At 46.1% G+C, this 285,824-nt stretch overlaps 5 protein-coding genes, 2 long non-coding RNA genes, 1 other non-coding gene and 3 pseudogenes across 24 annotated transcripts; 6 read left to right on the top strand and 5 right to left on the bottom strand.

Moving 5' to 3' along the window:
- Positions 1 to 269: 269 nt before the first annotated feature.
- On the top strand, positions 270 to 25,811 carry C1QTNF2 (C1q and TNF related 2). Of its 4 annotated transcripts, none has more exons than XM_074361032.1 (4): positions 357 to 420; positions 9,487 to 9,563; positions 16,019 to 16,271; positions 20,253 to 25,811. In XM_074361032.1, exons 3-4 carry the CDS (start codon positions 16,028 to 16,030, stop codon positions 20,864 to 20,866), a joined length of 858 nt encoding a protein of 285 aa, XP_074217133.1. In that variant the 5' UTR covers positions 357 to 420; positions 9,487 to 9,563; positions 16,019 to 16,027; the 3' UTR covers positions 20,867 to 25,811. The 4 variants fall into 4 exon arrangements, with proteins under 4 accessions (XP_010948605.3, XP_074217133.1, XP_074217130.1 ...); XM_074361029.1 differs by having other exon boundaries at positions 358 to 420; positions 9,484 to 9,563; XM_074361030.1 differs by lacking the exon at positions 357 to 420 and adding an exon at positions 8,617 to 8,731 and having other exon boundaries at positions 9,484 to 9,563.
- On the bottom strand, positions 2,847 to 8,603 carry LOC141577119 (uncharacterized). Of its 2 annotated transcripts, none has more exons than XR_012505729.1 (2): positions 7,438 to 8,603; positions 2,847 to 6,993 (listed from the first exon to the last, which is right to left on the bottom strand). It is a non-coding gene; the product is annotated as an uncharacterized LOC141577119 (long non-coding RNA). The 2 variants fall into 2 exon arrangements; XR_012505728.1 differs by having other exon boundaries at positions 2,847 to 6,845.
- Positions 25,812 to 37,394: 11,583 nt separating the features above from the next.
- LOC123615436 (alpha-ketoglutarate dehydrogenase component 4 pseudogene) lies at positions 37,395 to 43,663 on the top strand (annotated as a pseudogene).
- A 7,628-nt stretch (positions 43,664 to 51,291) lies between these two features.
- On the top strand, positions 51,292 to 101,730 carry CCNJL (cyclin J like). 3 transcript variants are annotated; one of them, XM_074361028.1, is made up of 6 exons: positions 51,292 to 51,438; positions 52,211 to 52,325; positions 77,592 to 77,805; positions 96,271 to 96,573; positions 97,991 to 98,150; positions 99,630 to 101,730. In XM_074361028.1, the coding sequence occupies exons 2-6, from the start codon at positions 52,260 to 52,262 to the stop codon at positions 100,051 to 100,053; spliced, it is 1,167 nt and encodes a 388-aa protein (XP_074217129.1). In that variant the 5' UTR covers positions 51,292 to 51,438; positions 52,211 to 52,259; the 3' UTR covers positions 100,054 to 101,730. The 3 variants fall into 3 exon arrangements, with proteins under 3 accessions (XP_074217129.1, XP_074217128.1, XP_045369055.2); XM_074361027.1 differs by lacking the exon at positions 51,292 to 51,438 and adding an exon at positions 51,544 to 51,816; XM_045513099.2 differs by lacking the exons at positions 51,292 to 51,438; positions 52,211 to 52,325; positions 77,592 to 77,805 and adding an exon at positions 83,899 to 84,083.
- Positions 101,731 to 107,804: 6,074 nt separating this feature from the next.
- On the bottom strand, positions 107,805 to 111,817 carry FABP6 (fatty acid binding protein 6). The gene is made up of 4 exons (XM_010950305.3): positions 111,661 to 111,817; positions 110,227 to 110,402; positions 108,683 to 108,772; positions 107,805 to 107,919 (listed from the first exon to the last, which is right to left on the bottom strand). Exons 1-4 carry the CDS (start codon positions 111,725 to 111,727, stop codon positions 107,866 to 107,868), a joined length of 387 nt encoding a protein of 128 aa, XP_010948607.1. The 5' UTR covers positions 111,728 to 111,817; the 3' UTR covers positions 107,805 to 107,865.
- Positions 111,818 to 113,335: 1,518 nt separating this feature from the next.
- Positions 113,336 to 113,409, top strand: TRNAA-CGC (transfer RNA alanine (anticodon CGC)). The gene has a single exon. It is a non-coding gene; the product is annotated as a tRNA-Ala (tRNA).
- A 22,586-nt stretch (positions 113,410 to 135,995) lies between these two features.
- PWWP2A (PWWP domain containing 2A) lies at positions 135,996 to 222,793 on the top strand. Of its 7 annotated transcripts, none has more exons than XR_012505725.1 (4): positions 191,411 to 192,087; positions 207,792 to 208,756; positions 218,071 to 218,336; positions 220,540 to 222,793. XR_012505725.1 is itself a non-coding variant. In XM_074361016.1 (4 exons), exons 1-4 carry the CDS (start codon positions 191,504 to 191,506, stop codon positions 220,551 to 220,553), a joined length of 1,683 nt encoding a protein of 560 aa, XP_074217117.1. In that variant the 5' UTR covers positions 191,411 to 191,503; the 3' UTR covers positions 220,554 to 222,793. The 7 variants fall into 7 exon arrangements, 6 of the variants coding, with proteins under 6 accessions (XP_074217118.1, XP_074217116.1, XP_074217115.1 ...); XM_074361016.1 differs by having other exon boundaries at positions 218,071 to 218,190; XM_074361017.1 differs by lacking the exons at positions 191,411 to 192,087; positions 218,071 to 218,336; positions 220,540 to 222,793 and adding exons at positions 135,996 to 136,119; positions 153,942 to 154,093 and having other exon boundaries at positions 207,792 to 212,721.
- Positions 161,071 to 176,427, bottom strand: LOC141577117 (uncharacterized). The gene is made up of 2 exons (XR_012505724.1): positions 175,941 to 176,427; positions 161,071 to 162,090 (listed from the first exon to the last, which is right to left on the bottom strand). It is a non-coding gene; the product is annotated as an uncharacterized LOC141577117 (long non-coding RNA).
- Positions 171,428 to 175,920, top strand: LOC141577248 (heterogeneous nuclear ribonucleoprotein A1-like 2; annotated as a pseudogene).
- Positions 205,603 to 207,117, bottom strand: LOC141577118 (large ribosomal subunit protein eL22 pseudogene; annotated as a pseudogene).
- On the bottom strand, positions 220,250 to 270,664 carry TTC1 (tetratricopeptide repeat domain 1). Of its 5 annotated transcripts, XR_012505727.1 has the most exons (11): positions 270,521 to 270,664; positions 269,109 to 269,471; positions 249,417 to 249,477; positions 248,098 to 248,210; positions 244,981 to 245,017; positions 240,621 to 240,769; positions 238,311 to 238,365; positions 228,529 to 229,134; positions 225,773 to 225,890; positions 225,421 to 225,562; positions 220,250 to 223,929 (listed from the first exon to the last, which is right to left on the bottom strand). XR_012505727.1 is itself a non-coding variant. In XM_010950309.3 (8 exons), the coding sequence occupies exons 2-8, from the start codon at positions 269,439 to 269,441 to the stop codon at positions 229,001 to 229,003; spliced, it is 882 nt and encodes a 293-aa protein (XP_010948611.1). In that variant the 5' UTR covers positions 269,442 to 269,471; positions 270,521 to 270,664; the 3' UTR covers positions 228,501 to 229,000. The 5 variants fall into 5 exon arrangements, 3 of the variants coding, with proteins under 3 accessions (XP_010948611.1, XP_074217125.1, XP_074217126.1); XR_012505726.1 differs by having other exon boundaries at positions 225,421 to 225,890; XM_010950309.3 differs by lacking the exons at positions 220,250 to 223,929; positions 225,421 to 225,562; positions 225,773 to 225,890 and having other exon boundaries at positions 228,501 to 229,134.
- Between the last annotated feature and the right edge of the window lie 15,160 nt (positions 270,665 to 285,824).

Below are 285,824 nucleotides of genomic sequence, written 5' to 3'. Positions count from 1 at the left end.
ACATGCACATTCAGTACACAGGGACAGGTACTCTGTTAGAAGCCGTCATGCCCACAGCACCCCTACACCCAGAGTGGAATGAATGCTCAGGAACAAGCACACAGAGCCGCACCCTTGCACACGCCTCGGTGACAATTACTCTCGTGCACGTGAAACTTCAAATGCACTGACAAGTTCTACATAGAGAGCGATGCAGCCACACACCCAAGTTGTCACCAGAGCTGGAACCTTTTTCCAAACCCAAGAGAGCACGCCGCTCCGCCGGGCTGGCCCACGTGACCGGGCGGAAAGCGCTCCCTCCCGCCCATGACGGGATGGGAAAAGTATGCTTGGGGCGGGCGCCGCGGGAGGCGGCGGGGACGCGGAGCGCGGCCCAGAGCTTCGTGGCTGCAGACGCCTTGGACGTGGCCGGCGGCGAGGGTGAGTGTCCGCGCTGCGGTGGAAAGTGCGGGCGGGGAGAGGGAGGACAGGCGGCGCCGGGGCGGGGGTGGGGGGGGGTGGGGAGGAGGAGGAGGTGGGAGGAAGAGCTCTGCGGACATCCCCTCTTTGCAGGCCGGGCAGCCCCCGGATTCCTGGCTCTCAGTCCTCTGCCTTATGAATTGTAACATGGATTGACATTTACTGAGCGCTTGCTGCGTTCCAGGCTCTGTGCTCAGCGCTTCCCTTGCTGTTAGTACTAGTTTTACTATTCGCTGAGCGCCTGGTTTGCGCCAGGCCCTGCCAGCCCTCCACACGAGCTGTCCCATTTCCAGGACAACAGGTTATCTCCACCTGCAAAAGAGGCACCATGCTCAGAGGCATTAATGACACGCAGGTTGCACAGCTAGTAACTGGTGGTAAAGGGGCTTGAATCCTGCTGAGTCTAACACCCAAGCTAGCAGTCATACTTACTTATCAAGCGCATTATCTCATTTTACTCTTGACATTTCTTTAATACATCATACAGACTGGCAAGCTGAGATTTGCACCTAGCTCTTCAAACTCTCTTCCCTCGCCCTTCTCCCCCAAACTAGTCTCCAAGCCCTGTCTTCTTTACTGTGTTCTTATTTCTCCATCCCCACTGCCGCTGCCCCATTCCAGACCCTGCTTCTCCATTGAACGGTTGCATTGACCTCCTGCAGCCTCCTAGCCCAGGTCTCTCCTCTAACACCCGAGTCCTTTGCACAACCTCAGCGCAATCCTCTCCTGCCCTTTGACTGCAAAACTCTACTGCATGGAACCCTTCAAGAGTCCCCTCCTTAGACTGGCCATCTCCCAGAGACTCCACACTGAACCAGCAGCATAGTAGTAACAGTGTCCTATAAATGTGGGCCGATGCTCACTTAAGTGTTGTTCCAAGTCCTCTCCGCTCCTCCATTTCTGCTCTCCCACCTGCACAGCTCTCCTCTGCTTCACTCTGTCAGCTGGTAATCACACCCACGGTGCCCACTTTCAACTGCCCCTCTGCAGACCCGCCACACTCTTCAGAACCTCACTGCCGCCCTTCATTCTGATACAAGTGCAGCACAAGGTTCATTTCTTCCCGGGTGTCTGATTTCTCCTCACCCTGAGCAGGGCCATGACCTTGCCTGTCTTCCCATACGTAAGCCTTAGTTTTATATCATTTAAAACAAAAAGGTAACCCTAACAATACTCATCATAAGAAATGCAAACAACAAAGGTGGAAGGTGAAAAGTAAAAGCCCACACGCTCCTCTCCAGCTCTGGGAGGTAACTACCCCTTTAACAAGGTGTATGTCCTTTCACAAATTTCCCACACGTACACACACATCTGTATTTATGTGTGTACATCTTTCGTTAACTCAAAGAAAATCATACTTGACCTTCCATGCTGCAACTTGCTTTTTCACTTAGCAGTGTATCTTGGCCATCTTTCCGTATCTGCACATACTTTGCTCTTGTGTATAGTGTGTCGTCCCACTAGGGAATTGAGATTTCCTTCACAAGCCTGCGGCACCTCCAAAGCTACTCTGCCTCCATCAAATATTCAGCAAATTCCCCAAGAAGTTACTTCTTTCTCTGCAGGTTCCCTCCATTCTTCCCTATCTTGCTAGTCCTTCCCTCTTCTTCACCTGCTTTCGTAAGTCCCAGTCTCTGGTGCTGAATGTTCATCATGGGTTAACAGAGTCCCCATTTATGCTCACAGCTTCCCCATTCCTTCTAGGTCAGGGGCCTACCAACCTGGCTTGGCTTCCATGAGATGATGAACTCCTGCATAAATCAGATTTCTGTTAATCAAGTTCTCATCTAGGTTTACTTTTGAAGGGAATTCTATGCCAAATCTTTTTTCAAGGGGATAATCTTCCCTTGGATTTGTGCACTGCTGTAACTGGCTTATTTCTGTAATACACACACACACACACACACACACAGCTGCCCTGTTAGTTAAGGCTTTATGTACACACGGGTCCTGTGCCCAAGCAGAGGGGCTGCAATTAGAGGTTGACAGAGGGACATGAGCCCTGGGCCCTGAGTCAACAGGCCTGGGTTCCATCCCAGGCTTGACCTGGGAAAAATGACTTCACTTTTCTGAGCTCTGTTCCCTCTTCTGCCAAGTGGGGATGATAATACCAGCCCTTAGAACTGTGAGGAGACTTAGACGAGCAAATGAACATCGAAGCTTTGAAATAAGAACACATAGCACACATGCAGGACACACACACATGGAGAATACCCTTTCCTGTGGATCAGGGTTGAAAACTCATATACCAACAAGGGCTGTGCGTGATATATAAGTGAAAAGGATGCACAGCATCTGGGAGTGGTGAGGACTGGACACTGAAGAATGTAGGTCCTGTGGATCAGTCTGCGAGGGCGGCTGTAACAAGGTACCACAGACGAGGTGGCTTAAACAACAACAAATTTATTTTCTCACAGTTCTGGAGGTTTGGAAGTCCATGATTAAGGTGACAGCAGGTTTGGTGTCTTCTGAGGCCTCTCTCCTTGGCTTGCAGATGGCCGCCTTCTAACTGTGACCTCACATGGTCATCCCTTGGTCTGGGGGTTGGGCCCAAATCTCTTCTTATAAAAATACTAGTCATATTGGATTAGGGCCCATCTATATAACTTTGTTTGACCTCAATGACCTCATTAAAGATCCTACCTCTAAATACAGTCTTACTTTCAGGTTTGGGGATTAGGACTCCAACACATGAATTTGGAGAAAACACAACTCAGCTCTTAACACTTTGTCCAAGAGATAGCCAGCCCTGCCAGAATGTTGCCAAATCCTCCAGATTCTAAAGAAAATTTAGAAATTACCAAAAAAAGTGTAATTGACTCAGAATATTAATAGCAGTTTCAAATGTACAACATAGTGATTCAGTATTTTTACACACTACAAAATAATCACCATGATAAGTATGGTTATCATCTGTCACCATACAAAGTTATTACCATATTATTGGCTATAGTTTCTATGCTGTACATTACATTCCTATGGCTCATTTTATAACTGGAAGTTTGTGCCTCTTAATCTTCCTCACCTATTTCATCCTTCTTCTCCCCTAATTCCCCTCTGGCAACCAACTGTATCTATGAGTCTGTTTCTGTTTTGTTGTGGTTATTCATTTGTTTCATTTTTTAGAGCCTACACATAAATGCTATCATATAGTATTTGTCTTTCTCTGTCTGACTTATTTCACTTAGCATAATATACCCTCTAGGTCCATTGATGTTGTCACAAATGGCAAGATTTCATTCTTTTTTACGGTTGAGTAATTTTCTATTATATATATCTTCTTTATCCATTCATCTATAGATGGACACTTCAGTTGCTTATATATCTTGGCTCCTGTAAATAATGCTGCAACGAACACAAGGGTACATATATGTTTTCAAGTTTAGTGTTTCTGTTCTCTTCAGATAAAAACCCAGAAGTACAATTGCTGTATCATATAGAAGTTCTATTTTTAATTTTTTGAGGAAATTCCTTGCTATTTTCCATAGTGGCTGCACCAATTTAAATTCCCACCAACAGTGCACAAGGGTTCCCTTTTCTCCACACCTTCACCAACACTTGTTATCTTTTTGATAACTGCCATTCTGACAGGTGTGAGATGGTACCTCATTATGGTTTTGATTTGCATTTCTCTGATGATTAGCGATGTTGAGCATCTTTTCACGTGTCTGTAGGCCGTCTACATTTATCCAGTTGCTTTATTAATGTTGAGTTGTATGCGTTTTTTTGTATATTTTGGATATTAACTCTTCATCAGGTATACTGTTTGCAAATATCTTCTCCCATTCAGTAGGTGGTCTGTTTGTCTTGTTGACAGTTTCCTTCACTGTGCAGAAACTTTTCAGTTTGATGTAGTCCCATTTATTTATGTTTGTTCTTGCTGTCCTTGGCTGATGCGACACACTAAAAAAATCTATTGCTAAGATTAGTGTCAAGAGTGTACTGCTTATGTTTTCTTCTAGGAGTTTTATGGTTCCAAGTCCTACATTTAAGTCTTTAATCAATTTTGAGTTCATTCTTGTATATGGTGTGAGAAAGTTGTCCAGTTTGATTCCTTTGTATATAGCCATCCAGCTTCCCAGCACCAGCTATTGAAGAAGCTGTCTCTTCTCCCATTGTATATTCTTGGCTTCTTTGTCATAGATTAATTGACCATACAAGTGTGGGTTTATTTCTGGGCTCTCTATTCTGGTCCACTGATGTGTCTGATTTTGTGCCAGTACCATACTGTTTTGATTTCTGTAGCTTTGTAGTATACAAAGTTTAAATCAGGAAGTGTGATACCTCCAGCTTTATCCTCCTTCTTTAAGATTGTTTTGGCTATTTGGAGTCTTTTATGTTATGTTTCCATACAAATTTTAGAATTATTTGTTCCAATTCTGTGAAAAATACAATTGGTATTTAGATAGGGATTGCACTGAATCTGTATATTGCCTTGGGTGCTATGGTCATTTGAACAATATTCATTCTTCCATCCGTGAGCATGGTATAGCTTTTCATCTGTTTGTGTTGTTTTCAATTTCTTTCATCAGTGTCATAGTTTTCCAAGTACAGGCCTTTTACCTCCTTAGTTAGATGTATCCCTAGGTATACTGTTTGGAAATCTTGATTTTAACATAAAATCTCCCAATTTTTACACTGGCAACAATTTCAAATTAAAAAAAAAAAAAAACAATAAAAGCACAGTGCAATCTGTGGTTTCCATAAGGCCATTGATAAACCAGCTCGTCACCTCTTCTCTAGATTTTAACTTCCTCAGTGGCAAGGCCATCTTCCACAGCTCTCAGCCAGAGGTCCTTGCATGTTGCAATCTTAACAAAAAGCTGATCATTAAATGACTAAATTCCAGTGTTACAGCCTTGTTTAAATAGGGTACACCCATAGAAATCCTGCACCTTTGCATTCAAGTCACACTGCTGTTACAGCTGCCTTCAACGCTATTTATCCTGAAGCTCACAACTTCACCTCAGCTGTTACAGCTGCCTTCAATGCTATTTAACCTGAAGCTCACAACTGTTCGACTCCTCACAAGCTCACGGTTCTCACCATTTTACAGATGGGGAAACAGCAGACCCAGGTCTGCTTGTTTAACCTTCTTCTATTCTATCACTCACTGTTTTCATATCTTATGATTATATCAGATTACCATTACTAATTACTGAGTGCTTACTGTGGGTTGGTTACCACATGATCTTACTTAATGTTCACAATTACCCCATAAAGCCGGTACGAGCAATCATATTACTCAGGGAGGCATTCTTAAAGACTGCAAATAATTCAAGTTGGTGTAATTCAAAATTCACCTACTAAAGGATGGCAGGTATTTCTGTTTACCCATTAAAATTTCTGTTTCCTATTAGAACAGCCTTGCAAGGTTCTTGACAAATTTTTACACATAAAGTGAAACAATAAGTGTTTTTATAGCATGCTATTCCAAATTCAAATGATTCAAATAAGACCATACAGTATTGGTTTTCCCATTTCACAGACAAGAAAACTGAGAGGTTAAATAACTTAACAGAGGTCAAAGAGCTAGAAAATGACTCTTAATCATCTCACAACCACCAGCCCAACTCTGTGCTCTCGAAGGCCAGCCTTGTGTCAGATCTTTACAGTTACCCTGAATGCCCATCATGACCTGACCGAAAGCGACTCAGTGGAAGCCAGCGAGCCCAGGGAAGTCACGGAAAACACCTTTTTATCCCCAGTCCTTTAGAGTTCAGACTTTGTTCCTCTCCCTCAGTTCCTGGATCTGCAAGCATGGTCCCTTTTATACCATCCCAAGGGATTAGCTAACCCCCAGATTTCCTTCCTCTGCCTTCTGTATAGTCCTAAATGCTCCTTCAGAGAGTCTGTATCAAAAAGAAAAAAGGAGCAAGGTTTGCTTTCTTTGCTGGTCTCACAGGTATGCCAGGCTAGACCCTCAGTATAACCAGACCACGTGCCCTACAACATCATTTCATCTTCAGATCCCCCGTGTCTGGCTCGCCAGGCAATTAAGAATAAGCAACACCATTTATTGGGAATTCTCTTCAAGCCACAGCACCAAGCATCTGCATACGTGATATCCTATTTGACCTCCTGTCATTTGATGAGATAAACATTCTCCCACTGGTTCACCTAGCTTTGTACTGTGGTGCATGAACACACCAGGTGGATCAGGGGTATGGGCCCCAGCCAGACACCTCCATCCTTCCCTCAAGATGCAATGGCAGGGCAGAAGTGAAGGCCATGCCTCCCTAGGACTCTCCTTTGGTAGCAACAGACAGAAACTCAACCCAAAGTAGCTTACCGGAAAATGGAGAACTTACTAGAATACAGCGGCCTTCATGAAATGCCACAGGACTCACAGAGGAGATCAGGGTGATTCTTCATTGGTTCAACTGCTGTTGGTGACAATTACAGTTTTAAACAAGGTCTGAATTTTTTAAAACATTTTTTGTTGAGTTATTGTCATTTTACAATGTTGTGAAACAAGGTCTGAATTTTTTGTTATCATGTTTCGCTTTCAACATCTGTCATCTTGTTTGCTTTCTAGAAGGACAAACAATAATAAAATAATAATGTTAATGCTTTTATACCTGACCATATACCAGGCCTTACTCTAGGAATATTAAATCCCTGTCACCACTACCCTCTTAGAAGAGGTAGGTACTATTATTAACATCCCCATTTTGGAGAAGAGGAGGAAGAAGATGAAGGAGAGAGGATGAATAATTTATAGAAGGTCCCACAGCTATTTTGTGGGATTTCAACTCAGGGGGCTCTGCTTCAAGCTAACACAGTAGTCACTGTGTGCCTGTTAAGCACTTGAAATGTGGCATTAAGACGTGCTACAAGTGCGAAATACACGCTGTGCTTCAAAAACTTAGTGCTAATTAAAAAACGTAAACTACCTCAATAATTTTTTCACTGATTACACGTGGAAAGGATGATGACTGAGGTAACAGTGAGACATATTATAAAAATTCATTTCACCTCTTTCACGTGGCAGGGAGCCCACTTAAAATGATACACGTGGCTCAAATCCTATCCCTACTGGGCAGCGTTCTGCTTGGCCGCGTGGAAGCCGGCCCTCAGGAGAGAGCAGGCTAGGGTTCCGAACACCGTCCGGCCTCCTTCCCCGTCCTCACACCCCACACATCAGCGGCATGCTTCTCTCACTGCGGTCCTGGGTCTCCGCGGCAGAGAGAAGCCGTGGGCAGGTCCGGGGATTGATGGCTCTGGCTTCAGCCGCTCCAGAGCCTGACTCTGGCGCTCACTGCGGGGGCAGCTGAGGTCCCACCTGAAGCAGCCCAGCGCCCAGAGGGGTGGGCTTCACGCCCCCAACACCACACGCCACGCGAGTCCGTCTGTAAGGGTTAGGGCGGATTTATGCGAAGACGTAACGTGGTGGTACGCGGGGCTGCCAGGCTGACTTCCGGTGTGCTCTCAGTTTCCGCTGAGACAAACCTCGCGAGATCTTGGCTTCTGCGTCATTGGGTCACACTTTGGCCTTGGCCTTCTCTTTCCGGACAGAGCCAGAAGCAGGGTCCGGGGCTGCAGGGAGGAGAAAATGGCAGATCACATATTTTCTGAGGTCTTTGGGCAAGTGGGACTCAAGACTTTTAATCCTCGGTGTTTAGACTCGGTGCTGGAGTGTTTCCAAATGGGCATCGGTCTGCAGGTCCCAGGAATGGGGACTGGTTCCTTGAGTGCGGTGCGAGGAACGGCAGCCAGCCCTCCCTCCTCCCGTGGGCCTCGGCTCAGCTTTTCAGACCAGCTGTTTCCAATCTGCTTCCTGGAATTTGGATTGGGAAGGGGGAGGGAATGGGGTGCTTTTCAGCACGGAATTTCCACTCCCATCAAAGCGAATTTTCAGCGAGCTTCATCTGCATGAGCTTCATCTGCGAGCAAGCCCCACCCCATTCCTACCACCAGCCCTTTCCTTTTAACTGCAAGCGCGGGAGAATTGCCCGGCTGGGTGAGGTTCAGGGGTCCCCCCAACTCAGAAGTAGGCTCCCCGCCTGAAACACTCCAGGAGCTCCTGGTGGGAGGTCAGGATTGTGCTGTTAGTTCGGCTGCAGTTGGTGGCAGTTACGATTTTAAACAAGGCTCTAACTTTTGTCTCATGTTCCGCTTTCAACATTCCTTTTCTTTTTTGATTCTCAGAGGAACCCTATAAGGCAGATGGGGTGAGGGTTACATGAGCTGCATCTTACAGGTGAGGAAATGGAGGCCCAGCTAAGAGGAAATGACTTTTCCATAGCCACGTGGCCTGTGAGTTACAAAGGTAGGACTGGGACCCACTTCTTCTGAACGCAAGACCAGTGTTCTTGGGTTTCCCTCAGTAGCCAAGTGTGGCTTTGTCATTCTGTTGCTCCTCTTGCACTTTTTATTACGAGTGCGTTTTTACTGTGTCACGCTCTGGGTTAGAAGCTTTGAATACATTATCTTATTCTCGTACCAACTCTGTGAGGTAGGTATACTGTGATTTCCATCAGACAGTTGAGGAAACTAAATGTCTGTGTTTCTCATGGCTCTTAATCACTGAGTGAAACGCCACCCTTCATTGTAAGTGTGTCACAACCTGATAACCGACAGGTCAAATTTAACTGAGTACAATTTATATCTTTCAGTCTCCGGGGGGATGGTGCAGAGGTCAGGCTCAGCAGCCTAGCTCAAGGCCCAGACAGGTGTCCCTGGAGTTTCTGCTGCCAGATCACATTCAAATAGAGTCAGTGAGAGACCGGTGTCCCCACTGCGGGCCCTTCCCACATCACAGTCTGAGTAGAGGGCCCTTGGGAGTGAACCCGGGATTTGTGTCCTGATGGCCAAGGGCAAATGGAGGAAGAGGAAGACAGTGAACCCCAGGCTGAAGCACTTCAGCGCCTAGTGTTTTCCTAGAACGTGTGTCTTTATGAAGCATTAGATACTTAGAGATGAGAAGCCCAAGTTAAAACCAGACTGAAGAACTTCATCTAAGTTTAGCAACTCATGATTCCATCTGGGGGGTTTAACCAACTAACAATTTTTTTCCTTCAGCAGGAAGACTAACCTGCAGGCTTCCCTATTCAATTCACACCAGAAAGGACGATTTAGGAACTAAGACAGTTTTTTAAGAGGTGAGGAAAGACGAATACTTTCTTTTTTTCTTATCCATGGAACAGATATTTATGGAGTACCTGGTATATATAAAATATTCTGCAAGCCCCCTTCCCGTAGTAGGGGGGTGGGTGGCCCAGTGCTCCAGAAGGCCAAAAGGAAGAAGGGATTCGAATTGGATCTGATGTGAGTTAGAAAAACTGGGGAAAGGAGAAAACTTACTTGAACCCAAGGATACCAGTGCCCTTTTTGGATTTAGACCACTTGTTTTCTCTTCACTGTGAATTTTCTTCAGAACAGAGACTGGGGTCTCAAACACTCACTAATCAAGAAAATATTTCTTGACCACCCACTGTGTGCAAGGAAGTTGGAAACCCTGGGAATGTAGCAGGTGTCCCTGCTCCCAAGGGGCTTCCATTTTAATGGGAGAGGTGACAGGCCCAGTGAGCAGGTAAGCAGACAGGTGCAGTGAATACAAGTGAGTTGTAAGGCCTGGAAAGATAGGGCTCCAAACGGAGACCTGTCTGCAAGGAAGGCCTTGGAGGAAGTGACATTTAAGCTGAAACACAGCTTCTCCCAGATGAAGTGCCAGCATGCCGAGAGGTGGGGCCCCTGAGTTGCCGGCAGAGGGGCAGAATAGAGCTTGGCCTGAAGGAGGCAGGTGCAGGAAGAGAAGGGAAGAGCCATGTTAGGGTGGATGCTGGGGGCCGGGTCCTTTAGGGCCAGGTCAGGGGTCCCCATGTTTGCTGTTCGCAGCCAGGGGCCACTGGCGTGCGACTGTCCAGGAGGTGGCGTGGCTGAGTTATGTTTGTAAACGATCCCTTCGGCTCATGGAGAGTTCCCCTGGGGGGAGCAGGAGACCAGGATAGAGGCTCTTGTTGTGTCTAAGCAAGGAATGAGCTGATGGTGCTAGGGGTCCTGGTCTTTGGGTCCAGCCCCTTGGGGACACCCCATGAACACTCCACAGTGGATTGTGGTGGGGTGTCAGGGCCCAGGAGACTGCCCCCATCACCCTGGCTGAGCCACATGTGGGTCTCTCAGAAGTCAGGAGGTTTCCTCAAGCGTCATTTTCATCAAATATCCTAAGGGAGAAAAAATAACACTTTTACATTTTCAAAACCATATGTTTTTCTGTGTGTATGTGTGTGTGTGTACAAAATGATATAATAAAAGATGAGATATCAAAGAAATTTCTCTATTGCTGTGTGTGGCTTTGGCATATGCTTCAATGTCTCTTCTGTAATTTGGGATATTTAGGAATTAAAATCTAAGAAATGCTGACATCATGGAAAGCATTTGGGCATTAGGGTCAGCCAAACCCAAGTTCAAATATAGCTTCTGCCATGAACTAGTTGTGTAAACATGAACAAATTAGCTTCTCAAGCATCAGCTTCCTCTTCTATAAAACAGGAAAAAAAAAAAACAGCAGGAAGGGAGCAAGGTGAAGTACGTTACGCGTGGTCTTCAGAGCCCCTCAGACGCAGGTTTGAATGTTGTCCCCTTTGCTCTAATTGTGTGATACGGGATAAATCATTCTACTTCTCAGAGCCACTGTTTCTTCCTCCAAAAAATGGGACAATACATTTACTGCCTTCATAGAGTTTATTGTAAACTTCAAATAAAATAATTCCAATAAAAATCTTTGCACAGTCCCTGGAACTTTGCAGGCATCCAGTTAAGTTGGTTTGCCTCTGCCTCAGTTTCCCTGTCTGTAACTGAAGGGGTTGGTCCCTTGGGGCTCCCCTCAAGTTTGTCCTTCTAAATTTGTTTAAAAGACCCTGCAAGAGTTAATCTGTCTGGATGCCTTGGGGCCTTGGCCCCTGTCCTAGCACTGGGCCCCTATTTTTTTCACCCACGTGGTGTGGAGTGGAGGTTGGCGGGGAAGGTGGAGTTACAGGCTGGGAGCAGGGCTATTTGGAGCCTGGTCTTTCTTGGAGGTGCCCTGGAGGCAAGGAGACTTGCCTCTCCCTCCCGGTAGGTTTGGAACCAGAACCTAGTCTCCCTGCCTGTATTTCCAAAACAGTTCCTGGCTAGGGCTGCCGGAGTCTCCAGGCTCCAGTTCTGAGAAATCCCTTCCTCCCTGCATGTTCCAGAGCCCAGCTCCTCCACCCAGCCGCTGGGGCCTGCCCTGGGCCAGCGTCACTGAGCGGGATCCCCTGTTATCCAGAGAGGCTGGTGCTGGCGGACCTGATGTGGGCTGGAGAGCAGACCCTTCTCCCTCCTGCCTGGCTTGTGTGGCTCGGAGTGGAGGTCAGAAGAAAGAGGGGAGCCTTAAGCAGAAACCCTCGGTTCCCCTCCCTCCTTCCTCTGTCGCATCCGGCAGTCTCGCTTTCCTGCCTGACTTGCAGACTCTCCTCTGCTTAGGAGACTGGCTCCCACCCGCTTCCTTCCTCCCTCCCTCCCTCCCTCACCACATATTTGCAGAGTGCAACTTTCCGAACCATTTCATACCTGCCCTGAGAATTTGATTTCTCTTCTGGTGGCCCAGATGTGTCCCACCTCACAAGTAACACTGAGGTCAGTTTGGCAAGACTCTCACCAAGTAGACAAGGGAAGGAGACGGAGATTCCTGGGGCCTGGGGAGCATCTCGGACACAGTTTTCCAAAAGCCCATCATGCACGTAAACTTCTGCTAGGTTTGCCACATCAGCCTCCCACCTCTGCTCTGGCCTGTGCAGCCCATGTTGAGCACGGGTACCACCAGGGAGGCTTCAAACTGCAGCTCTGTCTGCCTCCCTCTACTCTTTGTAATTGAGCCAGTGAGGGCGCTCCCCATCCCCCTGCTAGTTCACTCCCACGTAACCCACTCTTCAGTCTTCATTCCCCCTGTCCCCCAGAGAAAGTGTGAGGCTGACAGGGCCGTCTGCTCCCTTCTCCACTCACCTCTCTCTGGGTTGAAGGAAGGAGCGGAAGGAGAGGTTAAGAGATGGAAGGAGGGTTCAGGTTCTTACTTGTTTCCTGGCTGGCACAGGGCTGGGCTCCTCTGCCCTTTGGGCCCGACAGCAGTGGAAGCTGTCTCCTTTGTGGGGGCTTTCTGCGGGCCCCTTGGGGGTTCCAGTGTTGGGCCCTAGGACTGGAACAGCTGTAAAGGCAGCCATGCATACTTTCCTTTCACCGGCAAGTCCAGGCCTCCCCCTGGGCTTCTGGTTTTCTGGCGTCCACCCTGCATGGTCATCACTGCTGAGCCCTTCTCTTTCTGTTCTGAGCCCTCTGGCTCAGGCTGCGAAACGTCTGGTACCTTCCACCTACCAGGGAGGGTGAGAAGGCAGTCAGCCCCCTTTCCTGTGCAGCAGAGAGCTCTCTCTTCCCCCTCCACCTGGGCCACCAGCCGCCCTCCCACCTCCAGCTTCCTTAGGCCTGCTGGTGTCAGGCACGGGCACACTGCCTCCACGGAGGCTGTTGCATTTTAAAATCCAAAAGTGCCAAGAGTTGTGGGATAGGCTTTCAAACTTTCCTTTGTCAGTTCTTCACTTTGGCCTGACCCTTGGATTTAGAATGCAGCCTTTCATGTGTCCTGGTGCCCAGGTGAAAATTTCTATTTTAACAACCTCTTTTGCTCATCCACTCAGTCTTTCTTTACATTCTCTTCAAAGGATGTGAAATTCCTTTCAGCTAAGTACCCAGAGCTAAACCTGTGCCTCTGTCAATCGCTGGCCTTCCTTGCATCCTAGCAAATGCTCTGTCCCAGGGTCCCTGGCACCTTGGTCCTGTCTGGGGGTTTCCAAGGTCTTCATGCATATTTGTGGGGGCTTGCTCAAGATTCTTTAAGAATAGGTGTGGACTTCTGTAGATGACAGCGCTGGTTGTGGAAGAGGGATATTAGAAAGGGTTATGGAGGCAGGAAAGATCCACTTCACCAAACTGAAACTGTTTTTTCTTCATCAGGATTATAGAAATTGAAAAGATAATAGCTTTGCTATTATATGATGTCCTGCCTTAAATAAAGGCAGTATCTGGTACTAAATCATCTCTACCTGGCCAGAGACACCCTTGTGACATTTAGTCTTTGAGGTCTGGAAAAAGAAAGTGACTTGTCCAAAGTCACCAGGTGGGTGAGCCTTGGGGCTGGCCCCCTGAGGACCAGCTCAGTGCAGTGTTGTAGTCTCCCTGCCTTGGCTTCTCTCCCCTTCATTTGTTCCCAGGGTTAAAGAATTGGAGGAGGCCAGGAGGAGAGATGGAGTTAGCCTGTTTCCAGAGGCAGCCCGGAGGTCTGGACAGGCTCCCAGGCCCCAGGCAAAGCAGGATGTGAAGGGAAGGGAGGTTGAGAGCCCAGGAGGGAAGTGGGAGCTGCAAGGGTGAGGCCTGAGCAGGGTTCCTGCCAGCGCCACGCTGCGGGGAGCCCCCTCATGCTTGAGGGCTTGGATCAGGTAAAGTCAGTGCAAGAACAGAGAGAAGCCCCCAAGGCTTTGTATCTGGAAAGAGAGGGCAAAGTGGAGTCTGAAAGTCTCAGTCAGCACAAAGGTAAAGGGACCTTAGAGAGAGATCCTCTAGTCCCGTGGTCCTCAAAGTCAGTCCCTGGACTGCCAGCAGCAGCATGCCTTGGATACTGTATAATGACACAAATCTTCCAGCCCCAACCCAGACCTACTGAATCATAAACTCTGGGGTGGGGCCCAACAATCTGGGTTTGAACAAGCCCTCCAGGGGAGTCTGATGCCCGCTCGAGCGTGGGAACAACCCCTTATTTTTCATGTGGGGGTGGGGATCGAGGCCCAGAGAGGGAAAAGGGCTTACCTAAAGCCACGGAGCAAGTTAGCACTTCAGAGTTCATCTCAGAGGCAGGAAGTGGCAGGAAGGAGTGGTCTCCCTCCTGTTTTCATTCCTGGGAGAGAGGCTGTTGGCTGCAAAGTGACTGAGCTAGACAAGGCACTGATTTCTGCTCTGGACCTTGGCTTCTGCATCTTCCCAGCGAGGGGCTGGGGGTAGATAGATAATCTCTGGGCACATAACACTCTGGTCTCTGGTATGGTCATGCTGTTGCTGCCCCAGCCTTAAAGACATGGTGTGAAATGAAGGCAGTCTGAGATTTGCAGTCTCCAAAAAATTATGCCCCACACCTCTTTTCCAGGAAGCTATTACAGGGTATGTGCCACCAAAATGAGGGAGTGAAAAATAGAATATAAAACAAAAAGAGAAAGACATTGGATTCGTAGAGCAGGAGATACAACCCAGGAGAGAGACAAAGAGAATCAGCATGATGGTGATAAATGAGGATCCTGGGATGACAGCTTCGCATTTACAGAGATCAGAACAGGTGAATAGAGGGGTCTAGGATTTATGTCTGCAGGAAAATAAATGGAGGAGGTAAATTACCTGACATATTTGATAATGTAGAAAATAGTAGTGTAGAGAACAAAGCAAATAAATGATAAAACTATCAATATCTCCAGTAAGAAAAGTGTATACAAAAAAAGTATAATTATAGTACAGTGCTCAGCTTAGCAGTAAACATTGCTTACAATCATTCAAAGAATGATTTTTGATCTAGTCAAAAATTGTATTTGAACTCCATGAGGGAGAAAAAAAAAATCCTCATCTGTCATAATAGGAATTCGAAAGCAACGTCTAAAATTGATAAATCAAAAAAATCCATATAAGCACATTATATTTTAATGTGGATAAATATCAGAAGAAAAGGCAAAAGCATTTGAGGGGTGGGAGGGAGTTTTGAAGTGAAGGATGGGTGGGACTGAACATCACACACAGTTTTTCATTATAAGCCTTATAATATTATTTAACTTTTTAACAATATAAGTGTATTTTTTATAATTTTTTAACTTAAAAAAAAAAAAGCAGACAATTCTGGATCTGCATGGCCTCGTTCAAATCCCAGCCCTGCCACCTGCTGATTCCCTGACTTAGTCATGCTGTGAAACTCTCTGAGCCTGCATTTCCTCCCCTGTGTCTATCTGGTAAGGATGCTGTGAGATTAAGTAATGCATGGAAAGCTCTTAGCCCCATGCACAGGAAGCCCTTGGCAGAGGAGCTGCAGTCATGGGCCACCAGCGCTGCTCAGGCTTGGGCCACCTTCGCTCAGAGCTGATACCCCAATTCTCACCCACTGATGAGCTGTGCTGAGTCCCCTGGGAGAAGCAGCCTAGTTGCAAATCATCACCTGCAATTTGAAGTATTTCTGCCCTTGTAACTTTCCCTTCATGCCACCTGTTCGAATGAAACCATGGATCGTTTCTCTCCATCCACAGCCCCTCCCCATCAGCTGTCACTGGGCTGTCAGTCCCGCCACTGCAGAGAAAGTGTCTTCTGGGTCCATGACTCAGTTCATCCAAACAGGTCCTCAGGATGTGATGACACTGTCCAGCTACTTGCATGAGATGTAGAAGAGAGTGAGAATCTGAAATACATCTGTGTCTCTCCCTGGTGCCTCCTCCTCCTCCCACTCTGAAAGCCTCTCTGACTGACCACCGGTGAGCTCAGTGGCCAGACTCCCCACTCACAGCTCTCTTGCCTCCTCCAGGTGACCACCATGATCCCCTGGGTGCTCTTGGCCTGCGCCCTTCCTTGTGCTGCCGACCCGCTGCTAGGTGCCTTCGCCCGCAGGGACTTCCAGAAGGGCCCCCCTCAACTCATCTGCAGCCTGCCTGGCCCCCAGGGCCCAGCCGGCCCCCCAGGAGCTCCAGGGCCAGCAGGAATGGTGGGAAGAATGGGCTTTCCAGGCAAAGATGGCCAGGATGGCCAGGACGGGGACCAGGGGGACAATGGAGAAGAAGGTAAGCGGCCCAGTGCTTGTCTCTCCTGTTCCTTCCCACCTGCAGTTGACAGCATCTGACATGAAAGGGGTTTGTGAAGTTACGAAAACTCATATTAACTCATTTCGTTATAAACCAAATTAATGTCTCTTAATCGCTGTCACTGTTTATTCTCCGGAAAGGAACAGTGACCATCAAATCTTGTGTTCTTGACCTAGCTGTGCCACTGCTTTACTGAGTGACTTTAACCAAGTCTCCTGAAATATTATTTGTAACTCTTTTGGTTGCAAGTGACAGAAACCCAATTTATAGTCCCAAATGGAATTTATTGCCTCATACAACTAGGAAGTCCGAGAGCTGAGCTTCAGGAATAGCTGGATCCAGGAGTTCAAATACTGTTGCCAAGGCTCTGCTTCTCTCTGTGTGTTGGTTTGGTTCTCACAAAGGCTGGAAGTTGTGAGATGCCCACTGATGGGCTCAAGCCTACCTCCTCATGGCTTGATCCATAAAGTAAATCTCAGGATGACTGATCCTCCTTGACCACACGTGCAGCCTGAACCAATCCCTTTGACCACAGAGGTGAGGTTCCACCATTTGCTAGGACTGAGTCATGCTCCCACCCCTAGGTGTATGTGCGTGGGTGGTGAGGACAGTTGGTCGCTGAGATTGGCAGCCTCACTAGGACCACGTGAAGTAGTGAAGGGCACTTTCCCGAAAGAAGGGAAGCCAGGCAGGCACAGACAGATTGGAAACTCTCTACAGGATACCGCTCTTCCTTGATATTCCTTTTATCTCTAAATGCTACCAAGCACTTTTCAGTGTCAGCAGCACCCCAAAGTGTACACTTTAAGCTTGAGGGAAATCATAATAACTTTACATTGTATGGCATTTCAATATTGACATAGAACTTTTGAGTATGTGGTACATTTGCTGGTACAGCAATACCATCCCGTGAACGAGGTGCTCACGTTGCCCCCATGTGACAGATGAGGGCACAGAGCCAGAGAGACTAAGCTGAGAATAGCACATCGTAGCTCCAAGAACTTGAACTCTGAAAACAAACCTGGATACCAATTTTGGCAAATGACCTCACCTCTCTCCAAACCTCAGTTGCCTCACCTCTAAAATAGGGATTATAACAGCACCTACCTTGCGGGGTGCAGTGAAGATGAAGTAAACTGACCCGTGAAGCACCTGTCTCCGAGTAGACATACAGTAAATGGTACATCTAAGTCCCCCTTAACAGACTTGCTGAGCTCACCCAACAGGCTGGGAGCAGACTCCAAGTCCTGGCCTTTTCCTATTGCACCAAGTTAATTCCTCCAAGGGCACCTCCTCCCCAGAAGGATAACTATAAAAATAATGATAATAGGGGGAGGGTATAGGTCAGAGGGTATAGCTAAGCATGTACGAGGTCCTGGGCTCAATCCCCAGTACCACCATTAAATAAACAAATAAATAATAAACAAACCAAGTTACCTCCCCCCGAAACAAAACAAAAATAATGATAATGGCTTTGACTTGAGGGTATCTCACAATGTGTCAGGCACTGGATGACACTGTTCCCATTTGCTGACCACAGTGGTCGATTCATGTCTGAACACGTGCTCCAAGCAGAGCCAGCCAGTTTCCAAGGCATATGCTTTGTGACTCCTAGGGGTGAGAGGGGATCTCTGCGATTGCCCTTCTTCCCTAATCAAGAGCTATGAGGACATGGGTTTGGGGTTGTTTTTGGCCAACTCTCCTGCCCTATATTGAGTCGCCACTGAGAATTAAGCGAACACACCAAGGAAAGCAGAGTCGAGAGATGGAGAGTCCTGACACGTGTAACCCAGAAAAGCCAGGTCACCCTGGGACCAGTCACAATAAAGGATAATGTTCAACCACTCTCCCCTCCGACATACACATAGAAATCCATCTCTAGAAAGGTTTTGGCAAGTAAAGTCGGCTTTTCCTGAAGTTTCTCGAAAAAAAGGAAATCAAAAAGGCAGCACATCCAAAACACATCATAAGTGGGGAAAGGTGCAGCTCAGGGATAGGGTGCGTTAGCTTGCTCAAAGTCCACGGTCCCACCCTCAACACCTCCATTTAAAAATAAATAAATAAACCTAACCCCCACCACCAGAAAATACAAAATACATCATAAAACTTCCAGATAAGCTTCCTTATCTATTTGTCTCCCCCCAAAATTCGAATCCGAAATGATTCTGTCTTTATCGCTCCTCTTCTCATGGTCCCTTCTTGCATCTTTTGTTTCTTTTCATTTTTTTCAAGGAACGGCTTTTTTGACCTTTCTTAGTTTTATTTTGTTCCCCATTCCTTTATTTTTAATTACACAAGTAGTACCCAAATACGTTCTCAATGTAATGTATTCAAACAATATAAATAAAGCAAGATTCCTCCTTAATTCCTACCCTTCCTTGTTCTCCTCTCATCCTCCAGAGGTAACCAGTATCAACTGGTTAAATGTTCATCCTTCCTGGCCTCTTTCTACATAGTTACATATGTGTATAATAATACCCAGCCCCCTGAAAAAGGAAAAATAAGAATAAATAAATAAATAAATAAAAATTTAAACAATAATAATAATATCCAGCCCTGCCAGGCACTTAGCATAAGCATCCTGTTACTGAAAACTAGATGTTTAGTGGGGGAAAAAAGAATTATTTGGGATTTGATTCCCCAATTATTTAAAATAGGAAAAATTTAAATGTATTACATGTTAACCTAAAACTCTAAAACACAGTGAAATGCCTGCATATATACAAATAAGAAGCCGAGTGCCTTGTTAGGATGTAAAGTGCCTACAGCGTTGCTTTCTGATCACCCAGTTCATAGGCCAATGAGCAAGCACTATCCTTGTGGGCAGCAATGCTAGGTTGCAGCTTAGCACCAGCAACCTCCAGAAGCAGGCTCCTTGACTGACATCCACCATGCTTTTCAAAACATCTACACCCAACTCTGTCAGTCACTTTGTACCCATTGCAAAATTGTATTTCAACGTGATTCCAGTCATTACCCACATATGTTTTGTCTAAAAGATTGTATTGAGCTTGGGGGACAAAAAATATAAATGTTTCCTACATAACCATCAGCTAAAAATATTCTATTCAGTGAAATGCACATTATTAGAACATGGGTATTAAAAACCCAGAGCCATTCTACAAGTAAACATTACTGCGGGAATGTTCTGCAAGATATGCCAAGTATATTTAGCGAGTGTTTACTGTGTGCCAGGTGCTTAAATGGGTATAGAAATAGCTTTGTGGTTTCTTTTTAACAACAACAAAAAAATTTCTGCCGCCTGTTTTTTTTCTCTTAACAGTGTATTTGAGAGAAATTTTTATATAATGCACATAAATCTGCCTCATTTTTTAAACTCCTGCACATAATGGATGGATGGTAATTTTTTCATCACTTCCTTTTGGATGGGCATTTAGTTGTTCTTCGTTTTTGCTGTTGTACAACTATTGTGCTGATATAAAAGCCCTGGCACACGTGGGCAGGGACCTTGGGCACCACACGGGGATTTCACTAGAGTCAGTGTTTTGAAGTCAAACGGCTTCGTCCAATTCTTTTTTTTTTTTTTTAATTGAAGTATAGGCAGTTTACAATGTTGTGCCCGTTTCTGGTGTACAGCACCAATTCCCATCTCAACCCATTACCAGCACAGCCCGTGGAAGGACTGATCCGGCAGACAAAACAGACTCTTCCTTGGAAGTCAGGAAAAGGGAAGGGCATGAATTGTTACAGATTATTTTTGCCCTGATCCACAGGATTCTGGAAGGTCAGTATCACCATGCCCATATTCCAGGTAAGCCTGGGAGAAGCGCCCCAGTTTACACCATGAGGATGTGCACCGAGTTCTCTGCGACTCCGCAGCCTCCTTGTTCTTTCCGTTACCCAAAGGCTTGTGCTCCAAGGATGGAGAGCCCAGGGGCCAGCAGCCTCTGCCTTGTTCTCTGAGGTCCCCTCCGTAACGCCAGCTGCTCTGTCTTCCAGGTCCTCCTGGCCGGACAGGTAACCGGGGAAAGCCAGGACCGAAGGGCAAAGCCGGGGCCATTGGGCGCGCCGGCCCCCGCGGCCCCAAGGGGGTGAGCGGGGCCCCGGGGAAGCACGGCACGCCGGGCAAGAAGGGGCCCAAGGGCAAGAAGGGGGAGCCGGGCCTCCCGGGCCCCTGCAGCTGCGGCAGCGGCCACGCCAAGTCGGCCTTCTCGGTGGCGGTGACCAAGAGCTACCCGCGGGAGCGGCTGCCCATCAAGTTCGACAAGATCCTGATGAACGAGGGCGGCCACTACAACGCGTCCAGCGGCAAGTTCGTCTGCGGCGTGCCGGGGATCTACTACTTCACCTACGACATCACGCTGGCCAACAAGCACCTGGCCATCGGCCTGGTGCACAACGGCCAGTACCGCATCCGGACCTTCGATGCCAACACGGGCAACCACGACGTGGCCTCGGGCTCCACCATCCTGGCTCTCAAGCAGGGGGACGAGGTCTGGCTCCAGATCTTCTACTCAGAGCAGAATGGGCTCTTCTACGACCCTTACTGGACCGACAGCCTCTTCACGGGCTTCCTCATCTACGCCGACCAGGACAACCCCAACGAGGTGTAGGCCGGCCAGTGCTGGGTCTCCGAGGAGGCCAGTGGCTCCTAGACTTGTACTTCCAGAGCAAGACCCCTGAACTGTCCGCCGGGGACTGGGAATCGGGAGCTTCTAACCTCAGGCCGACCTCCTCTACCCCTGTTTCCCTCCATCATTAAACCCAAGCTTTTTAATTCACCCTCCCGTCTCTCCACTCGCTAATTTTCTCAGTATGCACAGTGTGGCAGGCACTGTGCTACACTTTGGAAGTCACCTCCGTGAACAGGACCGACAGAGGCTCTCTCCTCGCGGGGCTTACACTCCGATGGGAGATACAATTTACAAATAAACCAGCCAATAGCGTAATTATTGGGCCAGGATGGAAATGCACAAGCCATGGTCGAGAGTCATAGGAAGAACAGGAGACAGGGAAGAGGGAGACATTGGTTCTTTCAGATTTCAACTTTTCAGGTTTATTACATACAGTAAAGTCGACAAATCTTCAGTGGACAGCGCAATGAATTTTTACCTACGTACATCCTGTCACCTGTGTGTTGATCAATAACAGAATATCTCCAGCCCCGCACAACTCCCCAAGGCTCTCTGAAGTCCCCTCCAAGTCAGTACCAGAAAGAGGTTCAGTTTTAAGCGGAGCCCTAAAGCAGAAGATAGAACCAGGCAGGGGTCCGGGCAGCGGTGACCTGGCGGAAGGAGCTGCAGGTGCAAAGGCTCTGATGCAGGAAAGAGCTTGGCACATCTGAGGACCTGCTGAAGGCCAGAAGGATGGGCGAAGGGAGAAAAGAGATGGGAGGCCTGGGGTGCGAGGCTGGAAGGTTGTTCAGAATCTCACAGCCCGTAGCAAAGAGTTCATTCTACTCTAGAAGGGAAGAGTCGGCGTGACATTCACACAGGGGTAACCTGGAATCTGCTTCTTGCGGGAGTCAAGTCAGTGCCCCACTGAAGTGCTTCATTATTAGTTAGAAATCACCTGCAGACCCACTTCTCAATCAGGAAGATACCTGGGGTATCCACAAGCCTGAGAACCACTGGGCAGGAGTGATGCCTGTACACGAACTTGCCCCCTCCGCACGGGTTTCCAGCGCGCAGGGATCTAAGCGGCTGGTGCTGAGACGCCCTCCCCACCCCCGAGGTCAATTACTGCCGAGAACTTTCTTATGGAGGCGTAGGTCCCAGGCAGACTGTGCTGACCAACTTGTAACCGGAAAGGCGAGGCCAAGAGGGCCCCCTCGAGGACAGAAAATGCTGCCTGGAGTGGTCCTGGAAGGTGTGGCCCCCTCCATGAAAAAAAAAATGGATTTACTTTAAAGAACTCTGTTTTCTTTGGGCTGTAGAAAGTATGGGGTTGGGACGGGTCTGAGAAACCCAGCAAGGGGTCTGGGGCCCAAGCAGATTAGTGTGTGGTTGGGGTCCTGCCCAGCACCCCTGTAGGAAGGGGCCAGCGTCTCAAGGGGCATCTTTGTCTATAAACAATTTTTTTTTTTTTCCTTTCTCCCTTTATTTTACATTTTTTAAAGAAGCACCTGTAGCCACTTCCTCTTCCTTCCCCCAGGGATGCAGGCATTTGAAGGCAGTTGACTCAACCCTGTGAAGCCTGGGTAATAAACCCAGCCTGAGCAAGACAGGCAGGACCCACAGAGCGTCTGACCTAAACCTGTGTCCCCCCCAGCAGCCCGCCAGGGAATCCCCAGGGAGGTGGTGGGGATGACGAGGGGTGGCTGGGGGACTTAGCACTCGGCTAGGGGGCTGGGGCAGATGGAGGCAGAGACCTTGCAGGACACAAGGCTGTGGTCTTGTCTTCCTTGGATGTGGCCCAGGGGTGCAGGAAGTGGTGAGCTGGGAGTGCTAGGTTAATGGCAGGTGGGCTGTAGAGGGTGACAGAGTGGAGGGGGTATCTGGTGGCCAGCTGATGGCAAGGATGAGGGCTGGTTTGTTCCCTAACACTCCCAAGGGTGGTTGTCTCCTGGTTGCCTGGAGGACCCGGAGTCATCTGGCAGATGATGCAGGAGGCAAGCCCAGTTGAGGAAGGGGTTCCAAGGAGGTGGCCCCTCCCAGACAAGCTGGGGCACCAGCCCCTCCTCCTGCTCTGACGGCTTACTGTGGGCCTCAGCAGACGGGGCCTGTCTTTAGGCCTTCATGCTTTAGGCACTGAGGCCGACCCGGAACTCAGCGCATCTTTGTGCAATAAAATTGCCTTTGGCCCCAGGGTCTTTTCTCATAAGGGACACACTTCAAAAGACAGACGTTATCCAAGAGAAACAAAGCTGGACACTAGTTAAAGTAGTGAGGACTGATTTCAATCCTTAATATACGACTTTAGTAGGGAAGGATCCAAAGTGAATTGGACTCACTTTGATTTATGTAGCAGTGATGGGGTGTTTTAAAGGGAGAATGAGGGGATGGGGGTGGGGCTGAGTGGGGGCTCTGTGGACTTCAGGAAGTGAAAAATTATGAAAATGGAGTGGGGGGCTGGTCCCTGCAGAACCCACCGGGATTTGCCAACTGGTTTTTATCAAAGTGGGGGTCCTACCCTCCCACAGAGACTGGAAGATAGGGGCGTGATCTTCAGATGTTGGCGGGAACAAACAGTACGTTCTTTCGGCTGCCTTCAGTTTTTTTCAGGCGGCCACTTTAAGCGGGGCATGGGTCATTCTAAGGATGCGGCCTTGAGCTGTTAGAAACTATATTAGTGTTTGTTCAAGTCTTGACTAGCCAAGGCTGCCAGGCCTGGTGGAGAAGAGGGCTCAGAGGAGCCTGGCTAGAGTTTGGGCAAGGAGAGAGCCTTTGTCACTGTCCCCTTCCGGAGAAATCCTGGGGAAAACCTGCGGCTCTGATTATTCCACTGCCGGGAGCATGAGACCCATGCTGCCCTCACAGGCCGCCAGCTCAGGCCTCGCTGGGCCTCATGGCTCATCTGACAAGCAACGGGGTCTCTGTAGGGTATCTGTGGGGTCTTCCAGTGCTGGCTTCTGGATTAAGACTATGATCAGGGGGAGGTGAAGGAGGCATTCACCTCAGGTGCAAAATTTAAAGGGGGTGCCACCCAAAGTAATCAATAAAAATAATATTTTAAAGCAATATTTTAATAAATTAAAATTAATACCAAAAGAAAAAATTTTGATGAACAAAATATTGACATTTTAAGTAAAGATGGGCTCTGTCTGATAGTGCTGGCATTAGGGTGGAGGTAAGGCAGGCCCAGCTGCACAAGCTGCATCAGAACGGTAGGCAGCCACGAAGGTGGAAACTCTTTCACTCCCTGCCTGTCATCTCCACTCAGTCCACTAGGGGACGAACGTCTACCACACAAGCCTCGGGTCCGGAGCCTTGGCAGCAGCAAGATGTTCCCTGGTCTCTTCCCCAGGCTGTTTTTCAGATTCCCAGCCAAAGCAAAGAAAAAGACAGAGATTCTGACCTGTGACACTGTTTGACCATGACCCTCCGCTGGAAAAAAAGAAAAATAAGAACACATGAGCCACACATCTCCGCAGCATTTTCAGTTAAAGGGATGTCACGTACATTCTAACTTGCAGAAACAGCTGGCAGAGTACAGGAATACAGCTGTTGTCCCGGAAACAGCCGAGTCTGGATTCTAGTCCCAGCTCTGTCTTCCAACTTCTTGTGTGACTGTGGCCATGCCATTTCACATCAGGTGGCCTCAGTTTCCCTAGCTGTGAAACCAAAGGTTGGATCAGATGATCTCAGAATCCATTTTTTTTTTCACTAAACATTTATGCTTTGGTCTCCAAAGCAGAGCTAAGAAAAGAGCCTGAAATTCCTGAAACATACAGTAAAATAGCTGGATGAACCCGGCTGGCGTGTTCTGAGACGCTGAACTTTCACATCTGGCCCTTCGCCTCCTCTGAAGACTTTGAACAGTTGCTATGAGGAGGTTTCCAGAGCGAGAAGACAAGTAATGGCTCACTATTACTGCACATTAGCCATCTGCTGGGCATGACGTGTATTATCTGTTTTCAGCTTTTCAACACCCCTGTGAGCAGCTGCTATGATCACTGTCCCCACTTTACAGATGGGAAATTTGAGTCCTAGAACCTAGAGGCTGCACTTCCAGCTACATAACCCATCTGTGGGCAGCAGGCCTTCCCGGACTCATTGTGTGTCCCTGGGGGAGGGGAACCAGAGAAGGGAGGGCAAGTGCCCTGATTTGGGAGCACTCCTGAGTGGCGGGGGTTGGGCCACCCAGCCAACACTTCCCTCCCACAGAGCAAAATGACGTTTTGATTCAGCAGATGTCTCCTAAGCCCTCATTGTGCCCAGGCCAGGGAAGGCACCTGTGATCTACAAGACAGGTGGGGCGTCAGAACCTCCCAGGGCCGAGTGAGCTATGGAGACAGCTGCAGCCCCTCCATTTCTTTGGTAGGGCCTGAGGGTCTGGCCTGTTAACAGGCTCCTCGGCCAACTCTGAACTACAGTGGCTTTGCCAATCTCTGGGCCGGACTGAGGAGAAAACTGTAATAGGAAAGACCTCAGTGGTGGGGGGATAGCTCGATGTTAGAACACATCCTTGGTGCGCTCGAGGTCTTGGGTTCCATCCCCAGTGCCTCTGTTAAGGAGAAGAGAGAGAGAGAGAAAAAAAAAGTCTCTGATTCTACTCTTTAATGGGGTGTGGCAACTGTGTGTGTTCCTTTTTCTTCATTTTCCCCTTTCCTGGTGTCCCTCCCACAGGGCACAGGTGGACGTTGGCTGTGACGCTAACCTCACAGGCCCAACCAGTCCCTCGGTGTCAGGGGGGTGGGGGTGCTGATCTGCTTCTGATAACCTCTGCGAAATTCCAGGCTTATCCCTGCTTCAGAGACAAAAGCCTAAAAAGAATCTCTCAGAAAGAGCCTGAAGATGGCTCTGGGCAAGTTGCTTCCCCCCCACCCCTTTAAAGACATTCTTCATCTCCTTTATAGTTTGCCTCAGATTGGCCCTGATTAAAAACAAGAAGAGTTCAGCTTCATCTCTGGTATTTATTGTTGCTGATGCCCTTGTAAACCCATAACACCCATTCATCCTCACCCCAAGTGGCTTTCACGCTGAGGCTGACAATTATCCAAAATGGCCTCCTGGTGTGAAAATTCCATCTTCCACATGGGGCTTTCTTATCCCATAAAACTCATTTAATGTGTGAGCTTAATTACATGGAGATCAAGGGCCTCCGAGGTGAAAGGCTAAGTGGGGAGTTAAACCCTGAACTACTTCTCAGCTGCCCCATCGCTTGGCAGAACTGTGTGGGCAAATGGCTCTTGAAAAGCTCCCCATCCGCTGGTTTGAGTCCCATTCGAGGCATTGTACCAGCAGAACCTGTCCGGAGGAGGACACAGAGGTCTAGAAGAGCCACCTTCTATAAGGAATGGGGAGCAGAGAAGAGTGGGGGTCCTGAAGGTGCCTGCCCCCTGCTGCAGGGTCGTCCTGTGGTCCACAGCACCGACTGCTGTGAGGAGCCAAGCTTGAACTGGGTAGACTTTATCAAGAGGCCAATTCTGGCCACTTCATTTATTCAATAAATATTTACTGAACTCTACTCAGTGCCAAGCACTGAGTTAGGCACTGGGGATGCGGGGCTGAGCGAAATGCAGATATGGTCCCTGTCTTCCTGGAGCTTAGAGTTTAGCATGGGTGACAAACATGGGACAAATGACCAGAGAAATTAATGTAAAATGTCAGCTGAGAGATGGTGCCAGGAGAATGTAAAGGTGAAGATTTGTCCTGGTAAGAGTGTCAAGAACTTTACTGGTAGAGTGATATGACCAAGCTGAGAGCTACAGGCTAAGTTATCGGGGAAGCAGGGTAAGGATGGCATTCCAGGGGATCAGGGGAGGGAGCATCATATGCAAAGGCCCTGTGGTGGGACAAGCAGGGCAGGTCAGGAGAGTCAAAGTAGTCCCCTCTCCCAGGCCACAGGGCGGAAAGAGTGCAACATAAGAAAGTGAGGGGGCAGAGCTCAGATCTTGAAGGCTGCTAGGTCAAATTCAAGAATTGTGTATGGACATTGAGAATAAAGGAAAGCCATAAAATGGCTTTTTTTAAGTGGATATGACATAAGCAAACTTGGGTTTTGAGATAACTCTTGCAGCCCTAAGAAGAACATTTTAACCTAACCTAAAGAAGAGCTTTCTGATGGAATGCTGGGCCTTGGGAAAGTAATAACAATAAACAAAATCACTGGGCTCTTTTTAGGAATGAATGCACTCTGCCATGTGCTTTCATGGTCTTGAGAACAACAGGTAAGGTAGGTGTGTTACTATGATGTGCTTCTTATGGATAAGGGATTAGCGGCTCAGAGAGGCTTAGACAGTTAGCTGAGGTCACCCAGCTCATGAAGTCGCAGAGCTGAAGTTCAAATCCAATTCTGTCTGACCCCAAGGCCCCACTCATAATGACTGCAGCCTCAGAGAGCTGCATGGGACCGCCGCCCTGGTCCTCAACCTGGATTGCACGATGCAATCTCCTGAGTGGGGTGTAAGCATTCAGACCCTCCCCCAAAGAGATCCTGATGCAATTAGCCGGGAGTGCGGCCTGGACCTGGGGAATTTTTGTAGATAGGTAAGTCTGTTGTCAGCCAAGTTGAGAGCCAGGGGCTGGAAGCCCTGGAAAACACTCGGGGGGGCTATGGCAGGAGAGAGTCATCTCTTCAGCTGCAGCCAGTGACCTCCGAGTCCCATTCCTGCTCCAATAGGCTGAGATTTTAGATCCCCAGTTCTGCTGCCAGAAGCCTTTCCCCCAAGGTGACTGGGTTTCTGGAACTGACAGATGGAGGCCGAGGGACCTTGGTCACATTGCGCTGGCTCTAATGCCTGGGCAGGGAGAGCCAGTTCCTCAAGGCTGCGTCTCGGAGCCCCACCAGCCGCCTCACCTCTGGCCCAGACCAGCCTGCAGACAAGTTGAGAGCAGGAAGAGAAATGGTCAGCTGATCTCAGACGCGCACTGTCAGAGCTGGGTGCTGCGGGCTGTCGGCCCCATTACCAGGGACTGATCCACCCCTTTAAGAGCATCTGGAGCGTGAGAGAGTAAGGGACGCACCCTTCACCTGCCCCTGGGGGCCCCCCGGCCTCCTGGGGGCGCTGCTGCTCGGAGTGGGTTGTGGATGTTTGACCTCCTCCCCTTTCTCCGTCCAGGCAGGGGCCTGCTGCCACTTGAACCTGCCGCGTTCATTCCCTCTTCCAGGCTTTTGCACTTGCTGGTCCCCGGGCTTGGAATGCCAACCCCCAACCATTCACTTGGCAACTCTGGGCCTGGAACCCAGGCCACTTGGCAGTTGGGACCCAGAGAGAGCTCTGAACAGACTCTGAGTCGAGAGGCCCAGAGGCAGTCTATCCCCAAGCCCCCTGCTGCTCCCAGACGCCTCCTCCCTGGCGCCTAAGATGAGTCTTTATCTGCCAGCAGGGAGACCAGCCCCACCGGAACCACCATCCCTTCTACGGCCCAAAGACTCAAGTCACAAATGCTTACTTGACCCTCTCTGAACCCGGTGGCTGCACAACCACAGGAAGTTAGAAAAAGATGGGGCAGTGGAGAGTGAAAAACAGTACCTCCTGTCTGTGGGCTGCATTCTGCCTTTCCCTTCTGGGGCTATGATCTCATTTACAGACTCAGAATCTGACAGCCTCATGGTGACCACGTGTGAGCCCCGCAACTCCCAAAACACAAATAAGAGACTTTGTGGCTGGTACCAGGGCACGCAGCCAAAACTACAACCCCAGCCAATTGTGATGCACCTTTGATTTTCAGGATAACTCTGCAAGGCTGGCAGAACAGTACCATGCGCCCATTGCACAGATGAGGAAATAGAGGTGCAGAGATGAATAATCTGCCCGAGGTCACACCAGACCTTACTGGCAAACAGAGACCAGAGATCTGTGCCCTGGGCCCTGGCCAGTGTTACACCACAGAGCCCTGCTCCTGAGAGGGACACAGGGAAGGCGGGTGGGGTGTGGATAATGCCAGTTGACAGGAGTGGAAAAGTTGGCTTTAAGACTGTGAGTTCTCAGCTCAGCAGTTCTCAGAGCTAGAGTTTGCCGGACAAGCTCAGTCCCAGCCCAGCTTTCTTCCTTGACTTCTGGGCGTCTTGGTTTTCTCATTTATTCAATGAGGATAGTAACAGTCCTTACTTCAGAGGGTCACTGTGAAGCTTCAATGAGATTACAAGCCCCCACAATGCATGACCTGCACCTGACAGGCAACAGAGAGTGGTTGCTATTTTTATTTTAATAACCATTATTATAATTTCCATTATAATCATAACCATTCTGGAAAACAAACCATCAAAACAGCTTCCTCCACGGATGGGGCCTCATTCCAGCCTCCTGGGCTCCCAGCTGGTGAAATCAGCCCAGAGGGACTCTCTCCCTTTGTCGTTCCTTTTTTTTTTTTTTCCTCCTTGAAATACATTGATGTGCTGGAGCCAGCTTGTGCTGGCTTCTGAGGGCCTGCTGTTACATTTTCAGGAATTTTGTGAGTGGGCTGTTAAACACAGCCATTATTAAAAAATCAAATGATAAAAGTTGTTGGGAGCCAGTTCCTCCTGAGTCTGTCATTTCAGCTGGTCTCATGAGTGGAGGCACTGACTGTCCTTGTTCTGGGCTATCTTTTCAAACTTGTTTGTATTGAGTCTCCCTCCAAAGAAAAGGGCAGGTTTGCTTATTGTCCAGAATAATAAAGATAATGTCTGCCTCTGAGCATTGTGAAAGATGATAGCTTAGCTTTATAAAAGATTCGGGTCCCTCCGCTCAGGATTCCTCTCCTCTATGGAACCCACTGCATGTCCAAGGGCTGGCTGGTCCATTTTGCATCACCCTACAGGAATTAGGGCTCAGGGGACTAGTACAAGGTAATGCTGACACTCTGGTTACTGTGGTGGCTGTAAGTAATAAAGTCCTTTGTCTCTGACCCAGGAGTCTCATGTCTTCTGCCAGCATCCATGAAACTGACTATGTGTGAGCTTGCAAACAGGGTAAACTCTCAGAAGCTCCAAAGTTCTTGACACAAACTTAAATAAATTGTATTTAAAACAAAGGTGATACATACTCAAAATGCATCACTTCCTACTACATTTTATTACTATCTGCATTTCTGAGGTTATTTGCATCTTTTGTAAGTATGGACATGCTACATAAATGCTGTGCTTCTGTGAATCTCTTCCCAAGTCTGTGTTCAGGGGCATCGTATAGGTAGCTTGCCATCAGCTATGAGGGTTGTATTTATACCACGGAAATTGTACCCCCCCAAACAAGAGCTGATTGTGAAACATTTACTATCACATCACCATCTAAATCCCACACATCCTCCCCAGAAGTTCTCAAACCTTGTCGTTCCTGAAGATTTGTTAAAATGCAGGCTCCAAACTGAACATCCAAAGGTTAAAAGAAAAAGAAAAAAAAGAACCTCAGTCTAATCTCAAACTTTATACAAAAAACAAATTCCTGCTGATGTCAAAATTGACTATAGATTTAAATGTAAAACATTATAAAACTTTTAGGAAAAAAGCATAGAAGAAAATTTTTAGGATCTGGCTAGGCAAAGAGATCTTAGACTTGACACCAAACTGTGCCCTTAAAAGGAAAAATTTTAAAGTTGGACTTCATCAAAACTAAAAACTTTTACTCTATGGAAGACCCTATCAAAAGAATGAGAAAACCTACAGAGTGGCAGAAGATATTTATTTGCTAACTACATATTTGACAAAGACTAGTATCTAGAATGTATTTTTTTAAATTCTCAAAACTCAATAGTGGAAAAGCAAGAAATCAATCCAATTAGACCATAGGCAAAAGACATGAAGACATTTTACTGAAGAAGATAAACAGACGCCAAGTAAGCACACCGAAGAAGATGCTCAAGATCATTAGCTGTTAGAGAAACCCAAATTAAATCCACGATATCACTACACACCTATCAAAATGGCTAAAATTAAAAAAAGTGACAATACCAAATGCTAGTAAGGATGTGGAGACACCAGGTCGCTCACGTTGTTGGTGGAGATGTAAAATGGTGCAGCTCCTCTGGAAAACAGTTTGGAAGCTTCTTTAAAAAAGTAAACACACAACTACAAGTCAACCCAGCAATTGCACTCCTAGGCATTTATCCCAGAGAAATGAAAACTTAGGATCCCATAAAAATGTGTACCCAATTGTTTATAGCAGCTTTATTCATAACAGCCCCAAACTGGAAACTGCCAAGATATCCTTCAACTGGTAAATGGTTAAATATGTTGAGGGAAAATGTGTTACAGCTCAGTTGTGACAGCAACCTGGATCCCAGAAGAGACCAAGCAGCACTGGGAGAGTTGGAGAACTCAGGTTTATTACACCAGCAGGCCCAGAGGAGTTAACACTCCAAGCTCTGAAGCCCATTTGCAGATTTACACAGGCCTTTATAGGCTGTCACTTTTACACTTTGCAACATCATATGCAAATAAAGTATAACAGAAGTTGACCAACCAGGAACAAGCTTTGTAGAAATAGCTCAATCAGGAGTGAGAGAAATAACCAATCAGGAGTGAGCTCCATGCAAATGAAGTACTACAAATGGGCCAATCAGAAGTTAGGGAAGTGGACCAATCAGAAGTGACCTAGGGGAACCAATAGAATTTTAGGGGGTAAGTAAGCCGTTTCAGAGGCAAAAAAGTGAGATAGAGCCTCTGGGCCAGGGAACCGGTTGGTGCCGGCAGGAGAGTAGTGGCCCTGCCGTTTTTTTATGGGGCTTCCCACCTCAGATAAAGTGTAGTACATCCATACTATGAAATACTATTCAGCAATAAACAGGGACAAACCATTGATACAGGCAACAACTAAGTGAAGAACTATAGAAAATATTCATCCCTTTGGCCCAATACTTCCAACTTAAAGAAGGCATATGCTCAATACATAAAGACCAGTTATTTCAATAAGTACTTTCTGAGTACCTGCATGTGCCAGCTCTGTTCTGGACAGTGGGGATAAAGCAAGCAAACCAAATAGAGAAAAATTCCTGCCTTCGCGGAACTTACACTATAATAGAGAGAGGCAGTAAACCAGGTAAGAAGGTAAAATAGTATGGTTCATGGTCTTAAGTACCAGGGAGAGAAATTACAGTAGGGCGCTTGTCAGGGGTGGGTTACAACTGTAGCGAGGTGTTCAGAAAAGACGTTCCTGCAAAGGCGGAGTTTGAGGACAGACTTTTTCAAGGATGAGATGAGACTGTCTCACGGCGCTGCGGGGGAGGGAGGCATTTCCAGCAGAGGGAACAGCAAACGCAAAGGCTTGAGAAGGCAGCTTGCAGGTGTGTACAGCCCAGGAGCCACGTGGCTAGAGAAACAATGGCGGGGCTTCGCGGATGGCAGTGAGGACCACCGACAGCACGTCGGCTTGGTACGCGGAAGGAGAGTCCCCTGAGCGTTTTGAATGAAGGTTTTGCATAAATAACGTGCATGTAAACAAGAAATACATGCAAGCTCCAGGTTCCCCTGCAGAGGTGCTGAATGGGTGGGCCAAATCTGGTAGTGTTCTGAAGAAGGCTTGCTAGTGATTAACAAAATAAAGGGAGGGGTGTAGAAAAAAGAATCAGAGAAATCCAAGTCCTTGAACCCAGTTACAACGAATTATAAGAAATAGCCCCGCGGAGCAGAGTAGGGATTTTTCCCTCTCCTTTTTCTGCTGGGCGCTGCCAGGTCTTGGTGCAGATAAGGTGACAAGGGAATCTTCCCAGCACACCGGACTGGGGAGGGCGACATGGGAAAGGCTGCAGCTGCCCCTCCTCCCCACCCCCCCTCCACCCCAGGTCCAGGCATTCTTCTAAATGCTTTACACACAGCATCTCATTTCTTCCAGCTTAATCCTCACAGCAGCCTTATGAGCTGGGAGCCTCTCTGCTTCAATACATTTTAAATCAGCACCGTGAAAGAGAATTGCCTTCTGGTTTTATTCTTTTTCCATTTGAAGACAAGCACTACCACCTTCAAATGGGTTCATTTTAAGACACAATCGCAATCCTAAAAATGTCAAATGGTGGATGATAGAATTGAGGAAATTCGAAGTTATCACATCCATTTCACGATAATAATAATAATCCATTTCACAGTTAGAAGAATAATATCAGAGACTTGAACCCTCAATGCTTGGTTCCAGCCCCAGCTCCCTCATTCAGTGGCGGGCAAACCCACCTACCTGGGTGTTTAGCTCAAAAATCTCGGATCGTTCCTGCTACCACAGCATTGACACAGAGGGTCCGTCTTAATCCTAAATTAGCAGGGCCTTGGCAGATGGAGCCTCCTACCACAACTCCCATCTGTTGATTTTTTTGCTCCATGGCCCAGCTCCTGAATTTTGCTGGTATGTTTTAATCTTTAAAATACATGTGACTTTGACATTCCACTCATTGACATCTCTATTTGTATAAAATAAAATGTTTTTCTTAGCCAAATCTTGGAATAATATTGAAGCTTGACAGGAAATGGGCCATGGCCTTGGGTACCCAGAACACAGGGATGAAGCTGATCCATTTGGTTGTGTGTTTCCAATTAGTCAACCACAGCTTGCGCACTTGGCAGATACGAGTAACAGATGACAAGGTACTTTCTGTGTCAGTATTAATGTATCACTGAAAACAAGTGAGTGATGATGTGTAGAATGAAGCGTGCGTTCATCTAAGAGAAAACCATCATATCATCAGGCTGAAACCCTTTGAAGGGATAAGACAAAATCCAAGACAAAGATAATACTTAACATATATATCTCTTCGGTATAAATAAATTAAAAGTATGTTTTGGACCTCACACCACCAGGGTGAAAAGTCATAATTGTTTTCCAACTCTTAACAATTTATAATGAGCAACACCCAAACACATCCTTCCATTGAAATACATAAAGATTTATGTATTGTCTTCATCTTGGATTTTACTGCTCTGTCTTCAAAGCCATCTCCTGTTTGTAGGGATTGTGGTTTAGCCAAGGGGGCTGGGGGAGAGTGTGGGACTGCAGTTAATTTTGCCAGGTCTTTTTTTAGGTTTAAGAATCCTTTCAGTATATGTAGGATGAATGCTTGTGGTAATAATAGCTCATGTTTCTTGAGTCTTTCCAACATGCCCAGCCCTGTAGTAAGTGCTTTAGGTGTATTACCTAACTTAATTCCTTCTTATCCAGCTCAGATTTCATGGTCCAACATTATAATCACTCCATTACACAAATGGCCTTAATATCCGTGCTCTTCTCTCCCCATCATTCTTCCCCAGCAAAACCTTAATCCGGTCAAACCCCAACCCTCCTCTTTCTCCATTCACTCCTTCCAAGCTGAATGTCCTAAAGAACAAACAACTATGCAAATTGGTCTCACTTTAAATTCATGTCTACAAAACTCAAATGGCACAAAATGTAGCCTGGTCACCCTACCAGCTTCCCTCCTAAACCCCCAGCAGTCTCAATGAAAAGTTCCTCAGAGTGGGAATGAACGTGGTTGGTTGGTCAAAGACCCAAGTGAGGAGGGGGAGAGCAGCAGGAGATGACATTAGAGAAATGCAGGTGCCCTGCTCATTGCCCTTGTAGGGCACTGTAAGGACTTGGCTTTTATGTTGAGCGAGATGGGAGGGTTTTGAGCAAAGGAGTGACAAATTAGGTTTGAATAGCATCACTCCCAGCTGGTATTTTGACAATTAGACTGTAAAGGAAAGAACACAATCAGGGAGACAGGAGATGACTGCCATCATCCCAGCAAGAGATGCTGGTGACTTGGACCCAGGTGGTGGCAGGGAAGAAGCTGGAGGTGTTCTGATTTGGGTTATCTTTGAAGGTGCAGCTAACGGTGTTTGCTGACGATTTGGATGTGGCATCTGATAGACAGTGAAGGGTCAACAGAGACACTAAGGTTTTGGCCTGAACAATTTTAAGGCTGAAATTGTCCCCTACTGAGATGGGAAAGACGGTGGGGGGAGGGGGGCAAGTTCGGTGGGTGGGAGTGGGAAATGAGGAAATGAAGAGTTTGTTTTTGGACACATTGAGTCGGAGATGTCTACTAGACAGCTCTATTAGTTTGCGAGGGCTGCTGTGACAGATTACCACGTGCTTGGTGGCTTAAAGCACCAGAAACGGATTCTCTCACAGTTCTAGAAGCCAGAAGTCTGAACTCTAAGTGCCAGCAGGGCCATGCTCCCTCTGAAAGCTCTAGTGGGGAATCTGTTCTTTGCATCTTTTAGCTTCCGGTGGTGGATGGCAGTTCCTTGACCTGTGGCTGCATTGCTCCAACTTCTGCCTCTTTGGTCAAAGTGCCTCTCCTCTACCAAGGTAGGAAAGAATCAAGGGCCTCTGGTTCTGGAGGCCAAGGGTCTTAGTCCGGCTGGGCGGCTGTGACAAAGTGTTCCACGTGGGGTGTCTCATAAACCACAGGAATTTATCTCTCCTGGTTCTAGGGGTGAGAACATTTAAGATCAAGATGCTGTGTCCTCACATGGTGGAGGGACAAGGGAGCTCTCTGGGACCTCTTTTATCACGACAGTAATCTCAAATTCAGGAGGGCCCTCCACTCATGACCTAGTCACCTCCCCAAAGCCCCACCTCTAAGTACCATCATACTAGGGATGAATGAATTTGGGCTGGGGGAACGCAAATACTCAGCCCGTAGCACCAAGTGAAGACACTTACAAAAAGGAAGAAATGATCAACCATAACAGATGATGCAGTAGGAAAAGTAAGACTGGGACCAAGAGGTGACCGTTGGCTTTAGCGAGATGGAGCTCAGGGGGGATTTTGGAAAGAGCAGTTTGGGAGGAGACATAGAGGAAAAACATGGTTGAGGAAGGTTCAAGAGAGAAGAGGCAACTGCAGCCTTGCTGAACCTGGTTATTAGTTCCAGTAGGTTTCTTTTGGATTCTTTGGGATTTCCTATGCACAGGCACAAACCTGAAAAGAGTAGTGACGTTTGCAGAACAGTGTGAAAGTAATTAATGCCACTGAGTTAAAAATGGTTGAAAGGGCACATTTTATATATTTTATCATGATAAAATTTTCTTAGACAAGAAAAACACTAGGTGAATAATTGGAAGCAGTGAATACGTGAAAGTTGTGAAGTGAGAAAAGGCGGAAGAGTTGAGGATACCGGCAACAGAAGGGTTTAATGATAAGCTATGGAATCTGGGTGGCGTAAAGAAGCAAGTGTTGGGGTGAGAGTAGGCGGTTGGGACAGTGAAACGGTGGAGGGATCAATGGATGAAGTATCGAGTCGGGTGGAATGATTATTGGAATTGAGGTGCCAGAGAGGTGAGCTGGAAAGACAGGGTGGTGGTCGTAGCATGTGATGCTAGAAATGGATGATGTGCAGTTATGAGTAATAACAAAGTCTGGGTTTGGGCCGAGTTAGTGCAGAGGACAAGACTATTGGAGAAGAAGGCCTCAAGGAGGAGAGGGACCTGGATCTTGGACGAATCATCTACCAAGAGAGTGAAATTACCGAGAATCACAGTGAAGTAGTGGTGGAGACAGAGACCGTGAGGCATGGGCTCAGATCTTCAAGGACTGAGGGGAAATGACCCTGGGGCCCACGGGAGACCGTGGGGAGACTGTCTAGTCTGATGATGTGGATTTCTAAGCTGGGAGGTGGGGCGTTAATGGAGGAGTGAGGGAGGTTGGTGTGGATGTGACAATCAGGCACAGGGAGATCACCTGCCTCCTGTTTAGGCCCCTCAGAATGAGGGGAGTGTGACAGAAGACAAACCTGAGCTAAGGGAGCTCCAGAGAAAGCATGTTCTTAGAAAGGAGCCAGGTTTTAATTAAACGGAGAATAGGAAGGGAATGTTCAGAGAGGTTGATGGCATTAACTCACTTACCACGTCTGGCGCTCAGCTGGATACTGAGAGTGTGAACAAGAGTGAAATATCCTGCCCTCGTGGACTTTATGTTCCACCTGGGAGACAGTCATCAAGATTAGAAAAGAGAAATATATAGTCGATTAGATAATACTAAATATTAGGAAATAAAATAAAGCAGTGAAGAGTGAAGTGTCAGTAATTAGAAGTTGAAACTATAATAGGTGGCCAAGAAAGGCTCTCTGAGAAGATGACATTGAATAAAGACTTGAAGGATCTACTTGGAGAGTTGATCAGATATCTGGGAATAAGAACAGCAAGTGCAAAGGCCCTGAGGTGGAAACCTGCCCAGAATGCCTGAGGAAAATGGAGGTATGGGGATAGCAGGTGGAGAGAGGGGAAAAGGTGGGGAGGAGATGAGGTAAAAGGGGGAAGCAGAGGGGTAGGCAGGTCATGCAGGGCCCTGTGACTATAGGAAGGACTTGGCCTCTACTCTGAGTGAGATGAGGAGCCACAGAAGGAAGGGTTTGGGGCAAAGGAGAGACGTGAATTGCATTTCGATGGGATCACTTCAGCTGCTGTGCAGATGGGGGGGGGCAGGGGCTGGTATAAGCAGACTAGTTAGGAAGCTTTTGCCAAAACCCAGCTGAGAGCTGGGGGGGGGTGCTCTAGACCAGGGCAGTAGTGGGGGTGTGGCCTTAGGAGCACTGACAGCCAATGAGAGAGCAGGAGGGTGTGAGGGCACGGGGGGGGGGGCAGTAAGGGTGACTCAGGTGTGTTGTGGGAAATTCTTCTGCTTTGTTAGTGAATAAGGAAGCGAGCTCAGTGTGAGGTGGGGAAGGAAGTATTGGACCTTTGCAGGAATGGGGTAAATTATAAATAGTCATTTAGGAGAGGGGGAAAGAAATGGACTAGAGCCCTGTGCCTTGGACTCACCTGGAGGGCTCATTACAACAGAGTGCCGGCCCCTCACCCCTAGAGTTTCTGCTCCAGCAGGTCTGGGGTGGGACCTAAGAATTTGCATTTCTATTGCCTGAGCAGGTGAAACATCTCCTTCCGCTTAGGGATCACCTTTGAGAATCTCAGGACAAGGACAATACAGTCACTTTGCCAGGCAGAATGGAGCACCCGCATGCGCTGAATGGTGAATTCACTGAAGGCTGCCAGGCATGGCTGTGTTTTTGTCCAGTCAAGCTCAGCCACACCAGAGCCAGCACAGGACAGACAGGTGGATTTAACCTGGGTTGAAGTTTAGCCAAGGGAATGCTATAAATTCTCGTGGCTAAACTGCCCTTGGCTGGAAAAAAAAAAAAAGGAAAGTAATTGGGTTAAAGGTAGAGGCAATAGAGTGAGTCAGCTGATTGACCTTGGAATTGAATCTGGACACGACTAGACAGTGGAGAGGTGTCAGGATCCAGGACTTCAGGGGTTATTGGGGCCTAGGTCCTAGAGGGAGCGAGCTGCAGATGGAGGTTATAGATGGGGTGAGACGGTAGCAAGGAAGATGGGGTGATTGGAGGACAGGAAGTCAAGGAGTCAGAGGCCAGAGTCTCAGAAGATACATCCATCTGCTTGGATATTGAAAACACCAAGAATTAAAATAGAAGGTGGTTAGAGAGAGTGATAGAGAGCCGAGCGCTAAAATCCTCAAGCAAGGGCCGTGGCCTGGTGGCCAGGAGGTGACGCCATAGGGCAGGTCAAGGGAGCTGCATTCTAATGACAAGAGGTTCAAAGCCGGTAGGTTTTACAGGAGTGACGATGGAGAAGGGTCTGGCAGTGACACAGGGGTGCAAGGAGGCACCCCCACCTACCCCCAGGTCCACAGAGCAGAGATTCAGGAGGGACAAGGCTTCCACATGCGGAGCCGGTGGGGACACCGAGCTCCCATGAGAGCCAGGGTCTGTGGCTCACCACCCCAGCTGCAAATGACAAACACCTGGGGACACTGAGCCCACACCAGTGCATGGACCCCACCGTCCAGGATTTTCGTTTAATTGGTCCAGCAAGTTGGCTGTGTTTGTGAGCCGTGGAGGTGATTTGAATGTGCCTCGCAGGAATGACAGAGAGAAGGTGAAGGGGGCACAGAGAGGCGCTTGAGGACGTGGGGGCTTTGCCTGGGATTGGCCAGGGTTAGAGGGAAAGTGGCCAGCTTTAGGGACAGGTCAGAAGAGAGGAGGATGGCGGGCCTGGGGGTGCCAGTCTGGGGAAGGGAGGGGAGGCCTGGGAGACCTGGGCTGTAGAGGGTTCAAGGGGTTGTAAGGCGGATCCTGGCAGTGAGGCCACGAGTGTCGGGGAGAAGGAGGGACGGGGTCTTGCCTGGAGCTCAGAGAAGGCGGTGGCCCACCCTCACCCAACAGCCGGGGCCTGGATGCTGGGGGAGGGCCGTCCTAATGGGACACCTGGAACTCTGGGACCCCGCTGCCTCCCAGCTACCCTTCCCCACCTCCCAGCCCCCAGCACAGTCAGTGGGCCCCAGTGAGGCAGGGCAATGTAAGTCCCCCCCCTTATCCGTGAGTTCACTTTCCACAATTTCAGTTCTCCGTGGTCTGGAAATATTAGATGGAACATTCCAGAAATAAACAATTCATAAATGTTCAATTGCTTGCGGTTCTGAGTAGTTTGAGGAAATCTCCCGCCCTCCCGCTCCATAAATCATCCCTTTGTCCAGTGTATCCCACCGTTGGTCACTCAGTACCAGTTCTCAGATCCACTGTCTCGGTTTTGCAGTGCTGGTGTCGCAAGTCACCCTTATTTTACTTAATAATGGCCCCAAAGCACAAGAGTAGTGATGCTGGCAATTCGGATCTGCCGAAGAGAAGCTGTTAAGTGCTTCCTTTAAGTGGAAAGGTGAAAATTCTTGACTTAATAAAAAAAAAAGGAGAGCTGCCCCTTTTCCAGGGTCATGATGAGCAGCAAGATGGCGTCTGCAACAGGGTCGTTCAGGTGGTCAAGCCACGTGCTCCATTAATAAGGTTCCCTGACAGAAGGGACAACCCTAAGCCCAGTTATCAGAAGTTCTGAGATCAGCAGGACCACCTTCTCATTCTGCTTTGATTTCACAACACTCTAAGGGACAGAAACCACCAGCCTGGCTGATGCGTCAGGGCCCACCAGACACTGCAGAGATGGCAATAACATTGCCTCAGAAATACAGACAGAAAACTTGTGTCTCAAGAAAAGAAATTGCATTTATCCAACTTGAAGGTCCAGAATAATCGCTGAGACTCTGGCTGCTGTTTGCCAGCCGACAAAAGAATAGTTTTTACGATAAAGGGCTTCCAAAATGAAACAAAAAAGAAGAAGAAGAAGGAAAGAAAAAAAATCACACGCTGAGGTTGCTAAGATCTACGGCAAGAATGAATTTTCCGTCCACTTGTGAAGAAGAAAAAAAAATTTGTGTCAGTTTTGCTGTCACACCTCAAACTGCACAAGTTACAACCGCCGTGCGTGGTAAGTGCTTACTTAAGAAAGAAAAGGCATTACATGTGTGCACGATATTTTGAAAGAGAGACCACATTCACATAACTTTTATGACAATATTATTGAAATTGTTATATTTTATCATTAGTTGTTGGTACTCTCTCACTGTGCCTCATTTGTTAATTAAACTTTACCATCGGTATGTATATGTAGGAAAAAACATGGTGTGTGTGTATATATATATATAAATGCACATAGGATCTTGTACTGTGCAAGGTTTCAGGCAACCACTGGCCATCCTGGGACGTAGCCTCCACACCTAAGTGGGGACCACTGTAGTCAGAACCTAGACCGTGGATCCAGAATGACTTGGGTCAAATCTCTGCTCTGGGTGACCTTAGGCAGGTTACTCAATCTTTCTGTGCCTCTGTTTTCCCAACAGTAAAATGGGGCTAAAAATACTGCCTGACTCAGAGGGATTTGGTGAACATTAAGTGAGTTAATTTATGGAGGGGTTAGAGGAGTGCCTGGCATGTAGTAGGCCCCATCTGTGTCCTCCATCTTTATCAAATACACCCCAAATCGATTTCTCTCGATCCACAGTTTGATGACACTAGTCCAAGCTGCCACCATCGCTCGCTGGGTGCCCTGTTTCCACTCCCGCTTCTAACCCACTCTCACTCTGTAGCCGGGGGGGATATTTCGAAACTGCAGATCAATCTTTGTCATTCTTTTGCTTAAAACCTTCCTCTGACCTCCCATCCATGGCATTTAGAATCAAGTCCCAAATCATTATTCTTGGATTAAAATGTCCCTCACCATCTGGCCTTCCTCTGCACATCATTTCCTCACCCACTAAATTCCAGATCCGCTGACCTTTCTCTTCTTTAACATGCCAAGCACACTCCCGAGTTGGGTCTTTGCACCAGCTGTTTCCTCTGCCCAGATAATTCTTTCCCCTAGTCCGTGCATGGTTAGATTCTCCTTGTCTCTCAGGCTCACCGGATGCTCTGTTCTTGCCATTTCTTTTTTTGTTTTGTTTCGTTTGGGGTGGGTTGGGGGAGGGGATGCAATTAGGCTTATTTATTTATTCTTGAAGGAGGTAGTGGGGATTGAACCAGGACCTCCTGCATGCTAAGCATGTGCTCTACCCTTGAGCTATACCCTCCCCCACCACCCCCAACATTTCAATTCTCTGCATGGTCCTCACTGCCTTCTTTGTTTTATTTGTTTATGTCTGTTCTACTTCGCATTTCCTCCAAAGCAGAGTGAGACAAGGATTCAGGTGCATATAGTTTATTTGGAAGATGTGGCCAAAAAGTGGGGGATGAGGATGCAGGGACCGTGAGACAGGGAGGGTGCAAAGTCAGTCTAAGAGTGTCATCGGCCTCACTCCTGTGAGGGAGGGGCTTTATCCCCCCAGGACCTCTGGGAAGCATACAGAATACTTCACAGGGTTGTCCCGCTAAATAGAGAGACCAAAGCCTGTCCCTCTTGGGTTGAGGGCTGCCTCCGGGGCATTGATTCCCTGACCTCCCAGGTTCTGCTTGCCAAACAGGTTCCAGCGGCAAGGCTGGATTGGAGACGGCTCTAGCCGCCAGAGGCAAGTCAGCACTTCCCAACGCAGGCACCAGGAACTCAGAGTGATGGCCTCAGAGAGGGGGCTGAGAGTCTGCACCACAGTCTCCGGTGTTGGCTGCCTGACCCGCTTCCCTACTAGAGTGTAGACTCTAAGTGAGTGGAGACTTCGTCACTTCTGTTCATTGATATACTTCAAGAACCCAGCTCGGTGCCTGGCAGATAGCAGGTATCCATACATATTAGCTAAAGAAACTTAATCCTTTCATCGATCCAGGAGGAGGTACTCATTTTTGGGGGGAGGAAATTAAGACTCAGTCTTCAGTACTGGGGTCACCCAGCCCACTGGTGACAGAGCTGGAGTATCGACCCAGGCAATCTGACTTTGGACCCCCAAAGCTTTGAGTTACAAGAACTTACTTCAGCAGCAGGTAAAGTGACTGAGGTCTAATTGAATCTGTACCCTCCACTGGCAGGTGGGGAGACTGTGATCTGAGAGATGTCATGCTTGAAGCTACACATCAATTTAGGGGGGTGGACCTCCACCCTGGGGTCCCAGGTACATTTGGAAGCACATACTCTCAGGAGGGGAAGAGAGGTTTGACTACCTGTGTGTCCTGCAGGTTGTAAAAACCCAATGTAAAATGTAGAGACAGCAGGAAAAACATCTGCCACAAATGCAACCGCCTTGTTAGTATTAATATGTAACTAGCACTTCCTTTAGCAAAACTCGAATAGGCCAAGAGGAAGCTGTGTAAAGGACAGTTTGTAGAAGAAATATAAATAATCACCAGAGAGCAAAGAAATGTGAACTAAAACAATGTGTTCAATTTTACAATCAACTTGGAAACATTTTTTAATATATTTTTTCTTTAAAAAAATTTTTTTAAATGATAACTTAGTCTTGGGGAGGGTCCATGGAAGCAGGCACTTTCTAACTTTGTGTTGACAGAAATGTGTTTTGGTAGAAACTTCCTGGAGGTCCATTTATAATCTATTTCAGAAGGTGTAAAATTGTTCACACCCTTTATCACAGCAATTTCACTTCTAGGAGTGAATCGTCAGGAAATGATCGGAGAAGCACAAAGAAAGTGCATTTTTAGGATTTTCATCTCAGCGTTGTGTATAATGCACAGAGAAAACAATGTGTAACCACTAGCTCTTTGTCGTATTTTGAAATGTCCAACAATGAAAGACTGGGTTGAAAAAATGATTTAGCTACGTGAGAGAATATTAAGCAGCCACTGAAAGTATTTCTGAAAGCTATTTTTAAGGTATCTCATGAAAAATGCTCCTGAGATCATCTGGGGCTTAGAAGCAGCGGGATACAAAATGACGCGTTCAGACAATTACAACTTAATGCTTATGGTAACTTCGGCTCACACTTGCTCAGTGCCCTCTGCACACCAGGCGTTACATTGTTTGATCTTTATATAACTCCATCAAGGAGGCACCGCTTGTCATCCCCATCGTATAAATGAGGAATCTGAGGTTAAGTTACTTGCCTAACTAGAAAGAACCAAGGTCAAGACTGAAGTCTGAGCAGTCTCACTCAGAGCCCGGATTTAACCACGGAGCTGGTGGGAGGCAGAGAGGCTTGGGGGAGGGGGGCGCAACACATCAAAAATGTCCCCGGTGATGGGATTAAGGTCTCAGGAAACGAGATCGTCGTCTGCCGTCAGGCGCTCAGAACTAAAACCTTGGGGTCATCCTGATTCCCTCTTTCACACCCGGCTGCTGGTCCACCAGCAGGTCCTGGGAGCTCTAACTTCCAAACACGCTCAGAGCCTGTCCCCTCTCGCCTCCTCCACCACTTCCACCTGTAGCCTCGGAGCTGCTCTCTCCGGGCCCCCACGGTCTCTGTGTCCAGCCCAGGAGTCCATCACATCGGTATCACGTGGTTTGCCTAGCGGTGGTAGGAGAGTGGGGTTGTTCAGGATCTTAAACATATTTTAATCATGCTGTAATAGTGTTCCAAGGGGATGGATACCTGTATAATCAAAAAATGTCAAAATAAAGTTTGAGATTTACAAATGTTAGCCACTATATATAAAAATAGATTTTTTTTAAAGTTTTCTTTTGTATAGCACAGGGAACTATGTTCAATATCTTGTAATAACCTTTAATGGGAAAAAAAAAAGAAAACGAATCTATCTATGTTTATGCATGACCGGGACACTGGGATGTACACCAGTATAAGACACACTGTAATTGACTGTACTTCAATTTAAAAAGAATGACAAAACAGAGGATTGTCCAGCACCCCGTCCCCTGGCCTAAGCCCGCCTCAATCCTTGGCTCTCCCACCCTGGATCTCTGCACACCTGGACGCCCCCACAGAAGGTGACCTCATGGCACCCCGTGGCCAGAGGAAAGCAGCACCCTGCTGCTGGCGGTGAGGACCTCCCTAGCTTGAGGGTCCCACTGGCAGCCCCAGCAGGCTTGTCTTGTTGCTTTTTACTGTCCAGTCCCAGTTTCCTTCCTGTTCATTGTCTGTCAGAGGAGGGGCGTCTGGCGGGCTCAGGGGCTTTTAAGTTCATGGCGGCTTTTATTTCCTCCTGGAGTCTGGGGAGTTCCTAGGATCTTGCTGCATTGTTCCCCACAGAAGCCGAGTCAGGCTGGAATGCTCCTTATCACACACCTAGTCCAGAGTTCACAGACTGGGGCCGATGCTCTGGGTGGCTACACAGTATAATAAAAAAGGGAAAGAGAAGAAGAAAAAAAAAAGGCCCAGTATTTTAAAAATCAGGAGATATCTTGGTTTCTTCTTTCTTTGAAAAAATTTAACAAACTGGCAATATTGGGGCCAAACTCTGGCGCTGGAACAGTCAGCGAGGCATAGAGAGCACCTCACCTGGGATGCATCAGGAGCTCCCTGGCTTGCCACAGTCCTCACCACTCCCTATTGCCCCTGGCAGCTCGGCTGGGGTGGCCGTTGACTATCAAACTTGTGTTGTTGTTTTCTTCAGAGAGAACACTCCTCCATCCCTGCGTCTCTCTCACAGTTGGGAGTGAGGGGAGGGAAGCGACCCAGGAGGGCTGTGAGGGTTGTCTTCCACTCGGCAAGTTTCTCTCACTTACTTGTCTCCCTGACTCCTGTATCCCCCTGGGTCTGTGTCCTCTTCCTCTCCTTTGACAGAAGGAGAAACTGAGGCCAGTGGAAGGAGGGCTGCTTGCAAAGCCCTCACAGTGAGTTCTCACAGTGCTTGCTTCAGGCTTTAAAGAGGAATGCCCTAGGAAGGTTCTGGCATGTCTTGTTATGATGGACAAGCATTACAGAGCAGTTTGTACTTTCATTCACCTTCTTTTCATAGTCACAACAGTCTTGGAAGGAAACCATGGTTCCCCATCTTACTACCAAAGAGCGTCAGTGTCCAGGGTCACACAATTTTCGGGGTCTCCTGTGAAAACTGGGATTTCTCCTTCCCCAGCTGAAGTCTGAGCCAGGTGACTCCTCCAGATCCTGTTAGCTCTGCCAGCCTTCTGTCCATCATTATTTACCTTAGGCCCTGTGTTGTCTTCACAGAGCCTAAATGGTGTGAGAGTAAATAGCAATAGTGGGAAAACAGGAGGAAATTTTTGCCCTAAGGATTGTTCATGAAGGTAGATGGGTGAGTTCGGATTAAGAATTACAAGGCACAGATTATCTTTGGAAGGATACAGAAATGGGTGTTTTAGTCTGTTCAGGCTACTGCAGCAAAATATCACAGGCTGGGTCGCTTGTGAACAACAGGAATTTATTTCTCACAGGTTCTGGAGGCAGGGAACACAGATCAAGGCGCCAGTGTGGTTGCCCTCCTGGTTCAGAGCCGGCACCTTCTGGCTGTGTCCTCACGTGGTGGGCGGGGCCCAGTCTCTTTCAAAAGGCACCACTCTCTTGACATAATCATCTCCCCAAGGCCCCCACTTCCTAATACCACCACCTTTGGGATGTTAGGATTTCGACATAGGAATTGTGGGAGGGACACAAACATTCAGACCACAGCAACAGGCTTGCTCTGGGGTAGAGTTCAGAGGGGCCGGAGAGGGGAGCGGGGTTAGCTCCGCCATTCCCAGGGCCCAGTGCAAAGGTAAAACACGAGGCCCCTTGTTCCAAAGGCAGGGAATGGTGCTGTTAAAGTCATTAAAATACAAAGTTTTTCCTTTCTTCTGTCATCTCTCGACTTGTCATGGTTTTTTTTTAAATTTCCTCTTTCATGTTCTAAGTAAAGAAAATTTTAAAATATGACTATGACTTTTATTGTTCATCTTTATATTGTGCATTGCCCCTCTTCAGTGCAAAAATAAGAGTATTTAACTCGTATGCAGGATCCCTGAAATTACACGATTCGTATTTCATAGCTTGTATGTTCATATGTATTTAGTTTATGTAACAGCAGTGGAAAATGCTGCACAAAATGAACGCAACTTGTTGTTTTACTTCTTTCTGTTTTTGTTTTAGAGTTTTTTGGGGTTTTTTTTAATAAAAAATTGTATATATTTGGGGTGCACAACAAATGTTTGATATGCAAATACACAGAGAAATGATTACTGCAGTCAAACTAATTAACATATCATCACCCATCACCTCACGTAGTTACCTGTTGTTTTTTGGTTTTTGGGTTTTTTTGGTGGCGAGAGCACCTGAGATCTCCTCTCTTAGAAAATTTCCAGTATACAGTGCAGTCTTACAGATTATAATCACCATGCTGTACAGTGGTCATCTTCCCATTTTCCCTACTTCCCTACCCCTGGTAACCACTGTTCTGTTCTACTGTCTGCTTCTAGGAATTCAACTTTTGTAGCTTCCATGTGTAAGCGATACTGTGCAGTATTTGCCTTTCTATGTCTGGCTTATTTCACTTGACATAATGCCCTCCAGCTTCATCCATGATGTCACAAATGGCAGGATTTCCTTCTTTTTTAAGGCTGGAAGGGTGAATAATAGTCCATTGTGTGTGTATGTATATATGTGTGTGTATATATACGTATTACAATTCATTTATCCATCCATTCATCAAGGGACACTTAGCTTGTTTTCATGTCTTAGCTATTGTGAATAATGGTGCAATGAACTTTTTGAGATCTGCACATCTCACCAATACTCTCCAGCTCCAGCTCACTCAGGAGTAAGGAAGAGGAGAAAGAAAAGGAATGATGGGTGGCCCCATCTTTTACTTTCCTTCTTTGTCATAATATGTGGTTGCTTAATTCAAGGAAGCAACACCAGTGAGAAAGGATATGATAGGGTTCCTTGGTTGTCTGTATTTCCCAGAATGCTACTGCCTTCTGTTATGTGTTTAATTGTGTCCCCCGCACCCCACAAATATGTTGAAGTCCTAATATGCACTATGTTACTGTATTTGGAAATAGGTCATTCCAGATAGAATTAGTTAAGATGAGATCATACTGGAGTGGGATGGGCCCTTAATGCTAGATGACTGATTAGTGGCCTTATAAAAACACCGTGAAGATGGACAGAGAAGGCAGGTGATGTACTGTAAGCCAAGGAAGGCCAAGGATTGACGGCTACTACCAGAAGCTAGGAAGAGGCGAGGAAGGATTCCACCCAGAGTCTCAGGGGAAACACAGCCCTGCTGACCCCTGGATTTCAGACTTCTAGCCTCCAAGACTGTGAGAGAAAAAATTTCTATTGTTTTAAGGCGCCCATTGTGTGGTACTTTGCTATGCAGTCTTTAGGAAACTAATACACCTTTTTCTGCATTCAAAGCAAGTCTAGTATTTAAGTGGGAAGTGCAGCCTCTCAGGGTTGTCAGTTCCTCCTTCCAGGGTCCCCCAGTTATAGAAGTAACACGTTTATCTTCTACTTCCCTTGAATGTCACCGAACTCCCGTGCCCGGCGGGCCCACTAGAATTCCGTGCTCCTGGGGTGCTGAGATCACTATATGTAAATGAGGCAGCAAGGAACAGCAGACACCTAGTGCACGGACGTCTCTGCTCGTGTGCGTGCTCCTCTGTCCTCCTGGACTTCATTTACAAGACACGGGTTCATGGTTGCCAGCAGGGGAATGGGGTGGGAAGGGATAAACTGGGAGTCCGAGATTTGCAGCTACTGACTGGTATATATAAAATAGATAAACAAATTTATGCTGTACAGCACAGGGAAATATATTCAATATCTTGTAGTAGCTCACGGTGAAAAAGAATATGAAAATGAATATAAGCATATCCATATATGACTGAAGCATTGTGCTGTACACCAGAAACGGACACAACATTGTAAACTGACTATGACTCAATTGAAAAAAAAAAAAGAAGAACGGACAAAACATGGGTTCAAAGATAACATTTTTAGGAATTTTTAAGTGGTGACAGCGGAATGTTCACACCAAGCACAAGGCCCTTCTGAGCGGGAGCCTGTTCGGCTGCACTGGTCACACACCCGTGAACTGCCCCGGTGAGAGGGAAATTTATTTTTCTCTTATTCCTTTTGTACCTTTTTGATTTCGTACCTTTTTTTTCTTTTCATTGAAAAAAGCAGTCTGGGCCAGCTTTATAAATAGCCTAGGTTTTATGTTTTGTTTTGCAAAATGCTGCTTTTTAAATTCTTCCTGCTCGAAACTAAACTGTAGAGTTATAGCTCAAGAATTTCTAAGCAAGGATTGTAAAGGCTCTGGCAAAGGTTCTCTCGACTACGTAGAGCACACAAATGGAAAGAGTTTAAGGGGTTGGCTTGGTTTTTGGTTAAAGACCAAAGTGGTAAACAAGGATTATGTCTCGAAGTTTATGGCCCAGATGTCTTCCTTCTGTCTCTATAAACTAAGCCAGGCTTCTTGCTTTTGGTCCTAAACGGAGCAATGCAAACCATCAAGACCCTAAGGAACTGCTACTCAAAGTACATGCCCCAGCTTTCCCTGAAGAGCTGAGGGCTCGAAGAACTTGTACCACTCCCCTCCCCATCCCCGCCCCCCCACCCCCAGGATATTCACTGTTGTGTCATTATGGCGGCAAAAGGCTGGAAACAACCTCAGTGTCCAGCAAAAGAAGACTGGTTAGGTACATCGTGATGGATCCGTACTATGGGACGAGGGGTAACTGTGCAGCTCTATGGGCAGTGCCATGAAACAACCAAGAGGGGAAAACGAGGTGCTCAAGGATGTGTCCCATATGCTACTGTTTGTGTAAAAGGGAAAAAGTCCTGGGTGCTCATGTTGGTAAGTGCATGGATCACCTCTAGAAGGAAAAACAAGGCACTGCTTATGCATGGGCAGGAGAACAAGGCCTGGGACCAGGATGAGAATGTGTTCATTTCACCATAAATATATATTTGTAATGGGAAAGCTCGTATCCCATGGGGGGAAAAAAAGACAAAGGAAAGTTAAAACGATAAGTTGATAATATTAGATTGGTTTGTCCTCTGAGGAAGATTGAAAAGGATCAGAGAAGAGAAAAACGTTTGCTCATTTTATACCCGGGAAAGTTGTAGCTAGGTGGGACGGTCTTGCTCTAAATCTTAAGTTCCCAACCTGTGAGCTTCAGAGACTGGAAGTGGGAGGGTGGTGACTGGCTCATAGTAAGTAAGCATTTGATAATGGTTTCATTTTTGAGTGAATGACATGTTGTCATGGTTGGGGATGGAGTGTGTGGGAGCAGTAACTCCAGATGCATTGTTACCTGGCTGTCCACCAGAGGAGGCTTTTTGCGAAGCTCACCAACACCATTTCTGCCTGTGGACAGAGACTCACTGTCAAAACCATCAAGTGCAACATATTTTGTATTTTTCAGAGATACTGGGAAAACGAGAGACTCCTGAGAATAATACACAAAGAATTACAGAATACGAATGTTTAGTATCCTCTTAAAATAGCCCTTGGAGAAAAGCCCAAAGTTTCTGCCTCCCTCTCACCTATAAGAATTCCGGATGACTGAGAACTGACGTTTAGGAAAAGAGTACTGCAAGTCAGTGACTAATTAAGGCCTTTGTTCTTTTGGTGAACCCTGAATAGAAAGATTATTGAGAAAGAAATAACACTGCTATAAAAAAAAACCAAACCAAACCAAAAACAAAACAACGCTGCAAGTTATTCAGTGGAAAACCATTCTAGTAAATATACCACATGTTTATTTAAAAATAACATTCAATTTTTATTCTGATTGTGAAAGTAATGTATGTTTCTTATAGAAAGTTTAGAAAATATATACATAACTAGAATAAAAAGTAAACTGAAATGTCCCATAATCCTACCACTCTGATTACACAGTTAATCTTTTTATGGGTATTCTTTGTTTCTTTTGTGGGTGTGTATGAATGCGATATAGAATTGGAATAATAAGTTAATCTCCTTTTTCACTTAATATATTGTGAACATCTTCCCAAAGCATTTTTCAGTCTCTTAAAAAAATGTTTTTTAAGAGCCAAATCATTATTTATCTTGCCCCTATTCTAATAGCTCACTATAATAAAAAAAACATTTGACAAAACCCCCTATAAAGAAATCCTTGTCCTCATCTATCTATCTGTTTAGGGTAAATTTCCAGATGTGGAAGAGTTGGAGCCAATGATACATTTCTAGGGTTTTTGAGTTATATTGTCCTTCAGAAGATGGTCTTAATTGACATTCCCAACAACACGGTGTATTTGTCAACCCTGTTGTTTTTTGAAATCCTTGACAAGAACATATCCTATTGTGTTCAAAACATGTTTAATATCTTTGCTAGTGAGTATAAGCATTTAAAAAATTATCTTTATCCATTTGAATTTCTTCTTTCCTGTATGCCCGTTCATCCATCTCTGCATTTCAGGTGTTAGTGTTATATATATTGATTTACAAGAGGTCTATATAGTGAGATCAAACTTTGTCACAGTTGTTACAAACATTTTCTCCAATTTGTCATTTGCCATTTTGGTGATATTTGATGTCTAAGTCTTGCATATTTATTCAAATATATATATATATTCATGCTTGCCTTTGGTTTCTTCCTATGCCTTAATATTCCTAGGTATTTTTCACCTTTAGAAGAGTTCATAATGTTTTTTTCTTTTTTACATTAAAACTGCTCTTTAAGCTGAAGCTTATCAAAGCTGACTTTAAAAACTTTTTTCCAGGTAGGTATTCGCTTGCAGGAAACCAGTCAGAAACTAAAAGCTCTTTAGTAGCAGCTATTTACTGAGTGTTTTATACTTGGCATGGCAATTACCCCTTTACAGGAATGAATCTTAGTAATGACACAGTTTCTCCAGCACGTTGGTGCAACTTTTATTCCCATTTTATAGGTGAGGGGTCCCAAGTTTAAGAGAGTCTGAGGAACTTGGCAAAAATCACACAGCTGGTAGTTGGATCTGCAACAGGTCTATGAATCTCCCAGAGTATCCCCAAAAACATTCAGCCAAAGGGACAGCCCTATGCTGTCCCATCAGAGGACCTGATTCAAGGGAGTGCCTTTCCGAAAACAATCAACTAAATTAAAAAGACAATGCTTTCCATCCACCTGGTTCTCCAAAAAGACTGGTTTCCTCCTAGTTTAAGGCGTTGATCTATATTTCACAGGGGTACAAAAAACATCAGTTGGTTTACTAAACCTTTAGAATCAGGGACTCATGGATAATCAAGAGCGGATTTTCTGGAGTTTTCGTGGGAACTGTCCGTTTGGAAATCCACCTCCCCATTGCAGGACCGGTTAAAAGGGAAAAAAAGAAAAAAGCAGGTGGAACCGACGTAAGGCTGGCTAGAGCAGCGCACGCAGGGGAGAGAACTTTCCAGGGGCATCCCGCCCGCGGCTTACACGAGTGGCGCGCGCAGGTGGCGCCGCGCCCCCCGCGCCCCCCGCGTCAGCCCGCGGGGTGCCCAGGACGCCACCGGGAGTCTCCGCCAAGGTGAGAGGAAGCTTTCCACCGAGGCCGGGGGAGGAGGGCGGACAGGAAACGCAGCCACCGCCGGCGAAAGCAAGCCTCCAGTTCCCAGCCCCCCGCCCCGCGGGGTGCGGAGGCCGGTAGCGCATGCGCGAGGCCCGGCCCCCAATTCCCCCAGCGAGGAAGGGAGGCCCCCGGCGGCCCGGAGGTTGCTGGCCGCGGCGGGACCCGAACGCGCGCAGGGGCGCGGCGGCCGGGGCAAGCCCGGCTGCGGAGGCGGCCGCCGAGAGCGTGGAGCGCCCCGCGCGAGGGCCCAGCCGCGTGCAGGCACCCGGGGGAACCGCCGGCTCGGCCCTGGGAGGGGCCCGGCGCCCGCAGCCCCCCACGCCCGGAGAGGGATGCGTGAGTTTCGCCCCGGCTCGAGGGCAGGATGTGGGAGCAGGACAAAGGCTGGGCGGCGGGGGAGGAGTTGGGGACGGAGAGCCGGTGGCCACTGCCGGAGCCTCCGCCTGAGGCGAGCTAGCGGAGTCGGCAACTTTCTCTGCAACTTTTGCAAAAGGGAAGATAAAAACCCTGCAAGTTGGTGCACAGCTCCGGGTCGTCCCAAGTCCGGCGAGCAGTGGGGAGGGGGCACCGCAACCTTCCCGGGACGGGAGGCGACCGGCAGCTCCGCCGAGCGGGGCAAGAGGGGGCGCCCCGCCGAACACCCGGCCGGGGACAAGCGAGGATGGGGATGGCGGGGTGCTCAGAGCCGAGGGGCGCGCTGCGGCCGCTGAGGTTGCCCTTGTCCACGCAGGGTGCGCCCTGAGAGCCCGGTAGCCTCGGGTCGCGGCGCTGCGGACGCGATGATGGATGAGCCGTGGTGGGAAGGACGCGTCGCCTCGGACGTCCACTGCACCCTGCGCGAGAAGGTCAGTCCCTCCCCGCCCTTGTCACTAGCAGGACGGGGTGTTTAAAGTCCCTTTCGCTCTCGACTCCGTATCCTACAGTCGCCCCGCGTGGGAGCTAGAATCTCCTGATGCCTTTCTTTCCTCCTGCTCTTAGCTTCCTCCCGGGACAGTCCGTGCGCGGGGGTGAGAGACGAGATTGAAGAGCTTACATTGCATTTTCTGCTTAGGAGCCCAGAGTTCTCCGACAACTAAACTGTACTCCTTAAGGTGGTGTTTCTCATAGTACTGTCACCCGAGGTTATTTTAAATGGTACATGAATAGACTTTTAAAAATAATTACTGTGTATTAATTTTAATATGCGGGGTAAAAGCATATATCTAGCAAGTTCTGCATAGGGTGAATGATACTGATTTTCCGTTTATTGTAGCAATGTAGCAGTTACTTTTAAAATAAATTTATTTAAGAAGTAGAGACTTGATATGAAGAATAATTAGGTAAATGATAGTATAAGGCATACATAGTTATGCACACACACACACACCCTCCCCCAATATCTCTAGGATAAAACTGAGTAAAATTTAGGAAACAACAATCTAAAGGTGAGGCCTCAAAACTAGGAGGTCGTAAGGAGATAACAAACACTACCCTGCCAGTTTGCCTCCCGTGGGAAAAGGTGGGGGCTGCTGAAATGTGAACGTGCATTTCCCTCCCCTCAAAGGGAGAAATGCTAATGGGTTCTGGGAAAATGGAAGAGTCCAGGTTCGCTGGAAGCATGGCCTCTGCGTCTTGCCTCTTGCCCCTGGGCTGAGGCTGGGAAGGGTGATTTGAGGAACAGGTGTGAACCAGAGGTGTATATGGATTTCCTAGGGCTCCTGGGACAAGATATCACAAACCTGGGGACTTAAGCAATAAAAATGTGCTCCCTCCCATTTCTGGAGACTAGATGTCTGGAATCAAGGTGTTGGCAGGGCCGTTCTACTCCTTGGTGTTCTTTGGCTGGTGGATGCATACCTGCCATCTCAGACTCTGTTGTCACATGGTGTTCTATCTGTATGTCTGTCTGTGTCTCTTTATTTTCTCCTTACAAGGACGCCAGTCATTGACATAGGGGCTACTTTAATCCAGTATGACCTCATCTTAATTTAACTAATTACATCTGAAAAGACCCTATTTCCAAATAAGGCCACATTCTGAGGTTCTGGGTAGACAGGGATTTGGGGGGACACTCTTCAGCCCAGGGAGGGAGAGGTCTTCTTAGTGGATTACCTGGGTCCCTGTGCACACGGGCCTCACATGCAGTACATTTGCACCCAGTGTCTATGGAGTTCTGCTTAAAAAGTCACCAGCTATTCAGGGCTTTTTCCTCATTAGAGGGTAGCTGTCTTCCAGCCAAATTAATTATTATTTCCTTCTCCTTGTACCTACTCGTCTCTCTCTCGTACATTGCTTGTCCGGGTTGTGGCTTTCCTCTGCTCCCCTTGGTCCTCTCGTCAGAACAGAGTGGCCCAAGGTGCACTACATTCTAGGCATCTGGAGAAGAAATCCAGGTCTTGGTGGTTCAGTTAAAAAGCAGGGCCCGTGGGATGCTAGGCCAGGCAGTAAGGGTTCGGTCCTTACTAAGTGAATTAGTGAGGCCTGCCGTGGAAACGGGGCTTCCTTTTCATCGTAGGCTCGAGCGGTTGTCAGTTCTGCTTATGGCTACGGAGGAATGGCTTTGACCTAATTGGCCCCTTTCTAGCAGGAAGGATTTCTGAGAGCAGTATGAACTCAACCAGCTCAGATACCTGAGTTCGCAATCTTTTGTTTATAAGTGAGAATGTTGTAATGTCTCCTCTAGCCACTCACAGGAGCAGGGCAGGCAGTTCCCCATTAATTGTGCCTCCCCCACGCCACAGTGCCGTGTTAGCGCACTACTGGGCTGCCCACCTTGAGGGAGGACGGCTTTGTCCAGGTTCTATAGGTTAGAGATGGAAAACTCACCCAGGGCTTGCTGCTCCGGGTCAGCCGTGACTTGAAGCTGGTCTTATTAGGGTAAATCCTTATACTGTTGTGTTTGTTGTTTGTTGCCAGGTGAGTGCAAATTGTGTTTCTGTCTGTGTTGCTGAATTGCCATTGTAGAGCCAGGAGCAGTTACCCTAACTTGGCTGGCGCAGGCAGTGAGGCTGGGATGACTTGAGACAGTGGGAACCCCACTTTGTCAGACGTGAGGTTCCGGTATAGCACTATACTACAGTATGTGAAATGTGACACCGTGGAAACAAACCTTGGTGTTGAATGCACGCTAATAATGGCGGAGAAACTCAGAGCTGCTTATTTGACCTCTCTAAAACTCTTTAAACCTGACCTCCATTGTCTGTTCTTCCTACGGCAGCCAGAAATTAGATTGTGTCACTTCCCTGCCTAAAGACCTCCATTGTCATCCCGTTGCACTTATAATATCCAGTCCTTAACACCTCTGAAACACCTGACACAGTCTGGCCCTGGCCTGCTCTCCAGCCTTGTCTCCTGCCCTATCCCACTCTGACCTCCTTCCTCTTCCTTAAGTAAGTCTAGTTCATTCATGCCCCAGGGCCTTTGCACTGGCTGTTCCCTCTATTTGGAGTCTACTTTTCCTCTGTGTTACTGTATCAAATCATCCTGGTTTGTTCTCTTTACAGCAATTACCTTGTATCTGGGGTTAATTTCTGTTTGCTTATTATCTTTTCCCCCACACCAGAATGTATGCTCCACAAGAACAGGCCTCTTGTTTGTCTTGTTCAGTGCTGGGCAGCCGTGTTCAGAACAGAGCCTCCTGTGTTCGAATGATAAGAAGAGTGAGTCTTCTTTGATGTCCTCTTCCGTAAACTGGGGGAAATGTTTTCTAGACACGTTAGGGTTCAGTGAGAGGCAGGTGGCAGTTACATGACAGACACTGTGCCATTTCCACTTACGACCACTCGGTGTGAGGCTGACAGCCCCTTTTGTGTAGTACATGGCCAGGGTAAGTCTTGGGGTTTGTGAATCCCCACTCTTGGAGGGATTCACAAGTGTAGCAGATAAATCCTCCTAAGAAAGGCAGCGTTTTCCCATTGGACCCTTGGACGGTGATGGGGTTGAGGCTGGGAAAGGCAGCAGTGTGCCAGAAGTCACATACCTGCTGAGGGCCGGGACACCAGAGCCAGACCCCATCGGCAAGATCTTCTGACCAGCCTGGGTAGGGCTTGCTGACTGGTGTAGGGGAGAGTGGAACCCTCCTCCCGCCTAATCTCTCTGGAGAGATCGTTCCCTCTCCAGGCCCCCTTTATCCTGTGCTCAGCCTTAAATTACTCCTTTGCCTTTCCTGCCTGGCCCTACTGCTACTGCTGGAGCAGACCTAGAGCCGCCTCATTCGGCTCCTTTCGGCTGGGACTGGGGGTGCCAGCCATTACAGGGGAATCAGCATTCTTACCCTGGTCACACCTGTGCCCTTGAACTTCTTCACTGAACATGAGGGGAGGAGCACTTCACCACTAGCAGGCTGGTGGCAGCAGTGAGGCTGTTGGTGATGTTTTTCTAGTAACCAGGTGTGTGCCCCTGGGAGTGTTTAGATTAGAATATCAGCCACTTTTTTTTTCCCCCAAAAGATGCATCCAGGTTGAAAATCAGCAAGTTCTGGTGCACATGATGGAAATGGGACACAGGATGGCTCTCAGTTTGAGGGCCAGCTTCCTTGTCCTTCAAGTCTCTCTCCCCTCCCCCATGTGTCCCGGCCGCAACCTCAGGCTTCTCTCGTGATCCTTGTCACCTGTTTAGTAACTGGGCCTCCTCATTAGACTATGAGGTGTGTGTGACATCTTGGCATTCCCAGCCCGGTGTGTGGCGTGGAGGAAGGACACAGGGCATCCACTGCCTCACCTGCTGCAGGCACAGCCATTGGGGCAGCGCAGAAGGGGAGGACCAGGCTCAGATGGACTTTCCGGGGCACGTTGAATGGTTGTGCAGGAATGCTTCCCAGGGATCCTCTGTCGGGTCTCTGGCGTGTCCCAGGAGGTATCCCCCGGCCTGGCTGGGGCGTTCTGTGTGAGCGGCTGCAGTGCTGGCTGTGGTGCCAGGCACAGGACCAGATGGAGGCTGCCTCCCAGCCTCCTACAGACTTATAGACAGCCTGGCTCTCTCCTGGGATCATGTTGGGGGAGGAGTAGGGGAGGGGCTAGAAAAGGAATTCCCCTCCCCCTCGAGGGCAGATTGACTGGCCTGGACCAAAGTCCAGCCTAGGGATCTTAGGAGAAGAGCTGCAGATTGAGCCCAGGTAATGGGAATCTAGATCATCGCTCTCAGAATTCTGCCAGGAGGTTTTATTTTCGTTCCTGAATTTTACCTTCTAATGAGCAGCACGATGGATAGAAATTGCTCTGGCCTCCTGATTTATGTCCATTTTACGCATAATCTTCACTCCAATTAGGAGAAAGTGCTCATGGTAGTAAGCAAAGAAAATGTTTCAGGACCCTCATCGCTGTGATTTAAGGCTTCTTGGACGTGTGGGAGACTTTCTGAATATAGGAATTTGGGGGATGCTTGGGGGAAAAGTACCACACCCTTCCAATGCCATGTTGGCAAGTCCTGCTTGGCGTGGCCTGGTAGCTTTGCCTCCTGGGCGCCGGGGACCCCGTGTGCCAGAGGCCCCTCCTCCTCCATCGGGTGTCTCCCTTCTCCCAGGATCAGAATCACATGATACTTTCAGGGTCTTCTCTGCTGCTCCATTTGAGGTCTGCAGAGTAACCAGCCACTGAATGTGTTTTTCGACTTCCTGAAGCTCGCTTCCTCATACACTTAAAGATATTTAGCCGTGTGGATGGATAAAGGACATGTTTACTGATTTGTGACTGAATTTATACAAAGACCTTCTAAAACACCAGCAAGCAGAAATGACCTTCAGTGACGATGACGTTAGTGCTACTGTTTATTGAGCACGTACTGTGTTTCAGGCAGTGTGCCAAGCACGCCCCTGTGTATTATCGCATTCCTCCGACCTGCCCCGGTGCTGGGATTGACCCCGTTGTACAGATGAGAAACTACAGGACTCAGAGGGGGTAACTGTTTTGAGATCCAATCCCTGATTGTATCAGAGCTTGAACATAAATTCCTTTGGAAAAAGCACATCCATTTTAGCAAAGAGTGGACGTAGGAAACAGTCGAGGCTCAGAACCTCCATGACACAGAAGGTTGTGTATTTCAGTTTGTGGTAGGACGGTCCTCCAAGAGCTGGGTTCTCCCTAAACCACCCTGAGAAGCTGGCCGCCTGGGGCTCTGGCCTCCTCCGGGGCGTTGCCCAGCCAGGTCCCCCCTTATTTGGTCCTGGTGGGTCCTGGTGCCTCGCTGTGTGTGCTTCTCACCTTGAAGTGATCTGGCCTCTGCTGTTGCCAGCCCCAGGGGTGCAGGTGGTCGACTTCTCCAGGTGGCCAGGGGGAGGGAGAGAGGCCTCCCTCGCTTGCCTGAGCTCTGACCATGGGTGTGGTAGAACCTCAAACCAGCACCCCAGGGTAAAACTGCACCATTTTCTAGTGATCCCCTAAAATCAGCACATCCTTTTCGTTCTCTTTTCCAACATTATGTATTTTCTCTTCTCTCTCCTCCCCTTAAATTCCTTGAATTTCGCCACTGCCAGGCTGCACAGTTGTCTCCTTACGGAAGGTGGTGACCCAGGTCCACTCTCAGCCATTTGGCTAGGTCACCCCCTAATTGGCTTTTCTATTCTCTTCCCCTCCTTTGGGGTTTCTGCACCCCCTTGGGGCGGGTAGTTCTTTCCAAATCATGAGGCACATCCAGATCTGCCCATGGGAAATTGTTCCAGACATGAGGACGTATCTGCCCAGCTTAGTTCCAGGAACGTGTCACTCAGGCCTTTCAAACCCAAGAGCAGGTTTTGACAAGCCCTTACCTCCTGACAGGGCTGCCTCCAGTGGTGGTCTTCAGGTGAGACCCTGAGCAGACAGGCCTCAGCGCCCCTTCATGGAGGTAAGGGTGAGACTTCTAGCATAAGCAGGAGTTTCCTGTGTGCACCCTGCGGAGCTGGTCCGGGCTGCCCCCGAGGTGTATGCAGACAGAGAATGCGAGATGGGCTGAGAAGTGAGGCCAGGAGACTGGAGGAGATACCGTTCAGTGGCATCTAGCCTGGAGACTCCCTGACTCCAGTGCCTCACCTGTCTTCTGCGGGAAGCTGGGGACAGAGCTGAATCAGAAGTTGGTGTTTTCCCTCAAGTCCTAAGTGGCTTTCAGTACAGAAGCCCTGCCCACAACACTCAGCTGGGACTTGGTCTCAGTGCGCCTTACCTGTGGAAGAAGCAGGTTATCTTGGAACCTTGCTTTCATCTGTAAACCAGGAGCGTGACCCCTGCCCGCCTGCCTCCCAGATGTTCTGGGAGAGAGTGGGTGTGGGGGTCCTTCGCCGACATCCGGGCCTCTGGCTTGTGCTGTGGGGAAGGGTCTCGGCGGCGTCCTGGTTGGCTGTGATCCCTAGGTGACGGAGGACAGTTAAGGCTCTGGGTTGGCCCTGTGCCCGTGCCCTTGGTCTGTTCTTTGTCTCCCTAAAGCACACAGCCCCTTGGGTAAGGGGGAGAGAACCTGGCAGAACGAGGTGACGCTGTGGGGCTGCTGCCTTCTCTTTTCATTTCTTTTTCAAGTTATTAAACACACCGAGTGGGGTGTTTGTTTAGGAAACTGCAAAAATGATTACAAGCAAACAGAAGAAAGTAAAATTCCCGCCGCCCGCCCCATCCCACCCCTCGGAGGTAATCAGTTGACATTTTGGTGTGGGTTCCGCTGTTTTTTCATGTGAGTGTCATCACAGTACCTTTTTAGTTGGGAATTTTTTTTTTTTTAGTAAAAATGGAAAATATCTTTTTTCAAAACACTTTATTGATTTTGCAGTATATCATGTTTCCATATCATTCTTCTCCTCCCAACTCCTAACTGTTAGATGTTAGCAAAAAAAATTAGAAACAATTGGGTTGTGTTTATTGAGAATAGATAATACAGGAACATGGTGAAAAAAAGAAAAAAGACAAACCCAAACTCTGTGAAAGGGTAGACGGTGACGAGGCTTCCTTCCAGCCCTGCCCACGTTCCCCTGGTTTCCCTCCCCAAGAGGGATCTGAAGGATCCCAGTTTCTCATGAGTCCTTCCAGAGCTATTCTGTGCACGAACAAACCAAGCGTGTCTGTTCTAACACAAGTGGTAGTAGAATTCATACACTTCTCTGTACCATTTGATTTTTTTAATGTGTATGTTTTAATAATTTAAATATTTTTTATGAAACCACCAAACAGAAGCTCCATGACCAGAAGGGAATTTTTTTGGTCTTTTCTGCTCATTGTAACAATAAAGGTGTATAGTAGATATTCAGTATATTTGTATTGAATTAATGAATGGAATGTTTCTTTTTGGTCAATTTTTTATCCAAATATATACATTTTATTTTATATAACTATTATCATAGTACATTATATTTCCTTAACAATTTTTTTCTTAACCGTATATACTAAATAGCTTTCTGTGTCATCAACCATTCTTTTGTGGTATCATGCATAATGTTTTATTGTATGGCTATACCATGATTTGATTAATTCATTTTTTTGTTGGACCTTTTTTTTTCTTTGGATCAATTTTTTGGGTTTTTTTTTTTTGGTGGGGGGGGTATTTAGGTTTCTTCATTGATTTTTTCTTAGAGGAGGTACTGGGGATTGAACCCAGGACCTCATGCATGCTAAGCATGCTCTCTACCACTTGAGCTGTACCCTCCCTCCTTTGTTGGACATTTTAGATGGAACTGCTTATTCATTTTTTAAAATTGAAGTATAACTTATATACAGTACAGTGTACCGATCTTAAGTATATATACACTTTGGAGTGTACAGAGAGTTTTGACAAATGTATATACTCATGTAACTACCAGCATAGTCAAGCTGTAGAAATTGCCATCAACCTAGAAAGTTCCCGGGTGCCTTTTCTCTGTCACTCACCCCATCCTGCTCCCAGCCCCAGGCAGTCAGCGATCTGCTTTTTGTCTGTGTGAATTAGCCTGTCTTTTCTAGACTGTCATATAAATGGGGTTTACACGTGTGTGTGCTTTTCTGTCTGCCTTTTTTTACTTCGTGTAATGCTTTTGAGAATCGCCTGTGTTGTATCTATTGGAGTTTCTTTCTTTTTTATCGCTGAGTAGTCTTCCCGTGTATGTATATTACATGATTTGTTCATTCATTCCCTTTCTGATGGTCTTTTGGGTCATTTCTGCTGTACCGTTTGATTTTCCACAGCATTGCAGTGGTGACCCTAGTCCTCTATCTAGGTGTGAGAGATAAATGAGAATAAGAGAATAAATTCCTAAAATGGAATTGCTGGTTGGCAGGGTTTAAGAACTTTGCGTATCACCATTCAATTCCAAAAAGCTGCACCAGTTGGCACTTCCACCAGTGGGGTGGGAGAGTGCTTCCCAGTAATTTTGCTAACCCTGAATATTAACTTAAAAAGAAAAAATCCATGCCCTTTCAGTAGCTCAAAATGGTGCTTCCTGACTGTGTTTAAAAGGATCAGAAAGCCAGGATGGGAAAAGCACTAAAGGATGGAAGAGAAAGGGTAGGAACTCTGAATACCTTGCGGGAACTGGGGAGACCGTTTGCAGCAGGGAACCAGCCTGAGACCTATGTTAGGCTGGGTGAGGACTGCTGACCTTCGGCCCTGGCTGGAAAACTCCCCAGGCTCTCTCTTAGCCCCATCCTTTCAGTGTGTGCTTCCTCCTGTCCCCATGTGGCAGTTGCTTGGAAACTGAGTCCTGAGTCTCAATTTGAGTTGTCCTCAGGCACCAGCTCCCCCGCAGGTCACTGGAGCAGAAGGTACCACAGCCAGAGCATTCTGTGTGACAGGGACATCCATGCTGGTACCACCAGCTACTTACTTAGTCCAGAAATGGTCATCCAGTGACTTGAGTGGATGGGTAGGGGTGACAAGGAGGGGAAAGGAAGATCATCAAAACATAAAGAAGCATCAGGAATTGGACAGGTTCAGTTATTGTAAGGAAAAGTTGTAGAAAACCTAAATGCCCATCAGAAGGGAGTTGGTTTCGCTGTGGTTCATCCATACACTAAAGTAGGCGGAGTCATGAGATGTGACGTGGCAGATAACTTTGCACTAAATAACGATTGATTTTTCTGGTCATTGTGAAAAAGCTGACTCTTTGGAGTGAAAAGATACCCAAAAGTAGAGAGAATAGTAGAATAAATCCTCATGTACCCTCTACCCAGCTTTAGTACCCATTTCTTTTTTTTAAACTTTTCTTTTTCTTTTTTTTGGGGGTGGGGGAGGTAATTAGGTTTATTTATTTATTTTTAGAGGAGGTACTGAGGACTGAACCCAAAACCCTGTGCATGCTAAACATGCGCTCTACCACTGAGCCATGTCCTCCCCCTCAGTACCCATTTTGTCTGTTCCACAGACAGCATGTCATTTCACCTGTAAGTATCTACTAACAGATAAAGGCCTTTTAAAGAAAAAAAAGAACAAAAAAACTATGCCATTATTACAAAACTAACCGCCATTCATTAATAATCTCCTATTGCTCAGTCCATATTCAGTTCTCCCCAGCTGTCTCAGAAATGGCTTTTATATAGTTGCATTGTTCGAATCACAGTCCAGAAAAGATCTGTGCATTACGTTTTTTTCATTGAGTGAAAGATTCTTTAAATTCTGTAGGGCTTTACAATTTTCAAAAGTTTCACACACAATTTCATACAATCCCTTCATACCCCTTTTTCATCTCGTGTTCCTGTACTGGCCCTCCTCCCTTCCCTCTCCCCACTAGTAACCACTAGTTTGTTTTCTCTGTATCTGTTAGTCTGCTTCTTTTTCGTTTTTATTTGCTTGTTGTGTTTTTTAGATCCCACATATAAGTGATATACACTACTTGTCTTTGACTTATTTCACTTAGCATAATGTTCTCCAAGTCCATCTATGTTGCTGCAAATGGCAAAATTTCATTTTTTATGGCTGAGTAGTATTCCATTGTGTGTGTGTGTGTGTGTGTGTGTGTGTGTGTGTGTGTGTGTGTGTGTGTGTGTAGATATAGATATACACATCTCACATCTTCTTTATCCATTCATCTGTTGATGGACACTTAGGTTGCTTCCATATCTTGGAAATGTGAATAATGCTGCTATGAACATTGGGGTGCACGTGTCTTTCCAAATTAATGTTTCTGTTTTTTTTCAGGGATATACCCAGTAGTAGTCATATGGTAGTTCTATTTTTAGCTTTTTGAGAATCTCCATACTGTTTTCCACAGTGGCTGCACCGATTTACATTCCCACCAGCAGTTCAGGAGGGTTCCCTTTTCTCCACAGCCTCTCCAACATTTGTGATTTGTGTTCTTTTTGATGACAGCCCTTCTGACAGGTGTGAGTGATATCTCATTGTGATTTTGATTTGCATTTCTTTGATGATTAGTGATGTTAAGCATCTTTTTTAATGTGCCTGTTGATTCCCTGCATTTGCTCTTTGGAAAAATACCTATTCAGTACGTCTGTCCATTTTTTAATCTGGTTTTTTTGATGTTGAGTTGTATGAGCTGTTTATATATGTGGAATATTAACCCCTTATTGGTTATACCATTTGCAAATATTTTCTCCCATTCAGTAGGTTTTTAAAAAATTACTCTTAAGTCTTTTATTATAATGGTCTCCCTGTCCCCTATCATTTTCAATAAATTTTTTTCATGCCATTGGGTTTTGGAGAAACCAGGTCGTTTGTCCTGAAGAATGCCCCTGTTCTTGATTTGACCTGTTAACTTCCTCATGGTGTCCTTAACTTGTGTTTACTGTTAACAGTTTGGTTTATATACTTCCCTACTCTGTGGGACTAGAATATGCGGTAAGCTAATTGTTCTCTAGCTGTCAGCTCAAACATCACCTTCCCTGACTCAGGCTGGACCCCTGTTTTGTCCTCAGACCACCCTCCATTATTCCTTTAGCACTCAGCACGATTTGTAATTTTACACATATTAATGGGTTTATTCCACTTGGATCTGGCTCCCTCCCTAGACGGCGAGTCCTGGAGAGCAGGCTGGGCTGTGTCTCCCCAGTTCTGATCAGAGCAGCTGCTGCAGAAGAGCTCCCCACCCCCACCCTGCCCGGTCCCTGTGTGCTCATCACGGACCCCTTATCTGGGGTCTGTGCCTCACAGCCCATGCATTGCTTCCCGGACTTCACTGTCCTGTGGGGCAGTAGCCTGGCTGCCATTAACTCCATCTGCTGGTAGAGAATGGCACCTGGGAGAGCTGGCACCTCCAAACTTCACGATCTGTCTGGAGGCTGACTTTTGACAAGTAAAGGAGTTGCAGCCAGCCCTCAAGGCAGTGATGTGCAACGTGAACTTCCCCTCAGCGCGCGGCATCCGGGGCAGCCACGCAGCAGGCGGAGAAGGCGGGGGCCAGTGGTACAGGGCTGTTGGCTCTGAGTGGAACTCTCACATTGGTCTCTTTTGTGTTAACTGTATGTTTTGAAATCATTCCAGACTTTGAGAGGAGTTGCCAGCACCAGTACACAACTGTGAATATGTTAACACATTTGCCCTTATCATCCCCTTTTTCTATCTTCATACATTTTTTTTTTCTCCTGGACCAAGATGCAGACACAGTACCCCATCGTCCCTTAATATTTCAGGGTTTATTCTGCATGGTTACCTTTAAGATGGGCCATGAAGCGGCTTCTGGGGGAGTTTTTGTCCAACCACTAGTGACGTCTTCCCAAGTGTCAGGATCCACCCTGGAAGCCTGATTTGGGTGAAGGGGATTCAGCACTTGGGTCAGGAAGGGGGAAGCCGGGTGGCCACAGGTAGCCCCTGTGAGCCTGGGGAGGCAGAATTCTAGCTCATTTCCTTGGCTGTCCCTGTGGCTTGTTGGCAGATGACTTCTTTATCAGGCAGTCACTTACTGAACCCTGTGTATTACCTGCAGACCCTGGGAGGCTCTGCCAGGAGATACCATGGCCCCAAGGGAGGGGCTGTCTTTAGCACAACTGAGGACCATCATCTGAACCCACATATGGCCATTCCATTTGTTAATGGTTGTGAAAGTTAGCAGTGATACTCCCCAGTAATGGATACTTATTGTGTGCTTGACTGACATTCCCTCCCGTTATCTGAGTCCTCGGGCAACCTCCTCTAGTAGGTACTAAATTACCCTCATTTTATACCCATTTTACAGATGAGACATGCTAACATTTAGAGGGTTAAATAACTTCCCCAAGGTCGTACAGCAGGTAGACGGCAGAGCCAAGATTTGAACCCAGGCAATCTGGCTCCAAAGCGCGTAGCCTTAACCACTGTACCAACGGTGACACCTCATTGCCTAGAAAAGTGTGAACAGCTTCCGAAAGGAGGTGAGAGTGCAGGAATTCACCTACCAGGGCCCAGGGCAGCCCTCCCCCCTGTTTCTGTCTGATCTTTAAAGACTCCCACTGCCCTCTGAATTAAGGGAGTAGCTGTTTATTGGGCACAATATGCCGGACATTGTTGAGTGTTTGATGCACGTTATCTCATTTGATTATTAAAATTTCTTTGACATCCTGACAAGGCGCTGAAGTTCCCGACATTGGCACGCATTGCGTTCAATATATGTTTTTTTAGCAGCCGACCACATGCCACTCACTGCTGGCCACTGGGGATACAAACGATGAACAACACACTCGGGCTGGGGGTATAGCTCAGTGGTGGAGTGCATGCTCAGCATGCACAAGGTCCTGGGTTCAATCCTCAATACCTCCATTTAAAAAAAAAATTGTTTTTTAATTTTTAAGCCCCCAAACTCTCTACCTTTGTGGAGCTTATAGTCGAGCATCAGGCTCAAATAAGTGCTTATAAAGCTCAGACAGGTGCCCAGCTCTGTCCCAGGAAATCCGATTCAGTAAGTCAGGAAATAGGGAGGCTGATAGATTCCTAGCGCTGCCTCAAACAGGGTGACTTAAAACAACAGAAATGTATATCCCTCTCAGTTCTGGATGCCAGAGGTTTGAAATCCAGGAGTCTGCAGGGCCGTGCTCCCTCCAGAGGCTCTCAGGGAGGATCCTTCCTCGCTTCTTCCAGCATCGGGTGGTTCCCGGCAGTCCTTGGTGTTCCTGGCTTGTAGCTGCGCCGCTCTGTTCTCTGCCCCCATCTTCACCTGGCCTCCTCCCTGTGTTTGTCTTTGCCTAGTCTCCCCTCTGTATGTCTGTCTTGGTTTTCTCTCCCTGTAAGGATGCCAGTCATTGGACCAGGGCCCACCCTAATCCAAACTGACTTCGTTTTAATTTGATTGCATCTGTAAAGACTCTATTTCCAAATAAGGTCACATTCTGAGGTTCTGGGTAGACCTGCATTTGGAAGAGACACTATCCAACTCAGTACAGGGGGGAGACCTCTGTGTTTCAGTAGGTCCCCAGGAGATTCCAGGGTCTGCGGTCCACTGACCACAGTCACAGAAACCCTGGCCTGTAGGTCAGCAGGGGAGTAGAGTCCCAGTGGAGTGACAGGGAGTTAGTGGTGGTGGTGACCTTATTCACCCATTTCAGGCTGCAAGGTGGAATCAGGGTGCCCAGGAGAATCCATCAGAAGGAACCTGGAAATTAGGGAGGGGAGCTGGAAGTGTGGAGTGAAGGGCTTCTGAGGTCACAGCTTAGGACTGATGACCCCAGGGGAAAGGAGGGTTGCACCTGTTGCAAAGAACCTGCATAGAAGGGGGCACATCATGACCCCTCCTCCTAGGTGACGGAGGCTGTGAGAGAAGGGTGAGATGTGGTCATGTGGGGGGGCATTTAATAAAAAGGCGCTGGGTGTTGTCCATGGGGGTGTTGGCAGAGCTCCGTGGGAGGGGCGGGAGGGGTACCACCGAGGGGGCAGGCAGGCATGCCTCTGGCCACGGTGGGATGCCCAGCAGCTGGAGCAGGGCCTTGTGCAGAGTGTACCCTGTGGCTCTGTCTCCTGGGAACGAGGAGGTGTGTCTGGAGCTGGGCCTCTGGCCATTTGCGGAGTTCAGGGGGCCTGTGAGAGACGGGGTGGCTGAGGGCCACCTCGCTCTGTGCTGCAAGGAAGCTATAGGCCAGACATGGGCAGGAGGGGATGTCACCGGCAGTGGTGGCTTCATGTACTGCAAGCCACCCTCTTGAGAATGTTGAAATAATGTTCCCGCAGAGAAGTGGATTCTTTACAGAAAATGCCTCCTTGGGCTCTATGAAGCAATCGGGCCGAGAGGGGAAGGAAGGTGAGTGATACTCTGGCTTTGCAGGGCCTGCCAGGTCAGTGGTGTGTCCTCTTGAGGCCCCTGAAGAACCACCAACCCCCTCTCACGCCAACACCTTTCTTTTTCCCTTGCGATTTGCAAGTCTCTGCTTCCTGTTGGTCACCTTGGTTACCCAGGGTGTTTCTTCATGTCTTGCTGCTCTGTTCTCAGGCAGACTGGACCGCTGGAGCTGTTTCCCAAGCAGCTGGCCCAGTGTCTGGGGGCCCAGCCTCCGTGGGGAGGCAGTAGTTGGCAGCAGGGAGGATGAGCATGGTGGGAAGCACCGGTGGAGACCTGGAGTGGGTTTTTTTCAGAGACTGGTGGGAGAGAGCAGCTCAGCCCTGCTGGGTTGTCACATTTGAAGCAGTGTCAGAGCCCAGGCCCGGCCAGCTCCTCTGACATCCAAGCCAGGATGTGCCACTGACCTGCAATGTGGCCTTGGCCTTTGCACTTCCGTGCCCCCGTCTCCCGGGTACCAGTGTTAGAGACAGTGCTGCTGCCTCAAGAGGGTGCATGTGGGGATGGAGAGCCTGAATTGGGGAAAAGTGTCGGGGGCGTCTGTGTGCGGAGAAACGAGATTGGAAGGGCACAGCGTGACACTTGCACGTACTCACAGCTGTCGCCTGGTGTGGGATTGTCGGCGATTTTACTTTTCTTTGTACTTATATTTTCTAAAATTTCTGCAGTAAGATATTTTCTAATCAGTTAATTGTAACATTATTTTGGAAGGAAAACACAAACAAACCTGAACTATCCCATGGGGGCCCCAACACATAGTGTTAAGAGTGCAGAGTCAGAAAGAGCAGATTCAGGTGCGTCCTTTATTAGCTGTGTGGCCTTCAGCAGGTTACTCAGCCTCTCTGAGCCATCCTTGTCTGGAATACTGGGATGCTGATGTAATACTGGGCCTACTGGAGGGCGAGAGGACAGAATCCACGGAGCGCAGTGTCTGGCAAATGAGATATAAGCTTTCATGTTACATATGTATATTATACATATATTTATATAATGGAAGGTCGTATAAAACTGTTCATCATAACGAGCAGTTCCAAATACTCCTGGAGACCAGAAGTGAGGTACAGAACTCAGGGAGCTGAGTTCCAAAGGAAAGAGAAAGCTCTGTCCTTGTCTTAGGGTGGCATGTGCCCCAGTCTGTCCAGTAGCAACAGAGTGTTACCGAGGAGGAAACTGGTCTGTGTTGACAGAGGATTGGAAGCTGCCAAAATTATAAATGTATATATAATATAAGAGATGGGGCAGTAGGGGAATTTAATCTTGGGCCCAGTGCCTGACCCCCCACGGCAGCACACCCAGCCCTCTGCTGCCTGGGGTTCCCGTGAGCTGGCGTTTGTGGCCTCTCGTGCCTCTCCTTAGGCTCCTAATAACCACGGCCTTGTGGAAATGCTTACCGAGGCATTCTGCAGGTGGAGGCTGTGGTTTTTAATCTCAGCAAGCTCTTCAATTAACCTCAGTTTAGAAGCATCAGATTATTAGGAACTGAGCCAAGGATTTTCACCAGAATCTTGCCTTGCAGATGCGCTGGGGTTTAATTCTTCCCAGCTCACAAGTGCCCAGCTGCCAGCACCCGAAGTAAAGCACCATTTGGCAGAACGCGCTCTCTGGGATGCTGTTACTCTGCACCCCAGAAGGGGCAGGGGGTAGATAAATAAATTCAACCTAGAGTCTTCTCAAAACTACGTTTTTTTCCCAAACTGATGTTTGAGGGCCTCTGATGGCCTAATACATGATGGGTTCCTTTTAGGGAGAAGCCATGTAGTATGCAGGGTTTCCCAAACCAACGGCTCACAGAACCCTTTTCTTCAGGGACTGGGGTGTCACAGAACTCACACTGGGAAACGTTAGCTTTGAAATGACCGAGTATAGAGGGCATAATTTATAATTCTTACAGCTCCCAGTCCTCTGTTAACACTGCCCTGCTTCCTTTTTGGGAACCCTCTGCTGCTGTTGGGGAGACTGAGGTACATGCCACCCAAAAGCAAGGACAGAGCTTCCTCTTTTCTCTGTAATTCAGTACCCCCAGTTTCTTGTACTCCCTCACCAGGCTTTGGGAGCAGTTGGAATTGTTTATTATAATGAATAGTTTTATTCAACCTAAGATCAGGAGCAACTCATTTTTTCCTTACCTTTCATTTCACGTATCAGCCATTCCCCAGATTGGGAGATCTGGGTGGGTATTGAGTATGTCCTTGGTGTCAGGCACTGGGGTCACAGAGCGGAACAAGGCGCCCCAGTCCCTGCCTGCCTGTGAGGTTTACAGTCGAGGGATGAAGGACGGTGAATGGCTGGGTGGACGGATGGATGGAGACTCCTAGATCCTCGGGGGGCTCTCTGACACGGGTGTGATCAGGGAGCACTCTTCTCAGAAGTGACTTTTAAGCTATGATTGGAAGGAAGAGTGGGTTACTAGTGAGGCAGTTAGACAGTAACACAGCACAGGACACCAAGGGGTCAGATGAAGACTTCCGGTCCTCCCTGCTGCCAGGGGTGACTGGCAGAGCTTTCACAGTGCACGTGACCTTCAAAGAAAGCCTCAGAATGCCGGCAGAACCTGTGTGTGGGCAGCACATGCTGCATTTTATCCCCCGTCCGCCCTGCAACGGTGACAGGCTGGGGTCCCCGGCCGGCGGTCCTGGCTGTGGGCTCAGGGTCTGCCGAGCTGCACTTGGGGCTGGCCTTGCCCTGTTCCAGGCACGTCTGAGCCCAGCACAGGCGTGGAGTGTTTGCACCTCTGCCCAGGGGAGAGCGTGGAATCCTCTGAAGCCTGTCCAGGCGGCCCTGTGGCTCTGCATGTCGCTTGCCTTGGGGCTTCCTGTGGGGTTTGACTCACTTGCCCTTGGCCTTTCCAGAGCGCTGTCCCTCTCAGGTAATCCTCTTTCTGCCTCAGAAGCCTCAGGCAGAGCTCTTGCGGGTGGAGGCGGTGGTTTTTAATCTCAGCAGGGAGAATATTTCTAAAGGGCTCAAGCTTGTCTTGACGCCCACCGCCTTTCTTTGCCCCAGAATGGCACTTCTGGTCTCCCCGGGGTTTCCCACTCGGGGACTGTCCCCCAACCTCATGGGCTACCCCAGTTAAGGGTGCAGGCCCCGCTAAGGGAGACCTGGGGGAGCAGGGCAGAGACGGCCACAGGTGGAGGGAGGACCCCTCCATTGGTGTTTGCTTGGCTCCCACCTGTGTTTACCCCACGGAACACACCATTCATTCACTCATACATTCATTCACTCACGGGACAGAATTTCATTCGCCCTAACTGTGTGCCAGGTACTAGGGGCACGGCCGAGACCTGGAGGGTAGCGGCTCCTCCCTCCCTGCTTCCTTCCCTCCCTCCCTGCCTCTGGGAGAGCACGTTGTAGGTGGGGCAACAGATGATCACTCAAGTCAGCAGTACCAGCTGACTGGGAGGATGCTGCAGCAGAGGAGGGGTCAGGGAGGGTCTCTGATGAGACCGGGAGGAAGAGATGCAGCCCAAATGTGCAGAACAGGGGTCTGGTTACATCACGGCACAGCTTTATATTGGAACCTCAAGACAGCCACTGAAGACAGTTTCCGGTGCCCTCTGAAGGGGAGGGGGGCGCTCTTGTAGCTGGGGGTCCCGCTCTGTGAAAGTTGGTGCAGAGAATCATCTGAGGAATCCACATGAAACTTAACAGTACTTCTCTCTGCACTAGGGGCTATAAGTGATATTTGTTCGTCTTTTCTACTTCTGAAAATTTGCCAGTGAACACAGAATTTATAATTAGTAAAAAGGAAAAAGGAGCACTTCTGCTGGGTCGTGCCTGGGTGGGGTCTTCGCATCTTGTGAGGATGAAGTGGGAGGTGGAGCACGCCTCTGGCCGGAGGGATGTGGTTATTAAAAGGCTAGTTTTATCAAAGCGGTGATTGACGTAGGGTTGCCGGGGAATTCTCAGGGCCTTATGAATACAGTGGGTGTCTAGACCCTCTCCATTTTTCTCAAACTGGAAACGCAGTAATTGAAATAATAAAGTGGTTGTACACGGAATGTTTTTAAAAATCTGGGTGATGTTGACAAGCATAAAAGTAAAAATCACGTGAGATTCCCAGCCCTCTGAGACAACCACTGGGTCACATTTCAGTGTCTGTCTAATAGTTTTCTTCCAGTCCATTGTTATTATTTTTAAAAATACAATAAACTCCTGAGATAAAAGCAGATTTTTTTTTTAAGGTAGATTTCCCCCCACCCCCACCCCAAACTCCATCAGGGCCATCTGTCCCCGTGCCCTGCTCATGTCTGGATGTACCTGAGGCGCACGTGCCCTCCCATCTGGCTCAGGTGATAAAGGACCAGCAGCTGGGGAGGGAGAGTTTCAGGAAGCCTCTGTCCTTCCCTCCACCCCTCCGCCCCTCTTCATCTGTGCCCTTCGTCCCTGCAGCCTTTGTGCCGGTACGGTACCGGCATCGATGCTGCCCCTGGCCCCCGCAGTGAGCAAGGTCACCGCCTGGCCAGTTCCTGCCCCTTTCCGCCCCCGCCGGCTGCTGAGTGCCTGCCAAGTGCCTGCCTAATCCAGGAGAGCTTCCCGGGCCAGCCGCCCCTTGCAGGCTGCTCTTTTGTTACTGGAATCCAGGCCGCTCATCGGAGGGGCTGGCTTCATGCACCCGGCTGCCGTGGCCTTTCAGCTGACTTGGGTCTAGAGTGCTTGGGGAAGAATGCGATCCTTAGAGCAAAGCCCTTGGAGTGAATGCCTTCCCCCCTAATTGAGTTAGGGGAGTAGTCAGCTGGACTCTCAGCTAAACAGGGTGGGCACGGCGGCATCCTGCATTGCTGTCCATTTGCCAAAGAATCGCCCCGCTCTGAGGTGCAGGGGAGAAGCGAAGGCTCGGAGCTGCTAATTTCGCTCCGCCCTGGGGCTCTGCAGAGCATGTGGGGCCGGCAGGCCCCCGAGCCCCAGCTACAAACCCTCGGGTGGAAAGTCTCATCCCACCCTACAAGGCAGGTATCCTTCAGGGCCCGATGGAGGCACATAAGCTTAACTTATCCAAGGTTTGATTGCCCAGTTTGAGGGAAAGGCCACTAACACTTGCTTGAGTGCTGTTAAGTGCCAGATACTTAACATGATGGCGTTGCCAGCCCCATATTTCAGATGAGGACACTGGGGTTCAGAATTCACATGCCCAAGGTTAGGAAGGTTAGTAAAGAGTGGAGGTGAGACTCTACCCCAGAACTGCCCGACTTTGTAGTCTGTGCCAAGCTGCTCCCCCGTATGTGGCGGGGGTGGGAGGGGGTGTTCTTGGAACAGGGAGGGACATCCCTGTGTTCATTCTTATTTTTCTTGGATAGATTTTGTATTTTTCAGAGCAGTTGTAGGTTCACAGCAGTATTGAGCAGAAGGTGCACAGAGTTCCCATGTATCCCCGGCCCCTTCCATGTGCACAGCCGCCTCCATTTTCAACAGCCCCCACCAGACTGGTCCGCTTGTTGCAACCAGTGGACCTGCATGGACACCTCATAGGGACACCAAAGTCCATAGCTTCCACTGGGGTTCACTCTCCCGTGCTGTACGTTCTGTGGGTTTGGACAAATGTAGAATGACATGTATCCACATTACGGTATCTTATTCATTAGTTTCACTGCCCTAAAAATCCTCCGTGCTCCCCCCGTCCATCCCTCCCTCCCCCACCCAACCCCTGGCGACCACTGGCCTTTGTTCGCTCTCTCCATAGTTTTTCCTTTTCCAGAGTGCCACGCAGTGGGAGGTGTACAGTCTGTAGCCACTTCACATTGGCTCCTTTCACTTAGTTTTAACGTGCATGTACGTTTCCTCCATGCCTTTTGGTGGCTCTTCATTCCTTCTCAGTCATGTAGATATTTTCTGAGCACCTGCCTCGGCCAGGCACTTACTGGGCACCCGGCAAATGGTATGGGCAGGAAGGATGTGGCTCTTGTTCTCTGGAGTTGGAGTTTAGCAGGAAGAGACACATAAATAACTGTCCATACAGAACAGCGTGCTGAGAGAGAGAACAAGGGGTTCCTGATCTGGAATGATGACGGTCAGAGAGAGCCTCTCTTAGGAAGTGACGTTTACAGCAGTGCCTGAGGGACAAGCAGGAATGGGGACGGGAGCATGGCAGGCAGCTGTCATCCCAGCTTTCAGAGGCCTGTCTATGCTTGAGACCATCCTATGCAGGAAGCCCTACTGCTAGCTCCTTCCTGAGCTGTTGTTACCCATCCCAAAGGCCCGTGACTGTTTCTTTTATGCACCGATGGCTTCCCGTGAAAATCTTCACGAGCCAGTGGGCCCTTTTTGCAGGAGAGTATTCAGAGAAAAGGCCTGCAATATTTGAGCTTCTCTTGACACAAGGGAAAATCCCCAGAGAGAGGGAGTGAAGCTTGGCCGGCTGAGCTGGGAGGGAAGTTGCATATCTGACTTCTGGTGTTTGGGGCCTTTGAACTGCCTTGGTGAGGGCAGCGCGGCCCTGGCCAAAGGTCATTGGCTAATTTCCGGCAGCTGCTGCCTATGGAACACCAAGGATCTGTGATTGTGGTTGCTTCTTGTCAACAGCCTTAGAGCCCTTGGCTTAAAGGAAATACCCAAATAGCTTGCAAGCTTGTGGGGGCTGTTGTTGGGAGTCAGGGGCTGCATTCCCACTTTGGCTGCTGCTGCCAGCTGTCGGAAGCCTGGCTGAGAGATCTTCACCTGTGGCTGTTCTGGTTCTGCCCGTGGCATTGCCCTGCTCTAAAACCTTCAGTGGCTCCCCATTACCCTCAGGGGGTATCTTAGCAGGATGTACAGGCTGTGACTCTGCCCACCTTTGTAGCCTGCTTTGTCCAGGCACACCCTGTCTGTCTGGATGTTCCCAGGGCTCCAGCTTCCCCAGACGGGACCCCAGTGTGGCCTTTAACTTGCTGGCTTCCTTTCCTTCCTGCGTCTTCAACAGGTTAATTCCTAGACATCCTTCCAGAACTGGGCTAGGTACATCTCTTCTCCTTGAAGTCCCCACTGCCCTGCTACTTTACATGGATGGCCATACCTTCCTCTGGGCCCAGGGCATTCAGTTCTCACCACAGCAGTCCCGCCTTTCTTCTCCCCCTCCCTTCCTTCACCATTTAGTTTCCGGGCACCTGACCATGTCCTACTCACACTAGGGTGCTGGCAGAACAAGCCTGAGCAAGAGCAGACCCAGACCCAGACCCCTACCCTCAAGGAGCTTGAAGTCCCATGGTGGCTGCATAACTTCGTCAAACAGTGGGGATGAATAATACACAAAGAAGCCAGGTGTTTTCCTTGAAGACGTCAAGATTTTCTCCATGATTCAAAACGTCCACAAATGATAACTGCTAGAGAGGGTGTGGAGAAAAGGGAACCCTCCTAAACTGTTGGTGGGAATGTAAGTTGGTGCAGCCACTGTGGAGAACAGTATGAATTTCCTTAAAAACTAAAAACAGACTTACCCTATGACCCAGGAATCCCGCTCCTGCGTATATATCCAGCAGGAACCCTACTTCAAAAAGACACCTGCACCCCAGTGTTCATAGCAGCACTATTTACAATAGCCAAGACATGGAAACAACCTAAATATCCATCGACAGATGACTGGATAACGAAGTTGTGGTATATTTATACAATGGAATACTACTCAGCCATAAAAAGAGTCAGATATTTCCATCTGCAGCAACATGAAAGGACCTAGAGATTATCATGCTAAATGAAGTAAGTCAGACAGAGAAAGACATGTTATATGATATCACTTATACGTGGAATCTAAAAAACAATTTACAAATGTGTTTATTCACAAAACCAAAACAGACTCACAGACATGAAAACAAACTCTTGGTTACCAAAGGGGAAAGGAGGGGGTAGATAAATTGAGAGTAGGGACAGATACGCACTACTGTATAAAATAAGTAAACAAGGATTTACCATACAGCACAAGGAACTATATTCAATTTCTTATAATAACCTGTAATGGAAAAGAATCTGAAAAAAATACATATCTGAATTACTTTGCTGTACCCATGAAACTAACACAATAACTGTAAACCAACTTTATTTCAATAAAAAATAAACTATTAAAAAAAGATTTTCTCTGGGTTGGGGAGGGTGTACCTCATGATAGAGTGTGTGCTTAGCATGCACGAGGTCCTGGGTTCAATCCCCAGTACCTCCATTAAATAAATAAATACATAAATACATAAATAATCCTAATTACCTCTCTCTCCCCCAAAAAATATTTTCTCCTTGATTTAAAAAAAATTTTTTTTAAAGATTGAGGGAAAGAATACATTAAAATTCCTCTAGTCTCAGGTCTGTTGCTAGTTAAGGAAAGCCCTGGGGTTACAGGACTTTTTCAAAATCAGCTTCTTCATGTATAAATGTTGGGGACAGGAAGTAATTGATTCAGGCCTTGGGCACGTTCCCTGTGCACCACTCTAGGGCTCCTGAGGGGTTGTGTCCTGGCCCCCCAACTCGGGGGACAAGCCAGTAGGGAAGAGGTCCCAGCATGAAATCTCCACCAGCCTTTGCTTTCACAGGGCAGACCTCCCCTCCCTCAGAGAAGACAGGGAGGGCCCGCAACCTCCCTCTGTAGTGTTGATCAAGGTTTGAAATTTTGCAATTGCCTTATCCTTTGATTGCCGACTCTCCCTCTAACTGGGCCATAAACTCCATGAGATTGAATGATGTGTACCATCTTAGTTTTCTTGTCTGCAGACTGCCTTTTTTTTTCTTTTTCAGACTGCCTCCATCTTATTTTTTTTAATAATAGCTTTGTTGAAATAAAATTCACATACCATAAATTCATCCCATTAAAGTATACATTCAGTTGCTTGTATATTCATGGAATTGTGCAGCCATCCACACTATCTAATTTCAGGACATTGTCACCATCCCTGAAAGAAACCCCTTATCCATTAGCAGGTCCCCCCATTGGTCTCCCCACCCACCCCAGCTCCCAGCAATCACTAATCCACTTTCTCTTTGCATGGATTTGCCTATACTGGACATTTCATGTAAATGAGATCATACAACATGTGGCCTTTTATGACTGGCTTTTTTCACTTAACATGTTTTCAAGGTTGATCCATGTTGCAACATGTATCAATTCTTCATTCCTTTTTGCGGCCTAATAATATTCCATTTTATTTCTCTACTTGTTAGTTGATGGGCATTGGGTTGAGCTGTTTCCATTTGGGGGCTTTTATGAATAACGCCAATATGACTATTCCTGAACAAGTTTTTGTGTGGTCCTGTGTTTCCATTTCTCGAGTGTATATAGGGCAAGGATGGAATTGCTGGGCCACGTGATAACTCTGTGCTTCACGTTGTGAGGAGCCGCCGAGTCGTTTTCCACAGTTGGCTGCACCATGCTACTTTCCCACCAGCAGTGTATGAGGGCCCCAGCTTGTGCGCATCCTCCCCAACATTGCTGATTTTCTGGTTTTGTTTTTGTTTTTATCATAGCCACTCTGATGGGTGTGAGGTGGTATCTCGTGGTTTTGATTTGCATTTCCCCGATGATTCCTGATGTTGAACATCTTTGCATGCACTTACTGGCTATTCCTGTATCTTCTTGGAAAAAATGTCTCTTCAGTCCTCTGCCCATTTTTAAATTTTGTTGTTTGTCTTTCTGCTGCCGAGTTGTAGGAGTTTTTTATGTATTCTGAGTTAGAGTCTCTTGTTGATATATGGCTTCCAAACATGTTCTCCCCTCCTGTGGGCTGGCCTTTCACTTTCTTAAAACTTTCTGAAAGTTTAAATTTTTGAAGTCTAACTTACTTTTTTTTTTTTCCTTCTGTTCCTTCTGCTTTGGATGTCATATCCAAGAAACCATCGCCTAATCTAAAGTCAAAAAGATTTGTTCATTTTTTTTCCCAAGGGTTTTATAGTTTTAATCGTACATTTAAGTCTCTGTCTACCTCATTCCAGGTTTTACCCCAGGGCCTAGAATAATGCCTGATGTTTAGAAGGTACTTGATACTTATTAAATTAAATAAATCAATTGATATCTCTTGAATGAATGAATGAATGAATGAACAGACATCTCTAGTCCCAGATCTGTTGCTACTTAAGTGAAGCCCCAGGATTAAGACAGGGGTTATATGGAGGACGGGCAGTTTGTTTTAACCTCCTGCCCTGGTGAACCCGCCCCTCATGAGCTCTCACTATTCCTTTTCTGCCAGCCTCTCCTTTCTTATTTGTCCTCAATTTTACTTCTCCTTAGTTTCCCGTATTTAACAGACTGTTGCAAAGACACGTCCTAAATAAATCGTGTCTGGTCTACTTTGGTTAAATTGTAAGTATGGTAGATATACAAGAAAAGTTTTTCCATCATAAAAATCTTGGTTGGGTGATAATATCTTGTTGGTTTTTAATTCAGATGGCACAGCAGTGTATAAATTACAAACGAGAAGTCCCCTCCTTGGGGGACATATTATGTCTAGCACTTATTTTTAGAAAAAAAAAATGTGTGTGTGCAGAGAGAGAAAAGGTAAAATGTCAACAACTGGTGAATCTGGGTGAAGGCTGTTGGGGAGTTCTTTGTGCTCTTCACAACTTTTTTCACGTTGAAGTTTTTGAAAATGGTGTCTCTTGCAGTCCCACCCACAGAGGGAATTAAGCCAAGGACCGAGAGGTTGCCGTGTGCTAGGATGGGAGCGCACATCCACTTTTCCTTCCATCCTCTAGCTATTGTGGAGGAAAGGAAGGTGAAGGCGGGTGACCAAGGTCATCCAACCTAGTTGAGTAGAAGAACCAGAATTTGGAGGTGGGTCTCCAACCTCAAGGCCTACATGTTTTATGGCCTCGTGCATCTCAGACACTCCACCTTTCCCTGGGAATGGCCGGCTTCTTTGAGCTGCCTCCTGCCCTGTCATCATGTTCCTGACACTTCCCGAGCCTGTGCTCAGTGAGGGCGGATGGGAGGCGGTCCAGGACTTTCTGGACTTGGGGGGCTGCCAGCCGGGGACTTGAAGGAAAACGAACAGGGTGTGGAGGGAATCGGTGCCCCCTTACCTCTCGGGAGGCAACCCTGACCCCGCTTCTGTCCTGCCTGTTCCAGGAGCTGAAGCTGCCCGCCTTCCGAGCCCACTCCCCGCTCCTGAAGAGCCGCCGGTTCTTTGTCGACATCTTGACCCTGCTGAGCAGCCACTGCCAGCTCTGCCCCGCTGCCCGGCACCTGGCCGTCTACCTGCTGGACCACTTCCTGGATCGCTATAACATCACCGCCTCCAAGCAGCTCTATGCCGTGGCCGTCTCCTGCCTCCTGCTCGCAAGTACGCGGACCTCTCCTCCTTCCCCGGGGCTCTCCTGGGTCATTCCACATCTCTGTGGTCTTTGCGCGTCTTCTGTGTTCATCCTTAGCTGAAAGCGAACTATAGTAATAATAACCAATATTTTCTTTAGCATCTATAATGTACCAGACTAAGGGAGAAGAATTTTAGCAGCTTGATCTTAATGAATCCACACAGTGACCCTAGAGGACAGATACTTTTGCTACCTCATTTCACTGAAGCACAGAGAGGTTAAGAAACTTGCCTTGGGTCACCCAGCTTGCCTGTAGGAGATAGGATTTGAGCCTAGTACTACGTGATGCCAGAACCTGTGTCTTAGCTGCATGTCACCTGCTTTCTGGCATAGGGCCTCTGAATGTGCTGGGAGGGGAACCCAGCAACCACTGTTCTTAGAGGTGTTCAGAGACGTGACTGCTTGCACGGGGCCAAGCAGGACCCATTTTGTAGTCACCAGGCGTGGGCACAGGTTTCTTGGAGTTTTTAGCTTCCGATGAGGCTTTGCTAAAAACACGGCATAGCATTGACCATCCGTCTGTCTGCCTTAGTAGGAAATACTACATGCTTAGGCTGCTGCTCTGGTCATCTGCTTAAATCACAGTCCACCGCGCCACCCTGTCATTAAAAATCCCCCTTGGTTTACCAGCAGTTTTAGGATAAGGACCAACCATCAGGGTCCTGCCTTTCTGACCTCATGCCTTTCTCCTCTTCGATCCCTGGGTTCCGGCCAAGCCACCTCCTGTCTCCCATCTTTGCACATGCTGTTTCTCTGCCCAGATTTTAATTATCACCCACCTTCCCCACTAAGCAGTGAGTTTCAGGGAGGGAAGGGAGCCTGGCATGATGTAAGGTCTCCAAAAAAAGGTGTCTGTGGACTAAAGGAAATGAATGGAGCTCGGGGTTCCTTCGGAGCTGGGCTCCCACACGTCTCCCAGCTGCCCTTCACGCAGAGGAGTGAAGTAACACCACAGTGACTAGCAGCAGTCACATTTCCTTGATGTCCAGTATTTTCTCCTCCGAATTCACTCACACTTTACAGTCTCCTCTACAGTGTGCTGTTGTCCTATTTCTTTTTTGGGGACCCTCCCCAGTCCTTGATGACTGCGGATGCCTTGAGCAGACGGTGCCCATTTCCCCCCGTGGCTTTGTCCGTCCCTGGCACGCAGCTGTGAACCCTCCAGCACCATCACCCAGTTCCAGACGCTTGGCTTCAGAGTCTTGACAAAATTCTGTCTTGTTTTCCACCCTGGCACTTTCCACTCGCTGTTATTTATAAACCCTTTGGCTGCTTTGGGTTTACAGCCTCCTGATTTGTGGTTTTCTCTATCTTGGGGCGAGCTGAATTTCTTGTGTTATACAGAGGAGCCAGTCTTGCTGGGAGTCCAGTCTGCTCACTGCTTAAGTGTCCTAAACCACACCCGCACACAGCTCCCTTTTCATCTTGAGAAGAGATGGGGGGCTCTGGACACATGCCCTCAGTGGGGGGCAAGATGAGCCTCGCATTTCAGGAGACCCTAGAGATGTCTGCGCTGTGGCCTCTGGCCTCCTGCTGTCTGTGATCTGTGGACTGTATCGCGGCCCCTGGGGGCAGGGGACTTGGATTTCCATGGGGCCGCGGAGGCTCCCTTGGCGTCTGTCTGGGGAGCTGGGACAAGAGGCGCACCCTGGGGACTCCTTTGTGCCGCTGCCGCCGCCAGGGCAGAGAGAGGGGTTCTTTCAGATGGAGAAGCAGACGCCCCCCACCCCACATGTCTGAGGGCAGCAGCCAGCCTCGGGCGGCAGGAGCGGACTTTTCAGGACACCTGCCATATGCTCAGAGGCCCCAGGAAATAAAAGTTTCCATGACAGCCTGAAATCCTATTCATTACCCGCCTCCCCTCTCCCCAGGCGGACTGTCAGCCACAAGGCGGGTCACCTTGCCTCGGGATGGGTTGAGATCTGCTAATTTCATAGCAAATAATTTCCAGATAAGAAGGGTGAGAGTTCACCTTGCCCTTACTTATCCATTCTTAGGTTTTGAGAGCCGCTTCTGGGTAAGGGCTTGGGGCAGATGGAACCCTCTCACCTACACATCTCTGCCCCTGTAAAGTGGGGGCCAGCCCAGGGCCCGTGACTCCAGGCCTACGAAGGAGGCAGAAAAGCGATAGCTTGTAGGTCATTCCATAGTGGCCCAGTGGCAGAGCCGCCCGTTTGCCTCTCTGTGACCACGTTAACTGCATTTCCTACCTGGACTCCGGAGAGGATCCTACTTTAAATATACCCTAGATATAGATACACCACAAATGGAGTCTCGCCTCTCCTGTATTTAGTCTTTCAGCTTGTTGTTGTTTAATTAAAAAGATAATTGGGCCACACGGGGACCCCATGAGTTGCAGGTGAGATGGCATTGACGGTGCTTCATGATAACCGCATCCCAGCGGGCGGCAGCTTCGTCACCGGCGGGTCCCTCTCCGCACGCCCAGCCCTGTGCCGTTACCCACACACGTCACCTGGAAGCCTCACAGCCGGCCTGTGTGGTCTGGCTGTCATCTGCCCGTTGTGTCGGTTCAGAGAGGCTCAGGGTCACACAGCTTGGAATTTTGCTTTTTTTTTTTTTTTTTTTTTTTATTGAAGTAGAATTCATATCACAGCATAGAATCCAGCTTTTTAACCATTGTCAAGTGTCCAGTTCCATGGCATTTATCACATTTACACTGTGTGCAGACGTCGCCGCTCCCCAGTTCCAGAACATGTCCATCACCCCAAAAGGCGCCCGTGCTTCTCTTAAAGCAGTCACTTCCCGTCCCTTCCTTCCCCCAGCCTCTGGCAACCACCCGTCTGTTCTGTGTCTGTTTGTGTGAAAAGGAACCATACAATTTGTGACTTTCGGGGGTCTGGCTTCTATTATGTTGTGTTCTCGAGGCCCGTCGGTGTTGGAATCAGCACTTCAGTTCTTGTTGTGGCTGAGAAACGCTCCACTGTGGGGATGGACCACAGTTTGTGTATTCATTCATCTGCGGATGGACATTTGGGTTGTTTTCGCCTTTTGGCTACTGGGATTGGAGCTGCTGGGAATACTGGGTGTGAATTTTGTTTGAACAACTGCTTTCATTTCTTTGGGGTATTAACCTAGGAGGAGAATTCCTGGTCATATATCATGGTCATTCTGGGTTGGACTTTTTAAGGAAACTTGGAGTTTTGCTTTTGCCTGGTTGTCGCCGTTCAGAGATGACTGGGTGCAGAGTCCTCAGCCCCAGGGCATGGACCAGCCTGAGGAAGGAGCGGGGGAGAGGAAGGAAGCCAGGAAGGCGAGAGGCATGGCCGGTGGTATTTTGCCAGGGTGGCGTGGTCTTAAGTGTTAAGACCTTATGCTGATGATACAAAAAGTATGAGATACATTTTTAGTGTTAGAACAAAATCCAAAAGATACAGACTCACCTGGTGTAAAAAGTCAGTTTCCCCCCACACCTGTATCCCACTCCCACGTTTGGAGTATATCCTTCCAGACCTACATGTACTTGTTATGTATTTCCATAATTGGGAAAAGAAACCCAGGGGTGGGGAAAGGGAATGAATCAGAGATAAACTGCCCAGTAAGCAAAATTACCAGATTCCCTCTCTTCCTCCCTTTTCCATTCTCTTTCCCCCCTCTTTTCACCTAATGCCAATCCCATCATACTTTCTATTTGCAAACTTCTGTTTTCTTTCCCTGTGACTTCCAGGCCCCTCCCGACTCTGTGGGAAAACAAGGTTTCTCAGTGCTGAGCTGTAGGTGAGCCCTGTCCTGCCCCCCCCCCCCCGGCCAACGGCTTCTGGTTTGTGAAAAATGTGGAAGCCAAGGGTGACAGGTGCATGTGTCTTGGGGGTAAAGTTCTGACTTCAGATTTTTGTAGGTGAGCCTGTGTCCGACGCTGGCCTTCATCCCAGCCCTCCTCCTCCTCCCCAGGAGAGGGAAGTGTCAAGCAAGAGGGTGGGCCCATGGCTGTTCTATAAGGAAAGGACCCCTCTCTGGGCACAGGTCTCCTGGAGGGCTGGGTCAGTTCACCCTGTCACGTGCGCTACCTGTGAAAAGGCCCATCTCCTGGCTGCAGATTTTTAAAATTAGAAATGGCATGCTCACTTGTAAATGGGATTCAAAGAATAAAATTTAAAAACCTGTTGCCTAGCCCGCTCTCCAGAGATAACTTCTGGAAACAGTTTCTTATATCTTCTTCCAAACTCAATCGAGTGTGTTTTCTAGAAATGTTCTGCGCATAATATACAAACACACCGTCAGCCCTCAGGATTCCGAGAGTCCGTACTTGCAAATGCACCTACTCGCTAAAATTTATTTCTAACTCCAGAAGCAATACTCCTGGATCTTTCGGGGTTGTTTATGGACACGTGCGGGGCAGCAGAAGATGTGAGTCGCCCAGCGTGCGTGTTCCCAGCTGGGGTCGAGCATGGCAGCGCTGCCTCCTGGGTTCACTCTCTTGCTTAACACCAGCGTCCTTTTCTCCCTCTGTCTAGTGTCACGTCTTCTCATTTTTCTGCTTGTTGGTGGTTTTGCTGTTGAAAATGACCCCCGACCATCGTGCTGAAATGCAGTGCCGTGCTCCTGCGTTCAGGGAGGCTGAGATGGGTGTGCCTTAGGAGAACACGCGTGTTAGATAAGCTTTGTTCAGGAATGGGGGACAGTGCTGTTGGCTGTGAGTTCGGTGGTCATGGATCAGCCGTATATTAAACAGAAATACACCAAAGAGGTTATGTGTTGATCGACTGTGATCAGAGGCTCGCAGAAACCTCACCCTGCTTCTCCCCCTGGGGGTGTGGTTGTGTAGCCACCAGATCAGTGTTCACAGCGAATGGTCAGAATCGAATACATTAACACAAATGGATTAACGTCAAAGGAACTTTCTTCTTAGCACATTAGGGCACATCCTTCCCATCAGCCTGTGTGGATTTAACTTACTCTTTTTACCAGCTGCAAAATTCTCCATACTATAAACACTGCCATCTGCTGAGGGATTCCCCTGTCAGGGGACAATTACATAGCCACCCACTTTTTTCACTGCCAAGAACAGTATGACAGCAAGCATCCTTTTCCCCGCATCTTTGCACACTGAAGTAAGTCTGTGAGATAAATTCCCAGAGGGGGGGTTGCCTTGGTCCAAGGTGTGTACATTAAAGATTTTGGTAGGTAGCGCTGAATTGTCTTGCAGAGGTTTTAACCAGCAGCTGAGGAGATCCCTTTTTTCTTTTTTCTTAACTTCTGAACTTAATGCGAGGGAGCCCTTGGAACCCTGCTTCCCCACCTGAGCAGCACACCCTCAGAGGAGGGGAGGAGCAGGCCCTCCCCTGTCCTGGCCCCTCATCACTGTCCGCGTGGGGCATTCCCCGTGCTCCCAGGGGAGAGCCTTTGCTTCCCGCCATCCTGCTGTGTCCTGGCCAGGACCCCCAGGTGAGGAATGAGTTCCCAGACCAATTGCTTTTAAGGCTCCTCGAGCTAGAAATCAATAGCCTCATGTCTTAGGACAGGTACTAAAAAAAAGGCACTGCCTCTAGGCCCCAGGAGGTTCCAGGAGAGGCCGGTCTTTCTCCCAGTAAACCGCCTTCACTTCCCCTCACTCACCCCTGCAGCCCTCCCCTCCCTCTGCTTCATTATTACTATTTTATTTTATTAGTGGATCTACTGGGGATTGAACCCAGGACCTCGTGCATGCTAAGCACGCACTGTACCACTGAGCTATGCCCTCCCGCCCCCTCCCCCTGCTTTGATTCCTGTTGCAGAATTCTGAGAAGCAGCTTCTTTGACAGCAGGGTGGGGAGCAGGGGTCGCCCCGGTGGAGATTTTGGAAACTTGAAAGCAGCCCTAATCCCCCTGAATGTCCCATTGCAGGCAGCGGATGCAAAGAGGGCAATTTTTCCGCGTGATCTTGTTCAGGGGTGCACTTCAGACAAAGCAAGAGACTTATTTGTAGGATTAAACCCCTAACTGCAAGGAAATGTGGCTGGAAATAATTTAACATCTCCTGCATCTCACACAAGAGTGGCCAGGAGGAGGCCTGCGTTTCCTCCCTGCAGTGGTTTCACGTTTCAGAAACCAGGATGGGTCTTACCTTTGATGTGTGCACTTCGTATGACCATAGTTTATTGTTTCCTCCACTGCAGCATCAGTGGTGCGTCCTCTAATCAATGGCGTGTGTGCGGTGGCCACACAGCACAGGGCGGACTGGAAGATGTGGCCTGTCACGTGAGGGCCACGCTGAGCAGATCCGGGCTCGGACCTCCAGTGTTATGGCACAGTGAGTGAGGACGTGGTGATTTTCCATTTCCTGTCCCCATCTCTGCAGGCTGGCAGGCTTAGAACTATTTGGGGGAGGGATTTTGTGTGAAGTGCCTGTCAGCTGACTGGGCTGGAATGTCAGAAATCGGACCATTTGCCGCAGCAAGTCTAGTGCCCAGACCTGTTTGTCCAGGGGCTGGAGTTCTGGTCTCTGAGATTTTTCTGTGGGGGTGGGGGGATCTTAAGCTGCGTGGGTTAATTGAACAGGCAGGGTCCAGCAGCCCTTGACCCTACATGGGTAGAACATTCAAAAAACATTTATTCCACCTCTGCCGTGTGCCACACACTGGGTTCAGCCTCGAGGACTCGGGGGTGGACAGTAGGGGTGTCTACAGGCCATGTCGTTGGCGATGGTTCATTCCACACACATGAACCTACTATGTGCTGAGCCTGGGGGACAGTGGGGCACAAAGCAGATCAAGACCCTCCCCTAAAGAAGCAGCCTTCAAGCCGGGCATTGCTAACAGGTCTTGGCACGTGCCAAGAACAGGCCAGTCGCCCTTCTGAGAAAATCCGAGTGTCCTTACTGTTAGGAGACCAGCCTGGCTCACACATCAGTGGGAAGATGACTGGGACGTTGATGGCAAGCCCCCCGTCTGCTCCTCACACTCTGTGTTAGGCTGGCTCTCTGCTCTTCCTGCAGCCGGCAGCCCGGTCAGGTCTGGTCCAGAGCCTGGTGAGCTGGGAGTGGGCATTCTGCAAAGCAGTGACCTTCATTACAGGGGAGAAGTCCATTCCTCTGCACGAAGCGTGTGCTGGACCGTGGCCCCAGATGCCAGCCGTGCACATGACAAGGGGCCCCCACCCCACGGCCCCTGCTTTTACAGTCAGTGAAGTTATGTGGGTCCCTTGTGAAGAGGAACAGAAAGGAACCCGGACTTTGCCGGAGTCATCGTGTGCAGTCCTCACACCCATTGCTCCATCCTAAGACAGGGAAGTCCTCGCAGCCAGAAGGGAAGCCGGTGTGTGACCGAGCTGGCCGACTGCCACCTCTGACCTCGGAGGCATTTTTACAGTTTCCTCCTGAAGAAAACAACCGCACAGCCTCGCCTCCAGTCCAGAGTTGGACTCGGGAACTGAGTCAGCCTGTCAGGGACGTACTTGCATTCATTCATTCAGTGTTTCTTGAGCTCTGCTCTGTGCCAGAGACTGGAGATGCAGCCACAAACAGAACAGCCTTGCTTTTAAGAGAGGGAGGAGGGAGGCACTGTGAGGCAGCATGAAGGTGCGGGCTTGATCTGCTTCGTGCTCCGCCGTCTCCCGGGCTCAGCGCGTAGTGGGTACGTGTGTGCGGAATCAGTCTTCAACGACGGGGACTGTAGACGTTCTTTAAGGACCTTTCTTTGTGTCCTGAGGAAGGAAGGGAGCTCAAGCAGGGGAAGTCCCAGGTTCACCTTCACACGACCCTGGTGGGCCCCTGATGCCCAGGTCTAGCTGGGATTACAGGCTTTTTTCTGCGGGTCATTTCCTAACCTCCAGATCCCTGGAGGGGACACAGCTCTTGGAAGTGGCGCCTCTGCAGCAGGTTTCAAGGACACAGTTGTGGGGGGGTGTGCTCCCTGCTTCCCACCCGCTCTGGTCTGCACAGCTTCCTCCCTTCCCTGAAGACCGCTGCCCAAGCACCGTCTTATAGCTGGAGGGCTCTCTCACTCTGTTCTGGCTTTCTCTCTCTCCCACCTCAAATCTTATCTGCACATTAAACTGTCATTGCGCCCGTGATTGCATGGTTGGTCCTGAATCAAGCAGAGGCTTATAAAGCAGATCGAGTTCCAGTCTTTGTTGATCACCGGTGTAAGCACGCTGAGCCCTCATCACATTCCGTCTACTTCTGCCGCTCCCATTGCACAGGCCCCAGAGGCTGAGACTCGCCCCAGACCACGCAGCCAGTGAGTGGCTGAGCCCCCGGGGAACCCAGGAGGATCCCCGCACGGTGCCCGCTCTGCCCCTCCGTGCTGCACCGCGAAGGAAGACAGCCTTCGGCGGGCGCTCTCCACAGAGTAGTTTCCTGGCTTCTCCATCAAATGGCTCAAAATCTGTCTCCCCTGATTCCTCAGAAAGACACATGTCTGCTGGACATCTGAGCAGTGCCCCTTTGGGGACAAGTAGGAAGCACCCTGTGGCCTCAATAACTACAAAAAGCCAAAGAGTTTTTTTTTTAATGAAAAAGCTAGTGGGGAGGGTATAGCTCAGTGGCAGAGTGCGTGCTTAGCATGCACAAGGTCCTGAGTTCAGTTAAACAAACAAGCAAAGCAACTTAATTCCCCTCCCCCCCAAAAAACACCAAAAAATAATAATTAAAAAAACTTTTTAATAATTAAAAAAATCTTTTTAAGGGAAAAAAACTGGTTTGGGGGTGCAGTGCTGTTCTTTATTACAGAAAGCATCCCCCTCAGGGATTCACTCTTTGACTTCAATTCTGCCGTTGGACGAAAAAGCTAAGTCTTGTTGATCATACAGATCTTTAGTGGAAAGGCTCTGGAATTAAATTACTAAGCAGCCAGAAGGAATGATGGAGACAAAAGCATTTGTGGAGAAACAGGCGGTTCGACGAGGGGAGGCCGAAGCTGGCCTGACACCCACATCCCTGGGAATTCCTGCGCCCAGATCGATGTACTCGTCACCGAGACTTTCTGGGGCTGCAGGATCCTCGTGACTGTACCTGAGACTTCCTGCTTGTGGTGTAGAAAGCTCTGGACATTTTAGCCATTTATGCACTCATTTAAAAAAAAAAAGAACTATTAAGTATTGACTTTATGCTGGCTGTTGTGAAGGGCATCTGCAAAGTTCTACAAGATAAATGTGGTCCCTGTCCTCACAAAGTAGCCAGCTGGACTTTTCCTTTTGCTCTCATCCTTAATGGCTAGGATGGTGGGGGCAACTCCCTGAACCTGTCTGAGCTTCTGATTCCGTGTGGAGGACACTCCCAGCCTCTGGGGTTGTTCCCAGAACGAACTGAGAGCTCTTGTGAGGGCATGTAACCAGCACCTCCCAGGGAGGCTGCCTGCGTGGCTTGATGCCTGCTGTGCTGTGCCTGGAGCGTGGGATGCTGAGGGGGACCAAGTGTGAAGCTCCCTGCCCTCCGGGGCTCCTATCCTGGCATGTGGATTCTCTCCCTCTCGCTAACCAGCTGGGAGACCTGGGGAAGTCCCACCCCTGTGAGGAGGACCCATCCGGGAGAAACCTTGGCCTCCTTCTCTGAGAACCTTGAAACCACCAGCAGAAGAATGGAGTTCAAGGTCACAGTCAAGGGGGAAGGAGGCTGGAGCCACTCTAGGTCCACTCAGGGCGTCCAGCACAGCCCCACGAGTGGGATCGTGGGGCTGGGGGAGCCTTTGGTTGGGCTGATTTCCACCCCTTTTTCAGAGCCTGTAAGAAAATGTTTGTAGCTTTGGCTGTGAACCCTAGTTCGTCGCTACCCAACTAGCAGAACTTTAGAAGATGATCCCTGGGAGTGCAAAGTTCGATACATAATACAGCAGCAGCTGCCACCATTCATGGGGAACGTCCTGTGCCCTAAGTCCTGCACCGGTCCTGTCATCTGTGACCTCCTCGAGCCCTCCCTACCACCCTTGGGGTTCGGGTTTCCAGGCGATAGCCTGAAATTATACAAGTTGTAATGGGTGAGGGTGACGAACTGGCCTGAACTTAAAGTTCTTGGCAGGGCATTCTTGCCTGTTACCTGTCAGGACTTCACCTAGAATCCAGGCTCCCCCAGGTCAAGGGATGCTCAGCCCTAAGTAAATATTCTCAGGACCAGATGTAAATAAAGCTGGCCAGTTCTGCCCCTCCTAATGGTCACTGGTCTCCCCTCTGAGGAAGGAAGAATGAACATCAGAAAGGTCTCCCTTCAGCCTGGCCCAGCCTGGGAACTGAAGGGGCCAGTGTTTCCTCTCCCAGGTACTGGGGAAAAGGCCTTTCCACCGGAGTTTACTCTTTCCTCTTGGGTCCTCACACCTCCTCTACTGCCTGGCACTTCCCACGGTCACCTCGGAAGATGTCAGGCCCACCTGGAGGGCCAGGCAGCCATTGATCCCTCTGGCCTGCCTTCCCTTCCATTTACATCAGCACCCTACAAAGTAGGGTTGGGGACCGCTGGGAGGGGGAGGGGTGGCCATGGGGGTCTCAATTCCTGATCAGATTTTCTTTCTCATTCTCAGATGAAAATGAGACAGGATGGAAGAGGGCAGGGCACAGTCATAAAGAGAATGACTCAGCAGTTAGCACCAAGACGGCTGAAAACGCAACTCCCAGTAGACCCGGAGGCCCAAGGTGGCGGGAGATTTGACTTCCAGTGGCCTTTGAGCTTCATTATACACTCACTGTAATATATCAGCATGGGGAATGACACTCCCACAGGTGCCATGACAGTTCTCAGGCTGACCATAAAAGGTCAGAAAGAGGGTGGTGGCTCAATTCCTGGGAATCCCTGCCCCTTCCCCAAAATATTTGGAATAATCCTCCCACTTGTTAGCATATGAAGCTACTGAGCACATAAAAACTAATAACCCTGCGTCTTGTGGCTGCTCCCTCCTGAGTGAGATGGCCCGCGCTCTGTGGATTGTGTATCTACTTTTACTTTATTTTTTTTAATTTATTTATTTTTTGGCATATATATTTTATTATTAAAATATAGTCAGTTTACAATGTGTCAATTTCTAGTGTACAGCATAATGCTTCAGTCATACATGAACATACATGTATTTGTTTTCATATTCTTTTCACCATAAGTTACTACAAGATACTGAATATAGTTCCCTGGGCTATACAATATGAACTTAAACTTGTTTATCTATTTTATATCTATTAGTTAGTATCTGCAAATCTCGAACTCCCAATTTATCCCTTCTCATCCTCTTCCTCCCCAGTAACCATAAGATTGTTTTCTGTGTCTGCGAGTCTGTTTCTGTTTTGTAAATAAGTTTGTTTGTGTATGTGTTTTTTTTTTTGTTTTTTTTTTTTAGATTCCACATGTAAGTGATATCATATGGTATTTTTCTTTCTCTTTCTGGCTTACTTCCTTAGAATGACATTCTCCAGGCCCTCCATGTTGCTGCAAATGACATTATTATTTTTTATGGCTCAGTAGTAGTCCATTGTGTAACTATACCACAACTTCTTTATCCAGTCATCTGTCGATAGACATTTAGGTTGTTTCCATGTCTTAGCTATTGTAAATAGTGCTGCTATGAACATTGGGATGCAGGTGTCTTTTTGAATTAAGGTTCCCTCTAGGATATATGCCTAGGAGTGGGATTGCTGGATCATATGATTACCTACTTTTACTTTAAACTAAACACCCAAACCTGCACCTTGTGGCCTTTCTCTGGCCTTCTGAGATGGCCTGCACTCGGCCTATGGTGTGTGCATCTCTCTGAATAAATCTACTTTCACTCTACTATGGCTCGCTCTTGAATCCTTCCCTGTGAGAAGCCAAGAACCCTCACTTGGTGGAGTGAGTCCCAGGGACTCAACCAAGGCCTGGGACACGGCCATTCTCTCATGTCCCGTTTTCCTGTATCAAAAAGAAGGGGGGAAGGACTTTAAAATAGAAGAGTGGCCTTTCTTGAGAAAGAGCAGCTTTGCCTGTTTAAAGGCGTTGTACTTTTTTAGCAAAGAAGAATAGTTTTAATAGCTGTTGCATTAAAACATGGTCCTCTTTAGCCAGGAAAATTTGGCCTCATCTCTGAGTCTAGGTTCAGCTCCCAAATGGGCAGCAGGTGATCCTGAATGAGTCTGTTAAGTGGGCATCTTGCCAGGCATGAAGGGCTGTTGGGGGGATTAGCTGGGAGCCGTACATAAAGCAGCCTGTCTAGCGGTGGGGGCAGCCCTGGGCCTGGGCGTGAGAAATGGGCAACACAGGCTTCTTCTAGAATCCCATTCTGTGCCATTTACCTTTCTGTCTAAGAATTTTTCTGAAGGTGCTATAAATGTTGATGCTCTTTAAAGCTGCACAATGCATTCATAGGGGTTCATTACAACGTTTTCTCTATTGGGAGGGCTATATTTTAAATTTTCCAAAATAAAGAGTTTGGGTATTTTTTTAAAGCAATTAAAAATATTAATTCTCTCGAAAAGTTAGGAATCCTATTTGGTCTGCTTTAAGGCTTGGTTGTCAAGACAGTAGGTGCAAGAAGAAAGAGCCAGCCTTTTGAACAGTCAATTCATAGAGACAGAAAGTAGAGAGGTGGTTACCAGGGTTGGGCGGGGCGACAGGGGGTTGTTTAATGGGTATCGTGTTTCAGTTTTGCAAGACAAAGAGTCCTGGAGGTTGGTTGCACTATAGTGTGAATGTACTTAATGCCGCTGAACAGTACAGTTAAAAATGGTTAAAATGGTACATTTTATGGTATGCGCATTTTACTGCAATTTTTTTAAATGCCTTTTTTTTTTTTTTAAAGAAAAAGAAGAGCCAGTCTCTGAGTGTCCCTCCTGAGGCTTGCTGGGTTGCAGCGTCTGGCCAGCATGGCCTAGCCTGTGGTTAAGTGTTCAGGCTACTTGACACCTGAAACTAACACCATATCGTCAATCAACTATATTTCAATTAAAAAAAAAAAAAGAGTTTAGGCTTGACAGATGCATGGTCATCAGTCCACTAACTGACTATGTGACTGGCCAGGAATGGCCGAGGCTCTGTGTGCACCAGCCCCTGGGAGCGGTGGAGCAGTGCGCCAGCTGGTGTGCGGAGCATCCTCCAACCTGCACACTCACCACCGCCACCGGCACTGAGGGCTCACGTGCGTGCGCCTGGCCTCCCAGATTCAGGGCGAATGCTTTGATATGCTCAGGGTTTTCCTTTCGTCTTAGTATGTTGATGGTGCTCCCAACTGTTCAAGTTCGGGGCAGTATGAATATCCAAAAAGACAAATGTAGAAGAAATGGTAGACTTGTTAAAAATTCCTTTTTTCAACCCCAGTGTAATCACTGATTTCAGGAAAGGATCATTTGTGGATGCCAGATCGCTGAGTTAAAGGTCGTTGGGACACAGAATATTCACTTAGTCTCTAGGTGTCACCTCACAGGTGAATGGTACCTTTAAAATGGAGAGATCTGGTGTCATCACCTTAAACAGGCAATCAAACATAGCATCAGTGTTGCTGTGACAAACTGACGTTATAAAACCCCTGATGTGACGCGGTAAGAAGGACAAAATGTCACCTCTGTAGGGCTCTTGCCCAAACTGTTTGATCATGAGGAGACAATCAGGCAGCCCAGAATATGGGATATTGTACAAGACTGCTGGGCCTGAATTCATCCAGTCTGTGTCACGAAAAGCAAACAAAGGGGACTTAAGAGACATAACAGACACCATGTGTTGCCTTGTCAGATCTGAATCCAAAAAACAAAAGTTATAAAGGCATTTTCGGGACTCTTGGGGAAAGTCAAATGTGGACCGAATGTTAGAAAATGTTATTGCATTAATGGTGATGTTCTTGGGATTGCTAACAGCAGTATGATTATATAGGAAAATGACCTCAGGGATGGATGCTGAAGTAGCCAGGGGTGGCAGGTCATGTTTGCAACTTAATTAAAATGGGCCAGTAAAACCATATCTCACACACACACACACACACACACACACACACACACACACGTGTGGCTCCGTGTCAGCAATTGGTGAATCTGGGGAAGGGTCATCTGGGTTCATTGTTCTGTTGTTTCGACTATTCCGTGGATTTGAAAATTTCCCAAATGAAAAGCACATCAAACAAGTTGAAAAGAGTCTCTGGCTCTTGTCTGACTTGGAAAAACTCAGACTTCTGTTCCCCCACCCCTCCTGGGACCTGCCTGAGCACTTCCAGGCATCTGTTGTCTGTGCCCTTTGTCAGTAAGGAGCAAGCAGCTGAGTGGCGGTGCTTGGTGGTGGTGGGCTGGGGACAAAGGGTCAGTCTGCTCACAGTCATGGGAGGAGGGAGGAAACGTCTGCCGGGCACGTGCAACACCAGGAAACTCGTAAAATCTTTGCTGGCTGTGAAATGTATTGTGCTGGGGAAGAGTCACTAAGACCGGGAGCTGTGAGGTCGCCCCTAAGTGTGGAGCTGAGTTCTCGCGTGAAATTTTTCTCTGAGCCTCCGGGGCCCTGAACATAACCTATGTGGGAGGAGCCAGTGTGTGTCCAGCACAAGGCCCGGTGCCCGGCCTGGCAGGGGGGCTCTGTCCACTTCTGTGTGCTGGACACTCCCTCCAGCATCTCCCATCCTGGGTGGCCATGCTTTCTCTGCATGGGTCATGTTCCTAGAGAGCAAACGAACCCCCTTGCGGTTTAGCACTGTTAGATCCAGAGCCAGCTTGTCAATGATTCAGACCCAGCTCTGCCCTGCTCTGGCCTGCAGTGCGGTGGGTCCCCAAGAAGCCCCCCTCACCCAGTGTGGGGAGCAGACGGAGCAGGTGAATTCAGATTCCTCAGTAATCCGTGGCCCCTTCCGTTGGAGGGTAATCCTCTTGGGCCTGGTGGCAGGGGGAAAAAAACAGATCCCTGAAAGTTCTGAAAAGCCCTGAGGGCAGGGAGAAACTAATCTGATTGAGCACATCTGCCCATCGGAATAGACTGCTGGCTGCCTACAAGGCCGTGGAGGGATCTCGGTGCCACAGCCAGCACGGTGCACAGCGCCGTGTCTCTGCCAGAGCCGTGACCTTGACCCCACCACCTTCTGCTCCGGGAAGGAAAGAGCTCATATCTGTGGAGTGCCTGCAAACGCATTGACTCAGTTCAACCAAGGTTCAGGAAAACCTTGACAATTTTGCAAAATATATTTTTTTCTTTTTATTTTTATGAGGGAGTGGTAATTAGGTTTGTTTGTTTGCTTGTTTGTTTAATTGAATTCATATATTTATTTTTAATGGAGGTACTGGGACTTGAACCCAGGACCTCATGCATGCTAAGTATGCGCTCTACCACTTGAGCTATACCCTCCCCTTCTTTCTTTTTAAATTGCAGAAAGAATACATGAATCATTGGAGAAAAAATTAGGGAATACAGATAATCAGAGAACATCAGAGAACAATTCAAATGGCCTACAATTCACCTTTCCAGAGAGAACCATTCATTCTCTCAAGGAATATCCATCGGGCACCTGCTGTGTGCCGGGACTGTGCTGGGTGGGACCTGGTTCCTGTCCTCCTGGAGTTCAGACCTGTTAATGACCTGCTAATGGTCAGGTGGTGGCCACTGATACTAGCACTTGAAATTAAACAATCTGAGTGTGAGCAGTGCCCTGATGACACTGAGCGGCCTCTGAACTGAGCTCTGGAGGGCACCTGATAAAGTGGGTGAGGGGATGACCTCTCCCAGCCAGAGGAGGGGTCAGATTCCAAGTGTCTGGACCCAAGCTTGGGGAGGGAGTGAGGCCGTGAGGCTGGGGAAGGTGGCGAGGCCTGGCCAGCAGACCCCACCCTAGGATTTCAGCGGACAGGGGCCTCTTGCCCTTGGGAAAAGGGCAGCTCTGTCTTTGCCTTTTCTTGCCCGAGTTGCCCTTGTACGAGGCAAGGCCAGGTGTGTACTTTGGAGACAGTGCCATGCCAGGTCCAGCTCCTGCCAGGCCGGACCCGGGAAGGAGGTGAATGCGGGTTGCTGTAAGCTGCTTTGGACCTGGTCAGCAGTCATTTCTGCTCCTACCTGGCAAAGACCAGGGCCTCACGTCACCACCTCTGCCCACTCACTGGGTCGTTGCCTGGCTCCCTGAGAGCATGGAGATACAGGCTTCCCAGAGTCGGTGTTTCATTTCTCAGTGACGTCTTTCGAGGCCTTGGTGAGGAACGCGTTGCATCTGCTGTCGGGCAGCCTGCAGTGGTTGCTTCCTTATCTCTCAGAGAGCGCGGGCGTCTGCTGAGAACTGGGTCAGGAGGCGCCGGCGGTTGTGCACAGGTGTTCGAGTGCTTTGTCTGCTGTTCCTCGGCGGCGAATGTGTGCATGAGTTCAGCTGGGTCGCCCACTGCCTCTTCTTGCTACCGAATGCAAGTGCATGTGCCCGGTGCACAGTGAAGCTGACCAGACTGAAACGTCGGGGTCTGGAGCAGAGGAAGGTGCATTGCAGGGCCGAGCGAGGAGAATGGGTGGCTTGTACCCCAAAACCCAACTCCCCGAGAAGTTTTTCAGGGAGAAGTTTTTACAGGCAAAACTTGGGGTGAGGGCTGCAGGGTGTGTGACTTTTTCCTGATTGGCTGGTGGGGAGGTAACGGGGCGGTGCTCCAGGACTCTTGTGCTCAGCCTGAAGTTGCCATCCTCCCCCTGGGGGCCTTAGATCTGGCAGAAGAACTCAAGATATTGTTACATATATTCCTTGCCGAGGAACCAGGACCCTGCCCCAGGGCTGCACCCTTGTTTAAGTTTTCCTCCCTTGTCTCTGCACTCCCTCCCTTCCTGACCAGCAACTGTGAGGTTGGGCTTGGAGGCCAAGGTGACCGGACCAGGAGGCCAGGCCTGGGGATGCACCATCTAATGTGTGTGTCGGGCAGTACGAGGGGACTGCGGTCAGGGAAGGCTTCCAAGAGCCAGTGACTTCGAGGTGAAGGACACGGTGAGGTTGGCGGAGTGAGCCGGGGAGGGGGCAGGATGCTCCAGGCAGAGGGTCTGCACAGACGACTGCTTGTCAGCAAGGAGAGCAGGTGCCTTCAGAGAGCTTCAGCGGCAGAAGCCACAGCCAGGTGTGCGTGGTTTCCCCAGAGTGAGGGGGTTAAGGCCAGATTCCCCAGCAGCTCCCCCTGCAGAACCTCCCGCAGCGGAGGCTGCCACTGGGGCCTTCCACAGCTGATGACTGTGAGCCCTCGGTCCCCTGGACCCTTGGGCGGGATCACACAACGCTCATGTTTAACTTTTGTTATATCCAGCTCCATGTGACTTTGTTTCATGCAACTTATTTCCGGGACTTTCCTATATGTAGTCATTGTTCCTTTAGTACTTCCTGAGCTGGTGACATGTTTGTCCATGGAGTTTCACATCTTTTTGCCACCGTCCATTGATATGAATGTATTCCAGTTATCTGTTCCTGCAAAATGAATCACCCCAAAACTTGGTGATTTAAAACAACAGTGACGTGGGCTGTTTGGTGGTTCCTGTGCTGGTTTCGCTGGGGCTCATTCCACTCCTCAGACAGTTGCTGGAGGATCCGCTGGGCTGGAAGGTTCAGGGTGGCCTCGTGCACATGTGTGAGAGGCGGTGCTGGCTGTTCCTGGGGCGCCTGGGCCCTCCTCCTTGTGGCCTCTTCTCCCCCAAGAGGCTAGACCTGCTTCCTTACAAGGCAGCCTCAGAATGGTGCTCACAGGGGTGAAGGCAGAGGTTGCAAGACTTCTTAAAGCCTTGCCTTGGAAGTCACATGGTGTCACTTTTTTTTTTGTTTTCCAGTTTTACTGAAGTATACTTGGCATACCGCATTAGTTTAAGGTGTAAACAACATAATGGTTTGATATACGCATACACTGTGAAATGACCAATAAGTTTTAGTTAACATCCATGATCTCATATAGTTAGTTTTTTTTTCTTATGATGAGAATTTTTAAGATCTACCCTCCTAGCAACTTTCAAATATACAATACATTGTTATTAATGTCGTCACACTACCGTACATCACAGCCCCAGGACTAATTTATCTTGTAGTGGAAGTCTGTACTTTTGACCATCCTCACCCATCCCCCGCCCCTCCGCAGGCAACCACCGTTCTGTTCTCTGTACCCATGAGCTTGGTTTAAGATTCCACATTTAACTGATACCACAACTAAGAACCCGTTGACAGAGTTTAAACTCAGTATTGAAGATACTGGGGAGCCACTGAAGGGCTTTTCCCCGCCTGGAGGGATGGGGCCAGATTTGCAAGGTCACTGTGACTACGGCCCCCTGACCAGTCGTGAGGTGGAATTAGTGAGGACCAGACGGGAGGGCCACCTTAGTCCCCAGGCCTCGCTGCTGTTGCTAACTGCTGTGGAGCACCTTCCATGCTCCGTGTGCTGGTGTGAACATGTGGGGTACGTTTTCTCGTTGAATCTAACAGAAGCTTTAGGAGGTATAGGTTCCACTTTACAGATGAGCAAGCTGAGGCACAGAGAGGGTGCAACACCTGTGCATGATCACACAGCCGGAAGCAATGGCATGGGGATGCGAGCCCAGTTGTGACAGATCTGGAGTGTGTGCCTTTGGGCTTCTGCTTCTCCCTCAGGTAAGTTCGAGGACAGGGAAGACCATGTCCCCAAGCTGGAGCAGATAAACAGCACCAGGATCCTGAGCAGCCAGAACTTCTCCCTCTCCAAGAAGGAGCTGCTGAGCACGGAGCTGCTGCTGCTAGAGGCCTTCAGCTGGAACCTCTGCCTGCCCACGCCCGCCCACTTCCTGGACTACTACCTCTTGGCCTCGGTCAGCCAGAAGGACCACCACTGCCACAGCTGGCCCACCACCTGCCCCCGCAAGACCAAAGAGTGCCTCAAGGAGTACGCCCGCTACTTCCTAGAGGTCACCCTGCAAGGTGGGCCTGGTGTCGGAGCCTGTCTGCCCTTCCTACCTGCACAGGGGCGGCGGTCCGGGGGCTCCAAGAGGCCCGCACCCAGGGAGTCCTTCCTGATGGGAGGGGGGGCGCATCCACCCAAATCACCAGGTCACTCCCCCACTTGGCAGAGATAAGCAGAGAAGGAGCGAGGATGTGCCCCGTGGGTTAGCAGTAACGTGTGAAAGAGAAGTAGCAGCTTATATGCAGGCGGCCAGCTGGTAGCCTACCTGTTTACTGACCAGCTGGTAATTTTTTATACGTTAACCTGGAACATGGCAAGTGATCTAAATAGCACAGATTCACAGGTAGGTCATTCTGGGAGAGCTAGCATCGTACAGGTAGGGTGGGAGAGAGGACTATGTTCCCAGCTGCTTTAGCAATAGAGTTACTCTGTTTATTTGAATCTCATCTTCCCGATGTCTTAAAATCTAGATATTAGGGGGAAAAAATCTAGACATTACGTAAAAATACTAGGTCATTTGAACCTCATGACGACTCCACATGACAATCATTTCTGCTGTTCTCATTTTAAAAATCAGTTTCCTTTATGGATACTCGAGAGATGAAGTAACTTACACAAGATCATTGCTAGTGTTTGGACCTGGGGAGTCTGACCCTGGGTCTGTAACCTGGGTGATGCACACTTTAACAGGCAAACGCTGAAGTCTTTGAAAATCATGAACAATTTAAAACAGCATAGTAATACCCTGATAACCGAGTGTCCTTCCTGAAAATTGTGGGAATTTCAACAGCTTGCCTTTTGCACATACGTAGTGCCAGCTTTACCGCGTTGTTAGATATCTTAGTAGGACGTGAAGATTTCTCAGATCATTTCACCATATGCATATGTGCCAAAACATCACATTATACACCTTAAGTATGTACAGTTTTTATTTGTCAACCATACGTCAACAAAGCTGGGAGGGGGAAAAAGAGTCCTCAGTAAACGTAAGTCAAGGGCCGGTTTTAGTTATGAATATCAAACTCTTGTAGCCATTCATTCATGCTTTCATTCAGCAGATTTTTACTGAGTGCCTACTATGGGCCAGGCCTTGTCACTATTCATAAGGAGCCTGCAGTTGGAAGGACAGATGTTTGGCGGGTCTGCTTGTAGCCCACCAGCAACCCCTTGCAGCTCCTGGAAGACAGGGGACAATATTTTGAAAATCGCTGCTTTAGGCTGACAGCAGAAATCCCAGACTGCGAGCCAAGGTGTTTTAAGATTCAAGAACGGAGCTTCACGCTGTACTGAGTTCTCATCGTGTGTGTATGTGCAGTGAGCAACCTTGAACTTAATCATTTGTCTACCAATTCCCAGGAGACACAAGGCAGGAGGGGCCCTGGGACTCCAGGGCATGGCTTTATGACGCTGACTCCCTCTGTGATTCTCCTTCAGATCACATTTTCTACAAATTCCAGCCTTCTGTAGTCGCTGCAGCCTGTGTGGGGGCCTCTAGGATTTGCCTTCAGCTTTCTCCCTACTGGACCAGAGACCTGCAGAGGATCTCAAGCTACTCCCTGGAACATCTCAGCACGTGCATCGAAATCCTGCTGGTGTAAGTTCCTCTCCTGATCCTTCCGTGTTTCTGAAATGTCGAAGTTCCACTTGCTCGTGAGGCCCAGGTAAGTGGGCCACGGTAACTGCTGATGGAGTTGGGATTTGGGTGCTCAGTCCTTCCTATTTTGCATAGCTTTGGGTTTGCAGTTTTCAGGTTAGGGGTGAGGGGGACACGAGGGGCTTCTGAGTGTCGGCTCTGGGATTGATCCAGCGTATCCGTCCGTCTTCTGGGTAATCACATTGAGAGACTCGCATTATAAGCTGCTTTTCTCTGAAGTAGACACAAAGCTGACTCTCAGCCAGCTGAGCCCAGATCGGTTTCGCATAAGAGGCCACAGCCTCCTTGCAAGGGTCCCTGGGAATCTTGGGGAGGAAATGTTCGGTGTTTCAGAGAGGACACTTAAAGGCATCACAGACACACACTATGAAACTGATATCAGAGGCAGAGGAACTCAGCAGTGACCTCAGGGAGGAGGACAGAGTCCAGAAAGCTCCTGCCGGGCTGCACCCGACGGCTTCCACCTGATGGCTGGTGGCATCTCCTGGATGCTGGCCCCGCTGACCACAAGGCCAGGCCCCTGAAGAGCCATCTCAGCCTCCTGATGCAGCTGCCTGTGTCAGTCCTCTGAAATCGGTCCTGCTTGCTAGCCTGTATTTTAAAATCTTTGCCTTTTAGAAGGTCCCCCCAAAGCCGGGGAACCTTCTGGTTTGAGTGAGGCGGGTGCCCCTGGATATTGAGCCACCGGCGTTGCCTCTGCCTCTTCACCATGGCTGTCCCTCTGTGGTAGCCCCCTTCTCAGATCTGCTGCAGCCTCCACTTTCTCCTTTCTTACAGAAGCCTCTAATTGATTGGTTTCCCCAAAAAGTCTTATTATGGGAAGCTTTTTGGGGTTTTTTTGAGGTGGAAAAAAAACCTGTTCCATCTCCCTTTTCAGAGGGAGACACTTAGGTCCCTGGGGGCAACCTGCTTGAAATCTGCAACCTCAGGAGTGAGCCATCTGGGGATGGAGCTGCCAGGAAGTGGCTTGAAGGCAAAGGTTGAGCTCACCTAAGCCCTGGGAGCTCTGCCGTCTCGGGAAGGTGCTGTGCCCAGTGTAGGGGATGCAGTGATGAGCAAACGCGGACGGGTCCTCCCTCTCGGGGCTCGGACTCTGCAGCAGGGGCCCAGTGGTGACCTGGAAGTTGCTGCCTGCAGTGTAGACTGCCGAGGTGGGCCGTGCAGGGGCTGCAGGGACAGCTGGCTCATCTTGAGGGGTCAGAAGAGGGCTTTTGTAGGAAGCAGGTCCAAGCTGAGACCTGAGGCCCGAGTTTAGTCGGAGAACCGCTGAGGCAGTGGTACTGGCTGTGAGCACAGGCCGGGTGCAGCCCGGCGGTCGTGGCACACACAGCTCCTCGCATCCCACTCAGCTCAGCAAGGCAGCTGTCTGGTGCTGTGGCCTCAGACCTCCCGAGTCTCACCCAAGTCCTTTTCTTTCAGAGCTTATGACAACGTCCTCAAGGATGCCGTCGCGGTCAAGAGCCAGGCCTTGGCGATGGTGCCCGGCACACCCCCAGCCCCCACCCAAGTGCTGTTCCAGCCGCCCGCCTACCCCGGCCTCAGCCAGCCGACAGCGACGGCCCTGGCCCACTTCCAGACCCCCGTGCGGGACCTGTGCTTGGCCTACCAGGACCCGCTGCTGCCCCCCCATTCGGGGACCCTGCTCTCAGGGGGCACCGGCTCGTCCCTCCACGCCCTGTACCCTGCCCTGCCGCCCCTGGACGTGTGTCCCGTGGCCCTGCCCGCGTCCCTCGGCATGCAGATGGCCATCACCTCTGAGCCCAGGCACTGCCTCGCCGCCACCTATGGGAGCAGCTACTTCAGCGGGAGCCATGTGTTCCCTGCAGGCTGTTTCGACAGATAGAGCACCTTTAGCCACCCAGGGAGATCTTGGCAACCCAGGAGGTGGAGGACACCGACGAGGGGAGCTCAGCCCAGTGAGGTGCCTGGGAGGCCATCCCCACAGAGCCTCAGGGCCCTTGAACGGAGAAGGTCCGTGCTCTTTTTAAATAAAACTGACCCAGCCCAAGGCAGTCAATGACATACCTCAACCAAGAACATTCGTCTGGAGAATATCTTCCACACATGGCTGGGGTGCAAGGGGATGGCTCGGTGGCCATCTCTGGAGAAGGGCCCAGTGGGTTGACAGAGACCTGGGACGAGGCCAGGAGACGGGGGACTGGATGCCGACCACGAGCACGGCCAGGTTTTAGCATGAAAGACTCCTTTGTGCTTTGCTGATGGCAGCTACACCACTGAAAAGAGGGGGCAGCCTGACCTGTTCTCAGGACCCCCAGTAGATGCCGTCTGGGGTGCTTTTCTTTCCCTGGCTCCATACACAAGGGCCCGTGTGTGCGTTCTGCCTTCCAAGGCACGGTGAGCGGCTGTCTTGCTTTTGTTGTGGAACCTAAAACTTCCCTCAGCCTTTTATATGTTTTACTTGCTGCTGCTTCCCGAAGTGACCTAGCTTTCTGTTCTGTAAGATGTCTTGTTTACATGCTGCATCAGGGATTCTGTGATACTTGAAGATTCCTTAGGACTGAAAAAACCATGGTGATTGCCACACTGCCTGTCCCACGCCAGGGCTGTGGGTTTTAACCTGGCTTGGGACTGACCCTGGAGGTCAACCCAGAGCTCCCTTTGCAAAAGCATATGGCTGGGAAGAACCGCTTTCCAGGCTCTCGGTTCCAGGAGATTCCACGTCTTGGATGCTCTGTTCACCTGCATGACTTTGATAACTACCCAGAAGAAAAAGGTTGTTAAAAAGTAAACAAAGATTTAAAACCAATAAACCCCACCTCCCTCCATCACATGCTTCTAGTGCGTAAGGTTAAACCCAGCCTCGGCTTGGTGTTTGGATCAGAGCAAAGGATCTTAATGTGAGATGAATGCCTGACGCCAACTGGATTTGGGGAGTGGGGGGTGTGCCGGGTCTGTGACCCCACCGACAGCTGGTTGGATTGAAAGCCAGTATTTGGGTTTCTGCAGTGAGAGGGCTCTCGGGAAGACCCTCGGAGCCATGTGCAATATGTTTTATCCTGACTCGTAGCTTGTGCTCAGTATGTTTCATTTTTTGGTTGGTTTGGGGTCGGGGGACAACACATTGTTCACGCGCTAGAACTGGGAGGTGCAAAGAACCACAGAAGCGTCTTTTTTCTTTCTTTTTTAAAAAAGAACCCATTTTGGTTTTCTTGGCTTGTTTGCCAGTCCAGGAGGCTGGCAGGGAGGCTGCCGGGAGTTGGATCCGAAGGCGGTTTTCCGAGCAGACAGAAGGCTCAGCGTGGAAGTTGAGTCAAGAGGAGACGCTGGACGCGGACAGGCTGGGGCCAGTTTGTCACACCAGCATAGGAAAGTGCACATTCTTTTATTGTTTTTCTCTTTTTTTCCTTTGCCCAGCCTTATTTATGTGCAACTGGTTTGGATTCCAAGTTATTGTGTCTGTTCTGAGGCTGGGCGCCTGTGAGCACCCCCACCCCAAGTAGAGCCCACAGCCAGCCCAGCCCCCAGAAAAAGCGGTCCCGCAATAAACGTATCACCTGCTTGTGGCCTCTCTCTCGGTTCTCTTCCTGGCCTGCTCTCAGCCAGCCCTCCCTCGCTCTTCCACGTCGCCCCCCGGGGCTGAGAGGTTGTGGAGGGTGGGTGACGGCAAGACTGGCTCCTGCCCTCTGAGCTGGCCTCCCGGGGACGTGGGCTGGGCAGAAGGGGTGAGTGAGGCTTGGCATCCCAGCTCTACCGCTGAATCGGGCAGGTTCTCCAGAAAAACAGAACCCATTATATAGGTAGTGAGAGAGATTTATTTTAAGGAAATTGGCTGAACGTTGCATGAATGCCTGGATTAGGGTCAGGGTGAAGGTTCCACTTCCTCATGCCCTGTGGGTTCAAGGTCCAGCTCTCCAAAGCCATCTGTTCTGTCGTCTGAAATACATCAGTGATTCTCAGCAGGACTCAATTTTGCCCCGCTGGGAACACTTGGTGACATCTGGAGGTATTGTTGGTTGTCACAGTCGGGAGAGGGGCATGGCTGGCATGTAGTGGGTAGAACCCAGGGATGCTGCTCCACATCCCACAGTGCACGGGACAGTCCATGGTAATGACCTGACTGGCCCCAAGTGACGACGGTGCCCAGGCTGAGAAACCTCAGCTCCCGCATCACCTCCCAGAGAGGGCTCTGTCACCCCTAGGCTCCCTCCTTGCCCCCTTCCATTTTCTTCATAGCTGTGAAATCACCTGGAATGATCTTGTGAGTTTGTTTACTGGGTTTGACGGCCGTGCCCTAAGCCACCCCAGCCAATACAACATATAGAACGTCACCGCCTGGTGATGGTGGCTCTAATCACGCAGTTGGCGTTTATTAGCCATTTGCGGTCTGTAATTCACTATGCTAAGGAATTTGCTTATATTATGTCTTATAATCATCCTAATAACCCTACAAGGTAGGAACTATTATTAGCTGTATCTTACAGGTCTGAAAACAGGCACAGAGAGCTTCTTTGCCCAAGGACAGCAATAGTGAAGGAAGGAGCCACAGCTGAAACCCAGCCAGCCCAGAGCTGACGCGCTGCCCCGAGGTGCCTCAGTCAAGGGTTTTGAATGAGCGCAAGGCTCCAGCTGGCGGTACCACTCACCTGGTGGAGAGGACGTGACAGGATGATGGATGTGGGTTCGTAAAAAAGCTGCCAGGCATTCATGCTTCTTTTTTACAGGGGTGTGGGTGTTCTCAGCGTGCGCAGCAGCAGACAGAAATACAGCAACATAGCTTTTCGTATATCTGCCACAGGCTGACAGGATTTACTGCTCCTCCTGTCTGCCCCCAACCGGCTCTGATCTGGGAGGGGGTCCCCAAGCCCCATCTGTGAAGGTGAAAATCTGGGACCAGGCTTGGGGCTTCCCCAGAGCATCCCCTGGGAGGGACCCCACCTCTGGGCTGGCTCTGGCAATCCCTGGCACCAAATTCTTGAGAAAGACTCTCACCAGCCTCATTAACCTCATTCTCTGTTTCTCAGGGAAGCCCTTTGTGATGAATTTCAGCAGAGAGGCCATAGCATTTGGCAGGAGTCTCAAATCCACATGCCCATCAGGACCAGGCGGGTAACGTAGTGAGTGAATCAGCCGGATGACAGAGACAATGTGATGGGGTAGGGACTACTGAAGCCTGTGTTTAAGTACTGCCTTTCAGGGATCTCACCTCCGTGCTGCCACAACTCCAGATTTCAAAGAAACTGGAAGGACACTTTCTAGGAAATTAATTTTTCATGATTTAAAGAATTAAATTTAAAAATTTTGTAATGCAACAGAAGACACATAGGTTAGGGTGGTTCTCAGGCAGGAAACTTGCAACCTTTAGTATATAGACTAGAACGTTGGGCCTAACAGGTGGAAGGTCTGAGTTTGCTCATAGCAAACAGAAAAGCTGCTTCTCCACTCTGAGCCTCTGTCTCTTCATTTATAAGGTGAGAAGGCCGTCAGTCTGAACTATATACTTCAGGTTTATGATAAGAAAGCCTGGAATGTATGGAATCATTATTCAGTGGGGAGGTCTATGAGGAATATTGGCAATAAGAGGGCCCCTTTCTTTTTCGGGGAGGCTCAGGTGAGCCCCAGAGCTTCATCTCCCTCCAATTCAGCTCTCACTCTAAAGGAAGAGCTCAAGTGGTCCTGCTTCTGCTGGCCCGGCTCCAACCAGTGTCCAGTCCCCGGCCTTTGCCAGAGCCACGGCAGGCAGCACAGGATGTCAGGCCTCCTGCTGCTCCCCAGCTGTGTGGACGTGGGCAGGTCATTCCCCTTTTCTAGATCTCAGTTTTCTTCGTCTGTAAAACGGGAGGGTTTGGACTGGCACTATCTCCAAGGTCATCATACCTGGCTGCGGAGCACTTCAGAACAGTGGCAGCTCCCTGGTCTTCGTACCTGAAGTGTCCCCCCTTCTGCAGGTCTGCGGTGGGTCCTGGGCTGTCCTTTTAATAAGACCCCCAGGAAATACACGTGCACAGCCAGGTTTGGACACCTCTCCCTACTCTGAAAGCTCTGACCCAGTGTGTGCCGGTTCTCACCAGTAGAACCGCCAAGAAAGGCCCTGTTTAGTGAGCACTTACTGTGCTCCAGGCCCCGTATTTGACACTTTCCTCATGCTCTCTTACTCCCCCTGCTCTTCTTTTGTCCTCATGACATCATCATGAGCTAGGAGTATTATCACCATTTTCCAGATGAGAATACTGAGGTTCAGAGAAACCCAAGGTCTCACCATGGGCAGGTGGTGCGACCAGATTTCACACTTAGATATGCCTGACCAAGGAGTTACTAGTGGCCTCTGCCTTGTCACCCGTAGAGGACACACACACCCCTGCACCAAGGCGCAGTCACTCAGGATTTCACTGCACACCCCCCACCTCCTGCCGACGTACACACCTTGGTGTCTGTCCATGGGGCCACAGGTGGGTGGTGGGACGCCACCTAGCTGTGGTCTTTAGAGACGCTTTGAGAAGCTCTCTTTTGACCAGATGTGCTTGGTGGGAGAGAAATTGTCACCCCGGCAGAGTGGCAGAGATGACTCTCAAGGGCTGGGTGAAGGGCATCTGAACTGAGCGGGGAGTCACTTCAACACCTTGACCAGCGCAGCAAAATGGTGACGCTCCTGTAACTTTCTGGAGGCCACTAGCATGGATTTTTACCCTTAATCTTTGCAACTCGTCTGTGACCCAAGAAGGGAAGATCTTATGAGCCTGTTTTACACACGGACAAGACAAGACTCCGAGAAATACTGCGGCTTGCCCACGTGCCTTACAGGTAAGTGGAGGCGGTGCTCCTAACATTTCATCACACTGGCTTGAGGATGGCGGTGGTGATGGAGTGGAGGTAGCAGTGGCTCCTGTTTAATTCGCAGCATGACAGCTCTGTTAGGTAAGTACAGTCATTATTTCCACGGGCAGGTGAGGAAACTGAGGCTCAGAGAAACGGATGAACGCACCCCAAGGTGACACAGCTTCTAGGTGGTGGAAGAGGGATTTGAACCCTGGCAGTGTGACTCCAGGGTTGAAACTCTTAACCGCTGTCCCTTCTACTGGCTGAGGATGCCTCTCTTCTAGGACACCAGCAAAACGGATGCTTCCTTCCAGCTCAGCTTACGCCACTCACCCTGTAAGCCAGACAGAGAGACTGTGCCTCCATCAACCAGGGACCCCACATCACTCTCCGATTCTTGCTCTGCTGTGTGACCTTAGATGAATTTTTTTGTTTCTGGGCCTTGGCTTCCATATCTGTGAAATACAGAGTTTAAACTAGTTGGGCTGTGAGGTCCTTCTGTTCCATGAATCTGACTTCTATAACAGAATTTCTCCCCTGCCAACAATTTGAATTTGTCCTTGAATCGGTTACCAGAGTGAAAACAATCTCTCCCTCCCACTCCTCTTTCTTTCTTCTCTACTCTTCCTCCTCTCCCTTCCTCCTCCTCTCTTTCTCTCTCAATTTTCAGCCTAATTATGGTTAACTCTCTGTTGTTTAGAGGCTTATTATCCAAGCTCATTATGAGTAATTATTCAGTCTGGAGGGGAAACAGCAACACTCCTAGTTTAATTTAATGCTTACCTAGTTCACTTAATTCGCAATAAGTCTTGGCAAAATGATGGAATTTGCAGGGTTCTGCTTGGTGGGTGGGTGTGGGAGGCTGAGTGCTGTTCCTGGAAAGATAAACAAGTTCCAGGGCAGAACGTGGGAGGAGGCCAGGAGCGAGCTGCCAATGACCTGGGCTGTGCTATCTGTCCAGGCCAAGGCTGGCCCCTGAGAGTGGAAGGCCATTACATAGGCTGTAAGGACTTGAGGTCAGGTAGCACTTATTAAGCACCTGCTGTGTGCCAGACCCTTTGCAAGGCATTGGGCAAATCTTATTTCTAATGCCCCATGTGTGGGACTTGTATATTCAAGATCATTTAGATAATCAGCTCTTTTTTGTTTTTTTGTTTTTTTTACTATATAAGTTTCAGGTATACAGCATTATAATTCAACCTCTGCATACTCTGTAGAGTGATCACCACCACAAGTCTAGTTACCACCCATCGCCATACAGTGGACCCCCTTCACCATTTCGCCCAATACCCAACCCCCTTCCCCTCTGGTAACCACTAATCTGTTCTCTGTGTCTGTGAGTTTGTTTCAGTTAGAAATCATACGATACTTGTCTTTCTCTTTCTGACTTACTTCACTTAATATAGTATCTTCAAGGTCCATTCATGCTGCAAATGGCAAGATTTCATTCTTACTTTTATGGCTGAATCGTCCTGTGTGTGTGTGTGTGTGTGTGTGTATGTATGTATACACACACACGTATACCGTATCTTCTTCATCCACTGACGGACACTTAGTTTTACTCTGATAGTGAGTGTATTCTCTTCCAGGAGTTTTGCAGGAATTTTGATTAGGGTGGGAGTTAGAGTTAGTTTGATTAGAGTTTCCCATTTGATACTGTGGGTCTTGCATGTCTCTCTCACCCTTTTCACGAAGGGAGGCCCTGAGCTCATGACTTTGGGCAACAGAATCCAACTAGAAGTCAGTATTGTTCAGCTCTGACTATTTTAATAGTTTTAATCTATGTGGCAAGTGATGCTGGCTTTCCATGTGCAGAAGTGATATAAAGTTTTCACTGGAGTGAAAAATAATTGAATTGTCATAGAGAAAAATATGTTGGAAAAAGCAGTCAGGGTGGTACCCAGATGGGGAACACTGCCAAGGAGAGAAGAGAATGAAAAAAGTCCTGCCCAGTGCTCTGGGTTAGGGATTCTCCAGCCAGTGGACGAGCGGGCCTCCCTTCTCCTCTCCCGTGCCCTGGGACTGATCGGCAGGGGTGTCTGCTAAATCCTAATGCTGCCCCAGAATCCCTCCCAACTCAGGGTTCCAGGCACCTACCAGGGGGTCGTAGGGGGCCTTCTGACCACTTTCCCGGCCCCCCGCAGCCTTCTCCAAGTTTCTCCCAGGCCCCCCAGCCAAGCCCTACTCGTTCAAACCATGAAGTCTCAGTTCCTTCCTGGCATTCCCATAGACCCTTTGCCATCTCATAGACTGTCATTTCCCCTCAGTCCCTCATCGGTCCTCCTGGCCCCCTCGTATACCAGCAGGTAAACTGAGGCCCAAAGGAACAACTCCACAGCCAGTGATCAGAGAGCCACAGCCATGCTGAAACAGCTTCTCTGGCTAAGCCCTGCTGCGTCCACCCCCGGGTCTGCACGGCCTTGGAGCCCAGCAGCGGGGGGCCCTGTCCTGGAAGCACCACTCCTGCCCCCACCCCCTTTGATACACCTGTCCCGTGGCCCATCTGAGAGTCAGTGTGTCACCCCTCCCAGCTGACGTTTGTCTTTTTAAAGGGCAGTCTCCACCCAGAGTGTTGGGTGGCAAGCAGGGGTGAGGGGTTCACAGAAGTGCCCATGGTCACTGCCTTCGCCCTCCCCCGGGCGTGTCTGGAGTTTCCCGTCCACATCCAGGCCTCCCTCATGCCAGGACACAGATCCCATAGGGATCCCAGGGCCAAGATGTGGCCGTCCTCAGGGGTTTCCCACTCCCACCCAGCCAGAACTGCCCCGAGACACCAGAGAACAAAAACAAAGGCAAAGAGGTTCTGAAGCAAGCAGAATGTCTCTTGTTACAGCAGCTTTATTAGTGGCTTGGTGGCCCCCGCAGAGCCCTGCCCACTAGCTCAGGCCAGCTTCTTGCTCACGCGCTCGTAGGTCACGCCTCCAAAGGTGGAGATCTGGAAGAAGCAGCGGGGACAGAGAGAGTCAGTGCGGGGGCCCCAAGGTGCGCGTGGGCACAGCTGACGGTAGACCAGCTTCCAGTCCCAGTCCTGAGTGGAAGTCAGTCCGCTGCACCACTTCTCTGGGCCTCAGTTTTGTGATCTGTTACAGGACCCACTGTGCAGACTCAACGTGGCCAAAGTGCTAAACAGATGTCAGGGTGATGTGGCTCTTTGTGGGATAGCTGTCCACCTCTGTCCATTTCAGTTCACCCGTGCCAGGCGCTTCCCTTGCAATATCCCATTTAGTCCTCCCAACGGTGAGGTGTGCCCATTGTACAGATGAGGAAACTGAAGATTATGGAAGTCAGTGACCCCCTAAGGTCAAGGGACCTCAGTGTCTGCAACATATAGCATTTAAGGGGCACCTGCGCTCGGTGATGGGAAGATACGGTCCCTGCAGTGTCCCGAGGGTGGGCACTGGAGTCAGACTGCCTAGCGCCAAATCCCTGCTCTGTCAAAAAAGCTCTCTGTCCTCTGGCTAATCACTTAGCCTCCCCGTGCCTCAGTCTCCTCACCTGCAAAATGGGGATACAAATCCTTACATAACAAGGTGATTGTGAAGATAAATGAGATCATGGGCACCCAGCGCTCAGCACAGAGCCTGGCCCATGGGGAGTGCCCATGAAGCCAGCTGCCCAGAGGGTCACATCTCTGGGGCCGTGGCTGGGGGCAGAAATGCATTCTGATCGATTGTGCCGGGAACCAGCAGGACACTCACCTCCACCAGCTTGCCATCCACTATCTCCGCGGTAAAGTGGTAATGGGGGGAGTCCACCACCATCTTCCCACCCTCCATCCGCACGGTGGCCTGGAAGAGAAGCATGACACAGCTGGAATTACATAAGCCCTCCCCCCAGACGCAGACCAGCCCCTTGGGGATAAGGGGTCTGCCTGCAGCCCCAGCAATCCCCCTCTTGGAAGTCATTTGCCTTATAGAGATCCAATTTGCATATATCCAAAGATATAGATAACTTGTGCATGATACTGGACCTCACTGTGCCTCAGTTTTCTCATCTCTGAAATGGGGGTAGTAACTAGCTTCTTTGTAGAGTTATTATGAGGATGAAGCGATTTACTGTGATATATCTAAAGTGCCTGGAGCAGTGCCTGGCTTGGGGTTGAGGACTGCTTGTTAACTAGGGAGTCGGTTAAGATCATCATTATTAGAGTGAAGCCGATGTCACCCAAGGGTGTTAAGAGTGAACAGCCTAAATATCCAGCCTAGGTTATCCACCGGTGACTAACCTACACGTCTCTCAGTGAGGGGGTGGTAAATAAATGACAGCATCTCCATACTGTAGGATCCTGTACCACCATTAAAAAAGAATAAGGCAAGTCAGCATGTGCAGACACAGAAAGACATCCACAATAAGTTGTCAAATTTCTTAAATCCCCAAGTGACAGAATATGAATATTATGACTACTTATCCTCCACCTCGGCAGCCTGAGAAACCAGGTACACTGGTGGCAGGGCTGGGGGGGGCGACACAGAGGACCCAGAACCGGTGGAATCCCTGAGGGGCCGGTCTGGGATGAACAGCCCCCTTTCCCCACTTCTTTTTTTTTTTTTTTAATTTATAACTGCATTATTTAATTTTTTTTAACTTAGAGGTAGGTAATTAGGTTCATTTATTTTTAGAGGGGGTACTGGGAACTGAACCCAGGATCTTGTGCATGCTGGGCACACGCTTTAACACTTGAGCTATACCCTTCCCCTCCTTTCCCCACTTCCTCACTTCCCAGGATTTCAGGTTCAAACCCAGATGAGTCTGATTCTAGGGCCTGGGCGATTAATCTCTAGGCCACACTGGAGGCGTCATAAAAATGTGCTCATGCTCTCTGGAGCCGGACGGGTGTGAAGGCCTGGCCCTGCCATGGGGTCCGGGCACTGTTTACTGATCTTGTGACTCAGCTCAGCTCCCCTGTCTGCAAGATGGGATCGGCGTTGTGGCGACTTCATAGGCTTAGCTGCATTAAGGTGTGTGACGGATTCAGCAGGTGTCTGGGATGTACGCGTGAAGGGTTCAGCAAGCGTTAACAGTTTTTTACCGTCTTTATCGTGTTCATTATTGACAGTAGCATTAAAAACCAGGCGTGGCTAAATTGCCTGTAACGAGCAAGGAATAACGCCGGCTCTTAAAGCTGGAGGCTGGACTGGAAAAGAAGCCTCAGCTCGGGGAGCAGCCCCTGGGGACATGATTGGGACGGAGGAGTGGGCCAGAGGCCTGGGGAAGGAGGGAGGGGCGGCCAGCGGCCTCTCACCTTGAACTTTTTGCCCCCGACGGTCTCCATGTCGCATTCCTTGCCCACGGTGAGCTTGTTGGTGATGGAGTGGCCCCCGGGGTAGAGCTGGGACCAGACGAAGTCCTGCCCAGACTGCTGCACCTCCGTGGTGGTCTTGAAGTTGCGGCCCTTTTCAATCGCATCGCTGGGGAGCCCTGGGCCCGGGGACAAGCAGAGCGGCTGTGTCAGCGCTGCCTACAGCCTGTGGCTCTGGGAACGAGCTCCCCCCCCCCCCCGTCCCCTAACCCCCATGGCGCAGGCTAGCCTGACAGTTAAGAGCACAAGTCCCAGTTCTGCCATTCTAGTCTTTTTTTTTTTTAATGGAGGTACTGGGGATTGAACCCAGGGCCTCGTGCGTGCTAAGCATGCACTCTTCCACTGAGCTGTACCCCTCCCCGCCCCAAGTCCCAGTTGTGTTGTGAGCCATGTGGCTTGGGCAGGTCACTACGTCTCCAAGCCTCAGTGTTTTCCTGGAGATAATAGGCCCATTTCACAGGATTGTTGCAAGGACTGAATTACCATGACTGTCTTGGAAAGCTCCGGGCATACAGTAAACATTAAATAGTAGCTGCTCCTCAGATAGTTGTATAAAAACAAATAACAGAAGTTCACCAAGCTCACACAATTCTAGGTGGATGGGACCCTCGAGGCTGTTTTCTAATGCTCTTGTTTGATAGGTAAGGAAATGAAGACCCAGAGTGGGAAGGGACCGCTGTGGGTGAAGCCATGTCACTGTCCTTCAGGGCCAGTCCCAGTAACTGACTTGGAAGCCCTCTTGGCTCCCCAAGGCCCCGGGGCACACCGGCCCCGCTCTTGGGGGCTCCTCTGCCGTCAGGAGGCAGGGAGGGCCCCGGTCCCTTAGGGCCGTCCGCCAGGTCTAGACGACTATGCTGCCTCACATTTGGCTGCGCACCAAGAGTCCTGCTCACTGTCACTGGTTCCTCACAGCCAGAGTTGCAAATCAAGCAGTCGGAGGAGTGAGGTCCTTGATCTCTGCCCACAGTGCCTAGCTCCGTAAGAGGCCCGTGTTTGCTGAACGACCGAGTGAACGAGTGGCTTGTCTCACCTGGTCTCTGCGCTCACCCTTTGGTCACCTCTCCCCAGGCAGGATGTGGTGACACCACTCATCTCATCATTGGGCCCTCGGGGTCTAATGACCTCTGCCACTGGTGTGCAGTGTCACCTTGGGCAAGTCTTGCTGAGGTGCCCCATCCGTAACACTGGGTTGGCCCATGCATATAGCAGGTGTTCGATGAATATTTGAATGAATAAACCAATCAAGCCTCCACCTCACCAGCGACTAGCTGTGTGACCTTGCTCTAGTCATTCAACCTCTCTGGGCCTCAAGGGGTTTGGGTTTCAGGCACAGAGCCGGCCAGGGCAGCCCAGCCCCGGGAAGGTGTTCTCACTCACCCAGACGCTGCATGAACTCGTCGTAGTTCTTCTCACTCTCGGTCTCGAACTTGCCGCTGAAAGCCATGCTGCCAGGAGAGCTGGAGGCCCAAGAGCAGAAGGATGAGGAGGAAGGTCTGTGATGCTGAGAGGTCCGGGGCCTCGGCTTATAAACTCTCCCAGATGCTGAGGGTCAGCACCCAAGTCGCCCCACCTCTCCCTCCTGCCCTTGAAGTGGAAGCATTTGCAGTTTTATGACAAGGGCAGGACCTGGAGGAGCAGAACCCTGAGGTTATTCACCCTGGGGGTGTGCTGGCTGGAATCCCACGGCCATTCCCAGGAAGGCCAGGGCCAGCTCTGCCACGGGGTTTGAGGCGTCATCCACCTCTGCCCAGCCCTCCCTCCATTCATCCATCCACGCTCTCATCATTCTTCATTTCATCCCTCATTCAGCAACCAAAGTGAATCAGGCACCTCAGCGTGGGGCTGGCACTGAGAACACAGACATACCCCCTTCCCAAAAGAGCTTCCAGTCTGGACCAGAGACAAAACACACCTGCCGAGAACTCCCACGCGAGCAGGATGGGATGCGTCCTGGGAGTCATGCAGATGGGGTGGGGGGCTGGGGAGGGAGCGATGATGTCCAGCTGGCCGGTGCAGCTTTGCACAGGAGATGACACTTAATACATGTCTTGAGGGAATCATAGGATTTGGATGTTTAAAGAAGCAGTAAGTTTGGAGGAGGCTGAGAACACAGGCAGGCAGCATTCTAAGATGAGGGAACAATGTGATGACAGTGGGAAGGGCCTCAGGGAAAGGAAACAGTGGGTCTGGCTGCAGCAAAGAGCACTTGCAGGAAAACAGACGCCAGATGGGGGCAGAGAATGTGAGCAGAGTCAACGAGTGTGAGCGGACCCAGGGATCATGAGGAGGAGGTAGTGCCCGGTGCACCGGAGACCTGCGGGGTGCCAGGCAAGGGCTGGGAGCTTGGCAAGTTTTACTCGGGTCCAGCTTCACGACTGGGAGGACTGAGAGTTCAGACCCCTACCTCCTGTCCCTTGTCTGATTCTGGCACCCCTTTGCACTCCGGGACTCCATCTCCCCCATGATAGCTCCAGCCCTGCCTGTCTCCTGGGACCACAATCTGGATCAAACAGATTGGCTGAGCAAAGTGTGGGGCACTTACAAAGGCTCTCATTCTTCTTATTACTAATTAAGGACAATTTTGCAAGTCTCTGTCTCCTTTTCCAGGGCCGGCTCTCCATGAATCACCATCATTTCTGTCCAAAGCAGAATTCACCACCGTTGCTGACCCCCAGATCTGAGGCCCAGTGGTTTCCCTACTGATGAAACCAGCTTGGCCACATTTTGCCAGCCTGCAGTCCCCAATCTTAGAATTCCTCCCCTCAGCCAGGGGTCTTATTTAAACACACACACACGCACGCACACTCCCTGCCCCGCACTGTCATCATGATTGTCTGGTACTTAAACGATTATATACATTAAAATTTCAAATAATTCAGAGCAGTGGTAGTCCTGGCAGAGACAGCCCTTGCTAACAGTTGGTATCTACCCTTCTAGACTTTTAAATGCATACATATACTTTCTTATGTAAATAAAGTTATATTGTTCTGTCCCTCCTTTTTTATGCCATGATGTAGGTACATGTCTATATCATTACATAAAGCTATGCCGGGGAAGGGTGTAGCTCAGTGGTAGAGTGTGTGCTTCGCATGCACGAGGTCCTGGGTTCAATCCCCAGTACCTCCATTAAATAATAAATAAACCTGATTACCCCCCTCCCCTCAAAAATGAATTTTTAAAAATAGTACCTTTAATAGTACCTTTTTAATAGCTCCAGAGTATTCTGTTGTTTGTATGTTCCATAATTTACATAACTACTGCTGGGTGTTAAGGTTGTTCCCAACATTTTTCTATTATAAGTAACTCTGAGATAAACATTCTTGTTCTTACCTCTTGGTGTACATGTCAGGTTATTTACTAAGATCAATAGCTAGGGATGAATTCCTAGGCTTGCAGTTCCTGGAACAAAGGGTTTTTGTAACTAAAGCTTATATCTATTAGTCTACTTTCTGAAAGGCTATAACAGTTCACTCCCACCGAAATCATTCGAGAATTTCCCCTCATTGATAATAGTGAGGAAATAGCAAAGACAACAATAGCTAACACTTACTGAGCATTTATCATGTGTTGGGCACGATGACACTGAGCGTTCTGCATGGATTATCTCATTAAATCTTCCAACAAATCTGTGAAGAAGGTAACATTAATGTCCCCATTTTTCCAGGGAGGAAGCCACGGTTCAGAGAAGTTAAATAACTTGCCCAAAGTCACAGAGCCCCTGTGCATAGTTCATATTTACTACCAAGACAACTTTCAAGATCGTTTAAGGACATTTCCAAGAATCCTCCATAATCCCATTACCCTAACACTGACTGTTTTTTGTTTTTTGTTTTTTTAAATTCTCTTTCTCCTTCTTTTTTTCTTCTCTCTCCTCTCTCATCCTTGCTTTCCCCCCGTGGCGGGTGGGCGGGGGCGGTAAGTAGGTTTATTTATGTATTTTTTTATTTTTATTTTTTTAGTGGAGGTACTGGGGATTGAACCGAGGACCTTGTACGTGCTAAGCAGATGCTCCACCACTCCCACCACTCCATCCTTGCTTTCTTGCTCACTGTTATAATTAATTAGATATATAACAGCCATAATCACCATGTAACTGCCATATTCCGTTGTCTTTTTCTTTGCTCAGTGTTAGTTTAGAGACACAGTCCCTTGTTTCTATAAAGCTGCCATGTTTATTATGAGAAACGGCTGCATAATGTTTGCTGTTGGACTTTTAGGGGGATCCCAAGCTACCCCATGAAATGAAAGTCCACAGTGAGCTTCTTTATATGTGGAGAATTTTTTTTAAGTGTTTCCTTGAGCTAAAGCTCCAGGATGGGATGACAAATTTATGGGATCTGCAGCATTTGTACAGCTCTTAACATGTTTTGTCAAGTTGGGACTGTATTGGTTTCTCCCCCAGATTCCCCGGGTGCTGAATTTCTTGGGACTCAGAATTTAGAACATCTTTAGTAATTTCCCCCAAACAACACCCTTCTCGACATCACAAATTGTGCCACCTTGAGATTCTATTTCTTTTCTTTTTAGACAACCTTTATGGCGGGGAGAGGGTGGAGCTCAAAGTTAGAGCACATGCTTAGCGTGTACAAGACCCTGGGTTCAATCCACAGTACCTCCATTAAAAAAATAAAAACCCCTAATTACCCCTCCTCTGAAAAAGCCTCTTCATGGAGGAAAAGGTTTTTAATTTTCTGATTGTAAAAGTAATAGACATTCATAATAGATAATTTGGGAGGAACAAGCACAAATCAACTAAAAGCTACCTATAATCTCACCATGGGGTCTTATTTTTCAATTGTAAAATTAATACATACTCAATGTTTAAAAAAGACAAAAGCTCAAAGTGGGATAAAGTAAAGGGGAAAGCCCCACATCCCACTGCATGTCCTTTTCCAGAGCAGCTGCCGTCAAATTCAGTATATAACCTTCGGGGCATTTCCCACATGCACACAAACATACTTGTGCCTAATCTGTTTTCCCCCCCTTGTTCTTTTCAACCAAAATGAAATCCAAAGATACTGTTTTGTCTTGCTTTTTTCTCCCCCCTTAGCAATTTATCATAGACATTAATGGATCTTACTTCTTATTGGAAACTGAAAACTATCCCATTCATTATTAAAAGGGACTTTCCAAACAGAGAAGAAAGCCGCTAAAAGAAAGCATGATGTCACACTGGTCTAGGCATGGGAGAACAATGAAGTGTTTGCCATCTCCCTGTCAACCTTGGAGGAAAATCATTTCACAGCAGTGATTGGGATGTAAGTGGGACAAAGGAGACAATTGGTGGTTAAGCTAGAGAGGCTCAGGGGATGGGGTGTAGTCTCCTGAAATGCCCTGGGGTCTCTAGTCTCAGAGGAAGTCTGCACTTTGTAGAATCCCACCTTCATGCCTTGGCCTGCCTGGAATGACTGCTTACCTTTCACCCGTCTTTCCACATTCAGATTGTGCAACTCCACCTCCTCCAGGGAGCCTCCTCTGATTACTCCAACCTATAGTTTGTCCCTTAAGGAACCCCCCCGGGTGTGTACCATCTGCTTGTAATGACTCAAGGGGAAGCCTGGGCTTTAGAGTTGCATGTGTTAGCCTCCCTGTATGAGCTCTGAGACTTCAGATTCACAACCTTCATTCATCCAACAGATATTAGCTGAGCACCTACTGTGTGCTAGACTCTGGAACCACCAGGTATCTGTCCTCAAGTCTGAGAGACCCAGCCCAGTAAACAGGCAACTGCAACGTGGTGCGATACATGAGATAAAGCAGCAAGATTGGAATACTGTGGGAACGCAGAGGCATGACCCTGACCACCTCTTCAGGGTCGGGGAAAGCCAATCTGAGAGAAACTGACAACTAAGCCAAAACCTGGATTTCCTCATTGCTAAGTGGGGATAAAAACACCTGTCTTCCAGAGTTTTAATGAGATTAAATGAGGATATATACATAATAAGCTTAGCACAGGATCTAGTCATTTGTAGGTACTCATTGAATGATACTGTTAATCCCATTCATTGGCAGTTTGTCCAGCCTGTCTGCCTATTGTTTTCAATTACTGTTTATTGTAGCACTAATTTAACTCTTCACAAAGTATGTCTTTTATCTCTCAATTATATTATCATCCCTTTAAAGGAGGGACCCTGCATCCCATACTTCCTCATGGGAGACCTCCGGTGTTGTTTTCTTTGTTCAGATCAGAGTAGGATAGGCTGGGAGGATGTGTTTTTCAGAGTGTGGTCTTCTTCATACACTGCTGACGGTGCAGGAGGGGAGGGCTTGTGAAAAAATGGAACCCCCTGGGCCCTGAGCCCCAGAGGTTCTGATTCAGTGAGGCTGGGTGGGGTCGTGGAATCTGCACCTGACAAGCTCCCCAGTGGTGGTGATACAGCTGCCCTGAAAAGCTCCAGGCCAGGGGACGTGGGCAAGAGCTGGCAGGTGGACCAGATGGCTCTCCAGACCCCCACCTGACTCCCTTTCCCACTGACTTCTTTCTGCATGGTCAGAACTGTTTTCCCCTTAGTAGCTCATCCAAAGCCAGCATCAAGGGCGGGAGGGGAGTGGTAGGGGTGTGGCACCGGGACGCCTGACTCAGCTGTCATCCTCTCCCCTTCGCTGGGGTCTGTATGTGCATTTGACCGTCCAGCCTTCCTCCCTCCACACCCTCTCTCTTTTCCTCTTCACCTGGAGTTCAGTTAATTGTTCAGACACTCACTGAAAACCTTCCAAGTGGGGTAAATGAACCCAAACTGCTTCCGTATCATAGTAAGGTTTTATGGGGCAATTGAACCAACAGAGCGACCAAACTCCTGGAGATAAACAATGACCCCAAGGCTAATCCCCCTGGGTCACCCCAACTTCCCACCTGGACTCTGGCTCCTGCTTGAGATCAGCCACTTTATTCTGAGAGGAACTAGTGAAGAAGGTGGGAAATGCAAGTGCTTGAGTCCACGGTCGGAGGAGGATCCCTGGGTCTCCCCCTGACCTCCCTACCCCAGGAATAAGTGATCCATCAGGGTTACAGGTTCCTTGATCAAACCCCCCCTTCCTCTTCTTTCCTCAACCAAGAATCTGAAATGCTAATTGGGGCTGATCCTGGAGTATCGAGGCTGAATGGGGCGTCTGCTGGCAGTTTATTCCACGATGATTCTCCTAGGCCTGCTCTCAAGGGTCAGAGACCAAGAAATTCAGTATTCCCTTGGAAAGTCCAGTTGGCACTTTGTTTATCCACAATTGGAACTTAGAGTTAGAGATTTACAACTAGAAGAGATGGAGACTCTGAGGTCAGGCTGCCTGGGTTTAAATCCCAGCTCTGCCACTTGCTGGCTACGTGTCCTTGGGCAAGTCTCCCTGTGCCTCAGTTTTCTGATCTGCAAAATGGAGATAATTGCTCCTAACTTAAAGGGTTGTTATGAATATTAAATGAGTTGATTTTTGTAAAGCACTTTTTTCAGAGCCTGGCACAGAGCGTGTAAGAGTGTGTTAATAAATGTTGCTGGGGTGGGCTGGCTGTGCAGCTCAGCACCGCTCTGTCTGGTCAGCAGCTTTGCAGTGACAATTATCTCCATCATTGCTAAGGTCAGATGCCCCCAAGTTCAGTCCTCATTCTTGTCTTTCCTCTGAGCACTCACTTCCTTGGTGATTTCATCCAGTCCATGGCTTTAAATGTTATCTCTATGCTGGTGACTCCTAGAGTTTTTTTTCCCTGTCTGAGAGATCCCCTCTGGACTTACATCAAACTGCCCACCTGACAGCTCCGTTTCATGTCTTACGCCATCTCAAACGTGACATGTCCAAAACTCCTTTTTGTCTACTCTCAACAGAGCCTGCTCCTCCCATGATCTTTTCCATCTCAGATGACGGGGAATCCTAGGAGCCAGTATGTACCGTGCACCCACAGTGTGCTACGTGCTTCACGTTAATTATCACCCAGTTCTCCCAACCAGTCTCTTGAGTAGGTCCCACTATATATCCCCACTATATAAATGAGGAAACAGGCTCAGAAATGTCACTGTTAGTTGGCTGAGGAAGCAGTTTAGCTTCAGGTCCTGCACTCGTGTCCTCTAACTGAAAGCAGCAGTTGGATTTGGATGAAGCCCCCAGGCTCTTGGAGACCATTATTTCTCCTGTGGTACTTAACAAGTGATCCCAAATTGCCAGATACTATGCCAGGTACTCAACACATAGCATCGCATTTAATCCCTGGAACAAACTTCCCAGACAGCTGTTATTATCCTCGTTTATAGAAAAGAAGGTCTAGGCTCAGAAAGATTAGGTGACTTGTCCAAGGTCACACAGCTTTTTGTTGATGAAGCTTGGATTTTTTTTCCTCTTTTTTTTTTTATTGACTTATAGTTAGTTTACAATGTTGTGTCAATTTCTGGTGTACAGCACAATTTTTCAGTCATACATGAATATACATCTATTCATTTTCATATTCTTTTTCATCGTGAGCTACTGGAAGATATTGTATCTATTTCCCTGTGCTATACAGTATAAATTTGTTTATCTATTCAAATATACCTGTCAGTATGTACAAATCTCGAACTGTCCCTTCCCACCCACCTCCCCCCTGGCAACCCCAAGTTGTATTCTATGTCTGTGAGTCTGCTGATGAAGCTTGGATTTGAACTCAGTTTTCTCTGACTTGAAGCGATACTTGCCACCACTATGGATGCTGCTGGCTCTCTGATGAAAAGCAAAATGCCAGTCTCTGGCTCTAATGTCAGAGTTATAACCCATGCGTTCATTCATTCATTCATTCAAAATGCATTTACTGAGCACCTAGCTATGTATTAAGGAAGGAAGATACACAGCAGAAGAGAATACAGTCCCCACCCCATTGGATGAAGCTCCCAGCCTGACATCTCGTCCCCTTTCCCCCAGCTCATCCCCTGCTCTTAGCTTCACTTCCTTTCCTGTCCAGCCCATGGATGCATCACTTTCTCTGCCAGGACCCTTCAAGTCCTTTGGCCACCTTGGCTTCCCAGGTCCCATCTTGGGACAGAAAACCAATTCGTCTCTCTACCTCCCATCCCCAGGACTGCTGGCTACAACCAGGAGAAGAGGCGCAACAGCAAGAACGGCGGGGGTGGCCGTTCACGCCACCACAAATTCATGGTCTGGCCTCAGCCAGGTTTTGAACAGCTCAGTGGTCCTTCCCCTCATCAGGGGTGGTTCCCAACCCCATTCTTCATGCCACCTACCCTTATCAGGTCTTGTCCATCACTCCCACCTCCCGAGTGCCCACCACAGCCCCAGCCATCACTTTGATGTCCATAAAGCAATCCACTGTATGGATATATCACAACTTATTCGACCAGTCCTCAGTGATTGGACACTTTGGTTAGGCAGGAAAAGATGCACATATGAGAAAACAAAAATGAAAGCCTTATTCAAGACCATGTATTAGCATGAATACAGTTAACCTCAGACAATGCCAGGGACTAGGGGCACAGACAGTTGGCTCAGTGGAAAATCCGTGGAAAACTTGCCCCCCTCCCCGTATCTGTGCTTCCTCCGCATTCGTGGACTCAACCAACTGTAGATTGTGTAGTACTTTTCCATTTACTATTGGAAAAAATCCACATATAAGTGGACCCAGGCAGGTCAAACCCCTGCTGTTCAAGGGTCAACTGTGGAATTAACTGAGGCGAGTAGAGTGGGGCTGAAGTTGTTCCAGGAGTTCATGGGTGATAAGGCAGCGGAGGACGGTGACCTCAGAGTCAGTGCCCGGAGACGAGATGGGAAGTCCTGTGGCCAGTGGTCTACAGGGCCGCCTCCTCACTGGGGACAAAGCACTTTGCCAGACAGGAAAACCCCTTGTTTCCTGCTTCTGCTCTGTGTCTCTGCCTGTTCCACTCCCTGCTTCTGAGTTAATGGAATGTCTGACTGGTGCGGACAAAGCCCTTTGGGTTGCAAGTAAAGAAACCCTCTTGGACTAGCTTAGGCCAAAAGGGGAACTTAACAGGTTACAGCATACATAATTGCTGCTATTTGACCTTTTTGACCTATAAAAACAGTTTCACATGGTTCAACCTAATTTTTTAAGGCTGCAGAGGCAGCTTGGGGAACCCAAAGGGGTGGAAACAGACTTCATGAGGCACTAAAGGAATCTGTCTCTCTCTTTCTCTTTCTCTCTCTCTCTCTCTCTCTCTCCCCTCCTCTCCCCCTCCACTCCATCTGCAGCTTCTCTCTATGTCCACTTGATTCTCCACACACCTCCTTTCTCTGCTGTCCACGTGCTGGCAGACAACAGGGCTTTCAGAACAGGCAACAGAAGCCAAGTCAAGAGAGAGAAAATCTGATTGGTCCATCCTGAGTCAAGTGTTCACCTTGGTCCAATCAGCCATGGGCAGGGAGCGGGGCCAATCAGCCATGGGCAGGGAGCGGGGCACTCTTCATCGTGAGCTATGGAAACTGATTTGAACAGAAAAGAAATGTACTGTAAGGATGTCAACTAGATCACATAATTTTCAGGCTTGGAAAACAAGTAGGGAAATGGTTTTTGTGAGGATCCCGCCACCAGTACCAGCAAAAGCTCGACTGGACAGTTTGCAGCCCTTATCAGCGGTGGCACTGCGCCCTGTCACTGAAGCCACCTTTCCCCTGGGCACTGATCGTGGCTCCCACCACCACCAGAATGGATTCTCTTGCCCCTGCTTCTCTGCATCACAAGCTGCAGAGAAAATGTCTCATTAGGGGTGTCTGATTGGTCAAACCCAGTTCACACTCAGGCACCTTGTGACAGGATGATGGGAACACGAGTATCTGGCCTTTTCAGCTTCGTCCTGGAAGGCGGAGTCCATGCAGTGGGGGAGCTCTCTAAACAGAGACAGGGTGCAGATGCTTCTCCCCACCAGTGGGGTCCTGAGGCACCACCTTAGCCACCAGGTCCGGCTGTACTGAGTAGAGAGGGAAGTGTTTGAAGAAAGGACTGTGGCATGGGCAGATGATGAAAGGTGTCCATGACCGTGACTCTCCCCAGAGAGCACGTGCTGTGCCCTGGATGAAAGCTTTTCTCCTCCCATCTAGCCCATTCAAGTCTTCCTGTCTTCCACTTAGAACCTGCGCAGGAGAGCTCGGGATTCAGTTGTTCCCACTGCTTTTGCATCTGAGACCCAAGCAGCTGGAGGGCAGAAATCGGCCTTTTGTTTCTGTGTGGTGTGTACAGCGGCAAGGGCTTTACAGATTCCTGCTGGGTGATTCAGGGTTCTTTCAGATGAAAGTACAGACTCTGATTCTTGGTGACAAAATTTTAAAAGGGGACTATTTCTCGGAGGGTGTAGGGTAGCAATAGAAGGGGTGGAAAAGCAAAACCACGAGACCTCAAGTTAGCCTGTAGCACCAGAGAGCAAGGGGGAAAGAAGACACAGACTCCTTGCGGCACTGACATCCAGGCACTCACCTTCAACCGCCCTCCATCCTTGCAGCCCTCTACCCAAGACTCCGATTCCCAGCTCAGCCAATTACTAGCTGTATCACCTGGACAGGTCACTTAACTTCTGTGTTTGAGATTCCTCCTCGTTGGCAGAATGGGGCTAACAATTAAACCTGCCTCCTTAGAGACATGGGGGCGTTGATAACTCAATATATGAAGATACTTAGAAAAGGGCCTGGCACCTAGCAAATACTTAGTACATGCTAGCTAATAAAAAAGTACCAGGAGACAAAGTTCAATTGGCCTAGCTAAGCTGTATCCAACCCCTGGGGGTGGGTCTTGACAGACAGTCCCATGAAGGCCTCTATCCAGCAGTGGGTAGGAAAGGTCTTCAAGGAACACGGAAAGGACTTGGAAGGGCTCTTACAGAGGAAGGGGACATGCATGCCAGGCAGGCAAGAACCCTAAGTCCTCCCTATAATTTCTCAGCACCCCAGGACTGGAAAAGAAGATTGGCCACCCTTACATTTGTGGGTCTAATGCTAGCCAGGCACCAGAGCCAGGAAGGAGGAGGAAGCAAGGAGGTAGATCCAACAACATCCAAACAACCTCACCTCCAAACTTACAACCAAGGCAGCCCATGACCCTCGAAAAATATTGCTTCGGGCCAAAGTCAGATGCCAAAAGGTCTTCATCCGGTTCCCCGTGCATTTATTCATCGCCCCCTCTCCCGCCGCTGGCTAACCGTGATTAATTCCTGTGGCAGCCACAGGAATCACTCCTAATGAATTTCTAATGAACTCATTTGGTGTTAATGCGCTATGTAATTCCGCAGGACACTCATTATAATTTAGCCTTATTAAGTCTAGTTATTGGGAACTACTGTTGCTCTAAGCTCACAAGCAGGAGAAAAGTAATTATCCGGAGCAGGCAGTTAAATTTATGGAAAGGACTGGACATTCAGAGAAAAAAAGTGGCTGCTCTTATGCTTTTGTCCTTGGGGTGTACCGCTGTGCAGAGGGGAACCAGCTGTGTGGGTCTTTGAGCTGAGACCCAGGTGCCCTCCCTGACTTTATATTCTGTAGTGTCAGAGCTGTGCAGGCTGCAGTCTGCGTGGTGGGGTTTTTAAGGGCCATCCAAAGGTGGCCCTGCCCCGAAATGGTCTACCCCACTTGCCTACGGCTAGGGTCTGAATTTCCATCTTAGGGATGGATGGATTCCTTTGCACCAGAGGCACTGCAGCAGGTGCAAAGGTGACCTATGGCACACCTCAAGAGTTCACAGAGCGGTCACAGATAGTTTATCTCATTTGATCATCACAGCATCCCCATCTTATCATTATACCTCCTTGATAGATAAGAGACAGGTTCACACACGTGACACGACTTGCCCAAGGCCCCAGGTGCCAGAGCTGGGAACAGAACCAGTATGTCCCCACCCCCAGGTGAGTTCTCTCTCCTGCTCACCTCTCATTTCCTGCCTGGCGTGTTTTTACCCATACACATGACTGAGACTGCCATCTAGATCAGACACTCCTTGAACTGGGAGCTTTTTCTATGATTCTCTTTGCCTGTTTGGTGGGCCTTGGTTCAGAGGATGAGAGGCAAGGCTCCCTTGGTAAGGGCAGGTCAGGGCTCCTGAAGACCCCTGCAAGGTTCCATCAGTCATGCACAAGTCGATTTCATTTCCCCTTTTGCCACTTCTCCCTGAAATTTTCTCCTTATTCCCACTTTCTTACAATCAACTTCTTACTTTTGGCAAAAATGTAGATTACTTTTTTTTTTTTTTTAGTTGGAAATCATTTTCTCCTAGTGATTAAAGTAACACGTGCTTTTTGCATAAAATTCAGAAAAATGCAGCAGAGCCAAAGAACTATAAGGATCATCTGTAATCTCATCACTCGGATGTTTTGCAGGGTGGGGGAGCCATCACTCAGATGTAACTCTGTTGTTTAACGTAGAGTTGGTGTGTATATGCTTCCAGACCTTATTATGATGCACACATAAATATACATACCAACATGTTATCCAAAATGGGATCGTACCCCACGTGCTGTTTTGGAACTTGCTTTTTACTAAACTTAGAAATGCAAATTTTCTGAAAGATAAATTTACATTGTCAGTGGATAAATAAAAACGAATTTAACAAGAATATCCTTGATGACTCCTCTGGGTTATGGGAAGATACAAAAGAGGGGGGCTTGAGAGAATAAAGTCCAAATACATACATACACAATCCAGGAAGGAAATTTGCTTATTGCTACCTTATCTCCCAGAACATCTTGCTTATCAGTTTGAGTTAGGCGTTTGCCATGAGAAGACCGGTGGAGGGGAGATGAAGGGATAAGTGCAAGGTTGCTGGGCACCGGGGGTCCCGGGCATGAGCAGACAGGGCTGTGGAGTTTCGAGGTCAACTCAGAACCCCGCCGCAGCTCTTGCCCACCTCCCCAGCCTCATTTTCTGTCACGCTCTGACTGCTACAACCTCGTGATCCTCGGAACCCCCCCACGCTCGCAATGCTACTTTGCATATATTTTTTTCTCTCTACCTGTATTTTCTCTCTGCCATCAATGGTGAAAATTCACTCTCGTGCAATGTCTAATTCAATTGTTTGCCTACAAGAAGAGCCGAAAGAGCCCCTTGGAGGGCAGAGTGGGTTTCGCGGCAGCATGAAAGGAGGGGCTGGGTGGCTGGGAGGAAGCTTTTCTTTCCACTCTGAGGTGGGGACAAGATGACCACAGCCTTCCTTGGTGCCGCGCTGAGTTCAGCCTCCGTGACCGCGGGGCTGCCACGCATCTTCAGGTCACGCTGGAAGTGACCTCCTGCCTCCAGGGCCACGTTCTGTTCTCCAGGTCCCTCTTTCCTGACTCTCTCCAGAACCTTCTGTCAGCCCCGGATGAGGTGCTTTTGGCTTCTGCCAGTGGCTTCTCACTGCAGCCAGGGAGCCCCCCAGAGCTGTGAGTATGTTTGTTGTGGCTATTCAGACGTGGGCAGGAATGGGTGAATTCATGTTGGTATCAGGGTGACCAGTGTGTGTGTCTCTGTGCTCCTCTGGGCACACTGCCCAGGTGTATTGGTGTCTGTGGTATTGTACCCAGGAATTGAGTGCACATGTGAGAAAGGATGTGTATGTGTGTGTATGTGTGTACGGAGACAGATCTGTGCTTTCTCTGTATACATGCGGAGTATGGTTATGTCCTGTGTATATGTGAAAATCAGAGTGCACAGTGCTCAGCTGTGACTATCTGAGTATGGCCTGGATTTGTTTGTGCACTGGGATGTGGGAGTGTTTATTTACTGAGATGACAGTAGGTATTAGTTGGCTGCCTTAGACTACAAGCAAAAACAAACAAATAATAAATAACAACCCCCCCCCAGCAATAAATAAACTTATTATCTCATATGACTGGAATTCCAGAAGTGAGGAGGGAGGACTCTCAAATTGACTGATTGCCTTGATCAATAATGTCTTTAAGGGCCTCTGTTCTTTCCACCTCTCCACTCGCCTAATGCCACATCCTCATGGCCACAAAATGGCTGCGGCATTTCCATACCCCACACTCAGACACTAGGAATCCAGTGACCGGTAAATACATCTTTGTTTCTGGCGTGACTTTCCTAAGAATGAGGACGTTTTCCCAGAAGCCCCAAGCCTACTTCCCCCAACATCTCGTTGGCTAGAACTAAACATGGCCAAAGCTAAACCCATCTCTGTTAAGGGCGCGAGACCACCAAGTTTGGTTTAGACTCATCGGGATCTCCCTCCTGGAGCAGAGGATGGGATCAGCCTTTCAAAACACAAAGCTGCTTGGAAGAAGGGCGGTCAGCTGACAGGATTCTGCCAGGAAGGAAGAGAAGTGGGGATGGATGTTGGATAGACAGTCTGTAGCGTCTTGTACAAAGGTATGTGCAGAGCATATCTGTAAGTGTCCATGAGTCTGTGTCTATATGAACATAAGTGAGTATGTAATACGTATGGGTGTTGCAATGACTTAATGTTGCCTAACACACCATTCCTAAATGCAGTGGCTAAAAACAGCCAAGTTTTATAATTTCCCATCATTCTGTGGGTCAGAAACTTGGGCAAGTTGTGGCTAGGCCGGCGTCTGCACCAAATGGCATCACCCAGAGCCACTCACTCATGAAGCTACATCCCGCTAGTAACTGGGCTGGGCTGGAAGGTCTACAAAGGTTTCCCTCACAGGCCTGACACGGCCTTGCCCCTCAGCGTGGCTCCTCTCTCTCCGGGTATGACTAGCCTGGGCTTCCTCACAGCATGGCAGTCTTAGGACGGTTGCACCTCTTCACCTGGAAGCTGACAAAGTCCAACAAGGAGGAAGTAAAAGCTGCCAGCCCTCTTAAAGCCTGGATTCAGAAATCTCAGAACATTGCTTCTCCCACAGATACTCAAGAGGGAGGAAAGAGAATTTACCTTTTGCTGGTGGAACAGCACGCACATGCAGACAAGGAAAGAATTCACAGCAGCCAGCTTCAGCGATGATCTACGACAGTAGGAGTACGTCTTGAACATGGGGGGGGGGTTGTATATGAGTGTACACATTCTTGTTTGCAGGTGTGATTTAAGGATTGTGAGTATGGGGGAGGGTATAGCTCAGTGGTAGAGCGTATGCCTAGCATGCACAAGGTCCTGGGTTCAATTCCCAGTACCTCTATGAAAAGATCAAATAAATAAGTAAACCTAATTACCTCCAGCAAAAAAAAAGAAAAAAAAATTAAGCATTGTGGGTGTGTGTATGGTAGCATGTGTGTAAGTGTGCCTGTGTCCGCTTACACACGCACACCTGTTTATGTGCATATGTGCACATGCAGGTGGGTAAGTGTGTGTGGATATACACAAGGAAATACACACAAGGAGATGCGTGAACGTGTTCAGGTCCAAGGGTCCACCTGGGCCAGGGGCTTGCATGTGTGTGCATACATAGTAGGGAAAGTTGATGGGGCCGACCTGCCCCAGCTGTGGCCCTCTGGGGTAGATTCGCTGAGACCGCAAATCCTGGCCAAGGCTGGCAATCTAATCATTCCTGGGATCTTGTCCTTGACTGGGAGGCCTTGGGTCCCAGGCAGAAGACTCAGGCCTTATCATAACTAGATTAAAATCACACTGCTGGCAGTGGAGGAGGAAAACTATCACTTTTTTTTTTTTTTTTTAAATTTCTTGAGGCCTGGGACATCACTGGCCTCAAACAGCCAGTGGGAAAGCTTAGCTGCTCCCCGGCTCCAAGAGGGAACCCCACCCCTGGGGCTGTAAACCGCAGGACGGGATTTCAAGGAGAGCAGGAAGCCGGAGCTCAAGGCTGCTAGCAGGGTGAGGCCTCCGACCCTGGGTAGCCCTGAGCCCTTGGCTTCTCTTTCACTCTCTGCAGCGTGTTTCCCAGTAAAGAAAATATGGCAGGGCGGGAAGCAGGGAGGGAAAGGCGTGTTACAGTGACTCCTCCGTGCAGTTTTACTCTGTCTCCCCAGAGAGCTCTGAAGCACGGACTCCGTGGGCCTTTCTACAGATGAGGGAAAGGATGCTTGGAAAAGGAGGGAGATTTCCCCACAGTCACACCCTTTGCAAGGAGCAGAGGTGGGATCTGAACTCCAATTGGCCTGATTCTAGAGTTCCTGGCACCAGACCGGAACACGGATGCTAAAACATCTTGCAGGAGATAAACAACTACTCAACCTACAAGACACAGCCTCCAAGGAAAGCACAGTTCAGGCTCGATGGGAGGCCCAGGTCTTCAGCTGGAGCTGTTTTTCTCAAAGCCCACCAGATCCTCTCTCAACATTGACTAAAGCCATTCCGGGCTTCTCAGTCCCATGGGGATAAAGTTCAAAGCCAGACTCCTTACTGCGACTCACAAAGGCCCAGAGGGGCTGGCTGCTGCCCACCACCCTTGTCTCCTTTGCGTCAGCCACATGGGCCTCCTCTTTATTCCCTGAATAGACTTATATACGTGCCCCCTCTGCCTCGGGCCTTTGCACTTCCTTGGCCTGCTCTCAACTTAAATGTCACTCCCTCGCCTAAGGGCATGATAATGGTGTTATGATTCTCTTCTTTTTAAAGAGTCCTTCTCCTTTAGGGATACATAATGAAGTATTTACATATGAAATAATAAGATGCCCGAGGTTTGTTTCAAAATAATTGGGTGGGGCAGACACAAGTCAGGATGAGCCACATCGCTAGTGGTGGGAGCAGGGGGATGGGTGCATGGGGGTCTCTCTGTTTTTGTGTGTTTGAATTCTTTGTGTGTGAGGTTTTTAAGAGATTGTTAAAGAATAAATGGAAAGGGAGGGGAGAATATAGCTCAAGTGGTAGAACGCATGCTTAGCATGTACAAAGTCCTGGGTTCAATTCCCCGGTACCTCCTATAAATAAGTAAATAAACCTAATTACCCCCCCAAATAATAAAATTAATAAAATTTATTTTTAAAAAAAGAATAAATGGAAAAAAGTCACTTCTTCAGAAAAATCTTTCCAACCCCAGAGGCTCAGTCAGGTCCCCTCTTCTGTGCAGCCAACAAGTCACATCTCCTTCACGGAATACATAGATGACAAATGGGTGAGTTCAGAGTAAAGAGATAACAAATGGGTGAGCTCAGAGGCAGCTCACTGTGTGAACTGGTCCAGAAAAGGCAGCTCCCTGAAGAGAGGGAGGAGGGAGGGGAGGAAGACTGACGAAGAGGGGGATGGAGGGGGAGGTGGAAACCCAGCTGGATTCTCTCCAACCCAAATACATCACATCGTATCATCATATCATGTTATATAATTTTTCTTTGGCCACCATTTCCTTTCATTAAAAGCAGTTTTAAAATTAATTTTCAAAGCAGGTAACACGTTCACATATTTCAGTATTTAAGAGTAACAAAAGGGGCTACAAAGAAAAATCTCCCCTCACACCCAGGCCTCCAACCACCCCATCCCCCCACCCCCACCCCGGGGAAGCAAAACCATCAGTTTCGTATGTGTCCTTCAGAGCAACAGGATGCATGTACATGCAAGTATGTATATATTTATATTTGTATCTGTATTTCCCCACTTCGTCACACTTGGATATTTTTATTGAATATAGCTTGAGAATGTTTCGTGTTGATACCAAAGAGGCCCTCATCGTTTTTTGCAGCTGTCTTGTATTTCATTCTATGACTCCACCGTAACGTATTTAACCAGGCATCTACTGAAGGGGCGTTCAGGTTACGTCCGATCTAGTGTTATTACAAACAAAAAATGTTGTGCGTTATCTTACTTCGCGTCTGTAAGATGCCATGTGTAGGACTCAATTTCCTGAAGTAGAATGTCGGGACAGAGCATGTGATAGATCCTGGCCGACTATCCTCCGTGAGGGTTCATCGGAGACCACCTCCTGCTCTCCCTAGCTCTGGGCGGGGCTTGAAGGGAGCGCAGGCGTGGCCAGGCCAGGAGGAAGGGCGGGGCCATTCCCAAGGGAAGCCTACAGCACAAAACACTGGCGAGGCATCTGGGGACAGTCCTGTGACATCAGCTGGTTACACAGACATCTCCTCCAAATAAGGGCGCAGCCAGAGGTGGCCTCTGCCCACTACAGCAGCAAGAGTAGGGACCTGAGTATTAGGTGATCTGGGCCCAGGTTTGCCACCTTGGCTTGACAGGTGGCTTTGGGCAGGCTATTTGCATAATGATAACGGCTAACACCAGACACCAGGCGCAGTGCTGAGCACGTTGCCTGTGTCACCCCATAACCCTGAGAGGCTGGCCAGTCTGCAGCCTGAGCTCAGAGAGGTTAGGGAACCCACTCGAGGTGGTCCAGCACATAAGGGACAGAGTCAGGATAGGATCCAGGCTTAACAGTGCTTCACTGCCTCAGCTTACCCCTCAGCGAGGTAAGGCAGTGAGACCCCGACTAAGCCTTTTCCATCTCAGAAGGTCACGTGGCCTGTGGCTGCGCAGTGAGGGGCTTGGAGAGGAACTGGCTGGGGGTGGGGATGCGGAGCCCCCTCCACAAAGAAGGCCATGTCCAGCCCCACTTCTTGCAGGAAGGCCTGAATGAGAGAGAGAGGGAGAGGGAGAGGAAAAGGGAGATGGACCGAGAGAAAGGGAGAGGGGGAGAGAAGCCCCAGCGGGTGGGACAGGCGGCAGAGCCCAGCCCCACCTACCTCCGGCTGCCGGTGCGCCTGGATGCAGTGACCTGCAGCGCCCTCTGGCGGCGCCCTCCGCGCCTGGGACGGATGGGCCAAGGGCAGGAGGGGCGACTCCTTCCCCCGCGATCGGCTCTGGGCGTCTCTGGGCGTCTCTGGGCGTCTCTGGGCGCAGGCCGGCCTGCCACTACTCCCAGGAGTTTTCTTCCTCAGAGATACGCCAGCTGAATAATAGTAACAACGAGGCGCTCTCAAAAAGTGGCACAAAGAGACTGCTGAAAGGAGGGAAAGGACTCTTGAAACCATGGGGTCATCATGAGGAAATCCGTCCAAGGGTCCTCCCCACTGTGACCTGAAACATCCTTGCATTTGCCTCTGGTGACCACTTTCGCCTTCCCAGGGCTGTCCGGTCCGCGCCTGCTGCCCCATCACCGCGGGCTGAGCCGGCCTTGCCCATGAGCCTGGCTGAGCCAAAGGCCTCAAAGCCTGTGAGGAGCCCCAGAGCCGCAGTGTGGAGAGGGGCAGCTGAGACCATCTCGCCGTCCGCTGGTCTGTCTATTCCGTAAGTATTTATGGAGCTCCTACTGTGTGCCACCCACATGCGCCCTGGGGATAAAGACATTAGTGACGGGCAAGGAACTGAGATTCCAGGCCACGAGAGGCAGACAACAAAGAAACAAGGTCATCCGTGTGCTCAGAAGTGTTGTGAAGACCCCACAACAGGACGAGGTGCCAGTGTCTGAGGAGGCCTGTCTGGCAAAGGGCACTTTCATGCTGAGGACACGGGACCTGGGGGGAGCAGGCAGGGGAACTTCAGGTAAAAGTTAGGGGGATGAGGACCATGTAAGCTTGAAGGCATGTCAGGGGTCTGGATTTGACTCCGGGGGCCGAGGAAGTCATCAGAGGGCTTCCGGCAAGGATGGCATGATCTGATGGGCAGTGTTACTAGGTCATTCCTCTGCCTGCTGGGGAATAAAGGATAGGAAGGGTGAGGGTGGAAGCAGGGGGCAGCCAGGAGGTGACTCCAGGTCTCCAGATACAAAGAGATGATGCCAAACCAGGGCGGGGAGAGTGGGGTTCTGATGAATCTGAGAAGCGTGGTGGACTGGACCTGCTGGGGGACTGTCTGGGAGTTGGGGGAGCCAAGACCAGGTCGGTACCACACCCCTCACACCCCTTCCAGCCTGGGTATGGCCACTGAGTCATCTCCCTGGGGTCATTCAGAGCGGGGCAAAGGACTCAAGGCCAGAAGCCCACAGGGCTGTGTCTTGGTGTGCTCAGAGGCTGAGGACCTGGGGCCAGAGGCGCTTCCAGCCGGCACAGCTCTCTTCTCTCCCCCTGCACCTGCAGTCTCTCTCTCATTCTGCTCCCAGTCTCTCCCTTCTTCTCTCCCTTCCCTCTCCTTCTCCTTGCCCCCACCTACACACACGCGCGCGCACACACACACACACACACACACACACAAACACGTGCGCAGTTTACTGCAGCCTTATCAGAAGGAAGCCTCCAGCAAAGACAAAGGGTCTCCAGGGAGCAAGCAAGAGGAGCTGACTGTGGAGTTTTACCAGGAGGGGGAGGCAGGCTTTGCTGCCTTCCACATCCCACCTCCTGTTCCCGCTGCCGCCACGCCACCCTCTTAGCTCCTGCAGCATTTCCCCTTAGACCCGTGGTTCTCAACTGGAGGCAGTTTTATTTCCTTGGGTCATGCGTCACTGTCTGGAAACATTTTTGGTTATCATAACTGGGGGAAAGGTACCACCAGCCTCTACTGGGCGGAGGCCAGGGATGCTGCTTAGCAGACAAGATACCATAATTAGCTAATGAAGTCTGGGCCAGGAAGGGGTGTGGGAGTGGCTGTGAATGGGAATGTCTGCCGTCCCTGTCGTAGGATGGGAAATAGGAAATTGAATTTGACCGGGAGCTTTCTTGCCCCTCCACACCTCTTGCAACTCATTGGTAGCTGAAAAATGGAGTTCTCAATCCTGCATTAAAGAACAAACACACAAGACCTGAGGCTCCATGGTACACCAGTGGTCCAGAAAGCCCTGGGATTAGGGAACTAGCTGTGCCTCTTCCCCACAACCCCAGCAGGTTTACCTTCTGGGTGCTGCTGGCATTTGTTTTAATCTAGTGTTACCTAGATTCATGTGTTTGGGCAGAGAGGGCCTTTTTGGGGACGGATTGAAGCTAGAACTGGCAGAATGAGCCAGATTGGGAGTGTCCCTTCTCCAGGTCCCACCTTAGCGTGACATCCCTCCAACTGAGGGCCCGGACCTCTCCCCATCCTTTGTCAAGCCTTCTGGCATCTCAGGCTGTTTGGCCAGCAGGCCCAACAGAGACCCTGCAATAGGGAACAGCGGGCACTGTGTGTTCTCTCTGCAGGGGCTTCCCCAGCTTCTCTGGAACCTGGGGATCTTCCAACCTGGGCTGAGGCATCCTGGCCCGCATCTCCTCTCCATCATCTCTGCCTCACCTAGCTACTGAGTGAGGCCAATAATGCCAGAGCTGACTCTCTCCCTTCCAGCAGGGAGTGGGCCCCTGGCCTGGAAACGCAGCTGCAGGCCTTCCTGGGGCAGGTACCACAAAGAGGAGGGCACCTCTGAGAAGCAGACGGAGGGAGACGTGTCAGCACGTACCCCTCTGTAACTCCTGAAATGTGTACCATCATAGACTTAGTAAAGAAAAAACTAAAAAGAAAAGGAATCTGTTTGGGGCTTGGCACTAGAGCCCCTAGGGTGGGGTGGAGGTGCCAGGCCAGCTGCCAACACAGAATGGCCATGGCTGTGGGGGGGTGGGGAGGCTCTTGTCCTGGCCAAGAAAGATGAAATTCTGCCTTCCGAGGAAGTCCTCTGTTCATGTATTTGTTCACTCAGGAAGCAAATATTTTTCGAGCTCCTACTTTGTGCTTAGCACTGCAATGGGTGCTGGTCAAGGTCCCCACTTCCCTGGAACAACTGGCCCTGTGGGGTGGGGGTGGGGGGCAGGGAGGTGGAGGGACAGGCAGGGAAACAGGCTGACAGGCAAAGTGACAAGTGCTAGGAGTGGAATCAACTAAAGAAATACCGTCCAGGGGGAGGTATAGCTCAGTGGTAGAGTGCGTACTTAGCATGCACGTGGTCCTGGGTTCAGTCCCCGGTACCTCCACTAAAAATAAAATTAAAAAAAGAAAGAAAGAAAAGAAATATCATCCAGATGGGACTTGGGGGATCAGGGAGGCCTCCTGGAGGAAGGGATGTGGATGGAAACTAGATGAAGAATAAATCAGAGCCAGGGAGGGTTGGGGCTTCAGGGGAGAAGGAGGGTCTAGGCAGAAGGAGCTCTGGGTGAGAAGCCCAGCTCTGGTACAGAGACAATGAGGATTTCTTGTAGGATTCAGGAGCCACATGGCATCATCTCCAGCTACCTTTGAGCCCAGACAGCTTTCAGCAGAACCTGGACACATCTACCTTGTCTGGCCTTACTGTGTGTGCATACATCTCTGCCTGCGGGGCCAGGGTGTCCGCTCAGCCCAGGATGGGGCATATCTTTGTGGCTGCTCCGCTGGCTGGCACAGGGCCAGGCACATGGCAGGGCTTGTCGTCTGTTAAATGGTTCTGGGTCAAGTTCATGATCTCCCACAGATAGGACAGAGATCCAGGCACAGTGATTCATTAGCTCACAAGATACCTGTTGAGCATCTACTCTGTGTCAGACCCAGGCTAAGCACTGGGCATTTAGGAGAGAGTGAGCAAACATGATTCCTGCTGGAATGAGGTTTACATTCCCCTGTGGGAGAAACCATTTGTGCAGACTAACAGGTAGCCAGGACTGCTCGACAGAGGAAACAGGGCTTGTGATAAGAAGTGGGGTGGGGGGGAGCAGAGAAGCCTGGGTGGGGAGGCATCACTCCCATCGCCCATATGAAGACCTGCAGGAAGGGCAAGAGGTCAGGTGAGGGCAGGGAACGTGGTGCTCTGGTGAGTTAGAGGAAGATCAAGGAGGCTACGGAGGCTGCAGCAAAGGCAGTGAGGCCATAAATGGGGGACAGCGGAGAGAGATGGGCAGGGGCTAGATGGCACAGTACCCTGTGGGAAAAGTAAGGTTTGGGATTTTATTCCACGTCAGCTAGGAAAGCTTCCAAGGTTCTAAGAAGGGGTGTGTGGCAAGATCTGATCAGCACCTTTTTTATTTTTCCTTTGATCAGCACTTTTAAAAGATCAAAGTAGCCCCAAAGAAGCTTTTGTCCCTGTCCCAAATGATAGATTCAGGATATATTTTCGAGGATGAATCAAAACCACTTGCCAACATACTGGACACAGGGGAAGGGCGGGGAGGAGACCTAGACAGCCCCTTGGGGCCTGTGCAACCAGTTAGGCAGAAGCTGTTCTCAGTCGAAAGGACTCATTTGGGGGTCAGACAGGCCCAGATTTCAATCTTCAACCTCTTCAAGTCTCAGTTTTCTTTTCTGAAAAATGGGAACAAAATGACAGTGGCATATAGACAGTATTAATTCTTATCCCTTGATCAAAAAGTTTAAAGATGTCTAGAAAAATAAACTGTTTTGTCTGAGGTCATAGTGCCAGACTAAACAGCTAAAAACAAAGAGACAGAAAAGGGGTTCTGGAGGCTGACCTAACACCCAGTTCACATCTGGGCTCTGGGCCTCAGTCTCCTTACCTGTAACATGGGAGTATGTCATTGTGTTACCTAAAAACTGGATTCGTCTCCTGGTGGATGTCAAGCCAAAAGACACAACCAAGTCAAAGAATGGGTAAAGGAAGGATTTATTACTTGCACCAAGTAAGTAGAACACTGGGGATTTTTCCCAGTGTCTCTCCAAACAGCAAAATTAGGGAAGTTTTAAGCATATTCTGCATATTCATGAAGGGGCTTGGGTGGCTGACAGAGTCCAAGCTTTAGTTGATTGAAATCATGAGGGCCAACATCACCATTCCATCCAGCACCTGGGTGGGGCCTTAGTTCCTACAAACCCAAAGTATCAGAATGTTAGGTATATCCTTTGAGGAGGAATTAGGACTCTTTTATCTGAACTACTGTCTCTTGACAGCTTTTCCTTTGTTCCTGCATTCCTTAAGATCATTGATTACTGAGACCAGTTCAAGGGCAAGCTTTGTGGCCAGGCTTAGACCACAGAATGAGTTGGGCCAACAATGGCTTCTCTTTTGTTAAGAAGGCCATGCCTGATTCTTTCTTGGGGGACTCCTTACCTTATCTTAGACAGAATTGTCTCCTAGCCCTGAGATGATTGAATGAGATTTGCGTGTTGAACAGTTATTACAGTGCTTATCCACGTAGTAAGCACTCAGGAAATTGGGGTGGGCGGTGGGGAGTGCGGGGCCCAACAAGACACCATTCTGACCTCTAAGTCCCCATCTTCTGCTCGGGACACATACCAGCTTCAACACGGAGAATAACATCAATTATGCAGTAGCTTTATCTGTGGTCTGACTTCATCTCCACAACCGTACTGAAGTTTGTCAGTATTTTGCAGAGGAGGAACCAGCCCCAAAGCCCACATTACAAAGCCTGGGCCATAAACCAGGGGTTGCAAACTGTCGCCTGTGGGCAAGCAGCCTGATTGAGTGCAGCCTGCTAGGCAAGGAATGCTTTCTGTGTTTTTAAGTGAAAGAAAAACATATATATAAAAAGAGGAATCAAATTTTCTTGATGCCTGAGAATTATAAGAAATTCAAATCAGCTGCCATAAACAAAGTCTTATGGGAACACAGCCCCGTTCATTAGTTTATATCGTCCTTGGCTGCTTTTGCTACAAGGGCAGAGTTGAAGAGTTGTGACAGAGAGCGTATGGCCTAGAAAGCCTGAAATATTTATTATCTGGCCCTTCATAGAAAAAGCGTGCAGACCTCTGCTGAGAAGCACAGATGCACTGAACAGTTCTGCCCCCAAGGATGCAGAACCCATAAATACCATCCGAGATAACTCAGGGTCCACCTGAAGGCTACGGGGGAGGGAAGCCTTTCAGGTAGGTCATTGCACCGCTCCAAGGAGGGACCCTGGAGAAATCGAGTCCAGCGTCTTCTATTAGATGAGAAAAACTGAGGCCCAGAGACTGGAGGCAACCCGCCCAAGGCCACCCAGCAAGTGGCTAACAGCCAGGTCAGGGGCTGCCTCCCTCGGAGTGGGAGGACGTGGGCCAGCGCCCGGGTGGGCGGCGCCTGGGGCCTCTAAGGTTCAGCTGGGTGGGGAGGGCGGTTGCCGCGGAGGACGGCGGTGGCCCCGCCCGGCCGGGGGAGGGGCGGGGCCTGCGCCTCGGGCTCCGCCTCTTTCTCGCTCCCAGCGCGGCGCCTCGCGTGGTTCCCGCCTCCGCTCCGCCCGCGGCGCGCTTCTAAGGTGAGTCTCGCGCCCAGCCGGCTTGCTACCTGGGCTAGGAGATTCGCCCAGGCTTTTTTTGTTTGTTTTCCTTCGATTTTGTAAAGCACGGAAGACACACCCAGCTCCCTGGAGCTCTGAAGGCAGCATTTGAACCAGACCTAGCTGGGGAGCTCCTTGGCAGATAAGGAGCTGCCCGGAGGGCAGCCGGGGGCGGGGAGGCGGGGAGGGGGTGCGGTGCGCGGTGGCTCCAGCCGCCAGGCTGGAATCCGAGACCCGCCCCAGCCTGTTTCCCTCTGAGGTGAACTGGGAGGGTCGCCCCAGAGGAATTCAGAAGCTCCGTCTTCTGGCAGCCTGGAAAAATAGTAAAAGTAATAGCCAAAAAAAAAAAAAAAAAAAAGTAATAGCAAACATTTATTAAAGGTGTGACTCAGAATATGTGTTGGAGAGGAACTGTGGAACTGTTAGATCGCTGACCACCAGAAGCCCGAGCTTCCCACGGAGTCCCTCTTACATCACCTGGACCCTGGTTCTCACAAGTCCTAGCTCAACTCCTAATCTGACCCAGTGTCCCCCGCCCCACCTTAAGAGACCACCCTGCCATGGTGTCCTCCTCAGAAAACTGCTGAACCCACAGCCTCTTTTCTGCAGGTTCGCTTCCCCTTCCTGCCCTGAAACCTAACCTTCCCCCAACACACCAGGACCCTGTTCCCTCACTGCCCCCTCCAGGGAAGCTGTTGGTTTTTCCCGCACACGCCTGTAGATCAGGGTCTAGGGGATAAAACCACTTTCTTGCTTGCTCCTTGTGGAGCTTTGCAACCCATTTCTCCTCCTCTCTTCTTGAAACATTACTTCCTGTGGGCTTACTACTGCCATGCTAGACAGCCCACAACCCCTCCTTATTCTCTCACACAAGCTTCTTAGAGGCAGCTTTCACTGGTCAGACATCCACTCCTCTAAATCCTATTGTTACCTGAGAACTGGGTTCATCTCTTGATGGGTGTCTAGCCAAAAGGCACAATCAAGCCAAAGATTGGGAGAAGGATTTATTACTTGAAGCAAGTAAGGAGAACACTGGATGTGGGTGTGGCTCTCTCCCAAAATAGTGTCTCCCCAAACTGCAAAATTGGGGCGGTCTTAAGCTAGGGGTACATGCATATTCATGAAGGGGCTTGAGCAGAGGAGAGTTCAGCATAGACTTGGAGCCAAGGTTGAGTTGTCCAAGCTTTAGTTGATTGAGGTCACGAGGGTCAGCATCATTCCATCCTCCACCTGGGTGGGGGCCTGAGTTCCTGCAGAACTCAAAAATGTATTCCATTGTTACATGTATCCCTTGAGGAGGAACTAAGACCCTGTTTTATCTGAACTATTGTGTTTTGACTGCTTTTCCTTTGTTCCTGCAGTCCCTTACTTTCCTTAAGATCACTGATTACTGAGCCCTCTTCAAGGGCAAACCGTGTGGCCAGGCTTAGATCACAAAATGACTTAGGCCAAAAATGGCTCCTCTTACGTCAAGAAAGCCATGCCTGGTTGTTCTTCTGGTTACACATCACCATCACTTCACCCTTCACCCCCCTCAGCCACTCCCTTCTATGATCCTGTCCTTGACTCCCACTGCCAGCATCACACCTCCTCCAAAATCCCAGTCTCAGGGATTCTCACTCCCTTTGACCGGCACTTCCTCTCCCTCCTTTTCACCTACTCTTCCCTCCAGCAGCACCTCAACTGCATTTGGACCTCCAACCTATGGTCCCTATTAAGTCTCCCTTTCTTCTACTCCTGTCCCCAGACACCCAGTTCCCCTTCCCAGATTCACCCACTAGTATCAGTTTTGTGCGTATGACTTCCTCTTGCTTTCTTGAAAAGCTTTGGTTCTTCCCCCAAATGTCCTGGTTTTCCTCCTTCCTCACTGGCTGCTCCTTCTCAGTCTCCTAAACAGATTCCCCCTCTGCTTGGCGTCACAGTGTAACACACTCCACCTCCCCCACTGCGTGGTCCCTGGGCATCTTTTTCATGTCGACACTCTTTCCCTAGGTGATCTCTTCCTGTGCTGTGACTTTTGAAAAGCATGCATAAGCCAGTCACACCCACGTGTATTTCCTTAGTTCTGGCTTCTCCACGTGGTTGTCCAGTAGCCATCTCCAAGCCAGCAGGCATTCCTAGTGACTATCTGCTGTTTTCATGTGCCTAGGACTCTCTCCCCATCTTCCCAATCCTGCTTCCCCCGTCTCCCCCTGATGCAGTAAATGGCATTCTAGCCACAGATACTCAAGCCCAGACAAGGTGCTGTCTCTGATTCCTCTCCTTCCTCCATGGCCACAGTGGACTTCTCATGCGTTCTTGTCAACTCCAGAATGTGTCCCTAAAGCACTGGTTTCCCTGGGTCTCCCACACATAAGTCTGAGCCCTGAACACCCGTCCCCTGGATTTGATGCAGGAAAGCGAATGTGGGGAGTGAGCAGGGCCGAGTCCCAGGTCTCGGTTGAGGCCCTGGGACGTGCCCCGCCAAGTGTGGGTCCTTGGCTCCGCGCAGGAAAGAATTCACGTGCGAGCCACTGTTGAGTAAAGGTTGATTTATTTAGAGAGGTGCACACTGCATAGAGTGTAAGGCAAGAGAGAGGCAAGGAAGGAAAGAGGTGTGGGAATTGGGTGCTCAGGTTAAAGTAAAAGTAGGCACACACTCCATAGACAGAGTGCGGGCCACCTCCAAAGAGTAGGGAGAGAAAAGGGCCACTAGGTCTGGTGTTGCCATGTTTTATGGGCTCAGTAGCTTCACACACCTATAGGTGGGACCATTCCAACTGCCCTGGGGAAGGGGCTGGGATTCCCAGGGATGGGGCCACCGCCCATTCTTTGGCCTTTTGCAGTTAGCCTTGGGGCTGTCATGGCACCTGCGGGCATGTTATTTGATCAGGCTGTTACAATGAGCATATAATGAAGCTCAAGGTCTCCTAGAAGTCAAACCTCCTTAAGGCCAACCAGGAGGTGAACCTTCCACCATTTTGGTATTAAATTGCCATTATTCCTTGATTGGCTGTGCCCTGCCCCCTTCCATCCTGTCTCAGATTATCGCACCATCCTTTCACTGGCCTGTCTCCCTGCTGCTTCTGTGAGACCCTGCAGTCTACCCTCCTCTCAGCAGCCAGGGCCACCAGAAGGTCAGGTCGTGCCTCTCCTCAAAACCCTGCTCTGGCTCCCACTTCCCTCTGGGTGAGAGTGGCCAATGATCTGGGTCCTGTGACCTCTTGTCTTAGTCTGTTAGGGCTGCTGTAACCAAGTACTACGGACCGAATGGCTTATAAGCAACGGAAATCTACTTCTCACAGTTCCGGAGGCTGGAAGTGGGAGGTCAGGGTGCCAGCCTGGGGGACAGGGAGCTCTCTGGGGCCTCCTTTATAAGGGCACTAATCCCATGCAGGCCCTTATGTCCCAATCACCTCTCAAAGGCCCCTGAGACTTCCACTCTGGGGGGTTAGGACTTTAGCATATGAATTTGGGGGAGACGCAGACATTCAGACGTAGCCCCCTTTCAACTCATCTGCTAGTCCACCCGCCACACCAGCCTGCCCCTGGTGGTCTCCTCTCCCAGGGTGGCTCACCTCTCACCTCCCATGTTGGGTCCAGGGCCACCTCCTCAGGGCCCAGAGGAGACACTTGTCCTCATTATTAGACAGTCTCCCTCGGGGCCAGAGGGGGCGCTGTCGCTGAGGGCAGGAATTTGTGTCTGTACGGCCCTCTGACGCGTACTCTGCACCTGGGACCGAGCCTGACACCCAGGAGGCCTTCAGAAGTATTTTCAGAATAAATGAAACCAAATGCGCTGCAGCCTTCAGGGCCTTTGCCTTAGCAGTTCCATTCCCCCAGCTCCTTGCAGTTGAAAAGACAAGGTCTCTTCCCTGTGCTGTAGCCCCTGGCATCTCTCACATTTTCCTGATAACACTTATCACCGCCTGATAAATTTAGTGGTGTCTCCCCTACCTGGTGGTAAAGTATGCTGTCTCCTTGCCCTGCAGTGTTTCCTAGTAGGCACATGCTAATGAGATCAGGATTTCTTCACCTCCACACTATTGACATTTGGGACTGGAAAGTTCTTTGTAATGGGGATTATCTGCTGCATTTTGGGATATTTAGCAGCCTCCCTGGCCTCACCCGACTAAATGCCAATAGCAAACCTTCTCCCGCACACCAGCTGGGGCACCCCAAAATGTCTCTAGGCATTCACACTGTTCACCTGGGAGCAAAAATCACCCCTGGTTGAGAACCACTGAATTAGTTGAAAGAATGGATGAATGAATGAGTGAATGAATGAATGAACTCAATTCTGAGCTCTACCCTGAGCTCTTTTCTCTACTCCCTAGATTAAAAAGTGCTTTCTGGAGGTGAGGGTATAGCTCAAGAGGTAGAGCACATACTTAGCATGCGCAAGGTCCGGGTTCAATCCCCAGTACCTCTTCTGAAAATAGAGATAAATAAACCTAATCCCCACTCAAAAACAAAAAGCTTTCCTGCAGATCCCCAGCTCCATTGAGAGAGAGCACAGAAAAGGCTTGGCCATTTCTTTCCACCCAAAACAATATCCCAAAGCCTTACACCCATAGAATGTCCTCCGAAACCCCTCAGAGCTCCCCCCTCCCCAGTTGTATAAGTTTATAGCGACTCAGTTTTTTACCTCCTAGAAAGATGTATGTCTGTGTGTCTCCAGAGTAGGGGTGAGGATGGAAAAAGGCACCATGCTCTCCTTAACCCAGTTCTTCCCAGGTTAACATTAGCCTTACTATACTTCCCTCCTACCCTGCAACGCAGCCCTGGGTATTGAAGAAGGAGGGAAAAGGCTCTTGAATTTTTAAATCAACTCTTTTTTCCCAAATAACTTCTGGCAGCCACAGCCTAAAGAATCATCCATTCATACATTTATTTAACTAACCTTTATTAAGCATCTCCATGTGCCTGGGACTATGTTAAATGCTTTATACATCAATTACATGTTTTATATCCTTTTCATCGTCACAACTCCATGAGATAATGTTATTATACCCATTTTACAGATGAGGAAAATAAGGCACAGGGTAGGAAAGTCAGGGGTTGGCTCTTTGCAAAACCTTAAGACCAGTGGGCATGAAATCCCAGCTTAAGTCCAGCCACACTGTAGACAGAGCCCCTTGGATGCTCCTCAGGCATCTCATACTCAGCAGGCCCAGGGAACTCCTCTCTCAACCTCCCAGCACCCACCCTTCCATTTGCCTGTCCTAGCCGTCAGAACCCTGGCCTCTGCTCTGCCCCCCACTCCCAGATCTAATCAATCACCCTAGCCCTCCTTATCTTTGGAAACTCCACCAAAGCAGCCTCCAGGCATCTACCCCCAGCCCACCACATGCTTCTTCCAGACATCAAGCTTTCTAAATGCAAATCATCACGACACACATCCTTCAGTGGTTCCCCAGCGTCTTGGGGATAAAGTCCACATTCCAGCCACTTCTTAAATCTCCAGTTCCTCCTGGCTCCTCCCAGAGCTGAAGTTCTGGTCCAGGCTGTTGCTGGAATTGGAGATTTCTTATACCTCTGGGCCTCTACATGGGCTGCTCCTGGCTCCTCTCTCTGCCTGGACAATGTTTGATTGGCTTATAGAACTCAGCCCAGCCTTCTCTGCCCCTGAGGACAAGGTGATGCCATGACACCCAATGCCCATCCCTATCCTGTTGGAATTGTTGTCTGTCTGTCCTGTTCCCCAAGTAGAAGGGAAGCTGCACAGTCCTAGAAGCCCAGTGGTCTCGTAAGCAAGGCCCTGGCAGACACAGCAGGCTCTCATACTGCATGTGTTCTGTGACGGAATGAACAGATGAGCAAGTGGAAGGATCAGTCTGGATGCCAAGCGGACAGGCAGGCACATACACACACTTGTCCTAGAGCGGCGGCCCTCACACTCACGCAGTGGAGTGGCCCAGAGCCTTGGCGATGGAACGGGTTTGCATGCTGATTCGGGCAGTATCTGTGTGCGTGACGTGAGGTGGGCTCACTGTGCCTTGGGTCTTCTCTTCCACTTGTAAAATAGGACAATAATGTCATCTTCAAGTGCTTAAAATAAAAAGCATGGCCATGCAAAGGGCTCTGCAGACAGTATTAGCAGATGGTGGTTCTGTCTATTTCTGCTGCTTGCAAGATGGCGTGATGACAAAGATGAGGATTTGGTGATCAGGCTGCCCCGGGTCCAAATATTGGCTCTTCCAAGTACTAGCTGTGTGATTTGGGGCAGACTACTCAACCACTGGGAGCCTCTGAGTTTTCCCATTTAGACTGGGATAATAATACCTACCTCCCAGGGTTGCTGTGAGAATAACATATGTAAAGCACTTAGCTCTGGGCCTCAGTAATGGTCGTCTGTATTTTTAGCCACAATTCCTGTGGTTCACTCAAGTCCTATAATGTAGTGTGATGGGCGGGAACCCTGGTTCTCCACGAGTGACTCAGACTTCTCTCTGCTGTTCAGTTGTCAGTCTGTACAAAGGGTCAGCTCAGCCGGCTCCCTCTGGCTCTGAAATGCCGTGATCCTGAGTCCTGGTCTTTTTCGTCCCTGACACTACCTGGCACCCTCTCCAAGGAAACTCACCATCCAGGGAAGGAGGAAATACCCCTTCTCTGTATCTCCAGCTCAGCACCCCTGGCCTTATCAAAGGTGGCTTACCCCATTACTCACCCCCTCTGGGGTCTCTGTGCTTTTCACTTACAGCAGGTGCTAGCGGGTTAATCCGAGGCACTAATGGAACCCACAGGAATTCAGTGATAGCTCACTAATGGGCCGCCCCATCTGCCTCCCTGTAACACAACACCTTCTCCCGGGTGAAAGGTACTCAGGGACTTCCTATTGGCTCCAATCTGCTGGTTTCTGACATCTTGAGAGGCAGAAGGCTGGAGAGGGAAGGAGGTGGACTGGTAGAAGTGGGGACAGGGTGGGAGAGGCTCTGAGCCAGCCGTCAGCACAGCTGGGCTCCCATCCTAGCTCTGCCACTGCCCTGCTGTGTGAGCTGCACAAATCCAGTCCCCTCTCTGGGCCTCGGTCTCTTCGTTTACAGCAGGCTGGGCTGTAAAGGCTTTGCTGGAGCTAGCATTTTGGAATTTTCAAGTCCTGTCACTTTTGCAGCTGAGGGGTGAGTGTCCTTTCAGCCTCATTCAACGTCCAAAAACTATGGAGCATTCAAGATAGCTAACATTTCCATCACTCCCCAAGAGGTGCAATTTTCGAATTCCCAATTTGGAATTCCCTTCCCACCCCCTTTACCCTCTGGTAACCATAAGTTTGTTCTCTATGTCTGTGAGTCTGTTTCTGTTTTGTAGATAAGTTCTTTTGTGTCCTTTTTTTTTAGATTCCACATATAAGTGACATCATATGACATTTTTCTTTCTCTTTCTGGCTTCACTTAGAATGACAGTCTCCAGGTCCATCCATGTTGCTGCAAATGGCCTTATTTTATTCTTTTTTTATGGCTGAGTAGTATTCCATTGTATAAATATACCACATTTTCTTTATCCAGCCATCTGTCGATGGACATTTGGGTTGTTTCCATGTCTTGGCTATTGTAAATAGTGCTGCTGTGAACATTAGGATGCATATGTCTTTTTGAATTATAATTTTCTCAGGATATATGCCCAGGAGTGGGATTTCTGGATCATACAGTAAGTCTATTTTTCGTCTGTTAAGGAATCTCCATACTGTCATCCATAGGGGCTGCACAACTTTACATTCCCACCAACACTGTAGGAAGGTTCCTTTTTCTCCACACCCTCTCCAGCATTTATCATTTATAGACGTTTTAGTGATGGCTATTCTGACTGGTGTCAGGTGATACCTCTTTGTAGTTTTGATTTGCATTTCTCTAACAATTAGTGATGTTGAGCATTTTTTCATGTGTTTGTTGGCCTTCTGGATGTCTTTTTTGGAGAGATGTCTATTTAGGTCTTCTGCCCATTTTTTGATTGGGTTGCTTGTTTCTTTGATATTAAGGTGTATGAGCTGTTTGTATATTTTGGAAATTAGTCCCTTGTTGGTCGCAACATTTGTAAATATTTTCTCCCATTCTGTAGGTTGTCTTTTCTTTTTGTTGATGGTATCCTTAGCTGTGCAAAAGCTTTTAAGTTTAATTAGATCCCTTTTGTTTATTTTTGCTTTTATTTTTGTTACTCCAGGAGCTGGTTCAAAAAATATATTGCTGTGATTTATGTCTGTGAGTGTTCGGCCTGTGTTTTCCTCTAGGAGTTTTATAGTATCTGGTCTTAACATTTAAATCTTTAATTCATTTTGAGTTTATTTTTGTGTATGGTGTTAGAGAATGCTTTAATTTCATTCTTTCACAGGTAGCTATCCAGTTTACCCAGCACCACTTATTGAAGAGACTGTCTTTTCTCCATTGTACATTCTTGCCTCCTTTGTCATAGATTAATTGACCATAAATGCATGGATTCATTTCTGGACTTTCTATCCTGTTCCATTGATCTATGTGTCTGTTTTTGTGCCAGTACCATACTGTTTTGATTACTGTAGCTTTGTAGTTTAGTCTGAAGTCAGGGAGCATGATTCCTCCAGCTCTGTTCTTCTTTTTCAAGATTGTTCTGGCTGTTCGGGGTCTTTTGTGTTTCAATATAAATTTTAACACTTTTTGTTCCTGTTCTGTGAAAAATGTCATTGGTAATTTGATAGGGATTGCATTGAATCTGTATGTTGCCTTGGCTAGTAAGGCCATTTTAGCAATACTGATTTCTTCCAATCCAAGAACACAGTGTATCTTTCCATTTGTTTATGTCGTCTTCAGTTTCTTTCATCAGTGTCTTACAGTTTTAAGAGCACAGGTCTTTTGCCTCCTTGGGTAGGTTTATTTATTCCTAGGTATTTTATTCTTTTTGGTGCAATGGTAAATGGTATTGTTTCCTTAATTTCTTTTTCTGCTATTTCACTGTTAGTGTATAGAAATGCAACTGATTTCTATATATTAATTGTGTATCCTGCAACTTTGCCAAATTCATTGATGAGTGCTAGTAGTTTTCTGATCACTTCTTTAGGGTTTTCTATGTATAGTATCATGTCGTCTGCAAACAGTGACAGTCTTACTTCTTTTCCGATTTGGATTCCTTTTATCTTTTTCTTCTCTGCTGTGGCTGGGACTTCCAAAACTGTATTGAATAAAAGTAGTGAGAATGGGCATCCTTGTCTTGTTCCTGATCTTAGAGAAAATACTTTCAGCTTTTCCCCATTAAGTATGATGTTAGCTGTGGGTTTGCCATATGTGGCCTTTAGTATGTTGAGGTATGTTCCGTCTGTGCCCACTTTCTGGAGAGTTTTTGTCATAAGTGAATGTTGAATTTTATCAGAAACTTTCCCTGCATCTATTGGTATGATCATATGGTTTTTATTCCTCAATTTGTTAATGTGGTGTGTCACATTGATTGATTTATGGATATTGAAAAAAGTGTTGCGTCCCTGGGATAAATTCCACTTGATCATGGTGTATGATCCTTTTAAAGCATTGTTGGAGTTGATTTGCTAGTATTTTGTTGAGGATTTCTGCATCTATATTCATAAGTGATAATGGCCTTTGATTTTCTTTTTTTGTGATATCTTTGTCTGATTTTGGTATCAGGGTGATGATGGCCTCATAGAGTGAGTTTGGAAGTGTTCCTTCCTCTGCAGTTTTTTGGAATAGTTTCAGAAGGATAGGTGTTAACTCTTCTCTAAATGTTTGGTAGAGTTCACCTGTGAAACCGTCCGGTCCTGGACTTCTGTTTATTGGGTTTTAAATTACTGATTCAATTTCAGTGCTGGTAAGTGGTCTATTCATATTGTCCATTTCTTCTGGGTTCAGTCTTGACAAATTGTATTTTTCTAAGAAATTGTCCATTTCTTCTACATTGTCCTTTTGTTGGTGTATAGTTGTTCATATTAGCCTCTTATGATCCTTTGTATTTCTGTATTGTCAGTTGTGACTTCTTTTTCATTTCTGATTTTATTAATCTGGGCCCTCACCCTTTTTTTCTTGATGAATCTGACTAAAAGTTTATCGAAGAACCAGCTTTTAGTTTCATTGACCTTTTCTATTGTTTTTTTCAGTCTCTATTTTATTTATTTCTGCTCTAATCTTTATGATTTCTTCTACTAACTTAGGGTTTTGTTTGTTCTTCTTTCTCTAGCTGCTTTAGATATAAAGTTACGTTGTTTCCTTGAGCTTTTTCTTCTTTCCTGAGGTAGGCTTGTATCGCTATAAACTTCCCCCTGAGAACTGCTTTTGCTGTGTCCCAGAGGTTTTGGATTGTTGTGTTTTCATTTTCATTTGTCTCAAAGTATTTTTTGATTTCCTCTTTGATTTCTTAAGCGATCCATTGTTTGTTTAGTAGCATATTATTTAGCCTCCACGTGTTTGCAGTTTTTTTCTTGTCGTTGACTTCTAATCTTATAGTGTTGTTGTCTGAAAAGATGCTTGATATGATTTCAGTTTTTTTTAAATTTACCAAGATTTGTTTTATGGCCTAGCATGTGATCTGTCCTGGAGAATGTTCCATGTGCACTTGAAAAGAATGTTTATTCTGCTGCTTTTGACTGGAACTTGAAAATCAGGGGTGGGGGAGATGTAATTTGATTGATTGATTGATTGACTTTAATGGAAGTACTGGGGATTGAACCCAGGACCTCGCGCATGCTAAGCATGTGCGCTACCGCTGAGCTACACCCTCCCACCAAAAATGGCCTTTTAGAAGAGGAGGAAGATTGGTGTGGCTGGAGCACAGTGAGCAGGGAGGGCAGTGGGGCTGGAGGGAGGGACTGGAGCAGATCAGCCTAGAGGTCTTTCCTCAGGAAGGCAGACCCCTCCCCCAGGTCTGGGTGCGTGCTCCCCGTTCCTTCCCTGTCATTGCAGCTGTCACACTGCATCGTCATCGCCTGCTCATTCCTCTGACTCCCCACCCAGATCACGATTTCCTAAGGACAGAAACCACCTCCAGTAAGTGCTGGGCCTTCTAGCCTTGACTGATAGCATAAAGCAAGGTACACGTCATCCACAGAGCTGCCAAACACGGTCTCTCCAGTCTGCCGTGTCTCAGGAAACAGCACCCCCATTCATCCAGCAGCTCAGAGAAAAACCCCCCAGAATCATCATGGATGCCTTGACTTCAGTTTCTCAGGAACAGACCTGTCGTCTCTACCTCTTGAACCATCCCGCACCTGCCATGGTCACCTCCCTGGCCCAGGTCCCCATGAGAACTGCTCAGCTGCTCCCTCTTCTACTCCCTCAACACATCACTCCCTGCTTAAAATGTTGACAGCTAATTTTTATTTTTTTTTATCGGAGACTGAAAAGCAAAACAAAAACAATAGCACAGTCACTTCCCACTGTGCTTAAAATAAAACCTTTATCCTGGCCTACATGTCCTTGCTGAGCTGGCCTTGTCTGGGTCTCAAGCTCAGCTCCAACATGCTCCTTTTTGCTCCTCTAGCCACGCTGGCCCCTCTCTCTTCTTTTTCTGATTCTTACATACTCCCAGGTTTACTCCTGCCTCAGGACCTTTACATGTGCCTAGGCCCTTTGCCTAAAATGCTATTACCCCCAGATTTTCACCTGGCTGTGTCCTCTTCATCCCGACTCAACTCCAGTGTCACCTCCTTGGAGGGGCCTTGGAGCCTGCCCACCCTCACCATCATTACTTGCCATTACTTGCCTTCCTATGTCCAGCATCTCTACCTGCTGTTTCCTTGTTTGTCCGTTCAGTTATTTGTTTATTGCCAGTCTTATCTCCCTTGAAGGTATGCTACATGAGAGCAGGGTTTATTTACGTCACTCAGAGCTGTAGCCGTAGAACCTGGCCTGTGGTAGGCCCTCAGTTATTCCTTCTTGAATGAAAGAATGGCTTGATCTCCTCCATGTGCCACGCTCCGTTCTCAGCACTTTAAGTGTATTACCTGACTGCATCTCCCAGCGGCAACCCGGAGAGAGAAGCCGCAGCTTAGAGAGGTGAAGTGACATGCCCAAGGTCATGTAGCGAGGAAGGGATGGAGCCTGGATTCAAATCAGCCAGCCCCTCAAGACCACATGAGCAGTTTTAACAAAGGGCTGATCCTCAGAGCAAACCCTCATGCTGCATGAGTGAATGAAGAAACTACAAACACCTGGACCGAGTGGCATGGCTGAATGACAACGTTTCCAGCTTCAAGAGCTGGCAGTCTTCATCTTCTTGGCTCTCTGTTGTTGGAGTGGAGAAAGAGCAGAGGGCTCTCACTGACGGAGGGACTCTGCTCTGCCAGGTGCTCTACCCAGTCACCCTGGTGGTTATCTGCTCTGTCCAGAGACTGGCATGTCACCCTGGGCGGCGGGGGAGGGGCCCCAGGGAGCATCCTGGTAGCTGGAGGCGCTCCCAGGGCGGCTCTGCTATCTTGCGAGAGAGCCGCGTCTCTGGCTGGCTGCCCACCCGCCTGCCAGCCGGAGCTCCCTGGCTCATCAATCGCGCGGCTGCGCTCTACCAGGCTGGATCTCAGAGGAAGACAAGTCAGCCGAAGATGGAATGGGCCGCAGGCTCAGGAGGAAATCGAAGACACTGGGAGGTGGGGTGGGGGGAGAGGCCCAGAGAGACAGCTGAGGACGAGATCGACGCCCCCTCCGCTAAGGAGGGTCGATCTGGGGGAGGAGGCAGGGGCAGGGTTCCCACTGGAAAAGCAGTGGGGTGAGCAGAAGAGGTGGAGAAAATGGCTGGTGTGGGCGGGGGTTGTTTCCCATTGCAACGGAAATTCAGTCTTCCCTGGTGCCCTGCTGCCTCCCGCAGCCCCGGGGAGCGGGCTGACAGCTCTGGGGAGGCGGGCAGCTCCTGGCGGCTGAGTGACTGATTTACCGCAGGCTCGGCTGCCCCCCAGCCCTGCTGTGGCCCCCGGTGGCCTGGCTTCCCGGCACCCCCGTCTCCCCACCCCCGCGGGGAGCCGGGCGGCGGGAGTGGCTGCGGCGGCTCGGTCTTCCCCACCCCTCTCCTTTCTCAGATCTGAGCCTCCTGGGACTGGAATTGCGCTGTCTCCCTGGAGAGGCTCTGCGGAAAGTCAGGAAGTCTGTGCCGAGGACTCCTTGGAGATCTCCAAGTCCAGAGAGGCAAATCCGCAGACTTTTGTTTTTGTTTTTCTTTTCAGTCTACATAGTTTAAAAAAAAAAATCCGATTTCTTGCTGGTATTTAAAAAATCCAACGATCTGGCAACTCTGAGTTGGCTTTCCCAGAGCTGAGCCCCCGACACCGCCTACACCCCTCTGTGGTACTGAGCACAGCCCCGTGGCTTGGAGGTTTCCACCGCTCACCTATTCTCAACCCCCGACTGGGGAAGGTGAGGCCCACAATGGGTCCCAGGAGGGATGGTTAGCCCGAGGACGCAGAGGCCTCCTAGTCTCATGTCCCAGGGCTGCCTTCTGTGAGGTGTGATCTGGGCAAGTAACCGAAGAACCCCTCAGAACTTCTGTTTACTCATTTATCAAAGGGAGATAATCACAGTGAACTTGTGAGGACTAAATGAGATACAAGCACATTTAGCTTTTAGGACCATCCCTGTATGTTTACCAGGAAGATACTCTTAGTTTTGAGTAGGTAATATGTGTGATAATATATACATTCCAGTTAATATTCACACACACACACACACACACACACACACACACACACACAGAACTACGCCAAAACTCAGTGGCTTGAAACAACGATATATTATTGTCCCTTGCAGTTCTGTGGCTGACTTGGTTCATATGAGCACATGGCAGCTGAGTACGGTCATCTGAATGCTTGACTGGGGCTAAACTTGCAAGATGGCTCCTTCACATGACTACATATGATGTTAGCTGGAGCTCAGGTGGGACTGGGGACCACAGTGCCTACAGCGGGGCACTCCGTGTGGCTTAGACTTCTCGCAGCATGGAGGCTGGTTTCTGAAAGAAGAAAGTGTCTTTGGTGTCGCTACATGACCTTTGATGACCTAGTCTTAAAAGCATCACTTTTCATAGCATCACTTCCACCATCCTTCATTGGTCTAAGCAGATGTAAGCCCGCTCAGATGGAACAGTATGGGACACAGAACCCCCCACCTCTCAGAGAATTTAGGGCCACTTTTTTTAAATCACCACAACATATATGTAAACTGAAAAACAAGTCTCACTTCTACCCCACTCCCCCAGGGCTGAGTTACCCTCCCTTACAGCAACACTACTAACCAATTTTCTGTATTCCTTCCAAAAGAGAGTCCACACATGCACAGGTGTGAGTGTTTTGCCTATACAGATATCCCTGCTATCTACCCTGGTCTTCCAAACGCTGTTCCAATTCAGGAACCACATGGATTCAGGTAGCCTCTTGGATGAACAATTTACTAGCAAACTCTTGCAGTTTGCTATCTGAAATGAAATCTAGGAGTCAGAGATTCCCATAAGGTAGCATCCATTGCTTTGAAGCCCTACTGTCTGAATTCAGAAACCAAGTAGATGTGGATAGCAAGAGATGTGTGTAGAAATACACACAAAACGTTTCTTCCCCGCTCCCCACCAAACTGAACATGAGCGTACTGGACACGCTGCTCTGTGCCTTGCATTTTTCTCTTAATAATTTGTCTCGAAGAGCAGCCTGTTTCAGCACATAGAGATGTCTCTTTCCTGGTGGGTGCACAGAGTGTTCCATTGTTCAAGTGCACCAGGATCTGCTTAAGCAAATCACCTCCTATTGGCTACTTTTTCCCCCCTAGTCTTCTGTGAATCATAACCCACACCGCAGTGAATAGCCTTGCCCAGGAGCCTTTATGCACTTGTGTAAGATTATCTGCGTGATACATCCCTAGAGGCAGAATTCTGGTCCAAGGGAAACGTTCCCACCAGCATCTCTCCGCCATCCTGGCAGGACAGGCTCAGGCTCCGCATCTCTCGGGTTCTGGCCTGGACCTTTGGCCCTTGCCCGTGCTGTCGCCTGTGGGATCCTGCGTCCCAGCTGCTCACTGAGGTTGTGTCAGAGCCCGCAGGGGTGAGGAAAATATTGGAACTCTGCAGGGACAGAGATGATGGCCTTTGCAAAAGGAGGGTGTGGGGAGCTGGGGGACACCTTACCCCACTTATTTGCCTCCGGTTTTGCAGCAGCAGCAGCTGCGTCTATTTCTCTCCGACCCCAAAGCGGTGGCTGGGGAGCTTCAGGCTGCTTTCACTCCCTCTCAAGAGAAACACGATGCTTGCTTCTTGTGGCAGCTCTGCACCCAGCTGTTTAGAGCCATCTGTAGAAGCTTCCAGATGTTCAGAGGCCCAGAGGAGGAGGCACCATCAGGAGCCCCAACTGCCTGTTCCCCAGCCTTTCACTGTCCCAGAATGCCCATAACTGCTCTTGTACCAGACACAATATTAAACCAGGAGTCAGGGACCTAAATTCCTGTTTATGGGCACAGTTGCCTTTATGTGCCCTGCATTTTGATGGGGAGGCTATGACGCACGGTGGGTATGCAGGTCATTTACTGTTTATCCTCAGAGCCATGCCCTGTCCTTCCCCTGCTGGGCTCTCATCTGGGTGTGTTGAACTACATTTCCCAGGCTCCCCTGCCCACTGGCTTCCTGTTAAGTTTGGCCAACGGGAGGCACTGGCAGATTAGAGAGCAGGGGGTGGGGAGAAGTCGGGATGTATCCTTCACACCACCGCTCCTGCCGCCTCTGGCAGTGACTCCAGAGGATGGCCCCTGCCTCCGGTGTCCTAGCTCCTACCACGTGGCCAAAGTCCCTGGGTAGTGATGTCCTTCCCACTGTTGTCAGTCTCCAGGTTGCCCCACTTTGCCTTGGTTTTCATCTCTTCTAGCCCCTGTCTAACTAGTTGCCCATATTAAATTCCTACTCCTGAGCTCTGTGGTGTGGGTTTTGGTTTCCTGCCTGGACCACTACTGATGCAATGGGTGAGCATGTGGACTCAGGTCAAACCCTGTGAGATCCTGGGCAAGTTATTGACCTCTCCGTGCCTCGGTTTCTTCATCTGTAAAATGGGAATAATAATAATAATAGTACCTATCTCCTTAGCTTACTGTGGAAGTCAGCTGGACTCATAGTTTGTAAAGTGCTTAGAACAATGCCTGGAATATATCAAGCATAGTACCAAGCTTAGGTTTATTCATTTTTTCTCATTTAGTCCTCACAACTTCTCTGAGAGGCAGGGGCTGTTATTGTCCCAGTTTGATAGATAAGGAAACAGAAGCACAGAAAGATAAGGTGACTAAGGTCACGCAGCTGTAGCGACAAGATTCAGACCAAGTCAGTGGGACTCCAGCATGCAGCCGCCCCACCATGCAGCCCCCCCGAGATCACATGCGGTGGGCAGGCTGGGACCTTGGATGGGCTGCCGCAGCTCCAGTGTACCTGGTGGGCACTGGGTGTTTGGCCTGCCTGTCACCATTTCCTCACCCACAGCCCATCCTTGCAAATGGGAAGCCAACACAGCCAGCATCCTGCTCCCCAGGCCAGAAGGAAATGGGTGAGACTGTGTCCTGGATGGGAAGAGGGGATGGAGAAGGAGCTTAAGACCACTTTCCCGCTCCTTATTGGTCGCTGAGCTCTTCTGTGGTGGTAGATAATTGTGCTCAGGGTTTTACGTGCCAAATGGCTTAAGAGTCTTGGAGCTACACGTAAAGGAAACCCAACTAGATTGACTTAGGGCAAATGTGAATGAATTTGTTCTGCAAACTGGGAAGTCCAGGAGTGGATTTGGCTTTAAGCAATGCATCTTTTTTAATTAAAAAAAAATTTTTTTTTTTGGCAGGGGATAGGTAATTAGGTTTATTTATTTTTATTTTATTTTATTTTACTTTAATAGAGGTACTGGGGATTGAACCAAGGACCTCCTGCCTGCTAAGCACACACTCTACCACTGAGCTATCCCCTCCCCGCCAAGCAGTGCATCTTGATGTTGTCATCAACATCATCGTCTTTGCTTTATTTCCTTCTAAGAAGTGACTTTATCCACGGGTAGATGGTCTCTCTCCAAACTCACATTCTCCTAGATCTGTAACCCCAGAGAGGAGAGACCCAGACTCTGGTTAGCTTGCTTGTGTCTTGAGTCCATCCTGGGGACTCACCACTGTTGCCAAGAAGAAGATAGCGTGACTGGCTGGCTGGTCAGTGCCCCATCCCTGTGGCCTGGAAGAGGCCAAGGTGCTGTGATGGAAAGTCTCAACGGAGCACCTAGAATGGTGTGGATCCCCAAAGAAAGGGAGGCTTTGCAGGCAATGTAAAAAGACAGAGTAAAGAAATGAATTCCTGACTGTGTCCCCAGATACACCTTACTATATTGAATCCCTACTATCATTACTTTGTTTTGCAGAAAAGGGGACGGACACAGACAGGTTGAGTATGAAGGCCACGCTTCTTAGCCCAGCTAGGATGGGGGCCCAGGGTTGCCTGTCCTCACAGGCCCTGCAGAGCTCAAGGACTGCGTGGGAAAGGGAGGAATCGGGAGTGGGAGATGAGATGGAAGATGAGGCTCTGGGCCCTGCCTTCAGTCATTGCTGATAGGAAAACCCAAGCTTTCGCTGTGGGCACCGAGCTCCCAAGACTTGAGCTCTGGGGCTCTGTGCGCAGCTCTGACCGGAACCCGAGCTGGTGATCCTTTAGCGTGTCTTCTCCTCTGTGGGCACAAATCTGGCTTGGCCCGGGCTTCAGATTTGGGGCTGAGCTGTGTCGCTTGCCATCTGTGTGTGTGTACCTGCAGGAAGCAGTCCTCGTCAAAGCCCCTTTCATTCCCTCATTCCCTGGTGGAAATGCCCTGCACCTCTCCCCACGCCAGCTCTGCCCCAGCCAGTCCCCTTGACGGCCTCAGCATCTCTCATCCCCTGCAGGTTGAATGTCACGCTGCTCCGTTGACCTGCCTGGACAGCATTTCCTTTCCCCTCTGTTCACCTGACTCCTTATCATCCTGTGGAATTCAGCTCAGTGGTTACTTCCTTCAGGAAGCTTCTGTGACATGCCGGCCACTCTCCCCAGCCTAGAGGTACCTTCTCTGTGTTTATTTCTCACATAGCAGTAATCACGTTCTGATGAATTTCTTCTTCCTGGTCTGTTTTCCTTCCCAAATTCTAAGGTCTCAGAGGTTGAGAACTTCATTTCTAAACACAATTGATACTCCATAAATGTGTGTTGAATTAACAAATGAATGACTAAAGGGCACCACTGGGACCTGGGACATTCCCTTTTGCAAGTCGAGGCGCTGGCCAGGGCTGCCTAGGGTTTATGTTGGGGGTGCTGACAGGGCAGGAATGCAGCCAGGATCCTTGGCTTCTTGGGAAAATTCCTGTAGTTGCAGGCAACCAGGGCAGGATTTCAGAGGCCCAGGTCCTTGCTGGAGTCTCTGTCCACCCCCCCAAAAGTAGATAAAATAGAACTTACTCCTTAGGCAAATTACAGAGTAAATCATAATTACATAATATAATTATATAATAATCTCACGTGGAATGTTGGAGTCCTGGAAGCCAATGTCAGAGGTAGATTTTTTGTTGGTAAAACTGATGTAAAAGAAGAAAAACCTTCCTTCTACCCTCTTAGGTTTTGTATTTGGGGGCCCGCAGATTAAGCCAACAACAGCCAGATCAGTAATAAAAAAGATAAGTTTAATCACTTAATATGCAGGAGTTTACATAAAAATGTGACTTAAGGAGGTGGTTAGAATTTGGGGTTTATAGACCATCTTAGTAGGGGAAGGGGAGGAGGGAGAAGGGCACTTATAGGAAAACAAGTGACTTTGAGGAAAGAGAAATGGGCCCTTAGGAGACTAGATGAGAGATATGATAGCTTTAGGACAATGACTGTTCAGGCAGGTAATTCCAGTCTCTGGTCAGTCTTCCCTTTTTGCTCCCCAGGGAGGGATTTAGGACAGTTGAGTTCTTTTGAGAAGCTATGCTTTTAGGCAAGTAAGAGATAGCAAGAACTCAAATGCTTTCTGCTCAAAGTGATTTTTATGCCACAGCGGCATATTCTTGACTTTTTCACTGAAAAGTCCAGGGATTCAATACTTCATCAGTTATAGCTGGATCCAGGGGCTGAAACCATTTTGTCAAGTCTCAGCTGACAAATCAATGCATCCTTCAGTCTGGTCCCCTCGCCCTCCCTCTACTTCTCACCCTCTTTTTCCACGCTGTCTTTTCCTGTGATGGCTTCGTCCTCAAGCAGGCTCCTCCCATGTCACGGCCAGATGGTCTCCAGCACCTCCAGATGTGCGGGAAGCCAATTGCTGGCAGTGCCTCTTTTCCCAAGAGTTCCAGCAAAATTCCTTGGGTTGGGTCTCATTGGACCCAGCAGAGGAAGAAATCGGCTGATCAGCCGGGCCCGGCCCAGCACACACACCTGCCCTGGAGCCAGGCAGGTAGAGAGGCCAGGTCAGCCTCACCCAATCTGCCTGGACTGAGAGTGGAGGAGGGGTGGTTTCCCGGAGGGTAACTAGGGTGCTGCTAACAGAAGGAACGAAGTGGATTCCTGGCGAGGGAAAACCAGAGGTGTCTACTATACAGAGAGAGGTCTACAGTGTGAGAAAAGCTGAATCGTAGTCATGGACTCACAGAGTCTCAGAGGGTCAGAGCTGAAAGGTCCCTTAAAAGTGGGTTCTTGCAGCCCTTTTGTGACAGCTGCTTCCCTGGTGCCCCAGGGAGCGCCATCCTGTCCCTGGCTGTTGCCTGACTCCAGGGAGCCTGAGGGGTCGGTGGGGGGAGGAAAGGCGCCCCGGTATCCTCCTCCCCTCGCACTGCTGGAAGACTCTGGGTCACAGCTGCCCACCAGGGGCCTTGGTTATGCTCCTTCCCAGTGTGCTCTGGGCTCTGGCCATCTGCCAGGCTGGCGGGCAGCCATGCTGACTGTGGACTGTAAACTCCCTTCTTGACACGGAGGCCCAGTTGGAAAGATATCCGGGGCTCCTCGGGAGCTAGAAGCAAGCCAGGGAGCAGGCGGGAATCCAGCCTGAGGCCGAAGCCCAGGGCCCGCCTCTGGCCGAGGATGCCCAGTCTCCCCTCTCCTCCCCTCCATCCACCAGCCCTGGGAGGTGGGGCACCGCCCCTCCAACCACAGACCGGAGCATCCTGTTCAAACCTGTTCAGACACTCTTGAGGCCTGGGGCCATTATGCTTCTCCCAAAGGAGAGCTGAAAGCTAGAGGAAAGGATGGTTTACTAAACAAAGCCTTACAGCCTGGAAAGGCCAGGCCTTCCCCTCCCTCTTCCCCTCCTTTTTGCTGAACCGGCAGAGATTCAGAGGCTCAGCACAGGACAAACCAGGTCTCAGAGAGATTCCCCTGCGGCTCCTGCCATCCTTCCTTCCTTCCCGCCCTCCTCCTCTCTTCACTTGTCCCTCCACAGAACGTTCCAGCAGAAAAGGAGCTTTAAAAACACCTCCAGAGATTACAGACTGGCAGATCACGGTTCAGAACATGTTGTATTTGGCCCTCCCTCTGTTTAAGAAAAATCTGAGCCAACATTTTAAAAATTGGGAGATTTCACATAAAAATTCATGTGTCCAGCCACTTTTGAAAGCTCGTAAGATCTGCTAACACCAGGTCTACGTGTCCACACTGGTGATGCTCCGTCAGCCACTTGAGTAGACCAAGAGGTGACATCCCACAGCTGCCCCTGCAGGTAGGGAGTGGGCAACAGTCCCCTTTTGTCCCCTCCACTGAGACCCACTGCCCATTACCGTTTCCTTCACCGTTGGCACTTTTGTCTCTATTATTTTGGATTGTTTGCCTCCAGGGCTCCATTAGAAACAGAAAATGAGAGAGTCGCATGTTTTAAAGAAATCAGAAGAGAGCCTTCTTTGTAGAGGAACTGAATATTCCTAGATGTTTCTATTATTAGCTTGGCCCCAGTGAGCATTTGGGTTTGCAAACTCAATGTAATCCAGCCTCCTAATTTTGCAGAAAGACTAACCTGGGCCCAGGAAGGTGCAATCCAGTCTCTGACCAAGAGTGTGTCGTGAGCCAGTGGAAGGGTATCTCTGTGCCCACACTTCCTGGATCGGGGCTTTAGGCTCCCTCCCTCCACACTGCTCTCAGCAGGGATGAGGGCATCCTTTCTGAAGCAGCACCGCTCTCTTCTCTGGTCCCCTTGTTTCCAGAGGGAGCCTTTACAGAGGAGACAAGCAGCTGGATGGGAGGCCTGGACTCCCTGCCTCTCAGAAGCCTTCCAGGACGGAGGGGTGGGCTGAGACCGGCCCAGGGCTCTCATCTGCAGAGCTGCCTGGAAGCTGGCAGCTGGCTTGCTTTCCAGGACCCCAGGCTCTGGGAGGCAACACTGTCTCACCGGATGGGAGACGTGTCTATAGAATCTTGCTGTTTGAAGAATGAACTGCCTGGAATAAAGGACGTTCCCACCCTCTTAGAGATGGCCAAGCAAGGCTCAAGGCCACTGATGGGATGGTGTAAGGAGATTAGAGGAAGGGGGTCCAGGTCGAGCTGAGGTTAGTTTTTGGAGGTTTTTTGCTAAATATCAGAAGTTTTGGGAAGCCCCTAAAATCACAGAGTTATGTGTCTGAAGAGAGTATTTATGCCTTTTTTCCCACCCCCCCCAACCCCAGATTCACAAAGGGTCACCTGAGCCTACAAACAGCCTACAAACAGGTTATCAAGCAACTGGGCAGGTAATCTACCAAGAGGCAGGACAGGGCCAAGTGAGGGCACAAGACTGCCTGTGGCTTGGGTCCAACTCCCCGTCCACTTACCAGCCATCGGCCAAGCCATTCCAGTGGCCCCTTACCCTCTGCCTGTTAGAGAAGAGAAATAATGGGACCTACAGTGTACTCTCGTTTTTAAAGGTTAAGTGAAGTCACAACAGTAGTTGTCATGGTATTAGCTAATAATATTGCTCATAGTCCTTTTAACTCTGAAATTCAACTGTGAACGGGTTCAAACACCTTGAGTGTGCACGATTGGTAGGGCTTAGTAGAGTCTTTTTTTTTTTCCACTTTTTTTGTGTGTGTGTGGGGGAGGGTGGTAATTAGGTTTACTTATTTATTTTTTGAGGAGGTCCTAAGGATTGAACCCAGGACCTTGTGCATGCTAGGCATGCAGGCTACTGCTTGAGCCACACCCTCCTCCCCCACAGCCTTGTACTTTTGCAGGAGGCAGTGCTGATGGGAGGACTCTTTACTACTGGAACAGCAATCTGTGGGGGGGGGGAAAGGAGGGGATGCTGCATAACTCCACTTAGAACTTTCTTCATATGCCTTGAACCAGTTACACTTCTTATGGCCTTAATTTCCACGTCTATGAAAGGGGAGTCATGACAGCTCCTACTTCCTAGGGTTGTGCTGGAGATTAAGTAACAATCGTTTTAGGCCCTCAACCAGTGTCTTGCACATGAGAAAGTACTCAGTAAACTGTATTTGTCAAGAGGTGGGAATAGCTCAGTAGCTGAGTGTGTGCTTAACGTGTAAGAGGTCCTGGGTTCAATCCCCGGTACCTCCATTAGAAAAAAATTTTTTAAAAACATTCTATTTGTCACCATCCCTCTGGGTAGGGAGTTCTTTCTGAAGATTCTAGCATCACAAGGCATGGATTTACTTCACTGCACATACTAAGCCTCATTTGTCATCCTTGAAGCTTCCTGACATTTATGTTTTACATGTTCAGGCTCCCCTCTTAGACCAAAGGCCCTTGGGGACAAGAAATGGCAGCCACCAGAGAGAGTGGAAAGAGTGTGAGCCAAGAGCAATGAGTTCTATGCTCTGCCACCAACCGGCAGTCATGTCTACTCTGGATCTCAACATTTCATTTGGATGAAAAGATAGCTAATTATCCCGCTGCTCCCCTGTACTGAGTGCTGTTAAAAATGACTAAAGATGACAATTTACATGATACAAACGAAAAACAGCAGGACCCTGTGGGTCCTCCCAGGTACAAATCCTTTCCCCCCATTTCTTGTGTATAAGAAATAGGTTTCAGTCAGCCTCCTTGACCTTCCCTGAGTTCCAAAAGGCAGACTCAAATCAGGGAAGGGAGGGAGTGCAGAGACAAGGGAGGAACAGTCAAGAAACAATGGTGCAGCCTTGGGGCAGGGTCCTGGTTCCTCCTCGGGGAATATACATAACTACATCTGGAGTTTTTCTGCCGGATCTAAGGCCCCGACCCAGGAGGAGGATGGCAAACGGGCTGAGCACAAGGTTCCTGGAGCATCGCCCTGTTACCTTCCCACCAACCAATCAGAAGAAAGTCACACATCCTGCAGCCCTCACCCCAAGTTTTGTCTATAAAAACTTTCCTCCTCCAAACCAATGAAGAGTTCCAGTTTTTTTGTTTTTGTTTTTTGTTCTTTTTTGAGTATTAGCTGCCCATCCTTGCTCAACCCTGCAATAAACTTTTCTCTTCTCCAAACTCCGATGTTTCGGTTGGTTTGGCCTCACTGTGTGTCAGGCATACGTACTTGTGTTTGGCAACACAAACGCTTTAACACTTCACGAAACGGGCAGTCTACGTTCCCAAGTGTCCAAAGAACTGCAAAATGGGGCAGAAGGCAGGACGCTTTTGATAGGGTAAAGAATAAGGAACAAGGAAGAGAAAATCAGAAAATTAATAAGGAACCAGGAAGTAAGTACAGAGCCCAGAGTTAGCTTGGTTCTCGGGGACTGGCTGACCAGGTGGGTAGACTGTGTCTGTGATCAGGCGGAGCATTTACAGGGACGTGGAAGTGATCTAAGTTTTGGTTTGCTGACTTGGCACCCCAGGCTGGAGTGGCTCCATCTTGGGCCTAGAAAAGTATTTCAAGATAGTGCACTACGCTGACTGTTGGCAACTGATCTCATTTAATAAGTACCTTGGGTTACTATCATCCCATTTCACAGGTTAGGAAACTCAGGCTCAGAGAGGCAACAAACCTGACTTCAGATTGTCACAGGGCATAGGGCTCGCTGCCCAGGGCACAAAGTAGCCAATATGACGACACCGACTTTGGAGAAAAGAAAGAACTTTATTGTGAGGCCCACCTGCCAGGAGACAGGAGGCGCGGCTCAAATCTGTCTCCCCTTCTGGGGTTCCGTCAAACTTCCGGCCTTCCTTTCCGGTCATGTCCCGGCTTTTTGGTTCCGTGCGTTGGTGGAAGGGGAGGAGAAAGTTTGGTTCCGGGTGCTGTGTGAGGTCCAGATTCTCTCCTCTGCGCGTGCTTTGGCTGCAGCACTTGTTTTATTCTTTGTCTCTGAAAAACAGCTCAGGGTCTTGTGAGAACCAGGACGGGGCTGTCTTGGGGCTGATTCTGCGGTGACAAGAGCACACAGGAGGTAAGGGATGGACCTAGGTTTAGACCTGGAGCTACACATTTCACTACTAAGCTGACCTGGTTCAACACAATGGTGTCTAAGAACACAACTCCCCAAAGTACTACTGCACAGCCACGAGTCAGCATTTGAGAAAAGTCAGTCCCACTCTGGGTTGTTTCATCCCCCCCCGACTCAATCTTACCCACCTCATATCACACCCCACGCCTGCCCTCAGACCCCCAGTGTTTCTCCTGGGTTACCTGGACACTGGGTCAGCAAAGGAGAGACTGGTACAAAAATATTTCTTTAAAAAAATTTGTTTTTCAGTTGGGAGGTAATTGGGTTTATGTACTTCTTTCTTTTGGTGGAGGTATCGGAGATTGAACCCAGGACCTCATGCATGCCAGGCATGCACTCTACCACAGAGCTACACCTTCCCCCTAAAAAAGTCTTTATTTTATTTACTCTCCTTTTCTAGGCCTTGGAGATAGGAACTACTTCTGGTCCACACAGCTAAATGCATCTCTTGGGCTGATGGCTTCTCAACAGTTACTGACATAATTTACTTAAAGTGCCCCTGCGTTGGATGGCGCTTTGACAAAACAAGGCTTGATCTAATCCCAGGGTGACTGTGGACAGCCACTTATTCTGTGACCACCGGGAAAAGGGAAATAAGAATTACCTCAGTTCTTATTCACCCCCCCCAAAAAAAAAAAAGAATTTTGACAAGAGACAAAAAGCATGACATAAACAAGATTTTTATTAGTGAAAAGATGGTACACACCCGAGAACTGGGAGCAGGCCAATCCATGAAAGGGAAAAAGGGAAAACGGCGCTGTTCCTTTGTTCTTCCTGTTGTTATATCCTGGCTCAGGGGCTTTTTCGTGATTGATTGATTTGTGGCTCAGGTTCTTTGAGTGATCAGACTGATTGACAGCTCAAGTTCCTTGTGCTCAGGCCGATTGACAACTCTGGTTCCCTGCGGTCTGGCACTCCCATCCCCTTTGGGGCAGGTTCGTTGGGTCAGGTTACGCCGAGTCCTTCTCTTACGCGCAGCTGCAGTGTTTTGATTTTAACTGGCTTCTTTTTCTGGCCCTCATTTAGAGAAAGTAAAAATTTCTGGAGCCCGTTTTCTTGAATGCAGACACACTGCCATTTTCTGGATTGTTCCTTTCCTCCTCCACTCCCCCTACCCAGTGCTCATTTCTATCTAACCTGCCTAGCAATTCCACAGACGTTTACTCAGTGCCACTAATTGCCAGATGCAGCCCTAGGTGCTGGGCCAGAGTGGGTCAGAGTTACTTTTTGGTGGAGCAAGGGGAAGAATAAAACCAATGAGTACACACATGAGCAATTTCAGGTGAGGATAAATGTCAGGGAGACAATAACACGAGGCGAGAGATGGAGAGTGAGGAGCCGTGGTGGGTACAAAGCACATTCTCTGAGGTGCAGTCAAGCTTCCCTCCAGCCAGCTGTCGTGTGTTTACACTCCACCTTGGCCTTCATTCCTCAGAAGATCTCCAACAGAAAGGTATTATTATCCTTATTTTTCTAAGAAGGAATGTGGCTTCCAGAAATTAAAGAACTTGCTCTAAGTTGCTAAGTTACTTAGTTTACTGGGATGTGAACCTCAGCCCTTGCTTTCCAAGTCCATGTACTTCTCCAGCATCTTCTTGGCTTCACTGTAAAATGATTGTGTTGGACTCCTAACAGTCTTTCCTTTAAAAATCATATACATATAAAGACGGAGTCAAGGAGTAACCTATAATGAAAAAGAATATGAAAATGAATGTATGTATATGTATGGCTGAAACATTATGCTGTACACCAGAAATTGACACATTGTAACTGACTATGCTTCAATTAAAAAAATAAATAAATAAACAGAGATACAGCAAATGAAAAAAAAAAGAGTGAGCCAAGGAGATCTGGTGGCAACTGGTGCCTCTAGGAGCAGGTGTTCTGGCTGTTTTCTCTCTGCACAAGGAATAAAATCCTAATTATGACACAAAAGCCGGGAGGGCCAGGCTAACTTATTTTCTGCCTGCCCTTGGGGTTTCAGAGAAAGTGTATCATTGATTTGGCAGCTGCTGGAACAGGTCAGCAGTCAAGACACCAAATGCAAATGCCCCCAGGCCTGGAAATTCCTGCCTTGGTGAAGACAAAGAACGGCCCTCAGGCAGTTATGCGGAAGGGCTCACCCACGTGGACCCCCCAGCTCCTGCTCTGCAGGGGTGTGGAGTCCTTCCAGAGATGGAGTCTGGTGGTTTCAGGCTCATAGTGATGCAGGAAGCATGAATGTGGGGCGAGGGGATGGCCATGTCCCAGGTCTCGGTTGAGCCCCTGGGATGTGCCCTGCCAAGGGTGGGTCCTTGGCTTTGCACAGGGAAGAATGAAAGAGTGAGCCACAGCTGAGTAAAGGTAGACTTATTTAGAGAGATATATACTGCATAGAGTGCAGGCTGTTTCAGAAGGCAAGAGAAAGGCCACGAGGTGTGGGGGGTTGTTAGTTTTTATGGGCTTGGTAACTTCATGTGCAAATAAGTGGAAGGATTATTCCAACTGCTTTGGGGAAGGGGCTGGGATTCTCAGGAACTGGGCCAACCACCCACTTTTGACCTTTTATGGTCAGCCTTGGAACTGTCATGGCGGCCGTGGGTGTGCCATTTACCACGATAATATATTACAATGTGTATGATGAAGCTCATGGTCTATTGGAAGTCAAATCTCCTGCCATCCTGGGCCTCAAGGTGTATGGGAGTTGAGTCTTTCACCCTCTTGGTGCTAACTGCTGCGTCATTCCTTGGATGGCTGTGCCCTAACCCCTTCCTTCCTGTCTCGTTAGGAGCCATAGCTTTGGCCTCCCAGCGCCACCTCCTCCAGCTCTGCAGCAAGTGGCGCTCCAGGGTCCCCTCCGCTGTGTGTGGTCCCTGACGCAGCCCACAGATACGTTAGCCTACTCGCTTGCCTCTGTTCCCTTAGCTCTTGGTTCCTCCCTTTTATTAGAACACTTCTGGGAAAAAAGTGGTAATAATGAATTTTTGGCCCTATGCTAAAAGGCCTTACACAATCATCTCACTTCATCTTTTTTATGGTGGTGGTGGTGGTGGTAAAAAATACGTAACATAAAATTGACCATCCTAACAATTTTTAAGCATACAACTCAGTGGCGTTAAGGACATTCACACAGTTGTGCAACCAGCCTCTGGTAACCACTGGCCTACTCTTTATGAGTTTGCCAATTCTAGGTATCTCATATAAGCAGAATCGCAAAATATTTGTACTTTTGTGTCTGGCTTATTTCACTTGGCATGACATCTTCAAGGTTCATGGTATGGCATGTATGCAGATTTTGTTTATTCATATATGAATAACAGCCTACTGTATGTATGGACCGCATTTGGTTTATCCCTTCATCCATTGATGGACATCCAGGGTACTTCTACCTTTTTGCTATTGTGAATAATGCTGCTATGAACATGGGTGTGCAAGTATCTGTTCAGGTCCCTGCTTTCAGTTCTTTGGGGTATATACCCTGTTGACTGAAAGAAAAATGAACAATGTAAAAGTTGTGAGTTAAGTTCTATTTGGGGAACTTAACTGAGACTGTAGCCCGGGAGACAGCCTCTTAGGGAGCTCTGAGGAGCTGCTCTGAGAAGGTGAGGGAGGAGCCAGGATATATAAGAACTTTTTTGCTAGGAAAATATGTAGTCAAGCATGAAAAGACGCCATGAAAAGATCATGAAGAACAGACATCTCAAGTTAATGATGTTAGTGGTTTTCTGTGTATGGGGTAATTTGAAAATTTTCCTTAGATATGCATCTTAACTCTCTAGGGGCCAGTGTATCCAAAGCACAGACTGTTTCCTGTTTTTTCTCCATCCTCAGTTCCCCTCGGGTGGGCAGCGGCAGTGGCTAATGGCTTGAGCCTTGTAGGACTGGGTGGTGTTTTGGGAATCCTAATTATCAGCCTTCCGGTTCCAACCAGTCTGGGGTCTGTGGGCTTGGGCTCAGCACGAAGTCATGATCCTCCACCGGAGTGGGGGCTCTTAGTTCCTGCAGAACAATTCAAAGATGTGTCCGATTGTTATGCATATCCCTTGAGGATGAACTCGGACTCTGTTTTTCCTCTGAACTATTGTTTCTTGACTGCTGTTCCTTCGTTTCTGCATGCGCTCACTTCCTTAATTAGTAACAGTTTGAGTCTGCTCTTTGGAACTCAGGGGAGGCCTAGGTAGAGCAAAGCCTTTTTCTACAAACAAGAAATGGGAGACACAAGGGCGCTTTTGCACCCAGGAGGGCCCCACAGGATCTTGCTCGGTTTCAATTACACAAAATGTTATTCAAGAGGGGGAGGATACAGCTCAAGTGCATGCTTGAGCATACACAAGGTCCTGGGTTCAATCCCCAGTACCTTCTCTGAAACTAAATAAGTAAACCTGATTACCTATACCCCCACCCCCACAAATGTTATTCAGTCACAGTTGTGACAAGTGCAAGGTCTTCTCCTGTTCTGCCATGGCCTGTCACCAGGCCCCAGAGCTGCTACGTCCATCTCTCACCCAGTAATTAGGGGGGTGTCGGGGAGGGGGAAGATTCCCCCTCTAAGCTTGTTGAGTTCTGTGGCCAGACGAATAATAAGATTGACACGAGAAGATTAACAGGAGAAAAAGAAACACATTTTGGGGGTAGGGGTAGGGGTAACTAGGTTTATTTATTTTTTAAATGGAGGTCCTGGGAATTGAACCCAGGACCTTGTGCATGCTGAGCAGGCAGGCACTCTACCACTGAGCTGTCCCCTCCCCCAAGAAACACATTTTAATTCATGTACAGAGAGGTCCCCTAGAAATGAGACCTAAGAAATGGCCAGAGCAGGCAGCTTTTATATTTTTTAGACAAAGAAACAATACATTTGTGAGGAATTGACAGAACAGAGAAACTTAGGCTTTGGGTGCTCAATTAATGAAGAAACTAAACAGAGCTTGGGCTTGGGGTAGAAAATTAAAAGAAGTAACAGGGTTTGTTTATATAGGCTTCTTGGCCCCAATTCCCTATCTTTGGTGATAATGGTGTCCTTCTATCTCCAGATGGAGGGAGGACGCCTTTCAAAGGAGAGAGGTATTTCCTGCCTTCACGGAGACAGAAAGGAGGGTCAGAGTGTCCTCTTGCATTGTCAGCTTCTTAAGAAACTTTACTTCAAAATAATCAATATGCCATTGAGGCACATTTTGGGGTGGCCTACCCTGGACCCCAACAGGGGCCTTTCTAACGTGCACATCTAATCCTGTCACTGAATCTGTTAAGATTCTTCAGTGGCTCCCTGAACCCCTCTAAACTAGCTTATCACTTCGTGTGTGCTCCCGTGCACCTTCCCTTCTCCGTGGCAGTGGGACGGAAGGTTGGGATGTGCAGATCTCCAGTGCAGCCCCTGCCCAGGGTTTCTCCACCCTGACATTACTGACATTGTGGGCAGGACCATTCTTTGTAGCGGGGACTGTCCTGGGCATTATAGGATGTTAGCAGCATCCTTGGTCTCTGCCCACTAGGATGCCAGTAGTACCCCCTTGCCCCAGTTGTGACGACCCAAGCTGTCTCCAGACATTGCCAGAGGTCCCCTGGGCGACAAAGTCACTCTACACCTGCTCACTTCTCTATCCTTTGTGACTGCAGAAGCATTTACCCACCTGGCAAACTCATACACACACAGGTGTCCCTCCTGGATACTTCCATCAAGATGTACCTGTGTTTCCCCCACTAGACTGTGCACATCCCGAGGGCAAGGATTGTGTCCAATTCATCTTGGTGTCCCCAGCACCCTGCTTAGCACCTGGCTCTGGACTGAACCCGCTTAAGATTTGTTGGATGAATGAATGAGTAAATGAAGTATGAATTGTTCATCTCTCCTGACAAATAATGACTTCCTTTTGCAGAGAACAGTCCATCTCTGGGTTCCTAGTATCCCCAGGAGGGTTTGCACTTAGCCAGATAGTTCTGTTAACATCCACGTTTCCATATCCCTTATCATAACTCGCCATTGCCTACCAATGACAGGGAAACAAAGGTGTCTGGAGGATGTCCTAACTTTTAAAGTTGAGGACATAGGGGCAGTATATGTAATGGGTCGAGGGCAGTGCTGCCGAATAGAGTTTTTCTTGATGATGAGGGAACTGTTCTAATAACCTGCACTCATCAAATACAGTAGCCACCAGACACATACGGCTTTTGGGTACTTGGAATATGGCAAATGCAAATGAGGAACAAAATGGTTATTTTACCTCACTCTGATTGATTTAACTCTAAATCTGGACAGATCTAGAGCATCTGTTTCAGAGACAGGGGGCTTGGATTTCTAGTCCTGCCTCTGATTTTAACTCATCTGTGTGGCCTTGAGCAAGTGTCTTTCCGTCTCTGAGCCTCAGTTCCTGAGGCTTGGATTAAGATCACAATAGGGATGACAGGATTCCTCTAGCTGCCAGCCCTCCTGGATTGTTGATGGCTGCCTGGGGCACAGTCTGGAGGAGAATTCTGAAGCCATACATTGCCTCAGAGAAGAAATGCAATGTCTGCATGAGCCCGGGAGTGGTGGATCCTGAGGCGGTGCCGCAGGCTTACTTAGGCCAGGACTGAGTCCTTCATTCACGCAGCTGCTGGGAGTGTAGCTGGGGCCCCTCCCTAGGGTTTGCCCTTGGCTGAAGAGCACCACCCCTCTGGTCAATAGGAGGATCCACAATAGGAGGCAACTCCATGGAGGTCATTCCAGCTCCTGAGCTCCTGGTTGGAGGCACTGGGGCTTTGGGTGCACGTAACATCATAATTCAGCCTCTCCAGTGCTGCTTCCCTGCCCACCCCTCCCCCAGCTGCTGATCTCGAAAGCATCTTTAGTAAATTTCTCGCATACAAATCTCTGTCTCAGAGTCTACTTCCCAGAGTATCCAGCTGGAAGACAGCATGGTGGTGGGGTGGGGGAGGGGGGGAGGTTTGTGCTGCTTGGGCCATGAACTTGCCACCTATAATTTACAGAAATTATAAACCAAGTTTTCCCACAGTGGCCCCTGGTACCTACACTGAATGACAAAAAATAGCCCAGCCACAGCCCTGCTTCTAGGAACTATTCTCACCTGCATCCAGCATCTGGTGCTGCTGTCATTAAGCAGAGGCCCAGCGTGAAAACCAGGGGGAAAGCCCACAGTTCACTGATCTCTGAAGGTTCCTCCAGCTTCTGTCTTGCCCAGAAGACTGTGAGGGGGCTCTGAGCTCCCTGACGTGCTGGCAGGCCCCCGGGAGCGTTGGAAGGGCAGAGAACCATCTGACAGTGACAGAAGAGACAGCCGTGGGAGGAGGGGACTTCAGGCAGCATAGGTCGGGAGCCACTTGTCTGGGCTTCACTGCTGTGTGGGATGGAGAGGGAAGCATAGCGGGGTAGAGGGCGTCTCTTGCTGGATATGTCTGTTTATGTTCCATGTGCAAGCAAAGGGTGCAAGCATTACCTAATTTAATTTGTACACCCTTTATGTGTTAGGGACCCTGATCCTGTTTTATGGAGACGACTAAACTGAGGTTCAAAGAGAACTAACTTACCCAAGATTGCATGACTAGTAAGTGGCACTGCCGGGATTCAAACCCAGGACATTCTGATTCTAAGGTCCGTGCTCCTTTCTTGGCACTCCCATGCCCCGCTTCTGTTGTGATTGCAGACCTAAAGGCTCAGATTCATCAGGATATTAGAAATAACCCAGTTCAGGCACACGGCTAGTGGGTGCTAGGTTATGTGCTAACTCTGATCCATTAGTGACATGGTAGCTGGTTAGAATCCTGTGTTGAGAAGGATTCTGAGGCTGAATCTCAGGAGTGCTGTGACCCATTAGTGACGTCTGCCACAGCAGGGGTAAGTGTGGCAGATTTGTTCTTAGTCATCCCAGAACTGGTCCAACCCCCTCAGTTCACAAAAGGAGAAACTACGGCCCAAAAAAGACTTCTGTAAGATAATGGGTTTTGTCGGTGGCAAACCAGGACCAGGCTTCAGGGGACCAATTCTGCCCACTATGTCCAGGGGTCAGTCTGCTTTTTGTGTCCTCTGTCTCAGATCCTGGTGAAGGGCTTGCTTGCTGTACTTAAGCTCAGAAATACCCACTTCCTGTGGCATTCAAATTGGTGGTGAGCCCTCAGGAATCGGGGGTCTCAGGGCCATCTAGAGCTACCTGTATCCCTAGACTGGGATTAGGGTCCTGATAGAGAAAGCCGTGAACTCACAGAGAAGCTCAAAGAACTGTTCTGCACCCAATTCTGGACTCCCGGGCTTGGAACTGTTGAGCAGAGGCCACGGCCTGACCAACCAGCAGTTTCACCCTCTGGGACTCTCTCATCTGTCAGCCAGGTTTGTGTCAGAGTTGGGGCAATTCCCAGGGACTTCACCAAAATCTACGTGTTTAGTCCACAGCACTGATTTCGAGAGAATGTTTCCTTTGTCTTCTGGTTTTCTCTCCAGTTGCTGAATGATTTTTATTGCACTGTCCCAAGGGGAAGCAATTTTTACTGTCTTCCTCCTTCCCTTCCACCAGAGAGAGAAAGGGAAAGATGGGGTAAAGACATTTCGGAAGTCAGATGGGCACCAAGCTGAAGAAGGAAACAGATTTGTCAATCAGGAAAAGCACCGGTGGAGGCTGAGAGTTGGCTGTGAAATGAGTTGCTATTACAGAGGATGTTTGCAGAAGGATGGATGGAAAAAGGGAGGGAGGGAGGGAAGAAGGAAGGAAGAAAGGAAGGAAGGAACTCAGTTCAAAGCCACCTCATAGAAGCCTTGTTTGGCAACCCAAACAAGTAGCTCACTTGTTTTTTTTTTAAGTAGCTCACTTCCCTTTCAACCAGTCACTTCCTATCTTAAAACCCCCATTTAGTTCTTTTAAGTTAACTAGTTAGTTAAATTTATTTATTTATTGAAGTATACCTGATCTACAGTGCTATGTTAGTTCCAGGCACACAACCTACTGATTTGATATTGCTATACATTACAAAATGATCACCACCCCATTTAATTTCTTTATAGCATGTGTTAATCTGAAATGATCTAAAATTTCTTTGTTTATAATCTGCCTCCCTGCATTAGAATATAAGCCTCATGAGGTCAGGGCTTTTGTCTGGCTTGTAATCCACTGTATCTTCAGTGCCCGGAATGGTACTGGCCTGGCACATGGTAGGTATTTAAGAAATGCTTGTTGAATGACTGACTGAGGAACTTAGTTTCTGACAAGCCATGTGGTAACCCAAGCCTTACTATTTTTTTTTTAAACAGCTTTATTGAGATATCATTCAAATATGGTCATCCATTTAAACTAACTGGTTCAGTGCTTTTTAGTATATTCCCAGAGCTGTGCAACCATCACCAAAATTAATTTTAGAATATTTTTGTCACCTTAGAAGGGAACCTCTGCCCATTCGCAGTCACTACCCATTTCCCCTCGACTCCCTTCTTCAGTGCTAGGCAACCACTAATTTACTTTCTTTCTTTTTTTTTTTTCCACTAATTTACTTTCTGTCTCTATGGACTTGCCTGTTCTGGACACTGTATAAATGGAATCAAATGATGTGTGGTCCTTCTGTGTCTGGCCTCTTTTAGTGAGCATAATGTTTTCAGGGTTCATCCAGGTTATAGCATATATCAGTTCTTCATTTCTTTCTGCTGCCAAATAATTTTCTGTTGTATGGACATTCCACACTTTATTCATCAGTTGATGGGCATTTGTGTGTTTTTTTTTTTTTTTTTAATTTTGTATCTTTTTTAGGGAGAGGTAATTAAGTTTCTTTCTTTCTTCCTTTCTTCCTTTCTTGCTTTCTTGCTTTCTTCCTTGCTTTCTTACTGGGGATTGAACCCAGGACCTAGTGCATGCCAAGCATGTGCTTTACCACTGAGCAGTACCCTCCCCCCACCCCCCACCCCCCCGCCAATCTGAGTTGTTTTTGCTTTTTTGGCTGTTATGAATAATGCTGCTATGAACTTTCACATGCAAGTATTTGTGTGAATATATGCTTCAGTTTCTCTTGCTCATTTAGGATTGGAATTGCTGGGGCCCTCGGTAACTGTTTTAACCTTCTGAGGAACATCAGATTGTTTTTCAAAGCGGCTGTACCTTCATTCACATTCCCAGCAAGAGCGTATGAGGGGCCCAGTCTCTCCACATCCAAACCAAACTACTATTTCTCAACTTTTTAAATTTTTACATGTCTTTCACACCTTTATTGTGGTATGTTTCCTATACAGTAAACTACACATATTTCAGATGTACAATTTGATGAATTTTGATAGATGTGTACACCAGTGAAACTTACACCAACTGGCTTTTTTATCTTATAGCCATCCTGGTGGGTGTGATTGGTCTCTTAGTTTTAATTTCCATTATCTTGGCTAGTGACATTGCACAGCATTTCATCTGCTTATTGGCCATTTGTGTGTCTTCTTTGGAGTAATGTCTATTCAGTGTCATTGCCCGTTTTTAAATTGGGTTGTCTTTTTATTATTGAGTTATAAGAACTCTTTGTATATTATAGAGAAAGCTCCCTTATCAGATATATGATTTGCAAACATTTCCTCCCATTCTGTGGGTTGTATTTTCACCTTCAACACAGGCTTTAAAATCAGAAAGATTGGGTTTAAATTCCAGTTCTCCTATTGGGCAAGTTACTCAACTTCTCTCATCCTCAATTTCTTATCCATAAAGTAGTCATGAAAATACCTAGTTTGCAGGCATAGTGTGAAGATAAAAAGAGATAAACAGTGCAAAGCAGTGGGCACATGGCTGGATAGCATACGTGGTAACTACCAGCATGATTAATTACAATGTCAAATCAATGAATAAATCAGGAAAGCAACAGTACATCGAACTCCCAAAGGCTTCTGGTGTAGTGATGCCCAAACTTATTCTGGGGATACCTAAAAAGGTCTCTAGTACCCAAGGGGGATTCTGTGAATCTCTGTAAACAGAGGTGATGTCGATTTATTTTAGACTGAAACAAAACCTAACCCTGCACGTCCTAAAGGAGTCAGGGGTGGGGACTATCTTTGTGTGTTGGGAGCGAGTAATGAGGGGAGAGGTGATGATTAAAAATCAAGCAAACCCGTGTTCTCCTGGTGGCCCCTCCCACTGCCCACCTGTTTAGTCAGAGGCTTCCAAAGAGGCCCAGCAGCTGTGAGGCCCTTCTCTGGAGGGCTGAGCTTTGAAACAAGAGATGAGAGGCGGAGAAGCCATCTCGAGCCACGCGGAAGGCTCACGGACTGCGGTCAGGAGGGGTCCAAACACCTCGCGCTCCAGGGCTTTGGGCTTGTCCCCTGCCCGCTGTGGAGGAGGTGGATGCGGCCGGGGATGCGGGGCCACACGAGGCGGATGGAAGAGCCGTGGCACCAAAGAGGGCTGTGTCGAGAGCAGGGTTTCAAAGACGAAGTGCCCACTTAACAGTGAAAAAGATTGTTTTTGTTGGTGGCATTAAAGAAGACACTGGAGAACATCACCCAAGAGGTTATTTTGAACAGTGTGAGAAACTGAAGTGACTGAAATCACGACTGACCAAGGCAGTGGCAAGAAGGGATCTGCTTTTGAAACCTGTTGATGACCATGACTCCGTTCACAGGATTGTCATTCAGAGACATCACACTGTCAAAAGGTACAAACTTCCAGTCAGAAGATGAGTAAGTCCTGGGGATCTAATGTCTAATATGGTGATGACAATCAACAATGCTGTATTGTATATTTGGAATCTGCTAAGACAGTAGATCTTAAATGTTCTTAACATACACACACACGGTAACATGTGAGGTTGATGGATGCGCTAACCAACCCTAACGTGGTAATCATCTCACAATATATACACACTTCAAATATCACACAGCACACCTTAAACTTACACAATATCATCAATTGTATCTCAATAAAGTTGGAGGGAAAAAGGAGAGAGAAATAACATCCTGTGTATGGTCACCACCGTGAACTAAGGAAACCTTGGCTAAGCAAGAGCTGGCTAGTGCTTTATTTGGCCAAAGAGGTCGAGTGAGCCTGGAAACTTTGTGGTTATTGTAGAGGTGGGTTTGGTGGGCATGATAGGTTTGGTGATGGAGGAAACCTCAGTGGTCAAGGTGGCTTTGGTGGCAGTCATGGTGGTGGTGGTAGTGGATATGATGGCAGTGGGGAGGGCTATAATGGATTTGGAAATAATGGAAACGATTTTGGAGGTGGTGGAAGCTACAGTGATTTTGGCCATTATAATTCATTTTCAAATTGTAGACCCATGAAGGGGAGGAAACTCTGGAGGCAAAAGCCTCTATGGTGGTAGAGACGAGTACTTTGTCAGACCATGAAACCAAGGTTCATGGGGGTTCCAGCAGCAGCAGTAGCTGTGACAGCGGCAGATGGTTTTAATTACTGCCAGGAAATAACACTTAGCAGGAGAGGAGAGCCAGAGAAGTGACAGGGAAGCTACAGGTTACAAGAGATTTGTGAACTCAGCCAAGCACAGTGGTAGCAGGGTCTATTTGCTACAGAGACCTGTTTTAGCCACTACTCGTGTGTAAGGGCAAAAACCTCAAGGACTGTGTTTGTGACTAATTGCACAACAGGTTGTTTTAATTTTTGTTTGGTGGAAAATGTAGAGCATTACAACCAAGTGTGTCAATGTAGGTTTGAGGGGACTATTTTTTGCTTCCCAGCTGTTGATTGCTTAACATAATAGTCTGATCATGATGCTGAAAAAATTCTTTAAAAAAAAAATCAAACAAATCCAATCAGATGTCCACAGGCAAAAAAAACAAACCTCCACATAAACCTCACACCTTATACAAAAGTTAAATCAAAACGGATTATAGACTTTAATGTAAAAGTAAAACTATAAAACCGCTAGGAAAAAGTGAGTGAAAAATCAGCATCTGGGGCTAGGCAAAGAGTTATTAGACTTAACACAAAAAGTATTATTCATAAGAGGAAAAATCGATACATTGGACCTTATCAAAATAGAAAATTTTTGACCTGTGAAAGGCCATATGAAGACAATGAAAAGATAAGCTATCCAGTGGGAGAAAATGTTTGCAAATCACGTGCTTTTTTTTTTAAGACCTTTTTCTTTTCTTTTAAATTTTTTTTAATTTCCTTAAAAATTTTTTTTCTTTTTCTAAAAAATTTTTAATGGGGGGGGTGATTTTAAGTTTACCACGTACTGTATGATTCTATGTACGTAACATGTTTGAAATGACAGAAGTTTAGAAATGGAAGATGGATGAGTGGCAGGGACTGGGATGAAGAGGGGAGGTGAGTGTGGTTACAAAAAGGGCAACACAGGGACCCTTGCGGTGATGGGGCTACTCTGTATCTTGACTGTGCTGTGGATACAGGAAACTGCCTGGTGATACAATTGTATAGAATTAACACACACGTGTGCAATACACACACACAGTAAAGTAAAACTGGGGAATGCTAAATAAGAAGAGTGGACTGGGTCAATGGCAGTATCCTGGTTGTAGTATCATACGATACAGTTTTTTCTTAATCGTGGAAGGGTGTACATAACATAAAATTTACCATCTTAACCATTTTTGAGCATACAGCTCTGCAGCATGAAGCACATTCATTCACACTGTTGTGCAGCCAATCTCCAAAACTCTTTGGTCTTGCCAAACTGAAGCTCTGTACCCATTAAAAAACAACTTCCCATTCTCCTCAAAAATATGTTCTTAAAAACAGAAAGTGTTCTTCAATCAAATAATTCTAGAAAGAGAGCAAAAAATAATACAGTGACAGGAAGGTCCATTGTACATATGGACCACATTTTGTTTATCCATTCGTCCATCGATGGACTTCTGGGTTGCTTCCACCTTTTGGCTATTGTGAAATAATGCTGCTATGAATGTGAGTGCATGAATATCTCTTCAAGATCCTACTTTCAGTCCTTTTGGGTATTCCCTCCATTCCCAACCCGGTGAAGCTTTCTGTCTTGCTCCCTAACCCACCCATGGGCTGTTTTGTCCCCCAGCTCAAATCCTATGCTGTTAGCCTTTGCTTTGTTTGTCTGTGTTTTTTTTTCCCAAGTAGTTTCTGGAAGGTCTTTGGTTTCCCTAAAGTGCATGGCACAGGGCCTCGTTATGGTTACAACTCTGGAAAGCTTTGGGCCGGTTGCCAGAATTGCCAGATGGCCGCGTGAGCTGGCCCGGCCTGTCCTTGAACCTCACCTCACACCTCCTGCTCACTCTGTGCAGCCCTGCTGCCTTCTCCCAGTCCCTCCTGCCAGGCGCCTTCCCTCTGCAGGGCCTTTGCACATGCTGTTCCCTCTGGCAGGAAAACGTCTTCCCTCTTGTCTGAACAACTATTCATTCTTCAGACACCAGCTCAAATGTCATTTCCTTGGCCAGGCATGTTATATGCCTGTACTTTTCCTCTGTGGCCCTTTTCACAATCACGCATGTACATCTGATGCTCCTCCTCCCTAGACCGTAGGCTTCCTGAGGCCAGGGACTGTGTCTTGGTGTCCTCGGTGCCTCGTCCAGTGCCTGCTGCATAGAAGAGGCTCATACGTATTTGGTGATTGAAATAATTCACAGGAAGGAAAATGCTTGAACTAGGAGACTTGAAGTTATTTAATACATTGGGGGCAGAGAAAGGTAATAGTTGCACCCAAGAACCTGAGAACTGGGGTGGAAAGAAGGCTTACATTTCACTCTATTTTTCTGAGTGGTCTGAATTGTACATACATAATGTGTTTATCGGAAAATGTTTTCATCTTAAAAAAAAAAAAAAAAAAAGAGGAACTCAGGAAGCCTACCTGTAAAAAGGGGACATTTGAATCTGGATCTTTGTGTGGACTCTCTCCTGGAACCAGTCCCCTGTTCTCACTGATGCTCGGGAGGGTGACTTCAGAAACAAGCGGTCCACTGCCCTCGCAGGAGAGGTTCGCAGGAGAGGTTTGGCTGGTTGTTTGCGCTGCCAAGCAGGAAGTTTACTCAACCAAACAAAGACCCACAGGGAGGTGTTTTTGATGCTGATTTTTCCTTGTGCTTAAATGGGCCACAGTAGCCTGTTCCTACCAAGGCACTGCCCTTTCTAGCTTGTCCTAGTCAATACTTAAGTCATCTGCAGTCCCAAATCATTTAATCCTTTCACAAATACTGACCTTTGTCTAGAAGGGAGGGAGGGAAGGAGGAAGGAAGGGAAGAAAGGAAAGAAAGGAGAAAGGCAGGCACTCCCTTTGTCTCCGTCTTTCTGCTTCTGAGCTCTGTCACAGGGGAGGGCTTGGCTGGCCCTACCTCCCTTCTCTTCTCTTGATTCTGTCCTTTTCAGCTTCCCCATGTGGCTCCTTGTGCAAGGCCCTGCTTTGTCCACCTCAGGGAATTCAGAGCCAGGCCTAACAAGTCTGTATCCTAGCTACCTTGGAAAAGGAAAAGGACCTTGATGAGAGACGAGCTAGAAATAGCAGAAGGTTCAGGGAGGGAGCAGGCAGACGCGAGCAAAGGCCACAGCTGCCTTTGTATCTCAGCTGGAGAATGTTCGTTGGAAAAAGCTAGAGCCTTATTAGAAGAGCCTTTAGACTGAGATGCAGAAAGGCAGAGATCGATTAAAGAAAGGAGACAACTGTGTGGTGTACCTGCTGCCAGGTGTGATGCACCGTGGGAGATTATTTCATGTACAGCAGGTCATCCAGTCTTCATAATAGCCTGGAGTGTGGGAATTACTAATCCGCAGAGCAGACGGGAGAGCTGGAGTCCAGAGAGGATAAGCCACGGGGCCAGAGTGTAATCTCAAGGCTGCCCCAAAGCCCATCCCTTCCCAGGTACCTCGCGTCTCTCTGATGGCTGGTGCTCGGCCACGTTGCCTGGACACTCTGATCAGTCCTGTCCAGTCAGGCGTGAGCTCTAGTCTCCAGCAGGTGAACTGTGGGTGTGGCTGCTCCACAGGCCACTGATTAAACGCTCAAGCAGTCAACCATAGTAACATGAATTAATCAAGGGTTTCAACTTTGGAGTTTGACTCCCTGGGTTTGAATCTGGGCTTTGCAATTGACCAGCTTGGTGTGTTTGAGCCTTTGAGACGCTTAAGTGACCACTTGGTCTTCCTATGCGTCAGTTTGTTCATCTGTGAAATGGCGATTAGGTTGTTGTAAGGATTAAGTGAGTTGATATAAATGAAATGCTCAGCACAGACCCTGGCACATAGCAGGAGGTCTCTAAAGGCGAGTTATTGTTTACTGAGTGCCAACTACATGCTAGGCCTGGGGCCAGGGTTTGGAGATAAGCAAAATAAGGCCTGATCCTTGCTCACTTTGGTCTAGAGCCAGGGGAAGCAACAAGTAAATAATCACACAAGTAAATAAAAAAAGGTTTGTGAGAAGCTGTGATCTGAAAGATGGAGGGGTAGGTGCTGAATAGGCATCAGGAGGAGGGGGCAGGGCTCCAGGCTGAGTGAAAGGCACGTTCCTGGGCTTGGAAGATAATGTTAAGTCATCCAGGTTTTTGAGATACTTTTCCATTAGAATCCTCTGAGCCTGTGTGTGCTGGTTTCCATCACTCTGAGAACCAAGTCACATCCTGAAAGCTGATCTTTGGACCAAAGCCTTCACAAAGACCACCAGTGGTTCTGCCAAACAAAGATTCTTCTGGGGAAGTTAGCACTGGGTCTGTGGGGAGTGAGTAGTTAAAAAGGTGAGTTTAGGTTGAGACTGAACTGGGCCTAGGTCTTCACTGTTTGGTGGATCTCAAGCGGAGACTTTTCAGTGCATCCCAGGGCCAGACCCTGGGAAACCCTGAGTTGGTGACTTTCAGTGGGCTCTGGCGCTCTGCTTTTTTCATGCTTAGCCAGGCATGGAAACCACGGTGTTCTCACTTTGAATCCTGGCTCCACCACCTACCATCTGGGTGACCTTGGGCGAGTTTTTTTTAACTTCTCTGAGACTCAGTTTCTTCAGCGAGAGTAATAATACCCACCCATAGGACTATCATGAAGATGAAATGATATTAATACACAGAAATGCTTTTTTTTTTTTTTAGAAATGCTTATTAACACAGTTCTTGGCACGTGGCAAACATTCCAAATACGATGCTTACTTTTACTAGAATTTTTGGCCAACAGTGGAATATTCTTTATACAGTTGGCAGTGGGCGTGATTTATTTTGATAACCCTGACTCATTGCAGCTGCCGCTAGAGGATCAGAAATTTTTTTTGGGGGGGGGGGTGCACTGGGGAGAGAGGTAATTAGGTTTTTATTTATGGAAGTATTTTTAAATTACGTTCTTGTCCTTCCCATCTCAGTTTCTCTTCTTTGAACTGCTGATTTAAGTGAACATAACAGCACTTAGGGGAATGTCAGGGCAAGAGTGAGTTCATTCCTTCTACAAGTCTTCACTGAGGCCCACTGACTGCTAGAGATGATTCAAGGTGCAGGGGGTGAGGGCGATGGGGAAGGTGTACAGAGGGACACCAATTAAGTAAGTAGGTACCTAAGTAAATAAAATCTATCATTTCATACAGTGGTGAGTGATGGCAAGAAACTAAAACAAGTGAAGGGGTAGAAAGGAAAGGGGGAGGTGCAGAGTCTGAATAAATCTCATGCTCCCTTCAAATTAGTCACTTTGAGCTGCTTTACATTTAATCCAAAGATGTTGATAACATTCATTATGATTTTCCTTCTCTTGGAATAGCTTTCAAAGTCCAGAGTACATGCATTTGTATACTCTTTATAGTGACCAACCGTCATATTTACCTATTACGGAAAAAATAACCTTATGGGAGATTTTAATCATGCAGAAAAATAGAAAGAAGAAAAAATACAATGGCTTCTATCTCTAACATTTGAACATAATCGTTATTAATATTTTTGAATATTTATTCCCAGGATTTTTTAATGCATTTAAACATTGTTATAATACTTTCTATCCTTTTAGACTTACTTTGTAAGCACTTTTCATTTTAATGAATGAAATGAAAATGAAATTTCAATGAATTAATGAAAATCTTTATGAACACAACTTTTAAAGTCACGTAATATATACCACTGAGTGGCGTATTATAATTTATTTACCAATCCTTGTTGGTGAAATTTAGGTTGTTTTTTTTCTCCCCTCTTTAATAAAGTACCTTGTGATAAAATTCTTTGTGAAGTTTTAAAAAAAATTTACTTTCCTAGAGATGGAATTGAAAAATTAAGGACTGTATATATCATCAAATTGCTATTCAAAAGGGAAATATCAAATTGCAGAAGCTTGAGTGCCTGAAAGAATGCTCATCTCACTCACCTTGACTCACCTTGACTCCTATTTCGTATTACCATTTCTTTTATCTCTACAAGTCTGTTGGGGAAGGCATGGTCTCCTGTTCTTGTTTTAATTGGAATTTTGGCTCTGTTACTTACTAGCCATGGTGTGACCTTGGGCAAACTAGTTCACGGTTCTAAGCTTTGGAGCCTGACAGACCAGGTTTGGAGTCTTGGGTCTGCCAGTACCAGCTGTGTGACCTGGGGCAAATCACTTCACTTCTCTTAGCCTCATTTTTCTCAGTTGTATAATGGAAAAGAGTTGCTATGTGGGATTAATGATACCATGTTTGCAAACCATCTAGCAAGTAACAGTGATTACATAGTCACAAGCCCAATATGACTAAAAAGCATGATTATTATGGCCTCCCCTTATACTTGTGGCTTTAAAATGCCAGCTCCCCTAATCCCTGACCCTGCAAATCTGCAGCCTCAGGATTTGAATTTGGAGTTGGAGGTTAATGCTGAGCAGGTTTCGCTGCAGCTTTGGAAATCAGGAGTGATGTCCCTGAGGGCTGAGCTCTGAGAGCTGAAAGCTAGGAGGTGGACAAGTCAGAAATCAAATGTAGCTCAGATATGGGAAGCTCAGTTCTACATCTCCTGTCAGGTGGAAAGGGGGCTGAAGAGGAGTGGTCTCCCAGGGCCCCGGGCACTGCCTGGAAGGATGCAGATGCAGCCATTGGTGAGAAGGAGGCAGGCAGCCCAGCCACAGCTCTGCCTTCTCCATGGGCTTGGTTTAGTCCCCAGAGCTTCCAGACATTCCCCATCAGAAGGGAGAATGAGCAGGGCTGGTTAGATAGAAATCCCTCTTCCATATTCATGCAAGATGAAGGCAGAGGTGTGGACTTCCTTTTAACTATGTGCATCACTTCAACTGTAATTACCTTTCCCCAAATTCAAGTAGAGACTGGGGTGCGGTGGGGAGGGAAAGGATATGAATCTATAATGGGATCCTAAACAAAATAAATAAATAAACCCTCATCAAATTCACAACTGAATGCCAACTGCAGTCCCTTCCTGGGACAACATGGGGAGGTAGAACGGATGGAGAACAGGCTTGAGTCGAGCAGATGCGGGCTCTCATAAAGGAAATTTCATCTCTCAGGACCCACAAAATGAAGGCTGCCCCAGTGGCCCAGCCAAGTCACAAATCTACACCTTTTAGAAACAAACTATCTCTCAGAGTGAAAAGCAATATAAAATAGTGAAGATTTCAAATAAGATACAACGAGCATGCCTATCAAAGCTGGTGCAGATGACTCCGGGACCAGTCTCCAACAATTATACCTCTTCTGCTTTGTGATTCAACGCCTGTGAATTTATTCAGCTGAGGTCTTTGATCTGAATTACAAGGGCACATAAAGGTCACTTCTGATGGAGAACTAACCCTTGCATTCCCTGACCAACTGAAACTGCAATCATTAGGTGCCCTACAATGTGCTGTAGATGACAGTGAAGATGAGTCAATCCTGTGAGACTCCAGAGTAAGCTGAAGTTCCCCAGTATCTGTGGGTGGCTTTATCATTAGACATTGGAAAAATCAAGAGCTCCAAACCCATAAAATCCAAAGACACTCTACCAAACTTTTGTCTAAATTGACTCAATATCCATTAATATCAGAGGCTATACAAAGACTCACCCCTGTGGTTGAATCTTTAATTTCACCAGGGTTACTTGTCCCTTGCACCAGTCCTTGTAACACTCCCATCCTCCCAATTAAAAAGCCAAATGGGCAAGGATGGTGATTTGTCCAGGACCCAAGGGCAATAAACAAAACTGTGATTCCTCGTTTTCCAGTGGTACCCAATCCAAAGACCTTATGATAACAGGTGCCACCAACTGCTGAATGGTTCACAGTGGTAGACTTAAGCTCAGCTTTCTTTAAAATCCCCGTGGACCCAAATCACCAACATTTATTTGCCTTTCATGGAATAGTCAGCAATGTACTTGGACTGTAATGCATCGAGGATTTACTGACGTTCTCACCAAGTTTTCCCAAGCCCTCTATCAAGATCTTAGCACCCTATAGTTCCCTCATTTTTACCATATGTGGGTGCTCTGTTGCTATGTTCTCTCACACAGGAAGCCTCTAAATTAGACTCAGTGTATTTACTCCAGCGGTTGGCACACAAAGGTCACAAGTCCTCAAAGGAAAAACTTGAGTTTTACAATCAGGTTATTCGCTATTTAGGACATGACTTACAGCACTGAGGGATTTCACTTTTCTCTAAAGTATATGCAATGAATACAAAACTTTCCAAAACCTATCACAAAAAAAACAACTTAGAGGGGTTTTCAGCCTGGCAGGGTATTGCAGGCTTTGGCTTCCTGATTTTTCCTCAACAGCTTCCCCACTTTTTGAACATCCATAAACCTCCACACCAGAACCCCCATCATGGGGAAGACAAACATGAACAAGCACCTGTGGACCTTAAGACAGCCTCCAAAAATCCCCCTGCCCTGGATCTGCCCAACTGTGACAAGTCTTTGACTGTATTCGTCCATGAAAGGTGTAATCAGGTTTTAGGAATTTTAACTCAAGACCGCAGTGGAAGACTGGGAGCTGCCACATATTACAGCAGGCTGCTGGACTTGTAGCCAGAGTTTACCCAAATCGGCTTAAGGTGGTCGCTGCTGCAGCCCAGTTCATAGAAGCCTCAACAGATCTGACCTTAGGAAATGATATTTACCTCCATACACTTCATGCTCTTCTTCTTAGCTCAGCATCTTTCCTCGAGTAGACCCACTGCTGTGGACTCCTGCTTTTATCTCCAACTCACTCACGTCTTCAACGTTGTGGTGTTCTTAATCCTGCTACCTTACTTCCCTTCTCAGGTGAGGAAGAAGAACATGGCTGTACAGTCACTTTCTGATTGGTTACCCCACGTCCAGATCTGAACCGCATAGGCCTACCCCAGATTTAATTCTCTACGTGGATGGGTCTTATACCAAGAATAAACAGGGAAGGTATAAAAGCTGATTATGTGGTCACTACTCAATATGAGTTCACTGAACACAGACCTCTCCTGCAAGGGAATTCAGCACTACAGGCAGAATTATTTGCCTTGACCAGAGAGCACGCATAATCACTCAAGAAAAATCAGTTGACACTGATGGCTGCTATGTCTTTGGTGTGGTACATGGTTTTGGAATGTTATGGAAACAAAGAGGTTTTCCAATCTCAAGCAGCACTCCTATTAAAAAGGGCGCACAAGTAGAAGTAATTCTCTCTGCCATTCTACTCCCTTCTAAACTCCCAATAATTAAGATTGAGGCTCACACTCAAAGACCTGAGCCCGAAAAATCAGAGACAGATACTGACAGATTTTCATGCCAAAGCCACTGCATCCAGAGAGGCTGATGAAATCTACTGCGTGGTTCAGAGGCCCATCTACTGATACTACTACTTCACAGGATAGTATGTTACCCAGCAGGGTTTATTTTTGTCTGTGGTGGTTTAAAGAAAATACATCTTGGGCCTATGAATGCCTAGATGGCTGGTGCTCCACTGGGCAGTGCTTTTGGGGTGATGTAACTGTACCCTAACTATCCACAATCCAACTGAGACTTCTCCCTGGTCTGGTCGACTCCCCTCAATTTGCATTATCAAACCAAACAGGAATTATCAGGAGGTTTTTGTGATTCACAATTAGGAGTAAGTGCAAAGGAGGCTATGATCAGGAATCTCTCCTTAACTCACAGAATCTGCTGCTACAGCAACAGCTGCCCAGCAAAAATCCCTGGACTCTCTGGCCAGGATTGTTCTTGATAATGGGACAGCCCTTGATTATCTTCTAGACGAGCAAGGAGGTGTTTGTGTTGTGGCCGACCCCACTTGTGCTTGGATTAACACTTTGGGGAAGTCAAGACTCAGCTACTTAGGATCAGTGAACAAGCCACTTGGCTTAAGGAATTGACTCTCCGTCAATAGGGTCTTTGATTGATGTTTTGATCTGAGTTGGTTTGGGTGGTGGGGACCTTGGCTTTGGAGTGCCCTGCAAATGCTGGGTGTTACCCTACCTAGAGTCATGTCTCCCTGTGTGCTGTGTTCTCTCAAAGGCTTTAAATGCATGCACGCAGCTGCTGGGGACCAGACAAATGACCTCCCTTGACCTAGAATGCCAAAAATGGGATGAAGAAAATGGCCAACTCAGGGACCAAGACTTTGGTTATCCTAACCTATGAAGTCCAGTAAGGGATCCAGCGTGACCCCACCATGAACAAAAAGTGGTAGTGTGGAGTAGCAGTAACACCATAAATTTTGAGCGATACTCTAGCACAACTGATAGTATTGATCAGAGTGGGGAACTGGTATAGGAAATTCATATATCGGGACCCACAAAACCGAGGCTGCCCCAGGGGCCGGGCCCGTCACAGATCTAGACCTAACTCAGCCCACATTTACTATAACTGCATCACTGTCTGGGAAACCTAACTACACCACTCACAATCCTTCAGCTCAGTTAAAGCTGGCTCCCTGTACCCTAGCAAACAGGACCTGCTGGCCTTGTAAGGAAATCCCCGACCCTTTAGCCAACCATGCCCTGTCTCCGAGTTACCTCATCTGATGCTCTGTAGAACTCAGTCTTGCCCACACTCCCTCAGAAGGAGTGCTCCTTTGCTTGTGGGGCATTGTCCTCCCCGAATCCATGGATTGTTTGTCCTTAAATAAAGGACGTGATACTCATTACTAAATTATATTATTTTTGTCATTTGACAGTTCAAATCCTGTTACCCAAAAACTGGGTTCGCCTCCTGGTGGGTGTCAAGGTGAAAGACACAACCAAGCCAAAGTTCAGGAGAAGGATTTATTATTACTTGCAGCAAGTAAGAGGAATACGGGGGGTGGGAGGGGATAGCTCATTGGTAGAGTGCATGCTTAGATGTACGAGATCCTGGGTTCAACCCCCAGTACCTCCATTTAAATAAATAAAAACCTAGTTACCCACACCCCCACCACCAAAAAGAAAAAAAAAAAAACAAGGAATACTAGGGGTCTTTCCCAAAGCAATGTCTCCTCAAAAGCAAAATTGGGGAAGTTGTAAGCTAACTGTACATACATATTTAGGAAGGGGCTTGAGCAGAAGAGAATTTACCATCGAATTAGGGCCAAAGCGTTAGTTGAGTCAGGGGTCAGCATCACTCTTCCCTCCTCCACCTGGGTGGGGGCCTTACTTCATGCAGAACTCAAAGACATATTATTATGTATATCCCTCGAGGAGGAACTAGGAATCTGCTTTGTCACCGCACTATTGTTTGACTGCCTTTTCTGTTCCTGCATTTCTATGTTCCATAAGATCATTGATTATTGAGACTCATTCAAGGGCAAGCATTGTGGTCAAGCCTAGATCACAAAATGACTTTGGCCAAAATGCCTTCTCTTAGGTCAAGAAAGCCTTTCCTGGCTTTATAAGGAATGGCTTTCTTGATACAAGCCAAGTAGTTTATAAGCCATGTGGCTCTCAGAGCCTCAGTCTCCTCATCTCTTAATTGGGGATAATAATGGTACCAACCTTGTGAGTTTTATAAACCTGAATAAGATAGAGCATATATTATCCCAGTGCCGGCAAAATAATAAGCCCTTAAGGAATGCCAGCTGCTTTCATTATAGGAGACCATTGTGGGGACCAAGGTACTGTTTTACATAGTTGTAGTGTTTAATTTTGTTCTTATTAAAAACAATCTTTCTTTTATGAAATGATCATAGTACATAATAATAGACATTTGGTGACCTTACCTGGGAAAATGAAGGGTTGGCATCCCCAAGTTTATCCTCTGTGAGCAAAATGTGGATAACAATACCTTCCAGGTAATATTGTTGTGAGAATTAAATGAGAGAAATCTAAGTGTCCTACACTTACAGGTCCTCTGAGCTGGAATTAGACTTTTCTATACTCAGTTCTGTCTTAAAGAAATACAACGTGAGCCACATATATAACTGAAAAATTTCTGGTAGCTATATTAAAAACATCAAAAGAAATGTGTATTTAACTCTAATGATGTCTTTTATTTAAAATATCATTCCAACATGTAATCAGTATAAAAATGATCCTTGGAGTATTTTATAATATTTTTCTCCCACCAAGCCTTTAAGATCCAATATATGTTTTATATTTACAGCACATCTCATTTCGGACCAGGTATGTTTCGTGTCTCCAGTAACCACACGAGGCTGGTGGCCACTGGGTTGGGCAGCACAGCTCTGGAGGTACTGTCAGCAAAGCTATAGAGAGATACTGATTTCCACTCTTCCCTTCTCTTCCCTCATCTGAATCTTGTAAAAATGCAAATCGAGCCCTGAAAAGCATCTTTCAAATTCACTTTCCTCTCTTTGGAATGTCCCTTTTTCAAGTACTGTGTTCCTTGGCTGACACAAAGGAAAGTCTTTGGGGTCTGGGTGGGCCTGGAAGAGGGAGGTGGGTTTTCTCTTTTCGTCTAAGACCAGAAGTTCCGGCAGGAGAGTACTTTCTAATTGTGGAAAACCAGAACTCACTTATTAAGAGTTATACACAGTGAGGAGTGATTTACATGCATTACTTTATTTAATCCTCACAATGACTCTATGGAGTAGGTTCTATTATGTTTCTACAGAGGGAGAAGTAGAGACTCAGAGAAGTTAAGTAACTTGCCCAAAGTCACACAGCCAGGAAATGGCAGGACTTGACCTCAGTGAATCTGAAGTCAGTACCTGTACTAAAGAGCTATTGTGTCATTCTTTATCATTAGTAAATTGCAGAGTTAGCATTCAAATTCACCTCTGACTCCAAGTTGATTCATTCAACCTATTCTGGGAAGCCGCAGTTTTCTCAATTTAAAAGGGAAAAATAACAGTCACTTTGCAGGATAATTTTAAGGATTAAATGAACTAATTTACTTGCAAATTTGTAGTGGAAATGGAAGTGCTTTGCCTCACTAGGGAACTCAGTTCTGGCTTTTCACTAGGGGCTCATTGTTACCTGATTACCACAAATTTTGGTAACCTTTAGTGACAATCCCAGTAAGTGTGACCCCAGTGCTTGGCACAAAAGGCCAAGAAGTTAGAAAATCTCCGGTGAGATCGTGGGCCCTGCGCATCCCTGATGATGGAGTGCAGTCCCTCAGTGAGACCAGGAGTCAGACCTCTCAGGTTCCAGTCTGGGCTGTCCCTTGAAGGGCTGAGAAACCTTGGACAAGTCCTTTCTCCCCTGTAAACTGAGGAGACAGAACCAGAGGGGATCTGAATTCCTTTCCAGCTCTGATCCTTCTCTCTGCAGAGCGGTGGACCGCCCTCCCACTTCCTTCCCCGCGCCCCGACTCCCCCCACCACTCCCCCAGCCCCCTGCACCTCGCGCCTCAGCCACGTGAGTGCGAATGCACGCGGTGCCTGTTTCCCAGAGAGCGGAAAGCGCAGAGGCGGCCTTATAATGAATGAATATCGAGCAAAAGGCACAGGGCTGAGGCTTAGGAGAGAAGTCACTATGGTGACCAATGCAGAGAGAATGAGCTCGGGCTCCTGGAGCCCCCCAAGGTCTCCTGCCTTTCATTCCAGAACTCTGCCGGGCTCCCCCCCCCCCCCCGCTGTGAGCTCTGCTGAGTTAAGTGCCTCAAGGTCAAGGGAACAAAGAGAGGACGACAACTAAATTGGCTTGTCTCTTCCCTTCTTCGTCAGCATCCACGGACCTGGGTGGAGTGGGCTGAGTCTAGAAGGAAGTCGGATTTGGACACAGGGGCCAGCCAACACGTACAGAAAGGGGTCGCCTCTGAAGGTTCAGGGATGGTTGGGGCGGGGCGGGGGCCGGAGCGGTACCACTTCCCATGCGGCGCCACAGAGACAGCCAAGGTCCAAGAGCTTCCAATGAATCATTTAGAGTCCTTGAAAAAAAAATCTTTTGGGGACTTGATTCTCATTTTCACCCAGTAAATACACCAGAGCAAAAAACGATGTGCTGTGACCCAAAGGAGACCAGAAAGGGCAGGCTGGTGGAGCTTCTGGGTTCCAGGATGGGGACTCTCTTGTCCTTTCTGCCCATCAGCTCCCAGGAAATGAGTCACCCCCAAAGCTCTGCACACCCTGTCCAGACAGCCCGTTTGGAATCCTCCTGTTTCAAGGCTACGCCGGCTCTCTCTTATTCACTTGTTTATGTATTTATTTGCCAAAGTGAGAGTTTAAACATTTTTTTCCTGAGAAATACATATTTATTGTAGAAAAATGAGAACTTAGGATTCCTGGAACATGGAGATGGGCAAAAAGAAAAGAAAACCCACAGTGACCCTATACCCGCTTGAAATAACTATTCACTGATTTAGTCATTTGTTTATGAATTCTACAGATATTTGTAAAGGCCTGTGTATGCCAGGCACTGTGCTGTGGGGTAGCGGGGCAAATTATGAACAAGACAGACATCATAAGGGTGTTTTCCTATGTATAGCTGTATACACATTACTTCCCCCCAAAATCTCCACTGTTTTAAAAACAAGCAAATACAAATAAAACAGAGAGTGGGAATTCGGTATAGAAATGAACCAAAGCAACTTGGAACTGGATATTCAGGTCATTTTTGTGTTTGCATATGTGTAGTGACAGGAATCGGTGGAAGTAGACACTGAACTAGCTGCTTGGTGGCGAGAAGCTATGAACCAAATGCTAAGAGCAGGGCCTGGCCCTCAGCCTCTGGCTCAGATTTTGCGCTGGATAAACCAAATGACCTCCACGCTCCCGCCCAGGCCTCCAGACCTTTGGGATGGATAATAAAAAGGGTTCCTGGTCCAATTTATTTGATATAGAGAAGATTATTACCATTTGACGTAGAGACGAGGAAGTCAAGACAGAGAGAAACTATGATGAAACAGAAGCAATTCTATCGAAAAGATCATGGGTTTGTGGTTTTCAAGAATGGATGTCATATTACGTGTACCTCTTTAGCTGAGGTTTCCACCCAGTTTTCAGAAAGCTGCACTTAAGGCCGTCACAGCAAACGACAGTCTTCCCAGAAAAAACATAGGGAGCTCTTTGTTAAAAAAAAAAAATTTTAATGGAGGTACTGGGGATTGAACCCAGGACCTTTTGCATGCTAAGCATGTGCTCTACTACTTGGGCTATAAGCTGCCTCTGCCACCGCCCCCACCCCCACCCCCACCCCCGCCCCCGCCACCCCGATTCTGAATCTCTAGATCTTGGTGATAACAATTACTGAGCTAGACTTACTTTGATTTAGGCTCTATGTTAAGCACTTCATGTATGTTACAGAATTAAAAAAAAAAAAACCCTGTAGGAAGGTAATTATTATTATGACAGTTTATAAATGAGGTTATAAGCAACTTGCCTAAGATCATGCCTTGATCATACAGTTAGTCAGAGTCCCTGTGCAGAGTTACATAAGGGTCATTCACTTCCACTCTCTGAGTTTTTAGACACCAAACTTTAGTCCCCTGAAGAGCTCAGAGATCAAAATCTGTGACAGCCAGGATCTGCTTGAGTAGTCAGCTGGATTCTTATCCCTGGCATTCATCTATCTATCCCTCCATCCATCCATCCATCTATTCAATGATCTGTCCAATCAACCACTATTCATCTGTTATAGTCTGAATATTTGTGCCCCTCCAAGGTTCACATGTTGAAATCTTGGTGATGGTGTCAGGAGGTGGTGCTTTGGGGAGATGATTAGGTCGTGAGGGCAGGGCCCTGATGAATTAGATTAATACTCTCATAAGAGAGGCCCCAAAGAGCCCTCTTCTGCAAGTGAGCATATAACAGAAAGTCTGCAATCTGGAAGAGGCCCTCACCTGACCCTGCTGGCACCCTGATTTTATACTTTTACTGTAAGAACTACATTTCTGTTGTTTATAAGTCACCCAGCCTGTGGCATTTTGTTTCAGCAGCAAGACCCCATCCAGCCTTCCAACCATTCATCAAATCCTCCATCCATTCAGCCTCAAGTACCAAAGGCCTCCTCTGTGCTGATGCTATGCTCAGAGGAGGCTGAAGTTAGAGGAGACTGGGATACAACAAACAGCACAAGTCAAAGCTGGGGCCGCCATAGATTTGGAACCCCCCGAGGGCATAATCTCTTATTTTGGTATTTGCATCATATAAAGTATGATTTGACTCTTTAAAAAAAATTTTTTTATTATTTATTTTAATGGCAGTACTAGGGATTGAGCTCAGGACCTTGTGCATGATGAGCATGCGCTCTACCACTGAGCTACACCCGTGTCCCCTGATTTGACTCTTGTCTTCTTTTCCAACCTTATCTCAGCTACTTATCGTCTTGCTTACTTCTCTTCTACCACACTGCTCTCTTTCTGTTTCTGGCATAAGCCAAGCCCTCTTTTGCCACAGGACTTTGGCAACTGCTGTTCCTTTTGACCCAAATATTCCTTCAGCAATGTCAATAGCTGTCTCCTTATCCTTTGCATTTTAGTTAAAATGTCTTGTCCTCAGAGAGGCCTTTTCTGACCACCTTATCTAAAGGAGACACTTTCTGGTCCTCCCTCAGCTATTCCCTATCACCTCATCTTGTTTCTTTCTTTCCTGGCATTGCTCACAATCTGTAATCATGGTATTTATTCATTGCTTATTTTTTAGCTCCCTAACTAGAAAACATGTCCCAGGAGGCTTTCATGTTCCTACTGCATGCCTTCTGCCTGCCCAGCCCAGTAACTGACACATAGTAGACCTTGAATATTTATTTGTTGAATAAATGGATGAACATGTTCCCAGTATTAGGAGGTTTGGAGAGTAGTAGAGAACAGACCTTCACAGACAGAGTAGGACAGAGGGCCTTGAAAGACAAGCAGAAGAGGATACACTTGATGTGAACATGGGGAGACAGTACAGACTCTTGAGTTGCAGGGTGAAAATGGTGATTTAGAAGTGTTGCTCGGTATGCCACCGTCCACTATAAATCCTTAATTTAAATGATTCACTGCAGTGTCTGGCAATGAATTATTGCAAGAGGTAATCAGGTCCTAGTTCCTGAACTGTATTCTTCTCCTCTGGGATCTTAGACAATGTGGGAACTCAGTGTTGGTCTAGGAGTTTCATGGAGCTCTATTTTGTGTTTAGTTAATTGATTATGGTGAAATATAGACAAGTGACCATGATGAAGACCCTGAAGGGTGGGATCCATGCTTGTTTTCTGCAGGCATCTAGCCAGCAGGAGATCAATTATTTGTTCAATTAATGAATGAGTGAAACAATTATGCACTTGGAAAGACCTGGGTTCTAAAGGATTTGCTGCTAGCTATCTGTGTGACCTTTAACCTGGCTAAGGGTCAGTTTCCTTATCTGTAAAATAGGGAGAAGGCTTAACTCACAGGATTTTAAATGAGAGTTTATGCGAAAATCTCTGGCACAGAGTAGACACTAAATAAATTTGTTCCCTCCTGTTACTCTGCCCTGACTGGGATTCCTACTCGCCTTTCCCAAGAAGAGCCACAGGGCTTGAAATAGAGCATATGGTGATATTTACCTTTTCCCATCTTCAGTCTTTTCAATGCAAAACTGGAATTCTGACTGCAACTTACTGAGTGACCTTGGGCACCCTTTTTGTGCCTCAGTTTCTTTATGTATAAAATGGGTATAATAATAGTACCTGCCTTATAGGAGTACTGTAAGGATTAAATGAGATATTATACTAAGTGTTTGTACTCGTGCCTGGCACATAGAAGTTGCTCAATAAATGTCAGCTGTGCGTATTCTTTAGAACTTTTTTTACTCCCTATAATGCTGGCAACTTTGTTCCTTTCCCTCCTGTAGTCATTCTCAGTGTCTACAATCTCTTCGGGAGAAAAGTCTCACTCTGAGGTGGAATTTGAGAGAAAAGGGCTCAGTAGATTCCTCCGGACAAAACAAATCAGGAAACTTACAGTAGGAATAGAGAAGTAGGGTCATTAGGACACTGAAGACAGAGGCTTTTTGCACTTGTGATATAGGAGAGGCCAGGAAAGAAAAAGGCTGAAGCAAGGAACCAGGTGCGACTACTTTCCAGTGAATTAAGGTTGAAAAAGTAGCTCACAGGGAAGTCTAGCAATGCCTCAGGACTACTCTCCGGAACATTCATCAGCTTAATTCAGGGTGCCTGCTATCCTTTCTATGTTCATTAGCATTTTCCTACTTTGAAATAAGTAGGTGCATTGTTCCTAGAAAGTGGGGAGAACTCAAAGAAAACACTCCTTGTGTGGGAGCTGGAGTGGCTGCCATGAGGTTATGGAAAATGTCTTGCACATCATTCTATCCCCGGCACCTAGCGCAGTGCCTAGCATAGTAGGAGCTCAAAAACTGTTTTGTAGAATTATTTGCAAACTTTACTTGTCCTTCTCTAAAAAGCTTGCGCCCACACGCAGCCGCAAGCAGGTCCGCGCCTAGAAATAACATTTATTCTAAGGACCTCCGCGCAGGGATTCTTGGGAAGAGGTTCCCCTCCCTTATTTCCTCGTTACTCCTCCCCTCGGTCTCCTTTGAAAGAACAGGCAGGACACGTGATTCCCTCCTTTACTCTCACCTCTGAAAACCTGGCTGATAATGGGCAGGAGCGTAGGCCAACCACAAGGCTATACTTTTTCTTTCAGCCAATAGAAAGTAGGACTCCGCTTTTGTGACTCCCCCCGCCCCCTTTGAGCCCACCCCGCCGCACTCCTCCTCTAGGATTCGACATCTGACAACTCGTCCGGCCAATGAGAAGTTCCTACTCTGTATGGGAGGGAAGGACTGACTGGATAATTGACGTCCTCATCTGGCCAATGGAATATCACAAGTGCGGGAGGGGTGTAGGACGGAACCAATGGCGCGGTGCCAATAACGAGCATCGGGGTAAGGGCGGGACGAAACCGCTCGCGGGAGGGAGGGGAAGGCCCAGGGAACCAAGCAGCGCTGCCGCCGCCGCTGCAGCTCGAGTTGGAGGAGGGAGAAGCCAGGAAGAAAATGGCGGCTGTGGCTGCAGAGGCGGCAGCGACTGCAGCGTCCCCCGGGGAGGGGGGCGCCGGCGAGGCTGAGCCGGAGATGGAGCCCATCCCCGGCAGCGAGGCCGGCACTGACCCCCTCCCAGTCACGGCCACTGAAGCATCTGTGCCGGACAGCGAGGCCGACGGGCAGCAGTCCTCTCCTCAGGCCGACGAGCCGCCTCTCCCGCCGCCACCGCCGCCGCCGGGGGAGCTCGCCCGCAGCCCGGAGGCGGCGGGGCCGGAGCTGGAGGCTGAGGAGAAGCTGCCCGCCCCGGTGGTGGAGCCAGCGGCAGCCGCGCCTCAGGAAGGGCCCGACCTTCCACCTTCCCCGGCACCGCCGCCCGAGCAGCCCCCGGCTCCCGAAGAGCGCCAGGAACCGCCGCTGCCCCAGCCCGCAGCCCAGGCGCTCGTGCCGCCGGCGGGCGGGGACTCCGCGGTGTCGCAGCTGATCCCCGGCTCGGAGGTGCGGGTCACGCTGGACCACATCATTGAGGACGCGCTCGTCGTGTCGTTCCGCCTCGGGGAGAAGCTCTTCTCCGGGGTCCTTATGGATCTGTCCAAAAGGTACCGCGCCCGCCCCCAGCACGGCCCCAGGGCACCCCGGCCCGCTCGGTCCCTGGGGAGGGAGCCAGCCGGGGCGGCCCTTTCACCCCGGGCTCCCGCCTCCCGGGCGCCCCGCCGCCTGCGCCGCCCTCGGGTCCCGCGCGGCGTGTGGCGCGCGCTCCGAGTGGGACAGGCGCGCAGGGCCGCGAGAGGGCGGTCCCTGCCCCAGGTGGGCGCCTGCGAGGGCAGGTGTGCCGCCCGGAGTGGGTGCGGGTGCTTGACGCGCTCTCGGGTCTCACTCCCAGCCCCGGCCTCCTTCCACGACCTGGTCCTGGTTCATCCACACTGGGGCGGGTGGGTTAATGCAAAATGCAGGAGGATTTTTTTTCGGGGGGGATCAGAGAACGGGGTGCTGAGTGAGGAGATTGCTTCATTCTCAAATTAACCTTTAACTTTAATGAGGTTGGAGAAAGGGATGTGTGCATTGGGGTTCCCAAACGTTAACTGTCACTCCTTATAAAGCGGACAGCGTCTATTAAAAATAAGCCGTTTGACTATTATTCTTACTGTTAGAACTGTTCAGTAGGGAAGTACTTTAAGAAAAGTAGCGTAAAGAAAAGTGTAAAAAAATGAAATTTTTTAACCTTTAATATCAAAAAGATGATGCGGTATAACAGTGTTCAAATACGAATTCCTAAAACTAGATACAGTTTAAATGGTTGTTCACTCACAAACGTCTTGTCTTAGCACATTTTCATTTTTTAATTTAAATTGTTTGTGGGTGTTACTTTAAACAAGTGAAGAAGATAATCTGTTCTGAGTCTAGAGTGAAGTTAACCATTTTATTCTCTTTTGCAGATCTGAAGTGCAGAGACTCCCATTCACGGCTCTCCATTCTGTTTCCTGCAACAGCACACACACTGATGGTATCTCACCTGTTTAGAAATGGCTTATTTTAGTATGTTTTACTTTTAACTGCTTGCCCTCCCATCAGGACATAAGATTTGGGGAAGAAAGCCATTTAAAACACCTAACTGAAGTGTGGGAAAAGATGGGAGCCTTTACAATTACTAATAACAGTGTTACATCTCAAGGATTTTTAAAAATTAGTTTCTTTTATTTATTTTTAAAATTACTTTGGGTTAGGACTTCTGCACTTTTGTTTTCGTAGTTAGAAAGCAGAATGAGACCAGTGTGCTTTCTGCTGGTGTATTTAATAGCAGAAGAGCGTATATGCTCAGTAGTGTGTATGCTGTTGACTCAAACAGAAGTGAAGGCCAGTGACTGTGTGAGAATCTGGATTTCAAATCTGCAAAAGGAAGGTGCAAAAAGGTAAGTTGTTTCTGGAAATGAAATGGATAGTCCTTTCTTGATTCGAGGTGCTCATTGTGTTGGTGTTTTATTTTTGAAAAATTTTCTTTGGTAGGGAACTGTAATCTGTTTTTTGAGTTTTGGTCTATTTTACCTACAGTGCATCTTATAAACAGTTTCTTTCGTTGGGGGTGCTATTCTTACTATGAACCTTTTCCATTTTGATGTTTTGAAGTGAAAGGATCCTGTCATTAACGTATTTTCTTTAAAAGCCATTAAGGGAACCATATGAACTTTTCATTCAACAAATATTTATTGAGCGCATCTGTGTAAGGCACCCTCCCAGGTGTTCTGAGTATTACATGTATGAGACACAGCCCCTGCCGTTTAGCAGCTTTGAAGGGAGGCATATACACTGTGGAAGTAGTGAAATAAACCACAAAGTATTTTTAAGATTTAGCACTTCAAGGAATTATTAGACCAATGATTGATTTAGGTTAGGAATTTTGCACTTTTGTAGTTAGAAAGCAGAATAAGACCAGTGTGCTTTCTTTTTTCATTATTTAATGTTGAAAAATAGGCCTGCCATTTTATTTTGTAATCTGCGCTTACCTTTCACAGTTTTGGGGTTAACTGATGATGCAGGAGATAACTCTTCGTAGACTTTACCAAGATCATGACTGCAGTTGTCAGTTGCTTTAAAACTAGTTTGTATCCTATTTGAATTGGCTATTAACTAAAACCTTTAGGTCAAAATAACAAGAGCTTCCTCCTGAGTGCCTGTTAGGTACCAGGCATTGTACCACATGTCTTAGTCTTTATAACTGGTGGTATTTTTCACTTATATAGGAGGAAATTGAAGTTCTTTCAGTTTGGTCATTTAGCTTGTAAATGGCAAGGTCAGGATTCAAATGCAGGCTGATCTGATTCTAAAGCCTGTGCTTCTTAAAATTTCATATTAGAAAGGTAGTGGGGTGACACATTTCCTTTTAAGCAGGAAGTAAAGAGTTTCATATTTCTGAAAGACAGTGCTTATCTTGACTTCAGTAGCTACATGGGATAATGCAAAGAGTATGTATGGATGTTGGAGCTAGGTGGATTCCTGAATCAGCTCATAGCCACGGAACTTTCTGCTCTGGGGACTCATTTCCTTAGCTGTGCTGGGAACACACAGGAGGCCCTGAAGTCTTGGTTCTTGCCTGTGCAGTGAGATAGGAAAGAATGAACATTTAGGAGACCACAAAGTGCATCAGTGTATGTGTGCTTTTCTTCAGCCTTCCACGGGGCCAGGTGCTGCTTTTATTAATAATTTTATTCTGACATTGTGCACCTTACAGAAATGTCTTTTAAAGTTGGAAGAGTTGTCCACCACGTAGAAAAAGTGTTTGATCCTAGAGGATTTCACACATACATGGATTGATCAAGAGAATGCTTTTGTAAGCGTTTGACAGTCTTCACCTTCCTGTCATTGTATTTTTTGCTTTATTTTTAGAATTATTTAATTGAAAAGTAGTTTTTTTTAAGAACACATTTTTGAAAAGAATCTTTTTGTGTAAAAAAGGAGCAGGACACATGTAATGAAAAAGAACTCAAGAAGGTGGTACTAAATAGTAGATTGCTCTGGACAGTGTCAGGGTACTTGGTGTTGACTTCCAGCACCTTCTTCTTAAAGTAACATTGACTTTGGGTAAATCTCTGTGCCTCTCTGGGCTTCAGTCTCTAGTCTTTTATGAGGCTAATTCATTTTTGACTTTAAGCAGTTCATTTTAAACACAAACGTGCAAACTTTGCCTCAGTTTATCTGTTAGTAAAGTGAGGAAGGGTGACTGTGCGATCTGGTTTTCCTGTACCATCCTGATTTGATTGTTACCTCCTCCTCTTTATTCAGAGTAGTTTGCTTTGGCAGATGAATGACATGGTCACCCTAAAAATGAGGCTATTTGAATATCTGGTTAAAACCAGATTTTATGTAGCACAATATTTACTTGAAACTGAGTGCCTTCAAGGTGAGCCATGCATTCTCTGGTTTACTCAAGGCTTCTCCACTATTGTTTTATACGCAGCCCTCTTAGGTGGTTTATATTACCTGCCTGCTACTGAATTCATGAGCAATGTCTAACGACCGTAGTTGACAACTAGCAGATGAACCAGGTAATCAACTAACTCACAAGTTCAGTTTGGTTTTTCTAGTCCCTTTTCTTCCTTAACCTTATGCTTTTGAAATTTTGACGTAGGTACATTTGTTTCTTCATTTAGCGTTAATCATCCCCTTCAGGTTGCTAAACTGCCTTAATGATTGTTTTTAGACAGAAGAATCAGTGCTTGTACCACTGATTTGTTTAATTTTTTCATGGTAAATGAACCTCCACGGATGTATCATCCTTGCTACAACATTTGTCAACTGTTAGCCAAACATGTTTTGTCACACGCCCACCTCCACTGGGTTATTTTGAAGCAAATCTTAAACATAGCACTTTATCATACATAAATGTTTCAGTGTAGAGAGCTCTAAAAAGTTAAGAACTTCAAAAACTGTAACTGTACTGTTGTCACACCTAAAAATAATAGCAACAATTCCTTTATATCATCATGTATCTAGTTAGTGTTACAGTTTCACAGGTTATCACAAAAGTAACATCTAAGTTTTGTATTAAGATTCAAGTAAAGTTTATACATTGCAGTTTGATTGGGAAGTTCGCTAAGCTTTTCATCTGCAGTTCTCTTGCCATTACTTTTATTCCCTTGCAGTTTGTTAAGCTGTAGGTTTTGTTTGGTAGAATTTTCCACATTCTGAATGTTTTTCCTATTGCATCCCCTTGGATGCATTTCCCTAACATTTTTAAAATAGTTCTTTTCCCTCAGGAGCAAACTGAAGGCACGACTGCAGTCCCCTGAGGGCCTCTTGTGAAAGCCTCTGTCCCTTGTTTTGGGTCAGTAGAAATGATAGGATATCTCTTGCCTGCTTGTAAACTTTTAAGCTTATCCCTTAAACACACCTCCAACTTTAGTAATTCCAAACATAGAAAAATTTAGCCAGCCAACATAATGTGCCAAGGGCAAAAGCCTTCAGCCCAGGTTTCCGAAAAGGTTGTGTCGCAGACTTTTCAGTCTGTACCTGAAGGGACTGTGGTTCCTTTCTACACAGGGATCATTTAAACTGTTTATTACTGTTCTCCACATCTTAAAAATACAGTTATAAAGCCACTTTGAAACCCTAAAAATTCTTTCTGATTCCATTTTTTTGGGACCTGATATGATTTAAGGAATCATGAAGTAAATGCTTACGCTTAAAAACCCTTGTGCGTTTTAATTTTGTGGTACATGCTCATTAAAGGTTGCAGCCTGTTGTATTTCAGGACTGATCTTGTACAAACAGTGTATGTGTATGTGGGTACTGTTGGATTAAAAAGAATTGAGGTAATTTCTTGGGAAATCTTCAGATTTCACTGTCTTAGTTGTTTAGGCAATTTGTAGAAAATTTACTTGTTTTTTAAGGAAATGTAAACCAAGATGATTTTTTTTCTTTACAGAGGATGAAACGTATGGTGCAATAGCCCTACTTTTGGTGGCAAAAATATACAGCCATTCTGGTGAAGCAGTGAGTAGTGGTATGAACAGGTTATATTAAGCATCCAGGTTGAGAACTTAGGACCTTAAGTAGTATGCTTGAGTGATTGTGTTGGGTTGTACATATTTCCAACACTTAAAATATTTTTTGATGATTATTCTGCTTCTATCAAAGTATTGTTAAAGGATTTCTACAGTAAAATAGCTTTGAGGCGGGTGCCACTTCCTACCCAGGCAGCATTGGGACACCCACTGTACTAGTATATATATTACTGTATTAGGAGTGAGCTCTTTGTCGCATGTTATACTGCAGTGATTTTTTTTCGGGGGAGAATGATTAGTTGTTTGGACACTAAAAGTCTAGTTTTGAGTGTGAAGAATCTTATACCATTGTGGTATTAAAAATTTTATAAACTAGATAACTAGATAATGTGTGTTACACACTGTGCCAGGCATGTTTTATTGGACTTGGGTTTCTAATGAGGTTAATTTTCAGCCTTTTACGTGTAAATAAGACCGTACTTCACTGTGTCCTGTTTTAAAGCAAAGTTCCTGATGAAACTAGGTTTAATCTTCCTAGGAGCAGTTTTTCTGTGGAGGGCCGTGCAAGAATTTGTGTTCTGTTCTCATCTTCTCTGTTACGGCTGAGTTAATTTCACGTTGATTAAAAAATGAAAGATGTTCTTAGTAGTTATTTGTGCCTCGAAGGTACATCCTTATTTCCTGATATTTGTTGGTTCTGTTCTCCTGTAATTCCCTAATTAATTCCGGCACAGCAGCAGAACAGCTTGCTTTAGTGGCAGATCTTGGAAGAAAGTGGAGGTTACTCTGGGTGGATTTAATATTGAATGTTTTTGCTAAAACACTTTTGGGCAGTTGTCCTCAAAACAAATGTGCTTAAGATTTCTGAGCTTCACTCAGAAATTTGCATTTTTAACATAGTGACTGTGATGCAGATGATTCTTAGACCATATTTGGAGGTAACTGATTTTTAGGGGGTAGTTTTGCCAAAATAGTAGGCCCATACATAAATTTGTTAAACCTGCTTGAAAGTTGTTGGGTAATTTGATTGGAATGTAATTAGAAACAAAGTAAGCGACACATGTGGGGATGGGCCACTTGGGTGGCAGATCCAGATTCTTACTGTAGAGCTGGTAATCAGACTTGCAGATGGTTTCTTAAATCTGGTTGCCCACTAGAAGTTGAAGTAGTCCATAGTTTTTGTCTCACTCCCTTTGGACCAAGTGGCCTTAAAATAGAATAGTGGTTTTTAGTCTTTTAAAATGCATACCTCCTGTTATATTTGATTTCACTTCTCCGCTATTCCCACCGTCTAGGAAGGTTGCCAGGCTTTACTTTCTATAATTAATAATAGCTACTGTGTAGTTCCCACTCCTGTGCTAGGCACTGTGCCAAGCACTTCGCATACATTGTTTCATTTTACTCTGGAAAATCCAATGAAGTAAATTCTATTAATCCCCATTTCACAGATAAAGACACGAAGGCTCAAAGAGGTTAAGGAAACTGCCTAAAATTAAAAGTGGTGGCTATCAATAGGTATATTTGAAGGTGCCTTTTTGCTTGTGGAATAAGATGAATAGCTGAGTCACAGCGGTTTGTGAGAATTAGATTTTGTGATTTGAACTGAGAAATTGAAGCTGCCTTTTTGAATGATATGCAATTCTCTCAGGTTTGAAAACAACCATGTTCAAATTCTAACACATCTAACTATCTTTTGCCATTAACATTTAGCTTATGATTTTGGTGAGGAGTTACCCTGGTGGCTGGAAATGGTGGAGCACTCTGTTCCTCACTCAGCCAGCAACAGCTGCTTGCTTTGAAAATACGAACTGCTCTTCAGTTCAATTTAGTGAACTCTTTCGGCATATTTGGAAACAGAGTTTGTTCTTCATATGTCCTAAGTGTTTTGCCTCGGTTGGCCTGGCCCTGGCAGCAGTGGACTCCACTTGATCATGGGGGGAATCACAACATGTTGGATTTGAAGCTCTCTGAGCACCAGATCAGCATTGATTAAGTACTGGATGATTGAATTGGAAAAGAATTTAAAGACTAAAATATAGTAAGTTTTTGGACAAACCTGTTTTTGGTAAAACAGAAATAGTGAAATAGATTGAATAAAAGTGCCTTTCTAAAAAAAGTCCACCCGTTGAGAAATAACTTAGACCTCTGAGTGGTGGACTCTTAGACATAATACAAAAGAAATGTTAAAAGTACATAGAAAAAAAAAAAAAGTACAGAGAGAACTTAAAACTGCTTGTTGGTGTCTTAGAGCCAGGACCAAGGGAATTCTTTTTAAGTGTTTGAAAACTGTGATGAGTATTTACGTTAATAACTAAAAAATATTTTTTTATACCAGTGTTCATTTTCTTGGGAAAATGTCAAGTATGTTTCCCTTAGTGATGCTGTACAAAAGTGAAGTCAAGTTTTGTCTGTTCTTAAAAATATTTTGCTACTTTGTGGTCATCATTTTCTTGGATGGTTATTTTAAAAGAAGAATTTACTGTTAGGGAGTTAAATAATTTGAGTACAATGCAGACATTATAATGATGATGATTATTTTTTAAAGACTGAAGCATAAGTGTGTCCTCTGTAGTTTACGTTTTTATTTCCAAAATATCCAGGTAAGTTGTTTTTAGAGGATTGTTTGAGAGTACATGTTTGAGGGCTTAAGATCTAAATTATTAGTGTTTATTTAACCTCTTTTTTTCCCTTCCCTGCAAAAGCTGTTTATAAAAGAGGATTGCATAGACTTTTTAAAAACTTGAGTCAGTTCTTATGGTTACAGAGATGTTCTTTTAAGACTTTTATGTAGCTCCCCGCTTCACTCCCGCCAGTTAATTTTAAAAGATCTCTCCTGGTGTTCTTGTTCATAATTGGTGGATGTTTTGTTTCTATGTTCCTAAAATCACTCTCCCTCCCTCCTCACCCATTTGAGTATCCATAGTCCCTGCAGATGCCCCATGTAATATTTGGAGCTTTTAGTTAAAAACATCATTCACTTAGTTAACAAAATTGAATGTATTTTAACTTTACTATAATAATAGTTACTGTGTGTGTTATACCTACTTTCTGTGTGCTAGGTCCGTGGTAAGCAATTGTGTATATTCTTAATCTTGAAACTAATCTTGACAAGTCTATCAGGTTACTTAACCACAATTCCAGTATCCAAAAAGCTCTGAAAACTGAACTTTTTGTTATTTTTTTTGGTGGCAAAACCTAACCTGATCAAAATCATGAGCAGATATTGTTATCTCTGTATCCCATTTAGTGTGAATGTTCTTTCTGTCTCACTGCTGAAATACTCATATACTTAAGGGTAGGGTGCTTATTACCTTTTGAAAACTGGAACAATTCTGAATTCTGAAGCCTGTCCACCTCCATGGGGTTCAGAAAAGAGCACGTGGACTGGTTAACTCCTCCCCCTTAGTGGGACACGGAGGGGAGGCAGCAGCAGGGGTTAAGAACCTGGCTTTGGGCCGACTGCCTGGATTCCTGTCTCAGTTCTACTGCTCACCAGCTGTGAGGTCTTGGGGAGGCCGTGCCCCTCTGTCACGGCGATTAAATCAATTGGTGTAAACAATGAGTGCATATTTAGAATAGTGTTTGGCACGTAGTGCCGTGTAGGTGTCAACTATTACTTTTATGAAGTAGCTGTTGAGTGGCAGAACAAAGATGAACACGGCAGCTGTCGTGGTCACCTAAGTGGGCTTGCTTGAATAGCCCCTCAACCTAAATGTGTTGTGGCCTGCAGTATAATCTGCATCTTAAATACCCTGAAAGCACCTGTGGAAGCCTCGGGTCATACTGGTGAGGTATAACGGTCCCCTTTTAATAAGGTAGGATGTTATTTATATTTTATTAGGGAATGAGGTAAGTAGGAGTTGTTTTCAGAGTCTGTTGTTCAGAGTTGTTTCAGATGCTGGGGGGTGTGTCTCGTCTTTCCATCCCAGTAACCCCCTGCCGTAGATCAGGCGGCTTGTGAGGAAATACAGGCTTTGTCCAGAGAAGAAAGTTACAGTCTTATTAGGGAAATTTAGTCCTTGTAGTCTCTCTGCTTCTTATCTGCTTTTAAAACAGAATTGAAAAGGGCTAACCTTTGAGAATGACACATCAAAGTTAGGGAAAGGAGAATGTTTTTGTGTTCTTTGTACTTATTAAATTATGGGGCCAGGCTGGTATACCTGAGCTTCAGTTTTTAATAGAGTGATTTACACCGTTGGTCCCATCACTATACAATCAGAAGCCTTCACTGGCCTTGTCTTGTTAAGACTAGTATTCTCCATCCACCATGCTTCACCCAGCCCTCCCTCATGCACTCACCAGCACGTCCTCTCTTTCCGCCAGGTGGATGCTCTGTTTTATTGCTTGTTGAAGTGAATCTGTACTTGTCTTCCCTGGAGGAAGGAATCGGGTTGCTGCATCTTTCCCCCCCCTCGTTGACTTTTACCACTCCTGCTCAGTGTTTCACTCTTTTGAACCAACTTAAATGGGTCACCAACATTCAAAAATGGGCAACCACTCTCCGCCACTCTCATTTTGCTTTTCACTTCACTTATCTTCCCGGTTTCCTGCAAAGCTCACTGCTTAGTTACTAATCCCCACTGCTCTCCATCCCTCTAGTCTGTAGCTTCTTTCCGCAGTGACTACTGCATTCTGGTATCACCTACTGAAGTTGGGTCCTAGGACTGGGACCTAGTTTTATCCTGACTAATTAGGGTACTTGTATTTGAATACAGATTTTGTGCTTAGTGGTCCTTGGGTTGAGTTGTTGGCACTTACGCTTAAGTAGAACAGATTTTCTTTTTTATATACTTTAAAGTTTTGATGGAACTGAGTATAAACTAAGATTATACTTTTTAGGATAAATAGTTTTTAAAACTATTTTGAAATAATTTCAAAGCAGAAAACTCAAACTCTTTAGATTCATTAATTTTCAACATTTTGATATATTTGCTTTATCATTCTTTATATGAACACATTTTTTCACTTGAACTATTTGACAGTAGGTTACATACATGATTCTCCTTTACCCCTTAACATTTGAGCATGTATTTCCTAAGATCAAAGATACTCTTGTACATAACCACAAGATGGTTTTCAAATTCCGGAAATGTTGTTAAGAGAACTTTTATCTGTCTTGTGACTCATATTTCATTATTTTATCAGTTTTGCCAAAAATGTCCTCCAGTGAATGACCATGTACGGCACTTAGTTGCAGTATGACATAGGATGTAAGTATATAACAGGGACTCGATTTCGGTTTGTCTGGTACTGCTCAGGGGAGGCTCAGGTTAAACCGGCAGTGTTGTGAGCTCAGGTACCACACCTGCAGGCATGTGGCAGTCACTTGCCCTTACCGCTGATGTCCACTTGGATCCTCCCTCAGCTCAGGGTGTTGTCCTCTTATTCTCCAGTGTAATTACTGTTTCCCTTGTGCTAATGATTCCTTTACTACCATGAAAATAAACTGCTCTCATCAAACTTTCCCCTCTACATTAGGTAGATACACAATTAAAAACTTTTTTCAATTGTGGTAAAAAAAAATACATAGAATATACCGTCTTAATCATTTTAAGTGTATATAGTTCAGCAGTGTTAAGTACATTCACACTGTTGTGAGGCAGATCTCCAGAACTTTTTTATCTTGTAAAACTAAAACTATACTCATTAAACAACTGCCAGTTTTCCCTCCCAAGGCCCCAGCAACATCCATTCTACTTTTTTTTTGTTTTGAAGAAAAACTTTAATTGCTGTTGCAAACATCTGTATGAAGCGGAAATTGGTTTTAATATCCATTCTACTTTTTATTTCTATGAATTCCACTACTTTAGATATATAAATGGAATCTTAATTTCACTTAGCACATTTTCAAGGTTCACCCGTGTTGTAGCACATGACAGAATTTCCTTTTTGAGGCTGAATAATTGCATTGTCTGTATGTACCACATTTTGTTTATCCATTTGTTGATAGGCATTTGGGTTGTTTCCATCCACCTTTTGGCTGTTGTGAATTGCTGCTGTGTACATGTGTGCAATATCTCTTTGAGCCCTTGTTCTGAATTATTTTGGATATATACCCAGAAGTGGGCCTGCTAGGTTGTATTGAATTTTTTGAGGCATAGATGTACATTTTTACTTACAAAATTTTCTATTGCATGTAGCTGACTATTGAATTCGTTTTATTTGTCCTGAGATTAAACTTTGACATAAACAGTCTCAGAGATGCAATGTGAACTAGAGTAAACTTGCTTCAATTTTCCCTGGTTTATGATTTAACCTGTTGCTAATTTAAGGAAGGAGACAGTTTCTGAAAACTTCTGGCTGAAATGAAATAATCTAGGTATTAATTGCATATAATTTTTTCCTATCATAGTTCTTTTAGAGAAAGGCATTCTAGAGGGAAAAGGAGTTTTGGTCTTTGTTGATCTTTTTTTTAGGGAGGCTTGGTACAGACAGAGAACACTGGGGCCTGTCTCAACTCTTTTTTTTTCCCAACTAACCCTCTTGAACTTATTTTCTGAGCGTTTACTTCTCATTTACATCAGCTGAAGATTCTTAATTTTCTCTTGCCTTAACACAAAATAACTAATTAAGCCTCAGTATTCTCCCTCCTCAAAATTTTGGCAGTCATTACTTCTAAATTGTTAAGATGATAGCTAGCTTTAAAACTTTCATAGATTCACAGGAATTTGCAAAGATAGTCCAGAGAGGTCTCTTGTACCTTTTACCTAGTTTTCCCCTGAAGCTATTTTTAATTAAGCCATAAGCCTGAATATTTTTCCTTTAGAATTTTTGGGTAGTGGTTACAGAAGACTGTGAGTGGGTAAGGGCTGGAATGAGTCACTAATACAGTAATAAATACCCTCAGAAAGCAAAAAGAAGGGGAGGGGCAAGAGGAGAGAGATTTGAGTCTTTTTACTCAACTCCTGAAGTATTTGTAAAGAGTTCTTATAGAAGAAACAGAAACAGTAGATACTAGTCAGCCTTCCATGGGACATAAATATCTTCACCTTAGAAAAGGCTAAAGCAGACGTGCTTGCTGAAAATTCAGATCCAGGGTTCCAGCCTAGGAGTCTTAACCTTTCAGTCTTGGGGCAGGGCTTAAGAATCTCCATTTTCAATCACCAAGTGTTGTGTTGCAGATTCCTACCAACTATACTTGAGAAATTACATTTTAGGATTTTTAAGAGACCATAGTTTTGTTGCTACTTTATATTCTTATTAAGGTTACGGTTTCATAAGTCAAACTTGAGCATAGTTACACATGTACTTTACCTGTGGACCCCTACACACACACACACACACACACACACACACACACACACACACACACACACACACACACACACACACACACACGAAACAGATTCACTGCAGTCACATATATTTACACTCTGATTTATTGAAATCACAGTTGTGACCCATGAAATTGAGCCGCCATGCCCTGTTTGAAAACATGGCTCTGGTACTAAGTATTGTCCGTGGATGAGTAACAGCATGATGGCTGAGATGGAGGAGGACATTGATTCCCTTTCCTCTTTATCGTTTTGGTTCTTTGAAGAAGTTTTATTATTACTTCAAAATATTTTCCTGCTTTTGCCAATTTAGCCCCCACATTTACCAGTTCGGCGGTTTTTTGGTTTTTTTGTTTGTTTTTGGGGTTTTTTTGTTTTCATTTTCTTTTGATGCCTGCACACTTAAGTGCCTCTCTGCTATTAAAAACATGTGATGCTTGTTTTTTTTTCTTTTTATTATTTTTATTGAAGTATAGTCGATTTACAATGTTGTGTTACTTTCTGGTGAGTCATTCGTACATATATATATTCCTTTTCATATTCTTTTTCATTAATGCTTGTATTTATATACTTAAGAGGGTAAGGCAAGGGAAAAAACCCCAGAAGTGAAATTAATGTTCTCATTAAACTCCATGAGGGTAAACAGAATCAGATTCCCCAGCTTATTTGATACAAACAGCTTTAAAATAATTGGCTGGAGAGGGGAAGGTGTAGCTCAGTGGTAGAGCACGTGCTTAGCATGCACAAGGTACTGGATTCAACCCCCAGTTCCTCCATTAAATAAACAGACAAACAAACCGAGTCCCCTCCCCCACCAATTGGCTGGATCATCCTCACATTGCAATCATAAATTAGAGGTATAGAAAGGACCCCAAACTCTGGTAAATTATTAGTTGAAAATAAGATCAGATTACTTAAATGAAGTAAATTAAGTGAAGTAAAGTTTAGCCAAGAAAAACGGCTAACATTGACCTATGAATCCTCATCTGAATTCTTTAAGGTATGAAATATTGTTACTCCATTTTACACATGCGAAGACTGAATTTAGAGAGGTTTAGTAATGCCCAAGGATACAAAGTCGGTAAAGGACAGCTGTGAAACTTCCCCTCAAATTGCAGTTTAGTTACTCCTAATAAAAGGAGGGAAATTTGTTCTCTGTTCAGTTACGGGAACAGCATGTGAAAATGTAATGGGGCAAAATGATGGCTCCTTGTACAAGTTAGAAAATTTTATTGTTAATACAAATAGTGGTCTCTCCTCAGATGAATTAATACTGTTTTGTGTAGCTCTATGTTAAAACACAAAAATAACCTCTCTTTTCCTGTCATCTTGAAAAAGTGGTTATAAGAGAAGACTAAATGCTCAAAGTCCCTTGCAATTAAGTAGCCAGGAAGCAGATATTTAGGTACCAGATGATATTGTGGAATAAAAAGTTACTTTTTTGCAAAGTCTGATACAGTGAGGAGTGTGTTCTTACTTGTGGATTAGCCCAGACCCAAACATGCCGTGCCCTAGGTAAAGAAGGCTTTCCTCTTCCTTTGTTGTTGTATTTGCTAAAAGTTGTTTGTTTGTGGTAGCCAAGCTAACAAAAGACTTAAGAAGGAAAACTCTTTAGACATTAGAACCATATATCCTGGTGTTGGCTCTTCCTGTATACCTGAGTTTAGGGGTGTCTGCAGCCCTAGAAACTTAATCTTAAAATTCTTCCCAACAAAGATATTCTGTACCTTCTTGGGGCTACAAGGACATTTTAGAGAATCTGAGAACCAAGACTCATCCTCCAGAAAAACAGACCTGTACAAAACATTTGCATTTAGTAGTGTCAGGTTCTACCTGACTGCTTGAAGCCAAGCCTTGGGTTCTAAGCATCTCTGCCTTGAAGGATTGGCATTAGAATTATATTGTGTTAAATATTGTTTGAATCAAGTAGTGCTCAAAATTGACATGTACTTGAGGAGATTATTTGCTAGTGTAATTTTGTTTTTATGTGTGGGAATCTGAGCACAGCAAGTTTAGATTTAAGGGGTATTGATGTTTAGCCCAGACAGGTTAAACCACAGTTATTTCTAAATCTACATGAGAAAACAAGGTTATTGACCCTTTTTATTAGAAACTGAGGCTTGTAAAGATTTGTGTTCTGAGGCAGTGCTTTGCAAACTGGGTCTGGACCTGTAAGGGAGTCTTAAAATCCATTTAATGCATTTGGCTAGCATCAAAACAAATGAAAATAGACTACAGTAGGAAAAAAAACCATTCCGTATCACATAATATAAGGTCAAGTATTTAGTGAAACCTTTGCTTAGGTGTGTATTTATATATGTACATGTGCATGCATGTATAATATACATAAACATTTTTATTGCATTGCAATGTATATTTGGTTCCTAAGTTTTATTCCAGAACTTATACAAAATATTCCAGATAATTATGTTTTAATCCTCATCTTCCTCTTATTCATCTTGATTAATCTGGAAGTAACACAATTTTTAACTCTCTCTGCTGTTAGCAACTACGTGCAACCAATCACATAGATTATTCTTCAGATATTTTTTGGTGAGATATTTCAGATACCTTTTGGAAAAAGGCACCTCAGAAGTTACAGTAATCTTGCTTTTGCTTCTCTCGATTGTTACAACTCCTCCACTGAGATTTCCAGGTTTTCCATTCACTTTGATTCTCTCCTATAGAAACTGCTCAAAGTTGGCAGCATCCATGATTCTCTCTTCTATAGGGTGGGTGCAGTCCAGGGTAAACTTCAGAACCTGATTCTTTTTTTTGCCCCCCTTCGCCACAAGCTTTTTCACAAGCGCCATGGCGGTAGCGGAGGCAGAAAGGAAAATATTTCTTAATATATGATGTGATTTTAAAAAGTTACAAAGTCACAGCTTTATGTCCGTCTGCTTTTGAGGTAGTTTGAGTATCTGAATTTCTAATATTTTTGTGGGTTTTTCTTCAGGGGCAGATGTGGGGTGGATTAGGGCTTAAGAATTAGGGTAAAAGAGTAAAGAAACAAATGTCTTTGAATCTTGAGTGTTTAAATAATAAAGTTGAGGTGGGATTTTACTGTTTTCAGTAGTTTTGGGTAGTTAAGGCTGAATTTGTTTTGTGAAGCTTTTGAAAGCTATTATAACCAGAGGAAGATATGTAATAAATTTATAGTTGGATTTATTGGACATGTTTGTAGTTGAGCGAATGTTAAATGACTTTTAATATCAGGTTATCTGATAGAACATTCTTTCTGATTCAAGACTGGAAAGATCTGTTTTAAACAACGTCAGCTATTCTGGCATTGCTTAGAGCCACTATCTGAGTATTTCTCATTGTGCTTATACCTAAAATGCAGGACCAGTGTAAAAGCGGGGAGGGCGCTGGGACTTGTGCAGGGAGGCCGTCTGTAGGTTTTTGGTTTTGCTTTTTAATGTGAAACAGTTTTCAGGAAAGGTCATACCAATAAACATTAGGTGGTGTTTCAAAAAAACTGCACTATAGACATAAGTTAATGGCTTCTTTTTCCTTTCATTTCTTTCAAAGGTTTGGGCCCCATGGGATTCCTGTGACAGTATTTCCCAAGAGGGAATACAAGGATAAACCTGAAGCCATGCAGCTCCAAAGTCATACATTCCAAGAAGGAACAGAGGTCAAGCGTGAAGTGAATGGTGCTGTTCCCGATGACCCTTCTCCTGTCCCACCTCCCGAGCTGAACTTGGCTGAACGCCTGTGGACTTCCAAACCACCACCTCTCTTCCATGAAGGAGCACCTTATCCTCCCCCTTTGTTTATCAGGGACACATATAACCAGTCAATACCTCAGCCGCCTCCTCGGAAAATTAAGCGACCCAAACGAAAAATGTACAGGGAAGAACCTACTTCAATAATGAATGCTATTAAATTACGGCCCAGGCAAGTCTTATGTGACAAATGTAAAAACAGTGTTGTTGCTGAAAAAAAAGAAACCAGAAAAGGTGGTAGTGCAAGTGACTCTTACAAATACGAAGATAAAAAACGGAGAAATGAAAGTGTAACTACTGTGAACAAAAAACTGAAAACTGACCATAAGGTGGACGGGAAAAACCAAAATGAAAGCCAGAAAAGAAACGCTGTGGTTAAGGTTTCAAATATTGCTCACAGCAGAGGCAGAGTAGTCAAAGTTTCTGCTCAGGCAAATACATCAAAAGCTCAGTTAAGTACGAAAAAAGTGCTCCAGAGCAAGAACATGGATCACGCGAAGGCTCGGGAAGTGTTGAAAATTGCCAAAGAAAAGGCACAGAAGAAGCAAAGTGAAACCTCTACGTCCAAAAACGCACATTCAAAAGTCCACTTCACACGTCGGTATCAGAATCCTAGCTCAGGGTCCCTTCCACCCCGGGTCCGCTTAAAACCGCAGAGGTACAGGAATGAAGAGAACGACTCTTCCCTGAAGACAGGGCTGGAGAAAATGCGGAGCGGCAAGATGGCGCCCAAGCCCCAGTCCCGCTGCACCTCCACCCGCTCAGCAGGTGAGGCCCCTTCAGAAAATCAGAGCCCCTCCAAAGGCCCTGAAGAGGCCAGCAGTGAGGTTCAGGACACAGCTGAAGTGCCGGTGCCTGGGGAGCAGGATGAACCGCAGACACTGGGCAAAAAAGGCAGCAAAGGCGAGCTCTCTGTTTACATGACCCTAAATCAGAAGAAGTCTGACTCTTCCAGTGCTTCAGTGTGTAGCGTTGATAGCACAGATGACCTGAAGTCCTCCAACTCTGAGTGTAGCTCTTCTGAGAGCTTTGATTGTCCTCCAGGCTGTATGCACGCACCTTCCACCTCCTCCACTTCCTCCTCTTCAAAGGAAGAGAAAAAGCTCAGTAATTCCTTGAAAATGAAAGTCTTTTCCAAAAACGTCTCTAAATGTGTCACACCAGATGGCAGGACCATATGCGTAGGGGACATTGTTTGGGCCAAGATATATGGCTTCCCTTGGTGGCCAGCCCGTATTCTCACTATAACTGTGAGCCGGAAAGATAACGGCCTCCTAGTCCGACAGGAGGCCCGTATTTCATGGTTCGGGTCTCCAACAACATCTTTCCTGGCTCTTTCGCAACTCTCCCCCTTTTTAGAAAACTTCCAGTCACGCTTTAATAAGAAGAGAAAGGGCCTGTACCGCAAGGCCATCACAGAGGCAGCCAAGGCTGCCAAGCAGCTGACCCCTGAGGTGCGGGCTCTGTTGACACAGTTTGAAACGTGAGCACGGACAGTAAGGTAGGCAAGAACCTCTGGGAGGCGCCACAGAGTCTCTAGTCTAGCGAAGAGTAACTTCTATGAAACAGCATGGCCCAACTGGAGAGAGAAATTGCACTCAGTTGGCTGCTTTTTTGTACTTAACCTTATAGCCATTTTTAGACTGAGAAGCTTGAGCTGAACAAGCAATCAAATTTTGTCTTAAGGAACTGAGATTTTAGCAGTATTCAGTTTTGAAGTCTAAAACCATCTCAAGGCATAGGAGCCATAGCCTCAACTGATAATGAATTTTTGCAGGGACTGTTAATTGCCATTTGTACCTAGTTCTGTGTGTACGTGTGTTCATATATATACACACACACACGTGCGTGTATGTGCATGTGTATATACACAGGTGCACACATATAAAATATAGCCTGTCACTGTGTGACAACAGGTTGCATATTTGGGGTCATAGTAAGGGCTGGTGACTGGGGGAACGGTGTGGATATTTAATGACTACTTGTCTTTTAGTTAATGAACACAGTCTTTCTATGTGCATAATGGCACAAGCGTTTGACACTTGGGTGTTGGCAAGCTGAGATGCTTGCTGTTGAGTTTCAGACTGGGCAGATAGCCCGGTATTTGGGATTAAGACTGTTAAGGCTGGGTAGGTTTGAATCATCACTCTCTCTCTTTTGTCCAATGGGGACTTAACAAAAACTTTCAGACTTACCGGTTTGGGAGTTCAGATAGGTTTGTCTTTGGATGTGTAAATAGTTGATTGCTAAATCTAGTCAGATTTCTCCTGACTGACTGGCTGTTCCTAAATTCTTAGGATACATCCCGGTAAATTACACTTTGTGAATTAATTGTTATATGTGTAATTGTTGCATTTTGGATGTGTACCTAGTTTGATAATTTTTAAAAAAATATTTCCATTTAAGGTATCTGTTTGCAGGTCAGAAAATGAGAAACTGTAATTGTGTAATGCTCTGAAATGTAAAAAAAAAACAAGCTGTAAATAAAATCAACTAAATCCAAATTATTTGTGTGTGTTTCTCAAAAAGCCTTGAAAAATTTCAAGATGGTAGAAAACTATACTTTGTAATAGTGTATGGAGGAGGAGAAAAATCACTTTTTCCTATTTGCCCTATCAGGGAATGTATAATGAGTGTAGATAAAATTCAAGTAAGTGATTAATCAGTATATTCTAAAAATGAGGCTTTGTAGTAGAGGTCTGATATGCTTCTAGATTTGAGGCCCTGCTCCCACTTTCTCATAAATGTATGGGTTTTAATTTTTTCAATCTCATTTTTTTCAGATGAATTTTTTCATTAAAAATTTTTTAGCCTTAATAATTAATTTTCATCATATACTTTTTTTTTTTTTAACATTTGTGTAGATAGAACCAGTCTCTTTTCTGCTTGGTATCCTGCCTCAGGTATCATTGCTTTTGGGGCCCATAACTTAGCTGACATGGTTCATCTGTCCCTAAGATTTGAGTTCTTATTTTCCATTTTTAGCTTTGTATTGTTAGTGAAAATTCTGATGGATTGCCTGTGGAGGCACGTTTGTCCCAAGATTTTTTAAGTTGCTTTCATATTTTTTGTGTCTAAATTTTTAAATTTGGTATGTCAGCTTGACACTTGGAAACTTAGGACTTTCAAAGAGAGCAAATTTTTGTGGATTTCTAGGTAATCCAATTTGAAATCTCTTAGTTACTGGGGAATTAAATAAGAAAATGGAGATAGGAAATCAATAGTCTTCTGTCAGCTTCCTTAAGGTCATGGACTTCTGTGACTATGTACCAGTTTCTGCAAAAGCAAGTAGAATTTCTTCTGGGGAGCTCAGTCAATGCTTTTTGATTATAATAAACACACAATTAAAAAAGATGTTTCACCTGAAAAGAACATATTCTTTCCTGCAAACAGAAACAACTATACTATCTTAAAAATTCTTTGATTATAATAGGTTGCAAGACGCTCAGTGTGATTGAGGGGGTCTTAAAAAGTTTTCCAAGTATTTGTTTCAGATTAACGAATTTATTCACTTAGATATTTTTGAAAGTTTGAAATCTAAGGTTCAGAAAGATTTAAACGAGGCAGAGCAAAAAGTCAGTTAAAATATGTAATTCCAAGGTTTTGTGTAATGATTGAGGTGAGTTTTATGTTAACAGTGGTTCTGACTGATTACTACATAGTCAGGTGGTTGGACTAACATGCTCTGGTGGCATAAACCAAATCTGATCTGTTTCAGAAGCCATGGAAAGAAGAAAAAATAGTAAAATCATGATTGTTGAGTACAAAAGGAACAATTTGATACAGTACATACTTCTAAGGAAAAAGTTGAAGCATAATCACAAATGTGCACCATCTCTAATGATGCCAAATAATCCCTCAGTTTCAAACCAGCAGTCTGGCATATTTCATCTGAAGTTTCAACAGGGAAAAAAGTTTTCAAAAATTTCTCTAATCTTCAGATGAACTATGTATTCTTAACACTAATCCAGTTGCTGCAAACAGAATGATGTTTTATTCAAATAGAAGTTTCTTAAGTAGCTGAGATACAGTTGTCCAGTATCTACTGTGGATGGACATAGAGATGAAGTGGGTAATTGCAGCCATTTTTCTTTTACATTCCTCTAAGGAAAAAAAAAAAAGCACTCCTTATATGGACATAACCAAATGGGCAATTTTTTTCTTTCTTGTAGAGATAAAACTAGGCTTAAGCCAAATGTCTAGCGGTCTAAGAAAAGTGGCGAGAACCGGATTAGCAAGGGGGAGAAACGAAGGGAAGAGAGAACTGAAAGCTGAAGAGATCTTTATTTCTAGATGTCTTCAGGAATGTAAAGCATCAGTGTCTTTCCCTTTTAGTTTTCTAGAATTCATAGACCCCAAAGAGTCTGGTCTATAAACCTGGGGCTCTTTAGATGTGGAAGAGCAGAGAAAGTTGGGTTCGCTAGTCTGACGCCCATTTGCAAGACGATGATGGTGTCTCCTGCCCGGCTTGATTTTGATGGGAAAAATCTGTAAGTAATTTTAGATTGTTACCAAGAAAAGACAGGACAGACAGAAATACAGATAGGAGGGTGGACTCGAGGCAAAGGATGTGGACCTTAACTGAAATCAGCTAAATCAGTGTATATATCTTCATTAGTGGGTCAGTTTCTAATTTACAAGACACTGAGTTGCAACCCTCTTTGAGTAGGTTGTCTGCACTGTTGGTTACGTGGAAGAAAAGGTACACATTTCCATTTATAGACATACATTCTTTTATGTAGAGTAGCTGAGTTGGGAATTGGAAATTCCTTAAGAAACCTATAATTTGGATCTAAAATTAGATTTTCCCTTTTAAGTTGTGAATTTTTTCTACAGTTTGTGCTACACTGGTTCACATTTGTTGCTTCCATAGAGCAGAGACTGGCAAATGTCTAGAAAAGTGGATGATGTTTTAAGTCAGGACATTGTTTTGATTTTGGGCCCAGTGATGGCCTCCAGTAGGGAATTTGCCAGAGAGAATTCTGAAGACCCAATTTCTAAGTTGGGACAAATTTAGTGTTTGCTTTGGGATTGTACTAATATGGTTGCTATTAAAACAATCTCTAATTGAGATGCTTGCTGGAGGGAATTCAGAAATAGAACGGGAGGCTGGTGCCATGCCAACTGCCAGGAGAAGTCAGACAGCTCGGCTGCCTTAATTACTTCTACCTGCTTCTGACTTGGTTACGAGGCTCTTCACAGTCTGTATTTACAGTTCGTGTCCATTTACTACACTGCTTCATTCAACAAAGAGTGAACAGAATTAAAAGCTGAAAGCGTTAGCAATTCCAGTTGTAGGGGTCTGGACGATCTGCAGTTTGTTTTCCAGGAAGCCTTGGGGTCTTTGCCATGGACACTAAAGGCAGACGAGAAACAGCTCAACTCTTTCTTGCTTAATCTTTTCTCAAGTAAGAGACTTCACATTTATAGACTCAAACAGGTTTTTTTTTTCCTTTTTCTTTTTTTCTTTTTACTTTCCTTCTGACTAGGTGGAAATCATTTTTTCCTTCATGTTAGTAGAGCACTGTAATTTGCTGGTTTGGCTTTTTTTTTTTTTTTTTTGTATTTAAAAATTGTCGCTTAATATACCAAACATAAAATTTACCATTTAAGCCATTTTTTAAAGTGTACAGTTGTGTGGCATTAAGTACCTCCACATTGTTGGGTAGTTGGCACTGCCATCCATTTGTGATTTGGTTTTTGACAGAAATCTTTTAAGTTTGGATGGGACTGTCCTCGAAGGTGTTTGGAAATTAAGTCACAGGAGTGTCTGTCTTGGTCGAGCACTGTGATTGGCACGTGGTGCTGGAAGCCTGGTTTCCTGCAGTGCTTTGCAGTCAGCCTGCAGTGCTGACAACTCCCGCGTCCTTAGCGACTCACTGCCTCCTGGTGACAGTCTTAGGCCAGTTAGTATGACTGCATTTACCTATTAAGAGTAGGTTTTAGGGTAAAACCGTTACTTCCTAGTGACAAAAACAATTGTTTTGGACAATTTTATCAACATGGAAGCCATTTAAATGATTTTCATAATGGAATTTGTTTCCAAAACTTAAAGTATTTACATACCATCACACTCTACCATATTTTTATAATATTCATACCATTTTCCCACTCCTTATGCCAGTACAATCAGTGGAAAACATACACCTTGACATACATAGATGATTCTATTAAAATTGTAAGGTCATTTTGTGTACCACACTTTGGTAGGAAATACTGAATTAAATTTACCTTTTTTTTTTTTTTTTAAGGTTTTTTTTGGTGGGGGGAGGTAATTAGGTTTATTTATTTATTTGTACTTTTTGAGGGAGGTACTGGGGATTGAACCTAGGACCTCATGCATGCGAGGCCACATGCTCTACCACTGAGCTATACCCTCCCCTCAATTTACTTTTATATTGTGCCTTTAAATCCATTTTGGATAGACTAAGTCAGATTTTAGTGCATCTAAATAATCTCTGAAAAAAAACCTGCCAAACTTGAATTTTTTTCCCGTAGAGCCTATGTTATGCTGGCATAAAGGAGAGATTTGTCGTGGGGACATGTAAAGGAAAAGAAGAAATTCTCATTCTTCAACTCAGTAAATTACATGGCTGTAGTATAGATGTCATCTAACTTGTGGGCCTTCTTTTGTTGGACACTTTGGCTTATAAAACAATTTCATAAAACTTTGTTGAAAACTGACCAGTTTTTCTGGAAACTTTTCTTAAAACTTGGTTTAAACATGAATTAAGTATTTTTTCTTTAAATTCCTAATTATTTTTAAAGTTTAAAACACAGCTATTATTTAAATATGGAATTTTCCTTGTATCATAAGGATGTGACGGTTAACCTTTTCATTGCACTAGAATCATAGAAATCTTTCCAGAAACCTGATTTAAAACTTTTTATAAATTTTTTCTGTCCTAGTGCGGGTATCTAGAAGGGAAACCAGATACTCCATAGCCAGAGTGTTAAGGCTGTGTCATAATCGAATGTTTTTCCTTTTCATGTAAACTAAAAGGCTTGTAATGATAACGTATCAAGTTTTAGCAAGGGCTTGTTTTTTGTTTTTTAAGTAGGATAATTTTGTAACTCAGTGTCCCTCACTTAGTTCTCTGTGGCACAAAGATTCACTTCAAAGCTACTGAAAAAGCCGGGGAGGAGTAACCTCCCCCCCAGGTAAAATGACAGGTGTCTTTGCCTGCCTGGGGAGACTGTTTTTGTGGAAGTGAGAGAGGATCACCCCGTGTAAACGACAGAAATGGGTGGGTAGGAGGATAACTTGCCAGTGGTGCAGGTGAGCGGGCGCACTCGTTAACATTTTTGCACAGTGCTCAGTGTCCATCTTACTGAGCAGAGTCCTTCGGTTCCACTTTGCAGGCACGTGGCGGAAAGGATAGGCTCTTGAGCCAGATTTCCTAGATTCAAAGTCTGACTTGGATCTGCCACTCACGAGCTGTGTGGTCTTAGGCAGGTTACCTCCGTGTCGTCATCCGTGACGCGGGCGAGGGTAACAGCACCTCCTCGGAAGGTAACGGAGAGTTTAAATGATGAAAGCGACACCGTCTGGCGCAGGACTGAACTACTTGCTGTCACGACCACAGCTGCCACTTGCCGTACGTGGCACAAAAGCTTCCTTCGGGTAGCTTTTGGTAGGGTCTGTCTGCAGCGTACACTCAGTGTAAATGAAAAACAAGCTGTAGCACTGTTATTCTTACCTGAAAATTCCAACAGGCATTTGTGGAGGGTGCCTGGGGGTTATGGTGAGGGGAGAAGTGCATTCAAATATTTCAACTCTTGCGTGAGGAAGAGTAATTCCATCGATGCAGACATTCATGTACTGACTACCAGTCCCCATCCTCGAAGGCTGGCGCACCCACATCCTCTCAAAGGCGTGAGCAGTGTCTGAGCCGGTGGGGCCCGTGGAGAGGCCCCGAGGCATTTCTAAAGGTACCAGAGGCACAGGGCTGTACCTGGCAGCTTTGGAGTGGTGACAAGTAGCTGGTTTGTACGGGTGCTGTTTCCTGGAACCTGGTGTTTTATTATTTCAGTATTTTGCCAAAAGGTGAAAAAGTGGACATTAATTGGAACATTCCTTTTTATTGCCACTGGTATGATTGCATAGCAGATGGTGTCCCATTTCTAGGAGGGAAATACCTCACATTCCAAGGCCTTGATCTGTGCGCGCCGTGGCCGTATTTTCCAGGGGGTGGTCATTTCTACCCATAGCTCGCTTTTGACGTGCTGCCGATTGCAAATCGAGGATTTCCCCTTGCAGCTTCGTTTTCAGGAGGGACTCTGACTGGCAGTGGCACGTTTCGGTGTGAGTTCTGGTATGCTGGAAAGAACTTTGTGCAGTTGGTCTAAAACCCTAGAAAAAGAACTGGTTACAAAAATAGCACGAAGGCTAGAAAAACAGGGTGTCTGTTGTGAAATGAGGCGTGATCGATGCTTCCCTCCTTGGTCGTGTTGTGTTGTGCTGCGCTGGGTTAAGAGAATCTTTCTATTCCATGTTCAGCGAGACAAGGCAAGAGGTACATGTACGTGATTTCAATTCTTTAGTTTTTAATTCTGGGCTTCGCTCTAAGGCTGTGACCTCTTCTACTTCGTTCATGCTCTAAAGGGGAGACTGAATGCTGACTCACTCTGTTGTGATTTGCCCTTTAAATCTGTGCTGCCTCCCAGGAATGGTGGCCATTGCTGCATGTGAGCTTTCTTTTAAAGGACAGAATAAGTAACTTCCAGGGAAATTGCTGCCTTTCATGAGGGTAGCCTTTTACCGCCTCACTGCCAGGGCTCCCTGGCTCTTCCTCATGGATCCTGTTCGCTTCTAAAGAAGAACCTTGAGACCCTTAAAAGCACTGAAGGGAAGTTCACCTCAAACATGAGTGCAGAAGACTCGCGGGCCCGGCTCTGTGGCCTGGGCCCTCACGTGCTAATGTTCTACATGGCATTTCTGGGCACTGGGTGGGGAGCTGCACAGGGAAGTAAGATTCTCTGATGCACCGTCTTGACTCTCCTCTTGCCTAGAACTGAAAAGGAGAGCCTTTAGAATGGTTGCTGAAACCCAGGAGGGTGAGGTTCAAAAGATAAATTCTTGTGCATTCATATTCTTTTTTCTTGTGTGACTGCTGTTGGGTTATAGCTAAGAGTATATTTAAGTTTTGCCATGAACAAAAGGGTAAATAACCTCATTTAAGAAAACTGTTCTCTGAATTAAATTCAGAAGTAATCATTTGTATATAGATCAGTTGTATGAAATTTCCCCTTTTCAGTGTCAGAGAAGCCTTTTTTAAGGTTTTGATTATGTGCTACGGCTTCTAATTTAGCATTTAAAAATATTTTATTATATGGATTGAACATTATCTAAATCAGTGATCGCAGAGTTGCCTACGCTGAAGTGGTAATGAGTTGTTCCTTACGCATTCTGTACTTCAAGCAGGGAAGCAAGGAAACGAGCAAATGGGTTAAACAACACGGCTTCAAGGACAGTCCTTCACTTGAACTGTACTTTGAAGTCTCTGCGCTGAAAGCCAAAGTGAGAAAGCTTACCTTGTCAAACCTATTTCACGCAGGTGTTACTTCACAGTAAGTTCAGGTCTGAGTGTTCCGCACAGGGGCCACCGGCATTCAAGGCGAAAGGGACGCAGGCAGTTCGGGTCATTCTTCACAACGGTCTCTGAGCGCATCGATACGATGCAGATAGGGTGAGGACTTCGGCCGCTGCCGAATACCGAGCCGATCAGGACTACGCCAGCGCTAGGCTAGGGTCAGGCTAGCACAGATTTTTTGTCAGGAGCATTACGTGTGAGCTAGCGCTGGAGGGCAGCGTCCGGTGAGCCTGAAGGCACTGTGCTGCTCCGCTGACTTGGGCTGGAGCGTGCCCTCTCCTGGCCAAGACTGGTGTGTACACACCCTAAGTCTGTCCCGTTGGCACCAGAGCTTCACGTTTTGTGAGGCCAGCAAGTTATCTAGAATAAATTCATTATGAAAATTCAGCTGAATTTTGGTCTTATTTTTAAATTTTTTTTTTGTAAAATGGATGAAAAAGAACTCGAATGACTGCTCTATTTTTGTTAACTTGGTTTTTTCTACCATAGGTCTCAACAAATGGCAGCTATTACATCAGACAGTGACGAGTCCTGCTGCTCCCTTACAGTGTCTGACAGACCACTGTGGATTCAGACTGGGAGCATTGAAGTTAACAGTGAGACGGGCAGGTCTGTCTGTGCTAAGCCCTGCCACAGAGTGAAGAGGGCGTCATGTCATCACTCCCGCCCCCGAAGTAGCTCAGGCTAGATGTAAACGAACGCGCTAGTTCTCTTTCCTCCGTTTTCACTGACCTTGGTAGCTGGGTGCGCCTCATGTAAGTGCCAGTTATAGTAAGTGAAATTAACTTTTCATTGCTGTTACCTGCTGTGTGGAAGGAAACCAAAGCCCACCGCCTGTGAGCCTCGGAACCGAGAGGAGCGTCTCCCAGCGTGGGAGAGGCTGGGGGCGGACGGCAGGATTCCATCGGACGGCCGCCGAGTCTCCGTGGAAAGGCAGGATAGTGCATTTCTGTCTCATTTCACTACCTCAGTCTTTCTTTGTCACTTTTATATTCATTATTTTAACTTCTTAGATAGTCATTAATATGAGAATATATATATTATCTCCATATATGAACATAGATATTCTTAGTGAATTAAATCAACCCCCAAACAAGTCAAAATTCAGAGGGTGGCAAAAAATAATGCTGAAATGTAGTTGTAATTATTTCTTTAAGCACATTTACTCAGACCTCCTGGGATAACGCCTGAAAGGCTTATTTTGGGCTCTTATGTGACAGGGAAGGTTTAGGGGTTTTGCTGTCATTGCTGCTTTGGACTTGGGATCTTTCTGGCTTCCTTGAATGAAGGCCCTTCACCCTCGGGCGTGTGACGAGCTGTAACCGGGCCGCATCGCTGCCTGGGAGCTGAGCCTGCAAGCTGGCTGAGGACAGCACGCTTCGAGTCAGGGCTTGAGGCTGGGCTGTTTGGGACTCTTACCTGCACAGGAGTGGTAGCTGCCCTCGTGGTGGTCTCTTGAGCCCCATGGTGGTCTCACCATTTTGTTTTCGGCATCTCCCACAAGAATAGTAAGATCTGCGCCCATCCTTGGCTTTCCCGCCAACTTGAATAGGCCTCACTAAGGCTGAAGCCAAAGACTGAGAGTGATAAACAGAAGGAAGTGGAATTGTACATGGGATTGGCTGTTGATTTTTTTCCTTTCAGTTTATAAAATGGTGACATTTACTTCCAAAGTTCTGTGTGAGTCTAAATTTATTAGTATTATTATATTAGTGTAATATCTTAGTTTTAGAAAATTAACTCTTCCTAGCTCAGTGTCAAATTTTAAAATTGTTAATCATTCTGCTGCTTTAGTGATGAAGGACTACATTCAGTTTCCATTTTGATGTGTGCAGTATTTACGGTTAGAAGTCACTTTTCATTGCTTAAGAACTGTGATAGGAAGCCCCGTGAACTTTACAGACCTGGACCCACAAGTGAGTGATGCAGGGCAGCACTGGAAGTTCTGAGTGCCATCAGAGACTGGGGGATGCAGCTCATTGGAAACATTTGAAAGTTAAACATTGGGAGGATGGGGTTGGTTTTTCTTTTTTCCCTTTTTGCATTGTTTGTTTTGCCTGTTATTTCACTGAAGGTAACCACATCTTTGGTTTAAGAATACATCTGACTGAAAAAAATCATCTTTTCCATGGGTCACCTCTTTTGGGATTCAAACTCTTATTGGTCCTTAGGCTCCCAGGTTTGCGAGGCGTGACCAGGGACCATAGAGGGTTTCAGTGGGATTCGTACCACTTCTTGGTATCAGAGGGTGGTCGGTAATGTTGGGCATTCTGGTCACGCTGCTTGGCAGTAAGTTTTATATAAGCCTTGTCCTTTATAAGTGTTCTGCTCAGAGTCCTGCTTTTTGTTGGCGGTGTGGTGCAGAGTGCCTCTGCTGATACTCTGGTTTGCTGGTGTAACAAGGGACACTGTGTAATCCGGCCAGTGTTATGCTGCCTTTGGTGCCTTCTAATGTGCCGTGTGTCTCCCTCTGGGGACGCACCCTCCAGCCCCTCTTTTTCACTCCTGCCCACGTGCAGACAGTGTAACCTGCAGCCAAGTCTGACACAGCCTGATGTGTAGAACTTTGCTTGCTAGAGGGCGGCTGCTGTTGTGTTTCACAGTCCACACAGCAGCTCAGGCAGCTACTCATAAACAAGTTATTTTACAAAATGCGCTCAAGTGCAGATTGACTATGTGAAGGTGACAACCATTTTATTTGTGCTGCAATTTGGCTGGATTACTTCAGAGATAACACGAATGCTTCTGCTGGTTTAGAGCGGTAGTAAGTTGTTTTCTCAAAACGAACAAACAAAAAAAACAAACAAAGCCATTGGTCAAGTTTAACTGATTTAAAAGAAAAAAGTCAGATGTGATCCCACAGTCTATACAGGGCTCAGTTTAAACCAGGACAGCGTCTTCCTCATATAAGTACTTGTGCTTAACTGCATTTTCTTCCTTTTCTTTACTATATTTCAGCACAGAGACATTAGCAGGCCGCTGGTTTCATCGGACCTGTACCACAATGACACAGAACACCTGAGCGTCAGGACTGAATGAAATTGGAGACTCAGATTTTTAAAGCTGCACTAAGAAGCTAATGTTCAGGCAGTGGTTAAAACCAAGTCTGTAATGGGGCACTTGCAAACCGTGCTGTATTAAACTGAAGAAAAGGTATTAGGGGAATATTTTATAAAAAGTAAACTATTGCAATAAATTATGCATCAGATGAGAAGAGTGATGTGAGATACGCAAAGACCTCTCTCGAATTTTACGTATGAAGAATCACTGATAGTAACTTCTTTTGAACGTGAAGTCCTTCTCAGTACAGCTTGGACAGTCCTAAAAGGCATGGGATGTTGACAGAAACGCTGAATTATTTGTCATACAAAAACTGCTTTCTCCGAGGTTTATGTTCATTAGTTCAGCTATGAACTAAGATATTTCTAAAACGGCTCTCCTGTGAAGCAGCAATAGTCACAAACGCCGAGGCCAGTGAGCCCACCAGGGTGTCAGTGGAATCAACAGGAAAGATGACCGAACATCCTACAGGGATGGCAGTGCCCCACCCCCCACCCCGCCAAGAACATTTGCATCTTTTCTTCAGTAAAGCAGGGCCAGGGCTATATTATCTTAAATATACGTTTGCTTGTTAGATCATATTAAGATGTATTTATTTGCCACCAGTATTTAACATTTTGTGCACATTTTCATGACTACATTCTTATCTTTCAAATTCTGACTCAAAGTGGATAGGCTAGTGTTGATCTTGGAGTGAAAATATACTGAGAGCGAGTCTTAATCCTACTGTGCTGGAGAGGCTTTTGAGCTTCTCCCTGTCCTTACTGATTTGGGTCTAGTTCAGGAAAGGTGACAATGAATTGTCTGACCTCTCTCCACAGAGAGCTCCTCTTTCTAAGTGCAAGAAAGTCTCGCAGGTGTCAGTGCAACTTGACCCTGGGGAACAAGCAGCAGGAAGCAGACCCATAAGGACAGTGAACGTCTCACGCGTGGCATATGAGTTCTCATTAATGGAGACCGTCATGTTTTTGATTCTGGAAAATACATGTTATGAAAAAAACCTTAGTTTTTCTTTTTTAATGAATGGAGAAAACATGAATGAGACAAGCAGATGGTCCTGTTAGTACTACATTTTTAAGGCTTTTATATTTGATGGTGCAGTGCTTTTAATAATAAAACTAAAGTTTTTTAGTGGCAATACTGATTTATTTTTTAAACCAGAAAGATAATCCATATTGATTACTTAATACAAAAAAAAAAAAAAAAAGGAAAAAAATGCCAAAAAAACTTTTAAAAATACAAAATTCATGTGAAGCAACATAATAGAAAACTGAGCATTTGGCTCAAGTGTTCACTTTCCAGTCTTACTATGTAGGTTTGGAATTACTTAATAACCCCACACTCCAGATGAACAAAAAGTTCTGGGTGAGTTTCAGAATATTTACTCTACCTGACAAGGATTTTACAACTCGAGAAGGAAAGGTAGGCAGTCCTGCTTCTAATGAGTTAGTGCAAATCCTGATTACGACGTAAGTTATTCAGAGTCTCGATGGCATTCTGAAATTGCCTTTATGGAAAATTCCTTACCATGAAGTCATTGTGCATTTGATCAGGTCTGAAGAAGTCAGCTCAGAACTGCAGCAGCAGGCGTGCTGACGACGACACGCACGCCAGTGGCCCCTGCTCTCTGGCCCCAGGGTCAAGGCTGGGGTGGTTCTTGCAGACACGTAACCCGGCAGCACCTTTCGGGTTCACGCCCAGAACCAGGTGGCTCCCAGGTCACGGCAGATTTTGTGTATCAAAAATTTTAACTAGGCTTTGTAAGTCTGTCTTTGTGCAGTGATGGGCATGACCAGGAAGTACTATAAAGGCAAACGAACGGGGAGAGATCTGGTTTTAGTGTCTAATAGTTTTTCTCATGACAGAATCTCAAAGCTGTTATAAATCAGATTTTCATTTTTTAAAAAACGACTTGGTGGTATTTAAAATCTAGACATACCGTATTGCTGTTTCCCTTCCATCGCTTTAGTTGCTTAATATTTAAGCTTTGCTTCATGCTACCTTCGTCTGTATTTCAAAATCTCCACAAGCCTATTTCATTTTGTAGACTTGAATGACAAAAATTGTTTTTCATCTAAAGTATGCTGAGACTTAACTGTTAAAGAATGTTGTGTAACATTTATCCAATAAAGTCTTGATTTTTAAAAAAAAAGTTGTTATTTAAAGCCTATTTGTTTACCTTTTAGGACTTAGGTTTAAAAGGTTATTTTTCAAACTGTTAAAATTCAACCGCTTTGTCCTTCAGGGAGCTGTTCCAGGTAGCACTGCTGCCTTAGGGCAACAGCCTGGAGTTTTAATCACTGGGCGATTTTATGGGTTCTCTTTATGAGCAAGGATAGAGGAATGGAGAGTAGTTTAGGATCCTGTGCACAAACATTACTGTTTTCTTTTCTGGTGGAAACGAATAACCTACCATTCAGAGTTGGATGTAATTAAACAAGCATCTACTGGTCGGTTTGTTTGTTTTAATTTTAAGGAGTCCTGCCCTTATGGATAAATGGTTGCTTCTTTAAAAGCCCACTATGTCCAGTGTGAGGTCAAGTGACCAGAAGCACTCAGCTGTCTTGAAAAATTTGCCTCTGGAAACTACCAGATGAAAATTTTTTTTTTTAGGGCTGACCCAGAAACTTCGGTCAGTGTGCCTTTTCTTTTTTCCATTTGAGTAAAGCAATCCCTTAGAAGGCTGCCTGCTATTCCAGAGGATACGTGGCGACTTTAATCGCAAACATTCTCCCATTTCAGTTTATCTAATGAGTATAAAAAGGAGGCCACTGGAATCTGGGTCTGTTGATACCTCTTTTTTTCCACAAGTTTCCCACAAATGAAAACGGAAGCAGAGAACCAGGGAAGGTAAACGCCTCATGTGCAGGTCAACTGGGAAGGCCTGCGAGAGCCCCCTCCAGGGCCAGCCCTCCTCAGCCTGTATCCGTGTCACTACGTTTACAGACACAACTTCTGCAAGACACAGATGCAACCTGGGATCTCCTGGACGCTGTCTTAGATGAGGAAGCATGAGTTTAGACTGACGCCTTCAAACATGTCCTGTAGACCCTGTTCCAGCATCGCCCTGGTTGGTTCTCTTCACATCTGTCACGTCTGATGGCTTCAGAGCCCCAGCGCCTGACAGGCGTCCCCATCCGGGGTAGGCCGTATTTCTCAGCAAGCTAGAACTAGCAGCTGGGACTGAATCACGGCCACAAAGGGTAAGCTGCGGTTTCCCCGGCAGTGGGGCAGCCGGCTCCTCCGCACTTCAGCTAAGGGGGGAATTGCGAGCTTCCCAAGCGTCCCCTGGAAGGGAGGGAAGCAGAAGGTACAGGGAGTCGTAATCCTTGTCTGGCTGACAGACATTAACTCCTACGCAGGGGGGGCCTGTTCCTAGCTTACAGCTAGCTCAGAGGGCTGGGGAATCAGAAGAAAACTCAGATGAACCCCATGTACCCATCCCTAGCTTCAACAATTACCAACTTGCAGCCAAGAAGGCTGAAATTTTTGATGCTCTGAAATGTAAGAACATCCTCACTAGTTTTCATAAAGTAATTTTATCACCAAAGGGTTTCTTCACCCTTTGAAGGGCTTTAAGCAGTCAGATGCTCTGGTTATTTCGGCCCCACCTCCTGGGCTGGCTGGTAGCAAGTGGTCCATTTCTCATTTCAGGGGCATGAATGGAGTTGGTCTAGTGTGGGCTCAGGACTGCTTTCCACACAACAGAAGGAAGTGACTGCAAATGATCACCTCCTTTCTCTGCATAGCTATGCAGCTCCCTGGAAGAACAGACTTTCCAGCCACTTCTGGTGGGATGTCTACATCCTTTTTTAAAGGAAATCCAAGTGATGGAAGGAATAAGCTTGTTACTATAGAAGTGCAGGGGGGTGGGGCTGAAAGGGTCATAAACATGTCACCGAAACTGCCTCCAGATTTCACTAGGGTGTGGGGGTGTGTATCAAGTACACAGCACACACCGACAGGCGTATTAGACAGAGAGTTCAATGCCTTAAGAAAAAAGGGAGAGACGAGGCAGGGAGGTGACAGGCAGGATCAAAAGGGGGCGGGATCCCAGAAAGCAACATGGACAGGACAGCGGGCTGGCGGCGACCACCAGGCTGCAGGCTCAGCGGCACCAGCGAGACTGAACTTGGGCAGCCCCAGGCCTGCCTTTCACGCAGAGGCAAGTTCACGGGAAAGCACAGACAGCCGGGAGGAAAGGGCAGGAGCCTGAACCACCGATTTCTCCTGTCCTGTGTGATGGCTCAGATTTGCACTCTGGTCTTGGAAGGTTACTGGGCCCTTCCCTTTAAAGACCTTTCTCAAGAAGATTAAAGCAGCCATTAACCTGAATGGCTGTTCCCATCCTCCCTGGTCTATCACAGCCTTCCCCTCTGACATTCCAAGTTTCACTAAACCGGTTGTAAAGACAGGATTTGCAGGCCTGCTCAGCTCTTGGGCTCAGACAGACAACCTTACAAACACACCTTCCCATCAGGTTTACACTTCACGGCTGCTGGCAGCGCCCCACTCCACAACAGTCCAACCAGACAGTAACACGCCTCCAAAAAGGCCCTGTGTCTGGTCTTCCTAAAGCTGCCTGCATTCCAGCTTGCGAGCTGAGAGGTGGACGGCAGCCGTGGTCCTGGAGGCCACACACAGACCCAGGGAGCAGAGACCGCGGCCAGGCCCAGCAGCGTTTGCCAAAGCAGTCCCGTCCCTTCACCTATGCACACTGCTGCAGGAACGCCGACTCTTGTCATCTACGGACTAAAACGTTCACGCCTTTGACTATACCTGAGCAAGTCTGGAGGTCCAGTGCTTGAAGTCTTGTCACTTTATCGAGGCTCAGATGCAGGCCCAGGGCTGCGGTGTTGCGTCATTAGCTAGCAGGCTCGGCCACTCCCAGCCTCTGCATCTCCGGTGGTAACCTCTATTCCTAGAAGCACAGTAACTCGTACAGCGATAAGGCAGGCATTTTGCAGGGTGGGACAAGGGGCAGAAGGACAGGGGAAGAGGAACTCAGCCGCAGGGCTTGTGATAGAAGGGGGACACGTGGCAAGTCTTAGAGTTCTTAGAAAAAGAGGTTGAATTTTAAGAATAGAATTTAACCATGGTTCAGATCCATGATGTGAGAAAATGAACTAACCCACGGTGCACTCCGCACAGAAAAACTGCCACACGAGTGTGTATCTGCTGTAGTAACAGTGCCGGTGCCCCGGTGAGTGGAAAAGCTGCTCACGTGTGGGTTAGCACAGTGGGGACATCTACAAACACAAGACGGAAATGTGACCTGGGAGAAGGAGGGGAGGCTGAAACTAGAGGACAAGCTGGGGACTCCTCAAAGTCCCAAGACAAATCCTTGTAAATATCCAAAAACGAAAATGTAAAAACCGGGAGACGTGCTCACAGGCCACGCTGAATGATCACCACCTGAGGATGCTCGACGTGACCACCCAAGATGGGCTTGACTGGCTTAAATATTTACCAAATATCTTTTTAAACTTCACAAAGGGTGCAATGACTAGATTCACTGCTGAGAAGTCCTAGCTGAGTCCTCCAAACTGACTGGAACTGCACACGGATCCGAATGAAAACACTTCTGCAGGGAATTAACCGGAGCCTTAAGGGCCAGGGGGACGAGGCTGTCCCGGCAGCACGTGGGGAGCCACGGATCAGCCCACTGGCCCGACTCGGGGAGACCAAGACGCTGTCTTTTGCTGCCTCCCACCACATTCCTTGGAAAGTGAAAAACGGCACGTAAACCGTCTAAGCTGACATTTTAAATCACTTTGCTGGGTCTTAAAATTTTGAAGATGACTAGTTTCTCCTTGTCTTGAGGGGACAGATAGCCGTTAGTAGCAAAGGAGACGTTTTAAAAACCAGGCGCTAAATAAAGACCCCAGAAATCTCAGCACGTTTGGATAGAGTGGCTGTTCACACCGAGACCACTTTTGTGGAATAGCCTTTAAAACCAATTTCTCAGTTCCAAGTAGAGCGGTAGGTGCTGGTGCTATTAACGTAAGTATGGCCCTTACCTGCTAGGAGCTCACGTCTATTCAAGGAGGCAAACAGGTAACAGGTCATAGTATTAAAAAAAAATGTGTTTGAGTCTTCAAGGAAATTATAGGAGATCCAAAATTATTCTGATCCATTGCAATGTCCCTGGCGTAAGAACACATACCGTGTCACAGTGTGACTATTTTAAAAGCAAACTCTGGCATACTTGCTTTGGTGTGGGGAGGAAGGCACCACAGAACTTAAATCGTACACCTCAGCAGGAGGCGGCAAATGCAGGCCCCCTTCCTCCCCCTTCCTCCACTCTTTCTACTTTCAACCCTTTCAGGATTTTTCTACAGTCAAACATTTTGAGAAGGTTTGAATCCATCTCTTCCAGATTTTGGAAGCAGAGAAGTTAACAGTAGTAGATAAACAACTTGGCTTAAGCAAACTCATGCCTACTTAGATCCCCTTCCTTTCCTTTCCAGACACATGACTTGGCTCGCTCACTAGAAGCATTTCGTGTTGGCCTTGTTTGGCCTCCTGCAAAATTTCCGTGAGGCGCTGGAGGGGAAGATGGAGGAGGAAGGAGGCCTAAGAAGCAAAACCTCTACCCCCTGCGGCAGTGGTGGCGTCTCAAGAAAGGCTCCTTCTAGGCAAACAAGTCTATTTCCTGTTCCTTGAGGCTCAGAAAGTCCTTCAGGAATCTCAGCCTTGACCTTCGCTTAGTCTCAGCAATTGAGCTCAAAAGCGACAACGTGACAGAGTGGCTCTCAGGGCAGCCCAGGGCTCCCCGGGGGTTCCTGAGACCCTTTCAGGTGTCCATGGGGTCAAAACTGTCTTCACAGTGGTTACGAAATAATCTCTTTCATAAGAGGCTGCTTTTCCACCATCATTCTGTCACAAATACACAGAATTTTCCAGGCTACATGACGTGATATATCATGACGAAACGAGCACACAAGCAGACATGAGAATCATGCTACCTTCCATCAAGCCACACACTAGAGAGATCTGCAAACTGTGTAAAAAAAAAATTCCCTCTTCTTACTAAAATGTGATTTTTAGAAGATACTGTTCTAAAACGATTATCATATTAACATAAAATGTATTTGTTAGTTTTAAACGAATTAATTAAGTATTTAATACATTTCTCAGCTTTAATTTCCAGTATGGTAAATATCAAGAGGCCTGAGAACTGCTGTCAGAACCCAGGCCGCGCAGGACGCACGCACCGCCGACAGCTGGGCCGCACGGCTTCCGGCCAAGGTTTCTGTACCACCTGTGTGACTTCTCACATACCTTTCGGGGGAAACCAGGTGCCAGATTTATCATAAACAGAGCAAAGCAAAGTAACCACGCTCCTTCTCCTTTCTCCTTTCCCCCTATAAACTGCATGAAGGATTTTATTTCGACCTGAGAGGCAGGCTTGGCAAAGCACATCCAAACCGTAACAACGGAAAGCTTTTCACCAGCAGCCATGACTAGGGAAAAAGAACCTACCGCCACTGAAACGCCTGGGTCCACGTAGTCTAAAAGGACACGGCTTTGTTCGGGGGTTCACATACCGTCATTCCTGAACAAAGTCATTTTAAGTTGAAATTACTAAGGTTGACGCCTGGTCAAAACCACTAACGTCAATCACCCGCACAAACCTGGAGAGGCCGAGACGGCGCGCGGGGCGGAGTGCCTGAATTCGAGGGCATGGCAGAACGGGCATCTCTTCAAGATCATCTTCAAGGTGGAAACTAAGACACGGGGAAGATTTGTGGAATCCAGCCACACCCCATAACACCACTGGACACCAACACCGCTCCTAAAGCTAGAAACGCCTTCCTCTTGAGCTGTCATCACAGGGACAAAATCCACAACCCAGCTCAGACCATCACAGAACGCGTTTATTACCACAGAGGAAATCACGAGATGCTGGAGCCCGCACATGGCAGCCTGGGCGGCGTGTGTGATCGGGAAGAGGGGACGGCAGGGGGGAGCCCCACCAACTGTGGCTGGGCAGCCTCTGGCCGGCAGGTTTGCTCGGCCTGGGAGACTCTGGCTGGGTTTGTTTTTGAGGAGCTCGGGGAAGGTGAGCCTCGACAAGCAGGCTTTCTCCTGGACAAAATAAAGGACAGCCAGAACCAGGGCAACAGCTGCACAGCCACCACCCTAAAATGGAAATCAAATTAGGCTCATTACAACAGGAAGTGCATTTAGCCCTGATCATAAAACAAGGAGCAGAAGGGAGCACTGGGCTCTACTGGATAGCCTGTCTTGGAGATAAGATGCTTTTAAAAGTTAAACATTGTTAGGGCCTTTCCCCTCGCTAACAGCAAGCAGCACACAATTTCCAAGCCAGCTTTAAAAGCTATTGTTATCTCTGTTATCTGTTATTATTTGGATTTTGAACAAAATTGATGGAGTAGGAGCCAGTAGAGGAATCCTGTTTGATCTGGAAATTTTCTGTGGAGAGTCCGAAAGGCCGGAGAACCAAGTTCCCGAGATCTTTTAGTTTACCTGCAATGTAAAAGCAGAAACTGCAATAAATATGGTCAGCAGAACGATCCCCATCGACCCTGCCTTACTGTCTGGTTACAACACAGAAAGGGTATCTCTCTGCAGCTAAAAAACTCCTGCTTTTAAAATCATGCAAACTTCGGCCCCCAGTTTGCCCTCAGCACTGCAGTCACCTCAGGGCCCTCCACCCTGCGCCGCTGCTTGAGCAGATGATATGAGGGAGCCCTCCTGGGAGGGCAAAGCGCCCTGTCCAGCCTGGCCAGGGCCGCCAGGGCCACGGGCGCCAGGACCAGCGGCGGGCCCCCGGGGACAGCCGCTCCTGCAGGCGGAAGGCCAGGCCCCGCTGCCTGGCGGGGAGGGTGGAGGTCCCTCCAAATCTCTCCTCCACGGAACAGCAGAGCCACTTGCCGACTCTGATTCCACTGGACCTGGGTTCAAACTCAAGAGCCTCCCGCTTTTCTAAGCACAGCCCTGCTTCTACCCCAGACTCGTCATTTCTCGGGACACAGGAGATCTGATTCACGTGCACAGCACCGCTACCCTCAGCAGCCCAGTCTCCTCCCCGCGAGTTTCAGGCTGTATTTATTCATCACCAGGTGAGTTCAATTCATGAAGCCAAAATTAAGATACACAGTATAACCATGGATTTTTATGCTGATTCGACATAACTAGAGGTCCACGGAGTTTATATAAAAGTTGGAGATTCCAGGACATCTCAGAGATTTTAAGGATTGGTGGGGCAACAGGATGGAATATTTGAAACTAAGAGAGTTTTGGAAAATTGTGGCTAGGATGGGAGAATACATATTTCAACCGTTTCTAAACTGTTCTTATTTTTCTTGCAGGTCTGCTTCCAGTGGAGATGGGGACTTCTGTGGGTAAAAAGGAAAGAAGCCCCTGACCATCAGAACTGCAGGTTCCTTCCCACCTACCCTCGTTAGCAGCTTTGTCCCTCTGAGGCTCCCACCTTGAAGTAAACCCCAGGTCAAAAACTTAGGACACATGGCCTTCAAATGTCAAGGGCTTTCCTAGTAACTCTCGGAGAGAGCTTTGGGACTCAGTTGAAGACTCAGCCCCCAGAAGCTCATCACGTTCTGAGAAAGCTCCCTAAACCGAGACCGACCGCTCTCCAGGCACGCTTCCCAAACGTAAACCCGGACACACACTCAGTGCTGCTGACGGGGACGATCCCTGGCACTGACGCCGTCCCCGCACACAGGTGGCGGCACGGAGAGGCTGCAGCTAGACGGACGCGTGGGTGGGGACCACGGCAAGCCAGGAACGACAGGGCCTCCCTAGGGAAGCGTGACTTGGCCAGAACCGGCAGCGTGCCGTGCGGCCGGGGAAAGAGGACAGGGGAGAAGCAGGCATTTAAAACCCAGTAAGCCCCACTCGCCGCTGCCGCACGGGCACCGGCCCTCCTGACACGGAGGGAACGAGGCGACAGTGAGCCTCCTGGGCCGCTCACGCCGCACCCCGCAGGAGCAGCCTCTGTCTCGGGGCCACACCGACTGTGCGCCGCGCCTCCGGCCCCGCCTGGGAGGAGGGGGCGCTGCCGGGCCCACCTCCACTGCCAAGACAACAGGCTGAAGTGCAAACATACGTTTATTTGGTGTCTGCCATGTGAGGCACCGGGGTCTCAAGGGTACAAGTTATTCTTGGCTTTCGAGATGCTCTCACAGTCTGCTGGGGAGACAGACACAAGGCTGGGGTGAGCCCAGAGGAGCGCTCAGGCCCTCAGGGGTGTGAGGAGGGGTCTCAGCAGAGACGAGGCTCCACGTGCTCTGAGGATGGGGAGGATGCCACTGTGCCTGGAGACGGCCACAAAGCACGGGCACAGACACTCAAACTGCAGACGGAGAGGGAGCGTGGGGCGCTCTGCAGGCCTCACTGTGCCTGACTGGCTGCAGACCTGCCCACCACGAGGAGCCGTGAGCTCCAGCTCGGCTGCTGGCATGGAGCGGCCGTCACGAGCACGTGCTTCTCCAGATGCAGGGAGCACGGCTGCTGCGCGTCCCACGGCTGCTCCCAGGCACCGGCCAAGCACGGAGGGGACAGGACAGGGACTCCTCTCACAGGTAACTCTGGCTCCCCGGTGGCTTTGCTGAGAAGCCCTTGGCACTATACCGCGGCCCAGGCCTCCGACAACCACAACCCCCGTCTCCTCCGCAGGGATCCTACAGGGCTCCCTCCCACCTCCAGCTGCCGCCCATGGCCTCACGGTCCCTTGCAGGTGTTTCCCCAATGAACATCTTGCATTTCTAATCCAAGCATGGCTTCTGTTTCTCCAAGGTCCCAACCTAACACACATGGCATCACTCTTTCTCCTTCTATTCTTGTATCTCTGCCTTGGTAACACTCCACAACAGTCCATGATCTCCAGAACAGCAAACGGCCAACGGGAAGTTCTGCTTGCTAAACAGAAAACGTCCATAAAGTCCCTGGCAGGTAGCAGACACCCAATAAAGACGCAGGATTAAATCGTCTCCACGCTAGAGAAGACCTGCGGTCACCTTTCAGTGCACAACCAAGTACTAAGTACTAAGTGTGGTGGGGATGCAAGGATATGGGACACGATCTTCACACCGAAACAAGCTCAGATATGCTGGAAGACACACGCAGAAGCCAGCTCACATGTGGCTGAGATATAAAACGCTAGGAGAGTCAGTAAGAGGAAGAGCCCTTCCAGCCTGGGCAGGGAGGAGGCCCATCTGGCAGAGCTCTGTGTGTGAGCCTGCATTTGAATCTCCACCAAGGCAGACACAGGACCGCAACCATCTGGGATGGGGGGAGTGCGCAGGGCGGGCAAAGGTGGTTTGAGCAAATGTAGGGAGACAGGCAGGCAAGGGTGGGAAGTGTGTCCAATGGGCTGACAGGGAGGCGGAAGGACCCAGATGGCAGGCTTTGTGAGCCGGGCCCAGAGGTCTACAGCTCCTGTGTCAGGGCGAAGCCCACTGATGGTTTGGGAGTAGCTTTCAGGGTTAATCATGTTGTGGGACAAAGTGAAAAACGAACAAGAGAAGGAGAGCCTGGAGGTGGTTCTGACAGAAAGTTAGTGCAACATAATGGGAAAGAGGCCATTTCTTCATTAAACAAACATCTGATGTCTACAGTGTTGGGTAAAACAGCTTTGAAATTAGGGGATGGGGTTAACAGACAGAAACTACTACATGTAAAATAGACAGGCAACACGGATGTCCCTGGGAATTATACCCACTGTCTTGTAATAACCTCAAATGGAGTGTAATCTGCAAAAATACTGACTCACTATGCTGTACACCTGAACCTAATACAATACTGTAAGTCAACTATACTTCAGTAACAACAAACTAACAAAACATACTCCGAAGTCAGCACGGGGCCAGTGGGAACTAAGAGGACAGAGCACACCATTAAGGTAGAACCAAGAAGTTTTTGGTGTCTGCACAGCTCACTTCTTACTGTTTACGATGGTGGCAGAGAAGCACCTTCAGCAGAGACCACGTGTACACAGTCACACACTCAACAGATTCTCCTGCTGCCGCCCAGAGTCAGGCTGGGCGCTCAGAGATCAGAGCAGCACCTCTGTATCCGAGACAGGGTCATCTGCCAAAGGAGCCGACCTGCCACACTTCCCACCGCCTGCCAAACCCTACGCCTCCCCTGACCTGGGCAGTGAGCAGTCAGGCTCCCTTACTTCTACTTGTGGCAAATCTGGCACCAGCACTCAGCCTGGACGTGTCCACAGGGCCCAAACCGTCAGGATCTCATCCATCAGACGAGATCTCATGGCAAAGAGAAGAGTTCAGCACTGCTTGTGCTCAGACAAGAATGGTCGTGACTGGAGATTAATGCCCGTTCTGATGAATAGTAATTTCTGTGCCTCCAAGCAACAGCGTCTCATGCTAATCCAAATGACTCATTATGCGTGACTTCTCTTTGGAGATACTGACAGTGCAGGAGTCAGTTTACCTTGCGGAGAGCCAGGAAGGCCATCTGCCTCCACCTCTCTAAGACCACTGGGGTTTGAGCCCAATGCAAGAGGTCCTTTGGGACCTTCTCCTACTTGGAAAACCAAAACGCATACAAAAGAATCCTGAAATGGCATTTCCTCTTATGAGGCAGGAAACTAAGCCATGTGGCTGACTCCTGCTTTCCTCTGAGCAAAAGGCAGATTAAGAGGTACCACAGAAGAGAGAAGATAAAATTCACACCCAATTCAAATGCTTATTTTAGCTCCTGGGTAAAAGTAGAGGCTGAAACAAGCCTTACCAAGAACTGTCCAAGTGGCAGGAGTGATCCTCCCACGAGCAGAAGCTACAGGAGCGACTAGGGAGTGCAGCAAACAGCAGGGAACCGGAAACCCAGAACTCACACACCCCCGAGGGGCGACAACAACACAGAGCCAGCCAGCGCACAGGGCACGGCATGTGCACAGTCTGTCATGAGCACCAGGCAGGGCGGAAGGAAGAGAAACGGGAAAAAACAACCCTGGATTTCCATACCCACACGTGTGGCTTTAGGAGTTTTAAGGACCAGTAACAATTTTGAGTCTTTCTTGTAATCTTCAGTAAGGGAACTGATTCTAGAACCTTCTACTTGCAGAGTGGAGAAGCACATAATGCACAAGAATAGCTGAGAAAGAATGTGCCGTATCCTTGCAATGACAATGAACAAATTACTTCCAGGCCCGTATCTTGAATGTGGATCATAAAAAGGCAGGGTTCTTAATTCAGTTCACAAAAGGATGCGAGTGGCCAGGAGTGAACGCCTGAGGAACTTCAGGAATCAGGAGATGACAAACATGTTCCAAGAAGGTGGAAGGAGGGACAGTCCACATGGAAAACCTGGGCTGGATGATGACCAAGGCCCCTGTGTGAGCGGGAGGGATCGGATGCCAGTGACAGGAAGGCAGGGTTGCTGGGGCCACGCCCTGCCCATGGCTGTGGGTCCTCTGGGGAAATCAGTGAGTGTCCTGTCCTGGCTCTAGGTTTCCCGGGTCGGGACAGCCACCTGGCAGCTCTTGGCTGAGGCAGGAAGAGCAAATCTCATGGAATGGTTGGAATACAAACTATACACGCTATCGGGACACCCCCCACCCAGGACCTGGGTGGTCTTCCCTACCCACTCGGCAAACAGCAACGACCTGCAGTGAGCTGCCTTGACCTCTCCAGTGGCAGCCTGTCCGAACAGACACTGGCAATGAAAGCAGGCGAGGGACGGCTTGCCACAGAGAGCTGTCGCACATCTCAAGCCTAGTGAATGAGGAGAGCACACATTCTGAAACGTCTACTTTCTACTTTTTCTCTGCTGCAGCCACGGCACGAGGAGGGAAAGATAAACTCAGACACAAGCCTACCTCTGCTCAGCAGGGATCTCTCCAAGCAGAGCTGCTGAACACACCCCTGCCTATCACTGCGATGGCCACACCCCATCCTGCCTCAGTGCTCCCGGCTGCGCCTGCGCTGCCCTCTTCCTCACCAGTCATATCCATAAATCGGTGCAGATGAACCTGAGTGAGTGCATCAGAAAAGCCTAGAGGGGCGGCTAAGACTCAGAGTGGGGGGCCTCACCCCTGATTTCTGATTCAGTAGCCTGGGGTGGGCTGGAAAACGTGCTTTTTGGACAAGTTCTCACATGAGGCTGGTCTGGACACTGTATTTTGAGAACCACCCCCAAAAGATAACTTGTTTTCGCAGCTGGCAAGTGGGATCTCGATCAGAAGCCTGATGTTAAAAACTAACTGTAAACATCCCTCTCTAGTGATCAGCGGGATGAGGCTGCCCAGGTGGAGTGTCCCTCCTAAGATGATGTAGAAAAACAGTCCATGTTATTTTTTTGGAGAAAGCAGACAACTTTATCTCCAATCTCACAGTTTGACATAAGATGACAAGAGAGCAAGGAAGAACCACAGGCATATACATACAGATTCTTGGTAATTCCACATGTTTGAGGTTTCATGGCTGGGCCAGGATATAGGATAAAACAATCTGCAAATGATGATGGCAAAAGTCTTGATCCCACATTCTTTTCTAATTGTAATCAAAACTTGTTCAGAGACCTATGTCAGCACCATCACCTGGTCTCCAAGCACACAGCTCTTGCCCTCCCGGCAGAGCTGCGAGGTGTGGCTAATCTCCGCCACCTCCTGTGCAGAGAACCCAACCCCAGGAAGGCTCTTCTCCCCTAGAGGGTTAAACAGACATGCTTCTCAAGACACTCCTGAAAACACAGCAGTGCGCTACGGCTCTGTCATCAGTACCCACAGTCCAGCAGAGAAGCTTCAAGGATCTGAAAATGTCTCATCAGTTTTACTTTGAATCTTTTTTTAAAACCCATTTATGTGAGAAAAAATTTAACACTGTGAAAACAAAACAAAGAAATAAATGATCTATTGATACTCATAAGGCTGTGCCTGCCATCCTAAACCCTCTTGATTTCAAATTTTTATGTTCCTTAAAATTGCCTGATTATAAGCACTAAACATTTGAATTTATACAAATAAAATACCACTTCTTTTTTTCTATATTGTGGTTTCATATAATTTTTTTTTTTTAAAAAGGAGTTCTGCTGTTCAAAAAGTGAAAATCACTAGATTTGAACAAAGCCAGATAATAATCAATAACCAGTACCACCAATGGCTCAAAAGACTCTGAGCCTCTTGGGCTTCTCTGTCCAGGGCCTCTTTCCCACCTCATCACACCACTGACCACACCCGTAAGTCCTTTAAACCTTTTATTCCCTGGCTATTACAGCCAGGGTGTAACAAGAGACTTTCTTCCCAGAGAAAGGACAAAAGGAAACACTCCAGTTACTGACCCCTTTCCTCAAATCTAAAGCCAACACGATCGTCCTCTCTGATGGGCAAGGACTGCAGCACCATGACTGACGGCCTCCCAGGGTCTCCACTCCTGCTCTAAGGATGATATTTATAAAACACAGGCTAAGAAGAGAGAAGCAAGTATGTTATACTCATTCCTAATTCCAATTCAGATTTCTTCCCCTCAAAGAGGCGGGTACGTAGCTCTTCTTTCTAACAAAGAGGAAGTCAGGTTATAAAAAGAAAAAGCAAGTCAAAGATGACTGAACAAACCTAAGCACAATCTCATTTTGTGACATAATCACATAACTTCGTAAATGTCAAAGACAAATGGTATTAAGCAGTTTTCTGTATCTTTAACTGCCTGTCTTCCAGTAGAAGCCATCATTCCCAGAGAAACTAGCACTAAAAACCATGCACTCCACTGCAAAAAGCCAGCTCACAGCTTCTAAGGACATGACATCACTCTGCATTTGGAGGGACTGTCCTCCAAGGAACTCACAGCACATGAACCAAAGCCAGGTCATCTGCAACGAGGAGGGGCGGACACCAGAAAGCTCTTGTGGGGCTGAGAGTCCACGCAGAGAGGGATTCCTCCCTTTAAGGCTCTCCTATGACGGGTAACACCTAGAAGCCGTATTTTACTCGTGATCTTTACATTCATCAGGAAAACAACAGAGTCCAGCCATTCAAACTACTGATGCGTAACAACTGACATATTTATTTACCAAGCAATTTAAGCTGTTTAAGTCAGATGGAAGGAGAATTTATTACAGAAGCAACTGAGGGAATGAATTCAACTTGAGTATTTCAAATGAAAGGAATAATGTAAGTAAAACTCAAAGCCCAAAGACAGGAAACATTGGCTCATTAGAAGTTAGAGTGACAAGGACAGATGGAAGTTTTCATTCCATCTGGAACTGACAGCAGCAGCAGTATGACTCAGTTTAATACCTACCCCTTTACAGTTTCATACTGGCTATAAATAAATAAATAAATAAATAAATAAATAAATAAATTAAAAAAAAAAAGGACCTAGAGACCAGTGCCTAAGTGTCTTTCCAAATCCACAGTGGTCATTCACAAAGCCATCTCTTTCAGCATGAAATTCAGCTCAGTTAAATGCAAATACTTCCCCCCACCCCAAAATAAAGCATCATTGTTAAAATAGGTGAGAAAATGCTCCATTCCCTCTTCTTTCAAGAAAAAGCACCTCCAAGATAATTTTTCTGCTTAAACATGGTGTCAAATTTAATTAAGGATGTAAATTAGGGAAAGAGCCACTTTTGGAAAAACCGGAGAAGGCTCCAGAAACCTCCCAGGCATGAAGCAGCTCTCCTTGGAGTCTGAGTTTACCTAGCAGGGGCCAGAAGGCTCTGGACCATCGAGGTTAATGGCCTCTTCTCAATCTGCTCAGCTATCGGAGTGATCTGGGAAACTTGTCTCATTTTCTAGATACTCATGCCTAAAGGCCATGAATGGCCAGGCTCAGTTTATTTTAAATGATTTTCCTTTAGGCCCGTATGATTGCAATATACTGAATGCAATTCACAAGACAGAAATCAAATATTCATAAGGAAGGACATACAGATCTCAAGCAGGGGTTTAAGCAGACAGGTTAAAACAGAATATGCTGGGTAGGTCTCCATCTAGGAACCTTTACGCCCTTTCAGTCAAGCAGACTGCTCATGAGAGGCGCTCTCTGACTCCAACTATAAAGATGCTTTGAGGGGAGGGTATCGCTCTGGGAGCATGCACGAGGTCCTGGGTTCAACAGCCAGTATCTCCATTAAAAAAAGAAAAAAAGTTTTGACAAATACAAGAACTAAAACACGAGTCAGCTGAATCCATTTGCCCTGCCCTCTACCCAGTCTTCTCCCCTTTACTATGTATTATGAATTCCTGCCCTCTCATGTCTTCTCAAGCACTAAAGGGACTCTCGGTGCCATCAGTCACTGCATCCTGATGAACCCAAAACCTTAGGCTGTTTACTCAATGAAGAAACTCAACTGTTCTGTTTTTTTGTTTTTTTAAAATGAAATTCATGATCTGAAATAGAGGTTGGTGTTACCCTAGGTTGGGAGTTGAATTATATTTGCATTCTTCAAGGCAGGAAAGCTTTTCAAGAAAAACAAAATTGAAGTTTAACTTTTGAAAAGCTGATATCCACTCTAAACCACATCGCTCCTTCTGGAGTCAAAAATGGCTAAGAACTCACTAGTCCTGTGGTATTGGTGGCTACACTAAAAGAAGGGCCCTGAAAGTGTTTTTAACTGTTGTGTTCTCCTCTAGAGAATAAAAACACTGGTGCCCCCCACCCCTGGCTTCCTGCCTATTTCTATTTACAGTCAGGAGAAAGTAAGGGAAGCAGACTTACCCAGCATCTCTTCCTTCAGTCTTTCATTACGTTCTTCAATTTGCTTAGGTAATCTCTGAGGGAAAAAGCACAGAAACATGGACTGTGAAAATCCTTTGGTTTTATTTTGAATTTGAGAAACACTAAAAACCTAGAAAATGAGATCGGGTTAGGTACATATATATGATCCTATTACATAAAGAAAAAGCCAGCATTTACCTGTGGACGAGCTACAGGAAGACAGGAGTTTTGTCTGGTTCAATGCCACATGCCCAGTCCTCGGCACAGGGGCTCATGGAGGACCTCAATTAAAAAAACTGGAGAAAAACACACACACACACACACACACACACACACACACACACATCTGAAAGGATACACACCACATGTTTATAGCGGTGTATTTAGGTGGTGGGATTACGAGTGATGTTTATGGTTTTTGCCCATCTGTATTTTTTGACTTGAAGTCCTTTCTTTATATAAGCTCATGTGTTGAGGAAGCATCAGATCGATATTGGAAGTTCCTAATGATCGTCTAGTTCAGGGTTTTTCAGCCTTGGCAGTATTTCAGCAGGGGGGCTGTGCTGTGTATTGTAGGATGTTTAGAGTATTCCTGGCCTCTCCTCACTAGATGCCAGCAGTTACCCTCCCCGTCGTGACAAAGTGTCCCTACACATTGCCAAATGTCCCTGGGAACCAGACCACCTCCAGCTGAGCACCACCCATCTAGAATAGTCTTCTGTGGCCACTTTTTGCTCTGTAAGTGGTCCCAAGTAGTCTGGGGTTCCAAAAATAACTCAGTTATAATAATTCAAAGTAAAATAAACTCATTATGCATATACCAACTAGCTTTAATAACAAGCTCCCTTTCACAGAAAGCTTAAAACTAATTTGACAAGGATAAAGGCTACCGAGAATTTAGGCAAGATTTTAAGAACTCTGCTCCCTTTCCTCATGTCAAATTTAAGCTAATCCTAACACCATTCGGAGATATGTTAAAAGTCAGATAAAGGATTAAAACTGCTTTCAAATTGCGTATGAATTCTAATTACCCGAACGAGCCTTTCTCCCTATTCCATTTCTAGGTAAATAAATGATCTGTTATTACTGAAGGAATTCACCGTAAAATAAAACCCAAACCACCTAGGATCTTAGTGCAGGGAGATGCATCAACATTTCTCAGGTCTGCTTGGTGGAGTCACAGTCCCAAGAAAGAAATGAGAAATCCTGTACGGCAGGGGCTGAGATGCCCTCAGGGGCCAGACAGGAAATGTAAGTAAGTAATGGAATGGCTGTAAGGCAATAGTGGGTGGTGTGGCTCAGCGGTGGAATTGGAGAGCTCCAGCCGAAGGCCAGCGTGCGGGAATTCAAGAAGGGGCCAGCATGTCCACATCTAATTTTTAAGAGGAGTCCGGCTTAGATTTTTATCTAGTAAAATCTTTCCATTTTTAAATGTTGGCAAGTGGCCTCAATTAAAAAAAGAGCCAAAAAGTTTGGTTTCAGTAAAACAGGCCTGTAGCTTCCCCACTCCTGCCTGCTGGCCTGTCTCTCCACTGCGTAATGGCTTCCAGGACAGAACTCTCCATCCTAATGACCCTCTGGGAAAGTCTGGCAGCACGGAAACCTGTTTAGTGAAAGCCAGTGTTTCTCAAACTTAGTTGAACATCTATTATATTGGGGCAATAACATATACACACCTAATTCTGTAGCGTCTTTAGAACAGACACTGCTCTGCACATTAGAGACAACCAGAGAGTAGTGCTAAAGGTAAAAGCACAAGTTATTTTTTAAGGGAGGAAAACCAGTAACATGTAGCTAATTTACAATCGACATACGAATATTATGACGTTTAGAAGCAAAATGAGTTTTAGTGACAAGGACAAGAACAAGAGTTGTTTTAAGAAAGATTAAGAAGGTTAGTTTAGGATACATTCAACCGGAAATGTACTGGGCATGTGACAATGACTAGAAACCTGGTGACTAAGTAAGGCAAAGGATGGACAGAAAACCAGAGGTTTAACACCTGTGATACTAAGACTCACTCTCAACTAACCTACACAACTACCAGCAGGCAAGATTTCCCTAGTTCAGCCGTGAAATAAAGTTCTTGTCAACCCTGGAGGCCAAAGGTTTAGGATGAGGATTAAACGGTACATGGTCAGAGAAGGTCTGTGGCCACCACTTCGAAGTTCTATCTCCCATATTATTTTAATAAGCTTTTCAAAAGCACAGAAATGGAATGTAGTTGTGTCTCAAAGGATTATTTAAGATTCACTGAGTAGCAACACAGGGAATAGAAGAGAAAATATTTTTTAAAAAAATGAGGTTTACCATGCAAGCTTCCCTTGCTTGATGTACTGATGGATCTTTTTCTAATATGGATTTATAGTCTTCCAGGGCTTCATCTAGCTTGTCGGTTTTCTCATACAACTCCGCTCTCCTCAGTATTGCCCTGATGTAGCTGGGGTTTAACTGAATTGCTGTAAAACAGAAGAAATAATTGTTAGTTACCATGAGGAAAAAGGTCCTATACACTCTCAGCCACACCAAGTTTCTTTATTAACCATTTTCCATTGGTCTATAAGGAAGAGTCATTTGTCAGAGGTTATAGCTGGGGTTGCCAAACTTCTCCTGTAGAGGGCAGATACTCAAGATTTTAGGCTCTGTGAGACAGACTGTTTCTATTACAACTGCTGAACTCTGCTACTATAGCACGAAAGCAAGAACAGACGCTGCACGAATAAGGGTGGTTGCATCACAATAAACCTGTATTTATGGACACCGAAATCTGAATGTCACATAATTTTCATGTGTCCTGAAAAACCATTTCTCTTTTGATTTTATTTCCAACCATTTAAAAATGTAAAAACCATTCTTAGCTTGCGGGCTGTAATAAAAGCAGTTGGCACACAAGCTGCATTTGGCTTGTGGCTGTAGATTACCAAAACCTGGTCTATACCCCAACGCCTGGTTTCCACATACTTTTCCTTCACCCACTTTAGAACAGGCCAGAACACAGAGCTCGAGTGCACAGCGAAAGAGCAAGAGGGAATTTGAAGGGACAAGTTATGAAGAGTTGAGTGAGAACAGTTTGGCGGTCAACTCTGCCAGCATTCTCCTTTTTCTGGGCCTCAACTACTGAGGTCATGCCATGACTACTGAGGTTACATTTTTGGCTAATTTGTCACTGTTCCTTGAAACTCCTGCTCCAACACCTTTATGTCACTGGTGCATAACATCCTTCCCTTCATCTAACAAGTGCCCCTCTAATAATCCTGTGCCTGTGCTTTGGTTCAAGTATACAGCACTTTTCTATTCCTTTTTGAGTTGTTTCTTTTTCTGTTAGGAAGCAATAGAACTTTTTTTTTTCCTTTCTAAATGATATACTCATTTAAAAAATGCATTCATACTTTCAGTAACTATTTATTTAGTACCTAACGTGGTGTTATCTTTGGAGTATAATGGTAAACAGAACACACAAGGTCCATGTTCTCATGAAGCTTTAAGCTACTCTAGGAGGCAAGAGCAGATGGCACACAAGTAATTTCAGATGGTTATAGTGCTATGGAGAAAAACGAAACAAGGTCATGTAAATTCAAGCAAAGAGGGGAATAAGGTAACTTTAGAGAGTGGTCAAAGAATATGAAAAGGGAATATCTGAGGGAGGCCAGCCATCTGAAAAGCGGAGGAGTGCACTGGAAGAGGGCTAGTAAGAAGAAAGGCTCTAAAGCAAGAATAACTTCGCCATGTTGGTGGCCAGGCAGGGGCTGGGGAAGAGATGAGGGCGAAGACAGACGCAGCAACCAGGCCATGGAGGCCTTGCTGGCCAGGGAAAGGAACATGGACTTTTTCTTAAGTGTGATAAGAAGCCACTGGATCAGTTTCAAGCAGATTAAAGATACAATCTGACTTACACTTTAAGGATCACTTTGGCTGTAGTGTGGAGGGGACAACTGATAGCAGTGAGACAGCTGGGAGGTCAGTGCAGTGGTCCAGGTGAGAGATGATGCTGGCTAAGCTGGTGAGAGTGGGGATGGAAAGAAGAGGCCGGATTAAGGAACCATCTTTGAATCAGAGCCCACAGGACTTGCTAATTAAGCCATGTGGAGTGAACAAAGAACAATCAGGGATGACTCCAAAGGCTTTAGTTTCAGCAAGTAAATGGATTATAATGACATTCATTAAACTGAAAATAACTGCAAGTTGTGTGTGCCTGCATGCATGGGGGTCGGGGAGGAACCAGAGTCTGTTCTGAGCACGTTAAATCCGGAACGCCTACCAGACATCCCAGAGGAGATGTCAAGTTTGCAGCAGAAACAAGCTCCAGGCAACAGGGCACAGCTGAAGATGTAAACTGCAGCATACAGATGGTCAAAGTTTCAGAGCTGGTGAGATCACACAGGGAAAAAATACAGAGAAAAAAGAAGAGGGCCCTACAGATGAAGATCTAGGAACTTCTAAAATGACGAGGCTGACAGAGAAGCCAGCAAAAGAGAGTAAGAAGAAAGAGCTAATGAAACAGAAAAAAAAAAAAAAATGACGAATGACACACTACATTACACACTCCTGGGAGGTCAAGAAAGTTAAGGATAGAGAAGCAACTACGGAGCAAGAGGAAGCTGCTGCTCACTTTTATAAGATGGGTTTCATGGGTGTGGACGAAAAAGAAGCCCAAAGGACATGTGAGGAGAGAACGGGAGAAGACATAAGCAGACACCTAAGTACAGGCAATCTGTCAGAGAAGCGGACCAGAGAAATGGCACAGCAGGTGGACGGGGATACTGTTCAGGAGAAGAGTCTCTGAAAGAACCCAACCTCAACATTTCAACTTCACTCGTTTTCAACCTCCCCTTGGTCCAGCATATCATATTCTCTTAAAATATTCCCAATTACAACATCATAATATCTATAAGAAAAATACGCCAATGACCTCTACTATCCCTGCTAAAAACCTGAACGCCCTAATTTACATTTTAACTCAGATACCACCCCCTTCTCAACTGGTGGACAGCTCCTAACAATGCAAGTATGTATGGAAGAGAAAGAACCTCTCCCATGATTCCTGTATAAAAATCTCTAAAGTCAACTTACCACTCTAACTTGTGATTTTCTTTCTTAATCCATATAAAAAGAATGAACTTAAGCTTTATTTACGCCAAGGCTGAAAGGCCCAGGGTGAGTGGCATGAAATATTGTTCCACGTGACTAGCAGCAATGAGCTCCAAATATGACCTCAAAAATCAGCCAAGCCCTTTGCCAAGGTTTATGCACTGAGTGGGCGTGTGTACGTGTTTAGAGGGGAGGAGAAAGGTCCTAAATACAAATAAACCATACTAGTGTCGATGTATTTTGCCTCTGGTTCCATACACGCAGCCCATAACAGCTAAGGATAAGCACACGAATGCTGGCTTAACCAAGTCCAAAAACAAATCTGGTAGACACTGTGGTTGGAAACACTGTCCTCTCCCTCCTCTCACTTTCTTGGTAAGCCTCCTACACTGAGGGCTACAGCTAGAAATAAACTCTGTTTCCTAGTGTACACCCTGCTCATCAGGCTCACAAGGCATCTTCTCAACATTTGGTTACAGAGAAAAAAACTCGGAAAATCAGCAGCTTGCTCCTAATTTAAACTCTTTAAACCCACACACGTCACACAGATTAAGGTTAAACACTTTCTTCCAAACAAAACAGTACATTCAGAATTAGATCCAGCCCAAGATAGTAATGGGTCAGAAGCAGTCTGCTAGATTCTAACGCAGCAACAGCTTCATTCAGGTACTCTGAAGAAACACCCAGCATAAAGAAAAGAAATCCAGGAGATAGGGTAACTAATTAATGTAAAAAAAAAAAACAAAAAAAAAAAACAACCAAAAACAAAATAGAAGAGGGAATTTACGCTTGGTCTGAGAGTGGGATTAGATAATATATAAGGTTCTTTCTAACTATAGAGTGCTCTCAGAGAAAATCTTATCCAAAGGAGGAAAAAAGAAAAAACATAAATTACAAAAGTAGTAATTAGCTAGAAAAACTCATAGACTAGCAAGACAGAAGGGAAAGTGATCATGTGTGTTCTCCACACCACGCAGGTTATAAAGGTAAGACAACTGACTGGCCTATCAGGAAATTTTTGAAAAAAACAACAGTGATCCGACGTCCGGGGGTGCCTCTATTAGTTGCTGGGATGAAAGGCCATGATGGAACTCAGGTATCAGACAGCAAAGGCTCGGTTCACTGTGTGGAGCTTGAAAGGATAATTAAAATGATGGCAAGGTTTGGACGAATGACTGCCTCTAACTAGAGCAGCAATTCCCTAAAAGAAACTGCGCCCCCTGCTGCCACTCTGAACATACAGATCCAGATGCCCCAGTGGCAGCTCGGATCTTCAGTTTCAATCTCAAAGGAGAGTAATATGGACACGACAGGAAGCTAATTCTGTTCCAAGAGTTTCTGTGGCCACGGAAGCTTTGAATTATTTTCTGTATATTTACTAGTACAGGATAAACCACCTGAATTATCCATTTAAAAGCATGGTTACACAAAGATGACTACTGTGCAGTACCTCTAGAAAGCTGAAAGTTTCTTCTTTATCGGCCCCAGAAGAAGGGTCCATGTGTACAAGTGCACACCTGATTGGCTTGTCTAGAGGTCATGCTCTTGTATGTTAACATGTAACAAGACCAAAAAGTTGTACCTTTGCTGCAGTCACTGATGGCCATCTCTTTCTTGTCCTACAAAGAAACAGACCATTAATATGTGTCACCCTAGATCTGTCTCAACAGCCCAAAGGCTCAATGACATAAGCTGATCATTAACAACTGCTTATGGAGATGCAGAGTGCCTTTCAAAGAAATCACGCCGAAACATGCATGGTACTTCCAAGCTAAAATTCAAACTATGGTGACAGCTCTGACTTCAAAGTCTCCTGGCAACAAATTATTCAAGTAGCTTCTTCCTCACATATCTTTAAAGACTGTTGTAACTGACCTATTATATTTGCAAGATACTTTACCTTAGAATGTTGACACTGAGAAAATTTTGTAGTCAATACACAGGGCAGATGACTGATAAGTGAATAACTGAATTAATAACCCTCCTCTTTGGCTAGCTGTTATATAGCACATCCAAAGCGGTATCTTCCAGAAAGCATAAAGATGGTCCATCTACAAACACAGTATGACTTGTTATGTGGTCTCAGTTGTGAACCTTAAATTATCCAATAAGGAAACAAAACTACAAAACAATTCGCCAAGTAAGATATCTAACCAATTCAGCTTGCTGAACGGAGAAGCACAGCACAGTGGAAAGAACACTGGCTACCAAAAGAGCTAGAGTCTAGATCTGGCCCTGACACTGATCTGTTGCTTAACTTTTCTAAACTCTAAAATGTCTATTTCCCCCAAATTAGAAATGTTCTACAATGTTACAGAAATGTTAGTTCAAATAAATGCTCAATATTTCAGTAACAGCTACTGTAACAAGCATCAATTATTTTGCGGAGCATTTTAGAACATTGACCAAAGTGTGTTTAAGGAGTCAATCAAAAACAGTTCCAAGGATGGGGAGTGACTGCTTCGTGGGTCTTCTTTGGGGTCATAAAAAAAATTTGGAACCAGACAGTGGTGATGACACCGTGAACATATTTAACTGGCACTGAACTGTATACTTTTAAAATGGTCAATTTTGTGTCATGTGTATTTTACCCACAATAAGCAAAAAAGGTTCGAGTCATCTGGGAAACACTAACTATATTATCTCTCCCAATGCTTATCAAGCAATTCACATATTAAAAGCTCTAAGTCCTGTGGTAAAGAAATCTGTAAGTCCATATTTTCCAGACTTATCAGAGTCCTATAAATCTAAGACACACAATTTCATATTTTAAAGTTTCTGAAATAGGAGTAAATCTTTACAATTTATGTGTATAAATGTTGGGGGTGGTATCCACTGTGCCCCTAAGAAACTATTTTTAGAGCTTATTTTTTTTTTAGGGCTTTGGCTGCTCTCTTGTGTAGCCTGGCCTACAGCTGAAATGAAACTCTGCCCTAACTCCAGTTTGCCTCTGCCCTCTCACACATGAAACAGAAAGCCTGGCCAGGCGCACCCAAGTCAGGGGTGCTGAGGCCGCATACCTGCCTTTCAGAAACTTAAGCAGTTAACCCATCACCTTCCCAAACTCAGAATATGCTCCTTAAATCACTTCAGTGCATTAATCCTGAAGTTTCCAAGTCTATAATTTTAGAATCTTCTTAAAATATTATGAATGCAAGTTAAAAGAACAAACGAAAAACCCCACTAACAAACCTATCCTATGTACAGGAAACAGTCACAGAAGTCTTTTGAGTTCTTTTCAGATGTGACAGGCAAAAGACTAGCAAGGCCATACATTTTCCTAACTCAAGAACCAATTGATTACGTTAGCCCATCCCTAGCAACACCGTTAACTCGGCAATCGTGGGAACAAAGAACCCCAAATCCCAGGAGCCAGATGAGCATGGTACATTTTCTCTGATATTGAAGGTATCCCTGATTCCACTTCACAATGACAACTTCTAGCCTAAGAACGTGGCAGGATGTCTCAGAGGCAAAAGCAAAAGATCAGAATTTTCCAGCTAAATGTAAAAGGTGTTGGCTGTGAATTCTGATCGATGGCAAAATATATTAATGAATACTGTTTTAAATAAACTTAAAATAGTTGCTTTAGAACCTCTAATACAAAATGTCTGCTTGTATACTATAGAGTTATTCCTTCTCCCATGATGCCACATCAATCATTCTAAAAACATTTTCACCTTGGAGAGTGAATCCAATAATAAAACATAAATTTGGATTAAAAAAAAAAGACTTTCTGCATGTCTAAACATCCAAGCACCTCCCCCCACACCCTTAAAAAAAAGCTGGTCATACTAGGTGACTCTGGTAGAGGCACTAGTGAAATTCAGGCAACGTCAAAAAGAAAGAGACATGGATACCTGATCTAAACAGACAGACAGAAAACCACTTCACTTAATACTGGGCTGGCTTCGTGGTCGCTTAAAGGTGTGTTGAAAAAAAACCCTACACTTTGTGTTTTGAATATTAGTAGCCACAGTTAAACAAGTGGTAATTTTTTCTTTTCAAATTCTCATCATTTCTGTCCAGCAAGATTTACCACGTTAACTAAACAGGAATATCAGACAAACCACAACAAATCTAACTTTTAAGACCAACACAACAGCAAACAAATATAACTGCACTCTTATCTACTCTACATTCACCCTGCTATACCAGGTTCTCAGTCCTCTGGACTTACAAAATACTTCTGAACTTTCCCTGACACCCATTTTGCATTTAAGGGTACCTCTCCGCCCAACTCTTGGATGTTTCCCTGTGTCCATACTTTTCTGAGAAAAACAGAATCTCAGGAATAAGCACCTTGAAGTCCAGACTTTTAATTAGTGTTTCCTGACCCTTTGAGTCTTTATCTGGAATCCCAGAGGCCTAGAATAAGCAGCTATCAGCTGTTCCAGGCCATGCGCTACTTGGCTCTTTGCTTCACTAACCTGCCCTAGTTTGGTGGAAACTTTGCCAGCTTCCTTCCATGAAAGTGTTCACTCAGCCACTTTAATGAGGAATGTGAACAGTAATCCGACTCAAGTTTTTCAAAATATTTTTCTATCCTGCCTGTGCCCTTTACATCAGGGTAATGTGTGGGCAGGACAAGAGAGGCAGCAGCTTTGAAGTCTCTGTGCTTGTTTCTGGAGAGAAGCTAGCCTACGAAAACACTGCAAGTTCACGTGCTTCTTAAAAAGGAAAGGTCAAAGGTACATACCTGTTTCATCCTTGCAGCAGCTCTGTTTGAAAACAGAATAGACCTGTCTTTCTGGAAGCAGGATGGACACATCTGAAGGGCTTGACTGTAAGAACTTTCGGCTTCCATATAATCTGAGGATAAGGTAAAATATGAGAGATCGTTATGACTTCACTCCTGGTATCTCTGTATTCCAAAGGGTCTCACAAGGCGTAGCTCTCCATTCACGGGACAAAGGTCTCCAATAAAATGCTCTAACGCTTACCTTTCAAGTGGTTTATCAATTTAGTAAGTTTTTTGAAAGGGAACTAGGGAACTGGACAGATGAAAGAGAATAAAATCTGGGTTTAATGCCCTGAGAGGAAGAAAAAAATCCTATGTATATATTTTCATTAAAGACAGCGTGCTTTCATGGAGTCAACCTGGCTAAAACTGTTTCCAGGAAATGTCTGGAGGGACATTTTATGGAGCTAAAAGCAACAATGTAAAAATCAGTAGCTGACTAAACACCTTAAAAGAGAAAATGGTGATAAATTTATATATTCATTGCCATACACAGAATTATGGTCAGGGTACTAAAAGAAAATTGCCTACTCACTTCTCAGGTTTGAAATATTTAATACTAAAATACAAAGAAACATGCTTTTGAAATTGTAACCATTTAGTTCACTTAAAAAAAAAGAAGTGATGGTTGTTAAACCAGGATATAAGGGAAAAAAAATTTTTTTTAAGTTAAAAGTAAGTAGGGGAAAATGTTACTACTCCCAGATTTCTAAGCATATACAGTCTTGAAACATGACAGAAAGCTACCATAAGATCAACTACTTCCCTCAAACGAACCCAACTTCTTTCTAAGCAAATACAGGAAATGCAGGACATGGAGGCCATCTCTCTACTGAAGGCAGCCACAGAAAGAGGCACATGAAAAAGCAGCCAGAGCCTAAGTGAACCCCTTCCCCAGGCCGTGGGGGACCCACCGGCCAGTCTTTACAGCACTGCCGCAAGTTAGGAAGGGGGGCCCTGCTTTGACAGCAGTGCGGCCAACAGCCTTTTAACATTCCAACTGAGAGCTTTCCAAAGCAACAGCTCAAGAGTTTTTCCTCCTAATTTCTGGGTTTACAGGCAATAGATTATAGAAAAGAAAAACTACGCCTGTGCCTAGTGACACGTGGTAACCGATCACTGTCCACTGAGAAAATGTGGACCTGGTAAAAAACAGAATTCCAAGGTGCTGGGAGGCAACATGGCATTGTCAGCAGTTTAGGTTTGCTAGCTGTTTCCAAACGTTCTTTGGTGTTTCTTCAAGATGCCCAGCATCAGTGCTCAAGTAGGTGTCTTACCTCCTTTCTTAAACTGCTCATTTCCCTCCTCCTTTAGTCTAGTGCTCTCTTCTCTCCTTTTCTGAAAGAGATCAGAGAATGACATAATTCTCAGAATATCACTGTCAGTGAACAAAAGGTCAGCTTTCGCTACACGTTAGCCCGTTGCATAGGCAGCAGCCTGATTTTCGAGAACTGGGTCAGTTTCATTAAATCTCAAACAGATATAGAGAAAAACACACAACCATCTGGCTCATCATCAATTGCATCCTGACGTTTAAGAGACAAAACCTAGGTTTTCTGTTTCTAGCTTTTGCACAGAATGGTAATTTCTGTTTACTCTAAATGAAACTGAACAACATACCCACTGGTATGCTTACCCTTACAAATTCAAATTCTAGATCTGCTACTTATTAATCGTATGATCTTGGACAAGTTCCAGATCTTTCTGAGTCTTAGTTTCTTCATCTAAAAACTGAGGCTTTAATAGATTTATGAATTAATGTGACAATGTATATAAAGCTCCCAATATACTGATGGGCAAATAAGGGCTCAATAAATAATAGGCTATTATTTCTGTAAAATAAGCAACTTAATACTTATTTAGCTACAACTACAGTTTGTGTCATGAAGGAGACATACAGTGCGCTGGCAGAGTGCACTATGGGGAAACGAGTCTTATTCACAGGGTCAGAGCATATGCTGTTAGCAGGCTAACACAGGGAAATTTGAAGAAATTCAGATAAATCTCTTTTCTTAGCTGCTTCTAACAAGTCAGACTAACAAGTCAGAAATTCACACAGATGGCTAAGCACTCACTGAACTCAAAGAGAGAGTGAATGCCATTCTGTAGACCAAAGACGACACGTGCAGATCCCTTTGTGCTTTCAGCCCCGAACATCTTAACAACGTGGTCAGCACCAGCAGAACTGGCACAAGTGTCTGCCTGCCACTTTTGACAGCATTAAAACAAACAAAGAAAGAAAACTCCAAAAATCTCTTCCTTCATTCTTTAAGTTTCTGACTAAATAAAAGCTTCAAAGGGAGGAAATACACTTAACAGGCTTTCTCATCCGCAGTACAAGCTGGGAGCCTAAACAATTGGTACTTCCAAGATTAGGAACCAAACTAAAAATATTATGTCTCTGGACAAAGTTTGTAAGTGAGCTGTTGAGACCATGGTACTTTCCAAATACCTTATTATTATCCTCTAGGATGAAATAGAGCACTTGATGAATCTCAACAAAGAAACTAAAAGGTAGGTATAAACTGAATCTAATTTTTATGGTATCTATTATGTGCCAGATGTTCAACAGATAAAATAATTCATTTTAAGATACAACATATCTAAAGAAGGGCTACTCTTTTTTTTACTGAGGTATAGTCAGTTTTCAATGTTGTCAATTTCTGGTGTACAGCACATTGCTTCAGTCACACGTGAATATACATAACATTCATTTTCATATTCTTTTTCACCATGAGCTACTACAAGATATCAAATATAGTTCCCTGTGCTGTACAGCATAAACTTGCTTATCTATTTTATATATACCAGTCAGTATCTGCAAATCTCGAACTCCCAATTTATTCCTTCCCACCCTCTTCCCCACCAATAACCGTAAGTTTGTTTTCTATGTCTGTGAGTCTGTTTCTGTTTTATATATAAGTTCATTTGTCTTTTTTTTTTTTTTAAGATTCCACATATGAGTGATATCATACGGTATTTTTCTTTTGGCTTAAGGAGAGGCTACTCTAAGGGAATACAGAAAAAATAAAATGGGTGGTGGTGATGGCAATCAAAATATTAAAATCAGGCCACATTTCCCTAGTACTACCCAAGAGAGAGGTGCTTGGGTTGTAATGGTCCTCTGTTGTATTGGTCAGGATTTCTGGATGCAAGCAAAAAGACTATCTCAGGCAAATAAAATTTTTGAAGGGCGTATTTACTGGAATGCTACTGTGGGGCTCACACAATCAATGGAGACCTAAATTATAGGTTTAGAGAACAGGCAGGACTCGAGGCAGCTCTGTTAAGTCAAGACGCAAGAAAACACTAAGTGCCTTCCAGTGGAAGAGACTGGTCAAGACAGGGCTGTAATAGCAGCCAATAAATTCTAACCACTCCCTTTTCTTTGCCCTATCCAGATTTAAAGTTTTGGTCAGAAGCATCCAATGAGCCAAGTGTAGGTGACATGACTCGGCAGTCAGAGACTGGAGTGAGGGACATGGGCGGCTGCCACTCAGCAAGATTACAGCACAAGGGAATTCCTCCACACAGGAGGGGGGATTGGATGCTGGAAGCCAAGAAAACTCCAGAACAAATCCTGTTAAAAATTATTTCAACTCCAAACAGACAAAGCAAACTTGACAAGGGAGAACAAAGCTGGAGGCATCATGCTCCTTGATTTCAAACTACATTACAAAGCTACAGTAATTAAAAAACAGTATGGTATTGGCATAAAAACACATTGATCAATGGAACAGAACAGGGAGCCCAGAAATAAACCCACATATATATGGTCAATTAATTTATGACAAAGGAGCCAAGAATATACAATGGGGAAAGAACAGTCTCTTCAATAAATGGTCCTGGGAAAACTGGATAGCCACATGTAAAAGAATGAAAATGGACCACTATGTTATAACATACACAAAAACAAACTCAAAATGGATCAAAGACTTGAACATAATAAGACTTGAAACCACAGAACTCCTAGAAGAAAACAAAGGCAGTAAGCTCCTTGATACAGGTCTTGGTGATGATTTTCTGAATCTGACACCAAAAGCAAAAATAAACAAGTAGGACTACACCAAACTGAAAAGCTTCAGCACAGCAAAGGAAACCATCAACAAAATGAATGGACGAAAATATTTGCAAAGCATCTATCTGATAAGGGGTTAATAGCCAAACTACATAAAGAGCTCATACAACTTAATAGCAAGAAACCCTCAACCTTACATAAAATGGGCAGAAGATCTAATAGACATTTTCCCAAAGAAGACATGAAGACATACGTGGCCAACAGGTACATGAAAAGATGTTCAACATCATTAATCGTCAAGGAAATGCAAACCACAACTACAATGAGGTATCACGTCACACTTGTCAGAATAGCAATTATTGATAAGACAAGAAATAACTGTTGGCAAGAATGTGGAGAAAAGAAAACCCTTGTGAAATGTTGGTGGGAATGTAAATTGGTGCAGCCACTATGGAAAACAGTATGGAGGTTCCTCAAAAAATTAAAAATAGAACCATCATATGATCCAGCAATTCCACTCCCGGGTATTTATCTGAAGAAAATGAAAACACTAACTCAAAAAGATATCTGCCCCTCCATGTTCACTGCAGCGTTATTGACAACAGGCAAGATACAGAAACAACCTAAGTGTCCATCAATGGATGAATGGATAAAGAAACTGTGGTATATGTAGACAATGGAATATGATTCAACAATAACAAAGAATGAAATCTTACCATTTGCGACAACATGGATGGATCTCAAGGGCATTGTGCTAAGTGAAGTAAGCCAGAGAAAGACAAACACCATATGCTCTCTTTTATACGTGTAGTCTAAACAAAACAACAAATCCAAACAAAAACCCCACTAAGTTCATAGGTCAGGGCTTGGGTGGGGGCAGGAGAAATGGATAAAGAGGTATGAAAAAATGTTTTAATTAAAAAAGTTTTAAAATGATTTCAATTAGGGTAAAACCAAAACCCTATATTAGCAAATTCATTCGATCAATTTTAAATTCACACAAAAACAGCCCCCTGCATATGTCACTGGCTAATAAAGTTGTAAATGAAAAGTTGGTTTCACATTAGAAAATATATTAATGCAAGGTAGCATGTTGATAAGTTAAAAGAGAAAATTATATGATCACATGAATAAATGCATCACAGGTCTGAAAGGTCTGTAATATATTTTTTAAAAACAGTTACATCAAAAATAAAAATTCTTTAGAGAAGAGCAACTCATCAAGTTATTAGTTTAATGTCCACCCATTAACAATTTTCAATCTCTCTGCTTTAACTCTAGTTTCAAGCTACTTTCTGATCTATAATCTGTTCTCCAGTGCCAACTTATCAGGAATGTTCTATGAACATGAATGAGTCACTTAGACTGTCAGACCAGGCTCTTGTGAAGTGTGAGAGTGTGAGTGAGTGTTGAGTGAGTGAGTGTGCATGAGAGTGTGAGAGAGAGAGAGAGAGAGAGAGAGAGAGAGAGTGAGAGAGAGTGTGTGTGTGTGTGTGTGTGTGTGTGTGTGTGTGTGTGTGTGTGTGTGTTAAGAGTTTAATCATCATTTGGTAAATTTAGAACATTAAGATCCCAATGGGAAAAGCCTAGATCCAAGGTACACCCAGAAGGAATTACTGATAAGAGCCAGCCTGAGCAGGCAGCCCGAGAAAAGCTCACGGTGCCCTTGTAAGTTGGCCTAAAAGCTGAATGAGCAGAGAGATACGCTCCAGAACGGATTTCAAAGGCCAATTATTCTAAGGAAGGCATTTTATTCTTTCAACTGATAAATCACAACTCAGTGACCCAGTGAGCAGTAAACAATGGAAAAGAGTTGCTGCTTCCACAGACTGTATAAACTGAGGATTAATGCAATTATCAATATCATGCTGACCATCTCCTAGGAAACAGCTAAAAATAGCACTCTGAAGAGAAAGCTGCACTCTCTCAGCGGTGCCAAGAGACTAACTTGATCCCAGTACAAAGACTAGGATTTATTCTGCTGCTGGAACATCCCTTTTTTCCAAAGGATGGCACACATCCTGTGTAATGTTATTGGAATCCAAGGACAGATTTTACAGTGCGTTAGGTCTGACTTAGCACGCTGAGTGCCAGGAGCATTCACACATAAATGAACTGGCAGTGCTGGGATTCTGCTGCATTCTCAGGTGCAAATCTTTCAGGTTCTGGTCTAACTTGGTTAGGAGTCCTCTCGCACGCCTCCACAATGCCTTTTTAACACATTCTAGAGAGGCCTCACTGGGAAACATCTGTTCCAGAATTATATTTTCATAAGAATGGGAGCCAAAGAAATGTTACAGGCCTCTTTACTCAGTATTTCTCCCAGTCACTGAAAACTCGGGGGTGGGGGGTGGGGAATAGCGACATTACTCTGCACTGTAAATCGTCACAGGAATTGTCAAGGAAAACCCTAAGCAGACAATGCCGTTGATGAATGGAGTTTATTTCAATAATTACTACGACCACAAACTTCTCAGCCTGGTAGTCAAAGCAGTATATAACCTATATCAGGATAGCACTCCACTACTTAAAATCTGTGATCACATACATTAGCTCATTTGCTTTTCAAGACAATTCTGAGAAGTAGGAGGGAGGTATTGACCTATTTTACAGGTAACAGAAATCAAGATTCAGAAATCTCTTATTCTTCACAACAAACTTCTATTCCAACCCACTCAACCTTATCTCCCAGGACTACACAAGTCCTCTCTTCCAGACAGTCCGATCTTCCCATCTTTTATTCTTCATTTCATTCTTTTGCTTATCCACCCACCTTGGAATGCCTTTGTTTCCCCCTACATTTTCCTTCCAATTGCCCAAAGCACATTTTCCTGTTTTCAAAGTCTGGCACAAACCTTATCTCCTCCCCAGGAGTACCTTTCACTTCCTTCCCCACATGATCTTCCTCTGAACACAGACTGAACGTAATGCCTCTAATTTGGCAATTCAATTCCACCTCACAGAGTATTTTTTAAAATTATAAGAGAATAAAAAAGCACTGCAGAAAGTCTGGAACGTTACCTAACGCTTAAATGGTTTTCTGGGTTGAAGAACACTGCACATCCCTGGGCAAGAGGGCCCCGTCAAGGTCCTCTTCTGACTGCACCCTTCCTCCCATGGGGCCCTTTTAGACTGTGCTCCAGATTTCCTGCCTAAGTCTGCTCAGCTCACTTCCAGGATCTGCATAAACCTTTGCCTGGATCTGTCCCACTAAGGGTGGGCTTTGCTACAGGTGTACGTTATATTTCAGGTGCAATACTTTCTACTCTGCTTTCCTTGGACCTGGAGTCAGCTTTCTCCAAGGAGTCCTGGATTCTTTCAGTGGGGAATGGTATTTAGAAACCAAGGTCTAGGTGCCAGTATGTTCACTGTTACTAAGGAGTCACTGGTTTTAGGCCCTCTCAGTGAAGATATCCGTGGAAATACATCTTAAAAAAAAAAAAAAACAAAGCAAAGCAAAACAAAAACCACAGAAGTCAGAAAATAACATACAAGTCAAATCTTGTATATACGTATTCATGAAAGTGAAAACCACGCCAACTCCCACAGTAAAAACTGGTTCCCAGGCATGGCAATATATTTTCTCCTTTGCTCTATTCTATAATAAACAAAAAGGTTTCAAAATTACTACATGAATATCACTACCTATAACCTACAATGTAAAGTTCAAGATTTTACTGCAGTTCTTTCTGACTTTACAATATAACCTACTAAGGGTGTACAGCCAGAGTACTATGTCCGAAGTTACTGGAATTATCTTCTCTATGTAATCAATTGGATACAGTTATGTTAATATGGAATCAATCTGATAACAGATCCATTAATTTTTTTCTGTCTGTAATCCATTTTAAGGCTTAATTTTCCTTATCCTCTCTAATTTAAATATCTGAACATGTAGAATATTTACACAGTTCAAAACTCAATACTAGGTGGGACTTCTGATGTGGCTAAATGAGGAGGCTGCCAAATCCTCTAACCTAAAAGCCACTATGAAGCTGGACAAAAAGATCAAAAACAACTATTTCAGAGTCCTGGAAACTGACTAAAGGTTTATAAAAAAGTGAGTTATCGTTATTCATGAAAAACTACTGAGCATGAGGAGATAACCATGGAAATCTGTGGCGTACTTGCTAGAGACCGCTTCTTCTCACCATTCAATGCTGTAATTCTAACCCAGCAAGGCAGGCTGTGAATAACCAGCGGGTTCACGGCTGGACGAGGCTGACTTGATTCTAAGAGGGTGAAATAACCCATGCCCAGGGGTGCTGCAATCTGAGTGGCAAGCAAATGGGGACGGTCAGGGGTTCTACTAATCTGTGGCTGAGGCCCTGGTTGGGCAAGTAACGGACCCATGGACTAGACAGAACTATGTAACAGGGAGATATAAAAAGAGACAGTCATCGAGGCACTTGCTAAGCTCTTCAAATTTCCTGGGCTGACTGGAGTTCTTGTGCACACTTGGAAAGGATGGAGAAGACTGAAATTATTCAACACATCCTGTTCTATCAGGAGGCTGTGTGCAGGGGAGACACAAGAGGGTTCAGTTGGGGCAGACTTGAAAACTATCTGAACTTGGAATATACTTTTACACCCACACACAGATCCACTGACAGGAGGTAGGAGCCTTATCGATTTGAAGTATTCGAACATAAATCTCTGACCAGTTACTGGATGACCACTAAGTTGTGCAGAAACAGAAGCAACCCCAAGAAAGCCAGACTTAAAAATAAAAACAAGAACAAAAACAAAACCCAACTGAGCAGAGCCATCAGTGGCCACATATCCCAGAGGAAATGAATTGCACAGCTTAAGTACAGGCAAATAACAACAACAACAACAACAACAACAACAACAACAACAACAACAACAACATTTTTTTAGAGCAGAGAAAGATTTATTACAAGGCCAAGCAAGGAGAATGGCCGGCTCAAGCTCAAAAAACTCGAACTCCAATACAGGTAAATTACTAAACAAAGGAGCAGACAGGCAAAACAGCAACAGAAACTATCTGGGGGGTGAGCATGGGGTGGAGGTCAGAGCTGCTACAATATTACTTAATATGCTCAGTTTCAACAAAAAATTATAAGACATGCAAAGAGACAGGAATAGTTCACCCATAATCAGAAAAAAAAAAAGTGGTCAATAGAAACACCTGAGTAAACACAGATATGAGATCTAACAGACTCAAAAGTGACTAAATTTGTTGAAAGAACTAAAAGCAATGTCTTTAAAGGCTTAAATGAGAGCATGAAGACGATGATTAAAAAACAGAGAACCACAAAAAAGGGACACATATTATCTAAAAGGAAAAACAAAATTTAAAAAGTTGAAAAGTTCACTAACTGAAATGAAAAATTCATAGACAGGCTCAACAGCATATTCAAATTGGCATGAGAAATAAGTAAACTTGAAGTTAGAGCAACAGACAACCAATGTGAAGAACAAAGAGCAGAAAAAAGATGGAAAAAAAATGAACAGACCCTTTACAATATATGGGATGAGTGTCCCAGAAGAAGAGAAAGAGAAAAAATATTTGAAAAAATAATGACAGAAAATCTTAAAATTGTGATAAAAAATGTTAACTGACAGATCCAAGAAACTCAGTGAACCCAAACACATAGATCCAAATCTAGAGACACCAGAGTCAAACTGTTCAAAGACAAAGAGAAAATCTGAAAGCAACAAGATAAAGACAACTTATCAGGAAACAAGATTATACTGTATAGCACAGGGAAATATATATACAAGATCTTGTGGTAGCTCTCAGTGAAAAAGAATGTGACAATGAATGTATGTAAATTGCACTCTACACTGGAATTTGACACAACATTGTAAAATGACTATAACTCAATAAAAAAAGTTAAAAAAAAACTTACCATGTATAATGGAACAACAGAACTATTAATATCTAGTTTCTTACCAAAAACAATGAAGGTCAGGGGCTGTGTAATGACATATTCAAAATGGTGAAAGAAAAACAGACCGTCAACCAAGAAGTAGATATTTAGCAAAACCATACTGCAAAATGAAGGCAAAATAAAGACATTCAGAGATGAAGATGGAGAATTTACTGCTACCAAACTTGCCTTACAAGATACACTAAAGGAAGTCCTTTGGACTGAAAGATGACACCAGATGGTAAATCTATACGAAGAAATGAACAGCATTAGAAATGGTAAATACATCAAAGGCTCTATAAATATATTATTTTCTCCCTTCTTTTAATTTCAAACAAAGATTATATAAAATAACAATTATAACACTACATGATTGGGTTTACAAAATATTTTGATATAATGTTTATGACAATGGTAGCACAAAGGAATGGGGAGGAAATGGAGCTATACTGAAGCAAAGTTTCTATCTTCCCCTAGAATTACATCAAATTAAACTAAAATAGACTGTAATAAGATGTATAATGTAATCCATACAGCAGCCACTAAAAAAATTTAGCTAAGAAACAGTTGAAAAATTAGAAATGTTAAAATGGTTCACTAAAAAAATTATCTAACACAAAAGAAGGCAATAAAAGAAACAGGAATAAAAAAGACATGGAACATATGGAAGACAATATGGCTGATGTAATAAATTCAACCATGTCAATAAGCACATTAAATGTGAATGGACTAAACACCCCAATCAAATGGCAGAGACTGTCAGACTGGATTTAAGATTCAACCATATGCTGTCTATAAGACACACTTTAGATTCAAAGACACAAACAGGTTGAAAGGAAAAGGATGGAAAATATGTATCATGCAAATAACCACCATACGAGAGGAGAGTGGCTGTCTTAGTCAGTTTGGGCTGTTACCACAAAAGTACCACAGATTGGGTAGCTTATAACCAACATTTATTTCTAACAGTTCTGAAAGTCCAAGATCAAGGCACTGGCAGATTCAGTGTCTAGTGAGGGCCTGCTTCCTGGCTCATAAGAGTCTTCTTGCTTTAACGTCACATGACAGAACGGCCAAGGGAAGTTTTTTTGGTCTCTTATTAGGGTACTAACCCCATTTATGAGTGTTCCACCCTCATGACCTAATTATTCCCAAAGGCTCCATCTCTTGATACTATCACATTGGGAGTTAGTTTTTAAGATACAAATTCGGGGGGGGGATGAAAACATTTAGTCTATACTGATGTCTATAGAAGTATCAGAAAAAAGTTTTTAACACAAGAAATATTACTAGAGACAAAAAAGGAATGATTTCATGATAATAAAGGAATCAATAAATCAAGAAAACATAACAGCAATAAATGTAAATGTACCTAACAGCAGAGTTATAAAATACATACAGAAAAAGAATTCAAAGGAGAAAAATAATCCACCATTCAATTGTTAAAAATTTCAGTATCTCACTATCAGAAACTGATAGGAATAAATATGGAGAAATATACACAAAACAAAGTATAGCCTAACACATTGCTGTAAAATATACATCCATATAATTACTAAGATTAAGAAAGAGAACAAACTGCCAGAACCTCAGAAGTTTCCCATGTGCCCCTTCCAAATCTGTAACACCCTCTCTCGCACCCCAACCCCATATCCCCAAGCACTCAATCTACTGTCCATGAATTAACTTGAAGGATAATTTATAGATAACTGACTGAGGTTAGTACGCTTCCAAAAAATTGTAATATCCATTTATGCTTACCACGTTGGGGAAAAAATGTGTCCAGAACTGACTCTCAAGAGATCTTCAAGGTTCCAGACCCCTAAGCATTTCGCAGTCTACACTCAGTGTTGATTTCTGACTTAGTTATAACTAACACTCTCTGATTGCTTTTATGTGCTAGTCATTTAATCCTCACAATAACTTTGTGAGATAGGTACTATTATTATCCCATTTCGCACCAAGCTGGGACAGAGTTGTCTAACCTTTCATGCTCTTAATCGCAAGACTATATTGTCTTCCACAGGTATGGAAATAAAGAATTGTTTGCAGGAAGAAGTAAGTGAGCAAGACACAGGAACTCCTGTAAAAAGGTAGTAAGCACAGAGCTCATATGCTTCGGTCTTAAAGAAAACGTCATTTTTTAAATTCCCTTGCTACCAAGAATTAGGGCACTTGAAAAGAGGATGACACTCCTCCAGAACATGTCACTGAGTCCCAGAGATCTGATCCATAGTCATTTTGAGACCTACGTTAAAAATAACCTCTACCTCACTGAATCAGGGACTTGCATCACAGTTCTTGGGTTTTTATTCTACAGTTAATCCAAGGCCATTTTCCACTGAGTTAGCAAAATGGGTTCCCTGCAGGTGTATGAATTCAATTTGCAAGTGTTTAAAACCTACTCTTTGCCCTCACAAATACAGGGATGCTCAAGGTCTTTTATTTTACTCTATTTTCCAGGAAATTAATTTCTTGGATTATAGAGTAAAATGCAGAAGTTCCCCCATCACATGGAGGAAATGTACTCTTAAAGATGAAACTGAAATATTATACCGCAGAAAACCATCTCAACAGCATGCTTCTGTACTTTTAAACTAAACAGTTCTCCAGTTATTTAAAAATTTGATTACCATTCAAATCTTTGGTGATCCAACCTTGTCTAAATGAGGTTCTTTGTTTTGATAAATAATGCCACTATAAATATATATCTGATAATCTGAAAAACAGGAAGAAGATGAGCATTTGGGAAAGGATATAAATTTGGTCTTAGTTGATACTAAAATTTCACTAGATCATTGATGCAAAGATGGACTGTTACAAATGGTGCTGGGATAAATTGCAGTCATTTGGAAGAAGAAAAAATTAGATTGCTATGTCACACCATACACAAAAACACACTCCAAGAGGATTGCAGACCTAAATGTAAAAAGTGAAACCATGTAAGTACTAGAAGAAAACAGGTGAATACCTCTTTGACCTCAATGTGGAGAATGGCTTTCTAACTATGACTCAAAATTCTAGAGAACTCCAACTGAAACAACTTTAAATACTGCTGTAACTTGGTAAAAGTGTCAGAAGGTGCTCCTTCATTCCCTTACTAATCATAAAAAACCACTCACCACCAAAGACCCTGACCCTCTCAGTGCAACAGCTGGCCAGGGACATTCCCTATACTTTAGGTCAGTGAACACAACATAAACACACTTGACTTGGAGCTTACAACTGTATGACCCTTCTTTCATTGTTAAATGATACAAACTTGCATTAAGTAAATTAAAAAAAAATCTTAATTAAATAATTCTATAGTAAGCATGTGTTTAACAGACAACAGGAGAAAACCAAGAGGTTCACATCACCAAGTTAATCTCCATATTGTAAATCTATCAGTAGCTCTCTGCTTCCCCCTGCAGCTTCGTAAAGTAATTGCGACAATATAAAACAGCACAAACTTTTAAGTCAAGCACAGCAGGCAGAACTCAATCACATCTGAGTAAAAAGGAGGATTTTGAAAAACTGCATTACTTGCTAAAGGGCTGAAAAATGGAAGCACATCCAACAAAACTTTCTGCTTCAGTCCTACCTAGGTGTGCTAAGAAAACTACACACCGAAAGGGTTAGAGACACCAGTCATACAAATGATTCTGAAGGGAATTACCATTAAAAAGGGAACCAAAGCTTCAGTTTTGTTTTCTTTCAAATCAGACATCATTTGCTTTATACATACAGACATATTCACTCTTTCCACGAGTCACTTTTTTCAGAAGTTGGCTTGGAGCTGGGAGGGTGGAGCTCTAGATTTAAGCTGTAGCCAGAACCTGACTCTCACTAAATCTTATCATTCTGAGGAAAGATAACTGATCATGGAAATACTTTGTTTCTTAACTCAGAAAATTCCATTTTCCAAAACTCAATTTAATAGAAATAAATTTCCTTATTTTGGTACTGTTTAAATTCTGCCCCAAAAGTCATTTTTTTCTTTTTCTGACCTTAAGCACAGATCACGGTAAAAGAAAACATCCCGTTAGTAAGCTCATCTTTTGATGCTGGATGCAGTCAGTACACTGGTTAGCCAATACTTCTTGTTTCGGGAGCTTAGTCACCTGTGTCAGTCTAGCTGTCTGTTTCCCAAATTGCGGCCACAGTTCTACCCACACCAAAATGACCTGGGAGATAAGCAACAAGGATTTACTGCAGAGTATAGGGAATTATAGTCAATATCTTGCAATAACCTATAATGGAATATAATCAGGAAAAAAAAAATAGCTGAATCACTATGCTGTACCTGAAACTAACACAGTATTTTAGAATCAACTACACTTCAATGAAAAAAAAAAAAATGACCTGGAGATACTTGTTAACAAAGCAGATTTCTGGCTGCCACTTCACAAGTCTGTGGTATCAGACACTTCCCAGGGATTTGTACGGTAAGTTTCCTGTGATTCTTAGCCACAATAAAGTTTGAGAACCACTGATCTACACAAAGAGATCTTCCTTAATAAACACAGGAAACACTGAATGCTACTTTAACCATATCATCAGCAAATAACTCCCAAATGTTTTAGAGTAAACAACCCTTACCTCCCTGGTTTAAACTCAGCATCAGAAATCTAAGGCCCTTCCAGCTGTTAAATTCTAGGATTTTATTTAATTCCTTGTCAGAAGCATTCATTTTAAACCCAATACTGTTAAAACTCTTTTAAGAAATTAGTAAATATGGGAACCTTAGTTCAAAAGGATGCCCATTAGAAAGGAAATAAAAGGTAAACAACAAATCAGAGAGGGTTTTCTCATGAAGTTAATTATAAGAATATGCAGGCCACTACAGAAAAGTTACTGAAAACTTTCTAGAAGCAACAAGAGAATTGTTCCCTGCAAACATGCCCACTGTTACACTGATATGATTATGGAAATAATGCAGTGAGGTAGCAGAAACATGGAAATCAAAAGGATCAAGAAATGTGGGATTTAAGAAAAATGAGAGAACTAGGGAAGACTTGATAAGAGAACTTCGGTTCTAAACCAGTACTTCAATGGTGGCTCTTGGCTGGAGGTTAAACAGTGTTAAAGGAAAGACCAATCCTTTTCAGTTTCAGAACCCAAGGAAAATGTTTTAAAATCCCATTAACTATGTGCTCTGAGTCCAAGTTCACCAAGCAACAGACTTCTATATCCCTTGCTTAAATGGATCTATGTATGTATCTATTTGTAAATGAATGCTGTGTGCAAACAACTGGCACCAGGGAGCAAACCCATCAAAATAACAAAATTTCCATTTGGCCTTACAAATCTTTTTCATATGCAGGCAAGAATTAAATCACCACATCCCCGAAGTACTCAAAGCCCCTCCATCTTCTCTGTATTCATAAAGGGCATCACCATCTACCCAGTACGTGAAGCCAAGGAATCAAGCTAATTTCTCACACCAGCCCTCCCAATTGAATCCACCAGTATGTCAACTCCACCTCCAGAATATATCCGAAATCATTCATTTCTCTTCACTTGATCCACAGTTCAAGCTACTATCATCTTTGCCCAGGATACCGGATTAGGCCCTAATTGGTCTCAATGCTCTGCACCACCCCTGCCCCACAACCTTCATTCTCTGCCCCACAACCAGAAAACTCAATAAAATGTAAATATTTTATTCCATCTCTACTCTGGCTTAAAATTACCCATCTGTTTCCTACTGCACTTGGAAGAAACTTCAAATTCCTTCCCATGGCTCACAAAGTGGTCCATCATCAGACCCTCCTATTACATCGCCCTACTCTCTTCCATAATCACTATGCTCCAGCTACTGGCCCCTCCACTCCCTGTAGGCCAAGAATACACCAAGCTTGTAGCTACCTTAGGGCCTTTAGACTAACTGCTCCCCTTGTAAGGAACACTTCCCTCTCAGATCCTCACACATTTGACTCCTTTTTCCCTCCAAGTCTTTGCAGAAATGCCACCTCCCCAGACAAGTCCTTCCCGACCAATCAGTTTAAAATGGTCCTCCTGATCCTTCCGACTCCCACCCCTTCCATCACTTCATCTTATCATTTTACCCCATACCTCCCAATTAGAATATACCTATGAGAGATGAGAAATCCCGTCTTCTTCACCACTGTATTCCTAAGTGCCTCAAACAATGCCTGGCATGTGGAAGAAACTCAAACATTTCCTGAATAAATGAATGAGACAAGATTTCTGTAACTTGTAAGACCAATTACTGGCCCTCAGGGAAGAGATAACCTTATTCAGTTACTGAAGGAAGACTGTGCACAAGGCCCTATGACAGTGGTCCTCAAACTTCAGCGTGTGCACAAGAACCGAGAGAACTTATGCGTGTGGCCTCAGAGCTCCACTTTGGCAAGCAGCCCACAGTGCAGTATATTCTGTATGTCCCCAAACTATAAGCATCTAAGAGGATACTGTGAGCAACTATACACCAACAAAAACTACAAGCATCTTTGTATCACAACATTATTACAGCAATAATCCTCATCTGCTACCAGGTGTGCCACCTCAGCCAAGCTTTAAGAATCACTTATTTCCTCTGCAGATCTAGTACACGTCAAATTTTAGATAAAACCCCATTCCTCTGGGTAGTCAAGTCTACATTTAAGTTTTCACAAATAGTTAAGACTGCTGCTGAAACACACACACACATATACACAGTGCTTTCCTTAAGAGATGTCTCAACCAAATCATAACTGCCTTCCTCTTCCATCATCCTTGATTTACGAGTTCTGCTGAGAGCTGGCACCCACTTGTGGCCGGATTATCTTCTAAGCCACGGGGCAAGTCAAGTCAGGTTGAATAACAGAATTTAGCTATTGATACTAGGTACATTTAGCAATACAGACCCTATGACAGCAAATCTTTCCTGAATCCTCAAAGGTCAGCTTTATGTGCTTTTTTTAGCAAAAAGTCCAGCCTGGTTGTAAAGAATTCATTTTTATTTATTTATATTCTCAAACTGTAATAACTTCTTTTGTTGTTAATTATAAATGTATCACATGCTTACTATAAAAAAGGCAAATGTTACAAAATTGTATTAAATATAAGTAAAAATTGCCCAATAATCACACTCCACAAAGCTACTCACTTTTTATAATTTGGTGTCTCTCCTTCTAAACTTTCATGTATAAACGTGTTTTCATATAGGTTTTTAACTTAAAAGGAATTGTCACTTTTATAATATGCTGTAAAGGGACAACATCTCTGTGTCTCCTCTACTCTCAATACTTACTCTGAACACTTCTGTGACCAGATGTATGGAAGTTTCCCCCACACCAAGCAACTCCAGCTCCACAGGGGACACTAGCTGGTGAACTACCATTTAACTCAATTCTGATACAATCTACCTGGAGACAGTGTCAGATCCCACAGGTTGAGGCTCAGTCCCACACGTCTGGCCCCATCCCCACTTCAGATGCCAACTGCAAGTCCAGGGTGTCGCCTCTTTTTTTTTGGTTTATATATTTTTTCTTTTTTATTCAAGTACAGTTGACGTACAGTATTATATAAGTTGATGTACAATATTATGTAAGTTATATAGAAGGTGTCCAACACAGTGATTCACAATTTTTAAAGGTTATACTCCATTTATAGTTACTATAAAATATTGGCTATGTTCTGTGTTGTACAATATACCTCCGTAGCTTATTTATTTTATACATAATAGTGTGTACTTCTTAATCCCCTACCCCTATCTTGCCCCTCCCTCCTTCCTTATCCCCAATGACAACCACTAGTTCTCTGTATCTGTGAGTCTGCTTCTTTATTCTTATACTCACTGGTGTGTTATATTTTTTAGATACCACATATAAGTGATATCATACAGTATTTGTCTTTCTCTGACTTATTTCACTTAGCATAATGTCCTCCAAGTCCATCTACACTACTGCTGTCACCTCTGCTCTTGACCCATGGGCTATATACTGGTGGTTCCCATAACCACCTCCTTGGGTTCAATTAATTTGCTAGAGCGGGTCACAGAATTCAGGAAAAGAGCTTATTTATTAGATTACCACTTTATTATAAAGGATATAACTCAGGAACAGTCTGATCGAAGAGACGCATAAGGCAAGGTATGTGGGAAGGGGCACTGAGCTTCCATGCCCTCTGGATGTGTCACCTTAGAACGCACATATGTTCACCAACTCTGAAACTCTCTGAGCCCCATCCTTCTGGGTTTTTAATGGAAACTTCATTATGTAAACACAATTGATTAATCATTGGTCATCAGTGATTAACTCAACCTCCAGCCCCTCTCCCCTCCCCAGAGGTGGGGATAGAGTGGGGTGGGGCTGAGAGCTTCAAATTCTGACAACCAGACTTCATCCTTAGGGGCTTTCCAAAAGTCACTTCATTAACAGTAACTCAGATGCGTTTCAAAGGGGCTTGTTATGAATAACAAAATATACCTTTACCTTTTCTCACTTAGGAAATTACAAAGGTTTTAGGAACTCTAGGTCAGGAGCTGGACAAACACCAAATATATATTTATTGTAAATCATTTATCACACTTGCTTAATTCATTTAACTATGTGCCTATTTCCATGTCAATACTAAGATTTATCTTTTTTTAATGACTATATTGCACACTACCACAAAGATACGCCAAAAATGTTTAAAGTATTCCCCTTTGTTCACCATTAGTTCTAGTTTTCCAAAGTTATGAATGATTCTGCAACATATCTCTATGATATATGTCTACATGTATCTTTAGTAACTTCCTTAAAGTAAATGACTAGAAGAGAATCAGAAGTTTAAAGTTGTACCATCCAATATGGTAGTCACTAGCCATGTGTGACTAAAATTAAAATATTGAAAAATTCAGCTTATCAGCTGTATTAGCCACATTTCAACTGCTCAACAGCCAGATGATTTAAAAATGTGGTAGCCAATGGCTACCATATTGGACAGTGTAGAAACAGAACATTTCCATCACTACAGAAGGTTCTATTGATAGCCCTGATCTAAAGAACTGCTCATACAAAAACTCTGATATCTATATCCCATAGAAATGAGGCAGCAATTCAAACTCCCAATATTAGTACATGAGTTCCTACATCATTTTCTTGTCAATATCAGATCAGTGCTTTGTGCTGCAAAATAAGACAGAATGTTTTAATTTGCATATAAAAATTATTAGTGAGGCTGAAAGTCTTTGCATTTTGTGGCCATTTGTATTTATTTTTGTTGAATTAATTACCTGAATTCTGCCTATTTTAAAAGAATCAAGCTTAAAGATACTCTGTTCCTGATGACCTATAAAACCAAACCCTATGTGAAGAGACATATTTCCTAGTAATTTCACAAAAATATGTATCAAAACGGCATAAAAATAGCTAATACTACAATTGGTGTGAATGACACAAGTGTATACAGTTGTTAAAACTCTCTGAACTGAACACATTAGAACTTAAAACAGTTTCATCATATAGAAGTGACACCCTAATTTTTAAAAGGAAGCAAAAGTTTTAAAAGTATTATGCTACTTATAATATTTAATTAATAAGCATCAAAATAATTAATTCAAATATTTATAGAACTTAGAATTTCCTCGCTAGGAGACCAAAAGAAAAAAACAGTTCTTCTATAATGAGAATGGGGAGCAGAGTACGTAACACTTTGAGGCAAACCACTCAATTGTCAAACCGATGGCAATGGAAAAAATTCACTGTATCAGGGCAAAACATATTAAGGTATCAGAACAGTATTGCTAACATTATAACACAGATGCTTAATCAATGTTTCTAAAAAGCCTGCACCAGTGATACGAAAAATGAACCAAACACTGACTTCCTGGAAAACCGTTTCCCTAATGCTATTGAATGGTACTTGATTTAATTTTCCGAGTCATTTCTGCTAAGGTAGTTATGAACTTGGCTCCTTTTTGCCCTTTATCCTTCTCTGCTGGTGGCACACACTAGCACAAAAGCTAACACATGCATGTTAAAACCAGCAGATCTGACAATGAAAACTGCTTAAGGAGGGACAAAGACAAGATGCTCCTCCTCACCTCCCACTTCCTCCCCATCCCCCACTCTTACACTGCACATTTACCATCTCAGTCCTTTCGGCGTGTGAGCTGTTCAAAGGCATAAGCTACAAACCTCATTCAAGTTCTCTGCAGACAAACTCAGTTACTACGGTGACTCTTCAGGCAACCTTGCTTATGAGATCAGGAGGAAGGATATATGGAGGTCACCAAGCCTCTGTCTCCCAAAGTGAAGGCTTGCTTAGTCACTTGCGCAAGGGCAAAGCAAAGGATCGTGTATATTTTATTCATGTATCTACTGTGTAGGAAGATAGCTGTTTTTGTTAAGTTCTACATTATACTTTGGAATCAGAGATCTGGGTTTGAGAATTAGTTCTGCCATTTATTAGATACGTGACTTTAGGCAAGTTACTACTCTAAGATCTGTTCTCTTATGGGGAATGCTAACAGCCTATGTCTTGTAGACGTGCTGCGAACATTAAATGAAAACACAAGTAACATTTTAAGCTCAGTGGTTGGCACGATATAGATGTTTAACAAATGATAGCCACTATCACACACAATTCTGTTTCTCAAGAATGATATGTAAGTGATCCAGGTCCCAGCCACTGCTCTCTGTAACCAAATCCCCACCAGGATATCCAGGCGGTCACTTTTTGTTAACAAAGAATCAACATAAAGCAGGCAGCATACCATAGTTCTAAAGTCTGACCAAAAAATGTCCACTACAGGAATTTCAGCAGACGACCATAGATAAGATTGTCAAAAAAAAAAAAAAAAAAAAAAAAGGCAAAAGGTATATATACATGTTAGAAGCAATGACACAGGACAAACATAAGAACTCAAAATTCACATAAAAAAGGGAAATTTCTTTGCTAAGTAGAAACACTCAAGGCTACTGATTTATCTCATATTCATTTCTATTAAAGCAATAAGGTCAAAGATTGGCAAGTCACTCTTTACCACAGATGAAGCAGTCCATGAAACACTATCAGACACATTTATTCACTTGAAGAAGCAGTTTATGTAGCAGATCACGTACAATAAAGAAAATATTTACCTTTTTCTCTTCATCGGGCATGTTTTTTTCCAGTTCTATTAGATATTCTTCATCTAGTTCAGAGGAATTCACATCATTTTCAGGTTTGTTTTCAACCTCGTCCACTCGTGGTTCCTCCTTCTCAAATGAGGCACTGGGGTCATAAAAGCACTCCTCTTCTCCCTGGTCCTCCTGGGGATGGGTCTCAACATCCTGGAGCAGTTTGCTCTGAGAAAGGTGATCTTCGGCATTAGAAACTGGAGGGCTAGCACCCTCCGCTTCCTGGGGATCTGTAACTTTCAAACCATTAAACAGATCCTCTGGAACCCCACAGTTTTTTGACTTCTCCTCCATGCTCAATCAGTGACGGAGGTGAAGCTGAAACTGGGAAAGAGAAAACATGTTTTAGGTAATGGGATCTAACCTATCAAACCTGAACAAACTTCTGAATCAAAGCTCAAATCACACCTCAACTTCCTTTCACTGAATTCATTACATATATAATTATACATTATGTATATATAAAGGTTATCATAAGCCCATAAATAACGCCAAATGTAATTTTAAATGATACCCTTTTCAGAACTTCTTATAAGCAACAAAAGAGGCCGATTTTTAATGTGACTCTTCAGTTTCCACTGCTCCCAGTTTGTCGGGGTAGCAAAAAAAATAGACCGAGACGAAAACAATGGCAAGAAAAATGAAGCAGTCCTAACCTTTATTCAGAATGAATAGCCAAGTGGTAAGTAAGAAACTATGGCCTGTCTTTCCAGCACCACCACACGAAGGTCAAGAATTTTTGGTGGAGCTCAAAATGCAATTTGTGCCAGAAGAGTAATCATCAATTACACCCAAATGCCTGTGATAGACGACACGTAGGTTACGGCGAAATGGGAGCCCTGACGCAGGTGGCCCTAATCAGGATTCCCGAGAGGGTCAAAATCAACCACTAAAAGCGTGGTTTTCAACCCTGGCTGCACAGCATTAACACCTGGGACGCTTTAGCAAGTACTGCTGCGCAGGTCTTATCCTCACTGATTTATTGGTCCGGCGGCCGGCCAGGACATCACTATTTTTAAAAAAGGCATCCCAGGTGATTTTCATGTGTAGCCAATTGAGAACCACTACTGTAGAAGCTGAGTCACACCGTCAGCAGCCCTGCCTCTCCGCTCGCAACAAAACACGCCAACGACCCTTGAGTCGCGACAATTTGCCCCAGCTCGTCCCAAGAAAACTTAAAAACACCAAGATTTTAATACGGAGACCTCTCCTCCACAGCAGTGTTTTTTGTTTCTCCCCGCTTCCAGGTCCAGTGGAAGAAGGCAGGAGTCTGAGGCCCCAGAGTTAAGGAGGGCCCACCCCACGCTTCCCAACAGTTCTTCCTCTAGCTGCGACCCTCACCGGCAAAAGAACGGACCCATCGGGTTACTCACAGCTCCACAGCTCCTCTCGTCCTCACCTTCCTAGCGTCTGAGACTCTTCACTTCCGCTCAGTCAAGCGCTCTTCCGCCAGCGCCGACCAATAGCGTCACTGTTGGCAAAGCATCCTGGGAAATGTAGTGAAACCCTGAGGGAAAGAGGGCGTCGCTGTCGCTGTGTGACGTCATTGTACGGACTGAAATATGAGCGACGGTTGCCATCTTGGGTTACGGCAACACTGCGTTACTCAGCACAGGAGAAAAGGAAAAGAGAAAGGCTGTCTCTACTGTGTTCCTTTTTTACTCCTCCAGTCTGACCTCTCTCAAGATAGATGTGCTGTATGTAGAGGAATCCTGAAGCCTAAACCTTGTCGTTCAAAAACAGTTTTTCCTCTAAAGATTCTCAAAGAATTTTTCAACGGGTCCATCGCTAGATCAATACAGTGTTGATAACCATACTAAGTTGTTATCTGCTTTTTCCATACTCCTCTCATGAATGTACAGTCAATTTTTCCAGAGGTTATGTGTCCTGTGGTAGCGTAAGGAATTGAACGCAGAAGGAGCTATGAGAATCCATCTGTCTTCTATTAAGCCAGAGATTTGCAAAAATGTAAAACAATGCCACTCTTCTCACCGTATTGTTTTGGAAAATACAGTTATTATCTATAAAAGGATTATTTGTATTAGTATATAATGAGTGAATTGTTATCTTAAGTGAATTAATAAATTAATATTACAATGTTTTCAGTTCTAATACAGTAAATATTGATAGGTACAACCCACATAAAAGCTTTTTGTGGTTCTCATAATATTTCAGAGTAAGTGGGCCTGGAACCAAAAGCAAGGCGCTGGCCTATAGATTCATTCAAGAAGTGTTTATTGAATGTTTATTAGACCCCACGCATTGAGCACTAGGAATACAGAATTGAGATACCCCTTAAGGTAGCCAGAGAGGTAACCAGCAACAACAGCAGAGTATTAATTCGTTTTCTATAATTCAAAGAACCTATTGCAGAGATAGCTGGGAAAGGCTTTTTCAGGAAGGATATCAAATTTGCTTTTTGAATTTATGTCTAAATGAGGTTATGCATACAGTTACATTTTTGTGTAAGTGAAAAGCTTTAATATACTAAAAGTAAACATTAAAAATATATCAGAATTTTTGAAACCTTTTAATATTTCTTAATTTAAAAAAATACAGCAGGAACTTCAGAAAGATTAGGCCTCTTTTGACTTTTAAGAAGTCCTGTTAAATTCTGGTTTGATAGAAAGGCTGTAAATTTTAGAGCAAACTAAGTAAGTAAATAAATAAATACATAAAATAAACAAGTTACTGTTGCAGAAATGTGTGTTACAGCTCAGTTGTGACAGCAACCTGGATCCAGGCAAGAGACCAAGCAGCACTCGGAGAGCTGGAAAACTCAGGTTCATTATGCCAGCTGGCCCAGATGAGTTAACACTCCAAGCTCTGGACCCCATCTGTAGGTTCACACAGGCTTTTATAGGCTGCCAGTTTACACTCTGCAACATCATATGCAAAAAAGGTTTAACAGAAGTTGACCAGTTAGGAACAAGCTTTGTAGAAATGGACCAATCAGGAGGGAGAGAAATAACCAATCAGGAGTGAGGGAAATGGACCAATCATGAGGGAGAGAAATAACCAATCAGGAGTGAGGGAAATGGACCAATTAGGACTGAAAGAAATAACCAATCATGGAGTGAGCTCCATGCAAATGAAGTACTACAAATGGACCAATCAGAAGTTACAGAAATGGACCAATCAGGAGTGAGCTCAGGGAACCAATAGAATTTTAGGGGTAAGTTCCATTTTCCTAGAAGTAAGCCCTTTCAGAGGCAAAAAGTGAGATAGAGCCTCTTGGCCAGGGAACCAGAGGGTGCTGGTAGGAGAGTAGTGGCCCTGCTTGGGTATCCCGCCAGTCTTCTTAGGGGCCTTCCCACCTCATTACAACATCAGCTTTTTAACTTTATCAGCTGTCCAACTTTGGGTGATAATTCTAATAGCTAACCTTTATTGATCATATGCTTGTTATATGTGACATGTGGTGGAAAATGCTGTAGGTGGATTATCTGAATTCTAAATCTGGCTCTGCCACTTGACTAGCTATGTGACTTCGGGGCCAATTATTTAATGCTCCTAAGCTTTAATATATAAATTTATCTCATACGTAAATATTAGGATGGGTAACAGTGGTACCTCCCTGTTAAGTTTGTTGGGAGATAGAAATGATATAACCTAGAAGACAAAGACCACAGGACTTGGCACATAATGTTTAATGAATGGTGAAGACAGTAATAATACTTGACAGGCCTTGTGACAGTAGCTGGGCGGGAAACCTGATAAGACACAGTCCCTGCTCTCCTGCATCCCCAGGAATCTACAGGCTAGTGCAGGGGGTTGGGCTGGGGGATAAAGGCTCTACTGAGCCTAAAGGAAGAAGCAATCCAGTCTTTCATTTTTATGCCAAGAAGAACCAGCATCTAGTTGGTCCTGTTTGGTAGGTCTTCACTAATAAGATATTTGACTTAGGCTGTTGAAAGAGGAATAATTCATTAAGAGGACACAAACAGGAGAGGCTGAAGGACATCATGAAAATATTAGGAGGATTTAGGGGAAAGACATGTAGTTGGATGTTGCTGAGATTATAGAGCACAAGCGAGAAACAAATTTTTACAGATGCAAACCCACCAGTCAATTCCTGGAACCGTGGAAATTTTGTCTCTTTGCTTACAACCACTCTGTAAAAGGAAAAAAAGAATGTTTTTCATCTAGAGGGCAGTTCTGTTGTTACTTTCCCAGGGCAGAGACCATGTCTGTCTTGTTTACAGTTGTAAAGGGTCACTGAACATCCTGTTATCACAGGGGTGAATGACCCTCTTTCAAAAATTTATGGCCAAAACACTGAGTAACTCAGTGCTCTGATGAGCTGCAGAGAGAGTTTGAGACTTCTGACATTTCCTTATACCATTGTTGTAAGAATTAAACATGCCTTATCTAAAACACATACAGTGAAGAGAAGTGAAGTGCTGAAGATAGGAAAAAAATACTTTAAAATATATTTTTTGAATTTTTATTATTTTTTGCGGGGGTTTACTAAGTTTGTTTGTTTGTTTGTTTGTTTACTTATTTATTTAATGGAGGTACTGAGGATTGAACACAGGACCTCATGCATGCTGACCATGCACTCTACCACTGAGCTACACCTTCCCCCCTAAAATTACTTTAATATTAACAGCACTTACCATGGTAAGTGCTCAACAAATATTTACTGTTATTGTCATAATTATTATTATTAATGAAGGTATTACGGTAGTACCACTGTTATGATCAATTACAAGTAGTAATTTGATTAATTATTACTAGTGGTACTAATGATAACCAATAACATTATGAATTGTGATAATATTTGTGAAGCTTTCATTAATACCCCCCAGACAGGGGACAGAACGCCTAAGTTTGTGGAAAGAATGGAAGCTGAACATGAATGAATGAATAATGAATGAATGCAAGGCAGCATACTAGACCCTGTGAGGGGTACAGTACTAAATCAGGACAGGAGCAAAATAATCATTTACTCTTTGCTTTTCTTTTTGGGGAAGCATTTAGGTGATTTCTTAGTGGCACAGGGCCCATCTCTCAATCAGCAAGCAGTTGCCCACTTGGTCTGTGGCCAGTTAACTCTGGGCTGGGAGCAGAGCAAGGGCTAGGGAGGGGTAAGCAAGTCTCGGTGATGGCTGGAAGACATGGAGGGTACAAGAGGAGGAGTCTTATACTCCAGGGGGGTCCTTTGGGTCACTGGCATGGCAGTGGGACTGCTGTGCATTATGGTGGTTAAGAATGTACGTTCTGGTGTCAGACTGCCTGGGTTTGAATCCCTCCTCTGCCTCTTAGCAGCTCTGTGATCTGATCTTGGACAAGTCACTGAACCTTAAAACCTACCTTAGAGAGTTTCATGAATCTTAAATGGGATGATGAAACTATAGCACTTCGTACAGACCCTGGCACAAACTTGAGATGTATTTTAAGTTTAAAGCACGTTATAGAACCTGCAGGCAGAGATGGAAATCACTCCTGCCTCTGCTGGTGACTTATTATACACACACTGTGCTAAACTTTTGGGAGGCTCTGTGAATCGATGCTCCCTGGAGCTAGAGGTTTACATCTATGCTAGACTACTCAGTCCTTTTCACGCTCAAAGAGGCATACATTAATGCCAGAAGGCTTACTGAGCCTGGCTTCGAGGATAAAGCTTTACACCCAGAGATCCCCTCTGCCCTGGGCTCCTCCTCCCAGAGCTGGGGTGCCTTAACTTGCTAAAGCAGGGTCCAATATCCAAGAATAATCAGGGATGCCAAAAGAATTCCTTGAGGATGAGTAGTATATAAAACATATAATTAAGACATAGATCCCATATTCCTATAGGGTTTCTAAAAGATGCCACTGCTTTTAATTTCTTCCCAGTTCTAATCTTCAAACTGAGATCAGTGATAGGAGATATAATCAAGAGTTAACATGCTGTGCATTTAAATTTCTAGATTTCTGTTTCTGTTTGATCAGCATGTCCAACAGCAGTGGAAGTGAGACACACATGTGTAATAGAGAAGAACAAACCTGACTCCATATTGAAACTATTCTTTTAGCTGTAACCTTTGTGCTCAGTTGTCTGTGCTTAGTCTTGCTGGCTCTGGACCTTATGAGAAAGAATGTTGCCTGTAGCCTGAAATGTACAGGAGGAATGGCCCATTCTCGAGGACCTGACCTTTAAAGGAATAACACTTTTCCATTAAAAAGTTGCAGAACAGAGAATAACATTTGCCTTGTTGGAGGTTTGTAGGAACACTGTGACCAGACCGAAGCAGACAGCTGCAAGAACAAAGGATTCAGGCACCAAGAAGTTTGCGACAGCCATCCTTCCTCCAATTTTAGTATAAAAGAAGCCTCAATTCTAACTCGGTAAGTTGGTTCTTAGGGACACTAGTCCACCACCTTCGCAATCTGCTTGCTTTCCGAATAAAATCACTGTTCCTTGCCCCAAAGACTTATTTCTCAATTTACTGGCCTGTCAAACAGCAAGCAATATGAGCTTGGACTTAGTAAAATGTATGATTTAAAATTTCTAGTAGCAGCATTAAAAATAGTAAAATAAGCAAAATTAATTTAAATAATTTAAGCCAATCTGTCCAAAATTTGAACATATAATCAATACAAAAATTATTAAGAGACTGTTTTACATTTTCTTTTTCCTACTGAGTCTTTGGGATCATGTGTGCATTTACTGTTATAACACATCTCAATTTGGACATTACATTTCCATCAAAAATACTTGAATTAGTACTCAGATTTCATAAAATCTACAGTTGAAAAAGTAGATTCATATAGCCAGGTTTTTCAAGTATACTTCCCAATGACTGAGTCAAATACCAGTTTTAAAATGTAAACTTAATTAAGATGAAATAAAATGAGGTTTGCATGATTACACTAGTTACGTTTCAAATACTCAACAGCCACATTAAGCTAGTGTCTCTGTACCAGACAAGACAGGCTTGGATTTTCCAGAACAACAGCTAACTTTACATTCATACAGAACTGACACATGTCAGGGATTGTGACCATTAGTTTCCATCTGTCATTGTAGGTAATCCTTACGACAACCCTGGCCTCCCTACTTTCCATCCTTGTTTCCTATGATCCCCTCACTATGCAGTAACCAGACTGATCTTTTAAGCACATGAGTCCTGTACAAGTCTTAACCATTTTTATTGCTTCCCAGTCTGACTGGAATAAAATCTGAAACTCCCTGCCATGACCCATACAGCCTGTGTGAGATGGTCTCTATCCGCCTCTCTGACCTCGTCTTGTACCTCTGTCCCTCTTGGACACTATACTATTCTCTGTCCCTAAATCACAATATTTTTCACATCTCCAGACCTTTCTGCTCAACGTTCCCTCTGCCTGATGCCATTAACAGCTCTTCCCATGGTTTGCTCATTCTCATCCTGCAGGTTTTGCTCAATATCACTTAAGTAGCTGACTCTATTACATCACCCTGTCCCCTCCACATCATTGATCACATCTGTAACAACCTGAGTATTTATTTACTCCATTATTATAACTCTCTCAACTAGACTGTGAGAGCCACAAGGATTGAGAGCTTGTCTGTCTTCTTTGCTGTGAAATCCCCAGGGCCCAGCACAGTGCCTGGTGCAAAACAGACATTCAAATACTGTATAAATGGATGACATTGATAGGTGTTATTGTTACAAATGATAAGACTGATGCTCAGAGAGGTTAAACATTTTCCCCAACATCACACAGGTAGCAGAACAAAACAGGAACATAGAGCTGGGTCTAACCATAAAGTCTATGTTTTTCTAAAGAACAAAAGGGGTGGGCAGATAATAGAAACCTTAACTGTGAAAAGAAGGCTTAAGGCTTTGAAACTGATTTAAATCTATAAAACATATATGGATTTATACTTGGCAGGAAAACTCAGCAGTTTTTCACTGTCAAGCAAATGGCTCAGATCCTGGTTAAGATGAGGCCTTTAATGCTGGTAATGGATGGATGAAGGTACCATATAAAATGGAGACTGATGGTCTTGGAGAGAGTCTTCCAGAAGACTGCCAAGGCAAGCATCCGGCACCCACTTACCCAAATGCCCAGCTCCCACTCTGCCCTTACCCTCAGTCATTTGGACCAAGAAAGGGAATTTGTGCCCCAACCACAAATGGAATGACTGAGCGAGCACATTTTTTTCCCCCGGGACTCATCAGTTGGACCAAACAATTTTTTCTGAGTTAGGAAACATACTTCCAACCCTCACTTTACTATATGAAATGTCAGTGCCCATTTTAAAGCATAAAGCATTGTGTCTGTGATGTACCATCCATTGCAAGTTCAGGCAGTGGGCCAATTTTGGTCCAGCAGGTGGCAAGGGCAGGAGTCAGAAGGAAGAAGGGGACGTTTGCTGAGTGCCAACTCAGGGTCACGCACAGTGCTGAACATTTTCATCTGTCATTCCCCTCCCTGAATCCTCTCAGGCTCCTATCCAAAGGGGGAAGGAAATCTTTTCATTCCAGAAAGAAGGCTGGTTTCTTTGTCATTCTCTGTTCAGGGCAAAGCAGCAGAAGCGAATATTGGGGGAGCTAAATAATCTACAAATTCCTCAGCAAGAAACGCTGTCCCAGGCTTCGGATCTCAGCTTGGAGGTCCTCTCTCTGGGGGCCCACATTGTAAAGGGGGACCTCTAACCACAACCCACTACCCCAGTTATTCCCTTTCCTAATGCTTCATTACATGAATCATGGCTCATTAAAAAATGATTTTCAATTACTTTACTTACCTCTTGTGTCTTCTGCTAGAGAGCCAGCACAGCGGTTTTAGAGCAGGAGTTGGCAAACTTTTCCTGTAAAGGGCCAAGGAGTAAATATTTTAGGTTCTGTGGGCCACACGGTCTCTGCTGCAACTGCTGGACCATGCACATGAATGAGAACATCTATGTTCCAATAAAACTTTATTTATAAAAAGACATTTATTTATAAAAGCAGCCGGTGGGCTGTAGTTAGCACGGATTGTGGGATCAGACTGGCCAAGACTGAATCCCAGCTCAGCCCCTGACTAGTCTTATAAACTTGGACAAATCTGTTCACCTCAATAAACTTCCAATTCCTTATCTGTAACGTAACATGGGGTGACCGTACTTTCCTTCTAGAGTGATTGGGAAGCATAAATGAATTAAGTATGTAAAATACTTAGAACAGAGCTTGTCTCTTAAAATTTTTTTGATGTTATCAACATTAGTCTTTAAGTGTCACGAGGGCGGAGGCCATGTCAGTTGCATCTTGAGTGTCTGGCACAGTGCCTTAAAAAGTAGGCAGTCAAGGAACACTTGTGAACAAATGAATGACTAAATGTATGAAAAAAAAAGCAGCTTCCACTGTGCAAACCAGACATCCTCCCCAACAAAAATACTCCAGAGTGTTTCCATAAACCCTTGGGGAAACCGATCAAAATACCGGCTTGTTGGCTTTCTTGGCCAAGCTGACAAACTCTCAGGATCCTGTGTCTTTGATTTTAAGGCTGCAGAAGCATTAAGTAACACCCCAAACATAATTTAAGGTCTTTTCTAAAATATCATTTAACAAACAAAATATTTGTAGATATTTACTTGGCTATTTAAAACATTAATTATGGTCATCTCAGCAGATTTCTTGGATGAGTAAATATTTAATAAGTATTCACAGATATCTTAAAGGTACAGATAATGAAAGAAACAAAACAACTTTCCCAACTTTCCTGTCATTCGTCCAGTTATCCTGTATTTAGAGGTTACAGAGGGAATAACTGGTTGATCCATGATTTTTTTTTCAAACCATGGTATAGTGGCTTAAGTTTTTCAGAGCCTACAATAATTGGAGCTATATGACCCAATGGAGAAATCTCATTCTATCTCCTGTGTTCTCAAGTGGTTCCATCCAACTGCATTTAAGGTACAATTTCCCCTTCATTTGAATTTTATACTAGTTCAATCCCAATCAGGCACTAGGAAAATATATGGCTGTCTCAGGACACGTACCTAGAGATGACAGGAAAACATCGCGTCTCTGGGAGACAGGTGTAAAGTTGAATAATTTTATAACCCTCATCATTTACGTAGCACTTCAGAGGCTGACTGTGTGTAACTGAATGTACACAAGCCCCGCTTCTGTGTGCGTGCTCACATGTAGATCACTCTGGTTCTCCTAGCAGCTCTTAACTAGATAAGGCAAGTCTTATTCCCATTTTACAGGAGAGAAAAATGAGGACATGGAGAGCCAAAGGGAGACTTGTTCAGGATGACCATGATAGCAGTGACAGAGTTTCATTCACAGCCAGAGGGACAAAGATATCTCATATTCCGGAAGCTTTGTCTCATTTGTCCCACGGACTCCTTTGGCAGTCTGCTGAAGTCCATGGACCCCTTCTCAGAAAAATCTTTTTAAAGGCATAAAGCAAAATACACAGGGCTTTAAAGAAAATAAATTATATTGAAATACAACGACTAAAATGCTAAAAACAAAATCTGTAAGATCTATCTATCTAATATCTGCCTCTTCATTAACACATTAAATATGGTAGATCTAATAATGAACAAGTTTGAAGCAGTCATGAGCATAAATGATATTTCAACATATCTGAATCAAGTATAATATGCTCTAAAATATCTGTGATTTCTTTTGGTGAAAAAGTCACAGGTTCTGCTAATATTACTGTGGTCTGTTGCATACGGTCATAATGGGAGGAAATGCTAAATTGCAACTAGAGGTTAGGGAAAATAAGAATGTAACCGTTTTCCCCATCCAAATTCACGACCCTCCTCCCTGAATGTTATCTGTGCTCCCCACAGGGAGGGTCTGTGGACCTCAAGTTAAGGACTCCTTATCTAGTCCGGTCCCTCCTAAAACAGATGAGGAAACTGGGGGCCAGAGAGGGAAAGTGAGTATCTAGGATTGCTCAGCTATGTAATAGCAGGGATAAAACTAGGAACCAGGGGTTGAGACGGCCCTCCTTACAGGGCTGTTATGAAGAATAAGCGTGATAATATATGCAAATGCTTAGCAGAGTATCAGGCACTCAACAGCATCTTGCACAAAACCTGGCCACGTGACACAGAAGTACACAGAGATGCGACTCTCTGGAGAGCTCCTTACATGAAAGGGGAACAGGGTCAGCTGTATGTGCCTTTTGCCCTTGTGCCTTTGCCTCTCCTGCCTGGAAGAGAGATATTAAGGCCACATTAGAAGGATGGTGCAGGCAGATGCTAGAGGGGACACGGGCCTCTTCTTGCAGTGTGGAGGGGTCATCCCAGCCCTGGGCCACCTACTTCCAGACTTCTCAAGTGAGAGGGGAAAAAAAGTCCTCTGACTTGTTTAAGTCACAGTTTACTTATTTATTTTTGTTGGTTGCGGGGGTGGTGGTGGTGGTAATTAGGTTTATTTATTTATTTTTTAATGGAGGTACTGGGAATCAAACCCAGGACCTTGTGCAGGCTAGGCCTGCACTCTACCAATGAGCTATACCCTCCCCGTCTAAGCCACTGTTATTTGTGTTCTGTTCTGTGCAGCCAACTCACTCACTGACACACACCTCTTGCTGGTTGGGTGGCTGACTCTCCCTGAGCTTCTCATCCAAAATGGCACCATCCGAGGTTTTCCGGTGAGGACTGGGGGACACGGGACTCAACGTGGTGCCTCGTCCAGTTTCAAGTGCACAGTTAAAGGCAGCTGTTGTTATGATCACTGTTTCAGTGCCTCGCAGCTCAGTGCTCTTGCTGCTATGTTGGCTCACAGCTTCAAAACCACACGCACAGCCTCACAATCCTGTCCACCCCTCAGCCCACCCCTCCCACTGCAGCTCTGGTACATGTGCCTCCCAAACAGCCTTGATTAGATGCTTATCATGTCTCATAGAAAGGAACAGTTTATGAAAACACCGACAGAGGCAAAACACCTAATAATTAGTGGCCAGCAACCACAGACATGCAGACAAATAGGAGGTTTATATAAATTCAGGGGATGAAAGCAACGTCTCATTTATTCCTCAGATTTCTTGCATGAGACCTTGAGATGTCATTTCTGCCAGTGGCGCTGACCTCACAGGAAGAATGTGGGATGAGAAGTGAGTGGAGAGCTTGGGGAGGGAGCTGTGATGAACCTTCACACTCCAAATGCCCCTTCCCCCTGGCTCCCTTGGCCACCCTGCTGGACCTTTACCATCAGAGCTGGGGCCCCCGGGGAGGTCCCCTTAGCCTACAGTCTTGTCAACAGGATGCTGGCACCCTTATCTTCCTTGGACATCACTTCCCCCAACACTAATGGACTGGGGACCACTTGGGATGCTAATGTTGTCCAGCGTAGGCTTCCTTAGCCATGGGAGTGAGGCACACGGCTCTCTACGCTCAGGACTGGTTGGGCCTCTGTAAGTGTACTGGGTAGGCTAAAATTTGGCATCTCTTCCAATTAATATCCTTCTATCATCATCATCTATTAAAATAATACCATTAAAAATACTCAGGTGGAAGAAATAGGACTAACTTGGAATCCCAGCACCACTCCCCGGAAGTGATATTAACAACAGTTAACTCATATCAGCGTTTGTTGAAACCCTAACTCCCAGTGTGACTGTATTTGGTGATAGGGCCCATGAGGAGGTGACAAAGGTTAAATGAGATCATGAGGGTAGGGTCCTACCCCAACAAGACTGATGACCTTATAAGAAGAGGGAGAGACCCAGGGATGCACAGGCTCAGGGAAAAGGCCATGTGAGGACATGGGGAGAAGGCAGTCACATGCGAGCCAAGGAGAGAGGCGCTGCAGAAGCCACCATTGCCAACACCTTGATCTTAGACTCCCAGCCTCCAGAAATGTGAGAAAATACACTTCTGTTGTCTAAGTCACTCAGTCTGTGGTGGCCCCCTGAGCTGACTAATACTCTGACTTCGTTACATGAGTACATGAGCAGGACAGTGTATCAGAATGTTTCACTGTGCTTTAACCTGTTTCTTCCTTCCTCCTCTTGCCACTCCTTAGCTCAGGGGCGGCTGAGGTGCCCTTCCCCATTAGAGGTTTTCTTCACTTCCATTCCCACGAGCACTACATGGAAATATTTGCCCACGTTCCCCTCAAAAGTATATAGTCCAACTTTAGACTTGTCTAGTGAGGATGAGGAGAAACGGATTTTCTATAAACACAAATGCATAGAAAGAGATCAACCACCTGGCAGCGCCCACTTCCGCTGGCAAAACAAAATTAGTGTTCCAAGAAAAAGTATCTCTTATTGTTCCACATACTTATTCTCCTGTCAACTCTCTTTTGTGATTTTTCTGAATCAGACAGCTCTCGGGGAGGCAGGTTAAAGGGTGCAAAATTAAGAGTATTTAACAAATTACCCAGTCCTTATAAACTACAGGTCCACACTATGCATGGTTTAGTTTCAAAATTTCAGTTATAGTGATCGCTGACTTTGTGAGGTTAACTCTAATTATTTCGGGCATATTTTAGTTCTACCCCACCCACATGGTTCAACGGAATTAATCACTCTTTATCACCGGGAACTTAGGAAGAAAAGAAAAGAATTATTTTTTGGCATGAACAACAAGGAAAAGCAAGAAAGGACATCAATTGTCTACTTCCCACTCCTTTCTTCTGACTTCAGGGCAGAAGACAGTGGGGCCTATTCTCTCACCCAAAGTTAACAGCTCCTCCTGGATCAGTGAGCAGAACCCGGGTCTCCCCTCTCCCGTGTAGGGGAGTCCTAGAAGAGGGCTGGTTACGAGGACACGTGCTGATGGACGACTGCGATGACACCCACGAGCAGTCCCAGGGCTCAGCAGGGACCCTCCCACACCTGACCGACCAGTCGTGTCCCTCAGACCAGCACCAGCTTCTACCCGCCCATCTCTTCTAAGTTTCTCAACAGGACCGCTCTGTCCTAGGAGCTGAGTTCAGTTAAGGAGGGTTTTCTTTGGGCTGGGTTCTGCTGGGGAGTTGTACAAAGTAATATCTTGATTTATGATACATTTTGAACCAAAATGTAATCGCTATTTGAACATCTTTTTTTTTTTTTTTTAAACTCTGTTTTAAAAGGGAGAAGAAACATTTGTGTGAGAATGTTCCCAGGCACAGGCAGGGCGAGAGCTTGAAGAAACATACTCTTTGCTGTGACTACCGATATTTGTTGACTCTAACCAAACGTGTGTGCTGCACAGAGTTAAGTCTGTGTTAGGAACGGGCGAATTAAAAAAAAATTCCCATCAAGAACTGCCTCTTAGAGCAGGAATGAGACCAATTAACTTTTCCACTAATTTATCCCAGTGATGTTCTAGCATTTTTTTTATAGACCCCCCTCTCCCCCAGGAAGCTACAGAGCTGGGTTGCCACTTACCAGCTGTTTACACTGAACTCCCAGGGCCCTCAAGGCATCAGTTTGAAGGACAGTGGGAACCCCTCAAAATGTTTTCTCTTATCTAGGAAGATTTTTCTAAAAACGAAAGCACAGAGAGTTGCTTTTATTGTATCTTTAAATGAACAGCTCTTTAGATCTTAGATTTAGAACCGGTGTTCACTTGGGAGTTTCTTAGTAATCTCTGCTCTGAGGGGCTCCTTGGCTAGGATGAAGGATGAGAAGAAATTTAAGTGCTTGTGGAGGCTGCTTGGAGAGTTATCTTGACCTCACTTCTCACAGGAGTGAATGCTGCCAGTAGCATCCTCTTGGGAGGATAACTGAGACCAGCGGTGTGGGCCCAGCTCATGCAGACCTCCTTGCAGAAGACTCTCACTCTGCGAGGATGAGGTGGGGGCCGGGAGGCAGTGAGATTGACTGGGTTGATAGATTCTTTTCACCATCATCCACCCCTTCCCCTGCTGAGGACTTCTGTGAGGGAGTCACGGAAGAGACCCCAGTTACCCTCAGGTTCAGCTCAAAAGGCCTTGGACGAGAAGCCAGCTCCTGTCTCCTCAGCTTAAATTTCCAAACCACAGGCCTCCCTGGCTCCCTCCCCTTGCTCCATGACGCTGACACAGTGACAGGATGGGGGCAGACAGGGGCCGGGACAATCCGAGTCCGAGCCAGAACTTTGTCCACAGCCTATAATTTCCAAAGGTTTGATGGGCTATGGTTCCTGACAAGTAACAGCAGTAACTGAACGGTGCGCTGTTTCCCAGACTTCAGCCATGAGCACGCACAGCCACATTGTGCTGTGTGCTATTTCCACGGTCCTCTGTTATTTACGTATATTTAAAAGTAATTTCGCCACTTAATAAAATTCATTTTAAAATGAAAATTTTAGGTCATCTGCATAGTTGAAATACTAGGGCCACTTGCTCTAAAGAGAAGTTTTCAGTAAAACAAAATAGTAATATTAAATTTGAGCTCTGAAGTTGCCTGTCTAAAGCTTTGTGCCCTGAGGCTTGCTAGCTCCCTCAAACAAGAGAGGGAGGGAGGGGGAAGAGAGAGAGAGAGAGACAGAGAGAGGTGTTAGGGCTTTACTAACCCCAAAAGGAGACTTCCAATTTGATATAATCAGAACGAGTGAAAGAGACTGAAAAGAGAGTACGTTCTCATTTTATGGTTTAATATTATTGCCTATTGAGCGTTTTACTTAAGTCAAGTGCAAAGTACACTAGCTGCGCAGTTATGGCACCTTAAAAACAGGACCAGAAGGACATAATGAAATCAACTTCCTTCTTCCATTGATGAGGGGAGATGAGGACAAGCTGCATAATTTTTATTGGAGTAAAATACACATCACAGGAAATTTACTATTAGTGACATTTAGTATAGTCACAATGTTGTGCAACCATCATCTAGTTCCAGAACATTTTCATCACCCCAAAAAGACTCCCTGTACCCATGGTCAGTCGTTCCACATTTCCCCCCACCCCGTCCTCAGCCCTGGCAACCACTAATCTGCTTTCTGTCTCTGTGGATTTGGTGACTCCGGATACTTTATATAAATGGAATTGCACAACGTATGGCCTTTGGTACTTGGCTTCGTTCACTCAGCATGATGTTTTTCGGGTTCATCCGTCTTGTAGCATGTGTTAGTACTTTTCATTCCTTTTTATGGCTGAGTAATATTCCACGGTATGGATATATCACATTTTGTTTATCCATTCACACTGTGTAACTTCCACCTTTTGGCTATTGTGAATAGTGCTGCTATGAGCATTCACATACAAGTTTTTGTCTGAGTCCCTGTTTTCAGTTCTTTTGAGTATGTACCTAGGAGTGGAACCGTCAGGTCAAATGGTTATTCTATGTTTAAGTTATTGAGGAACTGTCAATTTCCCTGTACCGTTTTACATTCCTGCCAGCAATGTACAAAGGTTTCAATTTCTCCTCATCATTGTCATCACTTGTTATTTTCTGGGTTTCTGTTTTTGTTGCTGTTGTTGTTTTAAATTATAGCCATTTTAGAGAGATGGACTAACTAAGTAACTCTGATGGAACACTAACTCTCTATTCCTTCCCTAATTCATTCGCCACCAGCAGCCAAAGTAATCTTTCCAAAATGCATGTCTGACCACATTACCCATGTTTTTTATCCCAGTCTCTTAGGATGGAGACAAAAAAACAAGCAAAGTCCGCCTGGCCCTGCATGGCCTGGTCCCTGCCTGCCTTTCAATCAGCACCATCTACCCTGGTCTTTCAGAAAGCATCCTCTTGCCAGAACCGTTGCGTGCACTCCGTCTGCCTGGGATGCTCCCTTCCCACTCCTTTGTAGCCCAGCTCAGGCTTCATTCCCCCAGGAAAGCCACTCCT

Source organism: Camelus bactrianus, chromosome 3, assembly GCF_048773025.1.
Source record: "Camelus bactrianus isolate YW-2024 breed Bactrian camel chromosome 3, ASM4877302v1, whole genome shotgun sequence".
Taxonomy (NCBI): domain Eukaryota; kingdom Metazoa; phylum Chordata; class Mammalia; order Artiodactyla; family Camelidae; genus Camelus; species Camelus bactrianus.
The sequence above is the reverse complement of the archived record's forward strand: the minus strand, read 5'-3'. Positions and strand labels throughout refer to the sequence as shown.

What these genes read in the sequence shown, in the direction of transcription:
- C1QTNF2 (XM_010950303.3), top strand. Translation starts at nt 307, where the DNA reads ATGACGGGATGGGAAAAGTATGCTTGGGGCGGGCGCCGCGGGAGGCGG. An exon ending in GGACGTGGCCGGCGGCGAGG is followed by an intron (nt 421 to 16,018) that starts GTGAGTGTCCGC and finishes TGCCTCCTCCAG; the next exon opens with GTGACCACCATGATCCCCTG. An exon ending in GGGGGACAATGGAGAAGAAG is followed by an intron (nt 16,272 to 20,252) that starts GTAAGCGGCCCA and finishes TCTGTCTTCCAG; the next exon opens with GTCCTCCTGGCCGGACAGGT.
- CCNJL (XM_074361028.1), top strand. Translation starts at nt 52,260, where the DNA reads ATGATGGATGAGCCGTGGTGGGAAGGACGCGTCGCCTCGGACGTCCAC. An exon ending in ACTGCACCCTGCGCGAGAAG is followed by an intron (nt 52,326 to 77,591) that starts GTCAGTCCCTCC and finishes TGCCTGTTCCAG; the next exon opens with GAGCTGAAGCTGCCCGCCTT. An exon ending in TGCATCGAAATCCTGCTGGT is followed by an intron (nt 98,151 to 99,629) that starts GTAAGTTCCTCT and finishes CTTTTCTTTCAG; the next exon opens with AGCTTATGACAACGTCCTCA.
- FABP6 (XM_010950305.3), bottom strand. Translation starts at nt 111,727, where the DNA reads ATGGCTTTCAGCGGCAAGTTCGAGACCGAGAGTGAGAAGAACTACGAC. An exon ending in CGAGTTCATGCAGCGTCTGG is followed by an intron (nt 110,403 to 111,660) that starts GTGAGTGAGAAC and finishes CCCCGGGCCCAG; the next exon opens with GGCTCCCCAGCGATGCGATT. An exon ending in TCGGGGGCAAAAAGTTCAAG is followed by an intron (nt 108,773 to 110,226) that starts GTGAGAGGCCGC and finishes CTTCTCTTCCAG; the next exon opens with GCCACCGTGCGGATGGAGGG.
- PWWP2A (XM_074361015.1), top strand. Translation starts at nt 191,504, where the DNA reads ATGGCGGCTGTGGCTGCAGAGGCGGCAGCGACTGCAGCGTCCCCCGGG. An exon ending in CTTATGGATCTGTCCAAAAG is followed by an intron (nt 192,088 to 207,791) that starts GTACCGCGCCCG and finishes TTTCTTTCAAAG; the next exon opens with GTTTGGGCCCCATGGGATTC.
- TTC1 (XM_010950309.3), bottom strand. Translation starts at nt 269,441, where the DNA reads ATGGAGGAGAAGTCAAAAAACTGTGGGGTTCCAGAGGATCTGTTTAAT. An exon ending in TGAGCAGTTTAAGAAAGGAG is followed by an intron (nt 248,211 to 249,416) that starts GTAAGACACCTA and finishes CCTTATCCTCAG; the next exon opens with ATTATATGGAAGCCGAAAGT. An exon ending in CTGCTGCAAGGATGAAACAG is followed by an intron (nt 245,018 to 248,097) that starts GTATGTACCTTT and finishes GTTTCTTTGTAG; the next exon opens with GACAAGAAAGAGATGGCCAT.